We start from the raw sequence: 208,423 nt of genomic DNA on the forward strand, positions 1-208,423 counted from the left end.
ATCTCCGAAAAGATGCACCAATGCGGCCATGAATTATTCACGAGAATATTTTTTTCAGTTATAAGATCTTTTGTTTACATCATGTGGAAGTGCCTCTTAAAGCATGACGGCAACATGGCTATGAATACAACCGTTTGATTTCATGTGAAAATCGAAGCCTTGCATGAAAACGGTGTCATCTTCCGCTGCTTGTTTTTTTAAAGGCAATAAATAGATGAGAAATGCGCGCAGCAGTCATGCGCTGCAAAACCGCATACGCTGCTCCTCCACTACTTTCAACCGCTGCCTTGTGCTTCGTGCTGCGCGATGCTGCAAATGTTTGGCCGTTTCCTCCTTCCCTATTTCTTTCCGCACTTTTACTTTCTGAATGGACCATGCTGCCTTCTTTCCATGTTTGTAGACAGCTTTACTCTTTTCCTCACGGCTCCAAGGCCTGCGTAAAGTTAGCTTCTCCTGACTTCTGATAAGTATGGTGGTAAAACCATTTAAAAACACGCAATCCTGGGTAGCACGCGTGCGGCGATGTAATCTTATGAGACGTCGTCGCCGCATCCAGACGTGCTTTACTATAACCAATTTTTACCAAATATAAAAGGGGGAAAATGTATAGTCATCTATGGAAGATAAACTGGGACTTGAGTTTCACTTTACTATGTCCGGGTTTACTATAGCGTGGTTCTACTGTAGTTTCCTCAGGAAATCCAGCATTCTCTAGGCGAAGTTTTTGCAACACCACACTTTGAAGGATGCAATGCTCGAGGTTTAAAAAACTATCATTTGACATGCCAATAGCATTCTGAAAAGGAAGGGGGGGGGGGGGGGCACTTCAAAAATCTAATAGGAATTCAACTAAGGCCACCGACGAGGGCAAGTTAAGGGGCATTTCCGAAGGCATCGAACGTCTTCCGAGAAGAAAAACCACTCAAGATATGTGAGTGACAGCGTTACAGATGCTGCTCAGTACATACGAGTGAGCTATCCGAAGCTACTAGTAGTGATAAGGAGGGTTGATTTGTGGTTCTGTCAAGCAGTCCGTTCGAAAAGATGGAAAAACTGGTAATAAATAAGAATTTCATTTCTCCGACTATGACAAGCCAGAAAGCAAAAAGTCAGGTTTGCGTAAAGAGGTGGGACTGGACAATTTGGGTAAGAAAATTGGCGACAGTAAGGAAATAGCACACAACGTTTTCGTCACCGCAAAAACATAACCGTTATGTACCGCTGAGGACGATTGTAACAGAAAGGGGGTTCATGGCAAGGCGTTATATCTAGATTCTTGTCATATAAATTAAGTCTCCTGAAAGTCAGAGACCATTTTTTGGTTCATAACCGTAATGAGCTAGTAGACTATCTTAAGAACCACGAAGATTTTTAACAGTTCAATTTTGCTTTTTCTATAGACATAAAGGATCTTTTTTTACTCAATGACACAGGGAAAATTGACTGCTTTGCACAACAGCATTGAAAATGGGACCCCACTTGCTCTTCAGAATGCTATTGACATGTCAGCTGATAGCTTTTTACATCTCGCGCTGTTTTATCTTTGGATAACTGTCATAAAGCATGAAAATGCAGAATATGTTTAAAAGGATGGTATATGCATTGATTATTGCATTGCCCCAGCATTAGTGACGTTTTTTTAGCCTATTGCGACGATGGACGGAAGAACACTGACAAAGTTAAACGCATTTTTACATATGCTGACAACAACCGTGTAGTAATTAACATAGAAAAGTCTGACAAAGGGGAAGATATGGTAGGTAATGTCCTTGATGTGTTCAATTCCAGCAGCCAGGGTTTACCTTTCTCAACTGAAATGTCAAGTGATGATAGGCTGCAGTTCCTTGATATATGCACAAAATTTGAAAGGGCACGTGTTTGCTGGTCGCATCAGCCGAGGACAAAAATAAAAATTCTCAACTATCAATTTTTGGCTCTTACCACAAACATTGGATACAAAAAACAGAACCCATGTAACAATCAGGGCTGTTATAAATGTGCTCAACTGTATTTAACGAGTCCAGTGTTCAAAATTTTATCTTCAGTAGGAACAAGAGTTCAGCACCATGAACAAGTTATTAGTGTGGCATGAGCTATGAGCCAAATTCTGCGGCAAAAATTCACAAAGGTTTGAACATTTTGCCAAAACAGTTATTTGTGGAAAACAAGCCCATCTCATGTACAGTCAGTCGGGATCAGCTGTTGGGTCAGGACACCATAGAAAACACTTATTTGTAGATGTCATGAAAAGCTTATGAGCTGGTGCCAACAATGCAAAGAGAAGTCTGGTTTGAGCTCTGCAGCACTGCAGTCACTAATCTCGTCCACTTTTCCAGTTCACTGTAACATGCATCCTTCTGTACCTTCCTGTGAGAATCAGACAAATGATCGCTCATATATACACAGCTGCTTTGTGTCATTTCATACAGCTACAGTTCTCACTGTAATTGGCATACGAACATGACCTACCTTGAATTTTTCTTCAAGGCTTTCTTCACCTGACACTCTGGAATAGCAGGTTAGTGGCACATTATTCTGCAGCCCTCTAAAATTTTGCTTTGCTGTACCTTGCTTACAGCCTTGCAGCAAACTCCAATATTCATAATACATGTCATGGTCCCCGAGTATAATGCAAAAAACTAAAGAAAAATAAAGCCAACATGAGAAGGTGCGAGGCTCTGTGCTGTAGGGCTTCTTTTTTATTTAATCCGTGTGCTTTATTGGCAGTAGATTGTCCGTTATTTCCTAGGAGCTTGCGACGACAAGTGTGCACAGACGGTGACCAGGGGAACCAAGGTGCAGTACAGCTGGGCGCCGGCAGTCCTGCGCCTTTGTCTTCGCACTCACACACACTTGCACGCACACATACCCACATAGCACATCCAGACACACGCTTTTGGAGATAGTTGCCGTCTCTTCTTGGGCGAGATGAACCAGTAAAACACATGGGCACAGAGGCAGAGAACAAGGAGCTATAGTGACGAGACAGTGGCATTGTTACTCCCTGCAGACAGACTGACACATTATGGTGAAATTGGCGTTGAAAATGGGTAAAAAAGGACAATACTCGGCCACACTTCTCAGCACTAGCAACTGGTGGGCTCTTCTCAATGACACTCCTTAAATTTATCTTTGAATTCATTTAAATCTAGAAACCTAAGATTAGTTGCCTGATATTCTTATGCAATCTGACAGTAAGCCCTAGAGATGTCTTTAAAGAAATACACATACACTGAGGGCACTCTTTGTGAGCTTCTGGCATTGGTCATACAAACAATGTTGATGTTACATGAAATTGACTGGTAATGTGCAAGAAGACAGGAGAGAGCAACAAAAATTTTGCAGGTTTCAAATTTTTTTTTTCAGATGTAAAACATCAATGAGAAAGGAATGAAACATCCGCTATTAATTATGTTCAATTGATGGAATGAACTGTAAGCATAGGGGCAGGGAGTTTTCATTAAGAGAGAAACGTCACTGCAGCCATATTACATGAGTGCCTATACAACAGTGATCATGCAAATATTATGCCCCATCACATGCTGCCAGGCTTTAGACACAAGGAAAAAGTGCTTCCAATATAGTTCTTTTAACATCATAAAAAAACACAAGCATGGCAAAACAACTTTTTTTTTTATCACATTAGAATTTACCACTATGGCACTGTAGGGTCGTGAAAGGTTCTTCAGGGAATTTTTCCACTGGCTGTGAAGTCTACGTTGCAAGATGCAAGCTCACTCACGAGTATATCCAGTGTGAAATGCATTTTCCTTTGTTCTAACAGATCTTTCTAACAGATCTTATTTTCTTTGCATGCATACCCACACAGGTGCTCACTGCACTTTGGTTGCAGCATGTGAGATGTCAGGCTGGAAAGGTGACTTTTAAGGGCTGTTTCACACTGCTTGCATTTGTGCATCATTTGAAAGCAAACAATAAAAAGAAGTTGCAAATTTCCACGTGCAAACAGTAAAATCTGTGGCTCCAAGCCATGTATTCTTGTTGACCACTGATTTCATGATACGGCACAAGGTGCAAAAAGACAACTGCAGCCATACTGCCAGTGGTCATTCCTCACAGTCTACGGTAGCAATGACTTCTAGTACCTAAAGCTATCTCAATTGCTTTAACAATGCCCTCAAGTATGTATAATGGCTTAAGCGACTATGCTTAAATGTATCGTTCATGAGAGCCTTTCCAATATTTGCCTAAATTTCAAGAAGGAATATCTTATCACAGTGCACTTGCAGCTTTTTTGCTTCTTTCAGTGCTGTATAGCAAAACAATGTACCAGTGAAAGGAAGTAGCACAAAATGTAACAAACAAAAATTTAAAGATACCTTTTGTGCATTGAAGTCGGTAGGAACTTCAAATAGCTACCTGGTGTCTAAACTGTAAAGTAGTAGTGTGGTCCCTGACACTTTTCATCAGCCAGTGCGAGCATATTATTAAGCGGCTATTAACAAGAAGTAAAAAAATATAAAAAGGGAGAGTGACACCACTGCCTGGAGCACTATGGTGATAAGCATATAATCTAGAAGAGCACAGGAGAAAAATTGGAGGCCTGCAATACTGCCTTGAATTTTCATCTGCCTCATCCATTCACCAAGCTCACAAATCCATAGCTATCTTTAGCCTTGATTTTTTGGGTGAAATATTGCATTTACACTTGTCAGGAAGAGGGGTTGGCTGTGACTTTAAACATACTTTTTTACAAATGCCTTGCACAGTAGTTTGGATAATTAGTTTCATAGTCACATTAGGTTTGCTTGAGAAACTGACAGCCCAAATGGTTGCATTCTCGAAATGCTGCCAAAAGTTGGAGCAATGCAATAAATGACAGCCATAGCTTGTATTGCTTTCATGCACACTACTTTACCTGAACTTCAGTTGTTGTCCTTTTCAGGTGGCACTAGAAACCCTCTTTCAAAAAAATTCATGGCTTCGCTGGGCTAAGCTGCTCAAATTTTAGGATTTGAGGTTACTTCTCCATATTCAGTATATTTTCAGACTTCCACAATCATGTATATAAATAAGGGCTGCTTTGCCAAGTCTGAAATATTGCCATAGTCTTGAGGAAATTCTGTACAGGGGTTGAGCATGATATCACATGGAAGATGAAAAAAAAAAAAAACTACAAATGTGACCTAGAGAACTGTCCAGAGTAAAGCAATTTGATGACAATGAGTAGCTCAACCCTTACCATGCTTCTACACAGACATAGGTACAGTAGAACAACAAGACAAGTAGATTACTGGGAAAGATAGATTCAATTTAGTATTTTGTCTTGATGAAATCTATATAAAGTATTCCATCAAGAAGCATTCCGAGCTAGACATGCATGGCAGCGCACACAACTCCATTGCAGAAAGAAAAAAAAAGTAAGAAGTTCTTGCGGCACTAGTTGCATTTGACGTAGTGTACCAGTAACACAAAAGCATGGTGTGTCTATAAGTACGTGTACATCGAAAATCCACTAAAATATTACAGCCTGTGCAGTGTATTTATATGACGCATTGCGTCCTCTTCTGGAGTGCTTCACGTAGGCATTATTATACTTTGGTTGGTCATATGTACAAAGGAAGGTAGCAGTCCAACGTGCCCAGTTGAGCGCGGAAGGGGGAAGTCTCATGGCACAAATGGAAAAGCGGCAAGGGGCGTCACTTTGGCAGACTGCCACCAGGTCGCCTAAGGTTTAGCGCAGGCATAGCACTTGATTTCAAGAAGGTGAGGAATTTCTCTTTTTTTTTTGTATTCTTTTCCTAGCTCACATCCGGAAGCTCAACCAAAGTAGCGCAGCATATTCACACTTGCCTCTCTTCTGCATACAATGCATTTCGGCATAACACAGCCCAGCGGTATGCAAGGGAGGAACACGCAGCTGTAAAGCTGTAACAGGTGGTGAAACATGCTCTGCGGGCACTCAAGCTTGTCTGCGTTTTGCTCCTACACTACTGGAGTCCACAGACGTGGTTGCCTCTTCTAGGCACACATTTCAAAGGTCCAAAAAGTGCGGGTGACGAGATCTTCCATGCTGACGACAGTTCATGCTCAGAGCCTGCTGTGCACTTTCTGTTCCTGCATTCGTGTGAGACTGATTTGCTCACCGTGTTTGTCAACAAGAGCACAGTGGCGATGTCACAGCATCACGATGACGATGATGCTCACGCGCAAAGACACGATGTTCTCGGGGCAGTCGAAGATATTTGGGTCATCGGAGAAGGGGTTCTTGGAATAATGAAGGGCCCACTGGTGCTGTCACGTGATGGAAGTGCCAGCGGCGCGCGACGGGGCGAGGCCAGATGAGCGCCGAGCTGCTCACGACTCTGGAGTATATCCAAGGTTCTTCCTCTGGAGGAACAGATGGATCTCCCTAAAGTTTGGCCTCTCTGAGTCGTTGCGCTGCCAGCACTCGCGCATCAGGTCATAGATTTCGCGCGGGCAGTTTGGTGGCTGGGGCAGGTGCGTCTGCAGGCCATCATTGTGATAGAAGTGGCTTACGTTCTCGATAACCTGCTCATCGCTTAGTGATGCAAATGGCTGTTGGCGTGCAAATGTCAGAATCTCCCAGAGGGTCACAGCGAATGCCCAAACATCGCTTTTGGTCGTGAAAGTCCCCTGTGAATGAACCGAAGAACACAAAGTCAGCTGTGTGTACCAAGAGGCAATGGCTCATAAAACTGTAGCCTTGTTATAGCCATTAGCATTATGCCGTGTATAATCATTTAGTTCTATATTCATATTGAAAAAGTTGCTTGTTTTAGTTTAGTGCAAAATTACACTGTTTTTCTCACACGGCCAAATAGCTCAGTTATTACTACATTGTGAATAGAAGGACCAAGTGGACAGATAGCAAAGGATAACACAAGAAAAAACGCACATATCAAAGCTGAGCTTACAATCCAGTACACAGTGCATTAAGTATTTGAAAACACTGTTATTTCCTATCACCATACACAAGAGCAGTCTCACCACCTCAAGGCATGCAGCTCTTTGTTTACTGACACCTTATCATTTATATCATGCAGTTTGTTGCAGGATGGCAGCATACAGGCTGATGCATGGAATGAAATACCATGCAATAGTCGCCATCATAGTGACACACCACAGCAACTTGGGAATTAAAACCTTTCTGAATGTAACAAAGTCTTTTGTTTACAAGATGTGCAAGGAACTGATGTGCTCCGGTGGTGGTGACATGGTATTGTGCATGATGCCAAAAAAGGAAAAAGCACAGCTAGCAGCCTTATGTTGCCAGAACATTTGATTTCCTCCAATGGCTGCAAGTCATTGTGAGTTATGATCCAGAAAAACAATGAGGGCCATGGCAAAGTAGCCCCAAGCCACAGAGTCAGCTGTCAGGCTTACTGTGCACGAGTCATAATGGTGGGGGGGGGGGGCAATTCATGTCCGATAAATATAGGAAGAATCGTCTGCTCTGGTCCAAGCACTTATTAAGCAAGCTGAAGTCTGGGGATCCTGGACTGCTCTAGCTTTTTCATATGACAAGAATATTGACCAATACCAAAGAATTAACTACCGTAATGATAGGTGGCTTTGTGCAAGTTCTGATGAAATGCCTGTAGTGACGCACACAAAATTCCAGTCGTCTGTAATGGTGTTAGCTGTCATCAGAATGAAGGTGATGTCATGTCATCACACTTTATTGCAAAAAGACTCTGTATTAATGCTGCTGCGTACATGGAGGTGCTTGCCACCATTGCTAAGCCCTAAATAGAGACTATATTGACAGGAAGATCTTATGTCTTTCCTCTGACTCAGCTCCAGCCCACATCACCTGCATTAGCCAGTAATGGCTGGCCAAGAACTTCAATGACCATGTCACTCCAAACTTGTAGCCTCCTATTCCCCACATTTAAATCCACTCAACTACTGCGCCTGGAGTGAGGGAAATCAACAAACAGTCCCACAACAAGAAAAACTCTAGACTCTCTGAAGGATTCTATTGCTGGTGCGACAGCCAACATCGCTAAGGACTACTGCTGACCATGCAGTCATTTCCAATATCGAACAGAATTGATCATTCCTGGAGTTCACAGACTCATAAAGTGTTTCGGGAAGCAAACAGTAACAGAAGCAGTTCCCAAAGTTTGGTGGAAATAGTCTTATTTCTTCTGAAGATATGCTTCTCCATCTGAGGTCAGCATTGTTCTCAAATACTTAGCGCACCTAGTACGTGAGCATGTAAGCATTCATAAGGAAAAATTTTCAAGCTTGTAGAGTGCGGTCAAATTAAATCAGGCGTAAGACCAATGATGTGTGACAGGCAGTGGGCAGCAGTGTATGCGTGTGTGTTCCTTCTTGTCGTGTCCTGTATCATCATTCTGCTAGATGCTTATGCTTTATGGTTCTTGAGATTTAACGTTCCGAAGCAAATTAGGCTTTCATAGTAAAAACAGCATGGGAAAATGAGACGAACGAAAAAAGACACAACACATCGTTCATCTCATTTTCCTGAGCTGTTTTTATGATGAATCAGTACCAACTCGCCCAAATCACAACCTTAATCAAATTAAGCTATGAGCCACATCACAATAGAGGGCTATGGATAATTTCAGCCATCTGGGATTCCTTAACATGCACTGACATCACACAGGATGCAGACGTGTACTAGTTCCTTCCATCTGTTAAACTACAATGCAGGCAAGGACTTATTTTTTTTTAATTTAGGGTATCCCCAAACTACCAAAAGTCTGTAAGCTGTGACTATGACTTAAATGGCCCAGCAATTCATGCTATTTTTATCACATTACAAAAGAAATATTGTAATGAGTGGGCTCTATACCCTTGCCTTTTTCCTGTAATATTTGGCGGGGCACAATTCTTGCTGCATTTTTACAGTGCTGATGCACTCATGCAAGAAACTGATCCTTTTTTTCTTGAAAAAGCACGATTAGTGAAGGTGAAGAGAGCAGAACAGATAATGCTTTACAAGCAAAAATTTATGTGTGCTTAGGTGCAGGTGTGTGTTCAAAGATCCTGCCCTTTAAAAGCTTGAAAATGCTTGATCAGGTAAAACTCCTTCTGCTGTAAAATATTTTACGCAAACACGTTCATGCTGTTTGCGTCAAATTGCTTCTGCTAGAATGCACATCTGCTGTGGCAAAGGAAGGTGATGCAACAAGCATAAGTCATCAATAAAATTGCTGCATCATTATAGAATACGACAAGCTGTCAGTGAAATTGGTATTGCACAACTTTTCTGCAATGGTGCATAGCAAGGCAAAGACAAAACGCAGAAAAGTATGACTACAGACGAGTGCTGCTTATAGAGCTGTGAACCAACAAGTAATCACTTCCACAGGTATGATCTTGTTAGTATGCATGGTACATATCTTGAGGAAGCCTTTTGGCAAACATTGTTAGCATTATGTAGAGTGCTGAATGTGCATTTTGGACAGAATTAACATTCCCTAAAGACAATGCGATGAAAATATATCAACTCAACCCAAACCAGCATTCAATTTTAAGCATTCTAACCCTGTCTTATGATGAAGAACACAAGTACACACCATGAGTACACTTTCCCAGGCCATCCATCTGATAGGCAGCATAGCACGACCTTCAATCCGGTAGTAGTCACAGGCATACAGCTGTCGACTCATGCCAAAGTCGGCTATCTTAATGGTGAACGAGTTGCCGACGAGGCAGTTGCGTGTCGCCAGATCTCTGTGCACAAAGTTGAGGGACTCCAGGTACTTCATTCCTGATGCTATCTGTGTTGCCATGTAGATCAAGCTTCCGTAGCTGTTGGAATGAAACATGCAAAAAAGCCTCTTGAGTTATACTGTATTTTTTCCCTTTGAACGTGAGCATGGGGGTCCATTATAGAATATTGTGAATGTTACTACTGGTGCATTATAATTCAATTGTTTTTGTAGGCAAGCAAAAAAAAGCATAACAGCAATCAAAGTATCACAGGCTCAAAGAAGACAGATGATTAACACCTGCTGAATTTTACATGGCTGCACAGTTTACTATGCTGGTTAAATTTACAGAGAATTAAATGACTGACAACTGTTATTCTGCTGCATGCTTCCCCATACTAATATACAAAACGAATATTTTGGAAATTAATTGCGGGGAGCATGGAGCAGAATAACAGGTGACATTCAATGCACAGCCATACCAAAACTAGTAGGTGTTAATCATCTCTGCTTGAAGCCAATGATCATGGGAAACGCCTTCATTTCAGATACGCCAGGACCTAAATAAACATGTACACTGAAATTACATGCCAATCGTGCTTAGAGATAATTGCGATTACACTCATCAAATAATGCCATAAGTGTTCATGAGTTAGAATAACAGGGCAATGCATGATGGCTGAATGCAAGCTGGAGGTGCATGGCTGCAATAGTAGCAGATGAACTAAGAGGCAGTGGTAATGACTCGCATACTTGCCCGTCATCGGTGTCACAATGGCTGAGCTGATCAACCACATTCTACAGTTAAATCTCGTCACAAGAGACACTGTTACAAGAGACACTCGGTTATAAGAGACATTTGAAAATGGTTTGGTTGGTTTTCCTATGTCTGCCATGTTAACAAAATTGCATACAAGAGACACTCAGTTACTAAGGACAACTTTTTCAGGTCCCTATTTACAAGAGACACCAACCAGATGTGCTCATGCAATGCATCTGAAACGTACCAACTCATACATGATGCACTTCAGATTCCCTTAGCTAAATTCTGTTGCATATCAGTGCCCTTTTTATTACTGTATGTATGTCAGGAACTGAGGAGTGCTTCCCCATGATTGGAAAGTCAAAACGGCATCGCATTACTGTTACCTACGAAGCAAATTAAAATGCATGAATGACATCCAGCATTTTTAACTCCTCACTGTTAAAATTCGATCGCAAGATGAAAGCTCAGAATCCTGATGTCTTTCTCTTCTGGTTCATCTGAGGGTGGCGAGCCTGTAAGTATCTGAGAGTGACGAGCATGTAAGAGTGCCTCAAAGGTATTAGATCAACAGGAAGGCTTACAAAGTGAAGTGCTTTACCTCCAGAATTTGGGAAGGAATACACTCTGCCCTCACAAAAATACATACTAGTAGGAATAACTTCTTTAAGCTTTCCTGAACAGCTTCCTGTTAATGCATGTGAATGCATTTATATACTGATGTGCAGTAAACTGATCAATACAGTGATTTTAAAATTTTGGGTTACAAGAGACCGTGCTTATAAGAGACATGTTTTTCGGGTTCCTTGAGTGTCTTTTGTAACGAGGTTTTACTGTATTTAGACTTGAAATAAGAATGCAGGAAGCTGACGTGCATATTTTGAAATGGTCCTGAGCACGAAAGTGTCATCCTTGCACGACTGTAACCCTTTCTCAGAGATGTAGTAGCATCTAGTTAAGGTTATGGGCAAGATAATTTGCCTGGCATGTTAAGCTGAAAATGATAAGACAATGCACCCACGGTGGTAAATAAAGAACGCTAAACAACAATAAAGAGCACAATAAAAACATTCCTCTATGCCTCCCTGGGCATCAGAGACTGTTGGCTCCTTCCTAAGAACACATCATAACGAGCCCCTTAACTCTTCTATTCATATCTGCTCATATCATAGTGACAAACTATGATAAGAGTTCTACGTGAGACTTCCGGTAAAACCAAACATCCCATATTTTGCACTATGGATGGGTGCTACACTGGTGAATGCTCTCAATGATAGCCTGCACGTAACGTGACTATCTTTGACAGTAGTAGAAGTTGAGATAGCCACCGCCGCAGCTCAGCTGGCCGACCAGAAAATGTGACATGTGAAAGTGATGGGTTACTTTGGTCCTCAACTTTCTTCTAAACTATCTCGTATCTGAGGGAATTCCCAAATTAATGTTCTCTCATTAAGAAAAGCCTTAATAAAAACAGTATAAAAAGTAACATTTCCCAAATGTCTTCTGTGGCCTCAAAGGGTGTTGATTTGTTTCTAAAAGCATCCCTTAATAAGCCTCTCAACCCTCCTATTCATGTTTTCTCCCTACAGAAACACACAAAATAGATCATTTCAGAAATATGTGTTGAGGTAGCCACATTAGTTCTTAAAGCCAGCTCGAACTGCTGCTTGTTTTCATTACACTAGTCCATGGCATGTACCTTCTTTTTAATATGAGCTAGCATAATAAAGGCAGGAACCTCACACAGATGTCTGAGCACACATTTTACAAAGATAACACAATGTGACCAGATGCTAAGAACAGATGTATTGATGTGATGTGCTGGAAGCAAGTAGGGTTCAGAAGGCAGCTACGTCACCTTTGGAGCATTCAGTGATATTCAAGGATTCAAATTTATATAGGCTGCACCTAAAGCATGTCACGTTTTCTTGCACTACCTTTCTAAATGAAGATTAAATCAACGACTAAAGTTTCAGCCTCTTTTCATAGCTTGGTAATGATGCCAAGGACAGTACAGTTTCAAACTTCCACTGCCTTCACACACACACCATGGTACATCATCAGATGCCACTGAACAATGCTTTGTGAGCTTTACTTTTGGTGGCATTGTTTTTTTTTCCTTCACATCAAGCGTCTCAGTGTCATATAAGAATTGGTACAATATATGCCATGTATAGAAGTGGTACCATGCACTCTCTAATTGGCACTGCGCAGTTAAAGGAAACCTGAAAGCTGGTAGAAATTTAATCGGTGATTATGGCTCATCTGAAAAGCTAGACCAAGATTTCATATGCTTTGCCTGTTAGTTTCACACAACCATCCCACTAAAGCTCATCAAATTCTAAAACCTCTTCGGTTTCCTTTTAGTGCGTTCATGAGCGACGAATTTTTAAACTACTTTCACTTGCAAGTACCAGGCCCAGAGATGCACCTTGAAAAATATTTCTGTATTATTTGTGGACATACCTTTTTCATGAACAGCAAAACAACCACTTGCAAGAATATGAAATTACACTCAAGTGTAGATGCCTAATTGTCAAACATTTATTTTAAGTATAAAAGCAACACTCTAGCTGCAAAGCATGCCGTGACAAAAGGCTCCAGATAAATTCTGACCTCCTGGTATCCTCTGCTATGCATGAATATGTCAATACACAACTGTTTTTCACTTCATCAAAATGCCACAACTGGGGCCATGAAAATGCATTTTTATTTTTTTCTAAACTTTTTCCAAATATTACAACTGCACATTATATCAGTCTCTCCAAGCAGCGGGATCATGAAACTGAGGGAAGACACCGAGACTTGCATACCTGAGCACATTGTTGGCGATCGGCGGTGCAAAGGTATCAGGCAGATGATGCTGCAGGAACTGATGAAGGTCTCCATTCTCCATATACTCGACCACCATGGTGAGCGGCTCATCTCGCGTGCACACGCCTAACACGTGCACTATGTTAGGGTCACGAAGCCTTGACAGTATCTTCACCTCCTTGAGGAAGTCAGCCCGGGCATGCTCTGTGGCATTCTTGCGCAGCGTCTTGACCGCGACAAGAGTTTTAGTGCCGAAGCTGACCGGCACGTCCACAAGTTCGGGGATGCCCTCCGCCTCGCACAAGTGCACCTGCAAGCATGCCTTTCCAAGTTATTCGAGCAGCCACTCATTCTGAACGCCACGTCAACAGCTAGTACGCAGCAAGCTTTTACTGATCATTGAAGAACTCAAGTGGTGATTACATATAAGGTGGATGACAAGAGTGCTAACCGGTCCACTTCACCCAGATGTGAGCAATGTAAAGAAATGAAAGTATTGCAAACTCGACAAACATTGACAGCTATTTTTGTCAGGAGCCTAACCGCAAGTTCTACTCTCCACACAAGCCACCGCAGTGCCATATGCTTGTACCAAGAGAAGGGGCAAATGGTTGAACTGATTCAGTGCACTCATTTTTAATTTCGTTGGCACATCTCAATTCTGAGCAAAGAGCATGAAAAGGCCACTGAAGAGGAGTCAAAACTTGAACTTATAACGGTTTTAGTTTGGTTTGATTTACGGGGCTTAACGTCCCAAAGTGACTAAGGCTATGAGAGACGATAAGTGACGTAGTGACGTAGTGGAGGGCTCCGGAAATTTCAATCACCTGGGTTTCTTTGACATGCATTGACAACGCACAGCACACGGGCATCTAGCTTTTCACCTCCATCGAAACTCTGCTACCGCGGCCAGGATTCGATCTCGTATCCTTGGGCACAGCACTATACACAGCACAGCATACCTAGTTCACGTGATTTACACAGCTCAGCGCTATTAACAGCATAAATCACGTGAACTAGATATGACATTCATTTTAAACCAGCCAAAAGACAAGACACAGAGAATAGAAGCTAAGAAGACGAGGCTGGACTAACTGAAGGAAATAACACAACGAAGATTCACACTCAGAAGTGTGCGAACAATACCCAAACCAGTGAAAGGGCAGAAACAATTCAAAGTCATGGTCTTACTGCCGATTTATCTAAAAGAGCGAATTCCTTACTATGAAGGTTAACCGACGGCTTAGCCACACACGTGTCTTTAGCCTTAGCGATGTAAAAAGCCTCAACTATCTCCCGACAAATTTGCTTTTAATTCTTTTAATTTTCGTAAACTATAGAAGTGTTGCTGAAATCAGGCATGCAAAGCGACAGGTCGTCTTCCGATTTACATTCCCAAAATTGCACATGTAATGCCAGATTAGAATTCGCCTTCCCTCCTAGAGAGTTGGAGTGCTCCATCAGGTGCACATTAAGGCATCTGCCTGTGTGCCTGCAGTAGTATCGACCACAAGGCAGCAGAATGCAATAAACCACATTCTTTCCCTTGTCTTATGTGACAATTTGCACTGAAAACGATTGTCAGATATACTGTCGAGCCTTCTTTTAATGCTGGCACATAAGCCTGCTGTCTTGCTTTAGCTGTGAAGACAACAGCAACGTCATACTTCGCCGCAAGTTTCTTTAATCGGTGCGAAACACCGTGGAGATAAGGTATGACAGTCACCTTTGACCTCACAACTCACGCAAACAGGATGGGCATGTGTGTCCGTGTATGCTGAGCTAACCTTCTAGATTAATGTTATGCAATATTCACGAAGGAAATTTGGCACCGCCGTTTACATAAAGTCTAGCATAAAAGTAAACAAAGGGGGTCCATCAGACTTTCAACCCACCTCTCCAAACTGTCCCTCGCCAAGCTTCTCGATGAAACGGATTCTGTGACGGGGTACTTCCCGCACGGGTGGTAACGTTGAGCCTCCAGAATTCTCGTCGGCAGATGACAGATCCAGCGTCGGCACGGAGTACACAGTGTTTCCGCTCACACCCTGCAATTACACAGTGCCATTTTTACTGCTTTATAAATGAGATTAAGCATGAAATAAGCCTTCTGACAAGTTTTTGCTCAAAAGGTACATTTCTTGATAAGCGCACACAGATTATATTGGCCTGACGGGGCACCAATAAATGCAGCACTGCAAGTTTGTGATTGCAGCTTTCATGCTCACGTCAAGTGCACTCTGATAACATAGCCCCAAGAGCAATGGATGAGGTGAGCATTTTGCGCTAATTATTTGCACATTTTGAATTGCAATGAGCCAGCCCTTGGGTTCCCACGTTATTCATTTTTTAATGCCAGGAGCTTGACATTTTACTGCAAGGGATATATCGATTGGCATGCCGGCTCGTAATTCACGTGTGGGACGCCGTCTATTCTTCACCCAGTCTTCTCGTTTTTTCCTAAAAAGTTTCTATTCTTTAAATGCACCTGTTTTTTCTCCGTAACTACATCTTTCACTTCTCTCTCTCTTTCCGCCCCCCCCCCCCCCCCTTCCCGAAATCTAACTGAACGCATCAAATCAGCAAACTTCTGACCCTGTAAAGGGTGCACCACCACATACATAGTATGCATGTGGGAAAGCCATAAAGGCGAACACCACCGGTTGAATCCTGTGAAATGAAACTAGCACGATATAACAAACGATATATATATATATATATATATATATATATATATATATATATATATATATATATATATATATATATATATATATATATATACACACGCACACACACACTGAAAGGGGGTTTATTGGGGGTTATTCGAAGGACGGGAGACGGCGACCGGTGAGACAAGATGATCCTAGAGCGAAGCACAATCTCGTCCGAACAAGACAGTCCGAGCTCTCAGTGCGCGCGCCAGCTGATCGGCGTCTTCATCGTCGTTAGAGTCGGCGGTGTATCATCTTCTTCCTTACAATTTATTTATTTACTCACTTGTTTATTTATTTATTCCAGGGGTACTTTCAGCCTGCCTTAGGGCATACATGTAGGAGAAGATGCACAGCAGAAAAAAAGAGTTGCAACACGCGAATCATGGAGACAATCGGACATAGCCTACTTGCGTGCGCAGATGGCCTGATACAATAGGACGGTCAAACAAATATTGTTTAGGTCGAATAATCAGAACAACCTCTTGAAAGTCCCGCGCAATGGTATGGCACTGTTGCTTGCGGATATCGAATTCAACCGCGCGTAGACGAGTCAGATGCGCGGCTTTACGCCGCGCGGTTGGCGCTATGAAATAGCGTGAACTATGAACGCGTGGTTTGCGTGAGCGGCGTCTTAGGTCTCGAACTCCTTTTCTGCATGCCACTATCCTGTCAAGCGGCGAAGCCAACCTAATGACAGACTAGCGGCGGCCCTCGCCTGAAGTGCTTTGTTCTCGAAGGCAGGAATTTCCCTTCACCCCCCCCCCCCCCCCGTATTTCTGAAAGTACCCCGTCAATTGGTAAGACTTTTTTTTTTTTATTCCCGGGCCAAAGACGCCTACTGCTTCTCCTCGACGTCCAATAACCCCCCCCCCCCCCCCCCCGCCCCCCTCACTCACCCCGCCCTCAACTCGGTTTCCGGAGAAAATTACTGATCAAAGCAGTTGCGAAAACCAATAAACCTTAATTTTAACGAGATTAGTCTATTTATATTGTACTGGTAATAGGACTATACATCTTATGATAGTGGCTAGTTCCAAAGCAGCGTCCGCTGCAGCTTTGACGTGAAGCAAGTTATGTCTAACAACGCCTAGCGGCGGGTCATTGCAAGGAGCGTGTCTCTATCGTGGATGTAGTGCTATTAAGTTACAGATGAGCTCATATTCCACTTTTTATGTGTTGAATTATCTGTACATCGAAACATGCATCGAGTTCGATACATTGGGGTTCGACTGTACTGTATAGAAGTTAGTGCAAATACTTTGGCAAATGCATAGAAGAGATAAAAACAAGGATTGACTGTATGCACCTCATTTATGCCTTGGTGTGTGTATTCGCGCAAACTTCTTTTATATTATGCAGAAACAACTAGCCCGACAACACGTCATTTCGGACTGTACTGCGTAAAAAGGAAAACCAAATGATATTACAAGCAAGGTTTTTTTATTGTGAACTTGTTTTTTAGTTTCTTCTAACAATAAGGTATCGAGTACTGAATACAATCTCCCTTTTAATAAGGATAAGGCAGCCGTGGCCCCCTGCTATATCCCAAGATCACGCATATCATTATTTGCAGAAAACTTCCTGCACATTGCTGAGAGCATCTTTCTTTTGGCATGCTCATACAATATATACATGCGGATGTATGAGTGAAATGCAAAGCTTGACATTTGCTTGGCGCTACGTTCTTGGCTTACCTGCTACATTCCCTATCTCACGTCTACAAAATCACGGAGAATTCGCATGATAAATTTATACCATCAGTGCCTCAATCGGGAATAATTCAGTGAGAGCTCCCTTACAAATCATGACTTGCTTTGCAGAGTTCAGGTGGCGCTGTTGTACACAAACTAGACTAAACGTACATTCGACCTCCCGCGTGCTTTTCTGTACAAAGGTTCCCTAAAAAGGCCCGAAAGTTAACTTTTGCACATCCTACATGCTTTCGAATAAAGGTCCAATGTTATCTATAAAGTAATTACTCCCTTATTATGAATCTACTCCACCCTGGGGGTTTCCCCTAAATATTTGACCAACCCTAAACAAACAGACATGAGCACAACCAAATCGCTGTTTGAAACACTACCCTGGTATCGATGATAGCAGGCGTAGATGCTTACCTGTATGTTTGGCAAGCTGACGACGACGTCCGTGGCGGCGTAATATTGTTCGGCCGCTGGCGGCGGCGGCGGTTTCGACTGGGGAAACGGCGACGACTTGTGCGAACTCAGAACAGGGCTTTTGTTCATGTCAGGCACGGCGTACTCGCGGGACGTCGTTGACTCTGAAAGAAGGCAGCGTTCATCTACATTGCTTCGACTAACCCCAGTACGCGGAAGAGGTTGGTAGTATTCCTGAAGTAGACAAACAAAAGATTGTTTGGGCGCGCACCAATACTGCGATGCAGGCACATATTCAAGGGGAGGCCCGAGGAGGAGCGCGCATCGCCAAATCAAGATCTCGGTTTGCGACGAACCCCCCTTCCTCCCCAGCCCGACACAAGAAGTTAGCTTGGGCTCCTCCCGCAAAAAATTCTCATTATGCGTCTGCCACGAAGCAAAGAAGTCCCTCTACTCTTATCATCCTTTTCACAACTGAATACTAGGCATGTATCGGCATGCGAACTGCTAAAAAGGTTTGTAATTGTTAGCACAATAATTATCTCCGAGGGCTCTCGCGGATGATATGAAACTAGAAGGAAGCATAGTGCCCCGGCCTGCCGCATATCACAGGAAATAGTTACAACGTTATTAACTTTTAAGGTAGGCGGTAAGGTTAGCGTCTCCTTGTTTGAATAAGCAGAGTAGAATAACTGACAAATGCCAACTGGTAAAAAAAAAAAAAAATTAATATGTGCATTGTATTCCCTGTCGTAACTTTAGCGGGACAGTACATTTATTTTTTTTTCGGAATATTACACATTAAGAGCTAATCATGTGTTAGGCATGTTGTAGAGCTTCCAGCTAGAAAAAAAAAAAGGAAAGAAAAAAAAACGCTAAAAAACGCGTTTATTTTATTTTTTTTCTCTCACATTTTCAAATGATCTGGAAAGCATACCACACCAGTTTCCACTTCACAGGTGCGCATTCTCTCTCTATCTCTCCCCTCCCCCCCCCAGTCCCCCGTTGTTGTTTTTTTTTTCTTTTAAAGGAAACGAGACCATCGCGAAAAACGACGGTTGACAGTGAGGCAAATTTGATGCGCGAGTATTTATGACTCATTGAGAGAGCCGTGTTTCAAACCATGCCACACTGGAAACAGAAATTATTCTGGACGATTTTTTTTCCCCGCCCCACAAGGCCAGAGGTTTTACTACAACTGCAGGAACAATTCATTAACACGAGGTTGTCTTAAAACGCAAACCACGTCATCAACGTATTTTATTAGCAGTGAATTTCTCACCATTGCTATAGGTTCCAGGGTAGATGGGCTTAAAATCTTGAGGTTCGTGGTACAGCAGCTTGTCTGGGTCTGGATCTTCAAGGGCAACCTGGCCATAAAGATTCCCATTAGCTTCCCGTGCCACGTACTGGGGGGAATAGGCTAACGCAAGGTCCTGCAAAGACACCCGCAGCATGCATTCGAATCAGCAAGGTCGCTGGGTGATCACGAAGCAGCAGTCCACAGTTTCTTCACAGGATTCACCGCCATTAAAAAAAAAAAAAAAAAAAAACAGCAGCGGGCTAAAATTTCCAACAGCGAAACCTTTGAAGAGGATTGAGTGGGCCTCAATATCAGCAGGCAGTCGTTATATCATCCCAATACTGCGGCAAATGCCTCTTGCTGAATGTGAATAAGAAACAATGATAACACGCGTCCGTCATGACGGACATGATTTTTACACGCCAACGCAAGACTGCAGGCTATTATTCAAGTCGTCGTTAAGGGCTTTGGACTGACTGACTTACATCACCGGCGTTTACCGTGCACAAAAATAAGATTGCAAAAACGCCCGGAGCATGCCAGCTATAAGCAGGTCACACTTTACTGCGAATGTCTTACACCTAACATCAGACCGCATGAGAATAGCGAAATAAAACAAACTATTGTTGTCGACAGAGACGCCACGCTTCTCATGATCATGTAAGCATACCGCGCGGGCCCTCTCCGGCCAACGAACACTACTGACGAACTCTGCGCCACTATGGCGCCACTCTCAGGTTTCTCAGGTTGCCCGGGCTCTCCAGCGCCTCCAAGGCAGTGTCGAGTGGACTGTACCTTCGAGAAGACTGACCTTGTGTGAAATGTGCATTTGAACTCCGTACAAGCGTAGTTGCCATGTAAAGCAAGCAGCTTCAAGTGTTGCGCACGGTACAACACAGATCGTGTTACTATGGCTGGTGGTCACAGCACACTCCATCCTTTCGTCACCCTTCGTTTTTTTTTTTTTTTTTTTTTTTTTTTTTTAGCTCACAGAACAGTATCCCGAAGTAAAAAGGGCGCAAACAAGTCGACATACCCGGCCAGCGCGCTCTGCCGTGCCTGCTAGAGAAAATAACGGTACGCGGAGGGAAGGAGGGGCCTCAGCGCCTACCTTCATGTTGATGGTGACGCGGCTGTCGAGTGGCTTGAGGATGGCGTGCGGCGTGCTGTGCTTTCGGCGCCTGTTGCGTGCCACGATGACGAATATGACGAGCACGAGGAGCAGGATGACGGCAGCCAGCACGCCGATGACCAGGCCTACGTACTGCTTCGACATGGGGTCCTCGCTCATGGCCGTACTTACGATCGGGGGCGCCGCGGGCGCCTCCTCCTCCGTGAAATTGCCCACGGCCGGAACTGCGCGAAAGCGAAGGCGTCCCAGAACAACACTGAGCGTCCCTTCGCGTAGGGTGGGTGACCGCGGAACGCCGCCACAAAGTCTTACTGTTCATTAGCACACGTATGCACTTTATGCCCGCCGTGTAGAAGACGACGACGAAGGCTGTACGTGAATAACGCAGATAACATTTCAGTCTCAACAGGATGCGGCGACGTGTGTGGAGAGTTCCCACTGGCTTTTGGCCGGAGCCTCGTAATATTTTAACGTTGAATAAACGAACAGATGACTAAAGTTCACATTACACAGGCCGAGGACAACGTGCTAGTATTACGTTGTCACATATGTGAGGAAAACTCGCCCGTCTATATTCATGAAGACCTTCACGAACCGCGCTGTGTCATGAAAGTAATAGTCGCAGCACTAACTGGAGCTACATGTCCTCCTAAGGCGTTACGTCATATGCCCCGACAAGTTCGCGTCTTTCGCCCGATTTTTCTTTTCTAGGGCTAAAGGCCATATTGCTTACTCGCGATATAATGGACTTGTCGCAGAATATTTGTTAATCACCAGATCAGGCAGCGCCCAGGTAGCGGCTGGGCGAAAGTTCCCGTAGGCGTATTAGAATTAGGCGACGCATTTCCCTCCCGATTCGTTCCGTGCCGATTTTGGATCAGGCTCACGCCTTCTCTGCGTCCTGCGGAGGTCGATGCCGTTAATTCTACAATGTTAAGCAACACGAAGGCGGAACAAAATAATACGACAGAGCATTCGAGCTTTTATTTCCTTTTTTTTTTTTTTTTTGGTCGCTGTCGCTGCTTCGAGTTGCGATCGCAGCTAAAAATCGACGCAAGGAAGCGAGTTTACCAACAGAAAGAAAGAAAGAAAGAAAGAAAGAAAGAAAGAAAGAAAGAAAGAAAGAAAGAAAGAAAGAAAGAAAGAAAGAAAGAAAGAAAGAAAGAAAGAAAGTAAGTAAGAAAGAAAGAAAGAAAGAAAGAAAGAAAGAAAGAAAGAAAGAAAGAAAGAAAGAAAGAAAGAAAGAAAGAAAGAAAGAAAGAAAGAAAGAAAGAAAGAAAGAAAGAAAGAAAGAAAGAAAGAAAGAAAGAAAGGTCTAGACACGACATGGGGATGCGTCGAAATTCTTGCGCAAAGTTTACGCCGAGGCGTCAGAGGTGCCGTCGCAACGCTCGATTACTCATGGCGCCCTCTCGGTTCCTTGCAGATCGACAGCAGCTTTTCCCAAATCGCTGGGGCCAAAGCCTGCTCGCTTGGCGGCGCGGGGAGAGGAATCGCCGAGGAAAACTTCGATTAAACTCTTCCGCTTTCAGCGATCGGTGTGCACAGTGAAAAGTTACAAAAGCGGCCGTCCGTGCTCTCTGCGTAAGCGCCCCCCCCCCCCCCCCCCCCCGTTTATTTTTTGCCCCTCTCAGAATCGATAGAGAAGCTCGGCTTTCGAACAACATGCATGCACCACGCGCAGCAACTTCGTTTCTCGCCACTTTCACGGCTGCTAACAAAGTTTCAAGCAGTATAACGCGTGTTAACTAAAAACAAACAGTTGCACAAGGAGCGCGTCATGGGTTTGTTGACAAAGGAAAGTTTCCAAAACGAGCCAGGAAGAAAGGTAAAAGCAAGGTGTGCGCAACGTAAATATCGCAAAGGCATTTCACTTCCCTCCGGAATTTCTGTTTGCAGCGGGGATTATACCAAATTTATTACTGCCTTTGTTTACGTCACAACTTCGACCCAGTGCAGCATCGTATGATGGCTGTTTTTACGGCTGAAGGCACGAAAGCAGTCTATCTCTTTTTTTTTTTCTTATGGCGCCGCGCCTGTTTATCAGCTTTTCGAGCAAACTTCACCGAGCATAACGTTGTCAGCGACTTGGGCACGCAGCTAATTTACTGAATAAAGTTAAACCATCCAGAGCGATGAAAACTTGTTTTGGGCGTTAGCGCACTCTGTCGTCAAAAAGAAACGCCGGAAATTCTTCCGCGTTTGATGGCATCGAACCATTAGAGAGGTTCACGGGCTATGTAGGTGGGTTATGTGGGGCAGACATGGCTGCCGGTACATTAGAACAAAAGTCAATGCACGCCCTCGCAAGTGTAACCAACCAATTAATGCATTGTGCGCGCTTCTGACGCTGTAATTCATGATCCATGAGTGTTCTTTATCCTTAACTGGACCCTTCAGCGGACCGTTACATAACCTTAAATGACAATCACGATGCTCTTGACTGCATTCAGGAGAAGGATTCGACACAAATTTGGTCTGATTGCGCTTAGTGTTGCGAGTTTGCCTGGGAGTGCATTATCTCTTTTGGCATCATTACGACTATATATAGTCACTGACAACGCGCTAAACGTTAAAAAAAAAAAAAGAAAAAACGATGCGTTTGGCCTATATCGAGTTTATATCTTTCTGGGTTGGTTGGTTACCGCGATTCATTTTACGCGCCAGGCGTTAGCCAGTTCAGAGCAGGCTTGCATTAACCGTCCTCTGCTCCGTCACAATTCCACTGGCCAGATTGCATTTTTAAAAACACCGCCGTTCAGCTCCATTTACTGCAAACTCCTTCCGGCACAGCAAGCGAGCGCTTCGATGCCACGAGTCCTCTCGCCAAGAAGCCCCTTGACGCTGATCCTACAGCCGCCAGAACTACTAAAAAGAGCGGGAGTCTTTACCGGCAGCAGTATACTGGTGCCGATGCTTACCGGAGGTGAAGGAGACCTCGCTGAGCAGCAGCCATTTGGCGGCGAACTCGAGCTGCAGCTTGACGAAGCGGCCAACGTGTTGGTGCAGCCGAATGGTGACGTTGCGAGTCTTCTCGTTGAACAGGCCCCGGCATGAGGTTGAAGTGCTGCGGCTCGCCCAGGTAGTGCTTGCCGCCCACGCTGAACGAGATTCGCGCCGCGCGGAACGGCTGCACGTCGCGGGTGTGCATGTTGTTGCAGTGCAGGAACACTGCCGAGAAGTTGCGCACCGTGTCGAACTCGAATACCAGCTCAAGCGGCTGCGAGTGCAGCGAATCGTTGCGCCAGCCGACCCACTCGTACCCTGCACAGAGAAGGGCCCCATTTCTCTCCGCTCTTTTGTACAGGTCAAAGATGAGATCGGACTGTATACGATAAAGTCAATACAAGAAATTAGCGTTACAGCCAAGCCTTGTGTAACACCACCACCAGTGAGCGCAGGCATAATAGTGTGTACGCACAAAACTGATATGCTTCGTTTTCTGAAAAATCATGTATCAACACAACTCTTTTTAAATGCCCTAACCATAGAATTCTTGCAGCCCGCGCTCGCCCACTGTGACGAAAATATCGTGTACCTTTGCCGTAGCCCGAAAGGTCCAGCTTGAAATTTTCGCTGCCGGCAACACCGTCAGTAAGTTGACCGAGGCCGCCGTGCAGGTAACTGTCGTCCTTGATGCCATCGTACGTAGCGTCCGACAGGTCGACGTCCGTGCCCCGCCGCTCACCTTGTGGGATGGAGTAGGCCAAGATGCCCTCTGCGAACGCCAAGCAGCGAAGGCTCAGCCGTGGAAGAAGCAGCCTCTACGCTGGGCAAGCTAGCGTAAGCATGCACCCTAGAAGATCATGAACTCTACTGCAACAGTAGGTGAGTTGCAAAACTTACAGACGTCTGGAAGTATCTCGACCATAAACGAAAAGCCTATGCGTGCTCTGACACAGCTATATTCTGCGACCATGATTTCTACCTTAATAACAACCGTGTATCCATAAAATGACAGTTAGGAATATGTAAAGACAAAAATATTTGCGGCGTAGCTGAGCTTCCATTGTATACAGCTTAAAAATAAGCTGCTGGAAAGAGAAAAAAAATCGTCACAGGACCGTAAAGTCAAGGCACGTAAGCTAACTTGGTACGCAGCGACTACTAACCCTTAAAGGACGCCTTCCAACCAGTGGCGTCACCTGATGATGATAACATCGCGGTTTAATCAATTAATTTGTGGTTTAACCTTCTTCTTCATGCCATTCCCTTGAGATCATACACTAGAGTTTAAATGGGATAAACTTCAACGTCGTGATAATCCGTTTACACCATTGGCTAGAAGGCCCTTTTTGAGGGGTATTTGGGGCTGCGTTGCTGTAAGTTGTATCTGACTACGGTTTCGTATCGATAAGAGCTCGCCGTGTCGCAAAACAATAGAGGCAATAAAATCGCGCTTTAGTAGGGGATCTGCGGGATGAGTAAGTTTGCACGGAGCAATGCTTTTTTCGGCCAGGTGGGCAAGTAACGAGGTAAAAGTTCGAGGCTCATGAGCGCGCTATGTCATTCCTCGGGAAACGCGACGGAGATCCGCTGTCGGCGGATTCTGTTACCTAAGGCACTACGATGCTGAGAGGAGCCACGCGCGCAGTTCATACGTAGTGTCGCGTTATTCTTGCACGGCGCTGCCCTCTTCAGCTCAGAATCCTCGCGACAGTCGCCGACACCGGTGAGCGCTGCCATATCAGCGACGAGAGACCCGATCCCATTTCCCTCGTGTCGGTCGTCGAACCTCCCCGACGCAGGAGTTTTATTGTCAAAAGGCGTAAATGGGCTGACGCCACCTCTTTCGGCTGTCAGCCAGTGCGCGTCGATCCCAGGCAGCGTTGCAGCCAGACACCGGTGAACGCACAGACTCGGCGCTCGAGGTCGGAGACGTCGCTGAGCGGCGGAAGTGGCTCCTGGCGGCAGCAGCAGCAGCGAACCGTTGCCCAAGGGGTTGAGAGCTTTCTTGTTTACGCTGCCGCAGGGTCCCCCGGGCGAGTGGGCGGGCGCCAACTATTTCAAGCGTGCGCGCCGCGGTTCATCAAGGCTGGGATGAAAGCCCGCGGCAGCCGAGATTCTCACGAAGCGCGGGGAGCCTCACGTGGGCAAACACAAACCCCGGAAGCAAGCAGTGACTGTTGCTGCTGCTGCTGCTACGTCGGGCCACGGCGACAGGCCTCGGCGACGCCGCGCACTCCTGGCTTGGCCGCCGTGAGAGCGCCGGCGACTCGCAAGCTTTGTTGATCCGAGACAGCGCTCGCGGCGACGGCCCTCAATTTCTCCGCCGCAGCGGAGAAGGCGGTAGAACGTTACGAGAGCTGCGATGACGCGCTGGGCTCTGCGGCAGCCTGTGCAGCGGTCGCTTCTCGCTGGCGCGCTCGGCTACGCAAGGAAGGGCGGCTCACGTGCTGCAATCACCGAGTGCTACCTGCGTAAGATGGCCACCGCGAGAGAGACACGCGAGAAAAGAAAAAAAAAAAAGAAAACATTCCGAACCGCTTATGAGTTCTGGGAGGATATCGTCGTGTGACCGATGTGTGGAGGTCCCTGCGGTTTGTTCTGAGGCTGTTCATATTCTAATTGCACGCATCAATGCTTTAGACTATTTTTCTTCTAAAATTCCTGGTATAAGAAAGACAAGACTACTGGAATGTAACGTAAGCTCTGCCACCGGAAGATCCGAGTAGATGAAGTTCAGAGGCATCTTCCGGGTTTAAATCCCATGTGCAGCCCACGCTCATTGATGCCTTCGAAGACTTGAGGTGAACAACTGCTCGACACAATTCAAAGCTCGAGTTCTTAAACCTGCATGCTTACGTTCATGTTTTTGTAGTGTTTTGCAACTATAGTAATTTGCATCACGACAGTACACATAACACAGCCATGTGTTCGACCATTTACCCGGCTTTCTCCTGTCTTTATTCCTGATCACAAGAAGCTTGAACAGAGTGTGTGAAATATTTAGATACGTGCATGGAGGACTGCTGTTCGGCCTCCAACTAGGCTTTTGGTCAGAGAGCGTTCGTACTGCAGTTCGAAAAAAAAAAAAACTTTTAAGACGGAAGTTTTAACCAGACACGCTAGAAACCTACATGGCATTGACGGATTAATAACAAGTGACAGGGACCAATTATAACTGACATTTGGGACAGTTAGTTTAGCATTATGAAATGGATAAAATGGCTCCGCGGCAAAAAAAGTGTACTACGTGGCACGTTCCTTGCTTGCCTCTGTTTTCATAGGCCAATAATAGCTCATACACTAATATTAGGCGGTTTACGTCAGAGGGAGGGAATATAGATGGTTTGTATTATATTGTTGTCGCAGTATGAAAAGACAGGGCCTGCAAAGAACAACAATAAATCAAATAAGATTTGAATAAATATACGAAAGGATTAGATTATTTATTAGTAAACTCCACGTACTCGGGCAACCAAGAATAACGTTTATTCTTATTACACAGAGGCTTCATGGCTTATGTTAGATTAGGAGCCCCCGACGCCTAACAGCTTGCCGGCCGCTCCGGGTTCCCCCTCCCCCCCCCCCCCCCCCCCCCTTCAGCTCGCTGGCACGGTCCCCCTCTGTCGTGTGGGTACGGCGGGACACCCCCCTGTGAAAGAATGGTCATCGGTAGAGCGCTGAGTGTTTTCAGTCGAAGTGTGCGACTCGGACGAAGACAAGATAGCTGTCCTCGTGAGCCCTTCGGGTTCTGAGAAGGAAAGTGTTTTATGGCCCTTCGAAGATGCGTCCCGCGCAGATGCCCCAGAAACGAAGATGGGGATCGCTACTGCTCCTCAGACCGCACGTGTGGCTTCCACTGAGCTCCGCTATTGTTCGTCGAGTGCTTTTTCGTGTGTGTTCGCGGGGCTGTAGCCATGTGTTAAGAAGCTCAACGGTTTCAAGAAAACGCGTTGTGCGGGAAAGTGAAAACAGCTTCATTAGTCCCGGCACCCCATTTGCGCATTTAAGTTTCTCTAAAATCCTCGAATTGGCCCTAAGAAGCTGAACCCTGATTGATGTGTAAGATGTGCCCCAAGATCCTGGGAAGACTGATTTAAAGGGACGTTTTGGCTCGGAATGGGTGAGAGCGTGCCTGCAGTCTCGGCCGCCTCTTTACTGTCGTCTTTGTAACTGCCTTTTCGTCACCTGCCCTGTTTTTGGCTCTGTCTTCAATAAACGGTTTTTGTGTCAACGTGTCGCCGGACGAGCGGACGAAGGAGCTTGGCGCTCTTCGTTCGACTGACAACCTATACGATCCCGATCCACATCAACATCGTTCGACGGAGGCCTTTCGAATCTAACTGCTACCCTTCATTCGGTCACCTGCATCTGCGCGATTCCACTTGGAGGTGTTTAGAACGAGGCAACTATAAAATGTTACTTTTATTATCAATACATTTAATAGCGCCCGACTCTAAATTTGAATTGCACAAGCATGAGCTGAAACAGCTGAGTCTGTGCTTGCTCTGGCGCATCTCGATTCAAATTTGCGTCCCGTACGTACTGCCTAAGAGGGCCGGTAAATTAGTCAGTACCTTTCGCCTCACTCTGCAGTATCTCTCGGCATATTATACATCATCGCAGCCGCGGCGCCCTTTGAAAAGAGCGCACAGTGCGGCGGGCTGGCTGCAGCAGTGACGCGAAGGCTTGTTCCGAAAAAAGAAAAAAAAAAAAAAGAGGGAGGGAGGGGAGAGGGTGGTGAGGGAGGCGAGCGAAGAGAACTGCGGGCAGAAGCGAAAAATATCAGAGGAGGAGGAACGACCTCTGCCACCTCTGCCTCTGGTGCGAGAGGAGGTCGCTGCTAATCAAAGCGCCTCTTTCGGGGCGTTCCTGCTCCGGCGACTTAATTGCCGGACGCCGTAACATTCTTATCGAGTCATTACGCCATGCATCTCTATCGCGCTCGCGTAGGCCTAACGTCGTCGTCGTCGTCGCCAAAATGAGCACGCGGCTCTTGCACCGCCGGCAGCGTGCCACGCTTGTTTTCCTATTTCACCCTCCGAGCCCCGGCTCGCAGATTTATTACGCTTCGCGCCGGCCCGCGCAGAGCAGCCAGGGTGGGGAAGCGTAACGCTAGCGTGCGGCCGCGACGCGCGGGCTTCAAAAAAAACTACGTGTGTGGCGCGAGCTCAGTGGCGTGAAGGTCTCTCTCTCTCCCGCTCTCTCGTCAAGGCTTTCACGAATCGATGACTTTTGCTGCACGCGCCCTATAGACATATATTCGGAGAGGAATATACGCTTGAGGCTCCTCTCTCCCGGCTCCTTTCTTCCTCGCGGCCGGTTGCATTAATGAACACGTTACTCGAGCTGTACCGAAGCAAATTACACCAAGTCCAGCTCCTTCCGAGGCTGCGGTCGTTCACGCAGCAGCAACCAGGTTCCTTCAGGACCACCTTCGACCTCGTTATTACAATTTGGCTGTCCTTTACTGGTAGCATTCGATGCGTCCTTCTCCGTCTGCTATATGAGACGCTTATATTAACTCTGGGAGCATTGATCGATCAGCGCGTGAAACACGGACGTTAAAAGAGCGGAGCCACGTTGCCTCTCTCCGTTCTCTTTGGCGATCCCCACTCGCTCCTTTTCACTCGAACAGCGTGCGGCTTGTTTAACGGCTAGAATATTGAGCAAGCTGCCCTGCGAAGGCGCGCGAGCTCCCGAAGCGGCGATTGGGGTCTTTTTCTTTCAAGAGCCTTATGATGTTTTATTAATTCACGTAACTCTGACTAACGAGAGAAAATTAAAAAAAAAAATGAACGTACAACAAACCGACTTTCACCAGCCAAAGCTGAAGAACGCGAATATACGTAATTGGGCCGTTACGGCAGAACAAACGTTGAGGCTAGTTGGTCAGTGTAGACGGCTAGTAAAAGATACGCCAACGCTTTTTCTTTCTTTTTTACCTCGGAGAGGAAGAACGAAACAAAAACGAGACAGCAAAGCGTTACGAGCGAAATTTGTGCAGTATACGCTAACATTACTTATTGCAACTGAAGGAGCCAAGTGCAACCATGCATTTTCCAACGATATGGGGAAACGGGAAGTAACGTAAGCACGGCAGCTCGCTAGCATCATACGCACTAAATGAAGAACAGAACACTAACGGCGGAGCACTATATAAGGTTCTGTGACACGCGTCTGCTCCCGACGCCGGAACAAATTAATTTTCTTTCCCCGTGGCCGAAATATGGGGGCGCAGAGAACAAAGGGATCCGGGTGCCGAAAGCGCAGGGAGTTTAATTTGAACAATCCCCTGGATTAGCAACGGAGATGAGGAGGGGGCTCTAGCTCACAGTGCGCTAATCTCGCACTGCAAGTCAGCACGAGGCCGCCTTAACGAGGGCTGCACGCCAGGAGTGCACTCTCGTGTCGTACAGGAGTGTTCGTCCGGCGACAAAGATTCATGATCATAATAAGAGCGAAAAACCTAGGCATAGTCTTCAAATTTAGGGATTATATGCTGTTTGGAGTATAATGCCAACGTTACTGCGACTCCTGGGACACCTTCAACGCTTCTCTTACTGCAGCTGGCGTAAGCAAGGAAAATATAAGCTGCAAGAAATCTTACGCGTGTAATGTTAACCGCCTGTTCTCGTGTTCCTGAAGTTTTTTACTTTCAAGAAATCATAACGTGACAACCCATAGAGTGGTTGAAATTACCGATTGGGTTCCGTGAACGCAGGCATGATGCACTTAATTTCACATTCACGTCTAGGCGCGTAAATTACGCGTAGCGCAAAGTCTTCACCCCTGAAAGGAGCTGAATGATAGAACACTTCATTCAACCTATAAGCAGTAAAGGCGTTACTGTAACCGTTACTAGTTTCCGTGAGAAGAACCAAGCATTAAAAAGATCAGAAGTGCGTGAACCTTCATTCGTTCTCTGTCGCGAAGGTATTCTTGACCAGACATCCAGTAGCATTAACCTACACTGTGTGATCAGGCATAGTTTAGGTAATCCCCGGGTCATAATTTTGTCCAAAAGAATAAAAAGCAGAGAGAAGGTAAGCGGGGTTCAGCACGTATATAAAGTGGGAATGATTAAAACAAGGGTGGTGTTTCAGTTAAATGACAGTTCAATTCAGTTCAATTTCAGTTTAAGTTCAATCAATGACAGAAACCTGTGCAATCCCCAAATCAAACTGTTTGAGATGTAAGCACCTCTATGGCTCGGCCTGATCACAGCGAGGCCAAAGGCCACAATGTGGCTCAAAAATAAGACCAATATTGCGTGTGCGTGTGCGTGTGTGTGTGTGTGTGTGTGTGTGTGTGTGTGTGTGTGTGTGTGTGTGTGTGTGTGTGTGTGTGTGTGTGTGTGTGTGTGTGAGAGAGAGAGAGAGAGAGGGAGGGAGGGAGGGAGGGAGGGAGGGAGGGAGGGAGGGAGGGAGGGAGGGAGGGAGGGAGGGAGGGAGAGGCCATCCCAAACCATTGTCCAAAAACTGTTCAAGTCGCGGCAGAAAATCCAGAGATGCTCAATCGATTTTGGTTCGCGGCAAAATGAGCATACAGTAGAGAGCGCTAAACTATAGACTTCTGTACACATTATAAGATACTCCTATTAACATGCTGATAAAGCTTCTGAAGCCTAAAAAAATCTTGTTTGAAACGTTTCTCTTACGTTCACACCTAGCACTTTTAAACTGTCACAGAAAAAAAAAAAAAATCAAGCACATTTTTGACTATAAATAGCAGAAAACTGAAAGCGTCCAGAGCGACGATGCCCCGCCGGTGTGGTGCTGTGGTAAGACGTACGCCCGACTACTGTGACGGAGTATCCGGGTTCGATCCCGACCGCGGCGGCTGCGTTTCGATGGAGGCGAAACGAAGAAGCGTCCGTGTGCTGTGCGATGTCAGCGCACGTTAAAGATCCCCAGGTGGTCGAAATTATTCCGTAGCCCTCCAATACGGCTCCTCTTTCTCTCTATCCACTTTCACCCCCACCTTCCTCTCTTCCCTTACGGCGCCAATACTGCGCCTTTCCCTTCCTGTGAACCAATTATTATTATTATTATTATTATTATTATTATTATTATTATTATTATTATTATTATTATTATTATTATTATTATTATTATTATTATTATTCAGAGGGACGATTGCAGATGTATTGGTTACGATGAGGTCTCACGATAAGCGAATAAACTGCGTCTGTCTGAATTTCTGAGTACGGCCATCTCTCGGCGTTCAAGAAAATTCTTTGCTCCAAGAGTAACGGGCATCTCAATAATCTGTAGCTGAACCCACCGCAACTTCTTTGCCGTAACCTTCGTCTGTCTCGCCGCGAAATGCGAGCAAATGCTCGTATTGCTTTTGCTGACGCTTTGAGGAAACGAAATAAATAAATAAACAAATTGTTTATAGTGCTGAAATGCCGGTATCGACTGGCCTAAGGCTCATATAATGACTCGACGGCCCGGGGATGTTTCCTAAATCTTCCTTCTCTACTGCCGCGCTATCGCTAGCAGACAGTACAGTCGTGAGCAATATGAGAGGGAACAAAGTTTGACGATTGATTTATTGATTACTCTATAATTATGAGTGAAAAGCGCAGTTTTTTTTTTTTTTAGTTTTCTAGCTAGTTTTCCTCTGGATTCATCATAGTCAAATGGTCGTCCTCATGTTTAGTAGGGAAATACCGATAACATGTGCTATTTTGTGCAAAAAATTTGTTTCCTCTCACATCGTTCATGACTGTACATATTTGCTGACATCAACAGGGGCGTATCCCACTAGCTTATCGCGCCTAAAAACGCGAGTAAATAAATTTTTATTCATTCGAGCCTGATCGTGCGAGCGGTGGAGGCAAAATTTTCCTTTCGATCGGCGCTTCTCTATCATGGGGCAGTAAAGCGCGTCAGGTGCGATATACTCACGCGTCCAGGGGCAGCCGTAGAGCTCGATGCGCATGCAGACCGTGCGCAGGATGCTGCTGTAGGGCACCACTCGCACCTTGGAGGCGATCACGGGCGGGTCCAGGGTGCGGCGCACCTCCGTGTACGTGTTTGTGTTGCCCTCGAAGATCTGCGAGCAGCGAGCCAGGAAGCACTCACTCATACTGACAGCCGGACGGGGGCCGCACGGCCCGACGTTTATGGGCACTCGAGACACTCATTACGATGCGCTGGCAGTTTGCAAGTTCAATACGGCCCACACGGCACGACCCTGCTGCGTCGCGAAAAGTACACGCACACGCGGGACACGCGACACCAGCGGCGGCGCCAACGAAGGTTTTCCCTCCCGTCAGAGTCCCCTCTCTCGGGAAGGAGCTGCAAAACACTTCCGAGCGGATAAAAGAGATGCCATTCGCTCCAAGCGGCACCGCGCCCAATATGTGGTGTGCCGTGACGGAAGAGCTTTAGGAGTGTCACCGGAACGACGTCTACTTGAGAACTCAATATTTGAAGTCACTTCTACGTAGTTTACTCCCAGTTTTCAGTTAAAGAATTCCGCTCCCAGCTCCAGCAAACCGGAGGGGAAGCCTGCAATGTTAAGGTAATTTGGGAGGAATTCACAATCTCGCGCTTATTTTCTCGTTCGCTTCCTTTCCTAACTAATTTATATTTCGCTACGCGTAACCGCCGCGATTAGTAGTTGCCCTTTTCTTCTTGTTCACGTCAGCTAGTTCTGCTCAAATGCACGAAAAAAAAAAATTTTACCTTTAGTGAGATTAGCTGGTACAGCCATTTGCTGCTTCTACGAGTATAAATCAATGACATGTTCAGAGACACCATCTGCCCGTGGACCCCGAAGTGCAGGGAGGAGGAGTGTCAATTTAGTGACTCTGGCTCCTTTCTACGATCATATAATGTAGCCGGGCGGTTGGAGCGTTTGTTTTGCAGATGAAGAGAATCGACAGAGCTGAGGCGAGACTACTTTGAACTTTTCGCTCTCTTTCAGCCAGCTTCTGCTTTTTCCGACTTGTGATCAATGTTCCACAGCGAAAGAACAGCGGATCTCTCGTTCGCTGCCTTCTTTTTATTTAACGTTGCTCTCAGCATTGATTCGGACCGGCTGGGATATAAATAATGGAGAACTGTCACGGGGAATCTCGCCTCTGTACAGAGCGACAACATCCCCCGCCCCTTCTTTTAGCTCTTTGTTGCTTGACAACGTTGTACAACTTCATAGACATACACAGTATTTTTTTATTCCGTGTTCCCTCGTCAGCAAGATGTTATGCGACATAGCTGGATGGGGGGAGGGGGGGGGGGGGGGTAATTTTTGTTCTCGCTTTATTATAACGCGCAGAAACAGTATTCGTTACGAAGACAGCAGCGCGAGGCTTCTTCCGGATCAAAGACGCACTGAAAGCAGCATTTTTTTTATTTTGCTACTTCCTCCTGCGATGTTATTTAAGCAGCAAATAATAATAATAATAATAATAATAATAATAATAATAATAATAATAATAATAATAATAATAATAATAATAATAATAATAATAGTAATGACCTTGCGCAGGTTCTTCCTTCTTGTCACATGGGATATTTTTCCGTATTCTAGTAAACGGCTTAGAAGCAGCGGCGTCCTAAAAGCCCTGGAGTAGATGTGTAGGCAACAGTGCTAAAGCAAGTATTGAGCAACGAGACGTCATGGCTTCCAGGAGGATGCCGACAATGCCACGCAAAGACGATTTTCCTTGAATCCTCTGAACTTTGCACAGTTCACGTCAAATTTGCAAATTCCGTCTCCAGTGAACATAGCTTTACACATAAACATAGCTCTGTACTGCACCCGCGGTGCACATAAAAATGGCAATGGCTTAGTCGGCTATGCCAGAATATACGTAGCGAGAGGTACGTTTCCCTGGCTGAGCTTGATGCGATCATGTATGTTTAGCAAAGAGAGACGTTGAGTGTACACATCTTTTATTCGCTTTGCTTGGCAGAGACGAAGACTGCTCGATGATCTGTGAAGTAGCATGCAGCGGTCTCAATTTTGTCCATACAGTATTTCGATTTGGTAGAGTCTCCAAACGCAAAGTCTCATATATCGGATTACTCCCCGGTGTCAAGTCCATTTGGTGCCACAGCCCCTCGCACACACTACACATTTGTCCAAACGGATTGTTCACAAAGTCTGCTTCAAATGTCCAGGTTGCAGATGCACTTTCGGAAACTCAAATAGAGTGATCAGTCACACGACGTGACTTCACATCCTCTTCTGTTAGTTCGCGTTGAATGAACTCTTTCATAGACCCCATATTGGCCGCTATGCGCCGTCTGTTACGCTCGGAAGTCTGGCATCACCGTTTGGCAAGCCGTTCCTCTCTCTGTTCGGGCGTCTCCGCTGCTCTCTTAGCCTTCTTACGCTCATTCTCTCTTTGCTGCTGCTATGCGCCGCTTTTAACGCTCTGCCGGCGGCTCCGTTACGATGGGGGCGAAACGGAGAGGCGGCCGTGTGGTGCGCGATGTCAGTGCACGTCAAAGATCCCCCGGTGGTCAAAATTACTGCGTAGCCCTCCACTACGGCTGCTCTTGGTATTTCCACTTTCTCTCCCACCTTTCTCCAATCCTTTACAGCGGGGTTGAGACATGTCCAAGAAACAAGTGTAACAGATACTGCGCTTTTCCCTTCCTGTGAACCAATTACTACTGCTACTACTACTACTACTACTACTACTACTACTACTACTACTACTACTACTACTACTACTACTACTACTACTACTACTACTACTACACTCTGCATCTTGGCGTCTCCGCTTGGCAATGCGTTCCTCTCTTTGTTCGGGCGTCTCTGCTGCACTGGATCTTGGAGTCTCCGCTTGGCAAGACGTTATTCTCTTTTTTCAGGCGCCGCGCGTTACTCGCGATGCAGCGGTGGTTTCGAGCATGCGCACTTGCGGCCAAACTGGCACACGGCGAAATGCGCTACTGACTATAGAAAAAAGCTCTCGCTACAAAACACAAAATTTCGCGCATTGTTCATGGCAGCCTCCGCAGTATCTACAAATGTCAACATGGAGTATTCGACAACATAATGTCGTGAGGGTTACTAAAATAAATAAATAAATAAAGACTAACTCGGCGGTGTTATCGTGTTAGACTAGCGTGTTAGACAAGCCTGCACTAATCGGAACTGGTCGATTCGGTACAACTGTTCTGCTCCACAGCTGGTCTGGTCGGTGAGGAACTATAGCAACACAAAGAAAAACGCACGAGTGCGTCATTCGATCTCTGTACTAAGGGACTCTGGTACTATCAATGCGTTGCGGTGACCCCACTGTCTTGGCCAGCCACCGTCGCTTCCCTTGTCAGTTGAACAAATATCCGTCACAAATTCGGTCACTCGAGGCACGAGAGAAAGGAAAGTGCAAGTGCGTATTTCTTCAGTCTAATCAGCTCTGATACTGAAACGCGATTAGTCCCTCTTTCCCCATCCTCTCTTTAAATCGAGAAAAAACTCAGCTGGTCCGTGAATCTGAACAAACGCTACACATCCCTATCTGCCTCCACCGCAGATACTTCTTTTTTCCCCGTGGTCGAGTCGCACAGTCTCGGTCGCGGTGGTTTGTCCTTTCCAAGGATTGTTTCGCCGGCATCCCGTTCGACTGGCGAAATGAGACCTCTGCGATCGCAGGGAAAGAGGCGCTCGGCCAGAGAGGCTGAATCTCGGGGTTGGGTTCAGCTGTGGCCGTCCGGCTTCTCCCCCAACTCCCGAGGTCCCAATTAGGTACCTCGCCAGCGAGCTTGGGCTCTTCGTCACCGCCGCAGTCCCAGGTGCCGTGTCGACCGCCGTACAAGGCGCTGCCCGTGGGTTCACCTGCATGGGTACTTGTAGAACTGTAGAGGCTTGTTGGATTGTAGGGCCCTTGTAGACTGTATGTAGAACAGCGTAGTTTAAAGCAAGAGAGTGTTTATGTCGAGAAACCTGTTTCCTTTAAGCGGTTAAGCGCAGCCAACCAAAGGGTTGGGAATTGAACCCGATAGCTAGGCATTTTCCTTTTTTCCTTCTTCATGCTTCCTTAAGTAGTTTTCTCCTGCCGCTTCAACCTCCTTTTTTTTTTTTTGCCTCTTTTTCGTCCACTTAAGTTTACCACTCACGTTACACTGCTCACTTGTACCGCTTCATATGAAAAGACTGTTAACTGCACGCAGACTAACCAACCGTCACTATTGGCATCGTTCAGTAAGAACTCCCGTTGGACAATACCTTGTGGTTAGTGTTTGAGCTATAATATAGCCGCCACCATAAGCAGATTAAAATATTTTTCCTTTAATATCTACCAAATCCAACAAGAATTACGCCGCAAGATGAAGAAGTTAACAGAGTACTATTGAGGCATATGAGCGAGGTCGCCGAAAACGCTCAACGTGGACTGTCTCAGAATTAGCTTGAGTTTGCCCTTTCAAACAGCTCCGTTAACTCTAAATCAAGCAGACCTTAAACCTCTGCCAAACCAGGACGCTGGAGAAAAAGAGGAAAATGCCAAGGCAACGTGCGAGAGCATTTGCTGTGTGTGAAAGCTCGTATACGGTAGAACATCCGTCTTCAGAGCGCGGTCGAACGTGTATGCTATTGGGCCACGGCATTCTTATTATGTTTTCACACGGTTGTGGGCTATAGACCTTTGCAACGAGGGCCCCCTGGGCGTCTCCATAATGCTCGCTGAGCTGTTGTGTGCGCCTGATGTCAGTGCGGTGGAAGCGGAAGGGGAACCAGTTTGCAACAGTCCAGAGAGGAGGCGTTTTGACGTCCTCCTCGCCCGATGCAAACGTCTATAGTGGACTAGCTCCTCGACACCTGGAACAGCTCAACTAGCCGGTGACAGCGTCGAGTACGTCGCCGTGCGGCCACGGGTGTATTGGCTCGCCAACCCTATAGCAAGCGATGACATCATTCCAAGGAATTGTGGTTTGAGAGGCATAAAGAACTACCATTTTATTGTGGTTCGCGGCTTGTGGACGCAGGTTGGAGGCGATGAAATAACGAGAATCAAAAAAAAAAAAATAACGGTAGCTCTGCTTTCCTAAAAAAAAAAAAAAGCGGATTTTGGTTGCCGCGCGCGTAGTAGACACGTTGTTAATGTGTTGTTTTCTTTATTTATGTGTCGGCGTTCATTGCCTTGTACAACACGAAGAATGTGCATTTCATCGAAGAACTCTATTTTCGCGCCGATACCACGCTTCTCGTTCTTCATGCGCTTAGTTGCCTGTGTGTAATTGGCCCCGGCCCCTGCTTATTTACAGCGCCTGACAGCCCCGCTGGCTACACGACGAGTAAGAGCTCCAAAATAATAAAACAAACAAACAAAAAATAAAAGCGGTGGTAGTATGTCCCGAAAAATGCGGCACAGGGCGGAAACTACCCAGCTACTTTGATCCCGGAGAGGTGAAACCAGTTTCGTTTTGCGTCAGCGTTGCCCAGAAAGAAAAAGAAAAGAAACGAGGAACAGGCTAGGGCGATGGCGCGCGCTCGCGTTGGAAGACCGCGGAGAGGAGTGAGAGCCGCGGGGATAGCCCCGGATTTGGGATTAATCGAACGCGGGGAGTGGAGGGGCCGCAGATGGAGCTATCCGCCGAGGTCATTATACAGATTCTCCGGCGCCTCCCACCATAAACAGCCACTGCGAACCACTTTCGCCCGGCGTGTCAGTGCTCTGCGTGTCAGTGCGTCTGTGTGTGGTGTTACTACGCGGGTGTGTGCTCAGTGGACGCAGCAAGCACCCGAGCCGCTGCTTTTCTTGCTGCCGCCGCCGCTCCCGCTGCACGTAGGTAGAGCGCCGGGAACGCTAATGTATCGAGACGAAAAAGGAGGCATGGAGTACAGACGCTTAGCGCCGGTGTTACTGGCATCGGCTCAACTCAGCGCGCGGTTTCGCAAAGCGCATTGAGGTGAATGCGCGCCTGCAGGCAGATGCTCAGACTGCAGGAGGAAAGCGCGTGAGTAGCGCATGCCCTCTTCTGGCTACCATAGATTAATTGTAAGCCTGTTTTAAACCAATTATAGAAGAAAAAAAAGAAGAGCGCGCTTTTGGCCGTCCTTGGATATGATTCCTGAGCTTTCTTTTTCAAAGGACGCGGCGCGAGGTGTTCCGCTATCTCTGCGAATCCACATTTGATCAACATTTGTTTTATTCCTTTTTTTTTTTTTTTGCACGCAGCCGATGACAATGCGGGGTAATGGACGATCCACCAACTACTGCGATTGAAATTAACTCGGCCGCGCCTGGTGACGGCAATAATGGCACGCAGCATAGGCGATTAGATGTTATTTATGAGTCTCCGCGACTCCTACGACGTTTATCGACTTCAGCGAGATCAGGCACCCCGTTTCCGCCTATCAATTCCTCGCTGAGAGCTTGCGGCGCTGAGCGTCTCCCTCCCGCCCGTCCCTTCCTAAGCACGGAGCAGGTGGCGAGGCCAGTGAAACTCCAGATTTTTGGCATCCGTCAACTGATCGTCGGCACCAAGCAGACCGTTTTACGACCACCGGCTTCACGTCCGCTCTCCCTTGCCCGCAACCCCCCAACGCCCATTTAACCGCGCCTTTGCGCCAAGCAACAGCCTTCCACGGGGTGCTGTGGCATTCGGCTCCCGCCGCGGCCAAGAATAAACAGAGTCATTCGTCTCGAAACGAAAACCTTTGCGCCGCAAATCGCGCCGACAAAACAGCGCGGCGCAGCAGAGACGGGTCGCCCGGCTGCAGAGAGACAGCGCCATGCCAGCGTGCCAAGGATTTACGCACACAGTACCATGCACTGCTGGGGCGGCCAGCGATAAGGGGCTGGAGACCAGGGAGACCCTCACCATTTGTCGAGATGCGAACGCTTTCTTCTAGCGTTAAAGAGCGGAGCTTTCGCGAAAACGAAGCGACGGAAAGAAAATCAGGTTGATACATATGATAATTTGAACACCGCTCTGGTCAAGTCCATGATGTCATTTCAGCAAGCTAAAGTATCAAAGCATGCTCTTACTCAGAGGCAGATTAAAAGGGCTGATGCGGCTCGGCCCCCCTCTTCCCCAAGTGAGATATTTTAAGCAGGAAAACCGTGCTAAACCCCATTTCGTCGAAAAAGAAGCCCAAGAAATAGCAAATGGGACCACTGGTTTCGTCAAGGACAAATAAATCCGGCCCTTGTCACAAAAGAGGTCGTATTTCGCCGAGGATGTGAACTTCTTGATGCTCGCAAAGGATAGCCCCCAAAGTATCTCGCTCTTGGTGGGTACAATGCGGAACGCGTCTATACTATAAAACACGTCCGCTTGAGTGGGCAGGAAGAGAAAAAAATGAAAAAAGGACGCCCTCCCCACGCCGCCTACAACATAACGGTAGAATCAAATGCCGCTACGAAGAATTTCCTTGCGATTCAAGGCCGGCCACCGCTATGATCACTGCTTTAGTGGAGTCGCAGGTAGCGCTGCTAATTCCACAACTATGTTACTCCGCCGCGCACAAAAGTGAAGCGCTGGCTCGCTTACAAGCATCTCGCTTTGAGCGATGCTGCACGTAACCAGACTGGGTGGTGTGGCGGAAAGCAATGCGCGCCCAGTAAAACAATTGCGGAGGCCAGGCGGGGGCAAGCGGCGCGTGGGCGTTTATGTTCGCAAGCGCCGCCGCTTTACGATTTCGGACGGGGCCCACGGGCCGGTGTTTATTTTCCCGCGCGTCGGATTCGCGCCCCGGGGCCACCTGGTCGACACGAGGACGAAAAAGGGGGCAGGAACGCTTGTGCGCCCAGAGACGAGGTGCAACGACGGCATGGTGCGCACGAACCTATCTGTGCCGCCGCCCCCCCCCCCCCCCCCTTCCGCAAAGGGACTCATGGAGACGTCGGCGTGAATGCACGAACGCTTTGTCTCGAAGGACGCACGTTGCCAGCACGTGGACTTCGTGCTGAGCCCAGCAGTCAGCCAGTGTGGTGGCTGGCATGGAAAAACAAATGACCGCATGTGTCTCGCGGCTCCCACGCGCTCGGAGTTTACTATGATGGGTTAAAGATTGTATACTGTGAAACGATATCATGTCTTCTACACAGAAACCTGCGACGGGCTATCACGCCGAACGAATAATGCAACGCAAGTATAAACGTGTCAGATTGTTAAGGCAGCATGCCCGGGAAGCGCTTTGCTCCAAAAATGGCATACTGTATGCCACTCGCCCTTGCCTTTCGCGGTCTCTTTCAGCTTCCGTGACCGAGCACCTGCCTGCCCTGATCTCTTACCAAAAAGCGGCCTTAGCCAGCAGAACCACTTGCGCCGGCAGCCTCTGCTAATTTTTATGGTGGCGCCACAACTCGAGGCCAATTCGCGCAGGCAAGCAAGCAAGAAAAAAAAAAAATCTACAATTCGGCATCTGTTACAGAACTAAAAGCACGAACTGCTCGTTCAGTACAACTTAGTGCTAGAAGTTGATAGTGAGTCAGTAAACTTCTCATGTAGCGTTGTTGTATGCCATGTAGTTTATCGCCCTGCCGCTGTTATCCTTGTTTAGGCTATTCTACTTCATAATGTGTTCTTGCACGTCCTGTTAGTAAAACCTCCTGCCCCATCCCTTGGTAGTTAAGAGTGAAGGGTGAAGCAAGCGTAAAGATTTGAAAATGTATGCGTACTGGCAGCGACGGCGACGACAGAACTGACCCCGATGATGGCTCTGTGCGCTTCTGAGTGACGGAGGCAGTCACCACTGCTATTCACCAGCACATTACAACAGTCTGGTTTGGGCGAACCTGCCTGCAACAAATGGAGCTCACGCTCCACAATTTTACATTCCATTGGTCGAATGACTTCTATTGGTCACGCTAAAGCTAAACGCGTTCAGATCAGATCAGTCACACACACACACACACGTGTATATATATATATATATATATATATATATATATATATATATATATATATATATATATATATATATATATATATATATATATATATATATAGAAGAAAATTGTGTTATGACGAGTCTATGCCCTTCTGACGATTCAAAAAGCAGAGGAGTGAAGAAAAAGAAATTTAAAAAAGGACTAGCATGAAAAGGGAACCATGTTTTCACTGCGGTGCCGCTGGAACAGAACTCCAGACTACGCCCCTTCCAGCGTACGCCGAAATGAAACATTCTTGGGGTCGCATTACGTGGCAGAAGGCATCAACCTTTCTGCTCATATAGCTGGGCCTCAGTGCACTGGAGTTTCAAGTCCATGCGTGGAATACATGCAAGTTATGCCTATTCTAAGCTACAGCGGCGCTACATGCCGCGCCCTTATATAGATGCACACACGGCGTCCTGCTCTCTACTGCACGGTTCCGCCATTTGCGCTGAAGAGACCGCACTGTACACCTGCTCCCGCCGCCAACGTTTGCAACATCGGATAAGGCCGATGTCGACGCGAGATAGAATACCGTCTCGCTCCGGCGCTCGGCACCCCGCGCCCGCCAAGCCAACCAAGCACCCACACATGCACGGCGTCAAGCGCATTTTGTCATCGCTCCATTTTTATACGACGTCGCGGAGCAGAGCTTGCACGGCCGAATATGTTGCTAAAGCGGGAATCCCGGCACAAACCCCGTAGCTGTCCGCGATCTCGATGAGCCGTCGCCGACCCTTCGCCAGCGCGCGGGTGGTGCGGAGACGCCTGAGCGAATTCTCGGGACGCGAATATTTCGGGTTTCGAGATGCGTTCGGCGAGATAAGAGCCGAGGGGCCCAGCGCGAGATTCGACGACGCGCGGCTGCTTTGTAGGTTCCAGACTATACGGCATCGGCGCCGGCCCCATGAACGCAACGTTGACGGCCGTGTCTGCGCTGTTTCGTATATGCTTAAGAAACCGAACAACAAAACTACGACAGAGTCATACGTTCCGCATTGACGCGCCTATACGGGCTCCTGTGGTTTATATACGTTTTAATCTCAACGAATGACAAGGACATCACAGTTTGGCACTTATACATAGTGTGAACACTGTTTACGTGAGCTAGATGGCTTGTCTTACTTTCTCCCGCTTTGCTCGCGTCTTCCGCTCGTGCTTAGCTCAATTCTGCATAGCGAGCTCGCGCGTCGCCTAAAACCTATAGTTGGCTCTGTCACGTGTTCTCGTAGCATTTTTTTCTTAGATTTTCCTCAGCTTTTCTTGGCTTGTCCTTAGTCTATCACTGATTTGTGCTTTGCTTGCCCTTCATCCGTTCTTTGCTCATCCCTGTGCTGTGTTTGGCGTGCGCTTTGTCTCTTCCCGTTCCTTCGGCACCTACGCGGCAAGTATACCACACATTATCGCTAGCGCTGATTATCGTTATAACGCCGCCCGTATTCACCAACACCTGCGTTATGTGTCCACAAACATGGTCCGAGAGCTGAACACGCTTACACGATAGCACGTTCGCTGCAAGCATACGGTGGCAGAGGGCAGCCAAGATGGCGGAAATCACTCGAAGTCCGTCGAGTTCGGAGCGGTCTGGAAATCTTCGTCTTCGGCAGCCGTCCGCAAAGCAGTCGAAGCCGTGGATGAGTGGTGAATCCCGGCCGCCGAGTCGTTTGTCCGGCTCTGGACGGGCCACTCGCCGGGACTTCCGTAAGTGCGCAGCACCGAGAAGACTTGAAAAGACATGCACGCGAAGACGCTCGCTGAGACGACAGATATAGCAAAGAGGGCTGGACCACAGCGCGCCGACCAAGAGCGACCGGCGGCACGGGCCAGGAACGTCGAAGACTGTGAGACTTCGATGCCACTAGATAGGTCTTGCGCGGGAACTTGTGTCATTGCGCTTCGCAGAATCTGAACCCTCTCTAAACGTGATCTGCCGCGTACAGCTGTCGTTGCCAGGCTCCGGTTGTCGACGCCGCGGTGTCCATTCATAACTACGGGGCGTCGCAAATAGCTCTGCGGCCGCTCTGTGTCCTCCTGCCGCATCACCTGAGTGGCGTTAGCCCTGTCGGGTGTTTCATTGCTGCCAAGTTCACGTGGCTTTCGCTGGAAACCTTCTATCGCTCCTAAGACAAGATCGCGCCTTCCTTGCCTTGCAGCGCGCAAGGCAGCTCTCGTTGCAGCGCCTGCTGGGCATTCGTCACAGCTGGGATCCTTATGTTCGTCATCTTGTAGCTTGCTGCCCTCCTCTCGATCCAGACATCTTTCACCTCTCAAGATGTGTCCATTCTGTGCCGGCCTGACCGGTGAGTCCCGACCTACAGGATCAGTAAGGCGGTTGTCGCGGGCTTGGGTGCTGCACTCGTGTCCGTCACTGCCTTGCTGATCGCCTTCGTTTCTCCGGATGGAGGCAAGGCTTGGCCGCAGCGGTCTTTCCTTGACGTGGGGTTGAGAGAGCGTCCCACTGCTGGTGCATTTGGTCTGCCTCCTGCCTTTAACTTCTGCATTCACCGACACCCTGGTGCCGTTCGTCGTCTTCATCCTGCGGCGTGCGCTGTATGATCGGCCTAGCTTGGTGTCCGTAAGCGCGACGGTACAGGCACCGCTCCCCGTCAGCGCTTAAGAACGAATAGCCAGCGTAACAGTTTCTTCGAACATGAAGCACGAGCCGTGGACCGAAGGGAACGGTACGAACCGATGATGATTTTTGTGCAGCTAAGAAAAATGAAGCACGCGCGTGTGCTGATTCACATTGGTGTGCAGACGATCCCAAACAAAATTAACAGAAACGAAAAAATGATTGGTTATTGATTTGTAATTATTAGCAATTTTGTAATTTGCAATTATTAGTAGATGAATCCAAGCGGAGGAGGACTTTTGATTCCTTAACAAAGTTATCTCAAAAGTACTGCGCCCCAACTTCTGGTTTCGCTACCCAGCTCATTCCACAGCGCTGAACGGCGATTTTGGCTGTAGAGTACTCAAATCCCAACCTATAGAAGCTAGCATAACGTAGAGAAATGATAAATTGTTTCGCTTTGTTAATTCTGGATGTAGAAAAAGGAAACATTTACTTTAATCAATGGGACTCAAACTGCTATCAAAGAGCGCATGTGTTATTCCGAATTGTGCTGCATAAACAGGTCGCCGTGTCCTTAAAATGTGTGCTTATTCCCTCATAAAAATACCGCCTATTTGCATTAGGTGACGGTGCTTAACCGAATTTTGAGATACGGTTCCTTTTAGAGACCGCAATCATGCCTCTAGATCATGATCTGGACAACCTGCTGTGCATTAACGAGTACCGAAATAGAGTGCGCGGATAATTTGGCATATATGGCGTCTATGAGTCTGCAGCTGCCACGGCCAAGAACCGAACCCTCATTACGTGCTGAGCCACCACTACAAGTCAGTGTACTTTTCCGGACAGTTATATTTACTACACATTGGAGTACTATCATTATTGACCACATGTAAAATAATCCCCATTGTGCCCCGCAAAGAGAGCCCGATGAGACTGTCGTTCTTGTGCCCGACCACGGTGCAAGAACAATGACCAGTATTCTTGCACAGTGTACCCGACGCGCCCTCCCATTTGCAGCGAAGGCGCCCATGAGTTTTGAACAGCTTAGGAAGCGGCACAAACAACCAAATGGAAGAAATATGACGTCGCTGTTCACTAAGAGAAGTCTTTCTCCCAATTCCGTGTTACTCTGGCCCGGTGCGCATGAATGCAGTTCCGCATCTGCACTGTTCTCACCGTCTGGAAATGCAGGCAAATGTCTTCTTTCCTGCAACTGCTTTCCACTGGCCCCCGAAATCCACTTGCAAGTGTGTCTTTGCCACTGTCGTGCCAGTGTCTTTAGAATGGCCACTGTTTTCCACTGTTACACAATGGGTACGAGACACGCGCTCTCTGGACTGCTGAGAATACTTGAGACAGAACTAGCACTATACTTCGAATTTCCGCTATTTCTTTCCGCGCGCACTTTAGCGATCATCGGCCTTTGACGGCAGTGGCGACGCCCAGACAGCTTTTCTTAGAATGGCATCGAGCAAAAGGGGGCATGGGACATGCCAGCAGCGGTCACACGAGTCTGCTCTCTACAGCAGCCAGACGGTGCTGTACCTGCCGGACCGCGACGAATGTGCGCAGTGTGTCTGAGCCGCGACCGCGACCGCTTATTCCCCACGAAGTGGAAGGAGAGGAACCTTCGTTGCGCTCCGAGGGTCTAAGAAGAGGCGTAGGACTGAACTCAGGCATCTGATTACACGCGGCGATGTGCTTCCAAGTCAACCGACAAGGACAGTGCTTTGTGCCCCCGCCACCCTCCCACACCCCCCCCCCCTCCTCCACCCGACTCGCGGATCATTTCTTTTCCTTTTTTAATCACTACCTCCCGTCTCCAGCCGTATCGCTTTGGCAGTGGCGTTTCTTTGCGAGCTCTTGGCATTGCACCACATACGACGAGAGCGACCAAACTAGTGCCAGTGCGGCGCTAATTTGCGGCTGAAAACGGCAAGCCCGCGGCGGTGGTGGGACTGCGCGCCAGCACTGGCTCTCTCCGAAGTTCAGGTCGTGGTCCCCTGCCGCGAGCGGCGGCTCTCGCGTCGTGAGAGACAGTGCCGGTGTCTGTTCAGGATCTCATCTTTCTCGTTTTGATTTTTTTTTTCTTCCTTTTAACTTTTGCTCCGCCTGCTCGACACCGGCGGGTGTTGTTCCAGATTAGGGCACGTTGTGACATGCACCCACCGCCGAGAAACAGTGGCTCGGGCGTCCCAGCACTGCTGGCCCCACGGCTGGCGGGTTCGATTACCTGCGTCGAAGCTGGCGTTCCGGTGGCAGAGAAAGACGTGTCTGCCGCTAATGGCACAATCAACATAAGCCCACCAACGAGTTGCCAGATTAACTACGTCGCAACGCTTGCCGAAGCTGTTATAAGGTTCGGTACGCAAGTCAGGCCTCGTCATTCACTGTGACATGCGTTATAGCCCCCGTCACTGCCGTGCGAACAGTAAGCGCTTGACTGAAGATTATGGTCCACAAGTCGGAGGCTGGAAGCAGGCATGTATTGCGCATACACTCCGACTATTTCCTTGCACTTAAATGCACACTACGGCAGCTGGCGTCAAAAAGTCGAGGGCTGAATCCTAAACGCTGCTCGCGTGATTAGCTGCCACTTTTACCCCTGAGTGCCGGGCTTTCATGACTGCGGGAGTGACGTATACGGGCAGGACCATTATGACAGCTGCGATGCGCTTTTACCATTCGTCCCACGATTCAGTGGTGTTCACACGTGTGCAGCAGCCTGTGAGGCATAAAATAAACCTTGCAGTAAACGGTTCTTAATGTGATATATGATATATCTAACGCTTGTGAACCATTCTTGGCTACCTATATATCCCTCGACGTAAGCATAAATGTTTTCGACATGCATTTGAATGCTGAGGTTGCAATCAGTACATTAGAACCTGCGCTACCATTTTTAGCCCACACCGAAACCCGTGTACTTTCTTGTTTTCTCATCGCGTGCCTTAATATGTATTGCTTCTCAAAACACGTCAGTAGTATGTATAAAAAAAAAAGTAAACACTGCCCCTCCGCAAAGATACATGCAGATGCAATGTCTTTTTGCAAGCCGCAGAGGCACAAAGTGCAAAACACTCGCAACTAATCATATGAGGAATTCCGGTGGCGAGCCTGGGTCGTGGAAACGCGAAGGGGGAGGCAGACGGGAGAGACGGGGAAGGACGCGACGCAAGTGAACAGCTAAACAACTCGCAGCCGTTCTGGAGTGCAGGTAGCCACTTTGTACGAGAATCGGAGCGACATTGTCTTCGTGTAGCTTAGTGGGTCCTGTTGGCGGCGAGAGGATTTCGCGTTCTGGACATTCCGCGCGCAGTCCTTCAGCCAGAAACGCCAGGAACTCACGCATCGCGCGGCACTCCGACGGGACGCCTAAACGCGCTGTTGCGCTAAAGAATGCGCTTCCTTTCGTGGGTTACAGAACAAAATAAAGAAATAAGGATGTACTTTGCTTTGCTGCTGGCATTCAAGTAAGTAGAGATGGGACAAAGCTTAAGGGCGAAGGATGTCGTATTCGCGCGGCGCATGCGTCCAAGCATGGTAACTTTACAAACGTTTCGATTACTGTTGCTTATTCTCAGTCTTCACAAGTTAAGAGTGCGTTTTATTTTCTATTTAAAAAAGCCTACACGACGAAATGTAAGCACGCAAGCATAACGCGGCCTGTGATCCTCAATGTAAGCATATGTCAATACTGAAAACGCCACCGCGGACGTATGCATGTGCGCCGATCGCAAAAACTTTGCCACCTCTGATAACATACCACCACTGACCACTCTTTTTTTTTTTTTTTTTTTGCTTGCTTGCTTGCTTTGTTCTCTGCTTATTTTCTAGAGAACAGGCAGTGAACCCGAAGTAAGGAAACGCAACTGCGGGGACTAAGATATGTCGAAACTAATTCCACCTTTTCTTTTCTTTTCTGTTTTTTTTTTTTTTTTTTTTTTGCTAGCTTTCATTCTGCGAATATTTGTGGGAACGTTAATGTCGCGAGGACCACCTAACGAAGTGAAAGTCACGGCCTCTCGGAGCCCTCTTTTGTGTAAGTCGTTATCGGTCTTATGCATAGAACGTCGATTCTAACGTAAAAAGTATAAATACCTACTCACGTAGAACATGACAAACTGGTCGCCTGAACAACAAACATCTGAATAAACAAAGCAAGAAAGCGTGCATGACAATGACTCGTCCGTAACACAAATACACGCTCTTCATTGCTTTTTACTGCGGTGTTAGGAACGATATGGACCCAACTCACGCCAATTGGGTGCGATCGTTTCCCATCAGAGGAGGCTGATGCGGTAAACCCTGCTGAACTTTACAGTAGACATCCATGACAGCAAGAAGTGACATCAAACATTTCCTGGTGATTCCGTATGTTCACATTAGAGCGACCATGCGGCGACTGACACGAGACTGTTTCAATAAGAATGGCTTTTAAGCCAGAAATATCGTCGATGCCACTCCAAAGCTGGCAAACTTAACATTCATAGCGGTTCAAACGATAACCAAACTAATTTTTAGAAACACATGCACAGTTTAGAATACGCTGATAGCAATGCAATGGCCAGACAGATGCTCGAGCTAACTCGTCAGACAAGTACTAGTCATCAAACTGTCCGCTATTTTTCCACGTTACCTGAAATGAGCATTGGTGAGATTGGCTGCTTGCTACACAGCTCAACGAAGAAATTCAGTGCGAGACGCGATGGCCCCATACGACAAATGGGAACAATTTTGCTGAGCTGGCCATTGTAAAAGAGAAAGGCCTTCATTACGGGCTAGGTATACGTACCTCGTGTTGCGTCCGGTTCCGGTAGCGCAACCACTTGTGAAGCCCCGGCCTCCAGTATTCGACCATGAACTCCTCGGCGAATTCGCGGCCCTGGCCGTTGCCGAAGCGGCCCTGCGTGGCCAGCGAGGTGAGGACGTGCACGGAGCGCAGGTTCACCTCGAGGTATTCGTGCGTCTGCGGTGATATCTGAGGCGCCGGGCACCAGGCGCCGCCATTCAGCTCCCGTAAAAGCCTGCGAACGACAAAGGAGAGAAGGTTTACACACGGTCCACACCTTAACCCAACCTTTACTATACCCAGAAATCGATATTTAAGAGTTTTATTCCCTGCACCGGCTCGAATAGTCCCCATTAAAGAAAAAATAAAGATAATTTTTTATTCTTAAATTTCCCCGAAACTGTGTGAAAATTCTATTTTCGCCGAAATAAAAAGAGAGAATTCCCCGAATGAAACATCACAGAGAAGGCTTCGGAATTATGTCAATACAGAGAAGGGGTTGCGAACGCAAACCAAAACGTTGTACGAAAAACAGCACGTCGTCAACACTATCTGCCGGGCGAAGCGGGCGGCCATCGAAATCACGCTCTATTTCACCGATCCGCACGGTCTTTGTAGCAAATATAAGCGCTCGGTAACGAATTCGTTTCGTCTATTTAGACCGTACAGTTAAAACCAGTGCGCAAGTAACTAAAAACAATAGTGTTTCAGTTACATATCAGCGAGACGCCACCGCTGTGCATTCGAGTCAGGCACGAAGATATCGCCGTGCCCATTCTTACATTTCTAATAGAATTAATTCAGCGTTATACCCCCAGCGCGCAAGGGAAGAAAAAGTTCTCGACAAAGACAGTCAATTTTTGGCAGCCAGTGCAAAGTCTCAGGTTTCGTCTACCCAAACTTCTTCCACTGACCTAAGTTGTTAATAACAATAAAAAAAAAAAAGCAATCCCGTCTTGCCGAGTAATCTCGGCAGTTCTGGGGTCTGCCCCTCCTTTGGAATATGGCATCGGCGCTCAGCGCCCGCGTGCCTTTGCACTCCATCATTAGGTGTGCGCCCGCAAACGCGACATTGGCTGCTGCTATCGCGTCTGTCCAGGCGTTTCGCAGACGTTGCACCTGGCTCACTTCCTTCCTCCAGCGCACAAGAGGGGCCCGGAATGCGCGCCTTGCAGCACACTTCTGGTAGCCCACCTCACCCCTTCGCTAAGCGTCTTTCTCAGTCTTGCGCGTGCGCGCTGCGGGAAAGCAGCCCCTTGTTCCCGGATTTCGTGTTTCCGGGGAAACCCCATTAGAACGGCGGCGAGACTCTCAGCCATATCTGGCGGCGCGTTCGGCCCGGCGGGCCTGCCTCAGCTACAGACAATCGGGTTTTAATTAAACCACGCCGCGCGACCCAAGATGGAATTCATTAGGTTCAGTCTGCGGGCTGGCCACGCCGGAGGAGTGCGCACACACACGCACCTCTGGGCGCAGTGTACCCGAGCGAGATACTGGCGCCAGCGAACATCGCCAGTTATTTGACTTGGGAGCCCCGCACCCCGAACAGAAGCTATAAATTCGGCGCAGAGTGCACTCGCGCGCGGGTGGCGCTCGTTTTGTGCTTCGCAGAGAAGTTACGCGACGGCCGCCTAGAACGAGGTATATAGTGTAGCAGCGCGGACGTAAACGCTTCTTTCGTCACCACTCGGGCAGCCTCGTGTCTGCAGAACTATTTCGAAACCCGCGCTTCGCAGCAATATTGATGTCCCCGGGAACAATCAGGGTAGATCCCGAGCAATCGATATTTTACCGAGTCAGCATTGAAGGATGGACTGGCGAACCACGCAGCAGAAGCCTCGTTTCCCGAGTTTGCCCACGCCTCGTTGCTTTGTCTTCGAATGTCCTACATTTTCACTTCTGCTGCACTGTTGTCCTTGTTTTGCGTTCGTACTCTGCTCTACCTGCACCTGCGTGCTGATTGCAAGTGCTGTCGAAGCGCCGGCGGCCCAAACCACTTTCGCGCCGAAAACATTTTCCTCATCCGTGTTGCCTTTTTGTGCTTTAAACACTTATTCTACCTTAATTCTCCTATATGCTTGCCAGACAGCAATAAAAGAGAACCGATGTGTTTGCATTGATAGCATGCAAAACTTAATCAGTAATTTTCACGCAGCGACTTCTAAAAAGAAACAGCTCTTATCACGAGACGGATGAGCAGTACATACAGTAGACAAAAAGAAAGTGGGGACGTTTGCGCTGGCAATAAGTGCATCAGTTGTTTGAGATAATTCCTGTCTTATTTCCCTGCTAAAACTATCTTCCCATTTACCGCGAGCATAGAAGTGCCCTCGATGATATGCTCTCTGTTTCATTCATTCTCAAGCCATGAGAAAAAATTGCCCGCCTCAGTTGAACACCGCTACTGCGGCCAAACTTTGCATCCCCCCCCCCCCCCATTTTTTTTATATAACTATTGACTACTACAGCATATCAAATCTGATGCGTCCGATCTAAAGCGACTTGGTTTGAACGCAGCGAAGGCGACTGAGTAGCCAGGTGCTACACAACTTAGAGAGTTCCTAGATCCGTACACGCATTTTCAAACTGAGAGAGACGCTTCTCCGCCGCGTGCTATTTGAACACACAGATACGCGTAAACACAGTACTGTTTTTTTTTTGTTTTTTTTTCAAACGACGTGTGCATTTATTCTCAATGTGATTATTTTTACCCATGCACAAAGCGGTTCATACTTTTATTCCCGTCTCTTTATGAGGCCGCCCACGCAGTTGACCGCACTGAGCTCCCTTACCCGTGCTTCTAGCTCGGGTCCACAACGGCAAGCAGCAACTGCAGCCGAGGTCGTGCCGTATTCCTCCCAGGCATACACACACACGGCGGGCACGGTTCCTCGCACTGGAAATGAACCCTGCAAGCAGCGCAAACCGGCGCTGCATGCGTCCACACGGGGCCCGCTGGGAAAGTGCGGCAATAACGCGGCCCAGCGGAGATATGAATCACCACGACAGATGTAACTCGGCGGCGGCGCACGCAAAGAAGCCACGGCAGAGAGGGAGAGAAAAAAAAAGTAAAGCGACGAGGGGCCGCGACGAATCCGCACGCACGCACTTCCATGCTCATGTCCAACGAGGGCGCACGGGCGGCTAGATCAATAGACTGTCTCTGTGTGTGCACCAAAAAATGTCGCCTTATGTGCGCTTTGTTGCGGGAGATATTGCCTGCATGCGGTAGGATTCAAGTAACGGCTGCAACTTTGTCTGCATATACTGAGTGTCTCGCTTGTGGATGTACAGGGCCTGTCTTGGCGTCTGTATTTGTGACGCCTTCACTCATAGCCTTTATTCGTAGATACAGTCGTCCTCGCTGTTTGCAAATGAATGAAAATATAGTCACGCGTTCAGTACTCCCGCCTTTTCCTTGTCGGCCTAGATGTTCGTAAGGGGAAGGACGCACGAGTCAGAGGCTCCGAATACCTTTTCAAGCAAGTCCGCTGTTACATGGCAGCTATATCTGTGCAATCATGATATAATATTTATTTACTAGCAAATTATTTCTATTTTTCCCCTGCCAGCTCAAAGAATGGCAGCCTACAAGGACGGTGCACGTTGAGAAAAGAGAACATCATGAAAATAGAAACGTGACTAACAAGGGTACCTATAGCTGTAATATGTAGTTACAGGCATAGTACTCCAAACGGTGAGCGCTCCAATTATTACATCATCATCATCAGCAGCAGCAGCAGCAGCCTGACTATACCCACTGCAGGGCGAACGCCTCTCCCATATTTCTCCTGTTAACACGGTTCTGTGCTAGCTGCATCCACTTGACCCCTGCGAAATTGTTAACCTCATCCGCCCACCTAACCTTCTGCTGCACCCTGCTACGCTTTCATTCCTTTGGAATCCAGTTTGTTACCCTAAGTGACCATCGGTTATCCTCTCTTCGCACTACATGTCCTCCCCATGGCCATTTCTTCTTCTTGACTTCCACTAGAATGTCGGTAACTTGAGTTGTTTCTCTGACCCACTCTGCACGCTTTCTATCTCTTAATGTTACCCCTACCATTTTTCGTTCCATAGCCCTCTGGGTTGTCCTCAACTTAAGTAGAACTCTCTTGGTTAGCCTCCACGTTTCAGTCCCATAGGTAAGTACAGGCAAGATGCAACTGTTGTATACTTTCCTCTTGAGCGATACCGGTCAGCTGCTTGTCATAATCTGCGAGTGCTTGCCAAATGCGCTCCATCCCAATCTTATTCTTCTTGTTATTTCCTTTTCATGGTCCGGATCTGTGGTTACTACCTGTCCTAAGTAGACATATTCGCCTACTACTTCCAGTGCTTCGCTACCTAACATAAACTGCTGTTCCTTCCCGAGGCTGTTGAACATTACCTTAGTCTTCTGCATACTGATTTTCAAGCCTGCCTTTCTACTTTTCCTGTCTAGGTCATCAATCGTTATTTGTAGTTCATCCCTCGAGTTACTTAGCAAGGCAATGTCATCAGCAAATCGCAGATTACTGAGGTATTCTCGATCTACCCTTATCCCTAACTGCTCCCATTCCAAGTCTCTGAATACTTCCTCTAAGCAAGCTGTGAATAGTACTGGGGAGATTGAGTTTACTTGCCTACATACAAGCAGGTAAATGACACGCTTTGTATGGTATTCAGAAGAATTACATACAGGTGCAGAGGTAATGCAGTTATTTGGCACCACGCCCTGCCTGATAACCCGTGCACGATCGGCGAAGAGCAAAATTGTTAGCGGAGACCAAAGCTAAACAGATCCAAAGCGATACGTGCGGAAAAACAAAGGAACAAATTTCATACATGAAATCAACTGTGCTCTACAACTGAGGAGCGTCACAAGGCAGCTGAGCCAATAAATAAATCTCAATAAGCTAAGCCAATAAATAAAGCTCAATTTCCATGCACAGTTGGCATACACTAAAACTGGCGCAAAAAGAAATCAAATACAAACGCAATCACCTACAAATAGAAAGTTGCAGAAAACCCAGCAGCATACGCGACGCCATAGTGAAGATTACTTAGGCGCAATAGTACGTGACATGAAAATTTATTTTCATGAACCATGACTGCGAGTGAACTTGGTGACCATCGCCGTAATTTCCTCAACTGTTGCGTCGCTTTTCACACGTTTCCACTGGGGAAATTACACCTGTACGAAATTCAATTTAAAGCCCGATTGCCGGAATCCAACGAATCAATAAATAACAACCAAACCATTACGACCGACACTCTGGTCAGCAATAAGTTCCCGGCCTCGAGAATCTGTTCATTTTCGTTTTGTCAAACTTTAAAAAACAGTCAAGTCGCTGGGCCGATACAAAACACTCAGACAAAAAAAAAAAAAAATCATAGCCATGGACTGTCTAATGAAATAAACTGACAGAAGACATCCCCAGAAGAATCAACCTGCGGACCAACTTCGCATTACAAGCAAAGAATCGAACAGAAAAGAACAGGACTGCTCTGTGGAAGGCGACACAGCGTTAGGAAGGCCACGCCCAAATCACATTTTAGTCTTAAGCTTATTGTGCAGCCAGGACACTAGCCTCCTCGCAAGGAATGTTGAGAGCTTGACGGCCGACCTCCACACCTGGAGATTGCTATGTTAACTGCCTCTCCTCCATGAGTAGTGATGCGTATACGCACGTACTATCTCTAGAAAGAGGCCATACACGCACTCTCCTAAGGGTGGGTTTCAATAAACACAGCAAAAGTAGTGTCAAGTAAAGCAGCTAGGGCCTCAGTTTGTGATGCAATACGATAGCCTCCTTAGGTTATTCTTCGAAGGGAGCCTATATAACTACACAAAACTGCGACATACAGCTGACAGTCCCGAGGTTCGGCCTCACATGCAACACACCCTGTAAACATAACCTGAAATTGTGGGCAACATAAGACCACATGCCACTGTAATGACCGCCAATATTGTGTTTGGATAACCAATTGTGTCCGTCGATCGGTCCGACTTCTTCTCTTGAACTTGAACCGCCTCAGGGAAAAAACGGCCAGTCCTGATCCGACGCTCTATGCCAAAAATATTAACAAAATTGTGGCGCGGCGTTACATTGTGCTCGCTCCCGCGTAGGCCGCATGGCTTTTTGGAACCACGTCTTTCTGAAAGAATCCGAAAAGTTTAAGTGCATGGTTAAATGCAGGAAATGACGTTCAGCGTCACATCTTACTCAGTCGCGCAGCGCGTTAAGATAAGACTTGGACTAAATCCATAGCTATTCCGCCTCTACTTGTCAGTCATCTTCACTTGGAAGCTTTCACCATAATCATCATCATCATCATCCATTGCACATTTAAACACCCTTGACAAGGTATTAAACCTTGCTGAAAGTCAGTTATCCCAAATGTTTGCCAATATCGATGGTCCCATCTGTATTAATATTCCAGCACTATTGATAGTATTATGACTGAAAAAAAGTCTTGCGCGCAAACTAGTTGCCTATTGGAAAGCGAACACCACTCACAATGTAGTACATTATGGTCTATGTTCTTGGAGCGTCATTTAGCCCTGGTTCTCACCTGGAATATCACCAATTAATGAAGAACAGGTGTCGCCTATTAATGCAGTTTTCGAACCGGCTGGCTGAGCAGCTGAAACAACAGGCTGCGCTCCCTGCCGGTAGAGGAAGCTACCGACAGCTTGGCACTTCGTTAAAGATTCTGTTTCATGTGCTTTGCCAAATTACTTTTGAAAAGGAATTACATTACTAATTACCGCTCCCGAAAGGCATAATGACATTACGTACAATAACTTCTGCAGACTAATACAATTACTTTTAAATTACGTTCTAGTTTTCACCCATACAAAAACTGCTAATAACGAAAATAACCTCACTCCCGACGCGAGGCACACATTCCTTTCGTCTTCCCGCCAAATTCCATCCCAGACAACTATTCCTATCCCCCTTTTTCCTATATCACGCGCTATTGCAAAAGTAGGACAATGGCAACAAAACATAAAAGCAGAAGCATGGTCGAAAGCTTGTCCCTTTCACTGCGCTTAAGACAGAAACGAACTGCGAACCCAACGTTCCCCTTGCCTGGAGGAACCGAGTCCACGATATGGTGCCCACAGAGCCTGATCCGCTGTTACCTATACCCGAGGGCCTGCCAGGTTCTGGAGAACAAGGCCCGCACAGGGGCCGCTCTAACTCCGGACGTACTCGCACGTTGGCGCGCGCCTATATCCATCAGTCCCGAAGACAACCCCCGTCCACATGGTCCCGAATCGATGTCTACTGATCTGACCGGCCCGGCCAGCAGAACCGATGCTCGTTCCTCGGTACGAGACTGCTTTGGGACTTTTCTGCTTTCGAGGAGTCCCGCAGCCTCTACCGCACAAGCACTATAACCAGCCTTGATGGTAGGATTCGACCGTGGGTGACCGCGAAAGATACCTTAATGATGCTCTTCGATTTCGCACGCGACTCTGGTGCGCTTTGCCTCCTGTAGAGTCGAATTCGCGTCAGCCCCGCCCCCTTCCCCTTTTCCCTGCCTCTATTTAGGCAAAAGTGCCAGCCTTGTTAATAAAGGTTTCTATCATCACTATTTCAATGATTTAATATGCATGTATATCTAAATACGTTTGCGACCTACCAAAATAAAAGCAATTTCCCTGAGGCCGTTCTGTCTCGACCCTACAAGATATACACCACATTATTTTTTTTACGTTTGCCCGTAATCTGGTGGGAGTTATGTGCTTCCTGGCCCGGCGTCCTTTGTCGCCTTGACGCAGCTGTGGGGGATCGGACTGGGCAGGACCGGGCCTACAGCGGCCTTCTGTGGGGCCGCGCCCGGATTGGGTTACATGCAGAGTCAGCGGCCTGGGCCGGGCTTCGAAAAGTAGGCCCGTGCAGCTGCTGCAGTCCTCCAATGTCAGGCGATCTGTTGCTTCGCTTCACGCCAGAACCCGACCGCGCAGTCTGTACCGCACGCTAGAAAAATGCTCTACCGCAAGCGACATTTCGTATTCCGCTATTGACTGCTCTCTTACAGCGTAACCAGTCGTCGGGTATCTGAGCGCGCGTACGAAGACGAGAAGAACAAATTAGGAGGGACGAAAAAAGACAAGCAGGAAGGTGAAGCGAAGAAATAACGGGCCAGCCGCCCGTCCGCGGCAAAGGTGGACCGTGCTCCGGTCTCGCGTCGCTAGACGGCACGCCCCCTCGTTTTCCCCGATGTCTATCGGCGGGTCGGCGCCGAGGACCAGGCTTGGCGCGTATTTGCGATTCACCGCCCGGCGTGTTCGGGCTCATTAGGATGGAACGGGTATTGTGTCGTGACGGATTGGCCGCTGCCTGGTGATGGACGAGGTCGCCGACAGGGCACGCGTGCTGCCGCTGCTGCTGCAGGCGCTGGGCACAGCCGCCGACAATGTAGAGCCGCCCCACTGCTATGTTTTTTTATGAGCCGCCAGGAAAGGGCACGTTTTTAGCCCCTCGCTCGAGAGCGTGCGCGCTGGCTGCGGAAGCCATGCACGAAACTGCGACGCGCTCTGTATACGTCCCCCGCAAGGCACTGTGTGCGAGCATGCTTGGACACTCGGGACGCTTCGTCGCCATCACTTATCAGTATTACACAGGAATTTTAGCGGTATATTGGCAGGACTGGAGAACAATGTATTTTCTATGCGGGGCGAGAGGAAAAGACGCCGAACACGTTGACCTTTTACGTTCGGGGAAAGCGGTCGTCCCTGGCCTCAAACCCCGTGGTGGTTTGTCGGACAGCATGTCGGCGTCGGGCAGAGTGGTGCCCCGATTACCGCAATCGAATGCTACATTCTACGTTGAAAAATGCCTCGAGAGTGAAAGTTGAACAACCTGGTGCAAATGGAACTTATCGGTGCTTCATCGTACGTCTCACGTCTGAGAACGAATGTTTCCGAAATCAACAGGACGTAGCGCGCACTTTTGAGGGAGGCAATTTTAGCTAGGTTCAGTGAAGAGAGAGAACTGAATTTCCAGTGACTGTATAGGGGAGATAGTTGAAGTGCAACACAGAAAACATATACGCGAGGTATTTATTGCCTGTCGTTCTTCCTGACCTAACGTGTGCCAGCAAACATCCGAAAGCATGCTCTTCCTTTATTCGCTCTGCGGACACCGCAACCGCGCCTTGATGAGGGAAAAATAGCTCTTAGGAAGTATTTTCTTGGCAGCATTGGCCTTACGTTTACCGCTATGCTTGTTGCATCATATTTATGAACGGAAAGTGGCGAGGGGGGACGGGGGGCAGCGATCGTCCTGCTCCAACCGCAGCCACACACTCGGGCACTCCAAAGCCACCGACATTTCCTCATAGAATGAACACCGCAGCCTCCTTCCGCAGCGCACGAGCGTCCGAGACAAGCAGTCGAATCAAGCCCGAGAAACGGAGAGGACGCATCCGAGCAGCCCAGTTAGCAGAGGCGCGTTCTTCATTGTGATTGTATACTGGTATTGACCTAAATTCTAAATACGACTTAATTAAATTAGCCTTGTTCTCTATCACAGGGTGTCCTTTAAAATACGACATGCATTTGCCGACCTTTCCTCGGGCAGCACTATTACTCAGGCAGAGGAATAGTTTTCCTTCCAGAGCAGGCGATCAAGCACACAAAATTGGTGTGTACCTCACCTAACTCGAGGCGCTGCGAAGCAAGGTTCCAAGGTTGGATCCCTTTGCTGTTCTTCAATAAACGTGGGGATGTCGGGAAAAGCCGGTGACACCGACGCGACGCAGTTCTCGAAATCATCGGCATCAGACTCCACAGTAGGAAGGGGCAGGCGCGAGAGAAAGTCTGTGTTAGCGTGCTTACGACCATTTTTGTATGACTATGAAGTCATAATCTTGTAGCCGCAGGGCTCACCGCGCAAGACGGCCACACGGGTCCCTGAGGTCAACTAACCAGCAGAGGGCATGGTGATCCATGACAACGGTTAATGGGCATCCATAAAGATACGAACGAAAGCGTTGTGTGGCGAAAACGACAGCGAGGCATTCATGCTCTGTGACAATATGCTGCCCAGTAAAATGACGACGACGACGACGACGACGACGATGATGATGATGGTGATGATGATGATGATGATGATGATGAACAATATGAAAGCCACTCTAATTGACAGGTGTGAATTGGCGTCCGAGCTGCCACCATAAGTAAGGAGCGAACGCGCTTCTTCGCATTCGAGTCAAGAGTTTTAGGAGAGCTGATAGCTACGCCAACCGGTTATATCAACAAGTTGAAATCACACGAGATGGAGCCACTTTGCGAGCTGGCAGAGTACACGACTGCTAGTGTGCTGGAATGCAGGAGGTCGTCCTTATATCGAGAAACATATGTGGAAAGCAAAAAACGACACGTGGCTAACAAGGCGAGACCCCAACTCAAGGAAGAGACGCTGGGGCAAGCAGCATTTCTGCGCTGCCAAAGTGGCGTCATTGATGATGCGAGGAGCCACTTGTCACGAGGGCAGCCGGAGCAGGCTCCTCTCCTGCTTTGTCTTCGTCATGCCTCTACAGCTCACCTCTCTTCCTCAAGGAGGCAACTGCTTCGCATGACAATCCAGGGCAAACGCTCAGCTGCGCCGCGGGGAAGACCGCCGGAACGGGGGCTCGGGCCGAGCACCCTCGACTTACCCCTCCCTGCTCCTCGAAGGGCACGTCGACCCGGGCTTCGGCGTTGGCACTAGAACACGAACAACCGGTGACGTGTTTCTGGCTCTTGCCGCCAGAACAATGCGCAGGCACGTTCTTTTTAGAGCGCTCCTTGCGCTTCGCCGACACCGCAGAGAGAATATAGGCCGATGTAAGAACTTGGCGACGGTGCCCGCTTACGGAAAGGCTAATGTTTCGCCAAGCGCGGGCAAACTGGGGGGAAAAAAAAAAAAGGGGGGGGGGGGGGGCTAAGAAGTAAAGTTCCAAAAGCGGAGGCTCGTTATGCTATCGGAATCACCGTGAGGATTTCCTTTTTTCGCTTTCATTCTTTTCAATGATTTTACAAGTGGTATTGCGCGCATTCGCTCGAGTTCGCAGTCAAGAGCGGTGCGTGCACGGATTGGAGTGCTCGTTGCGGCCTAAGGGTTGGCGCTTGTTGTAGACGCTCGCTGAAACCAAGGCTTAGTCACGTCCCGTAGGCCGAGTGCAGCTTCGTTACCTCTAGCGTTGTGGCTGTGTTCCTGGATCAAGTGGATAGAACGAGCGGGATGAGGGGAGAAATCAATTTTCGAAGGAGAATAAATACACTCCGATTCGGTTCCTGCTAAAAGGAACGCGTTGAATATGCGCGGCGGCTACGAAATTCTGGCATTTTTTGTCCGGAGCGCCAAAGTACCCAAGTACCATTGACATTTTTTCTGCACTGCATTAGCGGTTCGCTCACTGTGTGCATGCTTAAAGCTACCTTTAGCAAAAGCAGCTGACTATTTCTGCGCACGATGCATCAATCGCATCCATGTTTTTACGAGTTCCTCGCATACTCATGAGAAACTTTCATGGAAATACCGACTTGTTACTTCCGGAAAGTGCAGCATTTCAGGCAAACTTCAAGAAGTATAAAATTTTCGCACTTTCTTTAGGAATTACAGACTCAACGTCCATAAGGCCAAAGAACTCCTTGGGCCGAGCCATACTGGGTTGCGTTCTTTTGCGGGCATGAAAGGAAAGGGGCAGTAAATATCTCGTTCCGGGGGCAACTCTAGACTCGCCTCTGCGAACTTAGTTGCGGAGAGAAGCATAAAGCGTATGAAAGTTCACCTCCAACCAACCCACGCTATCTTTCTCACGACATAAGGGAGACCAAAATTACCTTGGATGACCCAAGTTTCTACCCCACGCACTCTAATATAACGGCATGCACTCCTTCTATAGGCTTGCCTTCATAAAGCAGCCATCTCATCCCTTTGCTAATCCTGTAATCCTGCGCGAAGCAGGCATCACTGTTTCCCAACGACGCCAGCAGCGCAAGTTTAATGAGACGGCCCTGATGGGCACTGTCGTTGAGGAGTCCACATAGTTTCCCTTATATACCAAACACACGCGACCTGGAGAACGAGTTCGCGCACAACGTCCATACACCACCGCCAGCTCACAACAGGGATGAACTTCGGGAGCTAATGTCTTCTAAATCCTGCCAGAGTTATACGACCCACCATCGTGCGTTCTTCGCGGCGCACGGACGTCACAACAGGAGGGAGCATTTGGGGACAAACATGTGAAGAGATTTTCGCCAACAGAGAAAGACCGGCTACTTTGCCATTATGGAAAAGGCGGATTCAAAACTCTTGTAGGCGTCCTCAGCCCAGGTGAAATCGTAGTAGCGTATCTTTTTGCTGAGAAAGCGATAGACAGCCACACACGTTTTATCGTGTTTCTCACGATGGGGCGCGAGATCTAACATTAGGGCCGGAGGAAAGCTCCAGCACTGCAGTGGGATCAACTTCACAACGACCCGAGGCTTGAAACGGCTTCGTACCAACTCTCTATCGCAAAGATGCATCGTGCCGCGCATTGAGGCAGAAAGAGAGAGACGGTTGAAAGTAAAAAAGAAGAAACGAAAGAAATGTGGCAAAAAGAAGCGGAGAAGTTGCGCGACAAGGCTTCCTCGTGTCGCTGGCCCGGAGAGAGACTGTCTCGAATTGACGCGCAACGCGCTCGTTCACGTCCGCGCGATGAGATGAGAACGCGCGGAAATGAAACTCTTCTGGCCAGGCGCGTAAATTCCCGCTATTTCTCGCGCAAAATTCTGGTCGTAAAGGGGTCACACAAGAAGGGCTGGGCGGCGGCGCCGATGACACTGCCTGGGGTCGTGCAACGTGCCCTTATAGCCGCGGTGGGTACGGCGCGCGAACGACAGCAGCCCTCCACGTCCAGTGGCGGTACTGCTGTGTACGTGTTAGGCCACGCGTAGCACTCGTAGGGGAGTGAGGGCAAGGGAAAGGTGGTCCGCTAATGAGTTGGAGTGCCCTAAACCTGTCGTTATAACTCGCGCGCTCTTGAATGGGCTACGAGGGCCATAAACGAGAAGGCAGCCTCCGTCCGGAAAGTGCGCCCCTCGGGCGGTAGTTAAAGTTTTTCTGAAAAAAGTTCGAGGGCTTTCGGTACCGGCCTGCCGCACGGTTCTCAATAGAGCAAAGCGAATACTGTGCTCCATATACACGTTATGCACGCGGCAAAGCTCTCTCTCCTGGTGCTGCTTGGGTGGCTCGTTTTCCTTTCCTTTTTTTTCCCCTCACATTTCTCGAGCGCCATCGGGAGGATTTGAGTTTGAAAGCGGCTCATACATGGCAGCGACGTGGACCGAAAAGGAGAGGTCTGCTCCCCCCCTTATTGCAGGAGCCGCTTTGGGAAAGAGCAACGAAGGGGGAGGGCTGCCCGCTCGCATCTTCAGAAATTAATGACGTGCGCCCTCCAGTCGAGAGAAGCCGTCGCTGAGCCGCGGGAACATGTGTCGCCAAGGTATATATACGCCGGGACCGCGCGTGTGTGTGCTGCGATAAAGGCTCGCGAGAATGGACGCTCAAACGGCCCGAGTCGGAAGTGCACTCTCGCCTCTGCCGCGTCGTATCGCTGCATGGCTGCATTACTGAAACACTTCGATCCGCCAGGCGTCGTGCCTGAGCACACATCCTCTGGAACACGGGCGACAGATACGTGCGCCAACATTTTTCTTCCTTTTTGTTGCGAAGCCTTTAATGGGTGCTCGTGGTTACGTTAGCGACAGTGGCGGCTAACCAAAAGGACACTGAAAGCCGCGCGGAAACCGGAGCGTAACGTCAAAACAACCGACACTGCACATCACTGCCGTTTGGTTCCCTGTGTGTGTGTGTGTGCGTGTGTGCGTGTGTGCGTGTGTGCGTGCGTGCGTGCGTGCGTGCGTGCGTGCGTGCGTGCGTGCGCGTGCGTGTGTGTGTGCGTGCGTGCGCGTGCGTGTGTGTGTGTGTGTGTGTGTGTGTGTGTGTGTGTGTGTGTGTGTGTGTGTGTGTGTGTGTGTGTGTGTGTGTGTGTGTGTGTGTGTGTGTGTGTGTGTGTGTGTGTGTGTGTGTGTGTGTGTGTGTGTGTGTGTGTGTGTGTGTGTGTGTGTGTGTGTGTGTGTGTGTGTGTGTGTGTGTGTGTGTGTGTGTGTGTGTGTGTGTGTGTGTGTGTGTGTGTGTGTGTGTGTGTGTGTGTGTGTGTGTGTGTGTGTGTGTGTGTGTGTGTGTGTGTGTGTGTGTGTGTGTGTGTGTGTGTGTGTGTGTGTGTGTGTGTGTGTGTGTGTGTGTGTGTGTGTGTGTGTGTGTGTGTGTGTGTGTGTGTGTGTGTGTGTGTGTGTGTGTGTGTGTGTGTGTGTGTGTGTGTGTGTGTGTGTGTGTGTGTGTGTGTGTGTGTGTGTGTGTGTGTGTGTGTGTGTGTGTGTGTGTGTGTGTGTGTGTGTGTGTGTGTGTGTGTGTGTGTGTGTGTGTGTGTGTGTGTGTGTGAAAATTGCGCTTGCACTGCTGTACTTCGGGATAAAACAGCTAAAAACGTACGCCCTTAACGTCACCTTGCCGAGACAATATATTCCTTCTTGAATGGATGCTGTAGAATATTAATAAGCGAACTACCTGCATTGAGTGCATGGCTCCACTCAATTAGCAATTGCGATTTGAAAAGTTAGGAGGGGGAGAAAGTACCATATTCGAAAAGAATTTTTTTTTTTTTTCACTCTCTTTTTCATAAAAACACGATAATTCGGTCATGACGTTGTGGTTTTTTATTTTTTTTTTTCTTGGCTCAGTTCTTCAGTAACACAACGCCACGAAAGTAAATAAGCGCACGCGATAAGCGAAACTCGAGACTTGAAAGCAAAGGACCAAGCGATGTATGCCATTTCGTGAGGGAGTTGAGATGCACTTTTCGATTCAAAGCAGTTTTGATAAAAAGTGACGAGGACCCCGGGTTTTTGCGTTAAGGCGTCTAGTAAGCTGTCAGCCTGTCACCGCACCTATGACACTCCAAAACAGCGCAGGGTTGAGAAAAGGCTCTTCTCCAGATGTTTCAAGCACGAGAGAGAGAGAATACGATCCCTGTACAATTAATGCCAGAAAATCGGGTGCCCAAACGCATCAAACCATCTCGGAAGTAAATGCGGCCCGCGCATGGTTTTCGCTCTTAGCCTCGCCACTTGTGACACCCCGGCGTGCGGGGCTAATGCGTCCCCTTAACACGAACTCGCCAGCTGTGGCTTCCACAATGCCATCACATATCTTTTGTGTATGTGTGTGTGAGGGGGGGGGGGGGGGGGGGGAGAGGTGCCTTTCCAATAGGCATAGTAGGCAACAGAGGTCAAGACCACTCCTCGGCGACCTCCATGCGTAAACGTGCAGTAGCTCTGGCTGTTAGTGCCAGTGGCACTACCGCAAGGATCACCTTCAGCGATTCCGAAACCGCAGTCAGAAACTTTGCCAGTGGCATAATGTACAGACCTGCTCTTCATAGTCTACAGACAAATTCGCCACCTGGTCTCCACATTCAAACTATCTGGGCGGCAGCGCATTTCTTGCACCCATGGAAAGAGGCTGCCCACAACTATGCCCGATGCTTTGTCAACAGGGCGGCAGGTGAGCTCGACCTCGTCTCAGCGAGGGATTGCATATGGTGGCATTTCACGAGATTACGGTGCATTATCGCGAGAGTAGGCAAAAGTACCTCATCCACATAAGTCGCTTAGTAAATTTCAGCTGGTCACCTGGAGGAAGCTTAGAGTAGGTCTTTCGTCAATCCGTATATTCACTTATATACCTAGACTGTTCTTTCGCCCAAATGCAAAAATTTCAAGGATCCCAAAGCAGGTATTGAACACATACTTAGCCACTGTCCCGGGTTTTTAAACCTTCGGGTGCAACTCCACTTAAACAACACATTGGACTGGGAAGCTGCCGTGTCCAGCTCAGACCCTGCGTCACAACTGCGGACCGTTGTCTGGGCCTTAGAGGTCGCTGAAAGTCAAAGAACCTCCTGTGGTCAAGGAGGAGCAATCCAGTGTATTCCGTAACTCTTATCGAACAGACAAAAATAAAATGCTCTCACTTTATCTCGCTCTCTGGTGTGTGGCGAGAATTATGGTGCCCCTACGAGTTAATTATTGAAATGCGTAGAATAAAATATCTCAGTATTGAAGCCAAAATAACGCATCTCGTCCTTAACCAGTGACAGAATTCGAACTTCGCGCCCATGGCGCTGCTATGCATATCGTCACTGATCTCACCTGGCGAACTGCGGTCCGACGCTGGCGGCATTGTGAGTGGAGCTGGCCGAGATGTCTTCATCTTTTATTTCACCGCTGGTCATACCCAGTGTTTGGTTGCAGGAACCTGCAAGAACAGAGAAATACCTCCCTGAAGCCAGAACAATAATGTCAGGTGAAAAGAAAGACATCCCGTCCTAGACAGTGGTACTAGGGAGAATAAATAAGAAAAGCTAACCAGAGAGATAAGTTTGACAAAGAGGCGCCTTAAGTGACGTATTCATAATCTGATTTTCGTGTCCTACAGCTCTCTCTCCACATGGTACGTGGCATCTCTTCCTAACGATGCCAACTTTCCAGTCTTTCCAAGGTTAGTTGCTTTCTTTGTCTACAAGCTGCTCGTAAGCAGTGCAAACGCGCTCAGTTAACCGCATATTCTCAACATGTCATACCTATAGTGGTAAAAAATTACATATCAACCCCAATCTTTCTGAAAACAAAAATTTCAGCCAATACAGCAATAGACTCCGCTCCTCATAGCCACATTCCAAAATAAAAAAGAACACCGCAGTAAAGTATCTGGACACTTCGAACTACTTATTGGTTATTTAGCGTTCACCGAAGTATCAGAACATAACAACTCAGCATCCGAGTCTAGAATAGCACTAGACAAAGGCGCTCATCGACAGAAAAGTGTGCATCCCAAGAAGCACAGCACACAAGTTCTGCCCCTATATAGTAAAAGCCAGTCAACAAGCACCTCGAGCCTGTAGTTCTCCGACCTAGTGAGAAGCAGCACGTATTACGGATCATCATATCCGATCTCAGGACGAAAGTAAGCAGTGGCGTCGCAATGCGGGTTCGTGTTCCAAGCTGGATGAAAATCCAGCCATGGCGTTGCGCATCGAAGTAGGCCGTGAAGTAGCAGTTTAAGGACCGAACCTGCGCAGGCACTCACGGTGTGATTAACGAAAAAAGAAATACCTTCACACCTGTTGTAACCTCAGATTGTATGTGTACGCCCTCACACTTCTTGCAGGGAAGCTGATGGACTCGGGACAGCTAGCGCCCCAGAAGGACACTGCGTCAGCCCGCAGGGAAGAAAGGCACACTGGGGAGGCGGAGGAAAGGCCGTCTCGCGAGCAGCAACGTGGCTGGCACTAATGCCGCGCATTCCGCGCTTTGTGGAGAAGCAAGTGTCGGGAAGAGCCGAGTTTCGTCTGTGCGGCTTCAAAAGACCGCGCGCGCTCGCTCGAGCCGCACCGGCGTGAACCGCTGCCCGGTGGACGACGGACCGGGGAGGTTTCGCCGCACACAGCTGGGCGATGCGGACATTCCCAGCGTGCCAGCGGACTCTATCTGCAAAACGTGCCCAAAACATTTTTGGAAGCCGCGCTGCTCGCGGAATTTCAGCGGCCGCTGAGTTCTGCTCGCCAATTCGCCGGCTGTCTCTCGGCTTTCCTTTTTTTGTTGCCTTCCCGTCGTCTCCTCTCTGTGGCCAGCGACGGGCAGCAGCAGCAGCAGAGAAACGCGCTCGGGCGCGCGTCATTTGTCGGCGAGTTCAACTCCCGGGCGCGTTTCTCGCGCGGGCGTCATCTTCTCCGTGCGCGAGCGCATTGTTCACCCGAGTCGGAACATTCCGGACCAAGGCAAAACGCTAGAAGGCAGCGCAGCATTGGCCTCGCTCTTTCTCTATCCGCTTTCCACGCAGTCCTCCATCACATCCCTTTCTTCTCTTCGGTGCCACGCTGACTAACTCCTTATGTTTTGTGTGTCTCGCTTAATGTTCCGCTATTCTCCCGAACCGTACTTTTTTTTTTCTTTCACATTCATTTGTATACGTGAGAGAACTACTCCACTGGCTAAACTGGGTGGTGGAGGTGTGATGAAGTTGATCAATATCATTATTTGGCTGGCACTTAACGTAATGCCTGTTCGAATTAAAGCCTCGATTGTTGCGCAATCTGGTGATCATCTTTATATGTGAAGTTCGACAAGCTGCAGCACTAAACCTGTGCTCAAGAAAACACAAATCAGCATGCTGCAGCAAGCGCTAACGCTCATATTCATTTATTTCAGCTAAGCAGTTATTAGTGATGCATTTCAGAAACAAACAACCCACACGGAACTGGGCACTTTGGTATGCCTAGCCACTGCTTTCGCTTTGTTGTTGTTTTTCAACACGCGCACCCCTTTTTCTGCTGCAAACATTATTTCCTCCTATCCTCCAACTTGATGCATCTGCCTTCCTTTTTCTTTTTTTCTCAACAAACTCAGACACGAAGCTATCGTATGAGGAGAGGATTACTCTTCAGCTATGTTCCACGAGGGTTGCCTCATGCTGTTTTCAGCTACGGAGAAACATACCGTATACTAACGAACTTCCTTCCTTGAAGATGTGCTCCGCTTGGTCGCAATGAGCAAGGCCAAACAAACCCTAACGAAGCGGCAGATACAAAAAGATTCTCACTATATACTTTCTCCTCCTCCCTCCCCAATGCCTCGCCGTTCCTTCTTCCGGCTCGCACGGAGCTCACCACGGCTCCACGGTTGCGCCCTCATCATTTCGTAGTTTCTCACCGCGGTGATAGGCGATTCCTCCGAGTCCGCCGCGGCCGTCGCCGCCGATACTACTGCTGCTGTTGCAGCAAAGACAGCAGCCAAGGCAGAGTACAAAGGTGAGGCCTCAGCGCAGTACACTTGCTCGGCGTGGCCCAGCAAACATGCAGCAAACGAACGCAGCAGCGGTGGTACAGAAAATGTTGGAGGGAGGAGCAGTGGAAGAGGAGGGATTGAGTGCGCCGGCATGCTCGCTAGCGCGCGCTTGCGCCTTATCTGTGGGACATCGCCAGATGTTGGCGTACACACGGCGGGCTTTGGAAGCGAGATCAGTCGAACCGCTGCGCTGCTGGCCTCCTCGCTCCCTTCCTCTCGGCGCGGATTGCGCATACGCGGGATGCGGGGGTAAGGAGAGCCGCGGCTGCTTGCTGCTCTGCTGATGCAGCCCCTCCGCAGAGCTACGGCGAGGACAAACGTTGGGATAAAAGAGAAGAAGGGGGCAAGGAGATACGAAGACCGCAGAGGTGGAGCCGGCGAGGCTTTCCTCCGCATCCCAGGGAGCAGAATCGGTCGAGCTTCGGAGACAATGGAGGGAGCCGCCGCTCGAGAGTGCGGGGACGCCGGGAGAAACAACGTACGGTAAACGAATGGCAGCCCCCCCCCCCCCCCCCTTACCGCGCACGCCCAGCTGTAAGAACAATGAGTAAGGAGGAGGAAGTAGAGAGAGAGAACCCCCAGGTAATTGGGGAGTTGCATGCCCTCGCCCATCAATCTATTTCTGCTGATTTGCGCTGCGGGAAAAGTTTGCGCGCGGGAGTACGGTTCGGGTGATGCCCATAAATCATGCGGTGAGAATCGCAACAGAAGGTTTCCGTGGCCGACGCGTGAATGGCACGGACCGAGGCAGCGGCGCCCTGCGGACGGGCCGGAGACGGCACTCAAGAAAAAATCGGCCAGACTTCGATGAAGGCGGGGAAAGAGACCGAATCCACGCGCACACAACGCGCTTTTCTTCGCCTTTTTTTTATTTGTTTTTCTTCTTGTTCGTCACCTTGTTCCGCGTCATTTCTCTTTGTGCCCTTCTTCTTGCCTTCACTTCGTTTCTTGCTCACTGCGCGGAGCACTTCTGTGTAGCGAGCGGGTTAAGTCTTGGAGAGTTCCCACGAGCATGCGTCTCATCCTCCCTTTTGTTCTGTTTCTTGGTTTCGGTGTTCTTTCCCATGCTTTATTTATGCTTCATACTTATGTGGAAGATCCCGTTCATTTTATTTGGTTTCGTACCTATCTTCAGATTTGTGAAGGAAGAGACCGAGCCGTAGATGGATTTCTGGGTGAGAACAAAAAAATGTTCCTGCAGGCGGGGCTGTGAGAGGTGTACGTGCATATCGGAACAAGAAATCAAGTACTTATCGGGGAGGAAATGCTGAAAATGATGGGTTTCGCTCAGACAAGCTTATGACCAGCGGCACAGGAAAAAAATACAGCGGGAGGCGCCCCTCACAGCACAAAGGTGTGTTCCTCAGTTTCTTTTTTATCCTTTCTAGACGAACCGCTTTTTTTTTTGTTTTTTTTTGTTTGCTTTTTTTTTCAGGCAATGAAGAAGAAAACGGATAAAGGCGAGTCACGCAACGATCACATTCTCTGCCAACTTCTTGGCGCCCACAGACAGTAAAACTATCCTTCAAGACTTCCGAGATCATGAGTTCTGACAGGAAAACAGGGCTTATAGGAACGATCTCAGATTTATTGACTGATTGATTGATTGATTGATTGATCGATTGATTGATTGACTGATTTATTGATTGATTAACTGGTTTATTGATTGATTGAAGCTGTAAGCCCGCCATAGGCATCGGGGGTCTCAGGTCAATTTCGATCACCTGCGGTTCTTTTAATTCCAGTACCCAGGCGCAAGCGTTTTTATTTTTTTTAATCACATTTTTCCTCCACCAGAATTGCAGGCGCCGCTACATGACCTGTGGCCTTGGGTTCAGCAGAAGATCGCCTCGGCCATTAAACGCCTCCAAGCAGACACGGCCGAGACTCGACAGCCGCGGGTCAACGAGTAGTCGGTGGCAAAGTTTTTCGGCCCGACAAGCGGGGATGAAGGCCGATGTCAGCTAGGCTACTGACTACGTCGGTTGGAGCCAGCCGGGTGGCCACCTTAATCTAGCAGCAAGTGAGAGTTCTCAGGAGGCGAGGTTTTCTTTATTCTGAAAAGCAGCCACGAAAAGTCAAACTATAGAATAACTGCAGAACCAATTCATGGGAACTCAACTGTTTTTTTTTTTCTCAGGTCACACGTGTTACCTGCAAATAGGCCACCAATTTGGCAGCTGATATTAATTTGATTTCATTTAGTGTGTCCTTAAAGGGTCCGAAGGCATTACAAAAGGATATAACAAACATACCACAAGTAAACGTGATTGATTCTTTTTTGCTTTCCTTCGCTGACACGTTTTGCAGATAATTCTTCTGATTGCCTAGTCGACACGATATGATATTACCTGCACCAAGCGGAGGCCAAAACGCTGCATACAAGCTACGGCAAGCGAGGCCTAAGGTATTGGGAGATAGGCAGGCTGAATTACCTATATATATATCGTCTACCCCAACGTCGACGATATTGTGACAAGGCCGTACACGCCAAAAGAAAACACAGGCGTGATGGTACTGAAATAACTCTTTATTGGGGCTGACTTGAGCCCGCAAAAGAACTAAGCAACTCGGCGGCGGCGATAGCAACAAACATGCTCGTCGGTCGTCAAACAAAGAATGCCCGTCACACTCGTCAACGCTCAATTTAAAGGCTGCTCAGAACAATCTAGATAACGTCGCAAACAGCTACCAGCACAAGCTGGAACATTGTAGAAAAAGACACGAGTGGCCGGAATCTTCGGGACAGATCACGGTGCAGCTTGCGCGCTACAACGAAACTGATAAAGGTGTGACTCGTGACATCGAGCATTAACAAACAAAGAATACAGAACTGATACGCGATCCAGAATCAGAGTGATAAGGCCGTGTAGCGGCGGCTGTTAAAAAACAACAAATACAGTTTTGAAGGTTTCGCGGCAATATATATAGGTCACTCAAACGTCGGCTCCAAATAAAACTGGAATCGGTATGAAGCTTTTTTTGACTTACAATATATATATATATATATATATATATATATATATATATATATATATATATATATATATATATATATATATATATATATATATATATATATATATGTATTTTCGGTTGAGAGCAGCTTTATCCGCGTATAGTTACGTGTACTTGCATATACCGCATATAAAGACCATCGCTGAAGCAGTCAGAGTAGCCTGCGCCGAAAGGATTTTCCGAGTGGCGTGCACGGGCACGTTGCGACACACTAAACTGGAGCCCCGCAGCTTTTCGCTCATATGACGAAATGGTCTCAATGGGAACCGATCCCTTAAGCATACAATGGTTCGGAGGCACGGATATTTGGACGAACATTTCATAACACCTGCCGAGCATTAAAAAAAAATAATAATAAATTTTCGGTATGAGGGCTGCACAAAGTTAAAGCGTAGACTAACGCGGCGCCCGCTGTAATTCGTTGCGAAAGAGTAGCGTTTTTCAACGGCTGCGTCTTTTTTGCGGTAGAAATAAAAGGCCGTGAGACGGCGATGAGAACCAAGGCTTTGCGGAATAGTTGGATGGCGCGTTCGCTTTGTGTTGTCTCGCCTCGCTAAGCTCTGTCGACAAGAACACTCGACACCTCGGCTCATTCGTGCCGCAGTAGAAAAAAAAAAAAGCATATATAATTCTACTGAAGCTATTATGCTGCAGAGCTTTCTGCTTATGATTGTACGCAATTGCACTTGAGGAAAACAGACTTCAAAAACATATTAGTGTTAATTTTTATCAAAACCGAGATATGAAATAATAAAATTAAGAGCTGGATAAAATAGCACTGCGTCGCACAATAATAAAAAAAAAGTCACAGGTTATAGTAAAGGCTAAACCGCCATTTGCGCTTTGCCATGAAATCCGAAGAAATGGTGAATTTATTCCACATTAAGCTATCATCGACCGTGCAAACAAGCAGAAAACGACTTTAAAAGCACTGTGAGACTGTGAACGTTGCATGAGATAAATGTCAACTAAATTCAGTAAATAATGAATCGAATATTTGAAGCCTACTCGTCAAGAAGAAGGCCTAAGCAATTCTATAGAATAAAAGCATGAGCTCAGTTTTATAATTACTTTTATATTTTTATTCTGCATAATGCAATACATTTTAGTGTCTGATATTTAAGAGGAACTGAGTATTGTTTTAGGAGTTTTAGATCAAAATCAAAGATGCCGGTATATTTTAATTCAAAAAAATGTTCCGTTATTTTTGGTATTTTTGAATTTTGGCAAAATTCGAAGTAACATGGAGCACGAGCAGACAATTCCAGAGCTACAAATTGTCGCAGCAAGAGAGAACAAGGCCTGCGTAATCTAGAGAAAAAGTTTCAATGGCGGAAAGTTATTGGATGGTGCCATAATTTAGGGCTAATAAATATTGAAATATTTCAATTCAAGCTCTCAGTATCATTATTTTTATATATAATTTTAAACAATAGAATGCAACACTTTTCTGGTCCTTAATAATTCTTAGGTACTGGGGGTTCTTCAGGAAGATATTAATAAAACGCGAAGATTATTTTTCTTTTTTTTTATTGAAATCAAAATTGTCCTTTTCGTGCTTTTTTTTTTTTTTTTTCAAAATTTGGCTGAATGTGATGCATTGTGGAGAAAACACCTAACGATATAGAGCCTCAAAATGTGCCTTAAATTAAGAACATAGCCTCCACAATCCATACAAAACGTTTTTACTTAACATTTTTACAACGTATTTCTTTGTGCCAGAATGTAGGATTGAAAATCGACCTTTTTGCAGCGCGTTGGTTCTGGAGCAAAGTTTGCGATTTTTTGCTAAAACAAGTTCCATAATAAAAGAGCTTTTAATAACTTTCCTTAAAATTGAAATTGCATAGATATATTGAGTAAAAATTAATGCACAACAAATTTTAGAGTGCAAACATCAGGGCTCCAAACTTGGAACTTTTTGAAATGGCAAAAACGGCTTTTTCCCCCCCAGTGATGTACGATTTTTTACCGAGAAAAATACTGGATATTTTTCAATACTAAGGTTTATTCCTTTGTGTCGAGATATTTGCCCACCACATATAAAAAGTTCATTGAGAACAAAAAATGGAAAACAAACATGGCTAACGGAGAAAGATTTTAAAAAATACAGTTCCCCCTAGCACAGTGAAACTAATTCAGAGCTGCTCAGAGGCGCCTATGTTAACCTCTAGTATATTTTTTGCTAGCAAAGTTAATTAATTAGTGAAGACTAATTAGCAATGTTTTTAATTATTGGCTTGAGCGAAAAAGTGTCAATGCAAAAGTTGTAGATATTCTCGAAAAACGGATAGCTGCGTTGTTTCCATCACGCTAGGACTTACGCCGTCCTATTTATAGGCCTTCAAAAAAATGCTGTCACGTGACCAGCTATTACTTTAAATTATTTGCCAAGTGCGTACAACCAGCTTCAACGTAGAGACCACGGCAGAGAAAAGCAGATTGCGTTATCTCGGGCGCGACTCGAGGCTTTACAAAGAAACTCCGCAATCACGAAGAAGGTCTCTTTTCTTTTTTTTTTTTTTTTTTTGCGCCGGGCGTGGTTTTCGGCTGGTAAAAATATCACTTTGCTTAAACGCTAGTTTGATGGAAACAAAGTAGCTACCTGTTTTTCGAGATCTGCAACTTTAGCATTATATGGTTATAGTGAGCGGTTCGGGTAGCGTCATGCGTTTCCACGCCCTCACGTTTCCTTTCATATATCAACGTCATAAATGGGAAGCATCGGAAAAAGTCAAATTTCTTTTTTTACCAGAACCGCATGCGCTTGTTTTCTGACGCTGCTCAATTAGATCTCTAAAACCTCTTCACCGAATCAAGCTTTACATGTGGGTGACTCTTGACGTATATATACCTATAATATCAAACATGGATTTAACGATTTGTGAAATCGCACAGCTGAAATAAGAGCGAAAGCTAAAATTTTTAATATTAGATTCTTTCTCATCCACCAACACGCACGCACGCACGTGCACACACACACACACACACACACACACACACACACACACACACACACACACACACACACACACACACACACACACACACACACACACACACACACACACACACACACACACACACACACACACACACACACACACACACACACACACACACACACACACACACACACACACACACACACACACACACACACACACACACACACACAAACTATAGGGCTAGCAAGCATAATAAGCCAAGAGAAAAAGCTCAGAAACGCACGAAGCTAACCAGAAAAGGAGCCCATAAACTTACGAATGTGCACGAAACGGGTTTATTTACATCAGCCAAGCACAAGTTACAAATTGCTTAAAAACAATGTCCTGAATAGAAAACGAAAGACCATCGACTGTTATTCTGAAGGAAAGCAAACAAAAAAAGCAAAAAGTTAATTCAGCGCGTGAACTCAGTGAGTCACTGAAACGGCACACGATTTGCGATTTCTGTTCCTTTGGATGCATGAATATCAGCCACACTCTAATTCAAATGCGTGTACAGCAGACAAGGAAAAACAAGCACTCCCTGTGCATCTGTATGGCTTCACCACGCGTGAACGTATCATGCTAGAAAGCCGAACCAAGGAAACCAAGGATGTGCACGGGCCGACGGGACACAAAAATTACGTTGCTAATGGATACCCTACAACGTTTTTGAACGTCAGACAAGCTTAAGCACTTTCACCTATGGCGCAAGCGATAAGAAGCTTTGGCAGCGGCGCACAAGAAATAATTAATCTCGAAATGTTTTCTGAACTTTCGCACCGATCTTTCTTTCACTCATAATTTGACTTTTTCATTGGTATTGACCGCTTACGTGTATGTCACGGCTGATATTAAACAAACAACATTTTCACCTCCTTTTCGTTTCCCTTATAAATCCACGGGCAAACGCTAAGCAAAAGCGATGCTAGGCAATACAACAAAGGAGGAAAAACCTAGAACACTTACAAAATATGGCCTAAAATGTTCATCAAAATAAAAAAAATAGATTTTTAAACACTCAAAGAAGGAAAACGCTTATTAAGATTAACTTCGAGCTTGCTCCTACCAACTTCGTTTCCTTTCCATCCCTGGTTTTCTTCTTTCTTTTTTTTTTTTTTCGTTTTATGAGTTCAAACACACACAGCTTCTTACAGGACCAAGAATTTACAAATTGACCGACATCGTGCCCTTGTAAACTTTATTCTCGTGGCTTCAGCAGCGCATGGTAACAAAATACTGCGACGAAATACCAGTATTCATACGCTGATATGGTAACTCGTAGTCCGCGTTCTATGCTTTGCCTTCGCTAATTTTGGACATTTAGTCACTCTAGCTACCTGATAACAAAGCCTGTGTTCTCCTCAGTTCGTCAGATAAGATCCCAAGTAAAACATCGACATAAAATGGGTAGCTTCTTCTACCAGCCTAAACCAATCGGCGAAGCACTATTTCGTTCTCGCTCATCGTTGCGCGATGGGCGAGAACGAAATAGTGCTCTGAAATCATCCCTGCTAGCGCCACGAGGGAGTCAAACGTCCAGCCTCGCGATGAACAGCCCAAGAAAGCGTACATAGACTTACTGACTTTCACGGGCAAAAATTTTGTGCGAAACTTGCATTCGCTCAACAAGAGCGATCCAACCGAGAAAAATAAATAAAAGATGAAAAGACAGCTCGAAACTTGCAGCACCCAGTACGCTCTCAGCAGTCTCGCCGTTAGACGGCAAACTGGCACGCTGCCTCCGCCGCCGTTCCTGCTTCTCCTTCTTCCAGCACTAAACCAACACCCGGCGAAACGCGCCCGAGCGGAAATGACGCGTTTCCCTAACGAGGCAAATCGCCGCATCAACTCAAAGTTTACGCATTAGCGATAGGTTCTGCGTTCGCCGGCGCCTCTTATTTCCCTTTCACGCCGCCTCCTGCGAAAAAAAGAAAAAAAAAAGGGAGAGAAAACTGACGACTAAGCTGCAAAATGACAGAATCGAGACGGCAGCGATGAGGCGCCTCAGTCGTTCTAGACAAAGAAATCGGCGTCTCCGGGGAAGCGAAACGGCACAGCCGCAACAAGCACCGCGCACAGCAGCAGCAGCAGAGAATAGAGGAGGTTGAAGAGCCCTGGCTTCTGGCGCCTCGTCGTTCGAAAGTCGCCGGCCTCATCCGAGGAGACGCATCCCAGGGGAATGAATGCAAGCAGTGGCGGCTGCGAAGGCTCGGCGCGAAAGCCCGCTATTCACCCGCGGCGCATCCAGTGAAGGCGCCCGTATGTATACACGTATACGAAGCCATCTTCAGGGCCTCCTTCGCGGATTCGGCGTGGAAACACCCACAAAACTATGAGAGAAAATCCGAGCTATATTTGTTTGTTTGTTTTCATCGTTTTCTTCTCGGGGAAAATAAAGATACTTCAAGAACGCTTTCCATTTCGCGCGTTTCTTTTGTTTTCCTTTTGTATTCCCACGTATCGCTCGCTGCATGATGTGTGGCGTGTCTGTGCGCGTACTTTCTTCCGGTCAAGAGCGCGGCACTATGCTGCTGTTGTGACGTCAACGGAAGGAACGAGGAGACGGCTGGAAGAGTGAAAGGGTGGACGCCGGTCAGTGAGACTCTTCGTAGCCATTGTGGACATACACAAACATCCACAGTATCTAACGGGTTAAGCCGAAACCCTCGCTGTGTGGAGAACATGAAGACGGGAATACTTTTCCTTTCTCTCCCTCCCAGCGGCGTTCTGCCGTGAATATGCGGAGAAGGAAGGCACGTATGCGCATACGGCGGAACGCCGCAGCGGCAGCGCGCTGCGTTCGCCGTAGGGACCGGGGGAGCGAGCGCAACCCGTCGGTGGCGTGCAAAGAAGCCGCCTCTCGGAGCACCGAAATCCCTCCCGAGGGCGTCGCTTTTCCTTATAAATCCCCGAGCAAACGCTGTTGACCCCCCCCCCCCCCCCCCCCTTTTATCCTCTTTTTTTTTTAGTTTTGTTTCTTTTTGCGCAGCTAGCAGCATTAGCAGCAGCGTCGGCAGCGCGCCTGCCGCGAGACTTGGGGAGTCAATCGGCCCTTCCGCATCTGCCCCTCTCCAAAAAGGTCCCGTTTCTTTCATTTTCTTCAATCGTGCCTCGCGAACGAATAGAAGCCCGAAGCGCGGAGAGAGAGGTGCTGCTCCTCACGCGGCGGGGATTTATGAGCGGCAGCTCGCTTGCCTAAAGAGCCAAACTAGCAGCCGGCGCCTTAGCGCGAGCCGCCCATTTCTTGGCGCAGTCGACTATCCTCACCTCCTTGTTGACTGGCCCAGTCCGCGAGTTCACCACCGTAGATTTCGCTTTATTTCTGTTTACGCTTCGTTTCTCTGGACGCCTTTGCAAGGCTCGCTCGCCGTCTTTACATGGCGGCCCTCTCGATCCTTCTACTTTTTTTTTTTTTTCAGTCTTAGTATTATTAGAGCGCTCCATTGCAGGCGTTTTATTGAAATACGAGCACCGAGGGAAAATGCGTTCTTTAGGTGAACCCCAACTTTGTCTATCATCCTGCTTGTTTCTGTGCGCCCCGGACTCAACTTCTTTTACGAGTGTGCAGTTCCTCAATTTGCTCTTCTTCGTGCCGAACGAGAATGGGCTAAAACATAAAATTTTTATACGCATGATTTTTCGTTCTTTTTTTTTCTGTATAGTGTCTTCGGCTCAGACCTTCACGGAGATAAAGCAACATATATTGGCGCACAAAAACTCCGTGAATGTTTATACACCGGTTGACTGTTTTTTTTTTTTTTTTTTTTTTTCAGAAGGTCCGAAATTTTGAGATAAAGGTGACTGGATTTATATTTATTTTAGCCCAGGTGTTATATTGCAGCTACGGCAAACACCAGGTAAGAGGCAGACTGCATCAATTAGTTCGCTAATTAACTAAATACGTTAGTTACCTTCTTTATTCTCATTTCAGGGGGTATTTGCAGAATTGAAACTCGTGCTTGAAATTGTTACCCGAAAACTAATTCTAAAATAAATTTGTAGTGCACGCTACAATGTCCACGCAACTTGCTAATCTAGAGCTACAAATCTAACCTGAAATAAAGAAAAGGACCTACGTGATGCAGAGCGAACGGTTTAGGGGCAACGCTTCATTACAACGAGCCAAAATTTAAGGCTGGAAATTCACTTCTTTGCACGACATGCACTCCGTTTTATAGTTATTTTTACAATTTTAAACAGTGTAATGCAACGCTTTTTTACTCCCTAATATTTATGAAGTACTTGAAGCACTTTTATAAGAATTGAAGATGTTTTTTTTTCCTTTTTTTTTTTATCAAAATAAAAGTTATTCTTTTTTGGGGTGTTTTTGAATTCTGGGCTTTTGTGAAGCGGTGTGGAGAAAATACTTCCAGTCTAGAGGTACATATGTTGCCTTGAATAAGGAATATAACCTGCTTAATACCAAGAAAAAGTTGCAACCCTTATTGCATAGTGTCAAATTGTGTGGCTGAAAATTGACTTTTTGCAGCTCGTCGCTCCTGGAGCCAATGTTCGCGGTTAAAAAAAAATGCGTAAAATAAAAAAAAACGTTTTGTTAGATTTTCTAAACGCGAACATTGCATAGATTTAATCAGTGAAAAATGATGGAGGAGAAAATTTCAGTGCACTAGCAGCAGAGCTCCGAAGGTGAAGGCGTTTTCCGCCCCTTGTGATATACGACTTTTTTTTTTTTTTTTGTGACAAACCACGGCGCACCTGGCTAAACTAAAGTTCATTCCTATGTGTCGACACACTTTTCCATCACGTATGAAATTTCATTCAAAGCAAAAAATATGGTCATGGGACCTAGATTGCCGTTCTTTTCTGAACACACCCATATATTTCTCGCCGATGTTTCGTTCGTCCAGGCTGGTTTCCGTCCCTCTCCACGAAGGTCAACCAAGCTGTAAGGATTCATCTCTCTGGGTTTTTCAATCTCAACCGTCGAATCGCGATTTCAGAATCTCCACCTACGCGCTGCGCGCACGTCCCGAACCGCACAGGAATGTGCCCCTGCTTATGCGCGTTTCCTTGGCGCGCAGTCTTTTGAGGATATGCGAAAGCAAAAATAAAAAGAAAAGAAAAGAGAGAAGGAAGCAGAGGCGCGCATATAAATGGGCATACACAGATAGAGAAGCATTTCTAGGGCGCGCATAATTGTTATTTATGAGGGTGGAGAAAAGCAAAGTCATCGCCAAAAAACGAAACCACAGCAGCTAGCCTCTTCCGCCGCACGCTTCCCCTTTGCATTTTTTTCCCCCCACAGCTCGAACGTCTATATGTCTGCGCACGCGACATGTTGCCCCAGAGTCACGAACGGAAGCATCTTTATTCAATCCACCTTTCGCGCGCTTGTTACCCAGTTCCTCTCTGGCGGTAGACCGCAAACTGCTGTCGGCATTGCCCATATTCCGAGCTCCCCCTTTTCTCACCGCTATCAGATTCTTTTTTTTTTTTTTTCCCTTTACACATAGATGACGAGCGACAAGGCACCGCGCCGCTTGCTGATTAGCAGTGCCCGGATTTCCGATGCCAAAACATGCCTCAGTCTGTCAGTGAGAACGCTACGCGTGGGCGGAGTCTGGAATTCAGAGGGCCAAATAATCTTTTTAATGGTATCGTGCCGAGTATATAACGAGAGTCTACCCAAGGGAGCTACTCAAGAAGCAAAGAGCACGAGGCCCTCCCAGAGAAGTGGCGTGTTGCAAAGACGCGTAGCAGTGCTTGCGCAGTGGAGGGGCAAAGGCTCACCACAGGGCGAGTGCTTGAGATGCGCTCGTACACGCGTGATTAAGAGAAAACACGTACGATTAGCGGCCCCGCACTCTGAAGTGAACTCAAAATAGTTGTGACGGCCGTATGCATGCATACCAGCACCATGCTTCAACAACCACCTGTAGTAAGTCAGGCATACCTTAGGAAGCACGAAAAGAAGCTGAAAGGAATGCGTGGCGTCATCAGTAAGGGCGGGCGGATGTCTTCAGGAGCCCCGTCAGAGGGCAAGGCGCCGGTTCTACTGTGCGAATGCAAGTATGCAGTGAATCAGGCACTCTTGCGCAACCGCATGCTTAGATAAATCCGTTTTTTTTTTAAAGAAAATTTATGGGTTTATTTATTTATTTATTTAGGTACTACAAATAATCAGAAAGCGTTGTTGTAAAGAAGTGGATGTTGCAGAGGGGAAAACGCGAAGAGTGGTTAAGGAAGATTAAGCATTCAGCACGGTTTGTTCGTTAAATTTCTGCCAGAGCTTTCCTCGCATCGTGTAGCTGAAGGTAGCGCTGAATTAGCACAGTTAGCTCAAATAGTTAATATTAGCGCTTAATTAGCTCAATTGACTCAAATTAGCGCAATTTAGCACAATTTGCTAAATTAAAACAAATTCGACAATATTATGCGGGCTGAGTATTTCTGCCAATGAACGAATCCGTGCAGGACCTAGACGAAGAGTCAGATTTCAAGCAGATCATCTCGAGAATAGTTATGCAGTTGTATAATTCGCAAACTGCGCAAAATTTCTTCAGAACACTTTGCAAGTTGAAGGCTTTCCGGCTTAACTTGCGTCACTTCTCTTCGAACAGTTTTTACGATGCCTGCCAAGGAATTTCCGTCGTGTGTGGGCATCCAGACGGCGTTAATTAACTACACGACATAAAAACGAAAAGTATAAAACTTACGGGAAAAACGACGCAAGCGACTGTTTTGTTTCTTTCATCCTGTGCGTCGTAAACGTGACGGATTATTGCGCTGAAGCGAGCTTCCGTGCCAGATGAAAACACTGCGACCATAATTCAGGCATTTACGACTCGCGTAGAGGCCGGCGAAAATTTTCAGTTAGCACGCCGCCACACGAGACTAGCTAGAGAAAAATCCGAACGAACCGAGACACAAACACATTGAGACAGGGCAAAGAGGGAAGGGGCGGGAACAAATCACTTTTACAAGCGTCGACCTTGGCCGGGACTTATAGCCGCTCCTTTCGTCCAGGTGGCGTGAAATAGGCTTCTTTTGTCGACTCGGGACCCCGCAGGCCTTATGGAAAGAGGGGGGGGACTTTCGTTTCTTCGCATCCCAGGGCTAGCGTTGGAAGGAGGCGGCGGCGGAGCGGCCATAAAATGCCGGCTGTTTGCCGACACGCTTTCCCGGAGAACAGCATAGTCGACACCCGTTAATGCGACGCTCGTTAATCGAATATTCGCACCGAGTCGACCGAACTTGGCTTCCTTCCCACTTCGCTCCGGGCCTGCCTTCTCGCCCCCGCTTTATGACAGCGACCGTGCCTCGGACAAAACGCCCTCGCGCCCGCCGCCGAGCCGTAAACGTGACATTTGTCCCGAGAAGCGCGACTCCCGGCCGTGTCGTGACTCCTCTCGCGTGTTTGGCCGAAAGACAGAGCGGCGCCGTGTCGCGCATGCTCGACATAATTCTTGCCTCGCTCGTATTTCAGCGCCGTCCCAGAATTTAATCCTTTCTGCTTTCCTTTGTGGTTCGCGATGGCATACTTCTGTATCTTGAGACTAGTGATGCGGAAAAATTAAACTGCGATTTTTTTTTTTTTTTGCGTAGTTTATATGCCATACCAACGACTAGCCGAGAGTTTTGCGTTCAGCTTTGTCTCCTAATAGTAGATACACGGCGCAATATGAACAGGACGAAACGCAGAAACGAACACGGACAAGGCGCCTCTTCTGTTCGTTCCTTTGCTTCGTCCTGTTCACGTTGCGCCGTGTATATACTCTTATCATGTAACACCTAGGCCGAAAGTTCTGAATGAACATTGCTGTAGTGCAACTGCTCCTTTCCTTCAAAAAAGAAGAGGGGGGGGGGGGGGGGGGGGGACAGTTGACACATGCGGCCCGCTTTTGTGGTGGTGGTGGTGGTTTATTATTAAATAATAAAAAAAAATGGAAAAGAGTGTTGCCGGCAGCGGCAACTGCTCAACTGCTATTTAAAGTCTGAAGCACCCTAGCTGCGGCCGGCGGGAAAGAAAAGGGGATAGGGAGAGGATAGCGGGGGAAATATATAGAGGGGAGCGTTAGCAACAATGGACAGGGGAAGCTTTGTAGATTACTTACAAAATACAAAAAGAACAATGAGTTCGTGTCGCTCGCGCGCAAGTGTCCAGCCCGTTCTTTCCACAACCTACTTTTTCTTTTTTATAATTTTAGCACAACAGATTCAATATTAACAAGCTACGTAGACAACAGTGATCCACGAAGCACTTAACAATGGTAATGGAAGTGCTTGGCACGCGTAAGGAGGCTACAGCGGGAAAGGATATCATCCACTTAGTAATTGCGAGAAGCCCTGTCGCGTCTTTTCAGAACCTCTCTCTCTCTCTCTTTTTTTTTAACTTTAGTACGAGTTCTAACACAAGATGCAGACCAACAGGTTGTTTATCACCCTGCCTAGCACCCAACGGAAACACCACAAAGTAAAGCCACGTTTCTTCTCAATATTTATCACTGTCTCTTCCTTTGTTTATTCCCTTCTGTTCATTCTCGCTCGAATATATGACATTCTCATTAGCACGGCACCTATAGGGATTCGAGCTGACTGCTCGCTGTTTTCCGTGTTTACGTTGGCTCCATGATAAACCGGCTAAATTCCTCGCGCAGGCCCACGTAAGCACTCGTTATCATGCTCAGCGGAGGGAGATTTTCAATTCGAAGTTTGCTCTCTGTTCACTTCGGTTAGCTCCAAAGAAAGGCGCGCTTCGCAACTTTCGGCAGGTTCGAGGGAACACCGTTGCTGTGCCTAAACGTATATAGTACACCCATGTCAGGTTGAGAGATGTGTTCTGTCGACCAAGGTCTGCAAAAGGACGGCCCAGACGAAGTAAAGTCTTCGGTTAAGTCGGTGACGTACTGCTAAAGAAATGATGAAGAAAAACTCCGCGACGCCGTTAGTAGCTTTGGCCACGCAAACCACCTTATGGAGTAGAGAAAGGTAGTTTAAGTAAGTAAAGAGAAGGAGCAAATAAGCGCGAGAAAACGAACGGGCGTAGCTCAGCCAGTTTTCCTGTGCGACGGCATAGCTCGGATGCATCTATAGACGCTGCGCTGCGCAGGAGAAGGCGCCTTATTTAAAGCCGTTATTTATGGGGCGTATTAGCGCTGACAGTTTATGAGCTTCTTTAGAAGCGCGGGATATTGATATGCAGAGGCGGCTTTGTTATAGGCATTGACCCGAGCCCCCATAGGCCGCATGTCTTCATTCTTCTTTGCCTCAATGCGCTTCTTTGGGAGCTGTAAACGACAGTGCGCAGAGGCCGAAAAGCGGAATGACGCCTCCAGAAAGACGGGAAAAGGATCATGTGAACAAGAGTGCATTTTGCGGGTGAGCTTCAGCTTCGTGCGTATCGGTGCTCAGTTCGGGACTGTGAGTCACTGCTTTTCTTTTTCATTTTTTTTTTCTCGAGCAAGACACACACCACAGCTCGCACTCACAAAAGCCGCATAGACTGCTACATAAATGAAATTTCAAACTTCTCAAAGATTAACTTTTAACTGGCCAATATCATGATGTTAGCTAATCGGAAACAAGCTGGGTCACGTACGAACGATTGTGTAAACTCAGGCCCTAGACGCTGAGTCACTGAGATCCCGCCATTGTGGATCTCTTTCCTGAGACGAACAGTATTAATTATGCTTCACCTTTTTTTTTTTTCGTCGACATAGTTTAGTTACTGGTTAGAGCCGTAGGTGCTGCAGAATGTGAGGTCGAAAGATGCGGAAGGTGGACAGCGGCCAATAGAAGAAAAGCGTACATGTAATGATGTAAGTATGCGGACGAGGACGAACAAAATGGTGGTAGGGATTGCAGCTACCTAAGGCACGGGGAGGGCAGGCTATTATTCAAACGGCCTTCTTGAAGGAAGTAAACATGGCAGCCAGACCCACAATGACATGGAGCAAACAGAGCCTCCAACAGTACGTTTACCTTACCAGTAAACAGCCCAGTTCTTAGATTGCATTTTTTTTTAATTTAGTTTGCTTGTTTGGCCCGAGAGGGGCACTTTTTTTTATAAGCCATCCCACGTCCCCGCTTTCCCTCCCATAATTTTCTTTCACAATTTTCCTTTTTTTTTTTTTTTGACGATGTATGCGAAAAGTGCGTCTATGGAACGTTTTACACCCACAACGCGATAGCGGGCAAAAGACCCGTCTACGTAAAAGAAAAGCAAAAATGAGACGAAACTACACCGTGCATTGAACTAGGCAGTTCATTCATACTATACTTGCAAGCGCACTAGACGACGACCTTCCATAATTTTTTTACGATTACTTCGAACAATAAACTTTGGCTAGACGCAAAGGCACCTGCGCACTCAAGTTTCCGCGCGCTTAAGGGTCTAAATTAATCCATGGCCTTTCCTTGATCGGCGCGCGTGTGCCTACGCGGGGTTGTGACACCGATAATACACCAAGACTCGCAGCCATGCCAGCAGCAAATCGCAGCGACTCGGCACAGCTACGCTTGTATATCGTACAAGTAGTCGCCAGCTGCGTTCCTCGAAACCGCAGCACTTCCACGGAGGCCCTGCTTTTTACGGCGCCCATCAGTTATCCGAGGCTGACGCAGGGGAATTCGCAATAGGCCGATTCCTTGGATGACGTTTCGCATTGTGTGCTTCCCCGAGTGACCGAGCGCAGCCGTTCCTGAAACACTGCGTGTCCATTAATGCGCCCGTAATCGATTCTGCGAAATGCCTTGAGAAGCAAGAACCACGTGGGAAGGACTTGGCGACTATCGGAATAGAGAGTATAGGGAGTTTTAGAATGGGGACACCCAACCAGTTAGGGAGAATTGTAATAGCGGGATGACCATGCGCACGCGCGGAATGATGCGATGAATGAGCGAGGGGTGCAGCAATCACTATAAGCATGCGCACTCGCGACCCGCTATTACTCGATTCCCCTAACTAATAGCGTCTGCCTATTCTACAACTATAGAGCTACAACTACCTAGCTTTAGAATAGGAGGAACCTATCGGTTAGGGGAATCCAATAAACCTTCATTTCGGGTAGGGCACACTTTGTCACAATGCATGCCATGGTCTCTCGGTACTAAACAGCCCTCCCAAACCATGCCAAACAGTGCTTTCGCACGTCTTAATCAGTTTAAGGAAAAGTTATACCATGGCCATTTTTTTCTTCCTTTTTGAAATCCGCTTCCTTAAGTATCCCAACTTAGGAGTTTTCTGAGCTTGACCTGCAGGCTTAGTTATGCATATACATATACCTTAATCAATAAAGCCTACAGGTCCCCAATAACTCAAAGTAAATAAATATTTCGGCATATAGACTGTAGTAATAAGGCTTTTGGATGTCTTGGCGTTATCTGTTTTCTCTCAGGTAGCACATGGGAAAAAATTTCGCTTATGGGCGGACGTTATACATTTCATTATTCTAGGATAAACGGCTAGCTTTTCAAACAGCCGCGCAGAGCTTATAACCTGCCGAGAATAGTGTGGATCTTTATCGAGCCTCATAGTTATCTGCCAGGCAGAACGATGGCATGTAACATGAAACGCAGCAGTATATATACCTTACGTCGTAGCGCAATACATACGATCGACAATCCTTTCATTGTGTGATAAATAAAACGAATAAAAACGTTTTCTAGAGTCGTCATGATAATAAGTAGCTTCTACATCAAATTATGAACAACGTGGTGCCCATATGTATTTTTTTTTTAATTAGCCACGGCTATAATCTCATAAATACATTTCTGGGAAACTACACCTCTCTCGTGTAAACAAATGAACGTATAGACCCCCTGGTTCTCCCAGGGATAAAAGCAAACATATGGACATATGGAAGTTCGCAACAATTATCGCATGATTGTGAGTGCCTCCATGTCTATGCCTCCTAAACACCTTAAAGAGGCCATGCCACGGTCATCCAATGTATTACAGTTTTTTTAGTCTGGCGGATAATACCGGACCTTAGTTATTAAAATGAATGCTTCTTGTGAAATGCCGACCCACACGGTGGGAGTTTTTACTCACAGCCGGTGCGCGGTGCCAGTGTTCCTGTACGCTAGCTCAGATTCTATGGCGTCGTCGACAATAATAATTTTCTTTAATACGAAACAGTGGGGTTAAGAGTAAAGACGTTTCATGATCGAGTGGTCCATTTATTTAAACACCTCGCTGATCTACTACAAAGTGCCGTTCGCTGTGGCTTCAATGCGAAGTAATTTAAGCCTAGCGACGATTAGGGAGAAACAGACAGCCAGAGCGCCGTTGTCCTTCGCGCTCGCGGGCGCCGTTGCTGTAAGTGTAAACAATGCGATAGCTCCTGTTGCGTATAAGAAGTAAGGATACTAATTACTCCACACCTGCAGCTAGAGCTCGGCCTCTTGTCGCCAGTCAATTTAGTTTAACGAGCGAAAAACGTAAGTGACGCTGAGAAGCGCGAGTTAATGCCTTCAAGATTCTAATTCCCATTTCCCAACAACGCCGAAATCAAAATAACCCAGTTCTTTGATAGTAATGGCTGTATGTTTGTTTAGGGCTAGCGCTCACAACTTACGACCTTTCTGTAGTAGGTTGGTCCTAATTTCTCCGAGCAAAACTATCGACGCAGGAATGCATCCTTCAGAAGTGGGACAGTAATGACACCTTCGCTGGAATCACGAACACGCCTCAGAAATTGTTATGAGCCGGAATAAGCAACCAGCGTACGACGGCCGTCAAAACAGCAACAACAACAAAAAAAAAAAAACTGCATTCTGCATTCTGAGAACTGCATTCTATCACGCCATATACATGATTCCCTGGCGCGAAGGTTGTTGCCTAGCAATAAGCTAATCTTTTCAAATATTCCTCAGCGTTGTATATCCGCCACACACACACACACACACACACACACACACACACACACACACACACACACACACACACACACACACACACACACACACACACACACACACACACACACACACACACTACCCTACACTACACTACACTACACTACACTACACTACACTACACTACACTTCGTTCCGCGTCACTGAGCCGAAAGGCAGTCGCGTGAGAGGCCAAGTGGCGTGGGCAAATAGTACAGCGACGAGAAAGTTCGCGAGAGGGCCTAGTGGTGGTGCTAGCCGTTCCAAATCAGTGGCGCTACCATATCAACGCACGAGGCCCATAGCGCCCTTGAGGGTATTTTCGTATAAACGTACCGCCACGCGCAATCAGGGCATTAAATGCTGCCCAAATGGACATAGAGGACGTAAAATGTCGTGATGTTCCTTATACAGCATAACAGCGCCGCTGCACAGCTCGCCTAAGTAGCGGAAAAACGCCCATGTGCGCGACTTCGTTTGACTGAAACGAAAAACAGCAGCGAAGAAGCCCCTTCTTCGCTGAACCGCGCAAAGCCGCCACGGAGGAGCCAGTGCAGATAATAACATAAAATAAGCAGCCAGCTCCAGGCGGAGTAAATAATCAATTAACTCCCAACGACCGCCTGTTGGCTGTCGTGTGGGCTCGTAAACGTGAATCTACAATGGGACATCCGCGCCTTCCCTCGCCGTGGCCTCCGACTGGCGGCCGCTCTTCCGACTGCGAGCATTCGCTGGGGACCCTTTGGCGCGCTGTTGCACGCGGACTTGTACGCTCGTTGAACGCCGTTGCACCGTTAAAAGATTAATTTGTGGAAGCCTTCCCCTCTATAATTCAGTGCGCCAGGCAGCAGCTGCGGCCTCGTCTGGTGCGATGCCTGCACCGAGCATTGCTTCAGGCGCACTGGGGACGCGCTGCCCACGCTGCTGCAGAATGCCTTGCAACGCATTCCCCAGCACGTATAGCACAGGCGGGTGAAAAAGAAAGGGGGGGGGGGGGGGGGGTGATATATATGTTATGGGTATTATCACCTAAGTTGCTCGAGAAGGAGAGACAGTGCCGGGATTGTGCGCGCTGAAAGTTTAATCCGTACGGCGGCTCCGCAATCGTCCGGTGGAGGCTGAATGCCGCCACGCTGTTGTGCCCGCCTTTTGTGGAGTGCCCGAGCCTGAGTTGATATTGGTATTGCCGGGACGCCGCTTGCGGAGGAGAGGCACACCAGCCAGCCACTTTAAAACGGGCGTGTGCTCGCGCATTCCACATTACGAATGCATGAACGCGCGCTCGCGAACCGCCAACGATTAAGGAAGCCTGCGCACCTGTTAAGGGGCTTAAGTCGCAGATCCCAGCGTTATCACCTATTCCTGCGTTGGTTAGGTGGGCGGATCAGGAACAACTAAGTTGAGCGGCGGCCCCGACCTTCTTGCGAGAAGACTGGTTCAGAAGTCTGGGGTTGGCAAGTCCGGCACCGCAGGGTTTGTCGGTGACCCGAAACGTGGAAATGACCGTGAACTGAGATATCAGTGCCGATTAAGGGATCTCGGGATGATCTGGATTAATGGCCAGCGCTCGGCGGTCATGGCACCACAGGTGGCTCCCGCCATTTCTCTTCTTAATTGTTTTATACCGGGCCTTACCGCTAAGTACCGCTCGCTGTAAACAGACGAAACAGATTGCGTCACTTTCGTTTCTGTATTTTTCACAGAGCGCGAATTGATTGTGCGCAGGAACCTTGCGACTTACGGGAAACATCTAAATGGCGCGGGCGAAGGCCAGGAACTGCGTGTCTTGGCGAAGATAGATTGCTCTGTGCATATCCTCGGCTTCATCCAGAATGGAAGAGGGCAATGAAGCGCCGATAACGGAGCTGCCCGAAGTATGGTCCCCAAGATGGACGATGAAAAAGTAAAGTCGACGACGCAGGAAAACCCGGAAGAACTCATTTAACTCGATCAGATTGCGGCGAAACGGCGCCAGGGAAATTGATGACTCAGCGGCGCAATGAATACGACACTTTTGGCCCCTAGCTATCTCGCTGGCTGCGTTCCGTGGTAAAACAAAGAAAGCGTTTATAACAGCCTCTTCCCTGAACTCGTTTTTTTTTTTCCTCCCAGCACAGAAAGGAATTTTCTCTGTCGGAGCTACGCTGGAACGGCTGATAGGCGGAAATCCCTATCGTCTCAAAGTAAGGCGGCCCCCGAGCGGGGTGTGATGGGACGCAGGCCGCGAAAAACAGGAGAAATCGGTCGGCTTGAGCGCACGTCGCCCTCGGAGTCTACCGTCGCAATGCTTCCATGCGCCGCCGAAAGATGGCCCTGCCGTACATTGCACGGACGGGTAGTGCAGGCTACAGCGGCTGTTTCTCCTTACGGTAACCCCACGATTGTAGAAGGAATTCTTCCATTCGTGCCTTTCCGGTTGCTGGTGCACATTTTAAAAATTCTGAACACTACATCGCTGCAATTTGGTTTGTTGTTTGTGAAAAGCGAAAATTTGGGATCAAGCAACCCGGGCAGTTCTGACGGAATGGGGTTCATGTTGCAATAATGTATATATACAATTCTTTCGGTGACATGAGTCATTTATAGACAAAATACGCAACGCAGTGCGAGACAGCGAGAAGGCGGCGCAGCGTTACCGACCAAACTAAGAAATGACTAGTCAAGCAATGCCCATATAATTAAGCACACTCTTTATTTTGAACGCAGTCCAACACTGAAAGTAGCGTAAAGAGACTGTTCCTACCGATCTAATCTATAATTACGCCGCATATTTAGCCACACAGTGCTCAAATTATTATGATTATGGTAGCGTCATGAAGATTGCGCAATGGGCGACCAAAGCAAAATCGATTCCCAATTATTAACGATGCCGCTCCTCTCCGTTTCCTCGCAAAATCATTGTATACTCCGGCGGCGAGAGAGTTCGAGCTTTAGTTCGCATGTCTAACGTCACAGAACAAAAGTCAAATTGTGAGTACTGCCGTGATGTTTGTGTGGTAATGCTGGTCAGCAAGAACCGACAAATAAAAATGCTTTTCCTTTAAAGCCCCGAAGCCATGCAAGGGGTACGAGAGACGACGTAATAGAGGGCTCAGGAATAATTTCGCACCGCATGGAGTTCTTTGAAGTGCGCGAAAATTGCCCAGCACTGGGGCGTTTCTACATTACCCGACTGTTCGCCCCCATCGCAAGGCATATATAAGCCCGAGATTTTGGCGTCCGTAGCCGAACACCAAAGCCACCGAACCATCCTGGTGGGTAAAATGAACAAAATGAAGCGGCGAGAGCTTCACGTGCTCGCTTACCAGCGAGGAGGTCTGATATCAAAGCTACATACCGTCCTGCCTGAATGAAGCTCTCGGAAAGTTTTAGAAGTGGCTGCCTCCACTTGCGAGCCATCGCTGCTTTTAGATTTTTAGGTCTTTTTTTTTTTTTTTTTTTTTTTTTTACTGTTGGCAAAGGCGGTACACGAACACAAATTAAAAAAAAAAAAACCGTGCGCGCGCTTGGAGACTTCGATTTGATGGCCCGTTATGGCAGCCGATTCGCAACTAAGCACCCAGCCTGCAGGGACTTTCCAGCTGCCCTCATACACACGTCTGATAGGACGGCATGATAGCCGCTGAAATTCCTCGCTTTCAGCAATACTCCCAGAAAAGTTTATTTTCCTTTGCTACATCGATAAGCGTTTTTTTTTTCTCTCTCTCTTCTTTTCTTGGCGGTGTTCTTTCCTTCTGTTTTGTGCTGGCCGAGAAGAGCACAGTGACTCTTAATCTACGAGATGTTATATAACTCAGCCATGCGATCTTTTTAGATTTTTTTTCCCCCCTCTCTGCAAACGCCGGATTCTCGCAATGGCCCCAATACATCGGGGCCATCAATCAGAGAGAGCACAACGGGACGCTGGTTTATTTTCGCAGACGCCCCAAAGACTTGAGGATCGGCACAGGCACTCTGAAAGAGAAGGGTTGCGGAGACAACCGGGCGCTTGGCCTCGGCGAGAAATCCGTCTCTTCCTAACGGCGTGCAGACGCGCACAAGCGGCGCGTTCAGCCGATAGAGCTTTCTCTCGGCGGGAGGCAGAGCCCCGAAAACGCGGCGAAAAGGGACTCCTCCGACAGAGACAAAAGGCGCAGGCAAGCAGAGCCCCGTTGCCCAATCTCGAACGCCGCGAGTCGCGGCCAGGCCAGGAACGGCGACAACAGCAGAAGCGACGGGCGCGGCGCAGCGGTACAGCAGTAGCGCACCCGTCGAAGCCGCGCGGCCTCTCCCTCCGACGGGCGCCCGGAACGGCAGTCACGGAATCCGTCCGCGATAAGGAGCTGCAGGGGTCGAGCCCCTTAGGTGCGCGAGCCGGCCATTTATCGCGCGCTCGACAAGGGGTTGCCTTGTTCTCCCAGAGCCACATCGCCTCCTCCTCACGGCGACGAGACCTTTCTGTCTTTCGCCATCCAGGAATCCGCGCGCTGACTGTGCAGGCGCATTTTTGCCCGCTTTGGTACAAGCTGCTTGCTGCTGGGACGTCTGAAGCAGAATCCCGGGGCATTCTTTTGTTTTCCGCTCTCGCGGCCGGATTTGATTGTCGAAACAGCACTGAAAGTTGGGTATTATGAAGTCCTTCGAGACAGTCCGTGGCAGAGAAAGAAGAAATCTGTCAGCGAGGCTATCTGCTACGAGACAAAAGACGGGGAGACCGCGCCCTGTTGCCTGACCGGCGCAGGCGGGGAGAGCTTCGGCTGCAGTGAACTGCTGCTGCACACGGCACGAAGATGTACTGACGGCTGAATAGATGGGCGGTTTATCGGTCGCAGAGACGTAATGTGCTAGAATGGGAGGTTTGGTACAACGAAATATAATGAGGGTATATGGAGCCAGCTATCAGGCAGAGCGCTTGCTCGCTTTCTCGATCTCGCGAAATTCAAGAGTATTATCCTCTCCCCTCCCCTAATCAGACTACTGAATTTTTTTTTTATTATCCTTACATGCATTTGCGCTCAGTGCCACACAGCGCATGAATCAACTAGAACCTGGCAATGCAGAAGCAAACCACGATTTTATATTTAAAAAAAGAAACACGCATTCTTCCCGGTTAGTTCATTGCCATTTGTGTTTCTTTTAACTCGGGCGAAGCATGTGCGTAGCACTATCTCGAAACGCCGGGTAATTAGTGTCAAGGGGAAAGAAAAAATAAAGAACGAGGCAATGCGGGGCCGTGCGTGACAAGGAGCAGCCGCATGTCTGTGCCGCACGACCCCTCGCTTGCACAGCCAAGCATGGATGAAGTGCAACATCGCATGTTCAGAGCCCCGTTTCAAGCGGCTTTTCAGTACTCATGTCTTTGCGAGGTTACGTAACTACAGTGACACTGTCCAAGCTGACAGTGGCGCTGTTTCGCATCAAGCGCTCAACGAAGTTTCGAAAAGAAGTAGCCTGGAAGGAATTATCTCATGCTACGCGAGCCACGCCTTTCGTGTCTCATACAGCAGTGATGGATGACGTCGCAACCTAGGAGGAGGAGGAGGAAACAACTTTATTCGACGCACTATTAAGCGTCGAGAATGTCCTGGGCCAGAGTCACCCCCTCCTCCCCCAACCTGGCGGGCTTGGTTAGCCTCTGACCAGCTGAAGGACCAGTTGGCCTCGGTGACTCGCAACCTAGTGTTACCGCGCAGAAAACACTGGATTCCCGCTACGAGACCGTCTTCACCAATAAATGCTCGCTGTACCGCGGCATTAGAGAAACTGGACAGACCATAAAATCAGGGCCCCATTTTTCTTGTGTTACTTGCCACCTATGAGCTTGCTTTTGCTTTTTGTTTTGTCTTGGAAGAGAAGCTCATGGTCAGATCACAGAACAGCATAACTGATGTAAACATATGGTTGGTTGCAATCGCAGGAGATAAGAAATAGTTGCGAAAGTGCCAGGTTTTCAGCAACAAAAAAAATAATAAACAATAGTTGTAAAATGAATCATCAGCTCTGATGGCCCGCCAGGCGATTCATAATTCACTGCTATTCACGGCGCCTCTAGGTACCACGCCCCTGAACGCAGTATTTTGCTGCCGGGCAAAAATCATCCGTCAATGTTCGCACTGCGACGCAGGGGCGCCTATCCAGCGCTTTCTTTTAAGCATCCAGGACTCAAAAACTCCCCATGTGCGGTCCTAAACGAGGAGGCGGCGGCGGAAGAACGTGACACAAAGGAGCCGACGGCGTCCGAGAAGAAGCCCGAGGCTATGTCTTGAGGTGCGAACGCATTAAGGCGCTTCACACGGCATTTAAAACAGCCGGTGCCACGTTGCAACCGGCAGAAAGAGGGAAACACGGAGGAGTCAAGACGAGGCGGCTGAAACCCGACAGCGCCTGTGACACAAATGGCGAGACAAGCGGCACGAAGAATGGGCGGATAATGTTTTAGCGACAACTGAGAAGTGTCTTTGAAGGTGGACAGGAAGAAATACCGGCTTCTTTTCACCGCGGAAGGGAACAAAATGAAAGGAACGAGACGGGCGGCGACGCGCCAAGAGGACCTGCGGAGAACAAGGGTGACGCTTGACTGCCGTGGGGCGAAAGGCCAGTTCCCGAGTCGCCGCAGCGTGGAACCGGCACGCCAGGCTCGAGCGGCGCAGCGCCGGTGTCCTGCACTCTCCGCACCCGGATGCCGAGGGGGCAACGGGTCAGAACCTCCGTGACCCGGCCGCTGTGTCCACGTGCACGCACGCAGCAGCATAGAAGCCGGGCGCCCCCGAAAGAATGCCGCCGTGATGTATCGCTCGGGGCCCCGTGTATAACTTGGCCGCGTAACGAGCTCCGCAGAGAAAGGAGCCCGCTTGTGGCGCGCTACTGAAGCGCGTGGCCGAGGCGACCGCAAGAGGCGTTCCCCTTCCTTGCTCGCTCGCGATGCGCAGCTCGCTGCTACTATACGGGCCAGCCCCCAAAGCGCGGGGATTGAGTTGCCGGGCCTTCTGCGGCCTCATTTCCGTGACTGGGCGGTTTCCTCGCACTTCGTACGCATTCTTTACTCTTTTTCTTCATCCCTTTACTTTTGTTCTCTCCTCTCTCGCTTTCACGCGCACCGCACTTCCCCATTTACACTTCCCGAGAGAAACGGTGCCCGTTTCCTAATTACCTTTCCCGGGAAGACTGTGCTCACCATTATTTTCCTTCCTCGTCGTCGTGAGTGCGCTATACGGATGCTGAGCCGCTTTGACGCCAAGAAGGAAGATCCTGGAACCACGCGGTACGCTGGCCTACTATTTCTTTTTTCATCCCCTTCCACATCCTCCTGCTCGTTCGCATCTAGTAGTGCAAAATGAACGGAAATCTTTGTAACCAAGCGGCCCACTAGGAGAAAACGGCTGCTTTCAAATCTGTCTGTTTTGCCAATCAGGAATAGGTTGGTCTTGCGATTACATGACACACACTCCACAAATAGCTCCACAGGCATGCGCTTCCAAAAGACAAGTCCATGCCTCCAAGCTGAGATTCAACAGTCGCTCGCTGCCACGGCTTTCAGCTTCTGCCGCATATGACGGACGTTTTCGCGAACGCCAATTAGCGTGAAAAATGTGGTTTCCGTTGGAAAATTTAGGAAAGGAAACTGCTCTTGGCTGAACGATTTGGTCGGTGTCATGTTCAGTTGACCCAAGCTTCTCAAGCTCACGTGTAGATCGATACAATTGAAGTATTCCAGAAATTAAAAAGTCTGCATTTAAAAACGTATGCTCCGAACACGGGCCATGCACACGGATAGTGTTATGCACTTAATTAGGAAAGAAAGAAAAAAAAAGTGTATATTCTAGAACCTGCACGCGCCGCCAGGTTACCAGTTTGGGCCCAACGAGCAGTGACACCGGAAATGTGTATTCGTTGAGGGAAGAGGACTTTTTGCTTTTGTTTTTATTTATTGTGTACATATACTTGAAAAACACTCGCTCAATACATATATCCTCTCTCGCATGTCTGCGTAGAACGATAAAAGCGAGCACGTTGGGCTCAGCATGGCACCTGGGCCACTTGTTGTTGCTGTTCTGCGAAAACCAAAATAACTCCAGCACCTCTAACCCTTGCCTGTTTTCGTGCGCTGTGGGTGTCATCAACGTACAATCTCCTACAAAGGCGCCGTGTTAATAGCCAATTTTGTGAAACGATGTGGCGCAAAGTAAGGTTACAGCAAAAAAAAAAAAAATAATAATAATGTAAGGCAGGAAGTCAGGTGGAAGAAAGGGGGGGGGGGGGGGGGGTGAGCCTCCATATAATACTTGAGGGCGGGGGTTGCTGCCCCTCCCCCTCCCCCTTGGTTCCGGTGCCCCAGACAACGAGGCCAACGCGCATAATCAAGCCTTGACGGAATTTTCGTGCATGTGTTTTTCATAGAGTAGCCTAAGTGCGGCCGGATTAGGCAAGGGTGCTGACGTCGTCTTCTTGACACTTGCTCTCATTCACTGTTTTCGCACATCAAGGCGTCAGAAAACTAAAAGAAAAAAAAAAATGCACCGAAAGTGTGACCACACTTCAGGCGAAATGGAAACTATTGCTAATACCCTGGTTGTATACTAGCGCTTTCGCGTCTAAACTGCAGTATTAACTTTGCGGCTCTATACTTTTCAATTCGTGTGTGAGGCACTAAGCAGTGTCCCTCGTCCAGTTGGTTGTATTCAGCTCTGCTCAGGCTTCAACAACTGATCCGTCTAACTGCGCCAGAGCTGAGCAAACACCTTCTGAGTCGACCCCAAAATGCAGGTCCTATCTCTCGCACATTGCTCAAGAGTGCAAGCGAAAAGCACTTTACTACAAACCATATGAGCACACGCTCTTCGCAGGCGACCAAAGAAGCGTGTGTGTGCGGGACGGTCATTTACCCGTGTCGTACCATTTCGAGCAGATATTTTATGCACCACCAATAGGTGAACCTGCGTTTGCACGAAACCTCTTGCTCATTTTTTTTTGTTTTTGTTGTTTTTCGTTTTGCTCAGCGGGTCGCTTTAACTTATCGGAATGCTCTCTCAGAAGTGGGCCACCCGCCCAAGGTCTCGTGGGCGTCTAATTTCTCCAAAAGCTTGTCCTATACTGCTCAACTGATGGGGCGCTTTTCGGAGGCGCTTTCGGATTATCTTCTTGGTCGAAGACACGCGGGTCAAGAATAATAGCAAAAAAACAAATCAGCGTGGTGCACTTTCCCCGTTGATGCGGTACTTTTCGCAACAGGAAGCAATTCTGCCTTTTTCAATTTTTTTTTTTCGAGGGGGGGGGGGGGGCGAAATTAACTTTTCATATCAGCGTGACTGTGGCGCACTTACTGCGTATTCGTATTTTCTTGAAAAGCTTGCTCGACCCGCCCGCAGAGCGAAAGGCGTCCTGCAATTCGGACAGAAGTGCGCACGAGAGCAGAGTGAGTTAAAAACCTTGAATTTCACTTTATGGGGAATAGACGCACTTACATGCCCACTTACGTCAAATCAGCTCTCAAATCAAAAAACAAGAGTACGGTGTAATTGGGCGTCCATTATGATGGGGGACCCACCGCACTCGGCTAAATGTCCCGACGATGTCTCAGGCTTCATAACGCTAGCTGAGCTACACGAAGAGGCCACTGTTTTCCGAATAACTGCAGTCTGCAGGCCACGCATGACCATGCTTTCATGTGTATGAAGACATGCACGAGTTGTTTAGGATCTAAACTACTATGAATATATCGGTATGCACATTCTTCAGGGGCCGCTCCTCATATAAGCAAACCTATGATATCAGAATTCAAGCTTAACTGCAAACCATTAATGTTTTGCGGAGACATTCGCTGATAGGTTTGATTAAGAAATCAAAAGTATAGAAGAGAGATCTTCAAACGTATTTAAAACGCCGGTTCTAGTTTGACGTGCACAAGCAAGCAAAGGCTGCCAGTCGCCCAGAACTAATTCAGGAGCTGTCTCCGAACCCCTCTTGAGGCACGTGTTGGGTTTTACTGCACCCATCGAATAGCTCTTTATCTATAGAATCGTGATCGTGGTATAGCATCGTGAAATGATGGCATCTTAATCATTTTTGCATACGCTGCACTAAATTTGCTCTCATTCAATGAGCCGAAACTATCAAAGCAAGCTCGAAAGTAAATACCAAATTTACTTGCAATGCAATCCGTTCGCACCTGAAAGTGTATGGCGTTCCGTAATTAAAGGTATCCCATCTAATGCTTAAATTTCGCAGTTAGTAATTAGCAATTATTACTTATAATACGTCAAATAAAGCCTGTTTGAAAAAATGCAGCGCCATTTTCTGGAAGTAAGAGCGTGGAAAATTTGCAATCTTTAAACACCTCTTTTCCAAGGATCATCGCTGAATGGAGTTACTCTGCTGTTGAACTGTACATTCAGAATTTATATTTTAGATATACTCGGGATGCAACGTCAAGGCGCGTTTCCATTTAATCTCGGTGATTTGCTGTTTACCGTGCTTAATGGCAACAGGCTCAATTGAAATCCCCAGCTTCGGTCACCGAAGAGCACTATAAAAAAAAAAAAAAAATGGGGACACTTGTCGCCTGAAAAGTGGATTGCGAAAGCACTAGAAGCAACGTTGTTGCTACAGGTTTCTCTCATAACAGCAGAACGTGCACGTGTTGCTTTCTTTATTGATTTTTAGAGCCTTTAGCTCCTGCGGTTGCAAATCTAATATACCGCCACCGCTCTCAGCCATGTCACGCGACGAGTGCATCTGAAAACTGAGTCATATCACGTGCCGTCACACACCTCGGCGGCCCAGTCAGGGCTAGGCCATCTAACTGCTAACCCGGCCACCGATTTCCTAATCATATTCGTCGCGGTGTTGGTGAGGCCCCAGTCACACGCTGCATTGACGACTGCTGATTGGTCAGCAGTGTGGACGCCATGAGACCATGCACACGGCAGCTCTCGACCAATGGCGATTTTTCGTGACGCGGACAAACGGTGGATTTCCTTGTTAACTGCACCTTTAGTGTTCACTCATTAAAACAAAATGCCTGAAAGCCTTACGTGACATAGCATGTCCCGTAAATTTCGTCTAGCAGCTACAAAACAGTTAAACGATCGCTGATGCAAGGATTATTCCTTGTTGTCACGATTTGTCCGAAGCTCTTTCAAATGCAGCGAGATAGAAGGAGGGGGTGAAGCAAAAGCTGAGATAAGGGTAGACGAGTAATGAAATTTGCCCTTGTACGTCAGCTATATTCCGTGGCACCCACCGAGAAAGCCTTATGTGTCATCCGCCTTCGAAACCAAGCCTGTTGTTGTCAAGAGCAGCCACGCCATATCGAACGGCCGCCAAACACTGCTTTTAAGCAGTAAGCGCTTCGGAGGATTCCAAGTGACTGACCCACGCGGCGCAAAGCACGCACCCTCGGCCACGCTCCATGGAAGCCTGTGGCAGCCCGGCACACGCTGGGGGGCGAATGATTCCATCGGCACACGAGAGGAGGAGCAGCCAAGACACGCCGGAAGAAGCGAGAGCGTTTCTTTTTGGACCGATGGCTCGGGTTACGCCACCAGACGGGGAAGAAGATCGGCAAGTGAGAGCGGACCGTCAGTTGCTCGCAGGCTCCCCTGCACGCACCAGTGCTCCGAGCGGGGCGGCTGCTCTGGCAGTGGTGAGGCGCTCCGGAAGTAGACAAGTGGTGGAAGCCGCGGCCTGCACCGAGTATTGGGTGACGGCGACAGCCGAGTCGACGTGGCGCGGCACCACCGTGCTCACGAACTCGCAGCCGCCTTCTGTCCGCGGCGGGCGCCTTCTGTCCAGCCTTCTTCGTTGCTCCTTCCTAACACGCCGCCGGAAGCACGCCAGAAGGAGTCGGCGGAAATGATAGGATCGCCGGCGACGACTGTGTAACAATCGGCGCCTTCTCAACTCGCCGAGGGCTGATGTATCCTCGAGTGCACCACGACGCGTATGGCAGAGGTTACGGTCCAAATTCGTTCCAAAATCTGTACTTTGCTACTCAAGGCTCAGTGACTGCCGTCCGTTTGGCCCTTTGTTCCTGTTGTCATTTAATGCGAGGAAGCCCTTACTGGCTTCGAAATGTTGATTTTCGTTTGCGACCGTCGTCCTGAGTGCGAGCTGGCATTTCAGCATCACTATACCCTTAGACGCGAGGAATCTGCTGCGCACAGCTTCAGGACGAGACGGGCCAAGATCCAGGCGCCGTTGACTCAGCCGACACAGAGTCTCAAGCTTCGGAGGCCGTGCTGGCCGTGCTGCCAGCCACGCAGTCTCTGTTTTGGTCTCTCCGGATGCACAGGCGCCGCCGGATCAACCGAATCGAATCCAGGCTGTGTCGCGTCGCCCGGGGATCCTCTGTCAGAAGGCCGCATCGGTGACGGCTGCCCCGAGCAGCGCCATAAAATAAGTCTCGAGCTGTTTGTGGCGACCCATGAGATGCCACAGAGGCATCGCAACTTTGGTTTTTCTTCTTATCCGTCATTTTTTCATTTTCCTCTCCCCTTTTTCCTTTCTCTGATGCCGCTCGTACCTAGCCTACAGTGTGTGGTGGAAGCCGGTGGCAGCCGGGCCCACGCGGTCTTCTCCTTGGTGTGCCGAAGAGCCTGAGACAGATGGCGCCCCTCATGGCGCGTATTCCTGGAAGATGAAATGGGCGCGCGACAGAGCCCGTTATGATAGCTTCCAAATGTGCCGCGGCGTGCGGCTTTCACCGCGCTTCAAGGAGCGCGCGAGAGAGCTCGGCTCATTTGCAAGCGCTGGCTGGCGGTTGCACGCGCAAGGGGGGACGCTAAAGAAAACAGCCGATGCCGCTGCCGTCGTTGAAGCCGCAAAGGAGGCGCCGCTTTCGAACGGCGGATGTGTGGCCCATTCAAGACGAGACAGTTCCCAACCTGGCCCTCCCTCTGAGATGCCAGCCTCTCTTCCTCCCCCCGCCTCCTTTCTCCCCAGTTTGACCCTCACGGCCTCCGAGATGCTCAAATGGGCGGGAAGGGTTCCCAGAATATCCTTTCTTGCCTTTTTTTTTTTTTTTTTCCTGCGCGGTTCTTTCATTGATGTGTCAGACGCTTATTGCAGGCATCGTAAATATCAACGATTTTGCTCGCAGCTGCCTGTATGCAGACACGTCGCAGCTGCTTTTTGCACGCTTGTTATGAACTAGCGCGAAATATTATTCGACTGAGACACTGGCCAGCGCCTCGACTGGCACAAGTCATGAAAAGTGTTAACGACAGAAAAAAAATTAACGCGCATACACGCTCTATAGCGCACATGCACTAATTAGCACACAGTCGCAAGCTACTACAGTTTATGACATATGGTCTCGTGACTACCGACTGCCGACTACCAATCAGCGTACGGTCCCGTCACCTGCCGACTACTACCTGTCAGAGCCATGCCTGTGATTTTTGGCCAACGCCGGATTCTAGAGAATGAGGCCTTTAACGCGATCGCATTAAAAGAGAGCATGCGCGTTTGAAAGATGGAAAGCGGACCCTCAAACGAAGGCCAACATTCCGCGATAGCTGCATTCACTTTGAAAACTCATTTTCCAGGGCCTGAAGCTGAGCGCACTGGCCACGGATTGCAGACAAATCATTACTTCTCGCTTCTATAGAGCACAGGTCTCGATGCGTTTGCAGCTAAGTGCTTTATGAACACGTGAATTGCAAAATGCAAATGTGGTAGACTACATTTGGCGAAAAATGTAAAATTTCGCGCGCGCGTCTCTCTCCTCAACCTCGTGCGCCCATGCGCCGGGTGCTCGAACCGCACGCCGCTGCAAGAGTACAAGGCAAAAATTATTCACCCGCTCTATTTATATGCGAATTTTCTTCACAATCGTAATTATTCGAACAACGTTCTGTTGATCCGTTAGATGGTAAAAGTCATTAATGTCTATTCCAGTTAAACAAAATGGGGGCGGCGTTCCCGCGCGTCACTAGTCCATCAACGGCCGGAATTGCCTCCTGTACTATATGCGCTTCCGTTTTGCCACCAGGTAGGTGAGTGCAACACGGCATTACTACAGAAGAAAAAGTTGGCCGTGAACGCGGAATAACATTCCAGATAAGCACAGAAATGGCGCAAACTCGAGGGCGCGCCGCGCCTTCCACGGGGAGCAATAGTTTTTATTAGGGAACGCCACGGAGGGCGGGATCTGGTGGCAGCAGAAAGAAGCAGGTGGCACCCTGTGACTTCTGGTTTCGGGAGAGGGGCGAGTTTCTCCTCCTAAATCTAAATTCCTGCTCCGTGTCTGCAGTCAGTGTTTAAGAGCGTGTACGTTATCCAGGGATGTATTGCTCCCTTTATGCGACATTTTAGAATATCAAGGAAGGTTAGTGCGAAAATACCTCGCAGTATGCGATGTGCAGTGCTAAGTGTACAAAAGGAACACTGCAACCTAATAACCCCATTTCTTAAGGAAGAGTATGTGGAAAAGATAGAGTAAACGTGCGGTATTAATGGATGTTTTGAGTTCCACCTTTGGGAAGCACGAAAATTACGCTATGCAGAAAATTAATTGCAAAGCTTCCAATCTATTCTTCCCAGACCCCCCTCTCCTCCACAGCTGTAATTCGTGCTTTTTTTTTTCTCCTGTGTCCCCCACAAACGACCGAAAAACCCCTACTTGGAACATTTGAAGGATTTCTGCTTATCTTTGGCCTCTTTCGTTAATGTAGACGCATTACTTCCCGTATTCTTGGCTTACACCGAGGAATGGTGTGGAACAGCCCGGAAAAAAAAAAAAAAAAGAAAAAAAAGCTCGCCACCAGTGGGTTTCAAACCTTGACCGAGGCAAAGAGGTCAGCTTGGCTGACCAGTGTATTCGAACACTGCGCGATCTCGTTTTTCCTGCTTTATTTCCTGCTCACAATGAAAAATACATTGGGGTGAAAATCCCTATTAGAGTACCATTGACAGCGCCAGCAAGAGGTATACAGGTTTCTCAAAGCCTGCTTTCAGGTTGGTCAGCAGCAGCCTTCTTCACTTGCTAAGCTGCCAGGCTTTCACGCTGTGCTTCGGATGTCGTCGTCTTCACCTCCCCTGGCGAAGCTACACTTAAGACTTTAATTAGATCTCCTTCATTTTAATAAAAGGCTACAACACCCGTTAAATACTTAGCGAAACCTTCAGAGACGTGGCAAAGCAAGGCTGAACACAGCAAAACTTTGTTGGACCAAAGCTAAATTATGCTTCTGCATGTATATCCATGATTGGCAAAGCTAAACCACGGATTAAACATTTTTCATTGGCTAACAAGAGATTTTTGTTAAACCATAGCTTTCGTCCTGTTGTCCAATGAATGCTGTTGGGTCATGCTATGGCTACTTTTACATCGTCGCACAGAGTGACCGTGAACAAATTGAAGCGCTATCAAGCAGCAACACGGGACACAGCGGAAGATCTAGTTTTTTTTTTTTTTTTTTTTTTTTTTTTTTTCATGTTGAAGGCGTACCAACTCGGTCAGTTATCTGCCTTGTCACACAGACTTTTCCTCAGACGACTCGTTTCGTTATCTGGCGGTCTTATATAGTTGTCCAGAGTTCGTTATTAGCGTTCCCCGGAATAGATGAATAGGATAACAAAGCAGGACAAACCTTACACAACGTTTGTATGTGCCATGTGTACGGAGGAAGAGAACCAGAAGTAGGCGGAGGGAATGTGGCTGTTGTCCTCAGTTCACGACCCATTGGTTCTTGGCCACGGGACCTTTTCTATTACACCTGACAAGCTGGTCTGTATTTGAGCTGTAAATAGTTTAATTCTTCCAGTGGTCTGGTTTCGGATCGAAAATTGGACACAATTGTTTTTTCTCACGCTGCTTTCAGCCTTTGTAATGCGATAACTTTAAGCTTGCCTTGACGGTGAGAACTATTCGGCGTTGGCACGACTACGAATAGAAATGGAATAAGTCTACACTCATAACTGGAATTGATTGAGGAGTGAAATACGCCATCGCATTTCCTCAGCATGAATTGAACCTGCTTTCTTTTCTTATTTATTTATTTTTTTTTTGTGTGTGTGTGTGTGGCGAAAGCTTCATATTGGCCACAGTCTCCCCATTTCACCGTGCCTGTCCGTGAAGAGGAGGAGGAGGAGGAGGAGGAGGAGAAGAAGAAGAAGAAGAAGAAGAAGAAGAAGAAGAAGAAGAAGAAGAAGAAGAAGAAGAAGAAGAAGAAGAAGAAGAAGAAGAAGAAGAAGAAGAAGAAGAAGAAGAAGAAGAAGAAGAAGAAGAAGAAGAAGAAGAAGAAGAAGATAGATAACTCGGTAGTTGGTAGAGGCGAACGACAACAGCGGGTTGCTAGGACAGAAGGTTCGTTAGAACATTGAGACGGCGGTGTGCCCCGGAGTTCGACATAGAGACGATGTCATACCACTAGAAGTCTTCTACGCCCGAATGAGAATGGTCAGCGACGAGAAACAGGGTGCTCATACGTAAAGTGATTCCTCTACGGAATAAATAAAGCTGAAACCATAGAGCAAACTATGTGCAAAAGACACATCTTTACTTTCAAGCCGAACCTAATTGCATAGCCATGCAGATTGCTCTTGCGTACCTCCAGGTTCAACCACAACCTAAACCACAGCTAATAATTTTTTCTATCACGCTAACGCGCCCACTCTCGTATTCATTTCCACGTAAACTATGGGCGCCTCCAGCCCTGCACTGTAATTCACATAAACAGAAAAAAAAAAATAATCACGGTACCACACCTTATATAGACACTGCTTTTCTTTACGACGAACCACTGGACATACGAAGTTTTTACCACGATCTATTGTTACATACTAGATATGCGAAGAGAAGGAGAAAACTCGATGTAGAAGGACGAAGAAGAAGTTGAGGTGCCGTCTGGATCGGGTGCACCGTTGTTTTGTCTCAGTAACGTTGCTGTTGTTTTACGTGGCATACATCAAGAGTGCTACAATATTATGACGCCACCACTCAGTCTACGATGGCGCATTTGATTGGTTCTGCGGGCCTGAAGCAGCTGCTACGCATGGACAGCATACCTGCACAAATTATGGCATAAATCGATGCATGAAATCTGCGTTATTTATGATCCAGAACACGCCTCTGCGCGCGTTCAGTGCGACTAAAAACCCACAATCGTCCGACATCGAGGACGCAAACAAATGAAAGGCCCCAGCAAAGAAGAAAAAAAGCTGCTAAGAAGGCGACGCATTTAACGGAAACAAACACCCTCTCAAAGTTGCTGTGCTGTCCCGAAGAAAGAAGACAAAAAAAAATCGAATTGAAAGTGAGGGCAGACAAATAAAAAGGCTGAAAAAAAAATAAAAATAAAATGTCAGAGGAGAACAAGGAAAGGCAAGGCGCTCCGATAAAAGAGTGCTCGCGCTCGGCGTCGGACATCTTCGTCTGACCATCGCCGCCCGCCGTTGTATAAAGGTGCGGCGGCACATAGTGGCTGCGGTAGCAGCAGCAGTGAGATCCCATTTTCCGGCAGCGTTTATCTCATTTTCCCTCCGTTCGAAAACGATTCAGCCGGGGAGATTGTTGCCTGGGGCGTTGTTTTTTCTGCTCGGCCGGTCTTCGGAAGAAAGGTTGCTAGCGCCGTCGCCCTCGACCACAGTGTCGAGCATCTGGATCGTGCCTCGCAGCCTCCTCCCGTGGCCGGTGGTGGGGGGAAAGGAGACTTTCGTTTACGGCTCGTCGCTCCTCCGGCACCGGTCGGTTTTCTTCTGAATCCGCGATTTCTCAACCGCGCGGGACCATCTTGTCGCGCGGCGCGCTGCTGCCATGTGGCGACTAGTGGCGACGAGAAGTGTGCGCTGCCGGTGCTGCTCATCGAGCCCTCGCTCCTCTCCAGGCTGCGAAGAGTGAACCTCACTTCCTCGTCAGTCGTCACCGCCTCGATCGCCTCCATTTTCAACCCTATTTTGCGCCACTTAAATATTGTCTGCCATTCGCAGATATGGCGTGCCTGCTTTCGTTTCAGCCGTTCCTTGGTTGTTCGTTAACTATGCCGGCGGTCCGACACTACGGCTTACATGTGACCCAGATTTAACCCAGCTTAAAGCAAAGAAATGAAAGCAAAAGATACATTTTTTGTGTGAAAATCAGTTTACGCAGAGACGATAAGGACGCGCATGACACTGCCGGCGTTTACATGGACCCGACAGGGGGCGGATTGAGTTATCGGGTCGAAAACGCGACTGGGTTTGGTCGGGGAGTCGAGAGTCGAGTCAACTTCGCTGCTAGGGGTGGGGTTGACTTGCTCGACCCCGCTGCAGGGAGCATGTAAACGCTGTCGAGTCAATTCGGGGCATAGTGGGAGAGAACTGTATGAAAAACGCTAGGGATGCCTTGAGGAGAAAAACCGGAATTTGATGTCATCTGCTTCGTCGCCTAGACGCGAGGCGGCGCGCCGTAATCGCCGTTGTTCATTAACCCGGTAGGGTCGAGTTCGGTTGTCGAGTCCACTCAACTCGACTCCTCAGCTCAACCCCTGTAGTTAGGTCCATTGTTGTTAAAATTTAGCTTATGAACCAGTGGGTGGGAACCTCTACTTGGCTTCAAAAATAGGCGCTGTGCCGGCGCATACAACTCCAGAACAAAGCGTTTCGGCAGATGCCCTGAAAACGAGGCCCTCTAGCCAATGGAGTCGATCGGTTTTCATGACGCCGTGGTTAATCTGCGAGAAGAAGGCTGACGGGTTCAGGGGGATTAATTATGCCTTGACGAATTGACCGCTACGTCATGATAATCAATGGATGCCTTGCGCCGGAGGATCCCCTTTGAGGGGCCTTCGCCGACCAATCTTTAGTTGTGTGTATAACTACAAACCTACAGTCGTATGCCAGACGTCGACCATATTCATTATAAACTATTAAATTTTTGTTCCTGTTGGCCTGCTCGCTTTCTCTGATGTGTTTTCATCGTCCGTATAGCCGCGGTTGGCGTGAATATGTTTAAACTTGCGAAGGATGCAACGAAACATTGTCGTGTCGCTGCCGTCACGTTGTCTGCGATGATGCAACCGCGAATGGTACGAAGTTAGCTTGCTCGTCTCAAAATATTTTCGTCCTGCATGAAAGTTGCTTCTCAGTCACTGATATTTGGTATAATGCTTCCTAAGTTTTCTAAGAGCACCGTTTTCGCTTCCTCGTTCTATGGGTGGGCAGCGATAAGTCTTGTTGCGCTGTTGTGCCATGCTTTTCGTTTCTTTCAAAGCGTTTGGCGCTTATAAAACTGAGCTCGCGGCATACAAATGACTGATGCAACGTGCAGCAACAAGGACTGTACCGTCGGCGCCACACTATATAGATAAATTGTTTCCCTCGGGACTTTCACACGTGAGCTCCTGTCTGCATGTGTATATATAGTCTGTGCATTGGTCACTTATGTTGGTCGATGCTGCTTTGTTGTACATTTTGTTAGTATGATTTATCATAGTATTTTTGTGGTTGATATAATAAAGCACGAATATGCATACAGGCCATACTTGTTCGACACTATATTGCGAATTGTGCGTTCATACGTGTTTTACAGGTGGCTGAGCCTGTCCCTTTGGAAGAGGTGCTGTGGTTTGCTTCCTTCCTGTGCTGTCTTCTTTGCCGGGTTTGATTGTAACTGCACTTAAACAGTAGGATTGGAGCAAAATTGAATGACAAAGGTTGGAGACCCTGAAAGGCCCGCTTCAAAAGGACGGCCTCGAAAATATGGAAGGGTGTATCTACAAAAATGCCACTTCATAATTCGCGCTAATACTGTACATAGTAATACACTCTGAAGGGCTAGTTGGTTCATACTAAGTGAAAGAGTAAAACTGCGCGAAAAAAAAAAAAAAAAAAAAAAAACGGGACGTAAGAAACACACAGGCACAAACAAGGCGCCTTGTTTGTGCCTGTGTGTTTCTTACGTCCTGTTTTTTTCGCGCAGTTTCACTCTTTCACATTGTACATAGGCCTAACGTGACTCGCCGTCACAAAATTTAATTGGGCACCAAGGTTTGAGCGCGGGCGCTGGGGTGGTCATGAGCCGCCATGTTTTGAACGTATGGGCATCTGTGGAGACTTCGCTACCAGTATTTACTATCGGGTAAAAAGTATCCAGGGGCCCTATTTTCGACACACATGGCCGCTGTTCGGCGCCACATTGTTTCTCTGATTTGTTCTCATACTAGTCAGGTGTTTCAAATTTGTGGCGCGAAAGTTTCAGCTATCGAAATGGCTTTTTGCGGTGACCTCAAAATGACGTGACCTTGCAAACGGATTTTTAGCAGAGCTATCCATGCTGCCTGTATGGTAAATATAAGGAATTTCGGAAGGAAAAAGAAGTTACAGAGAAATGTGATGCTTGCTGTCCAAGGGGCGCTTCCTGAAATATTATTATTGCGCAGTTTCGCTGCTCCAGATGTTTTTCACTCTTCATACGTTTCAGCGACGCATCCTAACCATCGGCGATAGCAATGCTTCCGCGCAGTGTCCTGTTCAGGCTACTTGTTCGCGGCTTCCCTTCTGTGGAGTGGTGCCACATGTGTGAGGGAATATTGGCTGACGTTGTGCAGCGGGAAATACGTCATGCATACACATCATAAGACGATGTCAAAATGGCGTTTCATGGCGTGAAGGATGTGCTGTCATTGCCGTAAATGGCAGAAGTTGGGCGCCACGTTTGGGACTACACTGAGGCAAGCGCATAAAAACATGGCGAATTTGACACGGAGTATAGGCGGCTGTTAGCTCACCGCAGTTTAGTAGACAATTACTCGGTGTGGTGAAGTAAGCTCAGACATCTTGTTGTCATTGCAGAAAGCACTGAAATGACGTCATAAGGGTACTTTTCAACCCCACAGCATTTTAGAGGATTAATAATGAAGATGCAAATTTACAGCCGCACGAAGACAATATACTTCACCTCACAAGATATCTGCAGCACTGCGAAAGGCAGAGGAGACCTTGCAATTGTGCTCGTAAGTGCCTCTCGCCCCTGCACACTGTAATAGAAAATTGTGCTCCTACTGCCACCCCCCCCCCCCCCCCCACCCCCCAATTTGGGGAGCGAGAGGCGCGTAGGAGGCAATTGCAGTGCGCGTGATCCTGATTGGACCGGGGTGCCTCTGCCTTTCGCAGTGCTGCAAACATCTTGTGAGACGAAGTAGAGCTGTCCTCCCGTTACAGACGCTTTGCCCTCATTGAGAAATCATCCATCCGTGCGGTTGTTGCCAAGCGCCGCTATGGCAGTCTGGTATACAGCGGCCGATCTTCGCGAAACGAAGCATTTCAGAGAGCACCGCGATGCTTTCGGATTATCTGTCTAGACGGTTCGTGAGTGCGACAGCCTGAGGAGTCACATGGTGCGATGTCTGTGCAAGGAACTTCGCGGCGACAGGCAGCAAGGGGTCACCAAAGACTGCCTTAAACGTCGGCCCTAAACACTGTCTTTTTTGTATAGCGCGATGCATTCACTTCGATGTTAGTGAAATGAAGAACCTTCCCACGATGGAAGAACCAAACAAAATTTCTAACAGCTTCTTTTTTAATAAAGTAATGTATGTGCCATCTACTGCCATATGAATTAAGTATGTGTTTCATGTAAAGTTTTGCTCGGATATGCATGCAGGCTCACCACTTGTTTCTTTTTTTTTTTTTCAGGAAACAAATAAGCTTACTCCAGAGCACGTTATGAAGATTGCTCTAATCACTTGATGTTGCTAATCGGCATTTTGTGTTGATTGCGTTTTTAATACAGTTAGAAATATTATACCTTTATTGATTTTACATTTCACCGTTTCGACACTAAGGGACAAGCGCATGCGGCGTCGCCACATACTTTCATGACGCGATTTCCTCAGTCATCTTCGCTTTCTTTCCTTTTTCTCCGTTTGTCACCCTATGCACGTGTACTGTAGACTACTGGGCATCGCCTAGTTAATCTTCCTGCTACTCCGTTATGAGGAGCAGTGCCACTTTCCGCTCCCAATCTGCGCCACGCCACAGCGAATATTTCATTGCTGTTCTCGCTCTTCAGCAGTATAGCGCTCCTCGCGTCTTATAAACTCGCTCAGTCTCTCTCTCTCCGTGTGCAGCTGATGTCGAATGTCCGACCGCAAGTATGTCATGATGCACTGAGACGGTAGCATAATTTACTCGCCCTCACTGCAACTCGAAGCATCGGCATGGCGAAATGCGTTGCAGCAGCTTGATTCCTGGAGTATAGTCGTTATACATACTTGGCGCCAATATAGAGTAGCCGACGACAGCGTTTTTTTTTTTTTTCTATCAATTATTTTTTCTCTTTTTCTTCAGAATGCGTAACCGGATTGTGTGCTTACGTAACCAGGTAACGTCATACTTCACACGTCACGCGTACGTCACAATTTGAACAAAATGGCGAATTGTCCGTGTGCTGTGCGATGTCAGCGCACGTTAAAGATCCTCAGGTGGTCGAAATTACTCCGGAGCCCTTCACTACGGTTCCAGCTAGTGAAACCAAGAGTGAAACCAAGAGGTCGCATATGAATGTGGCGCTTGTACGCCAAAATTGTTTTTCTCGTGTCTTGGAAGCTTTCGACCCCAATAATATATCTACCTTGGTGCGAAGCGGTGTTGCACCATGATAAACACCACGTGTGAGGCGGAGAGCATTCGAGACCGACCTGCTAGGCGCCCACATAGGTGCTTCCGGCCTTAAGCTACAGTTTACGATGCATGCAGTGCGTCTATAGAGGTAAAAAAAGGAAGAAAAAAAAAGAAAACAAGTGAATATCTTTTATCGTACTTTCAGCGGGTAACCTACTGTTTTTTCTTGGATTCCTCCGCGCCGCTACAGGGCCAAGAGAAGCCCATACGGCTAAAGCTCTTGTTGCCGCTCAGTTGATTGCCGTAACATCGAGCGCAGGTTTATCGCTGTAGAGCCCACCCCTGCCGCGCACTCCTTTCTCCGGTATAGCCCATAAAGCAATTTCCACCTTTAGAGGCAGAGATATTCGTTTAGCGTCGCAACTGTCTGCACGTACAGCGATCCACCCGTGGCGTCGTCACCCTCGTATTGTGCCCCGCTCCTGGCTGGGGCGGATGTCGTAAGGATAGCGCCCAAAGCGCTGCAAAACCAGCGAACTGTATCCGTTCTTGATAGCGAGGCATATAAAAGAACCTGGCCGCTTCACGCTCTGCTTGTCCAGGAGACAGACAAGCCGTTAGATAGGACTCCGGACGTGCAACGCAGCCGGTAACAAAGAGCGAGAGAGATTACATATGCCGTGCCTGCAATACTCTCCATTTGGACTACCTCTTTACGTTCCTAATAGTGCACGTCCCAGGATCAACAGCTGCGAGAGAAAGTCTGAAGAACAATGCTACGAACATGTGCCGCAGCCGGCCACAAGGGGCGCCGCCGCGTATAAAAGGGGAGGCGTACTAATTTCACAAACCAGCGTATAGGAACGTCCCCGTCGTCACTTTCGCGGCACTTTTGCCACTTTAGCTATGTTGGCGCCCCGTGCCGCGTGGCCCCAATCTTCCTTCTTCCTCGTGCGCTCTGTCGAGAGCAATGAGCGCCGGCGTGTCGACGAGCCCCACTCGGTACTTGCTCACGCGTCTCTGTTTACCTTGCGCCTCGGAGAGCCGCTCTATTCAGGGCGCAATTATACAAAGAGCGTCAGAGAAGAGAGACCGCTCAGGCGACAGCGGCAACCAATCTTGGCAGGCCAACCGCGATGTCTGGAGAGCCACTGGAACAGCCGCTCAGGGTCACACGCGGTAGCGGCCGCAGACATCCTGTCAATCGAGCGCGACCACCAATTCGCAACGCAAACAGATCGAGGGCGGACGACGACGCTTGGAGGACGTCCGACGACGGCGCGCCATCCGGGACTCTCGCATCGCCCCTCGCGCGATGCGAAAGTGCGGGCCGCGGCTCGCGGGCAAACACGCGCCAGGGTGCCGTCGCCTCCGCGCGGCTGGTGTTGGCGCGGATACAGACGAGCGCATTTCGGGATCGCTTTATGGCATCCGTGCTCATAACGTCGCTCACGAGGCGCCAGCTCGCGCATAGGTTTCGGGGTGGCGATATCGCGCGCGCCTTTATGGCGGAGGGGCAGCAGCAAAGATAAAGCGGCTGAGGAACAAGTCCCGATAATAAAAAGGGCCGGAAAAGAAAAGCGGAGGGGGTCTGGTGCCTTCGGAGCTCTTCTTCGGCAGTAAAGGCGATGGGAAGTAGTCCCGCCAAAGGAAGTGCTGCATGTCTCTCTCCCGGAGCGCCTCCTCTTTTTCATTTTTAATGCTCGCCACAGAGGGCCGAGAAGGGAAAAGAAGCGCCGCGTGCTCGCTAGAGCAAGCAGGGCGCGCACGCGCAGAGGGGCGAAAGAAGGGAAGCTGAGGAACTCCTTCCCAAGATCGCCGCGAGCAGGCAGAGCGAGAACCTCCGACGCACGTCTTCGCCTTATCGTCCTGCTTGGACGCCCAATACCGAAGGGGCGCTAAATTTGCTCGCCTCCAGACACGCGCCCCCGTGTTCGTGCTATCTTTCTGATGGAACAGGAGGCCAGCGTGTTGCGGCAGCCGCAGGGCTTCTTTGGCGCCTCGCGAACGTAAGCGGCGCCCCGCGCGCGGGCCGAACGGGTGCGGCGGGGCCGATTAGGCGCCCCCGCGCTCTGCGTTTCTGTCGGGCCTGAGTGCTGGCAGCTGGCCCCTGCGGCGCAGAACGGCCAGGTTCCAAGCGGTAGCAGCCAGAGGCGTCTTCTGCCAATCTCGCCATCGCTCCTTGCCGAGCACTTCCGCCGCAGCGCAACTCGTGCCCGAGGCCCGAAGCGCCACGCGCCGCGCCCGATGCCGCATGGCCTCTTCCGACCCGGCTCCTCTGTTCGCGCTTTATCTTTCGCTCGCCCTCACCCTTCACTTTTCTGGATTTTGCGAAGTCAGGTCAACGGCTCGGGCAAAAAACCCCGCCGCAGGCGCAAACTTTCTTTTGACAAAGAATGCGGTGGCCGATGTACCGCGGAGTGCAATAATGGGTGTCGCTAGAGGATCGGAGGAACGGTTCGCTGCCCGGCAACAGAGTTAATTACATGTAAATCGAGGTGGCGTAAAGTCGTGCCTAACGGTTTGCGATGACACAAAAACGACCGTTTTGAGCTAAGCGCAAGTAAACGGAAGGTAATGCATGAATGGGCATGCCATTGTTTGGCAAAAGTACGATGTCAAAAAAAAAAAATATATGCAGCGTATAAATCACTGATTCCTTTTCTTTCTTGGGTTCTGTTGCGCAAGTGGCTTTCACCTAACAAGCGTTAGATATCACGGGTTAGAAAGCGACGGACGACGAAGTGGGAGGAAGCATTTTCGAAAAGAATCTGAAGACAAGGCCGAAAATGGGGTAGAAAAAATAAGTTGGAGAGAAGAAGAATATAACAGGAGAAATAGAACCATCTCACTGATGCAACGAGTAGTTTGCCTGGCCAATTCCCCACCACGGGTATACATACATTAATGTCAGCAGCAAAAACGGCGTGGCCTAGGTGCAGACGGCTTCAATGCTTGTGCCAAACAGCCGGCAGGTTTCGCCGTCCCGCACAAGGCTCATCGATTAGGCGTGAACCTCACCGGCATCCGCTCCGGTCCTACACAGTCCACGACAACCAACAGAGCACGGATCGCGGGGCCTGATTCAACGCCGCTGGGAAGCCGACGGGGCGACCTGCTGCGACCAGATTCCCGTCACCGGAACGCGGGCCTCGACCTATGGTTCGACTAACGTGACACGGGCATACCGTCATCGCCTCTGTCCTACGCCCATAGCCTTGAAAAAGGTCGCAAGTGGGCTTTACTCCACGAGCAAGATTTATGCTGTTTGACGGCTGAGCGATATAGGTGGCCCGTAAAATCAACGATCTGGTACAAGAGCCTTTACCCAAAGCCGAAGAAATTGTAACAATTAGAAACCGGCGGCATACCTACTGCAGTTGGACTGGAGATCGAGCCCGGCCCGCCCCGAAGGCTTCTTATCATTACGGTTAATTAGCCCTGTAATCGCGATGACTTTAACTCTGTGTGTTCTTCTATACGACTTTTGCGTACACTTTGTGATTAGCGCATAGCATAAAATGTGCTGTCCGGTGTAAAACTGCCTGATCCCTCTCCCCCGCCCATAGAGCAAATGCCCAGAAACAAAACAACAGTCGACACCTCTGTGCAGAATCAAATCGTAAGTCATGAACACTGACAACGGAGACCATCAAAGGTGGCTTTGCAGTGCAATAAAAGCATGGAGGTGAATATGCATATGGGCCGCATTGCAACGCTATAGAGTACGTGAATGAAAAGGGTAGCTGCGTCTACCTGAAAGTGCTGACGAAATAATTTTGCAGCGGTGAATGGCAATAACGACGGATCAACAGACGTGCAAAATTTGAGTTCTTAGGATGTGAGCATTCCGCTTGTCACTGGCTTTCAGGCACGTCCATCTAGTCTTCAGCAGTTACTGCTCCAATCTAAACTCCTGACTACGTCTTATGCACTACTGTGCAGTAGAAACGGTTCGTGCCAATGGTAGCTGCTAAGTTTACAATTATCATGTCATCTGTTCTTCCTTTCCTTTCGGTACGTAGTAGTTATTTTGTAGCCAAAGAGCGCCGCTCACAAAATTATTGCCAGCGTTTGTAATGCACTGCGTGTAGCCCCAAACGTCGATTATGGAACTGAGAACATGCTCCCAAATCATCGCTGGGCGGCGCTGTGGCTCCTAAAGCCCCTCCTGATAGGCAGCGCCATCTGTGACAGAAAAGCACACATTGGGACGCCGCCGGCTCAGCTCGCTGCAGCCGCGCGCTTTCTCTTGCACGAGCACGTGCCCTGACGCGCCACCGCAGGTGCCACTTGCATTCCGTCTTGAATGGACAACCTGCCGCGTATTTCCATGGAGAAAACTTAATTATAGGCGGGAAACTTTTTATTCACGTCTGCACTGTAGAGCCAGGCAATAAAGAAAAAAAAAAAAAAAAAAACGTCTGCACTGTAGAGCAGACGACAGACGACGATGAGTAAATATTGATTGTGAATGCGTCCCACGTTAGCAAAAATGTTGGAAATGCATCTCGAGGTAAGTCCGCTATGTAATTATATTGTCATACACAATATTTTTAAAAACTGTTAAAGTATTATCAGTGCTGTGAAATAAAGCAGCTCGTTCATTGACCATCGTTTTGGCCTGTAGCATGCGATCTATATACGGTTTTGTTTTTTATTATTAAGACGTGACCAAAGCAAATCTTGCAGTAGAAGAATAAGTATATAGTCCGAAGGAGGTGTTTCTTCAAAGGCACGAACGCTAAAAATCTCATAAGCACATGTGTGCTCCGTGCGCTACACGCGACATAACCGGCTCGCTGGCTCGAAAGGCAGGTGAAATCCAAGCTTGTACTACATTTTGTTTTATTCCGGTTCTTATTAAATGGTCGTGCTTCATTCATGATAATATTTGGTTTGTACTCACGAACCCTGTGATGCGAATGGGGTGCTCCGTGCGAGTAGTGTCAATCGAGCCATATATATAGCTAGCTAGGATCGCTTTTGGTGGTGGTGGTAGAACTGCCAATATTACAGACAATATGACAACTGACAATATTATTATTGTATTGCACTTCCGACATATCTTTGTTATTATTAGTATTAATAATAATAATAATAATAATAATAATAATAATAATAATAATAATAATAATAATAATAATAATAATAATAATAATAATAATAATAATAATAATTGGTTCACTTATTGGCCAATATGCGAAAATTTGTAAAAGCGCCTCAGCAAGGCATTCCAACCCTCCCTCACCCCCGGAAAAAAAAGGCCTCGCTCCTAGATATTTTCTTGGTAGTTATAAAAATGAAAAGACAGCTGTGGACACTTAGGGCACATTCACACATGAGTGTCGGTCACGGATTCCTGTTGATTTGGTTGCTCTCAAAGCACTCGCAAAGCAGGGAGAGAGCACAGAAAATCGGCAAAACAAGACACGCGGGGACCGAAGAGCAGGATAATCCTCCATCCTCTCCACTTTGCATGGATGGTGTTAAACCATTGTACTCTTTTGATGCCTCTTCAAGCCGTCTTTGTCAGCTGTCAACATTTCTGAGTTTACGAAGAAAGGGGAAATTGCTTTTTTTTTTTTTTTTTTTTTTTTCCACAGAGAACGCGAGACTTCTCAGAACGACGTCATGCGGTTGTAAAATAGGTCTTGCAGAGACGCTTCCAAAGAAATCTGCAAAGTTTCACACGTGAGCCTCGTCTTTTGGCGCTTCGCCTACTATTGTGGCTACCCATGACACAATGCTACTTAGTACCACCGTTTCGCATCAGCGGAAGCGTTTTTGTATCGCCAAATAACCGCCAGGCGCAACTCGATCGCCGCACGTGCACAGGAAGCTAGCGAAGCGTCTGCTCCGGCGACGCACGGCGACCTATGCGGCGACGTCCTATTTCACATTTCACCACCACGCCAGGAATGCGGCGCTGTCGTCGCGCAGCGAAACTAGAGCTTGGGTTCCCTATTGCAGCGTTGCCAACTCAAAGCGTAATAGTCAAGGGGTAATCACGAATTTGCCGGGCACCGATATAGCGTGCCTGTATGAACAGCTGTTCTCTGCTTGCGGAGTGGTCCGCTTCCCGCTTCTTGTTCCACTACTGTCTTTTCGCGAATGCCCTCCTCCAACTCACCCTCGACAGCATCCACTCGCCGACTACCGGTCTCAGGCGATCCGTCTAAACCGGTAGCGTTCCTTTGTAGTGGTAATTGCGACAATTCGCGGCCCATACCGCGAACCACGGTGTACACGGCAGTTGAGCCCTGGAGGCGGCGGAGAAGGCGTCCATCCATCATGTAGCAGGCCCGAAAAACAGCGTTCCCGGTACGCGTAAAGTGGGCCCCAATATAGCCGCGGCCCAGCAGCGCGCCATTCTAGCTGATCTCGGCGGCGCTGTCGACCGGACGCACGCGTTTTAAGATTCCTGCGCCGCTTTGGGTTGGCTGCAGCCTGTCGCTTCGGGGAGCTTGGCTCTGCTTCGCCGCGAGCAAAGCGGCCGCAGTGGGGGCCACGCGCAAAGCGGCAGTTCCTTTGTCGCCCCAAGTCCCGCTGTTTCCTATTTGCGCAGCATGGGGCTCCTGTTTGTGCCCTCCGCGCGGCTCAAAGGCCTCCGGGGCACGCGCATATTCCGCAGCTCGCCGCCTGCGGTGACCGGCCGTCCGTTCGGGGCCAGTGCTCAGAGCTGCCTCTCGTACACATCCATTCCCCCCTTCTTCTCCTGCTTTTCTGCCACACCATCAACTGTGCTGTTTGTTTTATTGCTCTTCGGGAAAGGTCACTTCGGGAGCAATATGTAGACTCGAAGGCCGCGTCAGGAAACAATTTGCGCAGCTAGTCCTCCGCAGTCAGTCCTGTCTGAGCAATTCGCAAGACATAATGCACGTAGATGCACGCCAGAAAAAAAAAAAAAAAAAAGACAGGGAGTCTTGAGTACAATATAGACGCCCGCAGGTGAAACGATGAAAACGCTTAACTTGCTTTAATCGCCAACTGACGTACGGACTGCTTAAGATACCTGGCAGTGTTGAAGTATAGCCTCGTCTTGCCACATGGCTGCAGGCTAACAGCCGGATACACGTCGAACCAATGGCAGATGGCGCTAATCGACTGGTCTGTAGCCCTAGCAGATTAGCATAGGTTCCCACCGATTTGTGAAGTACAACAGCTTTAAAATTTCTTCTAGGACCCAGAAGTAAGCCATGCACTGTAAGTAAAAATGTTGTGATAAACGCACACGGACGTTGTTGTGACAGGTTCCGCGGCGAATTTATTATTTCTACTGTGTCATTACACGCCAAACGCACCAGAGTTTTCTCTCGACTCTCTACGATTTCTACCAACACAACTGTGGCTTTCTATTAAACTCTCAACAGAAATTTTGCTTCATATCTCGGGAAAAAAAACAACAAAAAAGGCCTCCCGTCATGTGACAGCCCTCCATTTTTTTTTTTTCGGAGAAGCCCAAAACTACGTATCCGTAAAACTTACGAAAAACAAAAAAGTATCTTTTTTGCGTTTATAACTGTTCTGGGCAATGTACATGAGTTGTACTTTTGTACCACACATCAATGCAATGTCAGCATAGCGTTTTCTGTTTTTCTTAATCCACTTTTTTAGCACAAGGCGCATCACTTTTGAATATTAAAAGAAAAAAAAAGAAATCTGCGAAATTAATGAGTAATATACAACTTTCAATCGCCTCTGAGTAGCATTTACTACTTGAAAAAAAAAAAAGAAAAATATGTGCGCTTAAACTAGTTACCATCTTTGAGAAAACAAAAATGCCGAAATTGGAATAAAGTGCGTTCTGCTGCGTATTCGGCCGTAAATTTCACATTGAGGTGATTGAGGTGCTCACTGCAATAAATGCAAAACATGCTCCAGCTGATAGCCCGTTTCGTCAAAAATTCCGCTCAGCAACCTTAATTGATTTTTTTTTCTGTATTTACTTCTGTTTTAATTTTTGTTTTAGTTGTGTGATGAGACTCCGGTCTAGCCGGGCGATCATATTTGCTGTTGAGATTCCCCCTCCAGCTGGCTGATTCAATCTTCGCGTAGCATTGCTCGCGTGAACACAGCACGCGAGAAGCAATGGTGGATGACCATCATCTGTGCTGCGGCGCACAATTCGACTGTTTTGCTCTTCGAAGTGAGAAGTCTAAAACCGTCGCTTAAACTTTTGGACAAATAATATTTTACAATAAAAAAAATTAATTTGTAGACTAAAGCAAGAAAGACCCCAGAAAAATGTCTGAGCGAAATTATAAATGAAACGGGTTATCAGCTAAAGTGTACTTTTCCATATACAACAAGCACCTCGGCATGAAATGTTCGGCCGAATACGCAGGACCAACGCACTTTTCTTCACACTTCGGCTTTTTTTTTTTTTTTTAATGGTGCCCAGAGCAATTTCTTCGATATTTTAAATTTTTTTTTTCGAGCAGTACATGTTAGAGAAAGCCGGTGAAAACTTTTTGTTGATCATGAATATCGCGTAGAGCTTTCAAAAATAGTTAAAAATGATGCGCCTTCAGCTAAAAACGAACTAAAGAAAACGAAAAAGCTTGTGCTCTGACAATTTATTGATGCATGACCGAAAGTACAACTGATGTATACATTGTTCATAGAACATTTTGAGAGCAAAAGTAAAATAGTTCTTTCCGAAATCATATTTTTTTTTTGCCGCATCATAGCCACAGTATCTTATGCGCCATAAAACCCCATATAAACTAACTAATTAACTAATTACACACTTTTGCGCTTCTCTAAGAAAGCTAAAGACTGTCGCATGCAAAAAAAAAATTTTTTTCCGACAGATATTAAGAGGCTTTCTTTCTTTCTTTCTTTCTTTCTTTTTTTTTTTTTTTTTTTTTTTTGCAGAGTTTAAAAAAAAGTCAAAGCTATGGAAGTACAAATCGGAGAGGTTCGAGCGCAAGCTCTGGCACGTTTGGCATGGAATGACCGAGTCTAAATAATAAATTCGCCGCGGAACATGTCCCAAAAACGTCCGAAAGGCGGCTGCCAAACCGGTTGAGAAAGACCGAAATGTGATTGTCTAGACGTGCCCCTTCCCATGGCTGCGGCATGATCTAGTTCAAAGAAGCCGCGTGTTACTCGGCTCGTCAAATGCGCACTACTGTTGCACATCTTGCGAGCGGGATCCCTCTGGAACTTACAGCTTAGAGTGACACAATACAATCAACAGGCGTGTACGAGCATGGGATCCGAAGCCATAGCATGACATGCGGCCCTCGCCTGCGACATGTAATACTTCGAAGACTGCAGGAAAGGAGGCCCCAAAGTTGTCTCGAGCATTGGCTCTGCCGCGCCGCACTCCATTCAGACCACGTGCTGCCGTTTTGTTTCTATGGCTTCTTAGTGCACTGGCTAAGAGCGTGAGCTAATAATTAGCACGGTAGGAAAGTGGATAGAAGACACCACAGAGGCTGCTTGCGACCTCTTTATTCGGCAGTAAGTTAGGTGCTTACGGTTTGTTCAATCGGCAGTCATGTAGGTAGTAGCGTGAATCCAAAGATGAATTATCAAGCGGCATCTTCTTAGTAAGCCTCCCAAACTGATCCACCTCTTCTTTAATCCTTGCTATAAACACCGCAAAAACATAATCAAGCAATATTTATAGGAATTCTTTCGTTGTGTGTTTTCTTTCTTTTTTTTTTTTTTTCACGCAAGCCTTGGAATATAAAAGGCGGTTGTTCATTGTATAAAGCTGCTTTAAAGCGCTGTTGAGCAAAATTTCGTAGTGTGGTACCTAGAGATGATGGCACCCCCCCCCCCCCCCTCCCTTTTTCGTGCTACTAAGGAACTCCGAATGTATCAAGCGCCTCCGCATCCGTTCGAGACACGGACACGGGGCCAAAGCGTCGCTGGCGGCCACAACAACCGCAGACAATTGCGTTATCTTCGCGGCGATGGACGGCTAACCGCGTGCTCTGGCTCGCCACAGACGCATCAAGGGACGCCCATAGGCTTCTCGAGGGCCTCCATTCATCATTGCGGTCATTTCGGCGCCGTCGTCACCAAGGTGGCGGCACCCTGCGAGGGGATGCCATATCTCTTCACGAGGGGCCTCCACCCGCCTCGGATGCTGCTGCCGGCGATGGTGCGTCGAATCTCACGCTGGCTGCCTTCTCCACGAGCGGCCTTCTGGGTCGGCGCAGGCGAAGATGGCGTCGGCTCATCACTTCTTGCTCGTGGCTTTGGCAGACCCTCGTCCGTGGACGACGATCGGCAGAGGAACTTGTCTCGTCGCCAGCCAAGCGCGAAGACTCTCGGTCAATTCGGCCGCTCCAGGGGAGGAGTGCCGGAGCCCTGCCGCCGCAGGAGCTTCACTTGGGCCTCACATCAGTCCCCCTTTCTCCAGACCAGATCCCCCCCCCCCCCTCCAACCAACGCAAGCGCGCGCAACGTGCCAGACAGCAGGGACAACCCAGGGCTCCCGTGCAGACAATGGTTACCGCCGCGCGAGTAGAGAGATATTACAGAGGAGATGTTCCAAGACTGGAAGCCTCCACCGTACGAGGACCAAAAAAAAAAAAAGGAATGAAAGCAAAGGGAGCAAAAGGAAGAGAGGGTGGAATATCTGGGAGTCGCGATGCTGGGACCGCTGCTGCGTCTGTGGCGGTCGTTTTGAATTTTCTTTTTCTTCCTCGCCAATGCTTCGCTCTTCCCTCTTCCTGTGTTTCTCGTGTATCTCTTCGCCGTTTTACTGCCTTCTCGTCTCTTTCTGCTTTTTTTTTTTTTTTTCCTGTCCTTCTGTGTGATCCAGTCGGGAAGGGGCAGAACGGGACCGATCGTCATTTGTGTGTGTGCCGTTGGCAGACTATTATAGCGTGCGCCGGGGTTCCGGAGGAAGGGAGGAATGGAAATCATAAGACGAATGCAAGGAAGGGAGAGCGGTCATGATGGCGGCGCCGCAATGCCTTCGCCGCCGCTGCTTTCTGTACCACTATCTTCTGCGCCGCCATTTTGAATAATAAGAAAATGAAAAGATGCCCCGGCAAAGATTACAGAGTATCGAAACTTCTCCCCTTCATATGCCTGAGTCACGGACATGTGCGTTTTGTTATTTTGCCCCTTTCAGGCCGCACGCTGCTTTCTTCTCAATATGTTGCCACTTCCTTACAGCGATGCAGAAAAATGATCGGTGTGGAGGTAGAATTATTGGAAATGCTTTGCGAAGAAAACAGACACAATTCGGAACGTTGAACGGTGCTCTTCCATTTCACGGCAGAGGAGAATGTTTTCTTTGACGATAAACGCTGATGTTTACACAGACACTCATTGATAGGTTCTCCTCATAAAGTGTAAACAAATTTGACTTGGAAACAAGTTGTCGCATAATATTACCAGGGATCATAGGTAGATATCTTGAGGGTCGTCGCTAAGCAGACCTCTATTCTATAACTCCTTCTTAGTGGCACTGACAATTGGTCCGTACACTCTGTTTATCACGAAGGATATAACACCGCATAATTTTGTTGGCACATCACACGGCTCTCACTCAGAGGGGAACATCGTCTGCTCTCGTCAGCCAAGTTAAAGGGGCACTGCGGACAAACGGAAGTTGGCCCGTGTCAATAGGCCAACGCGTTCTAATCACTGTCACCTATAACAGAGGTTCTAACCAAAGAAATTGCTGGTGTCGTCTTCTCAAGTATACTGCATGCGTCGACAGCGATTTTTCGACGCGGATCCCAGAGGCTAACGACGCCACGAGTTCTGCATTAAATGGCGGGAAGGCATTGGTGCGAATGCACTCATACGATTGTCAGAGCCGAGCGAAAATCTTGCTTGTGTCTCGCTGGTTGCCATAGCAACTGTGACGCACGCAGCTGTCGAGCCACCGAAGCGGCGAGGGAACGACGGAATGCACAACAAATACTGCTGGGAGGGTTTCTCTCTCCTTATCGCCTCTGGCGCGCCATTTGATCTTACGGCATCACTAACTGTCCCCTCTTTCTTACCATAATTATGAAGCGGCCATTCTTTGAGCAGCATTCAAATGATGTCCCACATTTTTCTTCCATTCAGCATCCACCTGCTAGTCAAGTTGGAGCCCAGCTGGCGACGTGGATTCGATCCGACTACAAATGTATTGCGTGCTGCTAATTGCAAGAGGTGTCCACCGACAGATGAGGAAGACAGTGCGCCCTTTCATTTCCTTCAAATGAACCAATTTTGATTTCGGGAAAGACGCACAGTGCCAAGCTGTGTGCCAGCCTTTCACTGCTAAACCGCCCTGCAAAACCATGTCAAACCATGAAAACAGTCTTTTCTCACGTCTTTATCGATTTTACCAGAGCCCCGCCATGGTGGTGCAGTGGTTAGTGCGCTCGATTACAGTGCTCGAGGATACGGGATTGAATCCAGGCCGCGGCGGCTGCTTATGTGCTATTTGTGCCAACCAAAAGTGCATGTTTGGTTTGGGGGTTTAACGCCCCAAAGCAGCTCAGGCTATGAGAGACGCCGTAGTGGAGGACTCCGGAAATTTCGACCACCTGGGGGTTCTTTAACGTGCACTGACATTGCAAAGCCCACGTGCGCCCTGCTTTTCACCTGCATCTAAAAAAAAGAAGTGCATGTAGTAGATTCGCAATGTGCAATGTATACCATATATAGTTTCGAGCGCGTGTCCATTATAGAACACTCACGAGACAACGAGCGACGAGACTAAAATTTGGGCCACGCACGTGGGAGCGCCCTTTGTAGAGCGCCACTCGTACGTGGCAAGTTATAAAGAGTAGGATGAGGCAAGTCCTCCTCGCGCTAGAGAACTACCGCGCGGGCGCAACCAAACACACTGTGGACTGGTAGTTAAGTTCTGAAACAGACGGTACACAGTCGCAGATTTCCTGCTTCAAGGGCTCCCTCTTTGTCGTTCTCGCCGATCGTTGTCACTAGCCCCTTAAATATCTCGAAAGCTCCCAAAACGAAACTTATCGGAAAGAAAACATTTTTACCGCAGTCGCAGAACACGCCGCGTTGCGTGACCAAATTATCGAACATGCCGACGAAGTACCTACGGCAACGGAAAAATACAGAAACCATAAATGCCCGGGGGAAGTTCCAATAAAAAAGCAAAACAAAAATAAAATAAAAAATCTGCGCATGTTCACACGTGCACCGAATGGACACTAAACAACCGCATCGACAACCTTCCATCAAACCCGAGTACAGAAATGCGGTTCCAGTGAAATACATGAACGAAACGTGGGGGAGGAGGGATGATAAAAGCAAGAGGAAGAGATAGCGCCTAGAGTGGAGCCCTTATGGAGAACGACGTTCCCGCCGCCCAAGATCCATTAGGAAAGGTTTAATACGAGGGGATGAGGAGGGGAGGCCGAAGGGGGCGGAAGGGGGGTGCGAGGGTTGCGCGTGCACCGGCGGTATAAAATCGATCGGCCGAATCGCAACCTAGCGTTTGCAGAAATTGCCCTGGCGGGCTAACTGGCGTCTCAGTCTGGCGCTGCCGATGTATACAGAGCCAGCCTAATGGAAGCCTGCGGTGGCAGCCAGGCAGCGGCGATATGCCGCGCCAACAACGCTGGCGTGGCGGCGCGGTGGTTGCAGTGTACGTCAGCGCATGACTTTAATCTTTCTTCCCCAGGCAAAAGCATTAATAATCCCGGCTGATACTGTGGTAATTTCTCTTTACTAATCCGTCTAGTACCGTAGTCATCTCTCTCTCTCTCTCTCTATCGCTCTCGGTGGACAGTGATAATAATCGTGATAGAGTAGTGTAGAAGCCTGCAAAGATGCGTGCTTCAGGATTGGAACTGAGGGCAGAAGGGACCGTTTGTTCATCCTCTACAGCTCAGTGATGGCCCACATATGATTCTAGAGTAGATTACTCTGCACTGAGAGGGCGTCCAAGGTAAATGAATTTCACCAGCCTCAAGCTTTCTGTTATTTACTAAAAGTCGAAAAAGCGAAATTGTTTTGCCGGACTGTATGAGAAAAGCAACCTTAACTTTGTCGTCTCGGCAGGAACGCGATACTCTGGCGAGCCATGTTGTATTGTATGTTAATGCTTCCTGTCAGCCTTTAGACATGAAAATATAATCACATAAATGCAGTTTTGATAAACGTAACTCAATGGCGCGTTTCGCTCACCGTGAATGCTATAGCACGAGCTGCGTTTCATGCTTCCTTCATTACGAACCAAAGCACAGCAGTAATTCGGATAAAACAGCTGTGAAATTAAGCGCATCTAACACCGAGAAAACATGCAGTTAATCGTTGCTACTAATCTTTGATCGCGTCCATATTGGAACAGCCGTTTCTTATTTCCGGAATCAAACGTCTTTGAAGACCAAGTCCATTTACCACTCGCTTTTGCAATACAACGCGTTTTATTATTTTTTTTTTTTTAGGTTTGGTTTATGGGATTTAACGTCCAAAAGCGGCTCAGGCTATGAGAGACGCCGTGGTAGAGGGCACTGGAAATTTCAACCACCTGGGTTTCTGTAACACGCACTCACATCGCCCAGTACACGGACGCCTTGCTTGTTGTCTCCGTATAAAAAGCGGCCGGGATCCGATCCCGCATCCTTGGGCACAGTAGTTTGCTTCATAACGTGTTTCTTTAGTATATGTTCTTCAAATTAGGGTATGTTGTAGTGAAATATCCGATTCGTCATATGTGCATAAGAAACTGAAGGTAACCGAGCGAAAAGCTCCACCTGTAGCTTCATTTCTTTGCACAGGCTGCTACACATTTGTGAGATGTAGCAATCAAATGTACAGAAACCAATAACAGGAGGCGAAGGGGGCGTTGAAGTTGCGACGCGGATGTGTCGTAGTTTCCGGTAAAACCTTTGAAAACCCTTCGTTCCTTGGGTTCAATCTAAAATATTAGTCTTGTTTACTACGACCGAGACCTCGTGAGGCCGTGCGTCTACGGTGCCTCGGTCGACGACGCACAGCTCTCACAGTGCGTGGCACCATAGCTCACCAAATGTCAGCTGTTAATCGCGCCAGAAACGGAAATATTGTGAAAAACGGCAGGAAAGGAAGCAGCGCATTCACCGTATACAGTTCAAAGAGCAGCTTCGTGGCCTTCCTTCCCGCGCAAGACCGAAACAAATGGGGGAGAAAAGGCGCGCAATGCGCACAGCAGGTGGTAACCCACGGAGATGGGGTAGTACGGAAGCGCGTCTTTTACGGGCAAGAACAACTGACTGCTCGCGGAAACAGGCCTCCCGGAGGCGCGTCCTGCTCGCCCATTGTGTAATGGGTAAGGCTTCCTCTCCGCGTCCCCGCTATGCTCCCCGCGTGGCGGCATAACACCGGAGGTCGTCGCTTCGGCGACGCCTCGCTCTTTCTCTGAGAGCGGCGTGCCACGTCTGAAAATTAACGGATCGCGACCGCTCGGCGCTTAGCGCACTTTTGGGTTGCACGCGGCTTCGAGGAGGCCCATGCCAGCTCGAGCTAATTGTCGGGAGGTGGGGGAGCTGGCTACAGATCGGCAGATGAGGGGAAAACGCATTAGATCGAGCCGCCGACCCCGCGTGGACGCGCTCCACGGAGCGCGTTGTTTTGCCCCCGCGGTGCCTCCTCTCGACTCGGACCATAATGCGGGCGCGGCCGCAGCGCTCCGGCCGACTCCGGCAAAAGTTATGCATATTGCGTCCAGACAGAGGGCGAGCATGCCGAAGTGCGAGCCCAGCTGCCCCTTGGACAGGCCGAGTCCTTATACGGGGCACAAATGGTGCCGTGCTGTCTTGTATCTTCGCTTTGCTGTGCTGGGTGGTTACGATTGCGATCGTGCAAATTTGCAAGAGGGAGGGCAGGGGAGGCCAGGAGCCTTACGCGCGCCAACAGCTATCCTCGATGTCATTTCTCATTTTTGCGCAGTGTTCGTAGAAGTAACGACCGATGCAGCTGGCTAAAATAATCCTGAGTTCAGCAAACTTAGGCAGCCGCAAGCGGAGATGGATTTATGCCAATTGATGCCAGTTTTGTAAGCGGGCCATGTCCTCTCCCTGCCCTTTTTTTTCTCTATATTTGTTTTAGTCTCCCATCTGTCATCTTCACATGCGTACCAACAATGCTGCACTTCAGTCGATAACTTACCTGCTTTTTATTTACCTACATAATCATTTTTGAACATTGAGCTAGCCAATAGTCGGAAGCTGCGAAGTTACCAAATGCAGGCTCTATATAATGCAAAAATTACCGCGAATACGACTCTCACACAGGATGAAAGTTTCCCTGCCATGCTGTCCTTTCGCATCAAATCCGTATTTTTTTTCTGTCCTTATTTTAACGCGATAGCGTTAGAGGCCCTATTATGCCGAAAATCCGGCGTTATGACCGAAAAATCACAGTCATGGCAGCTGACATGGCCGTGTATTGATTGGCCGGCGGCTTATGCGACGTCACGTGATTATGTGACATGGCAGACGTTCCCAACTCGGCTTCCTACTTTCAGATGAGTGCGTGAGCTGGAAATCGAACTTTCCAGGACCCTTGAGCAATGAGTAAGACACGTGCAACTCCTATAAGCCACGCAGGCACTGCCGCACGTCTTGATTAAAGCGGACCTTTATAAGCTTTTATGTAGGGTGGTATCTCGAGTATTTTGAGTAGCATACCAAAGTATGCTAGGAATATGCGCAAGATATTGACAGCCATAAATCGAAGGATTAAAGATAAAGCGAATAACACAGTGGATGTACGTGATCCAGGATCCGCAAGAGGAGTCCCATTTAAGCTGTCGTGTCATACCCTTAAAGGTACCGCTTAAGTGTCTGCACCCGAACCATACACTATACAAATTTCTTTGCTGACGCTTCGGTGTGCCACCCATCAAGCTGAGAAACTTAATTATGATAGCAGCATAGTCACGAGCTGCTGGTGTCTATGGTCAGGGGTCTGTTCCAAGAATGAAAAAAATAAGAAAAGCATGAGCCGGAAATTCACCACATCCCCCGATGTTGAAAGCTTGTGGCATCAGGCTACGCCTCAGCTTTTGTGGTTAACGATGCCCCAAGAATTCCATAGCTATGAAATATGCTGACCTGATTTCTTTCTTTTGTGCAATGGCAAGACTTTCTCTCTCTCTCTCTTTCACCACTCGGGAATACAACGTGTTTTCCTCTGCCGAAACAATCTTCATTATGTAAATTCCTTTTTTGTTAATCCCACTGCTCACGTATATGAGATTGTCCAAAAAAAAGTGGCGAGAACTTTACGACACTAGCTTAATTAGTGCTGTCATACTCATAAAGAAAGCATTGCAGCTGCATCAAGAATAAATATTTACGGTGCAAACGCCTTGGACATAGGGTTTCTCGTGATGCCAATCGCCAAAGTTTTCTTTCTTTTGTATAGCGTCACGAAGGAAGCCTTCAGCTGTGCAAAGTCCGCAGCCGAAATGCGCAAAGTTCAATGTTCTAGATATCTATAGTTGGCGTTTCATAGAATTATGGTTGTTTATAGTCCACGGGCTTTAACATCCCAAAGCGACTCAGGCTATGCAGGACGCCATAGTGGAGGTCTACGGATAATTTTTACAACCAGTTCGCGCGCGTGTGTGTGTGTGTGTGTGTGTGTGTGTGTGTGTGTGTGTGTGTGTGTGTGTGTGTGTGTGTGTGTGTGTGTGTGTGTGTGTGTGTGTGTGTGTGTGTGTGTGTGTGTGTGTGTGTGTGTGTGTGTGTGTGTGTGTGTGTGTGTGTGTGTGTGTGTGTGTGTGTGTGTGTGTGTGTGTGTGTGTGTGTGTGTGTGTGTGTGTGTGTGTGTGTGTGTGTGTGTGTGTGTGTGTGTGTGTGTGTGTGTGTGTGTGTGTGTGTGTGTGTGTGTGTGTGTGTGTGTGTGTGTGTGTGTGTGTGTGTGTGTGTGTGTGTGTGTGTGTGTGTGTGTGTGTGTGTGTGTGTGTGTGTGTGTGTGTGTGTGTGTGTGTGTGTGTGTGTGTGTGTGTGTGTGTGTGTGTGTGTGTGTGTGTGTGTGTGTGTGTGTGTGTGTGTGTGTGTGTGTGTGTGTGTGTGTGTGTGTGTGTGTGTGTGTGTGTGTGTGTGTGTGTGTGTGTGTGTGTGTGTGTGTGTGTGTGTGTGTGTGTGTGTGTGTGTGTGTGTGTGTGTGTGTGTGTGTGTGTGTGTGTGTGTGTGTGTGTGTGTGTGTGTGTGTGTGTGTGTGTGTGTGTGTGTGTGTGTGTGTGTGTGTGTGTGTGTGTGTGTGTGTGTGTGTGTGTGTGCGCGCGCGCGCGCGCGCGCGTCGAACAGTTACACGGGCGCTTTGCGTTTCGCCTCCACCGAGAAAGCGGCCGCCGCGGCCGAAATCGACCACACGTCATCAGGCAGAGACAGTCAAGCGGGTTCGTTTGTTTAAGCGTCAGTCATGTATCCTTATTAAATGAAGGGGTCCTCCAGAAATGCGCATTTCATTCAATGAATAAGGAAGAATTCCTGGACTGTAACAGGAATTAGAACCGCGTTGACGTGGCACAGTGCAAATCGTTTGACGATACGTTCTTATAGTATAAACAATCGACATATCTTAATTTACTCGATATCCTCTATTTGGTATACGTATCCTCCGGCAGCAGCCGCTATGCTCTTCCTACTCTTCGTCGTCAATGTGTACACGACAGGCGCATGTGGCACCGATAGGAAGGAAATTTTTGTGCGTTGACAGCACCGCGTAGGCCGTCGGCTCCTCCCTTCCAGAAATGAGAGCCGCAATGTTGCCACTTCCCTGTTGCTCCAATTAAAATCGCGCGCGGAGTTGCCTCTTAGCTGCCTTTCTCCTCGAGCCCACGCACAGAGACCGGGGAAGAGAGGAGGGGGGTGGGGCGGCTCGGACCCCGAGGCGGCATTTGTCTGGCGGAGGCCTCAAAATAGACCCCCGCGGAGCGTGTCTAATTGGACGTCGGCTTCGCGCCCCAACGCGAACCGCAGTCTCTCCTCCGTGCGAGCCGGGCACACAGAGGTTCTTTCTCGGAGGGGATATTTTGCGCCGTCGCACACTGCTGAATCACATCTGCCGCCTGAGAAGCGCCGCCTTTCCTTGAAAAAAAAAAAAAAAAAAGAAAAAAAAAAAAAGAAAGAAAAAAAAAAGGGGGCTTTGCCAAAGGAAGAAAGAAAATGAGACCTTTCTTACGCGCCGCCTCTCTCTCGGCGCTGACTGTGGTTCGAACGTCTCCTTTTGTAAGACGCGCACTGCGGCGGCAACAAGAAAGTATCCTCGCAAATGCCTGGGGATAACCCGCGGGAATTCGTGCTAATTTGTTTGGGGAAGCGACTCTATGGCGCGCGAAACCGTGGGAAAGCGTGAACTTCATTGCATTCCTTTCTCTTTTTCTCATTATTCTTACTGTGCACATCGCTTTTTTTGTTTCTTCCGCACGCTGTGAGACCAGTAGTCATGTTATCCAACTTGTCCCCCAAACTCAATGCTGTTCAGCTGTCGCTTTGCGTTATCGAATAAGCTCTGGCACCTCCGGGGTTGCGCGGGGTACAACAGCACGCCTCAAAAATGCTTGCCTTACGCAGCGCGCAGAGCGTTTCGTTAAAAAAAAAAAAAAAAAAAAAAAAAAAAAAAAAAAAAAAAAAAACTCACTGCTCGTAACGTTTGCATCCGTTAATTTCGGATGCCCTCGCTGAAAGCGCTTGCAATAAACCCCTGCGTTGTAGAATCGCCTTCGGTGACAGCGTTGAGGCGAATGGGTTTGACCCGACATTCTTGAGCCTCATGCGCCGACTGTAGATGGTGGGAGATAAAGAAGAAACAGGCAGGCTGCGTGCTGTCGATTCTCTCTCTCTGCTCTTCCGTTTTCTACGGCCCGCCTTCACGAGGGTAGTGTGCCGACCGCCAAGTGCGCCCGCCGGACGCTTCTCCGCCAAAAGTGGCCGCTCCCAATCGGGCGTCGCGCGCGGCGTTTTGAGCAGCACGGCGCTCCTTTGTTGGCGCCTGTCGTCGTCTCCTTTCGTGCGCGCGGTGGGGCGATACGGGCAGCGCGCGCTGATCGCGAGCATCCGGAGGGACGGTCGCTTCCGCCGCTCGCGTCAGCCCTTGCTCCAGCGAGCGGCCGCTCAGCCGCCAAAGACGGGGGAGGAGTCCGTCTACGCGCAAAGCCGCCGTGTGCGGCAACGCTCGCGCGTCTGTTTGGACGCGCGCACAGGGCTTACTCACATCCTGACATCCCATTGAGCTCGAGAAACGGCGTGAGGGCTTGGTCCCGCTCCGTGTAACCTTCTTCCAACAGCGCTCCTTCCTCCTCCTGCCACCACCCTTTCTGTTTTTCCTTTTCGGTGGAAACAGACGTTGCCGCGGGTGAACGTCCGAATCTACACTGCCAGCGCACTATGCAGATGAAGAAGACCACCGCACCCAGAAAAGGGATGCCGATGAGGCTCGCAAGCCAGACAGCCCTCCTCCGGTCGGGGCCCGTCATTAAAACGCGCTCGTCACCAGACAGTGAAGGCCTGGTACAGTCGGCTGATCAAAATCGCGGTTTCCGGTTCGAGGAGCGGCTGTGATTTGCTGTTTAGCTTTCTCGGCCAGACTTCGCGCTCAACCGAGTGATTTGTGGTCGACAGCTCAGCGAGCCAAGTCGTTATATGAACGGGAGACCTGGCGCCGTGACGCCGAGATGGGTGCGAGAATACGAGACGTGGAGTATAGCGCAAGTGTGCCATTAATGAAAAACCAGATAGGGCTCGAAAAAAAAAAATGATAGAAAATCGTAGCCGTTGGTGACAGTGCCGAGCCGAGCGCCTGAAGGCTCAACGCAGACACGATCGTGACGGAACCGGCCGGGCGCGCAGAAGATCTTGCACCTGTGCGGCAGGTACTCTAGCTGTACGCCATTTGGCAGCTTTTGCAATTACGTCGGGTTTGTCGGCCTCGCTGTGGCCACTGTATAGACGATACGCCCACAGTCGCACACCGTGACGGGTGGTCTCGCCTCTGCGGAGAGTTCAACCTGCTAGCTCCGCGAATATTGCTTCTGCATCATACTCACTTGAACGACGGCGCGCTCGTCTGCTTGTTTTTTTTTTTTTCTTTTTTTTTTAACGCCAGTTCCGAGTGTGTCACAACAAAACTACCGAAGGAAAACGTAGCGAAGCGCCATACATCTCGGACAAGTACAAAAGGAGCGTGAAATTGCTTTCTTTTTTTTTTTTCCTCCGTTATAATTAATTATTCCGAGTAGCGTCAAAAGCCGTTGGAGCGGGACGGCGGCTCGACAAGATGTTCATTTGCTCGAAAGCAAACGTGCCACTGATATGTGATAGTGTTCCTTCGGTACACGAATAAAGTTCTTTTTTTTTTTTTTTAGTTGAATTCATTCTTTAAATAAAACCTTCTAATAAATATACTGGCGCATTTTTGTTTTCTTTTATTTCTTACAAGCTGCTGCCCAGAGAGGTCAGGAAGCCTTAACTGGCAGCCAGGGAAAGGCGGCAGGTTTTAACCATGCAGCTTCTGGCTGTAAATACTCAGTTGTATGAAACATTCGCAGGAAGTATGCTGTACAAAAGGAATCTTGAATAGTTGTGCTTCAAAATCGCTATTAGCCTCTACAGCAGTTGTTGCTGCTGTGCACGTTAAACATAAGCGGAACAATAGATAGACGGATGGATTTATTGAAAGGCAGAGAGGTTGGGCGGAATGATTAAAATCTGTCCTGCTACTCTGCACTGGGGAAGGGGAGAAGAAAGAGGATCATGATGGGTGACGATGTGGTTGAAGGCATGTGAAATATATATACAGGCACGGCAGCTTGTTTACAAGCGCGAATCGAGTCCGGTGGCGCACAAAAAACGACAAAGAGCCCGCGCTGCCTGGACACCCTTCCCCTTGTCCTGCCAAGCGCCCGGCAGCAGTTTTCTGTCCAAACGCTTCTAACGGCTAGCACATTTCTTTCACGCACATACACTGGGCAAACTAAGAATACATGGTCCACAGTATTTGAGATGCAACAGGTTGAACATTCTGCGGAGTCCACCTGTCCAATTAAATGCAAGTACCTGCGCGTGAAAGCCGTGTTCAAACGCAGTTTATGTAACAAGCGTGCATGATGGCGCGGAATTTCACGTGGAACATAAAATGTCAATGTTCGATCGAGCCTTCTTAGACAAACATGTCGGGCGTATGGCTGGGCCCAGTAAGCTGCCGTAGCCTTCTTCATGCAGTTCATTAGACGACACGTCGTATCCGCTCTTGAATAAAGCACAGCTGTTTGGAGGTCATTGCTGAGGGCACTGTTTACTTCCTGCCTGTTCATTTCCATGGAGCCCGCCGTGGGCAGGGATCCATTGAAACATTATCCTGTGGCCTTGCAGTCGGCCAGATGTAAGGAGCTCCATACCGTTCAGTGCCAGAGACTGGTAGGTGGTGTGGCGTAAGAAATTTTCCAAAATTTGCACTGCAGTCTTTTTCATTGAATATACATCATTTTTGAGGTGGTTCCACATGTGTAGCGAACAGATTCTCGAAGGGCTACGAGCTCAGCAGCGGTTGATGTAGAAGTATGTCCCAAAAAGAAATGTAGAGCGGAACAAGGTTCACACAACACGGATGCTAATATTGCGAAGACGAGGAATAGTCAATGGCAGTATACATCAACGACTGCTATATGCTCGAAATATATGCATCTGATCTCAATCCTTCCAGAAGTTTTTGCATGGTTTCCCGGGCTGAGGACCAAGTGACCTCGATCTATCGTGGTGCGCTGGTATTCCCGCAGAAAAAAAAAAAAAAAAAAAAAAAAAAACGAAAAGCGTGCAAGAGATAGTGAGGTCGAGGGGACACCTATATCGGGCTGCTTTCGAGGAAACTCCTGCCGCGCACTTATACAGCGTCCGTCGCAGGTCGCACCTCGTTGAATGCAATCCATGAAATATGGGCTTCGTGAACAGCGTTTTACGTCGTTTTCGATCAGCGCGAACGAGAATGAGGCCCACCTGATTTCTAATCATTCGGAGTGGCGCTATCGCGCCATATATAACCGGTCACTGACAGCTAGTGCACATCCAGCGATGTCGCGGCGCCTCTCTTCATATTGACAACGCAGTCGTGGTGCGTTGTTTCCCCGTATACGCCGCGGCCAGCGCTCCTCGATGCGCGGTTTTCTCACGGGAAGGAGCCGCAGCGCCTGCGCCCGATGTCCAAAAAGGCGAACCTCATGTGTCTTGATGGCACTCCCTGCAGCGATCCTATCGCGGAGGCTTCCGAGAATGCGAGGCGTCGCACCGCCCTCCGCGACAGCAGACGCGGCGGCGCAAACATCAGCCGACTGCTCATGATCGCGTCTCGATGCGAACGGACGATAACAAAATGACGCACTGACAGAAGGCGGATGAGGCGGAGGGGCATGCACTGCTTATGCAATTAGCCGAGATCAAGTTTCCGGCCCTGGTCGCATGCATATTGTTGTAATCTCCGCCGTGACTAAGACGCAGCAGACGGCGTGGCTGTAGCGCGGCTGCTCCCGCGCAGCAGAGCGTGCCCGCGCGCCCTCCCAAGGATGAAATCGTACACCACCGCGCCGCGCACGCTCCGAGACAGCCGGCGTTGCGCACTTTTCAGCCGCTGACGAGTAGGGTTCACTTTAGGTTGGACGAGCAAAAGTGTAGGTCAGCCTCCGCTACAAATAGCCAAGTTTCCGGAAAAAAAGTCAATAAATAAGAGACCTACCCCTGTGGGCGCTAGTGCGCACACACGGCATACTTTTTAGCGAGTTTGCGACGGTCCATGCGACTTTTGATTGCGCATGTGCGACAGAAATGCGTACTAGAGATGGATGCCTAGTTTTTGATGACGCACAACAACTTCACTATATGCCGTTATCCCGCCTTGAGCAGCTAGTAGAAGTCACCAGTAAAGAACGCGGACAAAGTGCTCTGTTGCTTGTTAAAAAGATTTGCAGAGCATGTTTTTAAAATTTTCCCCTAAATGAATGACTCTCTCAGTATCTGCTTCGAAAGCTTGATGCAGAAGTAAGATAAAATCCGTCCACTGGCGCAAAATAACTCTTCCCTTCCATATTGTTTCCACCTGTCCATCACCCATCACGAAGAGGGAAGAAAACAAGAAAACGACGAAATCTGAAAAAGAAGCCACGAAAAAGCACGCGGTAAAGCTGTGGAGAAACATGCGCGGCATCGTGCGCTCGCATGTTCCTCCCACTCGCCTTCCGCGGGGAGCGCGCGCGCTCAGCTTAGCGCCGGCAAGCAAACTTACCCCAGTCGAAGGCCATGGTCGGCCGGGGGGCTGGCAGCAACAGGGCCCAGGCGCAGAAGCAGAGCAGCCGCAGTGGCCGTCGTTGTGGTGTCGACGGCGCCATCGCTGTCCCGATCGCTTGCGTCAGCCGAGTCTCAAGTCATCGGCGGCCAGCTGACGCGGGGCTACCCTCCATTGCACGAGCACTCCTGAAAACAGGACAAGGATAACGAGACACTGTCGTGAGTACAGGGTGCGAAGAACCATGACCTAGTCGCAAGCAAGCAAAATTCGATTCACACGGAACCGAATGGTCGTTTGTTCTTGAGGTATATATATATATATATATATATATATATATATATATATATATATATATATATATATATATATATATATATATATATATATATATATATAGTTTATATATATATATATATATATATATATATATATATATAAACTTGAAGTCGGTGACACACGGTGGAAAAAACACTTTAATCCGATGTTTCGGCCGGGGTCCGGCCTTTGTCTACATTCCTTGACAAAGGCCGGACCCCGGCCGAAACGTCGGATTAAAGTGTTGTTTTTTCCACCGTGTGTCACCTACTTCAAGTTTATGACCTACCGGACCAATTCGAGCTTCAACCCCTTCCCTATATATATATATATAGCGAACGAAATTAGCGGCGGCCGTGTCTCGGCCCCGTTAAAGCGACAGGCCGATATGCCTGCAATGGCTTCTTCGCCCGCGTCAGAAAGCCGGCCCACGTGACGGTGCAAGTAGCAGCGAGAACGGCGAGCCGACACCACGGAATTCTAACAAGGCCTGCTTCCTCCCAACAGCGAATGCCATGACAAACGGATGGGCGATATGGTATCAGCCACTGAATCTGCGCGTACAGGCTTGGGTAAAGGGGCGAGATGACATCATGTGACTCGACTAAAATTAGCGCTGCATCTTCATTTGCCGGTTCTTTATCGTCATCCGCTTGTCGTGATGTAGGCTGCTGCGGTGCGTAGGCCTGGCCAAGATCGCGGTGGCGACGGGCGCGCTCGAGCTCGCTCGAACCATCGCCAACATTTCTGCCTGCCGCTGCAACCGGACCATCGGGTCACGGCCGCAGCTGATTTCGTTCGCTCAAACCACGACTGAGAGCACCACAATCGCGGCGCACAAATGCGCTAGTCACGTGGTATTATTTGTATTTCGCGGGCTTTCTTCTGAGCTCGGAAAAAAACATACACGTGAGTCTTTCTTTATCGCAATTAATGGAATGGGGGTTTCTGAAGGTGCTCTACAACTTTCCAATTCACATGTTTGGTCTAAAGTCGATATTTAATAAATTAGAAAAATTAACGTAATTAGCTAATTAAGTAATTGTAAAACAAAAAATTGCCTTTAGTGCGCAAACAGGCTGGCAGTTGTATGCAATTTGTTTCACTGACCTACCTCAAATATATTATTTTGTAACCCTTGGTTCAAGTTAGCTGGGACACCCGGTATATATATATATATATATATATATATATATATATATATATATATATATATATATATATATATATATATATATATATATATATATATATATATATATATATATATATATACATCGCTTCAGGCTGTACAGGCACATGATGAGCATATATACAGCCTGCAAACAATCATTTCCATTGAGCGCACAACAAAGAATGCGGACGACGGGACATATATTCTTCCCCCTTAAAGAAAAAAAATCAATGAAAAGGCAACTTTTTCATCGGGGAAAGAAATGTGGAAAAGGAGAATTTCAGTTTTGGATCAAAGAAAAAAATTGAGATTGACATTTCGGAGCCAACATGAATTTCTAGTTCAACGGATAAGCACTAGCCGTCTTTTTAGACGCAGTATAGATAAAGCGTGGCGCGCGTCCGTATATGGCTGGCATGTTACCGTGTGTCCTCTTGATAGTACCAGCCACTATTAGGATTAGCAGCGACTCGTAAAGGAGGAATGTCGTTAGTTCGATTTCCTCTGTACCAGAGTCTACTTATAGGCGATAATGTCGGTGTATGCATATGTGCTGATGAGCACCTTCGGATAGAGCGTATGGTGCTTCTTAACATCAAATGCCGTCGCCCGTGTGTTTTGCAGTCCTCTGGGGAACTTCGTCATTAAACGCGGCATAATTTGCAATTAAATAAATGGTCTGCTACTGCTTTTTCGTTTGGTGGCAAGAAAGAAATCAGTATAGCCTTCGAAACGTCAATCTCATCCATTTTCGTTTTTGTGACTGAATTCAACTTTTCTTTTGCATTATGATACCGAGAACTGTGTTTGGCCGCAGACAGACATGGATTAAACCATAAACTAAAAACAGGCACATCGGTTGTCATTGGAGCCAACAAAGTTTCGTGAACAGGCTGCTGAACCAAGTTTTCAGCTTACTGCACCACAAAAGCATATCAACCTTATAAAGGTTTCCCCTAATAATTCCCACATTTATGGTTACGCGCGCTGAAGCATTCATGCTGAAACGCATGCCATTCCAAGCACGGGTGTAAGCGGCGCTGCGTCCTGGAGGATATTCTTAGTTAAATAGTCGCGACGATGTTGCCTCGTGACTCACGATTCCGCCCACCCAGCAGCAAAAAGCGGATACGCAGTCGCGCCGCCCGAGCAGTGCGATAGGAAGGGTTGAGCCACACAAGCGATGATAGAAGCTGGTCAAGACACATAGTAATAGTAGGGATCACGTTCGCTCTGGGTCGCTTGTGTTTTCCCTCGCGCGGATGCTTTCGAGTGTCACTCTAGCTATCCACTTTGATTAGCATGCCGAGATAAGCACGAGAGGTCGCCCGAGGTCTCGCCCAATTTACGAGCTAATCACCGAGACGAGAGTCGTCCGCTGCGCCTGACAAGATCTCCCTTCGTTTGCATATAGTCTCGCGATAGGGCAGCATCGTGGGCGATCTCAAATTGATGCACCCCTTCGTTTTTTTTTTCTTGTTTTTTTTTTTTATTCGGCCAGAAATTTTGAATGGCTTCCCATTTTCTTGTCTCAATTTCGGCCATTCTTCTTTCCTCTGCCTTTTTTATTTTTTCTATGCCACGCTTCGGGCGCTCCATAAGAGGGGGCGGCCCTCACTCGTCGAGCCCTGTCTTATCTGCGGATAACACGAGACGGGGCGCCGGCGGTCGTTTATTACGCGCCCTGAGAAATGCGGGCTCGACTGGAATCCGACGTGTTGGGTCCCGGCTACGCGCCCGCTCCTCTCATGTGCCGCATCCGTGGGAGAAATGGGGGGAAGAAGAGAAGGGGGCTGCTTCTTCGGAGCCTCGAAATTGGCAAAAGTCGCGCCAACATGGGACCGCCGCCGATGGCGACTGCGGGACGTCCTGCGATCTGTGGCACGGCGATCCCCCTAAATATAGACTCGGAGAAAGGACTCGCGCCTGCGTACTACATGTCGCCCCCGCCACGAACGTCGCCGCCGCTGTTGCTGCATGGGCACCGTGGCCGGAGCTGTCTTCTGCTTCACTTTTTTTTTTCTCTCTCTCTTTCCTTTCGCGCGGCACCCGTATAAACATCGACTCGCCCCAGGAGTCCTCTGGGCGCGCCCATATATCCGCAGCGAGCGCAGATATCTCGAGTGTCAATACCCGGCGGCGCGCTTATGAAAATATCCGTGCGCCTTGGTTGCTCTGACGAGATCGCGCGTCCTCCGACCTGCTGGGGTGGCTTCCTCGCCTTCTGGCAGCCGAACGAGGAACCGACGCGGAGATGATCGCGCGAGACGAAGGCCAATGCGTCTGCTGACTGAGCGTTCCGCATTTCGACCTCCTGGCTATCTGAGCTGCTAGCAGCACCTGTGTGAAAGGCACCCTGGTGTGTGTGTGTGTGTGTGTGTGTGTGTGTGTGTGTGTGTGTGTGTGTGTGTGTGTGTGTGTGTGTGTGTGTGTGTGTGTGTGTGTGTGTGTGTGTGTGTGTGTGTGTGTGTGTGTTGTGTGTGTGTGTGTGTGTGTGTGTGTGTGTGTGTGTGTGTGTGTGTGTGTGTGTGTGTGTGTGTGTGTGTGTGTGTGTGTGTGTGTGTGTGTGTGTGTGTGTGTGTGTGTGTGTGTGTGTGTGTGTGTGTGTGTGTGTGTGCGTGTGTGTGTGTGTGTGTGTGTGCGTGCGTGTGTGTGCGTGCGTGTGTGTGTGTGTGTGTGTGAGTGGGTGGGTGGGTGGGCGCGCGCGCGCGCTCGCGCAGGGGAACAGCTGTCCCCGGCCTCTTAGCTGTCGAAGACGACTCACCTCCGCGGCAACCATTTAAACCACGATACGAACGCGCATCCGCTAGAGAATGAACACTAACCCATTCTGAGATTTCAGTGGATCAAAATTTCCCGTCTTCTGTAACGGCAACAGAAGCAAAGAAGTTAATATTGCTTTTTGTTTCATGAGGTGATCTCACAAATATTTATTCTGCCCACTTGTTTCGTGCTAAGCAAATATAAATATATCCATTCTCGTGCATTTCTGTAAATCAGTAGTGTAACAAATATCAGCAAGCCGTAAAAGCATCATGAACGCGGACCGATATCAACATCGACGAAATGTAAGGCTTCTTCGAGTGGGACGGCGACATGTCCTCGAAATTGCAAAAATTACCTTTCACACGCACAAGTTATGGCCGCCATCGCGTTGCTCACACGATTCCCAGCCCATTAAACGATTTCGAAACAAAACACATTGACGTGGTGCAGCTGAGCAAAAGTGACGTTCTGGAGTTGTTCATAGAGCCTCACGATCAGCCGGCTTTGTTTTGAATTTTCATTGGCCATTTTTGTATATGTTACTGCATTGTAATTTAGTATGCAAAGTTTAAACCCATGAAGTGCTGTCACTGAATTGCCAGGGCGGTTGGAACCCTGTCAGGCTGCTACTGTGCAACTTCTCCCCCCCCCCCCTCCCCCTATTCTCGCCATGTATTTTGTTTTATGGTGATAAATAAAATGCACTGATTGATAGATTAAAGAATGGAATTGAACGGCGGCGCAACACGGAAACGGACACAGACAAGAAAGGGACAAGAAAGGGACACTTGTGGTGTCCGTTTCTGCGTTGCGCCGCCGTTCAATTCCATCATGCACCAACTCCCCCCCCCCCCCCCCCCCCCCGGTTGCTTTTTATTCTGATAGATTGAAATTGATTGCTTGGGCAAGGATTCACAGCGGCGCAACCACAAGGTTCCCGAGGCATATGCACACTTCTCAAGAAGCGAATAACACACCGCCCAATGGCGTCAGAAGTCAAAAACTCCGGTAGAGAAAGCAGCGTCGTCGGGGCAGCCGCACTTTGGCGAGCTATATATGCAAAGACGCCTACCGAGCGGCCGCACGCGCCATAGGCCACGGCAAGCTAAATTTATGACTTAATAAAACGGAGCAACGCACGTACGCGGTGGCGGTAAATCACGCAGCATGCCAACCTTCTCTGTAGCTGTTTACTCAAGGTACGCGAATAAATCAAAGCGGCCGCAACATTGTGTTACGTAACGCTGTTGCACCATGCCGCATGCGCAGCGCCTTCGTTCGATCCGGCATGCAAAGACGGCGTGCGCGCTCCGTACTTGAAGTTTGCAACATGCAAATGAACTCTTGAGAAAATAAAAATAGCGAACAAAAACAGGGCAATAAAAGCCATTCTTCAGCGTCATATCTCAGCTGCAGTATTCAGTTGCCGCGTTCAGCGCGCACAGTACAAATGATCCTTCGCAAAAGTAACCATGCTTTCATACTGCTGACAGGCTTTTTATAGTAAACCAATGATCACTTAGCCACCGCCACTCAGCGGCCAGATCGCAAGATCAGTCCGGCGTAGCGAAGTATAGAGGACTGAACTGAATAGCATTGCGCGAAACTGAAAGTATCGCGCAGGAGTGCGCGCGAATAAATAGCTAGACAGATGCTTCGGCAGCACTGCATGACATAGAGGGTTGAACAACGAGTTATTTTATTTTGCAGAGGAAATTTAAAATGAGGGCATACATTCTTGAAGCAGGGAACATATGTGACGTGCATGAAGGAGGTGATGTTGTCAAGCGCCCCTGATATTACAGCGAAATGCACGCCTCCGACGACATACCAGAGGCTAAGACGGCACCGCCAGTTAAATTTTACTTCTTGTACTCGTTCAGGGGTGCAGCCAAGTATAAAAAGTATAATCAGCCCTATGTCTTCGTGAAGGAACAAAGGCAATGTGACATCCGCGTATTCAGTTGCTCACAAGCGGCATTATATAGCTGAACTGAAAAGCCACGTCCAACGCAATGTGCAACCACTGTGAACTCGTGAATGCTGCTTGGGTGGGCAAAGTTACGAAATTTTGAGTTAGTATAATGTATAGTCTCACCATGCGCTTAGTGCGAGTTTCAGACACAATTTGTAATAATTAGCGTCATCATGTATAAGTTATAAGTTAGTTAGGCACTCATCCAGAGACGTATCATGGCAATAAAAGGGCGGCTCAATTCATTATACATTCATCAAGAGTACGCGGTTATGATACTTCACTCCGCACCGGCACATTATTGAACACAGGGGCTTGCATAATAGAGAAATATCGCAGTGCGATTGGAAACGTGATCACAAACCTGCCGACGAGGTGTTACTGAAGGGCAAAAAATGAAAAGTATTAATTCGAATCGAAGCCGAGACGGCTTTTGTGCTGTGTTCTGCCTCGAAGTCAGCAAGTGGCCTGCAAATCGTGACCGGCTAGTAAGAGCGTACGAAAACACCAGTACGTAAAGTCACCTGAGGCATACATCTTCGCATAGTCGCTGTGAGCTGGTTCGTCAAGTTCATTGCCGATATATACTCCTTGTCCCCACAGGTGCTTCTTTTAAAACTGCAAGGTGCTACCGGCCGTAAAAGGAAACGTTGCACTGCGAAACGTGCCAACGATCTGAAGAGCGAAAGGGCAAAGCAAAACGCCGCAAATAGAGAAGGCACTGGAGCCTCAGGGCAAGAGGAACTCCGTGAGTGAGTGTTTGGGAGTATGAGGAGATAGACAGGTTCGCGCCGTACGTTTCCAGGCGAACGACTCGCACGTAATGAGCACCACGCTCAGCTGCTCGTCGGGTGTGCTTAAAAAAAAAAAAAAAAAAGAAAAAGAAAAAAAGAAAAAAAAAGAAAAAAAAAAAACCTGCCGTTCGGTGAAACACAGTAACAACAGCTAGACCGCTGCGACGAAAAATAGCGAGCGGCCGGAGGTGGCCAACGCGGGAAGCCGAGAAGGTCGATTCGCTCGCCGGACAAAGTCGTTTCTTTAAAAAGAAAAAGGAGGCGGAAGCTAAACTGCAGAGAGAGGAAGGACGAGGCCCATCTGTCGAAACTTGAAGCCACTAACTGGATCGGACAGGGTCGCGCGACGTGAGGCCCCTGCCGAGTGCCGAGCGCCGACAGGATCACTGACGGCGACGACGACTCGAGCGGCGGCTGCCACCGGGGAGGCTGTACGTGAGAAGCGTCGCCGAAAGGAACGATTCGTCCCGAGTGGTTTCGGCCGACCGACAATTAGACGGCCGCCCAGGCGACCCCGGTCGCGACCGCAACAACCGCGGAGTTCTCGCGCAGCTCGATCGCCTTCCGGAAGCATCGCCGCTTTCTTTTTTGCCGCAAAAACAGAGCGAGGGACGATGGAAAGGTTAAGAAGGGGGCTGCACACACAGCCATTTAGGGCGGAGAGGCGAGGTCATGTGCTTCGCCCTGAGCAATCTGCAGATGGCTTCGGAGCTATTGGTAACAGGGGCGAGAGACGAAGGAGAGGGCAAAGGTCTGATTTGCTACGCTGCTTCTCCTGGCTGTCACCTGCATCATATATATATATATATATATATATATATATATATATATATATATATATATATATATTAAGCGGCGGAACACCCCCTTCCCCCTTTCCCTCCAACGTTTGACGGTTATTTCTCATTTTAATTTTGTGTCATTAGACAGGAAGCTGAGTACATGCGCACGTGCTCCGGCGATATGCGGGAGAGTAGCAGCATCTTAAACAGCCTCCGGCTGTTTTGCGCCATGATGTCCGCAACCCTGGCTGCGGGAAAAGGCAATAGTAACGAGAAGTATATATCGCAAGAAGCCGCGCCTGAAATGAACAAGGTTTGAAAAAACATCCCTGTCAAGCATAGTTTCGACAAACTGGTGTTCTACGCTGAATACCGGCATTGGCTCAATCGAGAAAACGTATGGAAAAGAAGGATAAAAGCCGACAAAAACAAATACGATCGAAAAGCAACAGCATCCTGGATCTACTTGAAGCAACCAGCGGTATCGGTATACAAACACAGCGGTACAGGGAGAGCCTCGCGGCGAGTTAGCTCCTCTGGCAAAGTTGCCGGCGCCGATACATGTTCGAATGCGATTCGGACTCAAGCGCTCCATGCATGAAGAAGATCAAAGAGAAGCGTGGGAGGACAGAGAAGAAGAAAAAAAAGGACCACGGGGGCGGGCAGCCAGATCCAGCACGCGCGGCATTGAGTTACCAGCTGCTGCAAGCCCGCTCAGATCCCCCTCCATCCCCCACGCAGCCTGTGCCCTTCCTCGCAGAGAAGGGGGTGGAGGGAGGGAGTCCCGCGTGTCGAGCCGGCGCTGGTGGGGAAGTTTTTAAGCCCCGGTGACATTTGATAGCTGCACCGCAGAGCAAGGCCCCGCTGAAATATGGCATCGCTCGTCGTCGGGCACCCAGTCGAGAGAGACGCGAGAGGCGAATAAAACACGCCGACATAAATCGGTTCCCGACCGTCGGAAAGATACGAGGCCCCGCGCTGCAGCTCTGAGCGGCGTGCATACCTACTGCTCAGACTCGGGACGTCATGTCGGCAGAGGGGACAGCGGGGTATGAAAAGAAAGAAGGCAAGAAAAGAAGAGAAATGATATAGAGAAGGAATACAAGGCGCAAAGAAAGAAAACGAACATAACTCGAAAAAAGGTTGCAGGCGGAGTTATATGCAAACAGTCATGATAAGCTGTCTACCAGGGGAAATACGATACGCTTCAGAATGCTGCAGGTGGCTGTCATGGAACTGAAGGATGCTCATAAACAGGGCTGCAGAAACGACAGGGATCGTGCACGTGGCGTGTGGAATGACTTTCGAAATGTCGTTACGGAAATCTGTCGAAGGCAGCGGCATATTCGAGGCAGGTGTCATTGTGCTGTTCTCCTTTGAGAAACGCATCTTCGCTAAACATAACTTACCTGGTTTGATACACAGAGCAAAAAGAGAAAGGAGCCCCTGTTGTGGAACCTTCACAGCCTGCAGGTGGTTGCGAGCGCATATCCGCACTGCCGTTTTCCTTTTAGCGCATCGGACAGTATCAATCCGTGACTAACAGAACAGAACTACCGCGGCTTCTTCGACGGTAACAGTAAATTCGTCGAAGTAAAATGTGCGCTCAGAATTAAGCTCGCATGGAAGGAAGTGCGGTTACATTTTCTTTTACTGCCGTTATATTGGGCAAAAGCGCTGCGCAATCAGCCCGCACATTACACTCGGGTGGCATATTTGCGGAGTATGAAAGTTTTCTTCAACCTGCCATTTCTTCTGCGGTCTTCTGTGAGCCGCTGGCTGCATGGAATGGGAATCGACCTGATATTCCCCGCGCATACATCCATACGTCGTGTTCCGGTGCTCTCTACTCGCTCAGTGTCTATACTTAAGTCATGCTAACGGCTCCACGTTTTTCGACAAGAAGTCGTACTCGTTACGTGCTGCTGCACATTATGGAGTAACGTGCCGTATTGAGTACCAGCGAAAAACAGGGTTCGAAAGTATTTTCCGACTCAGCGGACTATAATGTCCTCTTTCTTTAACGCAGCACTCATGGAGTGGCAAGGCCGAACAGACGCTCCGAGCGCTTCCCGACGCGGAGTCAGTGCGCGCGCTGAGCGACGACGCGGCTCATCAGCTGCACAGAGGAACCCCAAGTTTGGCGGAAAGCATGCGCCAGACCAATCTGCCACGGCCATCTGTCGCTTGTCCATGAGTTCCCTCTCTCTTCTAAAGTGGGTTTGGTTTCGGATTCCCGCGCGTGCGGCCCCTTCAGCTCGCGTCCGCTCCGCAGCTCCTGCATGCCGAGGCAACCTTATGGAAATCGGGTCGGGAAGCGAGGAGTGATCTCATTCGTCTGTGGGCTGCACGCGCACTTACCGCATGTGTCGCCATTTAGCAGGCCGACGCAGCAAGGTCCGGATTTAACGCGGAAAAGCCTCACTGAAAACATCCCGCTTCTGCATGTCGGTCGGCATCGAGTTTATGAGCTGTATCGTCAACTAATAACCAGCCAATTTCGTAGCCGGCAACGCCGCGCGCCGCGTGATGCTTATGTGATAACGATGACAATTGGCTGATGGTTGAATGATGTGAGATGATGATGATTGGGTTTCAGACGACGCAATACCATCATGTCCTGCTACTCCTTAAAAAAAGAAAGTCGATTTCCAATTTGCACAAATGGGCCTAATGAGAATAAACTTACACATAAACAGCTATTTCTGTTGAGTTTACGTACGATATCGGCCAATGCTTGGCAGGCGAAATCGGCACGGACCAAGAAGTATAACTCCAAAGTTCTGTCAGTTCAAATAGGTCCTTACGGCAAGAAAATTGGAAAAAAAAAAAAAAAAAAACATATCTTGAAATTGATGCTTCGCATAAGACTTCTGCTTGTGTGGAACGTTCTTTTTTTTCTTTTCGCATTGCAGAACTGCTTCAAGTCAATGCTTCACAGATATTCCTGAAACGGTATACCTTGACGCTAATAGACACATTTAGCACAGCGCTACCGCTTCCCGCTGCTGCCAACCACTGCCGCGCGCCATGAACAACGAACGCGCTGATTGGCCCCTGCGTGCAGACTCCTCCGGCATAGGGTGGGCACGTGGCGCCATCTGACGCCCTCAGCACTATCTGCGCATGCGTATTGACGGCGCGCGCTAGCGGCAGACGGCAGCGTTAGTTTTAAGCTATGTCTCCATATTTTTACATAGCTATCTAGGATAATTATTCTATAGCAAAGTTAATACCCAGCCAAATTGGTAAATTATTCACATTCAGTTGACTCGTTGGCCATTGACCTTCTATTGACTCATATCAGTGGAGAGGGTGAAAATAACAGAAAGGAAGAGGACTAACTAGGCAGTGCCCGGTTTGCTGCCCCACACGAGGGAATGAAAGGGGCGGAATAAAGAGGAAAGAGAAATCGGAGCTCAGTGCGCAGCCGGGAACGTGTCTGAGTGTGGAAGCCATTACTCCGTACGAACACAGTACGCACTGTAGAGAACGTTCTGACGTCTTAACGAGCGACCTCAATAAAAGTTGAGCCTTTAGTGAATTGGTCAAACCCTACAGGGATCAAATAAGCGATCAGTTGAAACCCAATGCTCCTTTTTGGAAGGGTTAACAGCTAGCTCTTTAAAACATACTGCATTGAACAAATGATAGTCGCCTTTCTATTCATGTTGAGAAAATTTGGCGAGCAATGGGCCTGCTAGACTCAAAATATGAAGAAAATAAAAGGGAGAGAATCCCAACGCGTGCGATTCCGACGCTGTCGTATTGACAGAGACCTCAAGCGCGCCCCAATGCACATGGAGTCTTGATTTCACCGCCATTGAAGACTTTTTCTTCGCTCTTTTTGTCTAAATAGTTTTTATGTGCGAACTTCCGCCTCTTCTTCACAAAAGTTGAGAAGTACGCGTCATTACTCTGCCTTATAAGCGATATAAAGGCCTGTCGCTGGATGTTGACACGGTCTCTAAGCACACGGAGACGGAGACGAAGCGGGCAATGACCAAGCGAGTGAACGATGGATTCGTCACTGAATTCAATGGCATTGCTAAACGGGATACTGCTGCGACAATAGCGACGGGTAAAGTTGCCTATGAGTGCTGCGCGAAAGCAGCGTCCATTCATTCGGAGTCCCACCGGAGCGCATTTCAAAAGAACACGCTGACATGAGGACGCGAACCTCATCTCATTGGTCCAAAACAATTTACCCTCATACGCATCAACTATAACGGCCGTCTGTATCAAGCCATACGCTACCCACCGAGACAAACACAACCATCTAATTCGGGGGCACACAGAAGTGCACTATGACACCAGCAAAATACCTGAAGTTACGGAGAAGCTGTACTAGCGCTAGGCCTCCACAACACGATCGAAGAAGGGATCGAGGTTCACCTCTATTTCCAGTGTACAAGGCTCACCACCAGCTCCACCGGCATATACATACATCCTCTAAGAGCTTGGTATATACCACGCAGGTACAACGAGGCCGAAAACCGTCCTTGCGATGACCGTCCGAGCTCGCCTCCTGGTCCCCTCAATACCAAACAATATGCACCCTGACTTTCATATAAAACGATGGCAAGCAAATGCAAACGCCTGCATCAACGCTATACCATCAAGGCGCAAACGCCGTATATGCGGACGAAGCGGATCATTATGGTAGCGATAGTGACCTCCGTGAACGGTATCGCCCCCTCCCCCATTTGTTGTACGCTATGCGCAATCGACTAAGAAGTGGACGGGAAGAGAGCTTGCTCTCCTAATGCGCACCTCTACTGCAAAGCGAAGTTACAATTTTGCTACCCTCACGTATGGGCCCCATCTCAGAACACTTACGCCCATAACGCCGTCAGAGAATTAGCCTATCCGACAAAGGCGGGAAGGCATGCCGAGTGTGTCCACAACGATATGCTCACCAACTACCAGAACAGAACATAAGCGTATACCATCTTTCCCGCAGTAGGTACCCGGCGGGACATAAGACGCTGTCTAAGGCATGCCTGGCGCAGCCCGCAGGCACATCCGCGCATACCTACGCCTGCATGGATTACAGTCCGATGAATGTAACCTTTGCAAATAACTCGCAAACCTAACCAACATTCCGGGGAAATGTCCACAAATGCCAACCTCGCATTCTAATACACACATCAAGCTAGAGCAGTGGCAGCCACTGATGGCTGCAGTGGCCTGGACCACAGAGACCGCAGGGACTAAAGAGTCCCCGGCCGTTAATCCTGCCTACGTTAATTGTTATAATGAAGTCTTTATCAATAACCAAATGAATGAAGAAACCAGTCAATCAATTCGGAGCGTCGGTTCATGTTATCATGCTACGAAGGCCTGCTTAATTAAGGTGTGCAACGCCCAAGCGCCCTGCGAGATTAGCATCGGTCTTTAATTTCACTTGCAAAAAATTTAGGTCGCGCTTTTTTCAGTTATCAGCGAAGCTCAGCCACGCTCTCAGATCGTGACTTAGCTAATAGAGAGATTTAGAACATCGAATACGTATTAACGTAGAAATATACTGGTTTACCGCGCGCCCACTGCGCACGAGCAGTGGCAGGGATGGGGCAAGGTGTGGTCACTGCACGAGCTTATGAGGCGTCCGGCTAACAGGTATACGTGTACGACATTAATTTTATGCTAATTACTTCTAGTATAGCCCACGAAGACGTATCCAAGGGTGGTCGTCGGCGCCGTTATCCGCATGTTCAGTTTAGCCATGCTACATAAAAAAAAAAAAAAGTTTCTCTTACGTCTTTATTGAACCCGGTGCTGTGACAGCTGCATCCGTATAGTCCCCGCAAACTTCGTACTCTCATCCGCCGACCTGGCCCTCTGGACCCATTTCGACTAAGATATTATCAACTCGCGTTTGTTCTGTGACATACTCTTCAAGGTACGACAATTGTGAGCTCCCATATTTCTCTCCTAAGCCCGCTTATTCACTGGGTGCCCACTGGGGTTCATGGAGCCGCGTTCGGCATGGGGGAGTTATACGGGGGAAAAAGCGGTACTGACCGAACTCGTGGCGGCGGAAGGGTGCGCTCCGCGGAAGGCCCATTTCCGCTTGCGCGAGAGGCCCAGCCCCTCAGCCTTACTTATGGCGCCATGCGTTGCCAGTTGCGCCGGTCGCCATGGTGACTGCCATTTGGACAGACTCGATGAAAGTGGCAACCGACTCACGAGCAATGATGTCCCCTTTTTGTTTCAGAGAACGCGCCGGGCGGCCCTCACTACTGCTGCAGGGCAGTGCGTGGGTCGCGCATCAATGCCCCGTTGAAAGTTGGAGAAAGACATAATGACGGAAGAAAAGCTGCCTGCGGTGCCGTCAGAGCACCGACGTCTGAAACGTGACGTTCGATCTTCCATGAATCTAGGCAGACTGGGAGGGCGGTAAGGACCAAGACGTTTTTTTATAACCTCTTTGGTAAGGACGGTAAGGACTAGTAACGTTTAAGAATTTAGCCACTTCGCTCATGGTTAAATAAAACAATCATGTACGCCGGCAACTTCTCAGAACCAACGGGCAGAATTTTAAACGTAGACCTGTAAAAGCACACGCAAAGTTTTCGTGACGCAGTCATTCGATCGACTACATTGTTCTGTGGGAACTTGCGTGCGCGCCTACATACTGATTCTTAATTTCGCGGCCCCATCCACAACAGCAAGAAAAAAGAAACAAAAAAAAAAATAATGCATTATCAATAGAAATGAACGCGACCTGCTGTGATTGCTCAGCGGTTAGGCGATCAGCTACTGAGCCGGAGTACCCGGGTTCGAACCCGGCCGCGACGGTCATGTCGCAATGGGGGCGTAACGCGAAAAAGGAGCCATTGTACTGTACAATGGCAGAGCACGTTAATCATCCCCATGTGGCCGAAATTATTCTGAAGTCCTCTACAAAACATCAAGCCGCATAGCTTGAATCGCTTCGGTGCGGTAAACCCACATACCATACCAGAAATGAACGCGCCTGCCCCCCATTCTTCCTAAGCCAAGGGAAATAGAGAGGATGCCCTTCACACTTGTCTTCCCAGTGCTCCTCAACCGACTCGGCCGCCGCCGAAACCTTCGTTCACCGGCGGCCGAACGCGCGAACACTGGAAGGAAGGGGCACGGCGCAACGTTCGATGGTCGGCCCATCGAGCAGACGCTCGAGCCGGCGGGCATGCACGCCTACGGCCGCGTCACGTGCGGCGGCCCTCATGCAAGCGAACATGGCGCTCTTCTTCTTCCTTTGTCCGAAGCCTTCATTGTCCTCCGCAAGCGAGGAGGAGCGGCGGTTGGCACCTGCGATATCTCTCCGGAGGATCGGACGTGCCCGCCGGCCGAGGCGCTAATCTGGCCAGCACTGCAGTAATCCAATAGAGGAGCTGCTGCTCTGACGCGCCCGTGATTCGATGTGACGCTGATGCCGGGCCCATTTTCGCCCACATCAGAGCTCCTCTGATTGCAAATCAATCACACGCGCTCCGGCCACGCCGCACTAACCTGACGGGGAACGCCTGATTGACTTTGTGCGCCCGCGATGCTCCTGTCCAGGTAAAGCCGGGATCTTTTTATTCCAAGACCTCGAGCAGCCTAAGCGTCCCCTCGGATCCTGTACGCCCGCTGAACAGTACCGCGGCGGACAGTGCTGGGTCCTCGCTGACGCCGGTCGCTTCCCGACAGAAGTTGGCGATTGCGCGCGCGGTCATTAGGAGACCAAGGGAGGTCGCCGCTGCCCTGAGATGTGCGCAGGAGACTCTTTCCTACTAGAAAGTGAGACTTCTTTAAACGAGCAAAGGGCAGTTGCTATAAATATGACCCCACTGCCTCCTAACGTATTTTAAAAGATGTGTACCAAATAATGAAATGCTCACGCCCCTAGAGAACATTGACTTGCTCGCCCAAACAAGGCAATAAGAAAACGGAGCTCTCTCTCTCATCATTTCTGCGCGCGTGAAGTAGTCAATAGTTGCAATAGCCCTGTATACGGGTCAAATAAGCCTGTGGAGTAAAAAAAAAACAGTTGTCAGGTTTATGTATACGTAGTCAGGTCGAGTAAAATAGGCGGCGGAGCGGTTCGCGTTAACTCGCTTGATCCGCTTGTCTAGAAGCATTAGACGCTGTCGAGTCAGGGAGTCGACTTATGGGGAACGAGATCAAAAAGCCTCCGGAGCAGCGAGGAGCGTCAGCGAAGTTGAATGCTAGCCCTCAGCAACGATAAAAAATAATAATCGAAGTTCTCGATAGTGAAAGGTAACGGAATCAAATACGAGTAAGAAACTTGCACAATAACTTCGAATTTCGCCGCTACGCGCCGCTGCGATATTTACTCGCTAGAAAGCGAGTTCGTCTATAAACCAACCGGATCGAGTAATCGCGACCTCGCTTACTCGACGCTGACTTGACCCGATGCTGTTGAGTCCATGTATACAGGACCGATATGATTAAACGCTTACCTTACGTTATTATCGATGCTGAATTTTCAGTCTGTGTTAACTCGGACCAAGATACGTTTTGTTCAAACCATTCAACCGTTCGTACTCTCTTTAGTTCAAAATATCGCTGTATTTTCAATGTATACTATCAACGCTGTGTTGCCGTGCGCTTTGGAGTCAAAATACAACGCTCATGAATACTACATCGCAAAGCGCTGCTGTCGACATGACACAAGCTTGTCCGGCTGTAAGGCTGCAGACAGTCCGCGCCACCAGGTACAAAAAACAGCGAATAAACTTGCAAATGCGTTGCAGTTCAGAAACCAGCGCTTTCCAAACGACGCAGCCATGGCGTGATCGATGCTTCTTCAGCCCCATAAAAAAAAACACACACATAAAAACGGTGCAAAAGGACCAGACTACGTGCGCCAGTTCATTACCTGCGCATTTCTCCGACCGCTTCTTGCCCGTGTCACTTCATCGTTTCGTTTACTCGTTTGTCCTCTTCCAAAAATTCAAGGCCGCGGTACCCCCCCCCCCCCCCCCCCCCTTTCTTTTCTTCCCCGCAGGCATTTGTGGGAGTGAGCTTTACACAGTGGTCATACTTCCTATTTGTAAACTTTACGTTTTTCTCCTTCTTTGCAAGTCAGGACGCGCGCTCCTGCACGGATCTCACAATGACCTCGCGGCGCACAACTCAAGACTGCTGTTAGTGTGTGGATGCGCTCGCATGTATGTGAACGGTTGGGGCCGGCAGCACCGCCGACTGGCCTCCCACCGGGACGCTTTGAGCTTCGTGTCGTCGCGCACAGGCGGCGCCGCGGTGGTTCCCATTGTGGAAGCCGGCCTTTTGACGGCGGCGAGCCCTTCCCCGGTGTCCGAACTGCGTCTTCATAAGCGTTCACTGTCCAGGATGCCAGATTGATGTCCGGCTCGAATGGCAGATAAAGAACGCTCCGGGCGCTGTAGCTCCGGTGGGTCACTAACGATCACTTTCCCCAGCGGGGGAGCCCTCACCAACGGCGTCAGCTTATCGTTTTGGAGCATCTCTCGAGAAAAGGATTCCTGGACAACTCTCCCACCTTTTAGCAAAGGCGCAGTGCTAAAGAACGAGAAAATAAATAGACAGAGGGAAAAGCGAGAAAAGAAACCGCAGTTTTCGGTGAAACGAAAGGGCAAGTCCCGGCTCTAGCTTTGCTTCCTCGCGGCGTTCGGGGCCGGAGGGAGAAAAATACAGGAGGCACGGGAATGGCGAGTGCGAAGCCCTGCTTGTCGCCCAGTGTGCAGCGTACGCTTCCACGCAGCTAGGATTCGACACGCGACGCGGATTTGAATGGACTTGTCATGTCGTCATCACGTACAAAAGGGGCGAAAACCGCGCGCTCTCCTGATGCTTGTTCGTCGCCCTGTGCGAACGAACAGCGGGCGCCATGTCCGGTGTTTTTCCAGCTGTAGCTCGAGGTGTCGGCAGCCCCGGGGGAACCAGGTTAGTATGCACGCTTTTATGGTTTAATCTTACCCCCTCTGTTGCGGCTGGATACAGTCGCGAAATATGCCACACCCCTTTGTGTCTATGTGCGTTAGACTTTGCCACGGGAAACAAGCCCGTGTGCTGTACAGTGTTCGTTTATGCTAGGAAAACAAAAAACACTAAGTGAATGTTAATCAAACGTCTTCAACCACGAAGCAAGCCCAGGAGCAGCTTCGGGACGTTAAACCCCATAAACTATCGTGAACTAACTGATATCCTTCCCTTTAAAAAGCCTTTTTCAGCGGCAGTGCATCTTTCACAATGTAGTTATCGGCATGCATAATCAACTGTTGAAACAATTAGGAAAAACGGGTTCTGTCAGGCTACTTTATTTGTGTTCCCTCTAATACCTTTGCCTCCTTTTCCATCTTGCTTTCAGTTTTTTTTTTTTTTTTTCACTTGTGTTGCCTTTAGTAGAGCCCAGGTTGGAATTTTGTTCCGTTTTAATCTTTTTTCTTTTTGATCTTATACTTGAAATATAAGGTATGCATACGTATTTTGTTCTTTTTTACTATCCTTGCTACATTTGTAATTTCCACAAATTATTGTTACAGCCTGTTTCTTGTTCCCCCTATGTGATATAACTCTGCTGGAAGGCCTCCGGGGTGCCCTTAAAAAAAAAAAAAACAAAACAAAAAAACTGCTTATGCAGTACACCAAAAAAGCTAGCTGCGCCTTTCCAGGTGCTACTGCGTCGCTCGACACATACGGCTCCAAATAATAATGATAATAATACTAATAATAAATGTGGGAGCTTAGAACTCTGGTCCTGCCCACATTTGTTTTTTTGCACATGTCACATGTGCTGCGCTATGTAGTATTTTTTTGTTTATTGTGTTGCGTAATGTAGTATCCTAGCCATGTGGTCCAATCACCCATACTCGCAACTCACTAGCCCCATCACTATACAACTCACTACCACTCGACCACTCACTAGCTCCAAAGCGAGCGCTGCTAAGCCACAATGAGCGTTCCAGTTAGAACGGCAATTAAGTTGGTTCCTGCCGCGCTTTCTTATTTTATCGATCATCTGTAATACATGAAGCGCCAGTGAAGACGCGCCAGGCGAGACTGTGACGAACATTGTGAAAACAAGGGAATATGTTGGCTTCAGTGCAAGCTCAAGGCCTTTGCAGTGCGTATGCCGACACCATTGAGCAGGGTCTCAAACTCAAATTGCTGTGCGGGACACGTTGAGAGAATTTCAGCCCTTGCGGGCAAGAAAGCGAGGAAAAAATTACAATAGAAATGATGAATACAATCAATAACGATATAAAAACCATAAATAACAATCACACAAAACCGGTTAATATCAAGAAGTGTGCATTACGAGATGATAGTGAGGACAGGTTGTTTATCCGGCGAATCACTCTTGAAGGCAACTGACGTCCGTAATAAGTTCCCGTAGATTGAGGGGCCACTGCCCCTTTTCCTTTTCACAACGAAAGTGTACCGAACGATGACGAAATCTTTTAGCTAATTTTAGCTAGCAAACGAGCATGGCGGTAAAGCTGACTCGTGAACCTTGCATGTGCTCTCTAAACAAAGGCGGAAATTTTTGGGGCCGGCGGGCCGCATCACAAAGATCTGCGGGCTGCGTGCTTGAGACCCCTGCAGTAGAGCGGTGAGCGTTTGGGCCGTGAGCGTTTGGGCCCTGCACGGAGCCAGAAATTGTTTTTCGGGAGCGGAGGGTGAAAGTTAGTTTTTGTATCGAGCGGGGTGAGATGTGGTTGACTGAGCGATAGATGCCCGAAAAGAGCACAGCGATGAGAATCAGAGGGGGAGGGAGGCAGGAGGTGGAGGGTGTTTAGGTTGCTTTTGGTCAGCTCCTTCTTCAGATACGGATCCAGTTCAGCTAAGCAGAGGCTCCGTGAGCAACGAAGTGTCGCTTGATGTCTCACGGAAGAAAGACTATGTTTAATCCTCTCTAATGCAGCGAACGTGAAAAGACAGAGAGATCGGCGCGACGAATAGATTGCGGTGCGTCTGCACGTACTTGGAGTATGTAATTAATCGTGTTTTCCTTTCTTTCTTTCTTTCTTTCTTTCTTTCTTTCTTTCTTTCTTTCTTTCTTTCTTTCTTTCTTTCTTTCTTTCTTTCTTTCTTTCTTTCATTTTGCGCCCATCTTACCTCCCACGGTGACACAAGGCGTAGGGAAGCGCCGTTTTTGTCAGCCCGGCGGTCAAACTGCGACGGCTTCGTTTCTGCTAATAATTATCTCGAGTGAAATACCATGTAGGGAGGGAGATCACAAGTGAGACGGCAGAACGCTGCGTCCGCATGTGCGCAGCCTCGAACATTAAATGTGGTCCCGTGCAACGGGACTGGGCGTGACTGCAATTAAGCCGTCATACGCACGCGGTCGTGCACCTCGAGCGGAGCCGAAATCCGCGTAAATCACGTGAAATGTGGAAGTGGCGGCGCCGCACGCGCGCATCTCTGTTTATATCTTGGTCATTACGCCGAGTCCTTCCTTCCCGCGCGCCACTTGCCTTTGGCATTTACGCTTTTATACGCCTCTCTCCGTCTACGCTTCTGCCTCCGCGCAGATCGTGCTGCAGTTTCATGCAGAAACGCACAGCCACTCCTGCGTCTTTTTTTTTTTCTTCTTTTTTTACAGGGGTGTGTGTGCAGGGTGGGCCTACCGTTGCTGTTCCGCGATTCACGACGGAGAACAAACTCGACGCAAATCACGATGTGTGTATGTGCTGCTGCAGTCAATATATATATATATATATATATATATATATATGAACTCACCGCACGCCTGGCGTCCTCGTGGAGTGGGGCAAGGATCATCGAAGCCGCCTCCCATTATTGTTTGTAAAGCGAACAGAATACGGCAAAATGACTGCAATCTGCGTGATCTCTTGCGGCAGTCGCAATAAAATTTACAAGCTTGTTTGCAGCGAAGAAGTCAAGGGGTGAGAAGCACTTCCTCGTTCGCTCGAAGGCAACGCTCACCATCACACCACCTGTAGAAGGAACAATGGAATCAAACGAAAAACTTTCAATTCGGATTTTGGGCCGAGGCAGACAAGTATCCAGTGGAGGTAGGTGGGGAGGGGGCAGCTTTTACCAAACTGAACTCTGCATCTGGCGAACCTCAAATGTTCGCTTTTTCAGCAGTGACCTTGAGCTTAAATGCACCCACTTCCTCACCACACGGAAGAAGTCAGAGAAAACTCAACTGGAACTCCTATATATATATATATATATATATATATATATATATATATATATATATATATATATATATATATATATATATATATTCTGACTACTTGCTTAGGTAGAACCATGGATGACGAGAAGGATAACACGTGCACCATGTACACTTCGAGATATTTTGTAGACCTGAGCAGTCCTTTTTTTGTGCACCTGCAAACGAAAAAATAACGACGACAGCGGATCCTAGAAGCGACGTCGATGAGGTACAGAATGAAAGGGGCGGCCTCAGGCGGAACACTATTCACACGTGACTACAGCAATACAATACAATACTTAAGAGGTACCATTGCTCCATAATTTTTGAACAGCGAATGCCATTGTACAGGTGTAACGAAGCCTGCTACATGTCCTGACGGAGAAAAAGGGAAAATAAGGAGGCAAGGAAGGATCGAGTAGGAACAAAGGATAAAAGAGCTGGAGAAATTAACATCACTATCGGCTACAGCATGAGGAGACCGTGAATTCGCACTTGCATAGCAACGTCCAGGACACTCATCGCCATCAGTTATGCTGATGCATGCACAGAATTGATCACGGTAAAAACGTCATCAAAGAATTGCGGCTAGCTCCATACAAGCAAGTTCCGACCAACGCTCCGACCCCTATAGGCCAATTCGCAAGTCGTTAGGTAGCATCCTCTTCCCCCCCCCCCCCCTCTCCCCTGCTTCTTATTTTTTGCTTTCTTTGCTTTGGGATGGATACGAGGCCACTCGTCCATCACGGCAGCGGTGACGGCTGGAATCCCAACAACGGCGACGACGAGGAACCAGAACCGCTTGCTGTCCGCCGGGGCCAGCACTGCTTCTGCGCGCCGCGGAGGGCAGTCCGCCGCGCACTCGCCGGCTAAGTCAATAAACACGTCAGGAGCGAGATTTCTCGTGCTCTTTTTTCAAGCCCTCCGCTTCCTTAAAATTCTCATCTTGCGGTAGTAGAGGTAGCCTGGAGAACGACGGTGACGACCGGCGGAACATGTGTCGCCGTCATGTTCCGACAGCGGCGTGGAGAATATAGAGGTCAATCGAGAGAGGCTCAACGACGGCCCTAGACAACTGAAAGCAGATTACAAAAAAAAAAAAAAAAAAAAAGTCACGGTAGGGAGCACAGTCCTGTGTACATGGGCGCGAGGGGAGGAAAATAAAGTCATGAGAGAGAGGGAGCGGAAATAAATAAAAGTAGCAGAACGAAAGCGAGCAACGGCCTCCGCTCCATCGGCGGTGCAAGCGTGGCGGCTGCGGTGGCGGGAGCGCTCTGCGGCCGGCGCAGTCGCGGTGGCTCCGAGGGCCGGCCTTATTTTATGACGCGAGCCGCCCGCGCGCTCTGGACGCCCGGGAGAAAACGCGCACTGAGCGTCGCCGGTCAAGGGTGAGCGCATTACTTTTGCCGCCGCCGAACATCTCTATAGGGGCGGCTGGCGGATGGGGAGGGGGACAAGATCGTAAAGGCGCAATGCCCAATCGCTGCGGGTCCCACGAAACACTGCCGCTCGAGACGCATCGGCTCCTTACGTGTCCGCTGGCGCAACAGTAGAGGAGGAGCACGCCGGAGACGCTGTTCCCGAGGCCGCAGAATTCGGCACCGCGTTTGAATCGGCCCCGCCGGTCTCGGCAAAGAGAAATGTGCGCCCCTTTCCGGGAAGCGATGCCCGGCAGAAGCGACGGAGATCATCAGCGATGGAGACCCCGTCTGTTGCCACCGCTTTGTTCGCTGCGCCCGACAGAGCATCTGCTGCACTCCTTGCACTCTCTCTTGGGCTAGCTGTAGGGCACGAATGCTTCGTCGAAGTCAATTTGTTTCTATTTGCTATTCCTCTTTCATTCCAAAGTATCCGTCGCGAATGACGTTGGGCGAAATAAAAATCAGTAATAATGATCAGAAGAAGGATTTATTGCCATGCCAGTGTCCGGGTTCGCGGTTACGGGCAAATGCTTCTCGGTTTCTTCCAAATTGACGCAGTCGTTCGATACCTTGTATAAGCGCCATATAACAGCTCGAAAACAGTACAGGGGTCGCTCAAAACGCGTCCTTTGAAATAACTGCGCCAACAATGTATGGCGTGAATCATCGACCGCCGTGACTGAAAACTGTCACTGCAGTAATTGCGCGTTCTGGTAAGTCGGTTGTCACACTCAGAAAATAAAACTTATATCTGCTTTCACATTCGAGTAGCCAAGTTTGGATCCTTTCTTTCGCTTTGAGCTTATAATTTATAAATTGATGATAAATTCATTCAAATGAATCCATAACCAAGGTCATACAAGACCATTACGCTCCCCTTTTTAAATCCCTGGCGATCATATTCCCCTTCAGATGCCTAAATATACAGTTGACGCGCAAACAAGAAAAGACAAAGCGTTTCACGTTATAAACTATGAACATATATAAATCGAGCTGCATACAGCTGTTTTTAAAACAATAAAAAAATATTGCTGAACCTTCACAGTCATGCGCGTTGCATGCATGTCCAAGCCGCAGCTACAAATGAGAAGATTTTATGGCCCGGTGGTTCAGCGCCGGGATAGTTTCATCTCACGCAATCTACCTATACGTACGCCGAGTCGTTTTACCCGACATATACCGTACTGGACCCAGCTCCCCGCATCTGTACTTTAATGCTAATGAGAAAAAAAAATGCTGAAAGTCGTATAACAAAAAGACACATCAGTATCGTGACTGGCCGCAACTATTCAAAGCGACCTTTGAAGTAGGCCGGGCGCAGGACATTCGCTAGACGAGACGCCCGTACACGCTTGCGTGCATTTTCCTAATGCGCGCAAGTATGCTTGTAATAGCCGAATATTTTATCTCCTCTTCTTCTGAAGAAGAAGAAGCTGAAAAAATAAAGAAACGAAGGGTACATCCAAGCATGAAACATTGCGAGGGCACACGAGACGCGTCCCAGCAGGGCGCATCAACTCTTCTATGGCGGAAAAAACACCCCGCTCGTATCAAAAGTCACACGCTGCAGGTCAGAGTTGAATGCTACTGATACACCGTTAAGCCCGTGCAAGTCGTCTGTTTCTGCGAGCGTGGCCCTTCATACGCCATTCTAGACACGCTCAGAGACACTGTTAAAATTCAGACAGCGCGACGCTTCCCATTTGTACGGTAGCGTATAAGAAGGAGGGGGTAGGCGGCCGTAGGGAGAAAGGGGGAAGCTGCATGTGGTGAGTGGAAAAAAAAAAGTAGGAAGACAAGGACCAAATATAAGGAAGCCCGAAAGGGCCATTTGCAGCGGCAGTAGTCAGAAATCTACCGTGGAACGAAAAGAAGACGCACATAAATGGAAAACAAAAACAATAAAGCAGCAAACTGGTGGGAGAGAGGGCTCGCGCGAAGAGGCCGGCGGAGAAATGCTAATCATTTACGTGGGCCCTTCGGTCCGTGCTCGCCGCCCGCGGAGAGCGCTGCCTGCACTGCGGGTGGGGACGGCGCAGCCCAGTGCGGATCGGGTCATCGCGCCGCCAGGAGAGTGAACAGTGTCCATTTGTGCCCTCCGGAGAAGAGGGTGCACTCGTCGGGGACGAACTCTGAATTCCTTATGAACGCTTCGGCCGCCGGCGCATCCCTTTGACTGTTCGCGGATTCCATCACCGACGCGTCTGGTATCGCGATTCGCGAACGCCGTGCATGGAGCGACGCTACAGCCGAGACTACGTTCGGCAGCGATGACGCATATACATGCGTAAACCATAAGCAGTACACATGGACACCTCGGCGGAGCAGCAGAGTTCTCACTACAGCTGATCCTGACGACGCATGCGTTGTAGACGCAGGGCAACGTACTCACGGCAGTAGTTTCATATTGAAATCTATCAGTGCGCCGTATGCACGCTAAACAAGTGTTTTTGCGATATTGTTGCACTTATCCGGATCCTTTCGCTGTGGCCCTTCTCAGAACTCATTGCAGTACAAAAAACATTTTAAAATAACAAGCGCTGGACAACAATGACACTTGCGTGTCGAAAATTAAACAAGACGGCTCTTTTGCGCAGCCTTCCATCCTGCGAAGATCAACTTTGCAATTACGGTTCTCTAAACTCATCCTCACTGCCAAGAGCGGTTATGATGCAAATGAACGAACCGTTCCGTGTGGCTTTCTTTTCTTTCCTGCCTGAGCGCGATGATTAAAAAAGAGAATATCGCTCTCACAAACACACACACTCTCAAAAGACTGTATTGATTCTTCATTGGAATCAACTCGCGAGCAGAGGCTCTGTAGGTCCGCCTGCGCGCCAAGAGTTTCCCCGACCGTGTTTTTGTTTTTATTTCCCCCCCCCCTCTTCCCTCTCTCTCAATGGCATTTTTCACGCAGACTCTCTGACGAGCAGCGATCATCAGGGTGGTTCTCGACGCGCCGCTGCCACCACTGACACAACACACGCTGGCTCCGAGAACCAGAAATATGTTTTCGATTCCCCTCAGCCATTGAACAACTTCATAGCGAAAGAAAAGAATGCAAAAACCAAATGAGGTTAGGAAAAAAGAAACGACGTAAGGCGGGAGATAAAAAAATTGCCGACGATTACGTTACTTTCTAATGCGAAGTTTAGGCGCAGCTAATCAGCTGTTTCACCTTTCCGATAGATTAAGGCATAAGATTTCGCGCAAGACATGCATGCATAAAATTACAGACTTTTTTTTTTATTTTTCACGCATATTCCTTCAAGGAACACTCCACTAACAGTTCTTGACTGTAATTAAGGAAGCTTTGTGGTCGGAGAAATGAAGAGAGCAATTAAGTTATCGGGAGGTCGCGGGAGGCAGTGCGTGGGTCCGTAGGAACGTTGCACGGCGAAGAGCGACTAACTGATGCCGCTGACGCCGATAGCGAGTCAAGTTAACGTGGCTCTGCGTTTCGGCACGCACCGTGATTCGCTGATGCCGAGCCGGCGCTTCGGCAACCGGAGAACTCCGTCGTCGCCACGCAGGAAGGGGGGGGGGGGGGGGTGTACGCAGTGGCGAATGGTGGTGGCAGGAGCGCGCGCAGATATCGAAGAACACGCGCGGTCTCCGCCACGGAGGAAGAAAGATGGGGGGGGGGGGGGGATGAGGAGCGCGCGCTGCTCCGGCTGCGGAGCTGGTTACGAGGGACAACGCCAACGGCGACGACAACGCGAAACGCAGGAACGGGCGCCAAAGCCCTGCGCTCTAAAATCGTGCTCGGGATGCAACGGCTCAAAATAAATATACGCGGCGCTCCAAGCTAGAAACAAAGGAAAAGGCTGACTGTTGGAGATATAGCAGCTCTTCTCTAGCGCTCTCGACGACAACTCATTAGGAGGATGGGTGTGGCGGAGGAGGGTGGGGGTGGAAGCACCGACCAAACTGCCACCCGGAGTCACCGCGTGGGTACATAAATGGGAGCCCTTAGGGTTCTTTTATCGCTGCCTCAATGCTGACTCGTTGCGCTCTTTCGCCCTTTCGATTGTCATTAGCAACGTTTGATTGAACAGGGCAGCGAACGAACTTTTTTTGTCAGCGAAGCCGCGGTGGTTCCTAAAAAACGCTGCGAATATTGGAGAACCAACTATAGAATGCGGTCTTTATTGCACCGGGCACGGGCGTGGGCCGCGGGGCTTCGACGTGCGCATGAGTTCACTTGCCTGTCGTCACAAGTGTGTAGACATCTTGCGAGAACGAAAGTCAAGAGCTTAAGGTATGATGCCAAGGTTGAAGGCATTTTATTATGAGGAAAGGAAAACGTTGGACGAAGGACGGGCACAATCAGAATGGAATAAGTAAGTAGCCCTTGAAACTCGCTGGCGCGCCCGGGTGCAGAATTCAAGCCCGTATAGTTTAACTGGGTGGAAAACAAGGAGTACCTGGATAAGAATGGGTAAAAAAAAAAAAAAAGATAAACACACGACTAAAGACCAATGTGGATAACAAAAGGGAAGAAAAACCAAAGGAAAAAAAAAAAGGCGAAAGAAGAAGCAATAGGCACATAGTCTCCTTTTAAAGAATTGGGTCCTTGAGACAGTATTCTGATGACGCCGCTCGTCCGGAGGCTCTTTTTCGTCGCGCCTTTACGCGACCGCCTCGTCGACAGTTTCGTTCCGCCAAGCGGCCTGCGGAAAGCATTCACTCGAACCACTCTTCCAGCGAAAGAACAGGAAGCCAAAGAAGACGCAGGAAAGAGAAAAGGCGCAAGTATATACGCAACGCGAGCAAGCATATTTTCGAGAGTACCACCACAACCGTTTCAAGCACGGCGGCGCAGCGAACGCACAAAAGGTGTCTACGGGTGAAGAAATGGAAAACACTATCGCTCGCTCGCCGCCTGCCGCACGTGTACGCGTGACTATGGGAATAAGAAGCTGCGCAGAAACTCGTATCGATCCGTACAGTTTCCATTTCGATGCTCTTCCCGGCCTGGCACAAGCGGCCGGTTCTAGCAGCCCCTTTGCAGGATGGCAGTGGTACATACAAATGCAGTCTTCTCTGGCGCGCGCAGCGGGAAGACGCGGAGGGGGGAGTCCCTCAATGCGTTGTTTCTGCCAGGCCCCAATCGATGGCGTGTCAATAGCGCGGAGAGCGATGTTTCACGCGCTTAACGAGTGCTTTCATTAGCGGCTTTCGCAGTGGACTACGCCAAGCCGAACGCGCGCTTTTGAAAGCACGCCGAGAAGGGAGCGTTGGGAGCGTCTCTCTGACGCCTCCAGGCTCTGCGGGCACGTCGCTTGCGGAGAGATTCAGCAGGGGAACGAACGCTCGCAGAAAGTAAAAAATAAAAACGAACACTAGTGATGAGCGTCGTTTTTTATTTGTGGGGCTCCATGCATCTTTGTCTTCTAATCGCTGACCTGCACGACACGCTGCTGCTGCTGCGAAGAGGGCAGAAGGACGAGAAATCCGGCCACCACTCAAGCGAACGACACCCGACACCGGTGTATGGCTGGCCTGCAGCGAGAGAGCGTGCGCGGACGCCTTCGCCTCAGTCAGTTTCTTCGTTTCTTCTTTAGCGCGTACGCCGCGAAAGCTGAGGCGCTGAGGTTGGTTTCGCTCCTCGGGTGTCTGCTTCTTCTGCGGCACCTTTTCCTCCGAAGGCTGCCGCCCCTGCCACCATTTACACGCCTCGGCAGTGGGAGAGGAGGTCAGCTCGTAAGGCGAATCTCCCGGCTGCTGCCACCCGTCCGACATTTTTTTTATTTATTTATTTACTGTTAATTCATTTATTTTCTCGCACCGAGCGGATGAAAAAGCGTCTCCGCATCGCTGAGCGTCCCCAAGCGCGGAGGACAGACCCCCGTCGGGGTCTCCCTGTCTCGGCGGCGTCGGATGACGGAGCCGCCACGCTGGAATTGAGCGATGCACGCCGCGCGCGCGCGCGCGTGCAGAGTGCTCTATCTTCGGACAACACGCGGTGCGGACTATGCGCCTGCACTAATCGAGGAGATGGGGACACACGGGGTCCGCCCGAGCCCTGCGGTGGCGTCGCCGAGAATCGCGAAAAGGCGACGTTCTCCTCTGGGTCCCTCGGCGTTCCAGCGGTGTGTAGCTACGAACACTTCCGCGGAGATGGGAATAGAGAGGAGGCGGGAGGAGGGTTATGGTGGGATTCTCCACCCGCTTGCATGTATGCGTCCTGCATGCCTGCTTGCTCCGAGGGGCGCCATGTGTTGACCACGTGCTAGCGACGAGGAATCGCGCTGCAGCGGTACACGGCGCAGAGTCCGCGTCGGTGCGTGCGCAGTTCAGCCAGCGCCTCGCCGCCTCGCTTCAGCGCGCAGCCGCTTCGCGCCTCCGGTCTCCACTCCGTCTCTCGCGACACGGGGGTCCGGTCGACCACTGTGCGCACCGCCGCGGGAGATGGGGGAACAGGGAGAGAAGAGCAATTCCTCCTCATTTAGGAGCCGCTGCTGCGGCAGCTGTTTCTGCGCTCCCAGTCCGCTCATTTGCTTTGTTTCCGCTACACTGTGTCAGGCTGGCAACGAAGTCAATCTTTCCAAGTGCAAGAAGGAACTACCGCCTAGACAAATTGCCAGACAAAAACTTCTAAAGGCGAAACCCCGCCTCGAGGTGGCCTTGATAATAGGGAGGTGTGTCAGGCGTGAAGAACGCGTCCAGCCGGAGGCATTCATCGCGATCTGCATCGGCCGCTGGCTATTTGGCCCTTTTGTATAGGCGAGGAGCAATGAAGGAGGCCACCTGGGATTTAACCGCTTACTCCACTTGGCTGGCGTCATCAAACCAATGACGCAGGATCAGATGGCAGAGATGAGCAGGCTCAAATGTGCTTCCCGCGCGCGTTACGTTAGGAACCATTACTCCAATTCGGCGCGACTTTTCGTGCACATTGTGTTTCGGATCGCTCAGCCCGTATGTTACTTTGATCACACGCCAATTACAGGGTTCATAATTATTCCGCAATCACTGGCGACGCATCTGTACAGCCTACCCGTTACCTCCTGTCTCGAAGTCTTTCTTCCAGCCGCTCAAATGCGGACGGCGCACTCGAGGATCTTATTCGCCTGGAAAGGTACGGCAGCACTCGCTCCATGGGCAGATCGTGACGGAAACGGAACAGATAACGTAACTTTGTTACACGTCTTACTGTCATAAAACGTCATTTAGGAAAGATATTGCGCTGGTGTAACCGGAGGGGCAAATCAAGCGGCATTAGAATTGCGAAAGAGCTCTAATGGCTCCTCTACGCTCACTGTAAATCCATTTTTCTTTCTCGTGGCACGCGACGTCATCTGTTCCCGTGCCCGTACTGGAACAGCTTGCGGCTCGCTTCTCTCAAAGCAAATGGCCGCCACTAATACTTTCGAACCCGACGCCAGACGGAACGCGAGGTAGAGCAGCGCACCCGCACAGGTTGGTCCTAATCGACGCATAAACAACTCGGCGAGATTCGTGGAACAACGAATGCTGCAGTGCAACGGGGAAAGCAAAGCCGCGCGGTCTGAGTGCCCTCTGTGCCGTCGGGTAGACAACATAGGCGTGCAAAGAGAAAAGAAAAGCAGCGTCCGGACTACCACCGCGAGGCCAGAGGAGTGCAACTCTCGGAGCCGCCAAGCGGGTTCATCTGCCAGGAGTGCAGTCGGTCCTGACATGTTTTCCTTAACATTCGCTCCTCTCTTCATCTCTATTTTCATGCCTTTTTTTTTTCTTCTCGTCCTCTCGACGGCATCTTGTCCACTAGTGTACATGAAGATATTCTAAACGGCTCGAAGCTGGCGGAAAACACAAAACCCGACAAGAGAGCGGAGGGAGGGAGGAGGATTGGCGCAAGAACCGGCTCATCCCTTATTATCTTTAATGAGGTAGCAGCCCCACCCACTTGTCCCGAGGGATAGGCTCCATTCAATGTGCACGGCTGAGCAAGAGGAGAGAGAACCAAAAATATCGCAATACGATCGTAAAACAAGGAAGGCGCGCATACCCTAGACACGCACGCAGCGCGCATGTCGGAGAGGGAAAGTCCAAGCTAGCCTCTTTTTCGTTCTGGAGAACCGTTTAACAGCCCAGATCTGCCTTTGTCGCTGCTTCCCAGATAAGCCTCCGCAGCGTGCCAGCACCACCAACCCCTTACACTTTTTCTTTAATTTCGTTTGCTTTCCTGCGCCTTTTGGTGTGCTTGCACTTCTCCTCATGTTGAAATTGTTTCGCTTTCTTTGCCTCTTCCTAGGACATGTGAGCACTTCCGCCATGCATGCCTACCTCCTGCGGAAAGCGTCGACAAAAGGGCACTTTTGACCCCGAAAGTGGGAAAATAAGCCGCCGGAGAATGGAGGGAGGGTCATAAGCGCCGCTGATGCTCCTCCGAAAGGGAAGCCACGGCCAGAGGGAGGTCGGCCGGGAAGCACTGGGAGGGGAAAGCTCTCTCCGCAGAGGCGGCAAGCCGGAGAAGGGACAAAGCAAAACATCGCCAAAAAGGTCCCAGAGACGGAAACACGCGCATGACAACGAGCTTCTAGGGGGTCAGCGCGCTGCGTGAGCGACGTCTGACGGGCTTCTATCTTTCTTTTCCCTGCTCGAAATGAAGTTCGGGACGGACGAGCTGGGAGTAAATCAACGGCGCTTGAACAGCGAGACTGGAGCAGGGTAGTGGTGCTAGTTTAGTGGGGATGCAGGGGGGTCGGGCGCGGTTGCTAAGAGCTTGGAGAAAAGGAAGACCCGGAGTAGTGCACGCAAAGAAACCAGAAGAGGAGGTGCTGAGTGGGAGTGGCAAGTGCCCCCCCCCCCCCCCCGCGAGGTGGGAGGGGGGGGGGGGTAGCTGCGTGCCCTAGCGGCCAGGAGGCCAGCAAAGGAAACGACGGCACCGCCACCGTCTCTCGGCCTAGCTCAGCCTTGACCAGGCGCTCAGTCACTCTCCTCAACCCTAGTTCGTTAGTTGACTTTTCCTTTTTCCACAGCTACCGACAGTAGTCGCTGCGTATGCACGTGTAGGGAAAAAAAAAAAAAACGCACACAAGTCGGCCCTTTCAGCTTCGCCTACGCGGTGGCCGCTTCGTGGAACTATGGGCCTCGGTTGCTCATTAGGCGAGGAAGGAAAAACGGAATGGCTTCGGCGCGGGAATCTTGGTTGACCGCCGCTTTTACGCATTTCGTTTCCCCTGCACCTTTCGGGCAAGGTCTCGGGGCGATGGAAACAAGACGGACCGGGGAAGAAGAGCTGCAACGCGGGGCATCGTGGCGCGGTGCTTTCCCCGCCGGCGTCCCGAACCGAGCGGCCAGCAGGCTAGGTCAGCACCGCGCCAACCAGAGCGCACGCCTACCCACACATTTTACTCAGCGGCCCGTCGCCTGCGGTCGAGAAAGTGAAATGGTAACAGGGCAAAACGAAAGCCGGCTGCTGGCAGTTACTTTATTTATGTTGTTCCTGTTCTTTCTTCTCCGTCTTTTTTAAGCGAGTTCCAGGAAAGATCGTCTTGGGATGAGAGGTCTGTTGCTGGCGCCTTCGCAAAGGCTTCTCACCGCCCCGCTACGCACATAAATAAGGCACGCCTCCTAGCGGTTCGGCATGCACCACAAACCAGGCAGCGCATGGGGTGCGGCGGCCAGCAGACGACATCGTAGCCACACAGGCAGAAATGCCTCACTCAAGGCTTTAGCAGCTACCGGTAGAATACAGCCACACAAAGCGCTCAGAAGGGTATATATAGTCTAGGCCACACACGATTTCTGGTAATGGTTACATTGATACAGTGAGGGTGCTAAGCCGTCGCATTCATTAATTAAAAAACTTATACGAGTGAACGATATTGTCGATGTGTTTTTTTCAATGCTTGTAAAACAAGGAAAAAACAGCACGAGTCGAGCAATTTTCTAATAGCCTTTGCTGTAGCAGGCATTCTAATTATAAACACTCTCATCTGTGGCATACTGAAGGGGCGTGCCGCAGAGAACGGTCGTTGATTTCCGACTGATTACGACACTCTCAACAATCGTATTTTGAGCTATATGATCCCGACTCGCGCGCGACTCCAGTTACAATCCCGACTCGACTGGTCGACGACCGTGAGGTCTTAAAAGTTCCGATGACTGTAACCGCTCTTCGCACCAGGAGTGCTCCATCGGCGACCGTCTTGCGACGATTTACGATACCAGGGCTGAGGAACTGAGTTGGAATTTTAGATTTACAGAACTACCAAGTTTAAACATTTTCGCATAAACCGCCTGCCCCCCCCCCCCCCCCTCCCCCTCTGCACATGCGTAGCTTATGTTGACTGCAGGCGAATGCGAGAGGTGGAGGCAGCTGTTCAAGCACACACCTTACTACTTCGCAGGCGCAGTCGACTACTCGAGGAATCCGACTGCGGTTGAGCCTCAAAAAGGTGCATTTGTTTCCAACCAGCAGCAGACGGATTTTCGCCATTTGCTTGACGGCACCACATCTTTTGAAAACAGGCATTATTACTGCAGACCTCGCTCCTTTCTTTCAATCCAGGCGCAAAGGAAGCAGCCTTGTGCGACCCCCCCCTGCCCGTTGCGAGTATCCGACGGTTCGGGGAGATCGACTATCACACAATACGCGCCGCTGTTTGAGCATGGCATTAGGCGCCGTGCAAGCTTGCAATCTATCCTGCCGACTTCCGATGTTTATCAGGTCCAGTTCAGCGACGAGATTCTGGCAATGTTAGAGAAGCTGCACTAAACGACTCCTCCCCCTACGTCCTCCGGCGATACCTTACAGCCCCTTACCCTCTAAATCTGCCATTGACCAGTCTGTGCCACAAGAAGACATCACAGGCGATGTAAGCTCAGTGTGAATATCTCGTTAACTGAGCTCGCATGGCATCAGCGGACACATATAAGCAGTGGGCTCGGGTACAACGAACTCGTTTCCTTGGATTATGTCCGTTGTAAGCTGCTACGACTGTATATGATGGTCTGCTTGTTTAAGTTCAGCTTAAAAAGGAAACGCGAAAAGGAACAAGCGCAGGGGCGGATTTGTGGTTCTCTTGGAACAGCCGTAGCAGAGGGGGGACCGCCGTCTTTAGCCCACCTGCTTTTATAGATCACCAATAGCTCAGCAGCAGATTATGCAAAGTCTCCTGCACTGATATCAACTAGACGCTAAAGATTAGACTGAGAAACGGAGCCGTACAACTTATCGAACCACATTCTATAGTGTCTTGCTACCTCGTCCATATAGTTTGGGAATTACAGGTATGTGCTTACACATTGCGCACGCAGACAATTACTGCGGAGACATTACAAGCACAATTTGGTCACCACATCTTACGATGGCGTCGTCAACGATAGAATGGATTTGAAAGCGTTAGAGTGGGACGGCCCTGCCTGGAGAAGAGGCAAACACAGCTCGAAACTCCCTATATAGCACATGTCGCGCTGCTTCTCAGAAATACAGTGCGAGCGTGGTATCCCCGGCGGCAGTATTAGGTGCCCGGTATGTGACGGCGTCCGCCATAACAAGGCTTGCAACGGAGTAAATCCGCTGTGGTTAGAGGACGGCCACGGTGGTTAACAATCTCTCCATTTGGAAGTTGACACATTGACGAGAAAATACGCTCGGTGGATTTTGATTAAAAAAAAAAAAAAAGAAACGATTCAAATAAAAGAAGCGTACAATATAGTACACTGCTTCGAATTGCAGTATTAATCTTACTCCACCGTCGTCTGTACACCTCTGCTAAAATGCAATCCTCCGCTTCGTTTGAGGCATAAGTAAGAGTATCGGACAGCCTCCACCGTGACTAGATTTGCAAATTGAATTACTATACTCGGGTTAGCTATCTTGCCTTCGTTTGTATCTTTTATTTACTGGTGCACTCGGGGCAGAGGAAGCTGATATAGGAAGGGGCACAGGGACAGAGTCTAGCAAAGCTTCATTTGTTTCATTTTACGATCACAGAAAAAGGAAGCTAATGCACCTACGCCCGCAGCCATTAATTCTCAGAGTGCTGCTGAAGCGCTAAAACCCCCTCGCAACGCCTTATCGATTTTTAAGGAGATATTATACAGTCGCGGCGGTCTCCTGCGATATGTTTGCGCGAGAGACGCACAGTTTCTGTCGCGCACGTGCCGCAGCCTCCGCAAGGATGGACGCTACCGACAGCCCTTGGATCCGCCGCCGCGGGGAGTTTCCGACCGGTCGCGTACGCCGCGGTCGGAGAACCGGACCGACATCGCACCGCCAGTGGTATAAAGTATTCCGAGGGCGAAGCAGTATTAGCGGCTCCGGGACCATTATGCATGCAGCGAGAGACTGTGGCGCGCATGCCCGTCCGTATTTCCAGCGTGTCGGAATTCGCGAGTGCAAAACTGGAACGCGCGGCTCCGTGTCGCCGCGCGCGTTGAGGTCTCTTCCTTCCAGTTAGGTTTTCCAGAAAAAAAGAAAAAAAAAAGATTAAAAGAAACAAAACGTGAGAGGCATTGCATGGCGCCTGGGCTAGGGCAAATGCTAACGGCCGATAATTGCACGCTTCTTCCTGCTTAACGATTCTGCATAAGAGATGGGGACCTTGCGCACCTGTACTCGAAATGAAACGTTTCTCTTGGTCCGCGCGCGGCCGTCGCTTATTACTGAGAGACGTACCCGAAGAACGTGCCGCCTGCAGACCCGTCTAGCGGTGTCGGTCTGCAGTGTGTAATTTTTGAAGCAAAAGGCAGCAGGAGGCAACCATGTGCTGCCTGTTACGGGTGGGGGAGTGTGTGTGTGTGTGGGGGGGGGGGGGGGGTCTATTGGGCAGCTCCGCGACGCCAGTGGCTCGTAAGCCGCGAACGTTAGCGCCTGTAAATCGATGCCACTTATCGTAACGGTCGCCACACACACGCATGCAAGCGCCGTCTCCGTGGAGGGTGGTCAGCGGCCAAAGCAAATACGCCGAACCTTTAGTTTAACGAAGGTGCAATCAGTATTGATGCTTTGATTTGCCGTCCCGGCTTTTGTGATGCGCTCGCTTCGACGTGACGTGAGGAGATCCATTTCTCTCTCTCTCTCTCTCTCTCTCTCTCTCTCTCTTCGCTGCTGCAGCACGGCGCTGCTAGCACAGCGGAAAGCAGCGGCATCTTTGTAGAAAGTTTTTCTCGCATACCCGTGCGTTCGATTACCTCCTCTTTTCCGCTCCTCACGTCTCTCTCGTTCTGCCCTGATATGCCACCGTGTCACGCTCACTGAGTCTCAAAAGTTGCAAGTAATACACGTGCGGCTGTCAACTATAACGACAGTTCTCGTCTCGGGGACAAACGACGCACCAGAATTCAAGGCAAGCACTTGACAGGTCCCACTCTACCCCTTCCCTCGGAAAGTGTGGGCAGGGCCAAAATTCTTTCCAGCGCAGCTTGCTTGAGGTATGCCTTGCAATGACCGTATACCAGTGAGCAGTCAGGTGCCCGTATTCTAAACAAGCAAGGCTGGCTGGTGCGCCGTGTGCGCGTTAGGAGGAGCTGCATTCTCCCTCTGCGGCTTGCCCTACGCAGACAGTGTGATCCTTCAGGCCCTGCCAGTAATACTCTATCGTGCATGAGCTCTTCGCTTCTAATAGATTCCGACGAGTGCGGTCGGCCCCAAATGTCCGAAACATTTACACTGTCGCAAAAGTTTGAGTACATAAGTATTTTGCAAGATTCCGGAAAACAGTCACTTCCGACAGACAATGCAGCTGTCGCATTTCATTGCTCCTTTCGTTGTCATTGCCTAAACTAGCTAACTCGACGGGCAGCCGCATTATTAGCCACGAAGTAGCCGCGGCGTCAGCAGCGACTGTTCGGACTCCGCCACCCTCAAGCTACCAGGCCAAGACGCGTTTTTCAAGGTGTAGCCGCCGATACGTCGCGATACAAGCGCGACATGTGCGCCCTTTCTGAGTTGCGACGCATTTTACGAGCAGCGCTATGGGCGGAGTCTCGGCGTCGCTGGTGCAAGTATATATACGTAGCCCAGAAAGCGCGCTGCTCGCACATTATGTGCCGTCGCACGCGTCCTTATCGCGTACAGGCCGCCGGTCGTCGGCCGCTACGCGAGCTTTTTCCGTGACCGTTCGCGACCGCTCGCTAGCGCGCCTCGGCGTTTGTGTGCCCAAGGGTCGCGCCATCCGCGCGGCCAGCCCACGATCCAGGGCGGTGACGCGCGGCACAAAGAACAGGTGCGAACCCACATCCGATCTCAGTCGTCCTTTATTCCTTTTTTCTGCCTCCTTACACTTTTATGTCGGACGCTTTTAGCTGCTGGGCGTTGCGTTTCAGCGTGTTTTCTTCGCTTCTGCCCTATCTTCCTGTGTGACATAAAAAAAGTAACGGCCCCGCCAAACGACGAAGGCAGAGAAGAAAAAATAGAAAAACTAGCGGTTCATTTCTTTATGAAGGGACTGCCGGGCTGGCTCGGGCGGAGCGCGACGCTGCCCCGCGTGGGCCCGCACACAATGGGTGCAAACACGAGCGCGGAAAGCGATCGCTGCCTCGCGCGCGTCGTTTCCTGTTCGCAGGGGCGCGCTGCGTTTGGCGGCAGAACAGTCTGGAGGCAACACCTGGGGGCACGGCCCCGAGAGACGCGATACAGCGCGCCTCCCGGGGCGCCTCACCGCTCGGGTCGGTCCTCTTTGCCATGGGTTCAAACTGCACCTATACTCGCCTCCGAATCATGGCGCTGACTGCAGGCCGAATCCAAAGCGCTGTTAAGCGGGATTAGCGGTCACCTATTGAGCGATGACCTCGCACAAGAGAGCTACACAAAAATCTTCCCGTGGATCTATAGTCTCAGTGGAGAGCGCAGTTGCATTTCAGGTTGAGATCAACGTTTAGCATTGTTAGCCGTAGTGATATATGCGAGTACGTTCAGCGGCTGACGAAATGTATTCAGCGTTAGAAAGGTATAAATCAGTTTCGCTCTATACTTCGTCTTGACTTTCGCAGAATGAAAGTACCGTATTTGCCAAAAGTAACGAGGCTGCAGTGACGACAAAAAAAAAAAGCTGGCTGGTGGCGCAGCGGCGGCGCTGCGGCATCTAGCTAGCCAGTGTGACGTGAAACGGCACCCTTGCTATCCTCCTCTGGGCGGTAACTCCGCTGATAGTATTATTGCAAACGGTAACAGCGTCCTGATTATCTTCGGCAAACACGGTACTTGTGGTATAAAGTAAGAACGGTCGCCGAAAGAACAACATGAAGTGCCCGCTTTCGTGGATCGTACCGGAAGTCTGCCTTGGAGCTTGCGACCACTCCCGTACGTCAGTATAATGTAGCGGGATATCGCCACAGAAATAGACGGCGCACAGTGGTTGATCCACGGACGCCATATAGACCGGCCGAGATTATATTAACGCAGGAGGAGCCTTGTGGACGCATGAATGCTGCATTGTGCTCGCATTCAGAACAAGGCCGCTCTGGTTAGGCTGAGCCACGGGCCTGGCAATCAGTAGCGTGACGCAGTGTTCCATCAAGCTTAGTTGAAAATGGCCCCAGTGTTAACTCTTCTCTAATTTCATTGCGTGTGCTTGTGTGAATCTGGAAGCTTTTACGTTAGACAGCGCCTAGGCTGTCATCGACACATATATATATATATATATATATATATATATATATATATATATATATATATAAGCGGGCCTCGAAAAGATGAAGTATTGCATGCACATATCCGCTAGACGATTGGCGTATAAAGATGTATGTATATATATTGCCGGATTGCCAGCCGTCACGCTACTTTTGTTATCGTCAAATCCGGCGACTGTGTTTGAGGCCGCAATCGATGCGCCCGAAAAACAAGGCTGTGAGTGCGGCGTAGACACGATCTGCTACCCCCCCCCCCCCCACCCCCACACACACACACACGCACACAGTGCACACATGACGGTATACGCGCACTGAGGCCCGAATAGAGGACTGCCTGAGTACATCGCTCGCAGATGGCCCTCGGTCCGCTGTCGCTGCCTGTCACGTTAAGTTTCGTTCGTTCAGGCCATTTTGCGGTGCGCTTCATACATGCCGCGCGCGATACTGTTGTTGACGGGGTGTCGTGGCAGACATGAGTGATTGGCAAGAGGAACGCAAAGGCTTTATTGCTCCCTCTTCCCTTGTGCGCTTTCCCACGGAGATAAAAACAAAACAAACGAAGATTTTTGCAGGCTGTCAATCACTGTGTCCGCTCGCCACTTGTATGGCGGCTGTAACAATAAGCGACGGCGCCTACTACGCGCGGTGGCATTGTTAAACCCGCTACCTTCTACGGATACTCAATGGACGCTGCACAGTTAAGAGCGTCGAACAGGAAGCGAAGCGAAACGGACCGTTAATTTTGCGTCCAGGGGAAGGGGGCAGACTTTAAACACGTATTGCGAATTTCGGCTTTAGATGAAGGTGAAATCCAGCGAAAAGAGGACGCGAGTGCGCAAGGACGACTCCGACGACCTCCGGCGCTGCATGGTTATACACAGAAAACAATACACACACAAGAGAATTAAACCAGGACGTTAACACTGATGATGCGCATCATCAGTGTTAACGTCCTGGTTTAATTCTATTGTGTGTGTATTGTATTTGTGTATAACAATGCAGCGCCGGAGGTCGTCGGAGTCGTATAGCCAACTAGCTCGCTCGCAAGTACTACTAAGGACGAAACCTTCAATTAGCACCAACTGGCCCAACAAGCTTCGCTTCTTGAATTCTGCTTTAGACGCTCCCGAAATGTGGCTGCACTGTGTCACAAGCTGCCTCACCTATTATACAGCGGAAGATGCGGGAGCTTATGGCTGGAATATAGAGCGAAATTCACGGGACTCCGTCGCTCCTCTGGACAAGATTCGACAAGCCGATGGGGCAGCGACCGCCTGTCCTTGACGCGGCTGCTGCATAGTCGGCCGAGGGTATAAAATAACCGACAGCAGCACGCCCTCACCAGTGCGTTTGGGAAGATTCAAACTTCCGGCCACTCCGCGGTGCTCCGAAAGCGTATTGTGTTTTCTTCGGGCCCGCGATCGACGCATCGTCCTCTGCACCTGTACGGCCACCGCTACCGAGCAACACAGCCTTCGACGCCTCAGCAAACAAGAAGACGTGAGAATTTCATTCGCCACGGAGTGTTGTTCAATCGAACATTATTTTCGCTTTGTTAACTTTTGACCTGACTTAGTAGTCTTTTACGCTGTGTTCTTATGTAACTTTTGCTCATACTTATAATATCTGAAATACCTGCTTTATTATCTTTATAGTCTTCATATTTTTATCACAGTGTTTTGTTCATTGTCGGGTCATTTTTTTTTTCTCTTATCATTTATTTCTTCGTCTTTATCAATATCTTGTCGTGGCGTTGTATTCTCTTTCATTGTACTCTATTATTATCAGTGTAATTTGGTCTGCTATTTATAAACCTTCAATTGTTTGTAAAAGAAAGTGACCTATTTGTACTTATTCCTCAATCACACACCGACACACGTGCTTCACGGGTTGACCGGCCTAACTTTTAAATGTGTTCACAACCCTCATAGAGGAACGACGAGTAATCGTAAAGAGGATCCCGCACCTCTTTTGACCGTAAAGGCGGGGGTTTGTGACAACTGTTATACGGTGCTTGGAGTAGGCCAATAGAAAAGAACGGGCTTTCCTGTTACGGACTTCGTGCAATCAATTAAAAATCGCGGCCGGCGCCAACGGCTTCAGCAAAGCTCAGAAATTGGTGCGGCCATTGACAAAAAGATGGGTTGTCCCCCATAAGTTCGGCAGTTCGCGACCATATTGGTAAGCTAACGAATGACACACGGGCGCCAGCTTGCCAGACGGATGTGCCGACATCAGGAATGCGCAGAGCACAGTTCGCACTACACATGGTGCGGCATCGCGCACTGCATGTGGATCACTGTGCGTTTGATTGGTTAAATTAATTTCTAGTGCGTTCAATCTTCATCCCGTTTCCCGGCTCATTTGCACTTTGCTTTAAAAAAAAAAAAAAAAAAAAAAAAACAACGGCCTTCCAACTAGCCCGACCAGTGAAGACAGCGGCTTGTATGACGCAAGCTAGCCGCTCAACTTATACGAGCGCGCAAAATGAGAAAGAAAGCGGAACGTGAGAAAACTCCTGTTTCTTTTTTTTTTTTAAATATATATACCGGGGAAACAACGGGCTTACGGGGTTTCACTTCCGGCTCGTCAAGGCTTCTGACAAGCGCATGCGCGTACGCAGTCGTATCCCAGCTGCACGCTCGTGAGAAGGAAAGTAAAGGACAGAAAGAAGGTAAGCGCGATCCATGAGAACCCGGCCCGCCTGCCTGGTCATAAGCACCGATGAAGACCGCGGCCTGCCTCTCTCTCTCTGTCCGACCGACAGTCCCGAGCAAGGAGCGCATCTGTTCTCAGGAAACAAACGGCAGAAAAGCCGAAGAGACGGCGGTCACTCGCCGACAGCCGGATAGGTGGAGAGGCGCCGCATTCGGTCGCTAAGGCAGGAGAGAGTTCCGCACGCGCTTTCTCGCGGGCGCCGAGATCGGGGAAAAGGTTCCCACTGTCGCAAAAGTACCGGGGACGAGTGACAGCCGCCATTACGGAGACAGCGGGTCCCGACGCTGGTGCATTCCTGGGAAAAGACTGCGGAGAAAAAGTCACGAGGAACCGCCTTCGCGGACGTCGCTTGCCGCTTCCGTTAGCTCGGAGACAGCTAGATCAGGGCCGTGCCGAGCCTATAAGCACTGCTGGCTCCCGCCGGAGCCCGAGGTTCAGCTGACGCGACCAACCAGAGACGCCCTCCTTATGCCCTCCTGTCGCTCCAGAGAAACCGTATAGTCCGCCTAGCACAATGAGAGAGAGAGAGAGAGAGAGAAAGAAAGAAAAACGGCGTTCCTGTCCCTTGTTGGTGTTTTTTTTTTCTTCTTTTTATTACTTTTATTATTTTTTTCGCTGCCTATGGGTTCCGGCAGGGTAGCCGTCGATCGTTCTGCGCGTAACCTCGGCCTGAAGGAGCGCTCACTTTGATGACCGCTCTTAACGGGGATCACGAACGGCGCTCAGAGATGCGCGTGGTATTTCGAAGAAACGGTAGGCTGTTCATTACGACGCGTCTGGCGGTGGTAGATGGTTCCAGATGAGGTTGTTTCGTATAGGCCATCTGATATGTGTAAGCGCGGCTGTGCGGCCTCTGATGCTATAATTGAAGTATTTTGTAAATGAAGGCACGCGCATATTCGATCTTCATGCCGCGACCAGGGCCGACTTCACTGCGTTTCCTGGGCGCGTCTTGACGAGCGATAGCTTTTTGTTCAACAAGTTATGAACGAAGTCCTCGTCAAACACGGCGGAAAACGCAAACCTATGTCACGCCAAACGTCGAGGTCGATCAACCGCTGGTGAGTCCGACTATACGACAAATATGTAGATAATAGAAGACCGACACGCGCCCACGGAATGCAGAAAGCGCGTGTTGTGTGCAATGGCCGCGTTGTAAGCAGGTGGCACCAAGCTCTTAAATGTTTCGACAAAGCGTGCGTTTGCACTGTTTATAGCCCCTAAAAAAAAAAAAAAAAAAAAAAAAAAATTGAAAATTAGTTTGCTCCCCGTCGCTAATGTCGAGCGATGCGAAATGAAGTCCGCGTTGTAAGTGCTACATAGGAGTCATTGCGCTAGACTAGTATAGATAAATTATTCATGGGGCAACAGCGACGTAGTCATTAAGCCTCTTCGATATGACACCCGCACCTAACTTGAGTGCACTGTAATCCAAACCCCTGAAGCGAAGGTAGCACGCAAGATGAAAGCAGTCTAGATGTCTCAGAAGAACGAAACGCACGTTATTAACTTGAGCGTTTCCGTGAACAAAGGGTTGAAACGCGGCTTCCTATAGAGTGGTGAGGGCCATAATTTTCTTTTTAAATCAAGAAAATCGAGCTCTCATTCTCATGGAGTACAAATCAGTCGCTCCTCAGCGCCTAAAATCATCGACTTTATTGACAACGAAGATACGCTCATTAAAATATATTTGACTAAGCTCCTGAACGTTTAAACCGAAGAGTTTCGTGGTTGTTTTCGCACAACTGCGCCCTCTAAATGAAACGTATGGCGCGGAAGTTGCAAATAAGCGCTCTGAACCTTTGTGTGGCCCTTACGTCCGCGTTCGTTTTGGCACCGGAGCACGAATACCGGTATAAGACCCGACGTTGATTCGTCCGTGAAGGTAACAACCTCAGGGTCAACAGTGCACACACGAAGAGAGATGCCGCATTGCTAAAAATTAGAAAAGCGCAGTACATATAGTTTCGTTCTTGCGGCTCCACTTGTGGCTAGCACTGCACTTTCACATTTAATATCCACGCCTGAGAACAGAAAGCAAATCAAAAGAAATAAAAAAAAGCTGGCAGCCCCCATTGAATAGTCGTTCGGCAGAAACTATCAAGTGGCCACTTTAACGAAAAATTTTCAACCCTATACGCGTCGCTGTATCACTGTTGCCCTCGGTCTGCTACTATAGTGAATGAAAACTACCGATAGTACCGCTACTATCGACGTGTATTAGTATCAACAGTGCAGCCACTATCGACAATACCAGTAATCGCGCGTAATCCTTGAAGCATAAACATAGACAGGTTTTCTCGCGTTTTCCGAGCACGCGGAATCGATGAGAGGGCTCAGCTGTTCTTGCAGCCCACGTATCACTGAGAGCTGCAGACATACCCCCCTATAAAATCGCTAGAAAAAATATTTATTCATTGCGCCGCAACAGCGACCATAAAGCTTCCAACCAATCGGAAAAGCGGTCGGACGGATCTGCTTCTGAGCCGAAAGCGTATGGAATTATTACTTCAGCAGTTACTTTAGCCAACTTTCGCGATACCTTAGCCGCTGCTTACATAACACTATAGAAGCTGCTGGCTGGCCATGGTAAGATTGGGTGGAACGCTTTCCGTCAGGACGTAGGCGATGCAGGTCACGCGAGCTCTTTGACTGCATGCTAACATATCTGTGGCAGGAAAATTTTGGCGGCGTTTTCACTGATGTCATCGTGAAACTTCATTCAGGTGATCAGCTGGCTCACAGTCGCCTTCCACGAGCTTGGCTACTTGTGTAAACAAGACGGGCGGCTCTGTTAGGCCTACTGTCAAACAGCTCTTCTCGTTTTGTTCCCCTCCCCACGTGTAGGGTAGCCTACTGGGCAATGCCTAGTTAACTTCCCTGCCTTTCTATTCTATTATCTTTCTCTCTCTCTCTCTCTCTCTCTCCTTGACTTCTGGATGATTAGTGACTGCTTGTCTCCCTTCATTTTGTTTCTGTCATTTCCGTTAACATCTATCGAACTAGCCTAATAGTACTGATAATCTTTTACACTATACTATCCACTGATGTTCCTCCATGCTTAGTTCGGCTCAGCGCTCTCTGAGCTCTGCGGTTTTGATAGCGCGCCCGTGGCACATAGCGCACCCCACAGTCGGCCTCGCGTCCTGCAGAGCTAGCAGCCAGGCGCCAACCTTTTTCATAGCAATCGCGTGCTCGTTTATCGCGATGTCATCTACGTATAGCGAGCCGCAAATGCTAGATATCCCACCCTGCCTCGTGCTATTCGGTGCGCGCAGCCCAAGTATACAGTGGAGGGAACCAACGCTTCACAATTCTTTGCAGCAACCTCGCTTTGCTCTACCCACAGTAGCGGTTACGTTTGCACGGCGCTGAGACGAGGCTGGAAAGGCTGCATCTACAATGTCAGCGTCGCTTGTACATATGATGAGGGTAGCCAGTAATTCGTTTGCGCGCGCATGTGACTGACCCCTTTTCGTGTCCGTGCCAGCACCTCTTCCCTTCCGACCGACCCTGCTTCCAAGCCTCGGCCGCCTCTGCCGCTTTCGCATTCCCCCAAGTAGAGCGACGCGCCGGGCCCCGGCGGCGCGACGATTGCCGATGGACGAATCGGCGCGAAGTTCGGCGCGCGCCCGCAATTATTGGCGGCGGCGTCTCTTTCCTCGGCTGACTTCTTTACGAGACAAATTACGGCTGCGGCTATCGAGGAAGGAAACGGCGAAATTCCCCGGCACGTCCCGGTTTTTGCACTGCTGCCCTTGATTTATGGCGGCTCCCCGACACTTCGTGGCGAGACAACGACGCAGCCGATAACCCGTGGCAACAACAGCCGCCACAGGCACACCGCTGGCAGAAGAAGCCGCACGCTTGCGGTGCTGCGGCCCAGGCGTTCTCCCGTCGGAGTCAAACCCAGCGCGTGAAGTGCGTGCAGGCATTTCGAGCGGAAAGAGGAACACTGCAGAAAGGACAGCGAGTGGAAATAGGGCGAAAACTTTCTGTCAAAGGTAGTGTAGGAAACAAATAAGGCAATGAGAAACAAAACAACACCATCCCCCGCGCGCTGCGCGGCCACGAAGTGCCAGAATAAACGAGCCGGAGACGATAGAAAAACTAATGAAGCGGCATGCCTTCCGGAAAACTCCGCGTAGAGAAAAAAAAAGGTGCACGTATATCGAGGCGGAAAACCCGAAGAAGAAAAGGCGCGCTACGAAACTGGGAGGAACAAATCCTCTGTGTTGAGCTCGACCGTTTTCAAATTTGGTAGTTCGTTTTTGTTTTTTTTCTTTTTCTGTTTATTTCCCGGTACATTTTACGAGAGGAATATGGAGAGGAATAATTAATTGCGCACTTCAGTTTTTTCGCCTTGTCCGGTGCCACAACTTACGACGCATTGAGTTTTGCCACCTTATTTTAGTTTCCTTTTTCTTTCCTGCACCCGATCTGGTGTCAGCGACTTTGACGCCGCCATTTTTTAAGATTGCGAGATTATACTTCTTGCCGGCCAATTTTGATAGCTCATGATAGAAAAAGGAACCGCTGGCAAATCAAATTAAAAAGCAACCATAGCACTTGCGCTAAAGATTAGTGTAATTAAGAAGGAATTAGGGGCGTGTACAGAGCCTCTTGGCTCGAGCATATTCAGTCACACGAACGACTGAGTGTTGCGAGAATCAGCAACGCAGCATCACGGAGGCTTTCAAGCAGTGACCGCAGCTTAAATGACACAGAGAATTTTGACAGCTGACGATAAACTAGCTTATCACCCGGAATATTCTGCAATAGGCTCACATTTTGCCGGAGACATTCGGCGGCAAGTCTTTTCTTAAGAGGCACGTGTAGTCTCCTGCATGCACCGTCGTCGATGACAGAGTTACTGCAGATGCTAGCTCTTCAGTGGAGCTCGCAGTATGGAAGCTTCTTTTTTTTTTTTTTTTAATATGTCAGCCCCCTTTTCTATGTAGATTTAGCGAAATCGAATGAGGCAAGCGAGGAGAAACAAAAAAACTAAAACGACAGAAGTTTATTGTGCTCCTGAAGACACGAAATGAAGAGGGCACAGTCAGTGAGCACGCTTAAAGCAAAGAGCCGTATTGAGCTGAGAAAAGTTCATCGTACGGTTAATATAAAAAAATAATTTGGCATTTTAAAGAAACCAAAGAACCCAGCTAAGAAACTTGATTATCGTTTCTGAAGCTGTCTTGAGTTTCGTTTGTACGAAGGCGATAAAGGCGGATCGAGTATAAAGCGTCGGAGAGAGTAAGGCCAGCCCCACTCAGCGACTGTTCGATCTTGGCGAGTCTAGACTCGAGCGACTGCAGCGACGCTAAGTGTCGATCAGCGCATGCAGCGCAAACGTAAAAAAAAAAAGAAAAAAGTGGTCGACGATTACGTTACTTTCTAATGCGACATTTGAGCGCAGCTCGTCAGCAGTTTCACCTTTTCGATAGATTGAGGCAAACATTTCGAGGAAGACATGTATGTACAATTACAGACTTTTTTTTTAACTCTCACACATATTTTTTCATGAAACAATCCACTAACACTTCTCTACTGTCATGAAGGAAGCTTTGTGGTCAGAGAAATGAAGAGAGCAATTAAGTTATCAGGAGGTCTCGGGAGGCAGCGCGTGGGCCCATAGGAACGTCGCGCGGCGAAGAGATAGCAGCGACTGGCTGATGCCGCCGACGCCGCTAGAGAGTCAAGAAAACGTGGCTCTGCGTTTCGGCTTGGGATGCACGCACCGTGATTCGTTGATAGCGAGCCGGCGCTTCGGCAACCGGAGAACACCGTCGCCGCCACGCAGAAAGAGGGGGGGGGGGGGGGGGGTATATAGGACCGAGCCGAAATAGGACCCGAAATGTTCAACACCGGCTGCAGATGTGGATTTTCGCCACCTGCTGTTGACTTGCGCAGGGACGAGGACGCAAAGAACACGGATTCTCCAGGAAGTGGTACTGTCGGCGACAAGAGACGAAGATTTCTTCGAGTGGAAAACAGACAACACTAAAAGCAAAAACTTTCGCCAGTTTCTGGCAGAAAACGAGTTGCATGACTTTCTGTATAGTATGCCTTATGACAAGTTATCGAAATAAAAATAAAAATCTCACCGCTTCCCTAGCTCCCATTCATGCTCTGTCCACGAAAAAAAAAAGGAGTTGCAAGGATGATTACGATGCTCTCAAACTCAAAATTTGAGCACAGCTTTTCCACGTTTTAGCGAGATATTGAGGCAAGGGATTTGAGAGATGCTCGTACATGTATGTATGTATGAACAGTTACAAAGCACTATTTTTTCACAAGCCAACGAGAATTTCTAAGAAGAGAAATTCTCGTTGGCTCGTCACTTTCCCTTGGTGACAGTCGCAACGGCACCACCCGCGAGGAAATCAAACCGCCGAACGGGCGCATATTGATGTGACCTCATTGCAATCGAATCGCAAACACCGTGTAACCTATTTCTCACACCTCCATTTTTTTTTTCAAGCTGCGCCTTCTTAATTTTGCCTATCGCTAAAGTTCTGACGACACCGCTATCTACGCCTTCATACTATAGGGAACGCGTTGCGCCCGTACCAGCTGATGTCTTTTAAACGCGCTGTTTGTTTCCTCTGCTTTTGTTTGTTTAGCCCCAACAGCATACCCCTGATGATGGGCCCGGCCTGGTGAAGTGCAAGGTCAGAAGCAACCACAGGAAAAAAAGCAGCGAGCCGCGCTTCCCCAATTCCCCAACGCAATAACAAGAGCTAGCGAGAGAACAGAAGACAACAAAAACATGAAAAGAATCGCCGTTACCACGCGTCGAGCGCTAAAAAGCTTCTTCGCTTTACAACGCGAGCACGCGGGGCGGTTGTCAGGGCCCCGTACAAGCGGCACCGACCGCCTGGGCAAACTGGCGCTGTCCCGCCGCTCGGGGCGTTTATGGCGCTGTGCGGTGACTAGCAGTGGCCCCCAGTGCGCGTGGGCTGCCCCCAGGGACGCTGGCTGCGAGCGTGTCGAGGGACGATGGACGAGGTCTCCTCCCCCGTAGCGAGATGGAAACGAGCATCGGTGTGTGATGCACAACTGTCAGCGGGGGGTTGCAGGCTTCCGATGGGCGACGCCGACGAAGAGCAATGGAGACGCATGACCCCGACGCGCACTACTACGCAGTACGCGGCGGGCGTGTGCGCGTCCGTGAACGGGTTCGCCGCGAGCCGACGGAATGAAGTGCGGGTGTGCGAGCAGACTACTGCACAACCATGACGCGTTGTTTGCTCTCGTCTGTGCTGCGGTCTTCGCTGTCTGCGCGGCGTTTAGATTGGCACGGGGCGCGACTCGGGCTGCCTGCCGGATGCGATGCCACGCGGCCCGCGCCTAGGCTGCGTACGCCCCCGACGGCGTGCAGTGCGCGATGATTGCAATCATGGGACGCTGCCCTTCTTCGCCGAATGTCGCTGCCAAAGGCTGCTGTGGTGCCATCTTGAACATTATTGCGAATTTAGTTTGCACGGCTGTCACTTTGCTTCATAGTGAGTCTTCAGAGCGCTGGCGAGGACTTTGTGCTGCCCGTTCGTTCCAGCTCAGCCGCATCGAAGGTGCTTGACAATGAGCTAGAAGAACCAATCGGCAGAGGCTGCGCAACTCGTAAATCAATTACGAAGCAAGCTCATGGAAAACAAGCACGGATGTAGAGTCATTAGCCAGCAGTCTAGATAAACTCTGAAAAGGAAGCGAGCAAACTTTATCTGCGAGTGGGACTTTGATTCGAATTTCTATGAGAGCGATGAAACAATTTTGCTGTTGAGTATCTCTCGAAACGTGAAGGAAAGCGAGCGGCGTTGTCAAATAAATGCATCGCCCTGTCCTCGACAAACACGGAGAGCGACACAAGAGGAAACAAACGAGCACATTGAGGGGGATCTTTGTTTAGAAGAGTTCAGAAGCCCTCCGCCTCGAATGAAGGCGCGTAGCGCAACGCGATTAAATGGCGAGAAATAATAATAATAAATGAAAACAGCAAGGCGCCTCTCTTGCAGATCTCAGCCACGGCTTCACTTTGCAGCGGCTGCCGCGAAAGAACACTAAAAGGCCGGCTGTACAGCGGAACTGCCCGAAACAAAGGCCGGCACGGCTGAAGCGCACCCGCAGAGGGACGGGCGAGGATGCGGCAAACAGGCGCAACAAACTTGCAAAGCGGGCAATCACTGCTAGACGCAACGAGCCAAATCCCTCGAAATCCCTTCCGTCGCGATGGCTTAAGCTCCGAAACAATAAGGTTTCGTTTCGCGCAGCTTTATTACTTCTTTTCCGCCTAGGTAATCAGCGTCCGCGTGAAAGAGGCTTGGGTTTCGCGAACGACGAACGCAGTTCGCGCACGGAGCGCCCTCTCACAGCGAAACAGAGAATGACAAACGCGGGCGAACGAATATCCGGCGAAATGCACGGTTTGGTCGCGAGCGCTCTTCATGGGTGCGCATAAAGAAAAGTGCTTCGCTTCAACCATGGCTTTGGGCACTGCATGGGGCCACTTGCGCCGAGCCTCGTCGATGCCCGTGCAGACTTTTCGCATCGCTCATCATTTTCGTGTCTGCGCGCTACTCTGAAAAGCGGGCATGTGCGCGCGACCGTCTCCCGTGGTTAGAGTTCCCAACCGTCCCAGGATTTTGCCCAACTGACCTTCATTTTCAGTGAAGACTTCCGACTTGCCCTTGTTGGGAGAGCGATGTTTCCGGACTGAAGTCTGGGTGTTTTCGTAGCTCGTATAGCATGCGGCGAAGAAAATGACTCGCACTTTCGGCCTGCTCACATCTCTATCAGCAAACGCGCTGGGGCCATTGGGCGCGCTGCAGAAGCATTGAGCAGCCCGTCGTGCTTAGCGCAAGTACCACAGGCTGACGTAGGATGGCGCGCCGTCCCATGCATGCCTGCAGCGAAGATACGGACGATAATGATATTGCTATAGAAGTGTAGCAGGCAGCGCCTGCATTCAAACCTCATTTGTCCATCTTTCATTTGCAGGGTGAAAACTGTGGTGGAGACTCCTTTATTTCACACGTGCAGTGGCTGTGTCGCCGACGAAGCAATGTGCTACCGTTCGGTCTGTATTGCATAACCAGAGCTACGGGTGGAAGATGAACTTCTTTATGAAGTGCGAAAACATTACATTCTGAAGCAAGATAGCGTTCTGGCAGCTGGTAGTACAGTTTCAAGAGGCCACAACAGTTGCGAATAGAATAGAAACTGCCTGTTTTACATTTGTAGCCCCGCCGGGGTGGCGCAGTGGTTAGGATGCTCGACTACTGCCCCCAAGGATGCGGGAAGGTGGTGAAAACATTTATTAGGGTGTACAAGAAACAGGAGGTCGAATCCCGGCCTCGGTGGCCGCTTTTCGGCTGCGGCGAAAAGCTAGGCGCCTGTGTGCTGTGCGATGTCAGTGCACGTTAAAGAACCCCAGGTGGTCGATATTTCCGGAGCCCTCCACTGCAGCGTCTATCATAGCCTGAGTCGCTTTTTGGTACGTTAAGCCCCCAAACCAAACCAATACCCCGTCCCCCTCCATTTCGTCTTCCTTCATTGAAGAGTTCGTAACCCTACCCGTGACACGCCAACTGCCGTTACGCGTAAGGACGCAGGGCCGGAGAAATTTCTTGACGCCGAAAATTCCGCGAATTTGGCAGAACAGTGTGGTTTCTGCAGCTTGGAAACATTTTGCGTAATTTGCCCATTTTTCGTGACCGCACACTAAGCGTGTTTAGAAACGCTGCCTGTTTTATGAGCTGCTCTTAATATGCGATTTAGCGCGAAAAGTACATTGTTGAAGCGCACCAGCTCGCGCGTTTTCTCACTCTGGCGCCGACGCTGCCGACGCCGCCAGTTTTTCGCTGCATGTGGTTCGGCACGGCGACGGTGCGTCGGCGTTTCGCCGCGCCGCACGCATGAAGTTCGCAGAGAAAGTTTGCTCCATGTGGGTGGCCCTTTATGCCTTGAGCATGAGCGGAGAAAGGAAATACGCATCGACCTTATTGTCTGAAAATAAATACAGCAGACTAATAAAGTACTAATATGGAGACCGTCGTGGGATAACTTTAGTATGCCATTGCCAAGCACTCTATAAATCCAGCCGTTCGACGTTACCGTTGCCCGTGCCTTAGAGCTTGGCAGCACGGTTTGGTCAAACCCAACAGTAACTTCGAGGTGCGCTCCTCTCCGTTTAAAATCGCATTTGCCGTGCGATTGAGAATTTCATCTCCGTATGCCACGCAAAATGCGCGAAACGATCTGCGGCGATTGAGTCGTGGCTTATGTGCGGTTTTTCTTCGTATTAAAGCAGACTAAACTTCTCTGTTTGCCTAAATCTCCCCTTCTTACTCATTTCATCACCTCTAACACTAAACGTGTGACAGTGCTCGCGCACAAAATGAATCGCGAGACGCCGCGGCCTTGCGAGGCATGCAAGAGCAAGTAGCAAAGGCCCCACAGCGAAGCGATGAAAAGTTTCACACTAGCATCAGTGCACGAGAAGAAAAAAAAATGGGGGGGGGGGGGGGGGCGATTAGAGGTAAAAGGAGCTAAAAAACACATGAAACGCCATGCACCCAGGCTCCGCGCGATGAACGGCGATGTTGAAACGCGAGAAAATAGATGTTTTCCGAGGAGAGCGCAGGGGCGACGCGTAAAACAAACAGGCGCGGCGATGAGTCGCGTTCCCCATGTTTCTCTCGGCGCCAGCGCGCGCATGCAACACGGCCGCCGCTACGCCAGCGTCATCTTCTCGAGTCCTGTCCCTGACGACCTGCTGAAATACGCGCCCTGTCTGCGCGTGGACTGCTACCCCGCTGCGTCTCGGAGGGCATTTCGCTCGCGGCTGTCGCCTTCCTCTCTAGAAGCGTTTTCTCCATTATATTTCCTTTTCGGGAGAAGCACCGGTGGTTCCGCTCAATCTGTGGTTGACTGGTGTTGCTGCTACTATACGCGCTGCCATCATCGACGTCGCTCCGTGGCTGCAGGAAGGAGGAAACAAGGCGCGGTTGTCGTGGCGCGCGGTGATTACCGTCGATTGCCGTCGTTAGCCGCCTGCACTATGGTAGAGATACTTTCCCATGTCGTTTCTTTTTTTCTATTTTTATTCTCGATGGACGTTCGTACTCGTGCGCACACACAGCAAAAATGCGTTTGGTCGGCAAATGTTTCGTAACGTAACATATACATGCGGCGTCCTGAATAGTAGGCGCTGTAATGGGAGACAGTAGGAAGGGAGTAGCCTAGGCGGTTTTTTTTTTTTTTTTTTTGTTCCGACAACTGCCTTCTCAACAATCACTAGCAAGTTTACTGTAGGAGAACAGTGTCAGGAAATGAGATTTAAGAAAGGGATTGGAAGTGCGTCCAACATGGCCAGTACGTACGCTTGCCAAAACACTGTGATATGCCAGCAGGGGATAATGACTGATTTAATTATTTGCTCTGAGCCGCTTTGGTGACGACCACCGTTGCAATCAGCCCCCACTGAAATCGTGCGAGTCGCGCGGAATCTTAGGCCGCGTTTAGTTCTCACTTGCGCGCAGCTTTTCTTGGAGAGCACTAAACGCACTGCACTTCATGCAAGCGCCCATACACTGTAACTGTCTCCCGAAAATAGCCCCACGACTGAGCAACGAAGTCTGCCTCTGGGTTGAATTCGTAGGCTGGAGCCCTGAACGTATCGCGGGATCGAGATGTCTGATGATAGGCCGGGAATTTCGGAACGGGGGCGCCTTCTCGGCGCTGTAACCTCCGATAATATACTTCAGATAGCAATGCGAAGAAAAACAGCACATTATTAGAAATAAAAGCGCAGACTCTCAGGCGGGGTGCTACGCGTAACGGTCGCTGACGGCGAGCGCGGTCCGCGCGCCCCCGCGTGATCAACGGGAGCGAGGCGACGGCCGACCCCCAGGTGCAGAAGCTGACGACCTGGAAACCGATTCCATATCTCAGAGGCGGCACCCACCCCCTCCCGCGGGCGCCACCGATGACACGCCCGGCGCCGCGCGGCTCTTTAAGCCGGCCAGGTTCATTTCGGCTGGCCCCCGCGTGTCTGCTCCTCCGGCGGGGGGTGCGCGCGTTTTCACCGCCCAGATCCCTTCCCCGCCCCCTCCTGACGGAGGAAGGAACCACCAGTGCGCCTGATGTCATTCCCACCCGGCGCGAACACGAGCGGTTTCCCATGCACCGCAACCCCACCCAGCAGCAAATACGAGCGTCAGGCTTGCGCACCTACGCTCCCGGCCTAAACGACGCCCTCTGCACCGCCCTGGGACACTGGTAGTTGTGGCGGCGTAGTAGTAGTCCCGCCAGGGCGGACCACCTGCGCCTGTGCAAGGCGCATCGAGCGCGCAGCCGACGGGCTCGGACAGCCGGCTGATGATGCACCGTGGGCAGTCACCTGTCTGACTCTGGAGCACGCAGCGCCAAACTGGCCGCAGGTGAAACGGCCTGTTCGCAAATATTGCTGCGACCATCTCGCGAACCGACACCAAGCCTTGACGAGACGTACGAAACCCTCGCATGACTCTAGATGACCTCGAGGGGCTCGACGGCGTCACTTTAGCCTATTTACACCGCGCTATTATTAACTGTCTCCGGACAGAGATTCAAGTTCACCACGAGAAAACACCAGAGACTAACTCGTAACGCTCTATTTCTTCTTCTTCTCCCCTCTATTTCGCCAACACATGTCTGTTGCTTTCAAATCTTCGTTCTCTTCGATCATCGACGCAGTACTTATTGCAGCGGCAGCGGGCGGAATACGTGAATACTTTACAAAAAAGACCCTACAACGGGAAGAAGTGGGATAACGGTATTTCTAACGGCGCTCGCCGACAATGAGATGATTTCATTCTGCCCAGCACGTCGTCGCTAGTCTGGCGCGCATTATTTATGAGGTTACAGAATAATGGCGATAAAAGGGCATGCAGTAATCGGTGAAGTTGTCCCCTTGTATAATCATGGATGGAGGGGAATATTAACAGCGTCGGCTCTTGACGCGTGCTTGCATGATCATGCGCGTGCAATTATGCATTAAATATTCGCAGCAATCCTGATGGTCCAGTGCGTCTAGTGGAAACCAAACTCTTGAAAATACGGAAGGCGCTGACTGCGGCGAGGAGAGCATAAAAAGAACTGCACGAAATTTCGCCTCTCCGAGAACAGCAGATTGGGAACTCCAGGTAATCGAAATGGGACAGACGGTACGTGGTTGGCACCAGAAAGGGACATGCAAGTCGGAACACTAGAAGGCAGCTTTTAGGGAGAAAAATGGAGCGTCTAATCTAATACTTGCAACATTACAATGGCTAATCGCAGTTTGTATCAAGACAACGCTGGATGCTTGAGACAAGAACAAAAGACTCAGAAGCACAGACAGAGAAACAAAAATATGTGATGGTCCATTTGTGCTTCGGAATGAGAACAGGCAGCAAGCAGAACGCTGGCCCTGACTTCCGCTCATGACGGCACATGCCACGTGTTGCTGCTTTTGGACGTGCAGTTCCGGGAGGAGTGTTAGTTTGCTCGTGACTAGCGCAAACAGCCATTGAAATGTGCGGCATATTCGAGATGGAGTCGACGAGGGTGCGACGGAAACCTGCCTGGCACAGGCAAAACACCAACCAATGAGGAAACTCTCTTCACGTTTCAGCTCCCGCCACGGCAGCCTTGTTTCTTGCTCACCCAAAGGTGCAAGACATAACTGCGGCGCCGTCCCTCGGGTCTAGCTGCGAATTCTGGCGCTTAGACGATTTACAACAAATAAGCGAGGTGTGCGCGCGAAGACATACGCGCGACCTGACGCCGGCGAGGACCGCTCGAGAGAGCGCCTTCTCCACGACGGGTGGGCACACGGACACGTGCAAAAGCGAGGGCGCAGCACCGCGACCCCCGAGGGCCCCCGTGCTGCGTGACGGGAGGTCGGCGCTGCAGCGCATAACACTCGCACTCTCCCGTCCTTTCTCTAGCTGCTGACAAACGACAAAATTCTCCGCGAGGAAAGAAATACTGCCACCCGTCCGAAGGCGCGGCACGCAGCTCTTGGGGCCCAATCGAGTCCGAGCCGTGTAGTTTCGCTGCCGATAAGATTGCCGCTCCTCCACAAGCGTTGGCCGACAAGACAAAGAAGGGTCTCGAGTGCGCTTCGCTTGCCCTGTGCAGACTCGAGCAAACTGCGCGAGCGGCTCGTGCTTTTGAAGCGGCGGAAAAGGCTCGGCCTTCCCGCCTCGCGTCCCGCCACTCTGACGGACAAGACCTTCCCATGCCGAGGCCTGCCGTCGTCTACGCAACCAGCTCATTTGGATTACGAGAGTGAACATCTCTCTGCGTTAATACATATTCGCGTAACCTTCCTTTCCCACCAAAGGAATATACACGAGTCACACTGCATGATGAGAAAACACGCAGATCACATGCTCTGCCAGAGGAACAGGTCTGTGGAATGAATGGAGAACTCGGGAAAACCTTTGTCCAGCTTACGTGAATTGTGCGTAAAAAAAAAAAAAAATGTACCCGGCAACGCGACAATGTAACTCAGAGGTACAGGAATGTGGCTAAACCCGTGTCTCTGCGTTGCTTCCGTCTGTTACCGAACAAAAGCTGCATGCATATTTTATATCTTGAAGGATAGCAATTTTCCCGCGGAGCAACGTGCCTTCCTTCTTCCTGATGCAACTCAGCAGAGAGAAAAACAGTGGCATATACAAAACGTGGTGTAACTTACCGCACCCGTGGGAAAAACTTCCCAAGCGCCGGGTGGAATGGATTTGCTGGGACCAGCGTTTCTAGAAAAGAAATGCGCACACCACAAATCGACTTTCTGGTCGGAATGGAGAAAAAGCAAGGGGGGGAGGGGGGGGGGAAGACCACCCCGTGTGCAGCCAGCGAAGCAAACCATATCTGTGCAGCGTTCTAACGTGGTTAGTTTTTGCACGAGGTCCGATCACCACGGCAGATATCGTGTCGTGCGACCGGTTACACTGTCTTTGCTCATTGCTCTTCTGTTATACCAACGGGTCGGTGCCCTGATTACATCGCCGGTCTCTCCTGAAATTACCCGTTAGAACGCGTCGTCACATCGGCGGCCACAAGCGGGGCGACATGCGCTTTTATTTCTTCGAGCGCATTACGCCAGCAAAAATTGCGCTAATGGCGCAATTAACGCCTCGTGCAGTGCAAATACCGACGCCGTTGCACATTTCCAGCGTTCGCCCAGCAGCAGCAGCCAAATGGTAACGATCGCCATCTTGTTTAGTAATCAGGTGAGGAACGCCCGGGGTGGTCCTCTTGCATTATCATCGCTTCGTGCAGCCATTAGTCAACGCCCGCTCCGCGCCGACGGCAGTTGCAGTGTGTCGGCCGGAGCCACTGGCGGTAATCAAAGGGAACCAAGTTCCGACAGGAGCAGCGAGACCCGCCAGTTTCGCCTTGGGTTATTCGGAAATGCATTAACAGGGATCCGCTTTCATTTGAGGCCAGCACGCGCTGCTATTCGCACGATGTGCCGGTTTCTCTTTTGATTTGTGCTCCCTCGCCTCTCGGGCACTTGTTGGTTCGTAACAAAGCCGACCCGCGAACTACCCATTGACGCAATTTACATTCCCCATTCATCGCCAAAAAATAACGACCACGGCTCACGAGAGTGAGAAAAACGGGAACAACAAGAAATATATTTCCAGAGTGAGCCCGCAAGAAGAAACGCATCCGACAAGCGGGTTTGTGTGTGGGATGCGTTCCTCTGCGCTGCCTGCACACTTGCGAGTAACACAGAAGTGACCAGAGACAATGTGTAACTAGTTCTTTTTGAGCCAGCCACCTCCCAAACAATTTGGAGTGGGAACAACCGCTCGAATAAGTTATTCAGTGCCACAATCTTATGTACTCACAGCAGCCAAGAGCATACGGACGTCGCAACTACGCTTCGAAGAATATGCCGGAGAAAATTCTCCCGCAGGTACTTTGCTTCAAACTTCGTACAATAACAAGTTTCCGGAGTTGGTCACTTCAGTAACAAGGCTAAAATTGGTTACTCGGCGCAAGTGACGTGGAGGGGAAAGCCAAGGACTTACCGGCCGGAAAGAGAGGCTGTGCAGAGGTGCAAGCCGCTCCCGCGCGACTACACAAGTGGGAGGGGACACAAACGCCGTCCGAAGCGGCGCAGCGGCAACACGCCGCCGGTATCCACACGCGGGATGGGGATGGACCGAACGAGCAGACACTTCGGATGCTCCGATGCTGTGACGGCCGCTTGTCCGCGCTCACATGCTGCCGGCGCCGCCAGACACGGCTGCCGCGCGGTGAAGCCTCCGCTGCAGGTCACACGGGAAACAGTGCGAGCTCGGGGCTCGAGTCCCGACTCCCGTCTCGGCCACGCGCGTTCTGCCCGAAAGCCCACCTCGCGCGCGCGCGCCAGGCGCTCCCCCCGCAAGCGGGTGCGAGGAGGAGAACGAGCATAAACGGAGGGGAGGCCCGAAAGAAAGGAGGCGCTAGGCCGATGGGCCCGTCTCTTCTCGCCTTTTACTGTTTGAATAGGGGAGAGCGTAAACGTTGAAGGAAAGGAGGAAACGCGCGCGGGCTGGTACGCCGCCTGTACGCGGCTTGAGCAAACTTGGGCCACGAATCGACGCTGACTGTGGGAAGCAGGCATCGCTTCATTTCGGCCGTTGCGCCGGGCCGCTTGTGTGCTTGTGTGTATACACTTCATTAAAACTTCCTGCTGGGCGAATTGGTAGTTCATCTTAGTGTAGGGTTTTTTAGCGCAAACAAAGACAAAGACAAGAAAGGCGAGACGTACACACACGCGTGCTTGTGTGTGTACGTCTCGCCTTTCTTGTCTTTGTCTTTGTTTGCGCTAAAAAAAAAAAAAAAAAAAAAAAAAAAAACCCTACATCAAGTTGTGTGTATAAGCGTCAATTTTTCGGTCTGCTCGCAAAAGTGAATGAAGCTTGATCGGTTGCAATCTGGTGCGTTGCGGTGAATTTGTATTCACAACCTGAGCGATGGCACACAACCTGTGCAACGCGCACGATGTTCAACACTGACGCGTGACTCGTTTTAAGTGAAGAATACATGCATTTCAGTAACCCTGAACATGACGCCGAACGTCCATATGCGATCTCAATGGGTTCACAAATTCAGCTTCGAGACACATGAAAACATCACCGGCACAAGCATGCCATACGGCAGTTCGGCACCAAGAATTGACTTGGAACGACGTATTCTTTTTCTTAAAAAAAAAAAAAAAAAAAAAAAAAAAAAACGCGAGAAAATAGTAACCATTTGGCTGAAAAGTCCTCTTTTTTTTTTTTTCTTTATTGCACGAGCTTCCTCGACAAGTATTTCACCAGTTAATGCCCGTATCATTTTATCATCTTAAATGGCAGTGTGGTCCAGAAAACCACGGCATGGTGAACACGATCGTTGTATGAAAGTAAACCCAGCCTTTTATCTACTGTCGCGCCAAGAGCACCCCAATTTTAAACAAAAACTGAGTTGAAACTAAGTTGTGCCCGGACAGCTGTGATCGCGAAAGAAGTAGCCGCCACCCATAAAAGTTCTGAACACGTAGACGCGGTAAATACTAAAGAAACCTTTTCTGAGTGAACTAATTTTTTAGTTATCATCATACGATTCTTGAAAATCTCCATGCGGCTTTACACATTGGTGCGATCCAGCGATACCATCTAAATGTGAAAAACACCCTTTCTTTCAGTGGCATGGCTATATCGAACTCTTAAGCTGTACTTAGCGCTAACAGGCTGTCACGCATTCCAAATAGAGATGGCTGCTCTTAAATAAATAAATAAATAAATAAATAAATAAATAAATAAATAAATAAATAAATAAATAAATAAATAAATAAATAAATAAATCTCACTACGGGCCTACGTAAACAGCTGCCCCCCCCCCCCCCCCCCACTCATACTATAGAACCAAGATATAATAATAATACTGTTTATTTATACCTAATGCGTACATAGGATGAGGGTGCACAGCAGAAAAAGTTTTAATCACAACTTCCAAGGCCGCAGGCCCCACCCAGAACAATAGCAATGACAGCTTCACATAGATAGCACCTGGTTCTTTGTGTAATCTCAATGTATCATGTAAACCGAAAACGATGGTCCTGCGGCTATACATAGGCGGCGAGTGGTGAATGTTCGGGTGACCTCCTTGCTTCGTATATTTCTCCCGTCGCCTCATCATAGCGCCTGCTCAATTTCCTTCAGCGATCGTAAGCCAACGTGCACTGCACACATCTCTGCTTTCGAGTGCATGGCGTTGCCGTATATTCGAGTTCTTGCACACACGTTTTACGCGTCTATGCACTTATGCGTTTATTTCTTTGCAAACATCTTGCTGGGACGCATAACCTTGGCGGCGAACGGACCCACCAATACAGCCTCCAACTAGGCAGAATTCAACTCAGCAAAATTCCGTCGTATTGCGTTTTGCTTGAACCACAGATGCCAAGTGGGTATGCATTCCATTCGGTCCACAGGTACTGGCCACTTACGTTCCATGGAAGTCGAGTAGGCACGTGCTCAACGTGTTGTCTGGCTAAGCCAAACAGCACCATTGAATCTGCCTTTCGGTAGTTCAAAAGCATCCACGTAGCTCAATAGTAATAATAATTTCATAAAGGAGTCAACGATTATTCTGCGCCACTGCTTTGTGACACACTAATGGACGCATTTTGTGCGCTGCGTCCACTTCCGACAATTTTCTTTGCCTCTATCCTTTGGCATATTTTCCGATAATGTTTGCGACATGTACCATGACAAACACCACTTTTGGTCCTGAACGCCGTGAAGTTATAATTACGCTTTACCTTCATTTACGCCGAAAGGCGAACTTGGGAGTGCATTAATAAGTATGCAGTTGATTCATGTTCTCCCCAATTTAAGCGAGGCAATTTAAAGAATAGTCAAATGAAAAAGGAACTAATCAAAGCGGCACCAACGTTACGACAAACGTGCGCTAGCTCACACGAAATGCACTCTACTGATGATACGAAAGCGCTCTCTCTCTCACACACAAACATGCACGCACGCACACACACACACACACACACACGCGCACACACACACGCACGCACATGCACGCGCGCACACACACAATCTGGGATGCAAAATTTTACAGCACACACACACACACGCAAGCACGCAAGCACGCACGCGCGCACACACACAATCTGGGATGCAAAATTTTGCAGCACACGCACGCATATATTATTTCTTACGTGCTTGCGCATACGTGTGTGTCTCCTGTGCCAGAAGAATCGGGCGTCAAGTGAGGTAACATGTTCCCCTTTCACGCCTTTGCTTTGAGCGTAAATCTTTGGTGACGTGCGCTCTCTGCGAGCTTTGACGTCGAACATCAACCGAGAACAAAGCCAGATGTGCGCTCCAATACAACCTGACGTCTTTCGCCAGGTGCCAAATCCCATGCAAGTTGTAGATATCTCCTTGGGCTTTTTCCGAAGTCATCCAAGCTGCAGTCTTCTGCCGCTTAGTCGGAACACGAATCGGAAAACGATCGAACGAAAACCGTCAGTCTAGCTTTCCCGAAAGCCTTGCCGAAAACCTTTTCTACCCTTGCCTTATATGTTGTTACCATACGTCGATCGCATTGACAAGAAGAGCGCCGAATTTAGAAGCTCCGCGTTTTTGGAGTCGCTATGTGTCTCTCCTTGTGAGCATCAGCAGTTCGAAACGGACTTTTCGCCTTCTGTCCGCATTGTGAAGATATAAGGTGCGAGGCTTATATAACGCCCATGCTTTGAGGAACGAGTCAACATATTTGTTGGCGATCGCATCCGTTCTAGTTTGCAACCATTGGTGCAAACTTGAGCAACAACTTCGCATAGTGGGGATGTCAAAATGAACTTTTAATGTCGGCCGCCTATAAGTTGATCTAAAATAAGCCAGTTAGTTATGGCGTCGAAAATTGAAGCTGTAGCTGCATGCATCAAAAATGTAGCTATATCATTTGATTGAAAAGCTCGACTGGCTAACATCGTATTAATTAGGAAGCACCAGCGGTGGGTACCCCAAGCGGTCGGCGGTAATAGCGTCATAGTTGGCGTCGGAGAAACCCTTGGGTGTTACAGGGGGGTCGGTGGCATAGAGCAAACCCTGAGGGCTGCAGGTGGTTGTGGAAGATATATAATCGAGTTACTCCTTTTTACGATTGTGCAAAATAAGATCCTCGGTGAAACTGTGAATATAGAGGTTTCATTTTCCGCGCTTATTACTCCATAAGAAGTGAAGTGCAGCTTAAGAAGAAAACTTCGCATTGCGGCTACCATAATGGTGCGACATAGTTCTCTACGAAGAAAATCTGGGGTTAAGGCTGGCTGTGCCGAACCGTCCTCGTGAACCCCACTGATTTCCGACAGCACAGTAGAGGGGGAAGAGGCTTGGTAGAATGTTACTTGAACAAGGTTGATAGGCTGGAAAGCCAGGAATTAGAATGACCCCGGGACGCGCAGCGATTTGCATGCAGCAATACGCCGCTGTGTGCAGCGCGAGATACGAAAATACCCGAGACAAACTGTTTGCAGGCGTATTCCGTGCAGGCACTTCGAGACCATCGCTGCCCCCCCCCCCCCCCCCCTCTTTCCCCCTCCATATTAGTCTCGGCTAATACCTTCCAGGTGAAAAGAGCGCGAGTTCACAGAGGACTTTCAACGTATGGTATCGAATCACAGTGGTGTCCTTCCCCCTAATAACTCTGATTGTCACTGGGATTCTGCGAGGCTGTAAGTCTGAGCAACCTATTATGCTTCTAAACAAAGGAAAAAGAAAAACAAATGCGTTTTCCTTTAGAAACAATATCAGTGCAAGGTGTAGTCGAAAATTTATACCCGTGGATCCCCTGAGGTATGTAGGGACATTGAAAGGGCGAACAGGATTCGAGTTCACATTTCTTGTACTTACATTGCTTATGATTCTGAGGAAACTTGAATATTGAAATGTAAGATGCTGTCATATACATTTGATGCGAATTAGTTCCTTCTAAGACATAGCAAAATATTGCCTCTAAAGTTTGCCCTGCGCTGGCACCGAGTAGCTGAAGCTGTAATAAAAGCGAATTGGGCGATTTTTGGCAATTAACAGCAGGAGCCTACAAGCCTACTTAGGGAGGATCTACAGCTATGTTCATTGTTATGGTGCACTCTTGCGATAGGCGAGAAAAAGAATTGCGCGCATAAACAACTTCCGTTAGGAAAAAAAAAAAAAAAAGTGCTCGCCAAGTTTTTCTGGCAATGCAATAAGCTGTGAAAAAACAACAACATTGCTTTCCATTAAAACGCGTTCTCTTTCTGGCTTCCAGCGACTGTGAGGCTAACAGGCACACCCTGCAGTTACGTGGAACTGTTCCAAGGAACTGAAGCGCTTACGCCTATCGGCCGCAACAGGATGAAGCTCACCTCGCTCCAGCGCACATAACACCATTTGCTCTAATATCCTACGCGCCGATGGAAAAAAAATATATATATATCCCTACATTTTTGACACTACGATCTTCGGTCTTTGCGAAAAAAGAAGATGCAAAAGCAAACAAGGATAATAACGTTCGTGTCTCAACCGCCAAGTTTATCTGCGTACCTCGCTGTCCGATATAGCACGATCAGCCCAAATGCCAGCGGATTTCAGCGCACCGACGCGTGTGTGAAAGGGAGCGGACAGAGATGCAGTGCATAAAGAAAGGAGCGATCGGTCCGAAGCAATACCGGCTCCCCAGAACCCGCGCAACCTCTTCAGCGTTCGCGACTCTCCGACACAAAGCGCGTGGGACGCGACGAGACACGCAATTCGGTCGACGAGTTTTGCATGCGGCTGCGGCGTCATATAAGGCTGGGGCCGGCCGCTGCAGCCCGCGTGGCGACGTCGGGCAGCCCTGTGCTCGGCCCCCGCTGAGCCGTTGGTCCTGGGAGACTGGGAGTGGTGGGCGCGCTTGTGGGAGAGGTATCTGCCCTCCACTACTTCCACCCCGGCCGCAACAGCAGCAGCAACAGCAGCGGCGGCTCTGCCTAGCCGCTTCTCATCCACGCCGGGAGCGAAGCGTGAGCTACACGCACCGGGCCACTCTGGCTCGGGAGGAGAAGAGAGGGAGGCCCATTCTGAGCGCTAGCGGGGCTTGCATCACGCGTCCGCCGCTGCGTTACGGGCCACTCTCGGCGCAGAGAATGGGCGCATCGAGCCGCGATGAACGATTGCCCAGGAGCTTCGGTCAACAGGCTACCCGGCTTTGGGCCCGCCGCCAGAGAAAATAGCGCGCGCGCGCGCACGCACACACCTCTTTCGGGATCGCGCCGGGAGGGCAGTGTACGGCGTTTTTCCGCCGCCTGGTTTTGAATGCGCCCATCCCGTCCCTCCCTCGCACCGCACTTGTCTCTTTCCTTTGTGCTGTACGCTTTATACTTTTTCAGGCTCGAGGCGCTACAGGTGTGTTGCTGGGCGGCGTCCCCGGAACCACTCGACGTTGCACTAGAGAGAGATATCGTTCACGAGCTCGAAACGTCGCTGAACAAATGCTAAAGAATGCCAGAGCATATTGGACAATACCTGGTCAACAGGGAGAAATCTCGTGTATTCTGACTGCTAAAGCTCCTGCCCCCTATTGTTCCCCTTTCTCTTCTTCCATTCTCTTTCCATTCTTTCTCAGATTTTATTTTTGTCTGATAGTAGAAGTGGCTTCTTTTCTTCCTGTTCAAAAGAGCCTTCTACACGTCTGTGGAACACCATGGATGAGTTGGACTTAATTGTACTGCACGATTTGTATACGGACCGGTGGAGCAGCTACAAAGGATTGAAGTTGAGCGATCCTCGCCTTCAGGGGATCTCTTTCCTCCCTTGGTGGCAGTAGAGTTGAGGAGTGCTGGAATGCTCCTATCAGAATGCGGTTGGCGCAGTGTAAAGAAACATCGCTGTCCACATTCTGCCTGTGAACTGCTTCCAAAGCCCACGCGTAGAAATATATCCTAGTGTGGGAATCGGAATACTAGGTATACTAGATGCCGTAGTGTGAAATTTGGTGAGTTTCAATGAAAGTTGTAAGATTAAAATTTTAACGTGCGTCGCAATGTGTCGCAATCGAATAAGTGTTTACCGACTGAGGAAGGGATATCATGGTCAGTGCGCGTTGTTTCGTTTTATTATAGTCGGTAAGGTGTAGGATATATATATATATATATATATATATATATATATTAAATCTCGAGGCTTCCACTGAAAGCCGCTTCGAAACTCTGCTGCCTCACTAACCAAGTTCTGTTCACATTCTCTGCAAAGGCAGCGAAGTATCTGTGTTTGACCCGCGGTCCGCGACTTTCAAGTTTCCAAGCGTGTCGAGCAGTATATGCGCGCTGACATTACACAGGCGCGCATATGCCCGCACGTTAGCAGTCCGCAACTGGGGCCCCCCTGCCTGCACGCCGGTGAGTATACGTTCGGGAACAGTCGCGGTCGAGCTACAGCGGATACACTGTGCGATATCTTCCGCCCTGATCGCGCGAGATGCAATCGCTACGCCATCATGGGACGGCACCCCTCTGCCAATTTGCCTTTCATGAGAGAGCAGCGCGCGACTCTTTCGAGTTGATACCGCAGGTCTCCGGCGGCGATCGTGTTTCAAATGGTTCGCGGAGCGTAATTGTACGTTGGTACATGCGCGGCGATTATCTGTCGGCGCGGTGCCGATTTTACGCGAAGTGATTCTCCAGCCAAAATAATGGTCTGCTGTTTGGGCGCGATAAGCGTCCGCGCATCAACCGCACTAGGCGCGTAATTGCGCGCGGAACGAAGAGAAAAACGCGCTTTGATTTATAGAGCGCTCATTGTTCGCGACAAGAATCGATGCTGAGAAAAAGAAGAGTGATATCGTCGGGTGCGGGAACGCGTCGCAGCGCCCCTTAGGTTTAATCACGGCATGAAGTTTACTTGGTTCGCGCAGTTTAGGATACAACTTGACGGAAGTAGCCTTCAAAACCGGCGCTCTGTATAAACACTGAATAGAGCAAACAGTGAGCCACAGAGGTGACAAAGAACATACGAGATAGTAAGCACATGTTCCTTCCCCCAGCATAACGGTCGACGCGTGAAAACGAGACCACGTGTTGTTCGTTTTGCTCGCTTGAACACGAGCAATCAGTAGGTATACGTGGCCGGAGCACAAAAACAAGAAATGGATCGAAGAGCGCCGCCACGTCTGACATCCGAATGTATTCGCTACGCAGAAAAAGCTGGCGATCAAGCTGCCTCATGCCCACCACACAAACCAACAAAGCCGACTCGTCAGGGTCAAAACCGTATGGGGTATAATATTCACGAAAGGATTCAATTTAATTTCCACCTTTTCACCCTGTATGGAACACACATATATATATGGACCCCAACTCTCAGTCTGAGGAGGCTATTACTTTGTTCGCCAAAATCACGCTGCACAGACTTATGGCAGCAGATGCGCAACACAACACGGCTTCTGTGCCTGCATGGCTTCGCAATAGGCGCAGTGTAAACACGATCGTCTGCGCAATGGCGAGCCACTACAACAGCGATAACGTTGGAACATAATTCAGCCCTAAACGGTGGCTTCCAGCCACTTCGTGAGGTGATGGACGCGGCGCCCACCTTACCCCTCCTCTCCCTGCCCTCCCTTGCTCGGTTGCGCAAGTGAGGCAGTTCAATCTTCGGACACGTGGTCATGCTCCGCGCTCGTGAGCTCGCCCCTGAATGCGAGTTTCAAAAGCGTCGATCGTCGCCGCCCCCCCCCCCCCCCCACACACACACACACACTTGCAAAGCGGGCCCTTTGCGTCACGGGACGCGCTCATCTGCCTTTTTACCGGGCAGGCAGGTAGCCAGCTCGTCGGACGTGGCGGGCAGTCAGTGGACAAGTTCGAAATTAAGCGCTCCGGGTAGCATGCGGCCAAACAAACAAAATTTTGAACGTCGGCCTACGCGCGCTGCTCCTCACTGAGGCGAACGTCTCTCCACTTTCACATCGCACCAGGGTGCTCTGTTTGAACGTGCGGCGCCATTAAGGTCGTGCATGGTTGTCTGTGTGCGGTTATAGAGAATGCAACTGGGTGTTTCACGTAAACTCGATCAAAGGATGGTCGGCCGACCTTTTATATTAATTTCAAAATGTTATGTATTGTTGGCTGATGACTGGAAAGAAGAGATCTCCAATTGGTTTTGCTGCCAAATTTTTTTCGAGGCACAGGGAATTAATAATGACGAAGAGGTGAAGTGCTGCGCTTATCTTCATGGCTGTTTTAGCCAACTTTGGTTATGAACTACACTAAATATGTTAATGTTAGCTAGCTGTAAATTGTCTGAGCAAATATTATGCATGTTTTTATTGGTGTTCAGTTAATTTTTTGCTCTCCTGGGTAGTGTAGATGTTTTTATAAAATTGCAGGCCTTTATTTCATAAAAGGCTTGTGGCAGAGCAACAACAATTTCACACTATGTTCTCAGCATAATTATCTATCAAACAGCTATAGCTTATACTTATATAAGGTTTCAACAGAGAGATACGATCGCGTTAATTTCAACAAAACAGCGAACAATAAAAACTTCTGAGGACAATTAAAAGAAAAAAAAAAGCATTTGTGATATTTTTTAAACTCTATCCATATATTCTTCTCTACCTCAGCTTTCAAAATCATTAAAAACATGTTGCATAATTTCGTTGCACTAGTAAGTACGGCCACTTCAATAAGGCCCTTGTGCAAGGCGTAGCGCACCACGCAGATCTGAAGATTCTACGGCATTTGTGAATCGCCCACGATTTTTAAATTTTTGGAATAATATTGCAACAGGGGGAAACACATTTACAAGAGAGGATTAAAGATAAATATATTGAGAGACAGCCAAGTAGCCAGTCAATGAGGGCCCAGCGTTCGACGCACTTCTCTTAACCTTCCTCAAACGAGCGCACCACTTTGTTCTAATCGTTCTCCACCCGTAGCATTATTGCATCCGGTCACTTTTTGTCTCGACGATGCAAATTAACTGTGACAGACACAGCAGTGAATTATTCGGAATCAGTTTTGTACGCGTACGAGTTCCTGATGTAGCAAGAATAATGATAAAAAATATAATTATACGAAGAGAGAAATGAGGTTCACTTTGGTGCGGACCGGTACTTGCAAGAAGCATTTCTCGTCAAATGGACGAGTAACTAGAAGTTCGAGGTCCTGTTTGTATCTGGTAATAATAGCGATGCGATGTGGAGGACTGTCGCACTTTTTTCGCCATGTGAAAGGTACTCTCGTATATCGGGATTCGTTTGTGTTCAGAAGTATGGTGAGCATGAAACACGCCATATTTGGGAACACAGCGCGGAACAGGACGCAACACAAGAGAACGAAGGTAGACAGGACGGAGCGCTGAACTGACAACTTTTATTTCAACAGAAAGAAGGTGACCCGTATTTAAGCGGTGCCTATCAGAACACGTGATCAAATTCAGGGGGCAAACCACTGCTAAAAAAACCTTTCTTGAAGAAAGAATTGGCCAAAGACAACCAAAAATGTTATGAGGGATTTGATCACGTGTTCTGATAGGCACCGCTTAAATACGGGTCACCTTCTTTCTTTTGAAATAAAAGTTGTCAGTTCAGCGCTCCGTCCAGTCTACCTTCGTTCTCTTGTGTTTCGTCCTGTTCCGCGCTATGTTCCCAAATATGGATTTGAACCAACTAGCCCAACAGCAAGTGATGAAACACGCGCTGTTCTGTCGCACCGCCGAGATGTGTTCAACGAAGCAGGACCTACAAAAAATTGCGAGCGTGAAATGAAAAATATTTTCTTCCAGCTAATGACTGGCTCAGCACAGCTTCGCATGAACAAAGCAACTTTTTCGTGAGATGAAACAATGGTATAGCTCGAATGATAAAAACGCGTTACGTAAAAGATAAAATATTATAAATGAACTGAACTGATAACGACTCCCACATCCTCCTCATAACAGGGGCGAAAGTATCGATCGATCCCAGTGCTCTCTTTTTTTCGGCCGAGAACAGCAGGCAGTACATTCCTACCTTTCCCGAGAAAAAGAAAAACGAAAATAAACGAGGGAACTCGGCGCAGGAAATATTAATTGTTGACCGACTGATCTTGAAGAATTGCGGTGGACTATAAACGGAGCGGAGGGGGGGGGGGGGGGGGTCGTGCCAAGATACTGGCATGTTGTGAACCACTGTAGCAGCCTTATACGTGCATGCCATGCTATGTGCGTCGCTGTTTCCTTTTGTGGTTTTGGTTTTTTGGAAGCCCAATCTATGCACGATCGAGTGCTTTTGGGGCAGTGTGGCCATCTCGCACAACGGACCCGATAACCGAGACCTTTTTTACTCACTTTCATATGCTCGGCTCAATTGGCAACACTGTCATGGGGGCCCCATCGCTGTCTTTTCTTTCGCCTTCTTTTTATTTCTTTTATTTTTTTACCGCTTACACAGATGTCTCTAACCCTGGAAGCCTGCTGTTTTGATGTACGTTCACGTCATTCACACCGATTCCGTTCCCGTAAACATCAGTGTTGTAAACTTTAGGACGGCCACCATCGCTAACGTGAAGGACAAGATACCTGCAAGCAAACATGCGATCCAGGAGGCTACACTGGCCCTGTTTTCGCGTAGCGGTTGCACTTCCTCCTGCAATGTGCCAACTGGACACTGCTGGCTTGTTGCAAAGGTTTTCAACCTGGAGGGGATTCATTCAGGACTTGCCGTGTGCATACAGAGAGATCGTTTGCAAGCGAGCTTTGCTAGTAGTAGTAGTAGTAGTAGTAGTAGTAGTAGTAGTAATAGTAGTAATAATAATAATAATAATAATAATAATAATAATAATAATAATAATAATAATAATAATAATAATAATAATAATAATAATAATAATAATAATAATAATAATAATAATAATAATAATAATAATAATAATAATAATAAAAAAAAAGACATGGCACCGGCACACCACAAATCACGCGTGCCCTATCGATGAAATTCTTTAGAAGGGTTCACATGCCAGTAGTATGTTTGGAGCATACATCTACGACGTCATGACACAACCGGCGCGATTTTGCACGCCAAGACCGAATTTGAAGTATTTCAAATATAGATGCACAATTGTGCAACCAGGATGCCAAAGCGCATGCGTGCTGCGGTTGGCATCCTGCATCGCTCCTCTGTATGCAAACTAGTCGCCACTCCACACACCCGCTTTGTTTCTCAGACCTCGAGTAGAGGAGGCGTCGAGTGCACTGTGCACATGCTTGAGTTCAAAGCCCCGACGGATACGCGAGTCAAGCGTACAATACGCCTCTCGCGAGATACGAAAACGATCGAACCACTGCAAATGCTCCGGATTTCCCACCGGCGAGTAGAAAACCCTCTGTCAAAGTAAAGATGGAACTCCCGCTCCGTGCGAGGCGTATACGCGCATATCCCGACGAACTCCTTGGCGCAGTCCACCACGCGAGATCGTGCCCAGCACGCGGGGCAAAATTGCAATCGCTCCTGGACGGCCGTAGCGCAGCCACCCGGCTGCCTGCGTACACGGTCGGTCGTGCGGACGCGTAGGCAGCAAATTGATGTTGAGCCGATAAGATGCACCGCGGGCGTTGAGTCCTCCTATTTATCTTTCTCTCCCGGTTTTCTTCTTTTTTTCGTCCGCTTCCTCTTTTGCTCTGCTTTCACAGCAAGGTGCCCTGCGCTGTTTTGCCGTACAGCTACGCGCGGCAAACTAAAACGAGACGTCCGAAGAGTTGCTCCCTTTTTTGACGAGCTTAAAGGCGCCGCAGGTGTACCTATCTATGCTTGTACAAGTGGGATGCAAAAACGAAAGATATAAAAGCGCGATAAAAAGAATGCGAACTAAGAATTGGGGAGGGGGGCTTTTACATCGCCTTCTCCGCCGTCTCGCAGATATAAGAGGAGTCGTCGCGCCGCGCAGGAGGCAAATTCAGTGAACCGAACTGGAGTCACGTAAGCGACAGGGGACCTGAAAGCGAGGGCTCTGCCGTTTATCTCAGGGTAAATATTAGCGTTCAGTTCACTTGTCGAGGACCAGTAACGTGAAACCGCATCCCGTCTTCGAACAACCGCGACGTTCCGCGTTTTCTTTTCTTTTCCTATATAGCCAGCTTGTTTTGCATTCTCCCTGCTGTGCTCGATTCAAAAGGGCCGAAATGGAGATGCATAGGCCACCTGGAAACGCTCTCGTTGTTCCCATGCTTCCGGTCAGTTGCGAGTGATCACTCTTGAACCGAACGACGCGCACTGAGCTGAAAAAAAAAAAAAAAAAAAAAAAGAAAAGTTGTTGGGGAACGGGAAAGGGAAGCACCGAAGCAACTCTGGAGAGGATGTTTCGTTCGAACCAGCGAGTAAGACCAAATGGTAAGACGCCAGACTGCTGCGCAGGGGAGTCATCGGGCAGCGCGTACACAAGATATCGGCTTGCTCCTTTTTTTCGTTGTTTTAACTTTTCGGCAGAGACGACGCCTGCTTTGAAATATTTCAAAGCAGGCGCCGTCCAGGCACCTGTCAAGTGTGTTTATAATTCACAACAAATTAGGGAACGATGGTTGGCCGGCAGCGAAAGGCAAAGGCCCCGCAAGACTGCGGTCGTAGTGTTGCATACAGGAAACTGGGGAGCACCTAAGGCTGAAAATCAGGGGGTCTCGGGCGGGTCTGACACCTCCCTCCAGTATTTAAGAGGGGTCTGAGACCCCCCGCGCTCGAAGGTATAAGGACTGCATGAATACAAAGCAGGCTGTCATCTTTTAATCCTGTCAGTGGTTGTTAGATTTCACTGTTGTTTCGGCAATTTGGCAGTGAGTTTTAATAAGAACCATTAATATGTATTCTATAACCCGCGATAGAGAAAAATAATTTCTACCGTTTGTATAAAGCGATGTGTGAAGCAGACCACCAACCGCTTTCACTCTCTCTCTCTCCCTTTACTTCCCTTTCTATCTGTTCTGGAACCAGTAGACACCCCCCTCCGATGGTGCCAGACTTTAAGCGCTGGGGGCACCGCATGCGCAGTTGAGCTATGCGAACACCTGTGCTACGCAGATCAATGACGTGCCCGTTACCTCGGGATACGTACTGCCAGGAGCCAGAATGGTATGCTCCATGCGACGGGCGGCCGATAAAGCAAAACTAGGGTGCCTCGATGCCTTTCAAAACTGCATTGTAGCGCCATCTAGACGTGACATCTGGGATCCATCGGCTCTTTTCAGAGCGCAGCCTTTAGGCGCCATTTCGCGGCTTGAAGCGACGTCGCCACCTGCTTTCGTCGTTGGCAGCACATCGAGTGGCCATATTGCTTAATTGGCACTGGGCAACTTGGGTTCTGCCTATCGTATGCACGGCCATCCGGAACACAAAGTCTAGAACAGTCTGGTGAAAGGCAGCGTTGGGATCCTGAATGAGGGACTCTGACGCTATCGCATCTTACAATACATGGCGCTCCATATGGCATGATGCAGTGTATACAGGACACAAGCGGCAAATACCAATCTGGGGTGCAAGATTCTATTCAGCCTCTCGCTACCCGCCATACTCACCCAGGAAGTTTACTTTTCTCGGACGGTTTCGTGAACGGCAGCGTAATATCAAAAGCGAATCTTATAGGCTCCCGCCGTAATTTCGTTGTAATTAAAATGATGAGGGAACGAGAAAGAGCAGAAAAAGTGGATTCGAACTGCAATTTTTGGCATTCAAAAGCGCAGCCCTAATACATTGCGCCACATACCCATAAATGACTGCTGTGGCGCGCGCAGAGGCTATACAGCAGAGCGGCGGTAGTGGCCATCTATGCAAGGGTCTGTCTGCAGAGCTCATCGAAATGTTTGCTGCTTCCAATGAAGCTTAAGCACTGTGTGCAGTACTCTTGGGTACGGCTTGCTGGTAGTACGGCTTTCCACTTATCTACCACGTCATACACGTCGAGCGCCAAGCAATTACCGCACATAGATCCACACTAATATGAATCTGTGTCGGCTGCTTGGAAATGGGGGGCTTCAATCTAGGTATAAAGTAAGAGAAGAGCTTCATATCACTTATGCGCCCAAAAAATCCTTTTTTTTTTTTGCGAAGTTTATTTTTCTCTCCCTCGTAACTCCTCCCACAGCTGTAACGACCTCACGACACAATCCTATAGGTTTCCTCTTTCAAAACCACCCATTGATGCTGCAAGTGGAACATATCTGCCTCAATTTCTCCGACCACAGGGCTTCGTTCATCGCAATAAAACACAAGGGAAAGGAATGCAACTTGAATAACGAGTATGTTTGGAAAATAAATTCTACTCTAACTGCACGTGCATTATAACTACATTACTCTATAAAATTATTTGTGCCAGTATAGCGACGTAAACAGCTGCTCTCAAATGTCGCATTACCGAGTATCTAATCGTATGTCAGTTTTCGTTTTTTTTTTGTTTTGTTTTATCTTCAGGAATGTTTGTGAGCGTGTTTCAGTGCAACGCGCTCCAGCCAAAATCCTGACAGTACGCCAAAATGCCGAGCAGCGCCGCAGCAGTAGCGATCTCCTCGTATTCTTTTAATTGTGCAAGGCAGGGCTATATTAGTGCCACCCTTGCCTCTTGTATTTGTTCTGACCCGCGGAATAAAGTGTGCGCAGTGTCCAAAGAAGTTGTCTAGTTCATTCCTGCAACATGTCGCTGGATTATCAAACCAGAGCAACAACAACATCAAGATAATCATACATCGATCTTTAGAGAACATTACCTCAGCGGCAGGAGGCTACTATAAGACAGAGAATGATGCTATTGATAGCCTCCAGGCAACTGGGGTACAAAAAAAAAAGTAGAAAAGGACACCTTTCTCAACCTTGGCGGCGAAGACTAATCCTGCAATCGTACAAAAATGCGCACCAATGTTCATAGCAGCCAACTTTCTTCGTGATTTGAATTTCCTTGACTAGTAATAGCTCACAAGCGTCAGCACATTTTGTTGCGTGCGCTCACGCAGCTGCAAGAAGGGAACACGGCATTCGCACTATTAACACACACCTCGATTCGGTGGAGATAACAAAAATGTCATGCAGGCTGTTTAGTAACCGATATTTCATCGCGGTACAAAGCTCTGCCAAGGCTCCTGTGGACTTCCACACTGACTGTCGGGCGGCTAGTGACTACAGGAAGTCGGTGAGCAAATCATTCATGCGGCCGGGCTCTGCACTCAAGGCGGCTTAGCGCGCAAGGAGCCTACGGAATCAGCGCGTGAGGCACAAATGAACGGAGCTTGGCGAATTTAGATCGGAGGGATAGAGGGAATCCATCGCTTATTTATGCCACGAAAGAAACGATATGCCTTCGTTCAGTACACTACACAGGCCAGCTAGCAGGGGCAACAGCGGCGAATAGCAATTTGATACTCTAGGTGTTTAGTTTCGGAGCTAATATAGGTACGCAAGAGAAGAAAACGTAGACATGCGAATGCCTTCCCTCTTACTAGTTCGCGCGTAATTAGCCTGCGACCTTTAACTCGTGCAGCCGCCCTGGAAAAGGTGCTCTCTGAAATTGTAGCGCTGCGCTTGCTTTGTGCGCCGGCCACCCGCATCCGCTCTTCGTAGGTAAAACCCGCAGCACGTGCTTAATTACAGAGATAGCATACTCCTTTCGGTGATGCACGAACATGCTCTCTTTTTTAGAAGATACTGGTCGGTCCCTTTTATTCGGATGAAAAGAGAAGCTCAGGTATCGCATGGTTCATTTCTTCTTTTCAACCTATAAGAGCATGCTGCCTCGTGATATCGACGGCAAATCGTACTAATGGGAAACAGGCAAATTTTTATTTTTTTTTTTTGTGCAGCTGCAAAAAAAAAAAAAAATGTGTTATGTTCGACCAAACAAACAAAATATATTATTGGTACTTTATTGCCGGTGACTGTGTGCGAGAAAAAGTTATTTCCGCCTTGTCGTGTACTTCAGTCTCCTAAACTGTGTTACAAGGAAACGTGAATTTTCCCCGCTGCTAGCAATAATACCACGCGAATGGGTCGTGTGGTATGTAAAGTAACAAAGTGCGCTTTATACCACATAATATTATTCACGTAAGGCGTAAGAATATTGATAAGTGCACTTGAATTATTCCAGTAGAAATCACTCTTCGATCGGGACACGATAGGCGTTGAACGCACTGCATTACGATTCCGTCTAGAGATGCGGCTGTATTTGAGCGATTATGCCGCTGGCATGACCTTGGGAGCCGTCTTGTGAGACAGCTAGCCCCTTCAACATGGCCTGCTCAACTGCAATAAGTTCAATGCCGAGCAATAATTTCTAAAAGCTCTGATATTGATCGCATGCCGTCCGGGCCTTTGAGAGGGAAATTGGTCAGCATTCAGAAAGGTTCGTCCGGAAGGGCAATGAAGCAAACTAATAAGTGCTTGTTCATTCTCCTAGCGTGCATACCAGAAATATGTGCTTATTGACAAGTGCAATACTGAGGCCTGCCAGCGAATGACATTTGTCGCTTCGCTCTTTGCACAGCTGAAAAACTAGCTGTGGTTTAGCTTGTAGTTACGCGAGAACAATCTGCATGGCTACGCTTAGGTTCGGCTTGAAAGTAAGGACATGGCTTTTGCACATAGTAGTTTACTCTATGGTTTCAGCTTTATTTATGCCATAGGGGGCACTTTTGACCACTAAAGTTCGACAAGGTGAAAGTGTCTGCGCGGTGGTCCGACACCCTCCACTACGGCACTTTCTCTATGTTTTCACTCTCACCTCCGCGATGAGGCGATAGCGTAACCTACCAGCCAACATATAAAGCCCCGCTTTAACCGAGCCGTATGAAGGTGCCTGCGTAGCGTGAATGCAAAGATTTCGGCAGGCTGATTCTGATATCACCCTCCAATATGAAAAGAGTGGCCCCAGTCGGCAGCCCCTGTCAAAAGTGTTGTCAGGAGGCCCTACGTCCAGTTAGTGCTCGGCCATGTCAGCTGCCAGCTACCGCCTCCCAACGACCTCCTCTTCTTCTTCTTTTTCTATAGCGTCTGCTAGGCAACGGCTCAAGGTGAGCGCGACTACGACCAAGGTACGAAGACGACGAAAGTACGATCACGGCGAAGAGGTGGAGTGGCTGGCGTAGTGCATAGTACATAAACCCATTTGGGCTGCTTCTAGAACGGACGGTATAAGTGCATGCCGTTGGTCATCTTCGATCAAATATTGCATCACACCGCGTGAGAGCTTGACGGCATAAAAAAAAAAAAAAAGCGAGTTTTTATCAGACGAGAGCGACTCATCCGCAAGCCACCAACAGCGAAATGTTTTGCCCACCAGACCAAGCCATGTGGCGGCCCTTCGCCCCTCCTCCGATAGGTCACTCGTAACGTAGGCCAGGAGAGGTCTATTCATAGCGTATACATGGCTAGTGTATACTGTATAGCCCACAGGAGACGGATACGAATTTCCGCGATATCGCGCGGCTGGACACTAAGTCACCGCTGTTAATTGTGCTATTTTGGTACTATACAATTCCCGCAA

General features: G+C 48.9%; 1 protein-coding gene across 1 annotated transcript; it reads right to left on the reverse strand.

Moving 5' to 3' along the window:
* Window positions 1–2,684: 2,684 nt before the first annotated feature.
* Window positions 2,685–190,161, reverse strand: LOC146202399 (discoidin domain-containing receptor 2-like). The gene is given in 15 exon segments (XM_084588148.1): window positions 2,685–6,618; window positions 9,534–9,768; window positions 13,245–13,555; window positions 15,141–15,293; window positions 18,080–18,243; window positions 19,362–19,515; window positions 20,494–20,738; window positions 23,436–23,562; window positions 23,564–23,778; window positions 24,053–24,232; window positions 32,376–32,523; window positions 48,685–48,916; window positions 64,922–65,027; window positions 133,207–133,394; window positions 189,957–190,161. Coding segments are annotated over 14 exon segments (2,673 nt in total). The 5' UTR covers window positions 133,310–133,394; window positions 189,957–190,161; the 3' UTR covers window positions 2,685–6,318.
* Between the last annotated feature and the right edge of the window lie 18,262 nt (window positions 190,162–208,423).

This window comes from Amblyomma maculatum, chromosome 1 (genome assembly GCF_055883805.1).
Source record: "Amblyomma maculatum isolate TAMU_Amacu chromosome 1, ASM5588380v1, whole genome shotgun sequence".
Lineage (NCBI taxonomy): Eukaryota > Metazoa > Arthropoda > Arachnida > Ixodida > Ixodidae > Amblyomma > Amblyomma maculatum.